We start from the raw sequence: 288,358 nt of genomic DNA on the forward strand, positions 1-288,358 counted from the left end.
TTCTACAATATTCATGTTATTCTGATGAACGGACGTTCGGTAGATAGCTGGGGTCTGAGTGCACCTTTCGTGAGAGTACCGCTCAGATCCCAGCTAAAACAACCGAACGCCGCACGAAATACACTTTATTATTAAGGTCCTCTGAAAGTACCGAACACCAATGGGGAACCACAATAGGAGAAGACCGGAGCTCCCGAACGGCCTGGAAGTACAGCAGTGTTCGTGCCGTTGACTAGCCGATTTCAGTTACAGGCACTCGACGACAAAACACCGCTGGGGAGACAAAGGATCCAAGATGGCCGACCGCCGCGTGGTCGGTAGTCGAACTACGGCCACCCAGGAAAGCACTTAACTACCAATTGCAACAATGTTGCAATCTGGTAATTGGTGCCACACGACCCTCAGTGTGTGGGTTTGGGTTCGGTACTTAGTTCGTTTCACGAACAGCCGGTAAAGTTGCTGTTCGTGAAACAACCATGTAAATGCTAACGGCTTTCGGCTGCTAGCATACGAATGCTATAAGGATACAGGGAAACATACATTTCAATACAGAATGCAAGTACATTCAAACATAATATGGCAGCAGTGTTTCGGACAACCTTTAGAGTCACAGTTCTATAGTCTGAAGTGGCTAGGTTTGCCACATCTCATACAGCTGGTTCTACTCCAAACCTCTAATGGTTAACCATAATGGGAAACTGATCAAAGCAACTGATCTTATGGAGGGTCCAGCTTTCATTCAGGCACTGGGCCTGACAGACCCGAATCTAGCGATGACTTTAACTTTCACTCATACATGGGACAGAATACATTGCCAGAATCACCCCATTTCATACCTAGGAGACTCTAGCCTAAATGTATATACTTTCTTTATATGTTGCCTATTATTTTTGCAGTTTTGTTCTCAACCTTATGCTTCTGAATAGTTTTTTTCTTATTTACTCTTGTAGGAACATGGGCATTACCATAGACTACACCAAAGCTTCTTTGGGCCTCCCTAGCGATGCAAGCATACATGCTGGCTTTAAGTATACTTGTGGTAATCTTACCCACTTTGCAATGCCCCATGCTTAAAGGTATGTTACCTCCCCTTGGAGCCATTTTTTTGGTAAATTAACCTTGCTTATAACCGCCTTGTGGCAAACGAGTTCATATATCCAATTCTCATTGGATACTAGCTTAACTATAGCTGTTATATAACCTAAAACATGGTTTTTAATCTAGACAGTGATTTTTCCTCTACTATATGTATGCAACAGTTTCAGATGACACTTCTTGCCAAAATGCTCGATATGTCATATACCTCTTTTCAGAGCTGTCCCTTAGACATTAGTGGACATAACAGGTCTTACTCGATTAGCTATAACTACAAGCAACCACACAGTCAACTAACATATCTACTTAAAGCTCATTGGAAACTAACTTTTTTTAGCTGATTGATAGCCTCACAAAGGAGTGTCTAAATTTGACAATATTTTTCTTTCTTCTTTATTGCATGTATGCAAAAGGCTTGATTGCATGTTATATTTAATTACTTACCACGCTCAAAAATAAAAAATTCAATTAATTTAAAAAATAAATTTCGCTAACTGCACCATGTTCTGACTTCATCAGCATTACTAGTAGCAAAATTAGTTGTACATTTTGGATTTTCATTGATTGGATAACTGCCACACTAGCCTAGCTAAATGTCAGAAAAGGTCTGGCATGTAATGCACTCTTTTAGTTTATTTTTAGCGGGAAAGTGCTTAAACATTTTTTAGAAGTTACGTTTTTAACATTTATGGTACCGTTTGTACTGCAGCACATCCCTGTGGGTTTGAGAAATCTCAAAGTTATTCCTATTAAAACCATTAGAAACAAGTAAAATATATTTCTGATGCATTCTTAAGTGTGATTTGTTCTTTTCTATAGGTGATTTACTTTATTAACCATTGAGGGATTACAATAATAATTATTTGCTTTAATTTTAGGTTAAAACTAATAATTGAGGATGAAAAAGTTTAAAATAATTCCCTACAGCATACTAAAAAAATACCACGTGTACAGTTCATTTTGAAGTTATTAAAGGATTGCAAACATATGGACTGCAAGTATTTTAGTGTTATCGATAAAAATAACTAGTACCTCCGCTTTGATTTTCTTTAACAATTTAGTTTTAAGAAATCAGATGTATAAGCAAGATGACTTTATGACAGATCACAGGCATTTTCAAGAGATCTGAAGGTGAGAATATTAAAAATTTTACAGTCTATCGGGAAATCAGTTGGTAAATATTTTGTGTTAAATCTTCTATTCTCTACATTTACCAGTAATTTGTCTAGCAATTTCTTTTGCTAATCTTTACAGCTTACGTTTATTTCTTTAAATAAATTTGTCTATATTAGAAACTATAGTTACATTAAGAACTAGGGAATCTACAAGATAATTTTTAACACTGCAGCTCTATAAGAACAATTATTTAGAACTCACAGGGAAACATCTTGTGGGCTTGTTCTACTAAAATAAATTAGCATTGTCCTTATGATCCAATTAAAGGCTGTCTTTATTAATTTGTCAGCACAAATGTAAAAATGTTTCCAAGGGCTGTTTTTACAGCTGTACACAAATTTGTGGATTAAAAAAAAAGTATGATAATACATGATCAAGACTGCAATTTTATATAGTCAGGTCAGTTGTATGGCAAATGTACCCACAATGCACCATATATAGAAAGTGACAAAATTATCTTTCCCTTAGTAAATACTTTCATTTAAATATCACATTTTTATTGAACTGTTACCATTGCAACAGAACTTGAATACATTAGCCTTGCCAGCTTTAAGAGTCACATTTAGCCCTGTAAAAACAAAGAGCTGACAGTTCTGCTAGGACAGGAACTGACAATATATAAAACAAACTGTAGAAAGATGTAATGGGAGCCAGATGTTTATGAATGAATGAATGGTAGATCAAACTGACTATTTAATTAATCATTGTTAGATCTTGCAATATCCAGATGTTTAGCTAAACAATGTCTAGAATGTGCACATTCTGGATAACGTTAGATTCGTTTTTTTTCACGGCCTGTAAAACAAAATACACTTCTGACTATATTAATTTTCTTTCTATAAAGAGACAGAATTACACATTAGTAAATCTATTACAGTTCTGTGCAAAGGGACAATCTGCTCTCTTATAAAATGTAGTACTAGCCCTGTTATAGCCAAACGTTACTACAACCAAAACAAAGCAATATATTGTTGAGCAGACAGTATTAAATTAGACAAGCAAACTCAGGGTTATTTAATCAGTTTATTTTACATTTTCTACAAGTACTTTGATTTCGGAATGTCCTCTTTTAATTCTATTTCTTGTTAAACTGCTCCTGACTTAACCCCTTAAGGACACATGAAATGTGTGACATGTCATGATTCCCTTTTATTCCAGAAGTTTGGTCCTTAAGGGGTTAAAGGACCACTATAGTGCCAGGAAAACAAACTTGGTTTCCTGGCACCTTAGTGCCGTGAGAGTGCCCCCACCCTCAGGGTCCCACTCCCACCAGGCTGAAGGGGGAGCAAGGAGGTTAAACACTCACCTTTCTCCAGCGCTGGGCACCCTCAGCACTGGGGACTCTCCTCCTCCTTCCGACGTCATCTGCTGAATGCGCATGCGCGGCAAGAGCCGCGCGCCCATTCAGCCAGTCCATAGGAAAGCATTCACAATGCTTTCCTATGGACGTTGGCGTCTTCTCACTGTGATTTTCACAGTGAGAAGCAGCAAGCGCCTCTAGCGGCTGTCAATGAGACAGCCACTAGAGGCTGGATTAACCCATATGTAAACATAGCAGTTTCTCTGAAACTGCTATGTTTACAGCTGCAGGGTTAACCCTAGAGGGACCTGGCACCCAGACCACTTCATTGAGCTGACGTGGTCTGGGTGCCTATAGTGGTCCTTTAATTTAGTCATCCTGGTAGTATCACTCATACATTCTGGCCTTCAAAATTCTGATAAAATACTCAATAATAAACCTTTTATCCCTTTTTATTTCATTCAATGCCTATACAGCTACCCAGTGTCTGCCCCAGTAATTACCTATCAAGATCGAAAACACCTTGATATATTAATACCAAAAAAATGTATAGTATTGCAAATCCCATTGCGACCCACTTTTGACCCAATGTTATCTTCCACCACAGTGGCCTGAACAAAGAGTTCATAGCCTGATTATGTAGTGAGTGATTCTGAATGGAGTAAATCTCCATTGTTGTTCAGACTGACATTACCTGAGGCGCTGGAAGCAATATTCATGCTATGGAAGGTCATCTAGGACTTTTGTTCCTATGGAAACTTGGATCCCTTACTATATGTGCAGAATAAACTGAGATCTCATACTTCTTACTCTGAATAGACAGCACAATATAATTCATAAAGAGAGTTGGGCATATTAAAAGGACACTCAAAACATCAGAACCCATACAGCTTAATCTATTGTTTCTGGTGCAAAGACATTGTTCCTGTAGTCTCTCACTTTGTACATTGCCTTTTCTGGAAGAACAAAACAACAACAATATTTGCATTGAGTTGTAAGAATATCGTTTGTCGTTGTCACTCAGACAGCCATTTAGGGCACCAATTTATTATGGTCTGTCTTTGCCAGGCAGACATTTGATGTGTTCCTGCTCAGCATGACCATAGAGGTGTATTGAGGTGTATTGAGGTGTATTGAGGTGATGTGAGAAGATTGCAGGGGGCCTGAAATCTAAGCAGGAGAACACTCGAAAGTTAAGAGCACGTGTTTGTATTTCTAATGTTAGAGTACTTTAAAATTGCAGAAAAGCAAGTGAAGAAGTGTTCCACCTTAATTTTACAAACCCGAACAGATTCTGTGGGGTCCTCTTGTTAGCAAATCCTGTTTAGGCTTGATTGGAAGATTCTGCTTGTCCCATTCTGAATATGATCAAAATTAGGCTCTGACATCCCATACAATCAAATTTACCTCTTTTGAAGTTGACAATATCACGTCTACAGGGCAGCCAGTACATATATATATACAAACATAACTTTTGTTTTACCAAAACGATCTGAGCGCTTTTTGGATATGTTGTGCGCTCAGATTGGGCTATTTGGTAATATAATTTTTGTGGGGTTCTGATGCTGTTGTCATGTATTTTTGTGATACGTTAAAATTGTATGTATATTTTCCTATTTGAGAGATAATTGGATTAGTTTAATTAGAGCTTAATTATCTCTCAAACACAATGGCTTGTGGGAAGGAAAGTCCTGTGATTTTGTATTGGAAACCTCATGCTAGGGGCACTGCATACAGATCTGAGTGTGACCTAATAAAATTGAGATTGCTGCTTTTGCCCAATACGACCGGTTGCATCCATTATATTGGGTAAACTCTACACAAAGGGAATACTTTCACTATATTCAGCACATCTGGAATTAGGACTAGTGGATGATTGAAGGAATAACAGCAATAGACTCACAAACCCGTGACAATCACCCTCAGCCCCCAACAGCTAGGAGTGATTAATATGTCACCTTTCTATGTATGCTGAATGTGTGTAATGCTGTATAAGTGAATCTTAATTGTTCATATTTTGGTATCTGATTATTCTGTTTCATAAGTAAAAGGAAGATAGATGCTCCATTCTTTGAAGAGAACCATGGATGGGTGTTAATAAAGAAGTATTCATGTTTTTATTATTTTATTACTAAAGATATTTGCCTATTCAATAATATTGCTGCATCTGACTTATTGCATTTTTATGATCCTTTATAAACACCATACCTACACACAGGAGCAGCAAAATATAAAGAATTAAGACAAAAGGGAGAGTGTAAAATCATGCTTTGTCTAAGACTCCAACCTGTAAGTTTGAACAATCATTGACAATAGTGTGAAGTACAGGCATTGGAGAGGACTGACAGGCAGAGGCGTAACTATAAACCACTGGGCCCCGGTGCGAAAATTGCCTTTGGCCTCCACCTCCCCGCCATACGTCTCACTCCCCCCACACACACTCAATGTGTCTCATTCATACAAACACACACTGACATACAGGCAGCTACACACCATATAACACATACAGATACATACATGGACACACATACTGATACACAGACACACATACACACATGCAAATGCATACACACAAACTAACCTACAGATACACAGACACATATATACACACAGACACACATTCAGATACAAAGACACGCAGAATTACACACTTGGAGATACACAGAATGACACTCCTATAGATACAAATACTGACACCCACGTGGATACACAGACACACATAAAGACAGATACACAAACACTTAAGGACAAACATTCAAATACACAGAATGACACTCATACAGATACACAGGGCATGCACTGACATACAGATATGCAGATACACAGACAAACATATACACATGCAGACCCCCTTAGACACACACATACAGAGACACACACATACATAGACACACACACACACATACACACATACAGAGGCACACACATAAATGCAGAGACATATTCACATACAGAGACACACACAGATACAGAGACACACACACATGCAGACACACACACATACAGACACACACACACATACAGAGGCACACGCACATACAGGGACACACATGCATACAGAGACACACATACACATACACACATAAATACAGAGACAAACTCACATACATACACACACACACACACACATACAGAGACACACTCACATACAGAGACACATACAAACGCACACATACAGAGACACACACACATACAGAGACACACGTACACAAACACACACACATGCAAAATGTCACCCTCCTGTTTCCTATCTTTTAGGTGCAGGAGGGTGACTTCCCTGGGGTCCAGTGGCTCAGGCTTATGGGAGTCAGAGTTTCCACTCTGACTCCCTTCTCTCTTCCTCCCGCGTGGGCTCTGTGTAAACTGGGAGGAGTGACCGGAGCAGTCACTTCCTCGCAGCTCATTCTGTCATCACAGGAGGCTCGGTCGCGCTGTTAAAGTGCTGCAACGCTGACCGGGCCTCTTGGAAACACAAAGCATCATGTGGCCCTAGCATCATGGGCCACCCGATGTGCCCCTGAATGTGCAGCCCCGGCGGATCTACCGCGCGGCCAGGGATCGCAACACATGACGGTGAGCACCCGGTCGCAGGGGTCCACAGGGCAGCCCCTGCGACCGTGGTAGTTCCGCCAGTGCTGACAGGGTAGGGAGTCTAATTTTGGTGTGGGTCTAATTTTGAGAACATTTGGCAACATTTCCTTGTTAACCACAAGTAGCCTGCAATACTGAAAGAAATAACACTTGCAATAATATCATTCTTACAGTGCCACTTTAATAAATAATATGGTTAGTATTATTTTTTATTTAGGGTCAGCAAATTCTGCAGCACTGTAGAATGGGTGGACTAACAGATAAGTATTTGTAACAAGACAAGAATGTGTTAAAGTGGCATAATAGGTCATGGTAGGATGTACAGTATTTCATGTATGGGAAAAGTAGGTTGCTGGATTTAGTTTACAATAAAGGGTTATTTTTTTAGATGACACAGTTGCAGGAGAGGAAGAAAGGTAGTTTTCCAAGGTGCAGGGAGGGAAAGCTATTAACAGTTTAATTGACATGCTTTCCTAAAAAAGTTTATTTTTAATGATATTTTGAAGGAAATGAGACTGGGCTGGAGTCTAACCGAGTATGGAAGGGAGTTCCATAGGAATGGTGCAGCCCTAGAGAAATCTTGAAGGTGGATGTCAGAGGTCCAAGTATGAACAGAGGATAGATACAGATCTTTGCAGAGCATAGAGTACTGGACGTGATTGGGTATTAGTGAGGATAGGTAGGTAGGAACAGAGTTATGTTTTTTCAGCAAGCACCAGAATTTTAAATTCAGCCGTAAATCTTACGGGAAGCCAGTGTAATGACTGACAGAGGTGAGGCAAGATTTGGTGAGAGACAACACAGTTTAATGTATTGCTTTGTTGCATGGTTTTAATGTAATGGGTTTAAGGGTTAATACATAATGGGTTTGGGTTAATATAACAGGTGCATAGTTGATATCTATAGGTTTATGTAATACTGTGATCTAAATTGAAGACTTCGGCTCAGAATGTGGTTTATAGAACACATTAGGGTTAAGGGTGGATTTAGAGTCATGGCATATTTCGGACATTTCAACACCTAATTCGGACATTTCTATAATTATAAAATAGGGATTTAACCCCCAGAACATAACAAGTGACATAAAGGAAAAGTAGAAAAACGTTGTAGAACTATAACATTTAGCATATAACTTTTATTAAAGCTATTAAAATATCCAGAACAATCCTTTTTTGTTCTTTCTATTTATCAACAAAATGTCTCTTTTATAAGTGTGAAAATTAATAAGTAATAAAGGATCACTCTACTACTTGGGAATTGTCAGAGAATTCAGGTGCATAAGTCAATAACTGTTAATAGATACATTTTAGCTTGACACTTGACACCATATTATGGCAAGTGGTGAAAATGTAACATTTTCTACAGAATTGCTAACAGGTATCCAATAGACAGACTTGCTACTCCTGAAAAATTAACAGAGTATAGTTGTTAAGGCAGACCAGCAACGGGCCTTTAAATGTTTTTTTTATTGATATTTGTGGCAGTATAGTGTGTGTGTGTGTGTGTGTGTCTGCTAGTGTGTGTGTCTGTTAGTGTGTGTGTCTGTTAGTGTGTGTGTGTCTGTTAGTGTGTGTGTGTCTGTTAGTGTGTGTATGTGTTTGTGTGTGTCTGTTAGTGTGTGTGTGTGTTTCTGTTAGTGTATGCTTATCTGTCAGTGAATGTGTGTGTGTGGGCGGGGTGGGTGGAAGGGGTGGCTTGGGGGGGAGGGGGCGCCTGAGTTTTGTCCTGCCTAGGGCAGCACCAAACCAGGATACACCACTGATGTACACACTGCTTCAATCCCCCAAATCATCAAACACCGACTCCAATTCAACCAGTGAAGGCTACTGTAAAAGCAGGTCACTACGCTGAATTGTTCTCACTTAGTCAATCGCCTATACTAAAAGCAACATAATTTCATCACTGCATACATATATCCAGGGTCCCTTTCCTAAGATCATCATATTTTCTCTCCCCTGTATACAATTGGGTGTGTAGAATAGGTTCCTGTCACAGTTTAGTAGATAGAGCCCAATATGCAGTTACAGACTTAGGTATTTTTAAAGTACAGACAAGGATAAGGCAGAGGTGAAGTTAGACAGGCAAAATGGTCGGTTCAGGCAGTGCAGCATAAACATAGAACAAGCCAGAGGTCGGATATCAGATAAGCAGACAGGAACAGGGAACAACTTGATAGGAGTCTGGAGCACAGAATACTCAGCAAAGATAGAAGGTCTGAGCAGGCTTATACGGGAAAGAGGGTGGAGCACATTTCACAGGTGTCATACCTGTCTCCTGAGAGTTCCTTCTGGATAATGCCTAATTCCCCTTTAATATGCGTCTGTTCTTGCGCATGCGCCTAAAACATCAAGTCGGAGAGCAGATTCAGCTGATGTGGCTCGGAAGCCACAGTCTCCTTAGGTGTAGTGTGGAGAGGAGTGTAGGAAGTAAGTGTCTGATCGGTCAGGGGTTCTGTCGTCGGGCCAGTCTGGGGGCTGATAGTACCAGGGACAGACAACAATTATGGAACTAAGAGTCAGACTCACTACAACAGAATAGCAAAGGAAAATCAGAAAATAGCAGTATTCTACATTGCTATTTCAAGTAATCTTGCTTTTTTAAGATAACAAAACAAAACTCCTCTATGAGCATTTTGCTTTATATCCACAGAAATCAATGCTAAATACCCCACCACACGATCTGATATGTTAACTCGAAGGGGTCAATACTCTACTGATCTAATGAGTGTGTAGGCAGACCAGTTATATACTGAATCTCCGTTATGTCCGCTCTCCCCATGGGAGTAACACAATGAATACAGAACTGAATGGTCTTTTGTCATAGATAACTGACTGATCACATGATCGAAATAAGAAATGAATTAATAACATGTGCCATTTAGGAGCTTGAGAAGTCATGGTCATAGAACTCTGTTGACTTAACATAATGAATACAGTATGCAATAAGTCCAAAGTTGACATCTGTTGTTTGATTATGATGAAGATTGAAGATTATGATGAAGATTGAAAGATATTGGGAAATATAATTTTACCACATGATAGGAGGCTTCATATTTGCATATCTTTCTTTACTCAAAACTCCAGCCGCATAGAAACATAACAACCAATCAGAAAAAAGTCTGATGCCCATAAAAGGCCCTGTCTATGACATCACTTCCTCTTTCTTCGCTGCTCCAGCCAACATCAGGTCAGAGTATTTTGCCTCTCTGGCAATTGCTTAGTGTACCTTGTTTGTTTAACTGTATATTGATTTCTTTTTTCGATTATTCCTACCTTGGCCCCCTTATCCCTGTCCCTTCACTGTGTGTTTTTCTGTTTTCCCCCCTTGTTAGTTTTCCACCTTTCTGACTGTACCCGCGAGCGCAACGACTATCAGTGTGGGGACCCTAATTTCGTGGGGGTCTGTGTGGGGACGGGTGGAGGGAGGCTGGGGTTATCGTTTTTTGTGATCTAATCCTCTTTGTTTCGCGCCGCGCGATCGCGGGACGTGGAACACCTTCACACGCGGGCGGCGGCCATCTTGGATCTCGTGGCTCGCGAGATACCGGATGGCCACCTTCCCCGCTCGCTCGGTGGATCGGAAACTCACCCGACCGCCGGGCTCCACATGTGTATGCCCTCCCTAGTGTATATTAAAGGAGAGGACAAGGACATCCTCAAGGTTATTTTGCTCCATGTGTTTTTCACCCGGTTGTGATTTGCCTCAGTGCCTGCCAACAATATACTGCCTCAAATTATAATTACATGCATGCATTAAAGGAGACACAATAATTTCCAACACAGGACCTTCAGGTCTCCATGCCCTACTCAGGGTCATACTGGATTACTATACCCTATATAGGGTCATATCAGCTTACTATACCCTACTTAGGGTTATACTATACATTACTATACCCTTCACAGGGTCAGACTATATTGCCATACCCTGCAGGGTCCGGCTATACTTCTATATCCTGCACAGGATTTTACTATATTACCATCCCTGCCCAGGGAAAGGCTATCTATACGCCCTACACTGGGTTCTACTGTATTACTGTACCTTACCGTACAAACTGTATGTGGGTGTCCTCTGGGTAATTTTTCATGGCACACCACCTAGGGTGACCCCCCAGATATGCATGCTCGGTCACTCACTGACCTTTATCATTGATGTAGGTGTCCTCTGGTCTACCCCGGCACACCACCCGGGGTGAACCCCGATTAAAGGCACGGAGGCTTAGGCCTCAGCTCATAACTGATTGCCTGTTGACTGTGCACCTAACTCTGATACAACTGTGGTGAATCTGGATACACCACTTCCAGACATTTTTTCCTATCTGTTGCAGGCACACACCAACTTCTCTACACTACTTACTGACGGACGACCCCCAGTTGTACCAGAAGTCTGGCACCGTATGTACTAACCCACCGTTACATCTCCCCACTGACTCTTCCTATGATTAACGCCGCAGTGGTGGCTTCGGTGGAAAAGGCCCTACTGAGGGCATTGTAACGAGTATATACCCCTACACGCAGGATCCAGCCAAACAGAAGACAGCACAGAGGAGAGATACATCTACCGGACCTTAGAGTGGCCGGACTCGACGTAATAGGAGAAGACAGAGTCAGGAACGATCCGAGGTCAAGGGCACAAAGAGACAGCGTAAACGAAAACTAGCCGGGGTCTGGTACACAGGAATCAGCAAGCCGGCAAACAGTACAGACAAGGATAAAGCGAAAACGAAGTCAGAATACAAAGCCAAGGTCAAATACGGAGAAACACAACTGAACACAACAAGCACTAAAGGGAACTGTAGCAGAAACCACGATCTCGCATCTCGCGGTCACTGCCCGTCTTCCTGTTAGGAGAGTCGGATGAGCCGCGCGCGGCTCGTGCAGCCGCAGGACTGCGCGCGGCTTGAAGAGAGGACCGCGGCCGGCCCCCGGATAAGGTAAGTACCGCTACAGTACCCCCCCTGAGGACACGCCCTCCGGGCGGGCAGGACCAGGCCTGGCAGGAAAACGCGAATGGAAAGAACGTACAAGGCGGGGAGCATGAACAGCATCCGCAGAAATCCAACTGCGCTCCTCAGGCCCATAACCCTTCCGATGTACCAAGTACTGAAGCCGACCCCTAAGGAAACGAGGGTCAATAACAGCAGACACTTCGAACTCCTCATGACCCTCCACAGAGACAGGAGGGGGAGGGGGAGTATGCCGGGTATAGCGGTTGCGTACGTAAGGCTTCAACAACGAGGTGTGAAATACATTAGGTATACGCAGATTCTTAGGCAGACTCAAGGCATAAGAAACGGGATTAACCTTATGTATAATGCGATAAGGACCAATGAAGCGGGGAGCCAATTGCATAGAAGGCACCCGGAGGCGAATATTCCGTGTGGAAAGCAAAACCCTGTCCCCCACAACATAGGAAGGAGCCGCTCTGCGATGCTTGTCAGCCTGAGCCTTCTGGCGGGCAGCAGAGTCCACCAAAAAACGCTGAACCTGCTCCCAAGTATTACGCAAACCAGCCAAATGCTCATCCAGAACTGGCATGCCCTGTGAGGAGAATGCAGCCGGAAGAACCATGGGATGCTGGCCATAGACAACGTAAAAAGGGCTTTTGCCGGAAGAATCATGAGTGGCGTTATTCCAAGCAAATTCAGCCCAAGGAAGCAGGTCAGACCAATTGTCCTGATGGTGGGACACAAAACAACGGAGGTACTGCTCCAGAGACTGGTTGGCACGTTCAGCAGCTCCATTAGACTGGGGATGGTAAGCGGAAGAAAATGAGAGAGAAATACCCTAGGGCGTGGCCTGATACCCGATGTGAGCGGTCGCACTTGCTCGGAGCTCCCGACCGGCGAAAACTAAACTGGCTAAAAATCGCACATCCAAGCACTAAATGGGCAATAAAAAGAAGACCGATCTGCCCACGAGCACCCACAACTCCGATACCCCGAAGAAATCCAGCGGCCTCGATAAATACTTCCGAGACACGGTAAAAATTCTCGGAGAAGGCCTAGTCGACAAGATGGCGGCGCCTGCTTCCTCACACGAGGCACCTCGACCCTGCACAGCCGAGGAAGCTCCCTCTCCAGCAAGTGAAATAACAGACGGATTGGCAAGCATAAGAGAAACCCTTAAACACTTACCATCAAGAGAAGAACTAGCTGGAATGATCTCTAAGCTCGAATCCTCCGTTCAAGACCAGGTCTCCACGCTAACGGCAGACATCAGGCAAGTAAACATGAGGGTAGGGGACCTGGAGGAAGACAGAGACCAGATATTAGACAGACTCCTTCAATTAGAGCAAAGTCAAAAAAACAGTGACTCTAAAATTATGTTTGCAATGAAAAACACTGAAGACTTAGATAACAGGGGGAGGAGGAATAACATTAGAGTCAGAGGGCTCCCAGAATCGCAGGGCAACCCTGAAAATATATTACAAATACTCCAATCCCTGTTTAATAAAATTTTACAAAGACCTGAAGACACACCAATTCTATTAGACAGAGCGCACAGGGCGCTAAGGCCCAAAGGCCTGCCACAGGACTCCCCCAGAGACATAATCTGCAGAGTACACTACTACACCGAAAAAGAAGCTATAATGAGAAATGCCAGAGACACTGCTGACATAACTTTTAACAACTCAAAAATACTGATTCTACCAGACCTGGCATGGCTGACTCTAAGGGGTAGGAGAACCCTGAGACCACTCACCATGGCCATGCAACAGGCAAATATCAAATACCGTTGGGGATTCCCCTTCTCCCTAACAGCATCACACCAGGGCATCCAAGCTACCTTAACGTCGGCCGCAGACGTGGAGGCCTTCACACACCGACTAGGACTACCTAATATGGATATACCAGACTGGTATGAAATGTCCGAACCAGAAAAGGTGAGGCCACAACATCCAAAACAAACCAACCAAGTTACAGACACACGGAAGAGAACATCGTGGAAGACACCACCAGCCTCGCCCTTTCTACGATCGAGGAAATACCAGATGACCCAGAGGAAAATAAACTGATAAGACTATACAAAGAAAGGAACAAAGAATCTACATTTAGTGCGAGATTCAGTAGAACTTTATTAACCCACAAGCCTTAACCTCCGTTATGGGAAGGGGTAACTATGAATAGCAACTACTGCTTGACTGTATTGTTGTACAAATATATAAATAATGTGATGTTAGTTAGTGTAATAGACACCACACCAAACCTCACCAGGTTGTGTATTTATACGACTAGCGACATAACACCTATAGCTCACCCTTCATAATACTACCCACTTAAAAAGTACAAGACAATACAAGGAAAAGGTCGAAAGACTCTGTACAACAAGTACAAGATATAGTAGAACTTCATTAACCCACAAGCTTTAACCTTTGCGATGGGAAGGGGTAACTATGAAGAGCAACTATTGTTTAACTGTACTGATGTAAAGAATGTATAACTAATGTGTTTTTAGTCAATGTATTGGAAACCACAAGGAATCCCACTAGGCTGCATATTCTATAATGCTAACGGCATAGCAAATGCAGCCCATCCTTCACAATACTACCCATCTAAATAGAAATTAAGCCCTAAAAATTTATATAGACCAGTTGAGAACGTAATGCGTCATTAATACGCCTCCAGGGATGCTACTTAGCAGTTGAGGCAGCACGAGAAACGCATACTCACTAGAAAACGCACCAATCAAACTAGAAAGTGTCCACGCCCCCACAGGACACAGTAAAGTGCCCACTTGGGCAGCGAGCGGTACAAACTAAATTATTAATAATCGTATCATAAAGTTAATTATCTCCTGTGCCAGCAATATTCGCTGGTAGTACCCAGGCTTTAGTACCGTCTCCTCTATAGAGGTCTAACACTAGACTGATCCCTCATTTGCTGCGACAGCAATAAAAAGGTAGACCTCTATTACCACACGAGAAGGTTCAATTTTCTTGCTGAACCTCTTCTCGTAGTACATCAGACTCAACACTCTTAGGAAATCGATTTGTACATAGTTATTGATATTTGCTTGTTTCGTTTATAACACTCTGTTCTGTTCAGATTATATTGGCCTCTTTTTGCTTACATACACACACATAAGAAAATCTTCCAGTTACTTGTGTTCAATACACGTGGTACAAACATACCTGGTTTTCCAGCACAAACTAATCCGACATTTAAAGTTAAGTTTAGAAATTCACCCAATCATGGGCACTATCCGCATATGCTCAATTAATGTCAGAGGGCTAAATACCCCTGAAAAAAGAAAAATGGTACTAACTGATTTAACGAAAAATAAAACAGACATAGCATTTCTTGAAGAAACGCATCTAAGGGGCTCTGACGCTCCTAAACTTAAACATCCAAACTTCCCCCATATATACTATAACAACTACAATCTAAGCAAATCGCGAGGGGTAGCAATATTGATAGGTAAACATGTCCCCTTCACTTACTCTTCTCACGTGACAGATGATTCAGGAAGATTCATTATAGTACAAGGAGTAATAGGGACGGAGCATGTCACATTGGTTGCCATTTACCTCCCAAATAAACACCAATGCGGGGCGCTTAGAAAAATCATGGCCAAAATTAAACAACATGCCAATGGTATACTAATAATAGGGGGAGATTTCAATGTCTCCCTAGACGCCAAAAAAGACAGTACCTCTGCACATAGCAATCATCTCAATGCCTCCAGAATTCAAATGCAGCGTATTATCAGAAATCACCAACTATCTGACTGTTGGAGGGTCCTCCACCCAACAACTAAAGACTATACACACTACTCCATCCCCAACAAATCGTATTCTAGAATCGACTTCTTTCTTGTAGGGCACAGAGATCTGGGACTGGTATCTGACACATCCATAGGTCCAATGACATGGTCTGATCACTCACCAATATATCTCACATTAACCATTCCATCTCTCCCCCGCCCCAAAGGGACCTGGAAGTTTAACCCCACTCTGTTACAAACAAAAAGGGTTAAAGACTCAATTAACGAGGTGCTAAAGTTCTATTTCAAAGAAAACAAAACCTCAGATACTACCGCATACACACAATGGGAAGCACATAAAGCAGTAGTCAGAGGGGAATTGATCAAGTGGGGATCCCAAATCAAACGAGAAAAACACAAACAAATTAATGACCTACAAGACAAAATCTCACAACTAGAAAATTCCCATAAAGCAGATATGACAGACGCAGTGTACTGCAAACTACTAGCCCTGAGATCTGATCTTAAATCACTCTTACAAGATAATGCAAAAAAATCGATCCTCTGGACTAAACAATTACACTATGCTCAGGGAGATAGATGTGGAAAATTTCTTGCACATGCCTTGAAACAAAAACAAACACTCACGTATATCCCTAAAATCAAACGATCAGACGACTCATACGCCCACACTACAGAAGACATAGCTGACACCTTCCATGAATACTACACCTCACTATATAATCTAAAGGAAAAAGGGAGCAACACCAACGATATCAAAAAGTACCTAGAAAACAAATTTGACAAAATTCTCCCACTAGCTGCGACAAGATCTTTAGAAGAGCCCTTCACTATTGAAGAAATTAATATGGCGATCAAACAAACACCACACAACAAAAGCCCAGGACCTGATGGTTTCTCGGCTTCTTACTACAAAATGTTCCAACAGGAGCTCACTCCCCACCTACTTGAAGCACTTAACTCTATCCCTCATCATAGACACATCCCGAGCCAAGCTCTAGAAGCAACCATTACCCTACTGCCCAAGCCAGGAAAGGACACAGAAAAATGTGCAAGTTACAGGCCAATATCCCTGATAAATGTGGATATAAAAATATTCACTAAAATGTTAGCGACCAGACTTAAGCCCTTTCTTCAGGACCTGATACACCCAGACCAAGCAGGTTTTGTCCCAGCTAGAGAAGCCAAGGACAACACATCTAAAATCATAAATTTAATATACGCCACAAGAAACACACCTAACCCAACGCTACTCCTGTCAATTGACGCCGAAAAGGCATTTGACAGGGTAGACTGGTCATTTATGCTCAACACTCTAGAAGCACTAGGATTTGGCAAGAGATGGATCCAATGGATAAGAGCGATTTACTCACTGCCCACAGCCAGACTTAAAGTGAATGGGCAACTTTCCAGACCTTTCACAATAAGCAATGGTACGCGGCAAGGGTGTCCACTCTCCCCACTACTATTTATATTGACGCTAGAACCCCTACTACAAGCAGTCAGACACCTGCCAGATATTAGAGGCATTAAAGTGCAACAGTACGAATATAAAGTCTCGGCCTTTGCTGACGACTTACTCTTCACAATTGCTCACCCCATGCATAGCCTACCTCACCTAACAAAAGCTATGGAGGAATACAGCAAACTTTCCAACTTCAAAATTAATACGGACAAATGCGAAATCCTTAACATTACCACGCCCCTACATCAAGTTAAGAAATTAAAACAAATTTATCCATTTCAGTGGGCCCCTCATTCCATTAAATACCTGGGGATCAAAATTACCAAAACACACAAAACACTTTACAAAGAAAATTTCCCAGATCTAATAACAACAATCCGGAAAGACCTGGATAGGTGGGACAGACCCCACTTCAGGTGGATGGGGAGAATAAACATCATATCTATGAATGTCCTCCCGCGTATTCTATATCTCCTAAACACTATCCCGATACACATCCCTAATATTTTCTTCAAAACCATCCAGTCTATGCTCACCTCGTTTATTTGGGCTCATAAAAGACCACGAATTGCCTTCAGTCTATTAACCAAACCTAAGACGGGAGGAGGCCTGGGCTGCCCCAACATACAAAATTACCACAAAGCTATCCATCTAGGAAGGATCCTAGAATGGTCTAGAGAAGGAAGCACAAAAGCATGGGTAAACTTAGAACAATCTCAAATACAAACACCTCTGAAGTCCCTTCCATGGATTATATATGCGGGCGAGGAGGGGATAGCAAGAGATATGCCCACCATATCTACCACCCTACAAACATGGAAAAAAATATACCCATATCCAGACTTTTCTCCAACACCTTCCCCATATTACCCAATATCACATAACCCCAGATTCCCCCTGGGAAAAGAAATTACATGTCTGGCCAATATAAAACCCAGTTCCAGAGATAGAGGCCTAACTCTACAAGACCTAGTGTCTTCAGAAGGTATCGTACCACTAAAAACTTTCTCAGAGTTGAAACACCCCACGTTGACACAAATCCTCCAATACATTCAGATAAAACACTTCCTATCTAAAGAAGGGCTTTTAACATGGCAACCTAGAGAGTTTACACAATTTGAAAATCTCTGCTCCTCTCCACCCAAAACGAAAATAATCTCCACATGCTACCACCTGCTACAGAAAAACAACAATGGTAATCTCCCTTGGTATACAATACGAAACAACACATGGTTCCCTTCCCCTATGGAAGATTCTCAATGGACACTGATCTTCAACAAAATGTTGAAATCACACTCTAGTATAACACTACAAGAAATAAATTACAAATTCTTGTCCCAATGGCACACCACCCCTGTGGATATCAACAAATTTGACCCAAGCACTTCCCCTAGTTGTTGGAGATGTACAAAAGCACAAGGTACCTATAAACACATCTGGTGGGAGTGCAGTAGGGTGGAGGGATTCTGGAGAGAAGTACAGAGAGTCACAGAACTGACCAGTGGTATCCGTTTACCTTATACCCCTGAGACACTTCTATTCTACCACACTCCTATATCTATTTCCAAATTCAAAAACTCTCTGATATTTTACCTGCTGACCGCAGCTAAACTAGTTGTTGCGGGACTCTGGAAAACTAACACTAGACCATCCAGGAGAGAATGGTTTCAGAAAATTGAAACAATCCATGGAATGGAGGAATTGAGAATGTCCTCCTTAGGCAAGTCCAAAGTACATAAATCAATCTGGTACACATGGAACTCCTTCTTATTAGGTCTAAAATAAATCAGAAACATACCAGGACTGGTGCTAAGTCAGGAAAACATAATGGTACACTCACCGTGTAACGGTCAGGTACAAACACAACTCCTACTCAATTTCAACAACCTATACACAAAGGCACAAGCTGGAGAACCATGTTACTCCTTCGACAACAAGGAAATATTATATGCATGTGTAATGTGAAAAAATGTAACCACAGTTGTATTGCAAACGAATTGTATGTAAGCAGTATGTATTATGTATAATGTTTATTCATATATTTATACTTTACCTTTATACCTATGTCTAACCAAAGTTTGTAGCTTAAAATGCAAAACGAAATAAAAATAAAATAAATAAAAAAAAAAGAGAGAGAAATACCCATCTCCGAACAAAAGGCTTTCCAGAACCTGGAAATAAATTGGCTACCCCTATCGGATACAATAGATAAGGGAATACCATGTAATCGAAACACTTCTCTAGCGAAGATAAGAGCCAGTTCCTTGGAAGTGGGCAACTTGCGAAGAGACACAAAGTGAGCCATTTTGGAAAACCGATCTACTATCATTAGCATGAATGTGTTACCATTCGAAGGGGGTAATTCAACAATAAAATCCATTGATAGATTAGACCAAGGTCTCTCGGGAACGGGTAACGGATGCAATAGCCCACAAGGAACTCTACGAGAGGATTTCATACATGCACAAGTAGTACAAGCACTTATATAGTCAGTAACATCCTTACGTAAGGTATCCCACCAGAAATACCGAGAAACGGCTGACACTGTTTTGGAAATACCAGGATGTCCAGCAGTCTTAGTATCGTGATACAGTGACAGAATATCCCGTCTCTCGGGAACGTCAACGAACAATTTATCATTAGGCCTCTCGCTAGGTGCCATGCTTTGTTTCGCTTGTATGGCCTGCAAGAGGGACGAGGAAATAGACAATATAGTAGTTGCTATTATCCTGTCTGGGGGAATGACAGGAGTGACATCAATCTCCTGTTTGTCAATAGTCTCGAATTGTCTGTACAGAGCGTCCGCTTTAGTGTTCCGATCACCTGGTCTATAGGTGATTATATAATTAAAATGAGACAAGAACAGTGACCACCTAGCCTGCCTTGAAGACAATCTTTTAGCTTTGCTAGGGTAGGATAGGTTCTTATGATCCGTAAACATGAGGATAGGATCCTTAGTGCCCTCTAACAAATGTCTCCATTCTTTGAGTGCTAAAATGATAGCAAGGAGTTCGCGATTACCCACATCATAATTCCTTTCTGCTTTGGACATTTGTTTAGAAAAGAAGCCACAAGGATGCAATGGCTTGTCATGAGACTCTCTTTGGGATAAGACAGCACCTACCCCTATATCGGAAGCATCAACCTCAAGTATATATGGCAATGAGGGGACAGGATGCTGTAAAATAGGTGCAGAGGCGAACGTAGTCTTAAGAAAGTCAAAAGCCTGAAGTGCCTCGGTAGACCAGGCACGTGTATTGCCATCCTTTTTAGTCATACGAGTAATAGGTGCTACGATAGACGAAAAACCTTTGATAAAACGTCTATAATAATTAGAGAAACCCAGAAAACGCTGGATGGCTTTCAGACCTTGCGGCAGAGGCCATTCTATGACCGCAGCAAGCTTCTGGGGATCCATCCGAAAACCCTTAGCGGAAATCAAATACCCTAAAAACTGGACCTCGGATTGGTCGAATAGACATTTTTCTAGTTTGCAATAAAGACCATTAGCAAGAAGGGTCTTCAGAACTGTCGTAACATGTCTGTGATGAGTGTGTAAGTCTGTAGAATATATTAAAATGTCATCCAAGTACACAATAACAAATGAGTGAATAAAGTCCCTTAAGACATCATTAATAAATTCTTGGAATACTGCTGGGGCATTGCAAAGCCCAAATGGCATGACGGTATACTCATAATGACCTGACCTAGTGTTAAAGGCTGTCTTCCATTCGTGGTCCTTTTTTATACATATCAAATTGTATGCTCCTCTAAGATCTAATTTGGTGAATACCGTAGCATGTTTGAGCCTGTCAAACAATTCTGTTATTAATGGTATAGGGTAAGCATTTTTGATGGTGATTTTATTAAGACCTCTATAATCAATGCAAGGTCTTAAATCACCTTCTTTCTTTGATACAATGAAGAACCCCGCTCCAGCCGGAGAAGAGGATCTCCTAATAAATCCCTTGTCTAATGATTCTTTAATGTACTCCTCCATGACACGGTTTTCTTGAACCGATAGAGGGTACACCCTGCCCTTGGGAGGTATAGTGCCAGGCAACAAGTCAATAGCACAATCGTAGGGTCTGTGAGGCGGTAATTTGTCAGCCTCTCTTTTATCAAAGACAGTCTTTAAAGATAAATACTGAGAGGGTATAGCCGTAGACAAAGGAGGAATGGTAGGAACATTAATAGAATTCACAGGCGTGACTTCAATAGTACATGACTCATGGCAGGCTTCACTCCATGATTTTATCTGCCCTGTCTCCCAGTCAAAAATGGGATTGTGGGCACGTAACCATGGATACCCTAACACCAACTGTGAAGAGGGAGAGGTGATGACCTGGAACCGAATGGTTTCATAGTGTAGAACCCCTGTGTACATATGTAGCGGTGCAGTCTCGTGAGTAACAACTGGAGATATCAATGGTCTACCATCTATGGCCTCAACGGCCAAGGGTATCTCCTTCTCCCTGATGGGAATATTGTTTTTCTTTACAAAACCAGAGTCTATAAAATTCTCAGCTGCCCCAGAGTCAACCAGGGCGTATATATTTTCAACTATACAACTCTCTCCCATATGTAAAGAAACAGGGAGAAGCAGTTGGTTAGGAGGCAATGTAGGAGACTTAGAAATCACACCCAAGGCCAGTCCCCTATAAGGTCTTAGGTGCGAGAGTTTTCTGGGAGCAAAGGACACTCCTTTACCATATGGTTTCTTCTACCACAATATAGGCAGAGTCCCTCCCTTCTCCTATGTAATTTTTCATTATCAGAGAGTTTGGCAACCCCTAATTGCATGGGTTCCTCTTCAGATACTTTTACACTCTCCGGTGTATTAACTCTGGGGTGAATAGGTGTAACAAAACGTCTCTTCCTGTTCTTGGTATAGAGCCTGTCACGAATCCTATTATCTATATCGATGAGGTAGTCAATAAGGTCCTCTAAGGCAACCTCATCCAATATAGAGTCTGATAAGCCTTCCATGAAGGCAGTAGTTAACCCATTGTTGGTCCTATCGACCTGTGAGGCAAGGGTAAAAAACTGTATAGCGTAATCAGCCACAGGCCTAGAACCCTGTTTAACCCTCATTAATGCTCTTGCGGCATTTTTAGACCTTTTCATAGTATCAAAAGTTCTGCGAAAAGCTGTAAGGAAACTGTGAAAGTCATGCACCATAGGTCCATTAGCCTCCCAAATAGGGTTTGCCCATTCAAGTGCTTTGTCGGTAAGTTGGTGCATAAAGAACCCAACTTTAGACCTCTCTGTGGGAAATGAACGTGGATACATCTCAAAATGAAACTCTATTTGGTTAATGAACCCTCTGCATGTCTTAGAATCCCCTCCATACCTAGGAGGAGGCGTTAAATGGGCCGTAGCATTAGGCACAGTCGATACTTCAGGAAGCAGGGTTGTAGGAGGGTTAGGTGCGGTTGCTGGAATGGTTCTAGCTAAGAGCGTCTGGAGAGCCTGAGCTATCTGATCCATACGGTGATCCTGCTCTACAAATCTAGCCTCATGGGACGCCATCTGTTGAGCTAAATCTGCGGGGTACATGGCCCTATCGTAATGTAACGAGTATATACCCCTACACGCAGGATCCAGCCAAACAGAAGACAGCACAGAGGAGAGATACGTCTACCGGACCTTAGAGTGGCCGGACTCGACGTAATAGGAGAAGACAGAGTCAGGAACGATCCGAGGTCAAGGGCACAAAGAGACAGCGTAAACGAAAACTAGCCGGGGTCTGGTACACAGGAATCAGCAAGCCGGCAAACAGTACAGACAAGGATAAAGCGAAAATGAAGTCAGAATACAAAGCCAAGGTCAAATACGGAGAAACACAACTGAACACAACAAGCACTAAAAGGAACTGTAGCAGAAACCACGATAGGGCAAGGAACTAAGGGAAAAGGGTGAGTATAAGTAGCCTTCAAACTAATGTGATTAGCTCCTGTCACTTCCACACCCCCAACAGGTAAGTGTATGGGGTGATTGGCATGACAGGAGCCAAAGGGAGCCTTTTTGCAATTTAGGCTCCCACTGTCTCTTTAAGAGCGCGCCCGAGACTCGCGGCGCGCTCTTAGCTGCAGGTGGGACATGTGACCGCATCTCGCGGTCACTGCCCGTCTTCCTGTTAGGAGAGTCGGATGAGCCGCGCGAGGCTCGTGCAGCCGCAGGACCGCGCGCGGCTTGAAGAGAGGACCGCGGCCGGCCCCCGGGCAAGGTAAGTACCGCTACAGGCACTACCCCAAAGCCAGGGCTACACAAGCCCCCCAGAACCAATGGAGGCCTCGGGATCCGAGCTCTCCAAGGCAAAGAGGCAAAGGAAGGGTTCCCCCCGTCCTCAAAGACCAAAGGCAAATTACCCGCTAAACGGAGTAAGAGCACTGAAAGACGACTGCCTACACCCCGAGCACTACATTCCTCAGACGAAGAGGATTCGTATGTACCTCACGCTTTAGACGTAGTGGACAAATGGCACGGGGACGGCTCGCCTTCAGAGGAGGAAGAGTGGCAGGATCTACCCCCCACCTCCTCGAGATACGTCAAGGAGACTTTTCTCGGCGAAGACGACCGAGAAGAAGAAGACAAGAAAGCCGGAAAAAACGGAGACGGAAAGTTCACGGACGACCAAGGGAACCCCTTGTTCGACCCACGTACCATTCGGCACCCACGCTCTTCCGAATGGATACTACCAGACCACTTGACGAACTTCATACACTATTGGCTACACAAACCTCTAGAGAAAGACGTACGAGCACGCCTCAGAGCCGAATGCCCCAGACCACTGATACCGGACAAAGTAGCGCTTACACCCGAATTTGACAACACGGTAGTGGTCTTCATGTCCCATTCAGGACGAGACCCGCGTACGGGTGTGGAGAAAGGCATGAAGGCGGCACAGGACAAAGTGCTGGACCTAATCGGCCCCATCGCTAAGATATTATTTTTTGCAGACCTGGCACTCAGCCAGGGCTCCCAGCTCAACCCGAACATCATACGGGAATGGGCTCAACGATCAGTGTGCCTTCTAGGCAACGCCAACGCCGCATTGTGCACAGAAACACATAGGTCAGCATTGATCCGAATAGATAGTTAACTCCTGGATCTAGGTGCCAAGGAATTCGGACCGAAGGCACAAGGGCTCTTGCTTGGCGATGCTTTTATCTCGGAGTTGAAAAAGCATGTGAATCTTTTCACCACCTTGAATAAGGCCCAGACCTCGCTCAAACAGGTTTTCCACAACCCACCGGGAAGAGGTGTTTTTGGAAGGGCTGGTCGGCAGAGGAACCGAGCCACCAGCCATTTTTGGGCGTCAGGTTCCAGACCTTTTTCACAAGCCCCAAGTTTCTTCCCTTCCACGATGCAAAGACCATCCTCGTACCGAGGGGCAGGAAGGTCGAGAGGCTTCAGGGGCCGAGGACGCGGCCGTTTCTCTAATGGTGAATCCACCTACACACCATAACGTTTCCAATTTTATAGCAGGCAACCTGTCCTTTTTCTTACAGAACTGGAAGCTTATTACCAAAGATGCCTGGGTACTCCAGACAGTGAGAGGCTTCGTCATAGAGTTTTCAGCACCACCCGTTCAGACCACCCCTCCCCCCCAATCCACATGTCAGCGGAACAAAGGCGCCTGGTAGACGAAGAGATCCATTCACTCTTCAAGAAAGGCGCGATACAGTACGCGACAGGAGGGGAAGGCTTCATAAGCAACATCTTCCTGGTCAAGAAGAAAACTGGCGAGTACAGACCAGTTATCAATCTCCGACAATTAAACTCCTACGTGACATACAGGCACTTCAAAATGGAAGGAATCCACCTCCTTTAAGACCTTCTCATCAAAAACGACTGGTTCATGCGCCTGGATCTCAAAGACACGTACCTGTCAGTACCCATGGACATACACAGCCGCAGTTTTCTACGCTTCAGATGGCAAGGACAACTCTGCCAGTTCATGTGTCTGCCATTCGGCCTCAGCTCGGTGCCATGGTGCTTCACGAAGCTGCTGAGACCGGTGATGGCTCACATCCGGTCTTCGGGCATCCGATGTCTGGTATACCTGGACGATTTGCTAATCTTCTGCGAATCCGCTTCCAGGCTGAGATTGCAGACGAAATTTGTCGTTCACTTGCTGGAATCCTTAGGTTTCATGGTGAACAGACAAAAATCATCTCTCTCTCCCTCCCAATCGGTCCAATTCCACGGGTTCGATATCGACTCGAAGGAGTGCGTGCTTCGGTTACCCCAGACGAAGATATCTTCGATACGGAAGGAAATCAGACGGGTAAGGAAAATGGATACCATAACGCTCAGGATGCTCGCCCGGATCGTGGGACTTCTCTCCTCCTCCATACAAGCGATATTCCCAGGTCCATTGCACTACAGAGCCATGCAACGGCTGAAGGCGGGATACCTACGCACCGGACATTCATACAACAGCTGGATCCCACTGTCGACGGAGGTGAGAACGGAACTCCGATGGTGGTTACTGCACATTCAAGCATGGCAAGGCGATTTTTGGCCCTTCTCCAGACTTCATCGTGGAGTCGGACGCCAGCTTATGGGGATGGGGTGCACACTTCACAGACGCCTCCACAGGAGGCCCGTGGCAAGGGGAAGAGACCAAACTCCATTTAAACTGTCTGGAACTGATCGCGGGGTCCTTCGCCATCCGCAGCCTGGCCAAGGACAAATTGAACTGCTACATCCTACTCCACATGGACAACGTGTCGGCAGTGCAGTACATCAACCGCCTAGGTGGGGCTAGGTCTCGAGCTCTGACAGAAGCCATGAAAGACATTTACAAGTTCTGCCTCTCACGGAACATCACGCTACAGGCGGAATATCTACCGGGAATCTCCAACCTGACAGCGGACTGGTTCTCGCGTCACTGGCGAGACACCAGCGACTGGACACTCAACGAAGAGATATTCCAAGAACTGCAACGATGGAAGGATCCACTCACAATAGATTTTCTTCGCCTCGAGGACCAACCACCAACTACCGAGGTACTACAGCTGGCTCCTGGACCCGGAAAGCAAGGCTATGGATGCATTTCTACAGAACTGGCCCACTCAAGGGGCGTATGCATTCCCACCATTCTCCATGATTCCACGGGTGCTACAATATGCACGCAACCACAAGATATCCCTACTGCTCATTGCACCCCTCTGGCAGAGCCAACCATGGTTCCCAGATCTCCTGGAGATGTTGTGCGAGAACCCGCTTCTATTCCCCACCACCCCTCAAATTCTGACGGGACCTCGGGGGGAGGCACACTCCCTCGTCCTGGAAGGACAACTGGAACTAGTGGCCTGGACAGTTTCAGGGGCTCCTGGTCAGTCCACGGCCTATCGCAATCATCTAAAGACCTCCTCTGGGACTCATGGGCTCCTGGCACCAGGAAATGCTATATTTCCGCATGGTCAGCCTAGAGCGATTGGTGTGTGGAAAGGGATTCCGATCCCTTTACAGCACCTGTCCCACTGATCCTTAACTACCTTTCACACCTGTTCGCGTTGGGACGATCGTATAGATCCCTCACTGTGATCAGATCCGCCATATCGGCGGCACACGTCCCGATACAGGGCAGGCCAATAGGCCAAGACCCACTGGTTTGCCGGCTACTGCGGGGTGCCAAATTAACGAGACCCCCAGCTCCCAGATATTCATGCCTCTGGCAGGTGGAGGTGGTGTTGAAATTCCTTAGGGAATGGCCGGACAACCTCTATCTATCACTGAAGCAACTCTCAGCGAAGCTAGCCCTCTTATTATGTCTCGTCTCTTTCAGACGAGTGGCAGACATCAGAGCGTTCGATGTGGACGGTTTCTCCCTCACACCAGAAGGGGTTACCTTCAACATATTGAGACGCACAAAATCAGACTCAGCGTCAGTGTCATACCCGTATTTTGGAACAGACCACAAATTATGTGTAGTCAGAACACTAATGAGGTATACCGAAATCACGAACCCTCTGCGAACCTGTCTAACGGGTCAACTCCTTATTTCCTATGTAAAACCTCACAGACCAGTATCCACAACAACACTGGCCAGATGGATCCGCTGGATACTATCTTTAGCGGGTGTTGAATCTTGCTTCGGAGCACACTTAGTGAGAGGGTCGGCGGCTTCCCAAGCCTTATCGGCCGGCGCCTCTCTGGCCGACATTATGCGCTGCGCAGATTGGTCGTGAGAGAGTACCTTTAGGACTTTTTACTTTCGGCAAACTTCCCATGCTTCCTTCACATTAGTCAACTCGAAGCTTTAAAAATGCAAATATGAAGCCTCCTGTCATGTGGTAAAATTGAAGATTAAATTAGCTTTTGTTTACTAATAATCTTAATTTTAGTAATGACAGGAGGCGAATATTTCCCACCCTATAGGATCCCTCCCTTAGGTTTCTCGTGTGGATGTGTATATACTTTAGAGTTCAGGAAGACATGTATATATCTGGTTATACATTTAAGATTTAGACAGGTACCTTAATCGTATGTTTTAGTTGGTATGATGGAAGTTGTATTGGTAATAGAATGTATACCTATGTCTGTTAGTGACAGTAAGTTCTAGTTAGTAGATGGATAAATTGATCTTCAGACAGCCAGGGTGAAATCAGTTTATTAAGATAGATTGCATGCGGACAAAATTATCATGCCAGAGACCTTTCACCTTTTTCTTTTTCTTGCAGTATGAAAAGCTTGGATGTGTTTCTATATTGTTGAACTGTTGACGTTTTCCTACGGTTATGTTTACAATTGTTTTGTCATTTCGATCAAAGAAAGAGGAAGTGATGTCATAGACAGGGCCCTTTATGGGCATCATACTTTTTTCTGATTGGTTGTTATGTTTCTATGTTGCTGGAGTTTTGAGTAAAGAAAGATATGCAAATATTCGCCTCCTGTCATTGCTAAAATTACGATTATTAGTACACTAAAGCTAAAATAATCTTCAATTAATTACTTAAATGTAGCACAAAAATTCAAAGTCAAAGATGAATCATATATATTTACTTTTCATTGTAACACTTTCACATGCTGTGTGCATATTACATATTGTTTTTTTTAAAGAAAAATATTGCTTTCTTCTGTTATCTCATATATATTTTAGATATATATTTTATATGTACATGTATGAGTAATTGCTAAACGTATAAGTGCACATAAAAACCAGCATAAGCAAGACAATTCTTTATTTCTTTTAAAATATCCACGAGATTTAGAACCTAGTCTTACTCACGATATTGGATGGTTAAATAAATATCAGTTCCAGCGTAATAATTTTCCTGGTGTAAAGCCATTTTTCTTTTACCAACAGTGGCAACCAGTGAAAGTAGGGACACAGTTGGAACAATTTGTGACATTTTTCTCATTGAGAATAATGAGAGCTGTTAGCCACTGGCTTTTTAGTAGTGGCTGCCAGTAACTCCTTGTCACTACTTGTGAAGTTGGCAGACATTTAACAGCCAATACTTATAAAAGTAGCAACAGATATCTTAGCAGTAGCAGCTGACTAGCAAAAAGTAATGACAGCTATGGATATAAGCAAGTCTTAAAACTGGGCAAGCACAGAATATCTGGCATTAATAAATCCAATTTCTACACCTCAATTCCTAAGTCTATTTAATAAATATCATAACCCATTACTATTTTCATGCTTCACAATGGAATTTTTCAACTTGCTCAAATAATCTTATAAGCCCATGTAATTGAATAGGTATGGTCAGTAGTAAATGCCATTTTGTAAACTATTATGCAACACTTTTTATTTTTTTAAATAAAGCAAGATGAGAGGATGAATTAGATGTAAACCCTTTTTAAAAAAAAAAAAAAAAAAAACATTTTATTATTATTATTAGCATTTATATATTCTGCATCACTTTTCAATTCTAGAAAATATTTAGAGGTGAAGAAGACCCTGTTCAAACAAGTTTACAATCTATGAGGATTTGAGGTAGGCAGATATATATCAATAATTTTAAGTCAGGACAGAAGGCTCATATTTTGCATTATTTTCTTTACTTAACTTCCAATAGCAGTAAAGTGATGCAATGTACAGACCAACCAACCAAACAAAAACATTGGGCCTATAACCACATCGCCCTTAGACCACCTCCTAATTTTTTACTGGTCAACCTCTAGGTCAGAGTATCATTTGCATTGCACAATGGTTTTTCTGTGTATACCTTATTTATTCTATACATATTTTATTTTGCCCTACTTGTATATATTTTCTTTGTTCTCCTTTCCAGTTTGGGTTCCTTATCTCAGGCTTTGGGTACTTACTGCACAAGGGTTTCTCCCTCTATAGCCTATCCTGACACCTGTCAGTCCCCTCTACCCCTATCAGGGTCACTTGGGCAACCTTCTCTGTGTGAGCACCCATCACCCTTCACATTTGCTGCATTCATGCGCACTGCCAGCTGTGGCACCATAGCACTTGCTGTATGCTCACATTGTAATTTGGTGCTGTTTTTTTGTCTCAATTACCCTCCTGTCCATCAGATGTCGCCTATTGCTGAAGCTCCCTTTCCACAGTTGCTACCCTGTGGTTTGCTTTTATACTCAAATGTATTTGTATTTCCCAGTCCTAGTGAGCTCCTGTACTTGCAATCCACTACCATGGATGCACCCCAGGCTGTCAACACATATTTTCACCTAAATAAAAACATTAAAGGGTCTTCCAAAACCTGCAAAGGCAAGTGTAAAGCTCCACTACCAAGTGAGACTAGAGAACTCTGCAAGGGGATCTCTGTTACACCTCAGCCAAGCATGAACATCCTGTCCAATGATGTTTTGTGGACCCAGAACATACTTGAAAACAAGATAAATCTCAATGTATCCTTCCTGGTAAAATATTTTATTAATAAATAAATGTGTTTCACCGTATCCCATAATTTTTTGCTTCCTGTCTATTAAAATTCAGATTATCAGACACTAACACTATGTTAATTTACAACTGTTTAACCCAAGGAAATGTACTGGTAAGGGGTCTGGCCAGGATCGAACCTGGCTTTTTATCACCAAACTCGCCAGATCTGCTTGCTGTACATACATTTTGTGTTTTTAACATACTAGTTTTATTTTTATTGAGCATTTCAAACTTCACATGTGTCCTACTACTTTAAACACACCAGATTTGTATTCTGCTATTGCCCACAAGTGCAAGAATAATTCCCCTGCGTAGACCATTGCTAGAATTTGGAAAGATTATAGGATCCAATAAGAGACATGAAAATATCAGTTTTTTTCAACTTTAAAATTTTTAGCAATTGATATACTGTCCCCATGTCTTTTGGGACAAAACCAAAGCCCTCAACTGTACTTGACTCCAATTATGGCTTACCATTATCAAACTATAACCTATTTAATTTATGAGAATATGTATGGGGTAGCAAATATTAAAAAGAACACTTCACAAAAATTATCAAAAATTAATCATGTTTATTAAAATCAAAATTCAATATTTAATAACTTGATATAAAAATACAGAAAAAGAGGGGTAGCACGCTCTATAGACCTTTTTCGTTACCAAGGGTTGGTGAGCTGATGGTGTGATGGTGCATATCTGCACATGTTTTTATCACGTTGTTGAATAAATATTATACTTACCAAATATCCTGGTCGCGAGTGTATCCTATGGAACCCACGCATGCTAGGGGCTGATCCTCCCTGAGCGCTATAGCAACGAGTGGTGCTTTAACCACTCTTATCTTGTGAGTGAAATGATTAAAGGCCCTTAATATTTTTGATATACATTTATTACTGTGTTGCACTAAGAGTTCGTTCTCTCTTTTTTGTCTCCTAGATAGCAGAATTGCGATTTAATTACAGTGGAACCTCGGTTTACGAATTGAATACGTTCTCCGGGACGTTTCTTATTGCGAAAAATTTGTAAACCGAAACGCGGTTTCCCATAGGAATGCATTGGAAACCAATTAATCCATTCTGGAGGTCAGAAAAAAGTCAAAATGAGCTGGCATGGGAACCAACCGACAATGCAGAACACACAATAAAAGGCATGCAAACAACGAAGCTCAACTCCCTTCCTTACCACAGTTTGAGAAATGCACCAAAAAGTCCCAAAACAACTGCAAACAATTTCCAGAATGGCTCCAAAACTCTATGCAAAAGCCGATCCAACACCTCCACACTTGACGCCACGTGCTACCCACAGGCTCCAGCATGCAGGGGGGCGGTGCTATAAACCTCCCAGGTGCAATGCATCCTGGGGAAACTTGCTTTGTATTGTGAAACAAATTTGTAAACTGAGGCATTATTTTCAATTTGTAAACCGAAAATTATGTTAAGCGAGGCTTTTGTAAACCCAGGTCCCACTGTACCTTGCAAGTATATGCACATGTTACATTGCATGTCACTTGTATTACAATTGCACTAATTGATGGTTTCAATACAACTAGATCTCACCTAGGTTTGTGGCACGCTTTCTAATTGTGAATTGCACGTAGTATTTTATGAGGTTTTTACTATTATCTTCTGTTTCTAAGATATTCACAGAGCGTTGTTTTTAATACTGCACACAATCACTTTGATGTGTTATTTCATTTGAATCTTTTTACCAAGATTTTATGTTGGTTGCTGCAATCTACAAATTTGTTTGTAATATTTTGTATTTGCGCCATCTTATTCATAAAAGTATACACTAAATGAATAGAGTATTTTTAAAAACGTCTCTGTCTTTTACATTCGACCGGCACAAAATTGAGTCACTATCGCTAAATAGTGACTTGCAATATAGCATTGATTTTACCCAAAAAATGTCTGACAAATTTAAGGCATGTAGAGTTTCATCACTTGGTTGTTTCATCAATTTCTAACAAATTCATCAATAAAACATTTACAGATGTATTTTTTTTTTTTTTTTATTATTTGGATAATTTTCTGTTCAGCTATTTTTCCTAAAATACGCATTCCTGACAATTCTCAATGCGAATTATCCTTATTGTGTGTTTTAGTCTATAAGAAAGGCAAGAAAAATTACAGTAATCTGATGTGTGTTTAAGTGAATCATAGAGCTCTGCCAAAACAGCATTCATGGTGAAATGCCATATTTCCCTACTGTGAAGTTTGGGGAGAGACTGGAAAACGTAGAGTCGATATGGGCAAAGAAGAGATGGGTATCAGTTATTTGCATATTGCATGATATTATACCATGTGAATGTGCCAAAGTTCAGTGACTGTGAATGTCCAGAGGTGACACACAGAATTTGCACCTGCAAAGTGCTGACTATCATTACACATGTGGCCTTAATGTTTATACAAAGCACAGTAACATCACGACATGACAATAAATCCTGGGTAAAACAGGAGAATATCAGACATTACATTTGTGCCACAGAGTACTGGCATAACAAATACAGTCCTGATTTTAGCCAATTTAACCCCTTAAGGACCGACTTTTTTTGCGATGTTGTACATTTGCGACCAGGCATCTTTTTGACACTTTTGTGGTGTTTGTGTTTAGCTGTAATTTTCCGCTCTCTCATTTACTGTTCCCATACAAATTATATATTGTTTTTTTCAGGACAAAAGGGGCTTTCTTTACATACCATTATTTATATAATCTCATGTAATTTAATTTTAAAAAAAAATGAAAAAATATGATGAAAAATTTTAAAAAATACACGTTTTTTGAATTTTATGTGAAAAATCTTTTACTCATCTACAAAAGCGAATGAAAAAAACTGCTAAATAGATTCAAAATATTGTCCTGAGTTCAAAAATACCCAGTGTTTACATGCTTTTTGCTATTTTTTTGCATGTTATAGGGCTATAAGTACAAGTAGGATATTGCGGTTTCAAAACATAAATTTTTAAAATGTATCAATAGTGACATTGTAACACTATTATCTGTCATAAATTGCTAAATAACACCCCACATGTACATATTTTTTTAAAAGTAGACAACCCAGGGTATTCAATATGGGGTATGTCCAGACTTTTTTAGTAGCCACTTAGTCGCAAACACTGGCCAAAGTTAGCGTTCATATTTGTTTGTGTGTGAAAAAAGTAAAAAACTAAATTGAACGCTAATTTTGGCCAGTGTTTGTGACTAAGTGGTTACTAAAAAAGACTGGACATACCCCATTTGCAATACCTTGGGTTGTCTTCTTTTGCAAATGGTATGCCATCATGGGGGTAATTCTCATTCCTGGGCTACCATACGCTCTCAAAGGCAACGTAACCAACCTGGCCATTTTCAATGTAAAAATATTTGACCCATATATTTGACCCTGTAACTTTCAAAAACGCTATAAAACCTGTACATGGGGGGTCCTGTTCTACTCAGGAGACTTTGCTGAACACAAATATTAGTGTTTCAAAACTGGAAAATGTATCACAACAATTATATCATCAATAAAAGTGCTGTTTGTGTGTGAAAAATGCAAAAAAAGTCACTTTAAATGACAATATCATCGCTGTGATATGTTTTACTGTTTTGAATCACTAATATTTGTGTTCAGCGAAGTCTCCCGAGTAAAAAAGTACCCCCCATGTACAGGTTTTAGGGTGTCGTAGAACGTTACAGGGTAAAATACAGTGATAGCAAATTAAATTCTCTGGACTTTCGGCCTGGGTTTGCAGGCAGGTCCCTTAAATTGCAATCAATAAAATAACTTAATTATGTAAAAATATTACATAAATACACACATAGAATTTAAATATATATGCATATTTATATATTTGAAGTCTACGTGTATATTTATATAATTATTTATGTAATTTTGTATATGGACATATGAATAGTTCGCATTCTTTTTATTTATTTATATATACATAGATATATATACAATTTCATTCTAAGTGTATTTTTATATAAATATATATATATTAATATCAAAATACAGTTAGAATAAAATTTCGTATAGATATATAATTTTTTTTAATTTTTATTATTATTTTTAATTTTTTTAATTTAATTTAAATTATTTATTATTCGTATTTTATAATAATATATATATACAATATATATAGTTATTATATATATTATATATATACGTGTGTAAATTAATTATAAGTGTATTTTTATATTAATATATGTACATATTAATATAAAAATACACTTAGCATGACATTATATATATGATATATAGACATATATTATATAGGTATAATATATGTCTATATATCATATATATACCCATATATAATAATATTTTTTTTTATTAACTTTCACTTTAAATTTTTTCCTGATTTTACACTAGCAGGGAGACTGCCTGTCAGCACAGACAGTCCCCCTGCAGGCAGAGACTAGGACACCTATTGTGACCATGTGGTCGCCCTGTTGAGCGATCACATGGCCACAGGGGTCCTAAACCGCCATGGGGAGACTGTCTGGGCTGCAGGTAGTCTCCCCACACCGGGAGCACCGCCGATCGCCGCCGGGGGAACGACGGCGATCGGGTAAGTACATTGGACGGTTAGGACGGTTCAGGACCGTCACCGGTCGGCAACGCAAAAATGACGATGACAGTCCTGAACCGTCCTCCGTCCTTAAGGGGTTAATACTATCACTAGAGTCCTTAAAATTGATCTTTATTTGAACACATACTGAAGTCCTTTAACATTATTGATTTACATAGATAAATGTGCTATTAGTAATTTAACCCCTTGGAACCACATGCAATAATTTCGGAGCTTGTTTAAAAAATGAAAAGTGACGATATTTTGATGCAGACAATGTATTTCTTTGGCGTTACAAATATCAAAACCACTAGAAGTATAATCCTCCTTTTCTCTTGAGCTTGAGTATTTTCTCAATACCAACCTTTTACCAACTTTTTTTTTTTTTTTACCATTTCTATACAGCACATAACATGTCTATACATTGCAAATGGTGTATAAGGTAAAATAGATAAAATAACTGAAATCTAAAAATACACCCATGCGCAAGGAGAAGAAAATTCTAATCTACTAAAGTACAAATGTGCTGGGGGCAGTTTAGCTCAATTAGCCTAGTTCCTGGCATCTGAATTTGCAAACATCTGTGTTATTTACTGTCATATATCTATCTTTATTATAATTATTGATGGATATAGCTACCTCACTTGCACCCAAGGTACTGGGGTAAGTCTTGGAAATTCAAGGTATTGCAAATGGGGTATGTCCAGTCTTTTTTAGTAGCCATTTGGTCACAAACACTGGCCAAAGTTAGCGTTAGTATGTGTTTGTGTGTGAAAAATGCAAAAAAACGCCAATTTTGGCCAGTGTTTGTGACTAAGTGGCTACTAAAAAAGACTGGACATACCCCATTTGTAATACCTTGGGTTGTCTACTATTGCAAATGGTATGCCATCATAGGGGTAATTTTAATTCTTGGGCTACCATAGGGTCTCAAAGGCAACGTAACCAATCTGGGGAATTTTAATGAGAAAAAAATGAAAAAAGCCTTATATTTGACGCTGTAACTTGAAAACTTGAAAACACCATAAAACCTGTACATGAGGGGTACTGTTGTACTCGGGAGACTTCGCTGAACACAAATATTTGTGTTTCAAAACAGTAAAAAGTATCAAAGCAATAATATCGTCCATGTAAGTGCTGTTTGTGTGTGGAAAATGCAAAAAAAATTCACTTTTACTGGTGATATCATCGTTGTAATACATTTTACTGTTTTGAAACACTAATATTTGTATTCAGCGAAGTCTCCCGAGTAAAACAGTACCCCCCATGTACAGGTTTTATGGTGTCTTGGAAAGTTATCGGGTTAAATATAGTGCTAGCAAATTAAATTCCCTATACTTTCGGCATGGGTTGTCAGGCAGGTCCCGCTAATTGTAATTAATTAAAATACCTAATTATGTAAAAAATATTACATAAATATATATGTAGAATTAATATATGTATATATATACGTATGTGTATATATATATGTATACATATATATAATTTTTTTTAAATATTTTATTTATATAGATATATATATATATATATATATATATATATTGATATATACGTATATATTTATGTATATAGATATATATATTTCGTTCTATGTGTATTTTGATATATATATATATCACAATACCGTTAGAATGAAATAACACACATCTATATATTTTTTTTATTATTTTTCATTATTTTTTAATTGTATTTTTTAACGTATTTAATTTTTTTATATTATATATAAATATATATATAACAATAATTATATATATGTATATTTAATCAGTATCAGTCTACGTGCAGCGTTTAGAGTCGCTTAGAATAGGGCGTAATAGTATGCCCTCCAGTTTTAAGGGGTTAAAGACAAAGATAATTGCACATGTTCTGATCAAAACAAAATGTAAACAAATTCTATCATTTGAGCCATATGTCTGTTCAACCATAATTAACATCTTTTATAGTATGTGCACCCACACTTAATTTGTTCAGAAACAGGGCTTTCATTTCACACCAAATATTCATATTTGAAACATAATTTAAAATGAATAAAATCTAATATTGTAAAGCGCTATGGAATCTGTTGACGCTATATAAATGGCAATAATAATAATAATAAAGGTTTGATAAATTAAGAAATTTTATTTTTCAAGTTCGGCATGGTATTTTAACCCTGAATGTCATAACACTGTTTTTATTGCAATATAGTACACATATTTGTGTTCAGCAATGTCTCACGAGTACAACAGTACCCCCCATGTACATGATTTATGGGGTTTTGGAAAGTTACAAGGTCAAATACAGAGCTATCTCCTTTTTTGTTTTTGCACATTGAAATTTGCCAGATTGGTTTGCTGGACTTTTGTTGCCTTTGAGACCGTATGGCAGCCCAGGAATGAAAATGAACCTCTTCATGGCATACCATTTGCAAAAGTAGACAACCCAGGGTATTCACAATAGGGTATGTCAAGTCTATTTTAGTAGCCACTTAGTCACAAATTTTACTGCTGTTTAATGGTATTTTGTAAAGTTACAGGGTCAAATTTAAGGCTTTTTACACTATGAAATTTGCCAAAATGGTTATGTCGTCTTTGAGACAATATGGCAGCCCAGGAATGAGAATTACACCATTCCATTTGCAAAAGTAGACAACCCAATGTATTTAAAAAGGGGTAAGTCACAAACATTGGCCAAAGTGAGTGTTCATATTTGTTTTTTGCATTTTTCACACAAAAACTGCATTTTCACTGATGATATAATCATCAAGATGCTTTATTGTTTTACAATATTTGTGTTTAGCGATGTCTCCTGAGTACAAAGTTATCCCCCATATACAGGGTTTATGGAGTTTTGGAAAGTTATAGAGCCAACTATAGGACTTGCAAATTAAAAATTCTATGGACTTTCTGTTTCAGTTATCAAGCAGAGGTCCCTTGACAACGAATTACTAAAATCATATATATATATATATATATATATATATATATATATATGTGTGTATTATTTTTTAATATGTATTATTTTTTTGATATATATATATATATATATATACCAAAAAATTGAAGGTGCACTTCAAGGGATTTTTCAATTACAATATTGGTGCTCTTTATTGCATACAAGCAAACGTATACAAAGTCCCGATCGATGTTTCAACCCCTCTCTGGGTCTTTCTCAAGATCAGCATGTGGTTAGTATAAGAGCAATATATATACAGTAATATTACAGTTACTAATACAAAGTGATGCTCCTCCATGTACCCGAACCCTGAAGTGCTCAAGTGGGACACATGACTCCTCCGTGACGTGATGACGTGCTACATGCCTAACACATTCCATAAGGTTGCTAGGTGACACTACAACAACCGTAGGGGGACGGCTCTACTGTGTAATGACGTGAATATAGGCTAATAAAATGTGAATAAAAATAAAAGACATATAGATTTATAAAGGACAAGAAGAGAACTGTGGAGCATGGGCATCTGCTGGAATTTTTCCAGGGGGTTGGAAAAATTGTAATTGTAATGACATCCATGCTTGGTCCCTTTTTGACAGTGTCATGAAAGGGAAGGGGCATAGTCATAATCACATAAAGCCAGGGTGAATAGCGTTTTCACAACTATGGTGTCAGGAATACATGTATTCCTGACACAATAGTGTTCCTTTAACCCCTTAAGGACCAAACTTCTGGAATAAAAGGGAATCATGACATGTCAGACATGTCATTTGTCCTTAAGGGGTTAAGCAAATTAAAGGAACATTCTGGTCACCATAACAACGTCATCTAAATGAAAATGCTATGATGCAAGGAGACCCCTGGGCACTCTCTTTCCTTTCAAATGGTTTAACTCAAAAGGCTTCCTCCAGCTCCAGATCTCCAGGTCGCTCAGCGGTATTCGGCTTCTGAAACAGAGTGTCAGGAAGTGCAGATTGACGTCAGACATGGGTGCTGCAGATTGGCTAGAGTGGTCAGTTGACGCTCTAAGCCAATCGTTAGTTCCCGGTTCATAAAAATGTTTTACTTTTTTATGAATGGGGAGCTACTGATTGGCTTAGAGTGCCAGCTGACCGCTCTAGCCAATCAGCGACACCCCTACCCAGCGGCACTCTGTGCTTCCTGACACTCAGGAAATAAAGGTTAACACATTAACACTGATATCTTTTTTTATCTGGGGAGATGAGAAGGTCCAAAGTTTCCCTGCCAGACCCAGGTACCAAAGCCTTACGATGTGGTGTCCAGAATAAAGTGGAGGGTTCACTTCACTTGTCCTTCCTGCTCCAATCTCCTTTTCTTCTCCTTCATTTGACACAGTCTTCTTTTTCTTCTGACACTGTCTTCTCTCCTACTTGGCTCCTTCTGCTCCTTTACCTTTCTGCTACTTTCTGCTTATTGTGCTCCCCCTTCTGCTCCTTTCCCCTTTCTGATCCCTTTCTGCTCATTGCAGACGCTTTGTGCTCCTTATCCTACTTTACCTTTGTGCTCCTTGCTGTCCCTTTCTGCTCCTTGCTACCCTTTTCTGCTCCTTCTCCTACTTTACCTTTGTGTCCTTCTGATTCTGATGATTGATGAAAACAAACACAAGAGTAAAGAAAATAAGAGTTCATAACCTGTGTTCACACCTAGTGGTTCTAACATATTCAGTTCAGCTAGCTTTAGGGGTCTATCTTGTGGCCAAGGTAGCTCTCAAGCAACTGCAACTTCAATGATACTTGACAGGGTTATTCGCTAGAGTGAGGAATTAATGTGACTTCAAAGTGAATTTCAAATTCCAGATCAAAATAGCCAAATTACTGACATTCTCTTAGTCAGCTATGCTTTCAGCACAATCACTTTGTCCTTAAATTTGAAATTCACTTTAAAATCCCACTTTAGTAAAAACTCTGTTGGTATTATGCGAGTTGCTATTTTGCAAAGTTTTTACCAGCAAACTTTACTTGTTAGAACAAAAATATGTTGAACTCTCAAATAGCACATGTCAACCAAATCCCTCTTGTCAGGGCCAGTTTTCCCATTGGGCAGAGTAGGCACCTGTGCATGTCCTATTTTTGTCAGCCCTTATAGTGGGCATGTGTAACGGAGCTCCCCGTACTCCGACCGAGTACCCTCCGTTGATGGACGCTTCCTAGCTTGCGCCAAAGACCACGAGCACTGCAGACTCCGGAACCACCGTAGCTTGACTGGAATCTCGCCGTCTTCCTTCCACCTTGGATCAGCTTCTGTCCTCCAGGACTGTGTGAGAAAGACCTCTTCCTTCCTCCCTGTATGAACGTCCAGCATCCAGGACTGTGTGGGGAAGACCTCTCCTCCAAGGAGAGCGTAACAGGAACAGCTCTTAAAAGAGCTAAGTGATTAAGGCTCAAGGGAGTATGAAAGCATAGCAATCCCCGGTGTGAATATAGCAGTCCCCTCCAATCACGAGACAAGACTACGTGTTGAGGATCAAGAAGAACTGACTAAAACTTTATTTTAGAAAAAAGAAGAAAACGGACAGAGGTCCAATGAGGAGGATAATAGTAAAAAAGGAAGCCCTACCTTTAATAATACTAAGGAGAAAATCAATTAAAATAAAAGGATGTATATACCAAAAGAAAGGAAGGGGGCAGCCCAGAAAAGGCTGCTATTAGACAGTGAATTAGACTGCAAATGAGGCTATAGAGGTACTAAGGAGGATGTCAGTCTACTTACAGTGAAAAGAAGGCTATCTGGGTAAACAAAGAGAGAGAAGAAGAAATCCTCGTAAACAAGAGGATGGAGCAAGTCCCCCCTCCTCCCTCCTTGCAAAAAATCCCCAGAGATAGCTATAAACTGAAAAACCAGTCTGACCCTAAAGTACCTCGGCACAGTGGAATCTCCACTAGTGCCTACAGGAGCCCCTGTCCCTTCCTCTACTAGAAAGTAATCACACACTTAACTTGCTAACTAAAAACGTGCATAGTGCTACCTAGTGAGCAAAGTGCAAAATAAGTAAATAAATAAAATAGCTCAACGCGCGTTTCGGCGTGTCAGCACGCCGTCGTCAGGAGCTTTACACAATCAGGAGCACAGTACAAGTGAGCAAGGCGTCAAGGTTGTGTGGGGTTTAAATATGGAGAGTGGGTGGTCTTGTTTACTGTAGCTCCTCCCTGGTCTCCACCTTCTGTATCTTTAAAAGTCTCTGTTTGGTGCGCTTGCGCCCTTTGATTCTCCCAAAGCTCTGCCTCCTGTGTGGCCCCGTGTGGGAAGAAGCAGCGTTCGCACAAACAGAGGTTCATATGAATGTGAGCGGTCGATGTGGGTGGTTGTCGACCACGCTGTCTGGAGAGCCAAGCTCCCACGCGCTGTCCTTGTGGAGTGAGAGGTAGATGCGGCATTGGAGCGCGAGGTAGGTGAGTGTGGGAGCGAGGTCCTGATAGTAGCCCTGTAAAGGATTGTTATGTACTTACCCGTGTGCCTTCGGTTATATCCTCTCCCTGCTGTTTAAATTCGTATAATCGGTTTGTTTCTTCTATGTATTTGAACAATGTATTCGTCTATCGAACAGAGACCACCCTGGGTAGCAAATAGGAACGTTGTGAAAACCGCAACTTGTTTGCTCCTAGGTAGCCACCATTCGGCATACGAACACGTGACGAGAACAAAGGATGGTGGCCATCTTAAATCTCACGAATGCGGTCAGCGAGACGCATGAATTGCCTGGAACTGTTTTCAGCAGGGCAACCATGCGAACGCCCGGTCATCATGGAAGTCCCGACTGACTACCTTCCACCCCACGAATCAAACCGGCATTCGGGAGGTGGAATCTACCGAACAAGGGGAGCATTTCCATATATAAAACTGCAACGTTCGTATGGTAGTTTTCGTGTGATTAGGCACAAACGGATACCGGCTCTTGCTGCTGATTTCATGGAACTGTAAAGCGGATACCACCACATTGCGAGCCGGTCAAACTTCCACACAATGTGACACGGAAACTACCAAACGGAATTTCGTGAGATTTGGATATGTGACTCCCAGTATCCTCAGCTACCCAGGGATGTAAATGTTATATTTGTATGTGCTGTAGAAAGTACTTTTCCAAAAATGTTGAAAATTGTAATGTTTCTGGCCAGCAGATAATTGAGTTTAGTATGTTGCTGAAACTCAATTATCTAGCCTGGCCCAGAGGAGGAGTCTGTTACTGTATAAATTGAATGCCTGTTGCTTCCAGTAAATCAGTCTTGTTCCAGCATTAAGCTTTGGCTCATGTGTGGATTATTTGGCGATACCAGCGATATTTATTCCTGTGGATTATTGGGAATATTCTTCTATGGGAAAAAAGGGATTATTGGACGGTGATACAGACTACTACCGTCACAACCCCATGTCTAAGGAGTCACCACCGGAGACTACTAGGACCAGGAAGAGAAGGGTGTTGGAGATTAAACCTTCGGAGTAGGCGAGGAGCATTGATGTTGGCAACAGGTTCCCAAGAATCCTCTTTGAATGCGAAAGTCAAGGATGTCTTGTACTTCATATTCGGGTTTCCCAGCGACAATCACGGAAGCTGGAGGAGGGATGACCCAATCTGAGAAGGTATTTTCTTTAAAAGGTTTGAAGAGTGATACATGGAAGGACAGATTAAAGTGGTAGTGAGGAGGTAGATCCAATTGAACCATGACAGGAGAGATGATCTACTTGATGCGAAATGGACCAATATATTTTGGTCTCAATTTCTTGAAAGGGCAGGGTAACTTTAGGTATCTGGTGGATAACCAGATGGGTTGGTCAATTTGGTATGAAGGCGGGGTTCTTTTGTCATGATCTGCATACAATTTATAGAGATGTGAACTATCCTGTAGTGTTTTTTGGAGCACAGAGAAATCCCTGTGTTAGTTGATTAATGTGAGCAGAGGCTTCAGGGACAGAGGAGGAAATGGACAATCCTGGAAGGGATGTTGGCTGGAATATGTAATTTAGCATAAAGGGAGAACTATGTGTGGATGTGTACATGTGTGTTGTAGGCAAATTCTGCAATAGGAGATCTTTCCAGTTGGATTAAAAATGGGTTGTGTAACAGCGAAGATAGGTTTCTAGAGGCTGATTTGTTTTTTCAGTTTGCCCATTAGTATGAGGATGTAGACAGATCTACAGAGATGTTGAGAGATGTTGAGAGACCATTTCAGAAATGGGATGTGAACTGTGTGCCCCTGTCAAAGAGGATAAAATCAGGAAATCCATGTAGCCTAAAGACATGGTCATGAAAAATGGTAGCATCCGTGGGAAGGTCCTTTATTGGAAGAAAATGAGCCATCTTGGTCAGACATTCAATGGTCACCATTATAGTATCGTATCCATGGGATTCAGGAAGATCAGTGTATACTGTTATAGGGTGAGCTGCACCCTCTAGGTCTAGGAGATGCCTCTATTCTTCCAGGGCTCGTTTCATAGCTCGTAGTTCTTTGTCACCAATGTTGTAGTTTGATTTGGCCTTGGTCAGTCTCTCAGTATAAAAGGCGACAGGATGCAGTGTATTGGTTTCTTCGTCCCTTTGGGATAGGATTGCCCTGGTGGCCATATCAGAGGCGTCGACCTCGAGAAAGAAGGGCTTATGCTGTTCAGGTATACACAGTATAGGGGCAGTGGTGAACATGCATTTCAGTTTATCAAAGGCAGTTTGTGCCTGGTGATTCCAATGCCACTTTACATCTTTCTTTGTGAGCTGTCTGAGTGGTTGTATAATTTACGGAAAAAAAAGAAAAGAAAAACACACCTCTTGGCCACAGAAGAAAGGAAACTTACTCTGTTGCCAGGGGTAGGTTACAGAGGTAATAAAGGCTTAACCCCAATTATACAAATAGACAAAGAATAAAGCTAATGAGGTCAGACGGCTCCCCAGAAAAAGGGAGGCGCTGTACTCCACCGGAATTACCTCTAGATTAAAAAATCATTTTATAGGTAATAAACTTTATTATAAATTGACATACAAAATAGGTGTAACAAAAAGTGAAAAGTGATAATCATAATCAATTAAAAAGGAGGGGAAATCTACATAACTCAGTGTCAATTGTAGTAAAAAATGGAAACAGTGTGAGCTACTAAAATTAAATTGATGCTATATCCCAGATTAGTATGTATCAAAAACAACAAAATATCAAATTCAAGTGAATGGGATATTGTATTAGAAGGGAGAAGCACTACACAAAATTACGTATGAAACTTCTGTAGAAATTAGCGAAACCCACAAACCATTGTTTCTTTTGTCATTGCTGTACTGGACCTTGCATGGATCCATCTCTACTTTGCCAGGCTGGATGATGAATCCCAGGAACTCTACACAAGTTGTTTCAAAAATGCATTTCTCTATCTTTGCATATAACTTGTGTTGTCTGAGACGTTTCAGTACTTCCAGGACATGGTAACGATGCATGGGTAGGTCAGGTGAAAAGATTAAAATGTAATCTAGATAAATTACGACATACCGGTCCAGGAGGTCTCTAAAGATGTCATTGAGAAAATGTTGGAACAAGGTAGGGGCATTGCAGAGGCCATATGGCATTACCATGTACTCATAGTGTCCATATCGAAACTGGAAGGCGTTGCACATTCATCTCCCTCTCTGACACAAAAAAGATTATAAGCACCCATTAAATCCACTCTGGTGTACACGGAGGCTGCTTGCAACCTCTCAATTAATTCAGGGATGAGAGGGAGTGGATATTTATTTTTTACTGTAATTTTGTTTAGATCTCTGTAGTCCACACAGGGACGTAGACTACCATCCTTTTTGCCCACAAAGAAGATCCCAACCCCTGCTGAAGATGTAGAAGGGAGGATGAAACCTTTTGCCAAATTTTCATTTATGTATTATTTGAGAATAAGAAGCTCTACTGGGATTTGTAAAGCAGCAGCCAAAGAGTCAAGGAAGCATTCACTGGCTCCTGAGTCAATTAACGCTTGGCATTCATGATTAGTCACGTTTCACTGCAAGGAGAGAGAGTTTGATAAGGGAGGAGTCGTAGTGTTAAAAGTGGAGGGTAAGTGTGTAGATTTGCTTACCCTTTGTAGTTGTTGGCTTTTCGGGGCAGGTTCCCATGGTAAGTTGTGAATGTCCACAGTAAAGGCATAAGTTCTCTCTCCTTCTGCATTGTAATTCATTAGGGGGTAGACAACCTTGAGTCAATCTCATTTGCATTGGTTCCTCAGTCAAATGTGGAGAAGGAAGTGACTGGAACCTGGGAGGAGGAGCAAGTGTCCTTACAGGCAGAGAGAGAGAGGTTGCTTTCTCGTGACGCCTCTCACGTAATCGTCTGTCAAGCAGGATTGCCTATTGCATAACATTTCCCAGCGAATCAGGAACACCAAAGTGAGCAAAATCATCTTTGAGGGGTTCTGAGAGGCCCAGATGGAACTGGTTGATAAGGCCAATCTCATTCCACCAGGTATCTTTGGCATAAGTTTGAAATCAATTATGTATTCCTCCACTGGTCTGCGCCGTTGTCGCAAAACTCTGATGGCTGTTTGAGCAGTATCTTGCCTATTGGGGTCATCATACAGGGAGGACAAGTGTCACAAAGGAGTCCCAGTGTTTTTCGGGAGGATCGTTGTGCCGTAGCTATTCATGTGCCCATTCTTGTGAATGAAGGGATATCATGGTACATACTTTAACATACGTGGTTGTAAATCGAACATCAACTCACAGGACATGATAAAGGACCGGTGCTCAATCGATCACCTGTAAATTTTTCTGGCATGGTGATCTGTGGTTCAGGTGCCATAAATGTATTTTCTGGAAGGGGTATTAGATTGACAGCTACAGCAGGCATAGCTGTCCTTGCTTGTGTTTGCAATTCTTGGACTGCTTGAGTCAGGTTGGTCACTTGTCTCGTTAGGGTATTGAGCATTTCAGCCACGTCTGCAAGCTCCATTTTTATAGTTCAGTTGTTCTGTAGGGATCGCTGTTTAGTAGACGAAGCCCAAGATGCTGGAGCGCTGAAAGCAATGGACCAAGTTTTCAGTACAAAAGGATCAAACGGAGAGACTAATCGGGGAAACCAAAGGTCAGGATAGGCGGCACAGGTTCAGAAGCGATAGTACAGACAAGGGTCAAAATCAGAATATGGCAGGTCAGTCACTGAAGGTGTTTACACAATCAGGAGGACAGTACAACTGAGTGAGGAGTCAAGGTTGTGTGGGGTTGAAATAGGGTGAGTGGGTGGTCTTGTCTACTGTAGCTTCTCCCTAGTCTCCACCTTCTCTACCGTTAAAAGGCTCTGTTTCAGTGCGCAAGCCCTTTGGTTCTCCCAAAGCTCTGCCTCCTGTGTTGCCGCATGTGGGAAGGGGCGGCGTTTGCAAAACAGAGTTCTGCCTCATGTGTTGCCGTGTTCAGTAAGTGGCGTTCGCACAAACAGAGGTGGCGTTCGTATGAATGTGATGGGCATTGGAGAGTGAGGTAGGTGAGTGTGGGAGTGAGGTCCTGATAATGGGTCACTGAGTATGTGTGTTTGTGTCATTGAGTGTGTGAGTGTATGGGTCACTGAGTGTGTGAGTGTGTGCAGGACTCAGTGTGTGTATGAATCAATGATGGGTGAGATTGATGGGTGATACTCAGAGAGTGTGTGTGTGTGTGTATGGGTCACTAAGTGTGTGTGTGCATAGGTCACTGAGTGTGAGTGGATGGGTCACTGAGTGTAAGCGTATGGGTCAATTAATGTGTGAATGGGTCACTGAGCATTAAAGTATGGGTCACTGAGTGTGTTTGGTTCACAGAGGGTGCCTATCGGATACTGAGTATGAGTGTATAGTTCACGGAGAGTGAGTTTATGGGTCACTGAGTATGTGTATGGTTCACTGAGAGTATGGGTCACTGAGTGTGAGTGTATGAGTCAATGAGGGTGTGTGTATGCATGGGTTAGTGTGTGTGTCTGGGTCACTGAGTGCTTGCATGGGTAGGGAACCATGAGTGTGTGTATGGGTCATGGAGTGTGAGTGATTGGTTCGCTGAGTGTGTCTCAATTCCCTAACGCCTTCTGGAATGCTTACGCTGATGTAGAATTATTAAAAACCTTTATTGATCCTGTATTGAATTTTTTGTACTAACTCCATTATAACTACATTACATGACAGATTTTCCTAACAGCATTTAGAATATTGAATAGAGAATGTATTTTCTAGAAGGACATGACTAACACCGGAATTATCAAGTTCCTGTAATATGAAACAAAGTATACTATAGCTAGGCCATGAGAAAACTGCTCTAATGAAATGTTCTTTCATAAAAAAGACCCTGAACCTGACCCCGAGTCTGACATTACTAACTACCCAAAATGACGCCCAAGCCCCCCTTCCCACCGAGTAAGCCTCGTGCTGGGTAAGATGGCGCTTGAGCCATCTGGCCACACCCGTGTCCAAAATGACGCCACCTCCCGGTGGGAGGACACCTAGTCAGCCACTTAGTGTCAGGATCGGGACAGGGATCCAACACGCAGAGTACAAAGAGTGGAAAGGTACGTATACCGGGCCTTAGAATGGCCGGACTAACGTACCGAGAGTAATAGAGAATAGTCAGAGACAAGCCGAGGTCGAGGGAACGAGAAGACAGATGAGCGAGAGACAAGCCGGGTCAAGGGAGAACAGAGAAGCAGGGAAGTACAACAAGCCGAGTCAAAACCAAATAGAGCAAACTAGAATACCAGAGCACTGAGTGACTAGACAAGCTAGAACCACGACAGGGCAATGAGCTGAAGAGAGAAGTAAGCTTAAATACCCTGGCTCCGGATGGTAAGCACGCCTCTGACAAGTGCCGATTGGATATCGGACACTTGAGTGGCAGGTCGCTCGTGATAGCGTCAAGACGTCACGTATTGAGCGTCCTGCTAGAAAAGGACGTGGATTCCTCGCGGCCGGTGTTTAAGTGGCTGGATGAACCGCGAGGAACGGAGGAAACAGCTCGCCTGGACGGATAAACCACCAAGTCTCTACCTCCCTTAGAGGTAGAGGCCTCAGGTACCCTGACAGTACCCCCCCTCTCAGATACGCCCACCGGGCGGAAGGAACCGGGGCGAGATGGGAAGCGGAGGTGAAATGCTCTGCGAAGGCGAGAAGCATGAACGTCCTCCTGAGGTACCCAACTCCTCTCCTCAGGACCATATCCCCTCCAGTTGACCAGATATTGCAATTTTCCCCTTGAAATTCTGGAATCAACGATGGAGCTGACCTCGTACTCTTCCCGACCCTCCACCTGAACAGGACGAGGCGAGGAGACCTTAGAGGAGAATTTGTTGCAAATAAGAGGTTTCAACAAGGAGACATGAAAAGAGTTAGGAATGCGTAAGGCAGGTGGCAGAGCAAGGCGATACGCAACCGGATTGATACGAGTGAGAACCCTGTAAGGACCTATGTAGCGAGGAGCAAATTTCATAGATGGAACTTTTAGTCGAATGTTCTTAGTACTTAACCATACCCTATCCCCAGGAACAAAAACAGGAGCCGCTCTTCTATGCTTGTCAGCGTGTTTCTTGAACAACGAGGAACTATGTAACAGAATTTGCCGAGTCTGATCCCATAATTTCTTCAGGTTGGCGACATGATCATCAACCGACGGTATCCCCTGAGAAGAGGAAACCGAAGGAAAAATCGAAGGATGAAAGCCATAGTTCATGAAGAAAGGGCTAGAGCGAGTTGAATCGCAAACAAGGTTATTGTGTGCGAACTCCGCCCAAGGAATCAGACCGACCCAATCGTCCTGGTGTTCGGAAACAAAGCAACGCAGATACTGTTCGATCTTTTGATTGGTACGTTCAGCAGCTCCGTTAGACTGAGGGTGATAGGCCGAGGAGAAGTTCAATTTGATGCCCATTTGAGAACAAAAGGATCTCCAGAAACGTGAGACAAATTGAGAGCCTCTATCAGAGACAATCTCCGAAGGAATCCCATGTAGGCGAAAAATCTCTCTTGCAAAAATCTCCGCCAATTCAGGAGAAGTCGGAAGTTTAGGTAATGGCACGAAATGGGCCATCTTAGTAAATCTATCCACCACCGTGAGAATAACAGTCTGTCTCTTGGAAGCAGGCAAATCAACGATAAAGTCTATGGACAAACAGGACCAAGGTTTCTCAGGAATGTCTAAGGGGTGTAACAGGCCACATGGAGATGCATGAGGTAGTTTAGTCTTGGCACAAGTTTCACAAGCTGCGACGAACTCCTCAATATCTTTGCGCAGTGAAGACCACCAGAAATCCTTGGATATCAAAGAGTATGTCTTGCGAATACCAGGATGACCAGCTATTTTACTTTCGTGAAAACATTGTAAGAGCTCCAGTTGAAGTTCAGGAGGAACAAAGTTTCTTCCCTCAGGAGTGTTTCCGGGAGCTAGATGTTGTGACTTCAAGATCTGGTCAAGTAGCGGAGAATGAATTTTGAGACTGGTATTAGCAATAATATTGCATTTGGGTACAATGGAGGACATAAGTGGTTCAACTGAAGCAAAGGGCTCATATTGGCGAGATAGCGCATCGGCTTTAGAATTCTTTGACCCAGGTCTGTAAGTCAGAACGTAATTGAAATGGGTAAGAAACAACGACCAACGAGCCTGCCTGGAGGACAACCGCTTAGCCTCTCCGATATAAGACAAATTTTTGTGGTCAGTTAGAATGGTAACAGGATGTAATGTACCTTCCAATAAATGTCTCCACTCTTTCAAAGCCTTGATAACCGCTAGTAATTCTCTGTCACCAATGTCATATCTGCTTTCAGTACCGGTCAATTTTTTAGAGAAAAATCCACATGGATGTAACCCCCAACCTTTGAGATAGAACAGCACCTAAACCAGTCTCTGATGCGTCTACCTCAAGTAGAAAAGGCAGAGAAGTGTCGGGGTGAACTAAAATTGGAGCGGAAGCGAAAAGCTCCTTGAGGGTTTTGAACGCAAGGAGAGCTTCAGTAGTCCAATTCTTAGTATCAGCCCCCTGTTTGGTCATATTAGTGATAGGTGCGATAATGGAAGAATAGCCCTTAATAAAGCGCCTATAATAATTAGAAAAACCAATAAATCTCTGTACGGCTTTAAGACCTTTGGGTAAAGGCCACTCTAGAATGGATTGGAGCTTATCCGGATCCATCTTAAATCCCTCCCCAGAGATCACATAGCCGAGAAAGGTTACCTGGGTTTGATCAAAGCTACATTTCTCCAACTTGCAGTACAAGCCATGCTGGAGAAGCTTGTGCAAAACCCTCCTGACTTGCTTGTGATGAGTCTCAATCTCACTAGAATGAATGAGTATATCATCTAGGTATACAATGACGCAATCTTGCTGAAATTCCCTAAGAACCTCATTTATCAGATCCTGGAACACAGCTGGCGCATTGCATAACCCAAAAGGCATAACAGTATATTCATAGTGACCATATCGAGTATTGAATGCCGTCATCCACTCATGTCCCTGCTGGATTCTCACCAAGTTATATGCCCCTCTGAGGTCTAACTTGGTGAAAATTGTAGAGCCCTTCAAACGATCGAAGAGTTCGGTGATCAAGGGAATCGGGTAGGCATTTTTAATGGTTATCTTATTCAAGCCTCGATAATCAATACAAGGTCTCAAAGAACCATCTTTCTTTTTAACAAAAAAAAATCCAGCCCCGGCAGGGGAGGAGGACCTCCTGATGAATCCCTTGTCTAAATTCTCGTGAATATACTCCTCTAGAACTGAGTTCTCTTTAGTAGATAATGGGTATACATGACCTCTGGGAGGCCTGGTACCAGGGAGTAGGTTAATTTTGCAATCAAAGGGCCTGTGTGGGGGTAAGGTATCGGCTTTCTTTTTGTCAAATACTGCCTTTAAATCTAGATACTGAGGCGGAATTTGTGTCTCTGTAGGATTGTCAGAGGTAGTCGATGTGTTAGTTAATCCGAGAGGTAAGACCTTCCGCAAGCATTTTTCTTGACAATTCTTTCCCCACGAAACTATCTCCCCAGACTCCCAATTAATAATAGGGTTGTGTCTCCTCAACCAGGAGTACCCCAGGACTATGGGAATAGACGGAGAAGAAATGAGCATTAAGGATATATCCTCTTTATGTAGGATGCCAACAGTTAAGTTAATCGGTATGGTCTCATGGAAAATAACAGGCTCAAGTAACGGTCTACCATCGATGGCCTCAACAGCCAGTGGTGTCTCTTTTAACTGGGATGGGATAGTATGCTTGGCAACAAAACCCTGATCTATAAAGCTCTCAGCAGCTCCAGAATCGATTAGTGCCATAGTCTTTACTACTCCCTTCTCCCACCTCAAAGAAACGGGTAACAGAAGCCTGAACTCTTTGTAGTTGTGAATAGAGGACAAAGTAGAAACACCCAAGGCCTGTCCTCTAGAGAAACTTAGGTGCGAGCGTTTCCCGAACGATTAGGGCAATTTAGGCGTAAATGTCCTCTGACTCCACAATACATACATAAACCCTCCCTTCTTCTGTACTGTCTCTCTCTCTCTGTGAGATGAGTACTGCCTATCTGCATAGGTTCAGAAATACGTAAGTCCTCGAACTCAGAATTTTGAAAGGTAGGCGCTAGTTTAAAGGAGGGTCTACGGTTCCTATCTCGAGTGTTCTGCCTCTCTCTTATGCGTTCATCAATACGAGATATAAAAGAAATTAAATCCTCCAAATTCTCAGGGAGTTCTCTAGTAGCGACCTCGTCAAGAATTACATCTGATAACCCATTCAGAAACACATCTATATAAGCCTGTTCGTTCCACTTAACCTATGCCGCCAAGGACCTGAACTCTAGTGCATAGTCCACAAGTGTTCGATTGTCCTGTCTAAGGCGCAACAGTAATCTAGCTGCATTGACCTTTCTACCAGGAGGGTCAAAAGTTCTTCTAAACGCAGCTACGAAGGCATTATAATTATAGACTAGAGGATTATCATTCTCCCATAAAGGATTGGCCCATCTCAGAGCTTTCTCAATGAGTAAAGTAATAACAAATCCAACCTTCGCTCTATCTGTAGGATAAGAGCAGGGTTGTAATTCGAAATGGATGCTAATCTGGTTCAGAAAACCACGGCACTTCTACGGTGACCCGCCATAGCGTACTGGTGGGGTAATACGGGAAGAAGCACCTACAGTGGCTACCTCTAGACCTGAGACTGCAGGAGAAATAGAAGGAGTACGTGTCTCCTCAGGTGGGTTACTAGCACGAGACAAAAGTGCCTGTAGTGCTAATGCCATCTGATCCATCCTATGTTCCATGGCGTCAAACCTGGGATCAGAAGAACCAAGCTGACTGTTTGTACCTGCAGGATCCATTGGCCCTGTCGTAATGTCAGGATCGGGACAGGGATCCAACACGCAGAGTACAAAGAGTGGAAAGGTACGTATACCGGGCCTTAGAATGGCCGGACTAACGTACCGAGAGTAATAGAGAATAGTCAGAGACAAGCCGAGGTCGAGGGAACGAGAAGACAGATGAGCGAGAGACAAGCCGGGTCAAGGGAGAACAGAGAAGCAGGGAAGTACAACAAGCCGAGTCAAAACCAAATAGAGCAAACTAGAATACCAGAGCACTGAGTGACTAGACAAGCTAGAACCACGACAGGGCAATGAGCTGAAGAGAGAAGTAAGCTTAAATACCCTGGCTCCGGATGGTAAGCACGCCTCTGACAAGTGCCGATTGGATATCGGACACTTGAGTGGCAGGTCGCTCGTGATAGCGTCAAGACGTCACGTATTGAGCGTCCTGCTAGAAAAGGACGTGGATTCCTCGCGGCCGGTGTTTAAGTGGCTGGATGAACCGCGAGGAACGGAGGAAACAGCTCGCCTGGACGGATAAACCACCAAGTCTCTACCTCCCTTAGAGGTAGAGGCCTCAGGTACCCTGACACTTAGTACTTGAGCCAATTAATAATATTGATGGGTGGACATTGACATAGCCACTTAACACCTAATCCAATTAATGATGTTTATTTGTTGTTATCTTGATATTCAATGATGATGTAATTTTGCTCTTATAAGGGTCTGCGAGCCCGCTTTGAACCAGATGCCATTAAATTTTCTCGAAGTGCTTTTAACCTGAACTCCGTGTGTCAGTGTGAATTTACTTCTGCGTATACGCAATTTAATCATCTCAGATTTGGACAGGAACAGATAGACATTTGAACATATTTGTTTATTTTCAAAATAATCTACATCAATTTGGCGCCCATACGTGGGGCATCGGGCTATGGCCTCTGGCCGGTAAGCCGTCCTAAGGAAGACGCTGCTGGACGGAGGAATCCTGGGGGAAGGAAAGGAGACTGATCACCTCCCAGTACTACTGCAGAGACTACTGCAGAGCCTAGCCGGAATGTTCCAGCACCTTTGATTGACCCGTCCCAGTGTCTGTGACTGCTACCGGGAGGACATCAAAGACAGGTAATATCTTTCCCGGTGCCTTATTGTTACCCATCTGTTTACCTGCATTTAGTCTATCTGTTGCCTGGGTGTGTTTGCATTGGTCTGTCTCTAGCTTAAGTGCCCGGGTGGACCTGTGTGCCCCTTTGGGATAAAGGGGGGTGGACCTGTGGTGTTTGCCTGGGGGTCCTCTGTTGCCTGTTTACCCCTTTTAGGAGCCACGTGGCTGTGGCTGTAGGGAAAAAGGGGGGTGGACCTGTGGAGGTTTTCCTGGGGGTCTTCTTTGCCTGTTTACCTCTTTTAGGTGCTGGGTAGCTGCAGCAGTTAGGAAAAAGAGGAGGGGGGATCTGTGGAGGGGTGTAGACTCATTGCTTCCTGGGGATTCCCCATGGTGTCACTTTGATAGCCTAGCTAGCCTCATTGTGCACATAACTCTGCTTGCAGAGAGGTGGTACCCTCCAGCTTCGAGCGCTGAGGCTGGTGGCATTCCAATTTTATTTGTGGCGGGTGGATTCAAGCAGGCATTGCTGTCTCCAGCACCACGTGGTAGTGAGACTTACGGGTGGGTCCGTAGGGGCGCTACGGGAGTGAGGGATAGTGGTGGCCACACTGAGTGGACCGCTGTAACAAGGGAGGCTATACAGGATTCGGGTCGGAGATGGTTGCTGTTTCCTGTGGCCGCTGGTAGTGAGACTTACGAAAGTCGTTCTCCGAGCGGTGACACTACGAGGTTGAGGGAGGTGGCTTTGGTCACATGAGTAAAGGAAAGGGATTACTGTTGAATTTATTTGAACTGTGATGCATGCACTGTATTTCAATTGAATTGTTGTTTTAATTGGGAGTCATTCAAACTCCTGTGTCTGTCTCTACTTTCACTTTACTTTTACTTTTTACTCTACTTCATGTGTTATTTACACTTTCCACTCCTATTTCTCTTGTGAGAGAAGTGATTGGTCACACACTTCTCACCTCGCTCCAATCCGTGGCTACCCCGGGTAGGCGGAATTAGTGACTAGTCTACGTTTTGGGAAGACGCACTTGGGGGGACCCACCCTCTCAAGTGGCAGTCGAGCATTGTAGACACTCTGTTTCATTTTCCTTCCTCTATATCTGGGACGCCTTTTATAGGGGGAATGGGACAGGAATTAGGAAAGCCCAGTAAGGGCTGGTTAGCGTGTGATCTAGTTGAAGACAGAGAGGGAGAAGAGATGGTTAAGGGAATTGAAAAGATTGCTAAAGTGTGTAAAATTGCTGTGCCTTCATGTGGTAGATTGCAGCCAGAAAGTTGGCGTAGATTACTGACAGAGAAGAAAGGCAAGCTTGCAGATAATGATTTACTACGTACTGCAGAAGCCTGGTACAAAGTAGCAAGAGCTATTCAACAGGAAGGTTGGGTTGAGGAAGAAATAGATCACAAAGGTGTAAAATTGTATGTATATCATAATAATTATGTTGCTGGGGCATTCCCTCAGCCAGCGCCCCAAAATGGCGCCCAGGGGATGTTTATCCCCAAGGTTCAGTCAGCAATGAGTGACAGCCAGCTGACCATGTTCCCCACTCCCAATCCTCCCATAACCCATCCCGTCATTGCCCCTGTTTGTCCGGTCCTGAATTCTGATGGATCTTTATTCTCCCCCCCATCATCCCTAACACTCCCATCATCCTCATCCATCCTTACACTACCTTCCCTGTCTAAACCAAACATTTCATCCGCCATTCCTTCTCTACGCTCTCTCTCCGTCAATAACCCTACCCTCCCACTTGCAACCACCCAGTTCCCTAACCCCTCCTCACCCGCTACTGTCAATCCCACTACACCCACTCCGGCTCCTCCTACTACACCCGCCTCTGCTAATCTCTCTCCGTCCTCTCTCCTGCCTATTCCTCCCACAGCCCAAGTTCCCACCCCTTCAGCTTCATTTCCATACCCCGGATATTCCTCCTCCTTTCCTAATCCCTGCCCAACTAACCCGCCCTCCCCAGGTTCCACCTCAGCCCCTGCCCAGATGACCTGGCCATACCCCTTCCCTTACCACATGGCACTGCCCTATCCAAACCAAGCCACTCCCCAGACCCCATTCACGCCCAATCCGGTACAGTCTACCTCGGATGTGCCCACATCCAACATGGCTGCCACTACCTCCCTTAACCCTAATGCAGCTTCCTTTCACGCCTCCAATATGGCGGCGCCCAGTTATCCAGCACCCCTAATGCTGGTACTTCCCGGTGACTACTCACCCCAAGCTCATAATCCACTGGCCACCCCAGCATCCGGGATTCCCGCATTCCCCCCGGTTCTGACACCTCAAGCGGCCCCACTACCCAGAGGGGTCCAGGTCACAGACGAGGATGAATATGAGGAGACCGGCTCTAATGGATACCAGGGCTCACAGGATGCCACGGGGCCTCCGCCTCACCGTTCCCTCGATGATCCCTTCGGACATACGGGCCGGGGGGATCAGGCCCCTCCTAAATATGTTGCTTTTAATCCTACTCAGGCTAGTGCTCTGATGAAATCACTCCCTGACCCAGAAAAGCAACCTATGCCTTTTTACCGAGGAATAGTTCAAATTCAAAAGACTTATTCCGCCGCATGGCGTGATTTACTGAGCATTTGTGCTATTAAAGCCGGAGATGCATACTGGCCCAGCATTTCCCGCCACCTCAGCACAGATTTGCTTATAAGTGACATTGATTACCCCTCTGGAGTAGCATTCTGCAACCAGCTAAAGGAATGGGCTAAAGACAAACTTGCAGATCAGGCTGCTGGCCTTACTGATATTGTACAGGAAAAATGAGAATCAGTGGAAAAGTTTCATGCAAGACTGTTTCAACTGTTTACAGATTTGGGATTTGATCTCACAGACAATATCCATTCTCAAATGCTGTCTGGTTCATTTGTCCAAGGTGTCAAAGACTCCATACGCAAGGGAATCATTGCTGCACGCCCTGAATATAAAGTAGTCCCTCTGGATACCTTACTCCTAGTTGCTAGGGGTCTGGAATCTGCCCAGACTCCTAGAAGGCCCAATTCAGCTCCTCTCATGGTGTCCCGCCCCGGACCTGTTCCAAAAGGTACTAAACCCGAGGATGGACATTGCTTTAATTGTGGTGCTAAAGGTCACTTCAGGGGTGAATGTCCAGAACCCAAGAAAGTGACAAAGGCTGCACATGTCCCCAAGACCTCAAAGACAGTTCCAATTGTAGAGGAACCAGATGATTAGGAAATTGGCAAGCCTGTGTCATTAACCCCTGTCATGGCAGTGTCTGCAGGGGATAAGGCCGGTGCCACTGTGACTCTACCCATTGAAGGACAACCTACTACATTTCTTGTTGACACAGGTGCAGCCCGAAGTGTTCTACGAGAACAAGATCTGCCAGACCCATCATTTCTGTCAAATATTGATGTCTCTTGTATAGGAGTGGATGGCCTACCTAGACACAGTCCTTTAACAACTCCATTACGAGTTGGCAACTACCCTAGCTTGCTTGCTCGTTTTGTGGTATCCTCCACATGCCCAATTAACCTGTTAGGCGCTGATGTCCTCTCACGCCTGCAGGCATCTATCATCTTCACTCCAGATGGACAAGTAGAGCTATCTACCCCCCTATCTGTGTCAGACACCTCAGCCTTGTGCTCCCTGCCTCTGATGCTCCATTTAGAAAATCCCCATGAGGATTCAGAGGAACTGAGATCCAATTTCCCGGATTCACTAAAGACACAAGTACCTGCAAAACTGTGGTCCTCAGGCCCAGAGGACATAGGTCACCTAAAAGTTCCACCTGTGGTGGTAAAACTCATTCCAGGAGCAAAGCTACCAAGGAAACCACAATACCCTTTAAAACCAGCTCAAGCTGCAGCTATCTCAATTCAAATCAAAGCACTCTTGGAGAAGGGTGCTCTCGTGAAATGTGAATCAAAATGCAACACCCCATTGTTTCCTGTGAAGAAAAAGACTCCAAAAGGTGAACCAGAGAATTATAGAATGGTCCAGGATCTCCGTGCAGTGAATGAAGCAACAGTCCTGGACACCCCTATTGTACCAAACCCACACACTCTGCTCTCTGGGGTCCCACCTTCTGCAAAATACTTCACAGTCATTGATCTGGCCAATGCCTTCTTCAGTGTACCCCTGGATCCAATTTGCCAATACCTGTTTGCCTTCACACATGAAAAGCAACAGTATACATGGACTGTCATGCCCCAAGGGGCACAAAACTCTCCAAGTCAATTTGCAAAGGCCATGTGCTCTATCCTTGATCCATGGCAATCAGACCATCCAAAAGTTGTCCTACTCCAGTATGTGGATGATTTGCTGCTCTGTGGAGATGACATACCCACAACAGAAGAATGCTCAATTAGTCTCCTTTGCTATTTAGCAGACCAAGGATGCAAAGCTTCACTTCTCAAGCTTCAATTCTGTCAACCTACTGTCATCTTCCTTGGCCATTGTCTATCCCAGGGTACTAGACATCTCACTCGTGACCGAGTTAGAGCAGTACTGGAAATTCCACCTCCAAGGACTTCAAAATCTCTTAGGCCTCATTTCCTACTGCCGAGCATGGATCCCAGAAGCCTCTCTGCTCATGCAACCTCTCTATGATGCACTCAAGTCAGACCCATTCTGCCTGACCAATGAAGCACAAGACAACTTCTGTACACTAAAACGTGCCATTGCATCTGCTCCTGCGCCTACCAGACTATACCAAACCCTTCAAGTTGTTTGTCTCTGAAAGACAAGGCCACGCTACAGGAGTCCTTACTCAAACAAATGAATTAAGAGTCCGTCAAAGGCCTATTGGATTTTTCTCCTGGCAGCTGGATATTGTGGCCAGAGGGACCCCCTCTTGCCTACGGGCCGTTTTTGCAGCAAGATAACTTATTGAAAGAACTGCAGACCTGGTCCTTGGCCACCCTCTAGTTTTCTTGGCCCCTCATGACATTTCTGCCATCATCAACCAAGTACAACTCAAGCATGTGTCTCCTGCAAGACACCTACGTCTTCAATGTCATCTCCTGTTACCTGACAACATTACCATACAAAGATGTCAAGTTCTCAATCCGTCCACTCTTCTCCCACTACCTGAGGGAGGTATCCACTATGGGTTTATCATGGATGAAACCTACATCTACCTTCTTACTGGTACCATCAAGAAAATGCATCCTGATTTATCCTTTCATGATGGACAAACACCTCTCTGCGAGGGAGCAGGATATGCCTTCTGTACTATGTGGTACAAGTCAAACATCACTCCTGAACCTTGCTATGAAGATGAGCTCTATCATCTGGTGGAGGTGAAACTCACTGCACAAGACTTCTACTGTGACTCTGAAGGCAACAGCATGGTCCTGATTCTTCTACCTTCAGAACTCAAATACTTGTATCGTCATTGGGACATTGCCGTCCCACATGTCCCTGTCACCAAGCTGAAAACAAGATCATGGAATGATCTTGGACCCATGGCAAAATTATGGGCCACCATGAATGAATCACAGGAAAATGGCATTGTCAGATACCCAACAATTGACCATCTTGAAGCATGGCCACGCCACTTCCTGGAAAATGAATTTCAAGATCTGGTCATAGTGAATGACTATGACCCAGAGACACCTCATGACTGTTTTGAACAGATGAAAATGGAGACAATACACCTACCAACTGTACATGAGGATCCATTATCAGATCCTGATCTCACTCTGTTTGTGGACGGTTCAAGGTATGCTGATGAAGAAGGAAAATACCACACAGGATATGCCGTAACCACAACAGATGAAGTAATCAAGTCATCATCTTTCCCGCCAACAATGTCTGCACAAGAAGCTGAATTACAAGCCCTGACTTCAGCATGCAAGATCTCCGAAGGAAAACGTGCCAACATCTACACAGATTCAAGATACGCTCTGGGTGTGGCACATGACTTCGGACTAATTTGGAAAACAAGAGGATTTCTTACCACTGCCGGTACGCCAGTCAAACACAGTTCTGCAATCAAGGAACTAATGGATTCCCTCCTACTCCCGGAAGAAGTGGCCATTTTGAAAGTAAAGGCACATGGGAAATTGGATACAGATGAAGCAAAGGGCAACCATTTAGCTGATCAGGCTGCTAAGCAAGCAGCAAGAAAATTGCAGGAAGTGGATGAAGAAGTGTCCGGACACGAAGAAACTCCTATTTTTACCTTGCAGACTCTTCCTACTGACCTAAGAATCCTACGGGAACAGCAAGCTACAACTGCCCCTGAAGAAATACAGAAATGGAAGAAGAAAGGAGCAGTCCTAAAGGATGGATTATATTACAACAACTTTAGATTCTGCCTTCCTAAAAATCTTTATCCAGCAGTTGTCCAATGGGCACATGGACCTGCACATCTGTCAAAAGACTTAATGGCTGCCCTCATACAGAAGTATTATGAGGCACCTGGAATCACAACATTGATCAACAGCTTCTGTAGGGCCTGTGTCATTTGCGCAAAATGCAACCCAGGAAAACCAATCAAAGTGCCCTTGAAACACCTGGCTAAGCCTATCTACCCATTCCAGATAATTCAGATTGACCACATACAAATGCCCAAGAGTGGGCCTCATGAATATGCGCTAGTAATAGTGGACATGTTTTCAGGCTGGCCAGAAGCCTATCCAGTGGCCAATATCACTGCCAAGACAACAGCAAAACGTCTACTTGCAGATATTGTATGTAGATTTGGACTTCCAGAAGTCATTGAAAGTGACCAGGGCCCAGCCTTTACAGCAACAGTGACTAAAGAAATTTGGACTGCTCTGGGAGTGACCCTAGCTTTTCACACCCCTTACCACCCACAAAGTAGTGGCAAAGTGGAACGCATGAATGGCACCCTAAAAGCCAGAATGCTAAAAATGTCACAAGAAACAAAGATGCCGTGGCCAGAAAGCTTGTCAATAGCTTTATTCAGCGTTAGGCACACACCTAGAGGGAAGCACTCACTGTCCCCATATGAGATTCTATTTGGGACAGCACCCAGACTAGGTTGTTACTACCCTCAACAGTTACAGCTTCAAACTGATGTTTTAGTAGATTATGTAACTGAACTTGCAAGTGCCTTGAACAAAATACATGCCCAAGTTTTCTCTTCAATTCCAGATCCCGAATTTGATACGGGTACCCACAACCTGCTTCCCGGAGATTGGGTTCTGGTCAAGAAATTTGTGCGGAAACATACCCTGGAACCAAGATTTGACGGACCATCCCAAGTTCTCCTGATCACTTCAACCTCCGTCAAGTCGGCCGGCAGGCCACATTGGATCCACGCTTCCCATTGCAAGAAGACTCCTGCCCCAGAGGAAGCAGATACCGCACAACCATGTACCTTTGGTACATCATCTCCTTAATTAGCCTAATTAAGGCTCAACAAGTAGCCATTACTAAAGATGCCAGTGGGTATACCTTCTGGTACAATTCCTCATGTACCCGTGTGGCTACATACACTTTTGATTACTGTGACATTGTAGACTGCCCATTTCCTACGTCACAAATTCAAACTATCTATAGAGATATCCCTCATGTAAAGGACCCCTATGTTTGTGTAGTTGACAAACAATGGGGACATAACTGTAACCATTGGGGGGCTGCAGGGTGGAATGCTGGGCCTGCCTGGGGTTACAAACAAAAAAAAGTGCCTTATCTAAGGTAGATGACCATGGTAGATCCCTCCTCCAAAGAATGACCCTGAGGAAGCCTGGAGGAGGTACACCCATGAAATTAATCCTAAACATAGAGCATCCCAGCCCAACGGATGCAGATCAGTATGTAATGGGAATGTATTGGAAGAAAGGTTCCTATAACAAATTGGGGCACTTCTACCTAAAAGATATGTGCCACTCTCCAGAGTGGCAAGGGGCCACCCACATGGTCCCAAATCCATTAAAACCACACATCTAGTCCTTTAAAGACATGATGGCCATCGCTAACCCTACCTTTGAAGATACTATGGCCGCTGAAACAGGTTTTAATGATGTTAATTTATGGTTAGAATGGATGAAATATAATGCCAACAAACATAACAGAACCGCATGCTATGTGTGTGGTGGTGCCCGGCCTCACCTTGGCACCGTACCTTTGACTTTGCCAGTAGATATAGAAGAATGTGTTTTGAGTCTTTTTGCCTACCACTATAACTTTAATAGGTCCCTCTGCGAAGCATGGACAGTAGAATATCCTCTCCTAACCAAGGATGTCAAACCCCCAGATGGTGTTACAGTTTACAAAGGAAACTACACCTGTTATGCCAATTATGATGGAATTGGTAAGTTCTTGGGTAATTTCTCCAAAGGGTATTGTGCCACTTACAGAACTGTCCCTATGTACCTGTTGCAATTTCATACTAGGTCATTAGGGGATATTTACTGGTTGTGTGGGGATTTACAGCTAAGATCCAGGATGGACAAGGAATGGTGGGGGGAGTGTACTCTGACTAAAGCCATCATGCCTATACATATTATCTCTGACACACACCCTGACATACATGAGTCCATACACACACCAGCCAAGGTTAAGCGTGAAGCCCCAGTAAGAGGCAGTTTTGACCCCCACATTTACATTGATGCCATTGGGGTGCCTAGGGGGGTGCCTAATGAATTTAAAGCAAGAGACGAAGTTGCTGCGGGGTTTGAATCACTTTTTACCATAGTTACTGCAAACAAGAATTTAAACTGGATAAATTACATTTATTACAACCAACAACGCTTTGTTAACTACACCAGAGATGCCCTCCAAGGTTTAGCCCAACAGCTGCAGGCTACATCTCAAATGTCCTTCCAGAATAGAATGGCCTTAGACATGATTCTAGCTGAAAAAGGGGGCGTATGGAAAATATTGCCCGACACCATGACCTGTTGTACGTACATCCCAGAAAACACGGGTCCTAATGGTAAAGTCACCATGGCCATAGAGAAATTAAATAAACTCTCTGAAGAATTAAAAAGGAATTCTGGGATAAAAGATCCCTGGGAAAGATGGTTTGGTTGGATGACAGGATGGCAAAAAGCTTTAATGCATATTGGTATGGCAATACTAATTTCTCTTTTTATTTTCGCTCTTCTCGTTTGTTGTGTCCTCCCCTGTCTGAGAAAATTCCTACAGAAGACTGTAGACCAAGCGGCACCAACTTTTGCACATCTGACAGTTGATGACCAATATTTCCAAGATTTCAACTCACCCTGTATACCGCTGCAAACTATCCCTTTTACTGCTAAAGTGCAAGAGTTCTAGGTAGGGAACCAGCTTAGGGACAGCGTCCGTCTCTATGGAACTGACTGCCGTGCGGAGATGTGGTGGACAAGCCACCGCGGGTTACCAGCGGAGTGAAGAGATTTCCTGACCGTATTGACGGATGTGCTGCAGCCTGTTAGGGAAAGGAAGGGACAGAATTGCACTTTGCAATAACACCTAGCTAGCGGTCACTGGGTTTCTGTGCCTTTGGGCTAACACATCTTCTGGTATTAACAAATAAAGTTTATCTTTTTTAGAATTTAACATTTCATAGGGGGGACTGATGTAGAATTATTAAAAACCTTTATTGATCCTGTATTGAATTTTTTGTACTAACTCCATTTTAACTACATTACATGACAGATTTTCCTAACAGCATTTAGAATATTGAATAGAGAATGTATTTTCTAGAAGGACATGACTAACACCGAAATTATCAAGTTCCTGTAATATGAAACAAAGTATACTATAGCTAGGCCATGAGAAAACTGCTCTAATGAAATTTTCTTTCATAAAAAAGACCCTGAACCTGACCCCGAGTCTGACATCACTAACTACCCAAAATGACGCCCAAGCCCCCCTTCCCACCGAGTAAGCCTCGTGCTGGGTAAGATGGCGCTTGAGCCATCTGGCCACACCCGTGTCCAAAATGACGCCACCTCCCGGTGGGAGGACACCTAGTCAGCCACTTAGTACTTGAGCCAATTAATAATATTGATGGGTGGACATTGACATAGCCACTTAACACCTAATCCAATTAATGATGTTTATTTGTTGTTATCTTGATATTCAATGATGATGTAATTTTGCTCTTATAAGGGTCTGCGAGCCCGCTTTGAACCAGATGGCATTAAATTTTCTCGAAGTGCTTTTAACCTGAACTCCATGTGTCAGTGTGAATTTACTTCTGCGTATACGCAATTTAATCATCTCAGATTTGGACAGGAACAGATAGACATTTGAACATATTTGTTTATTTTCAAAATAATCTACATCAACGCCATATGGGTAGCTAGTTGGGAGTGTCTACTCAATGCTGGGTTGGTCTGGTGTATCCTGATCGATTAGAGAATATTGCCTGCTTGGTCTCTGGAAGCTGCCAGATCTGAGCTGTCTCTTGGGGGCCTAATTCCTACTCAAACTGGGGGCTGTAGCAGCAGTGCTTTCCATGTGATCTCACTGTCCAAATGGCGCCATGACTACTGACCCTATAAGCATTGAGTATGCATATAGGACACTCAGTGTGAGAGTATGGGTCACTGAGTGTGAGTGTATGGGTCACTAAGGGTGTGCATGAATCACAGAGTAAGTGTGTGAGTGTGTGTAAATTGGTCATTGAGTGTGACTGTATGAGTGAGTGAGTGTGTGCTTGGGTCACTGAGTGTGTGTATGTGCATTGGTCACAGAGTGTGCATAAGGGTCTCTGAGTGTTAGTGTATGTACTCAGTGTGTGTGTATGGGTCACTGAGTGTGTGTATGGGTCACTGAGTGTGAGTATATGGGTTGCTAGATGTATGTATGGATCAGTTACTGTGAGTTTAGTCACTAAGTGTATGTATGGGTCATTGAATGTGCATATAGGTCACTGAGTGTGTGTGGGGGTAACTGAGTGTGAATGCACAAGCCATTGAGTTTGTGTTTGGGTCACTGAGTGTGTGTATATGGATCACTGAGTATGTTAGTGTGTGCAAGAGTCAGTGTTTGTATGAGTCATTGAGTGTGTGTGTTTGGGTCATGAGTTTGTGTGTTTTCTTCAGAGTGTGCCTATGGGATACTGAGTATGAGTTTATGGATCACTGAGTGTGAGTGTGTGTGTGTTTGTTAGTGTATGGGTCTACAAATATGTGAGTGGGTCACTGAGTAAGTGTGCATGGGTTATTAAGTGTGCATATAGGTCATTGAGAGTGAGGGAATGGGTCACGGAGTGTGAGTGTGCGTGCGTGTGTGTGAGTGCATGAGTCACCAAGTATGCATATGAATTACTGAGTGTGAGTGTACAGGTCAATGTGTGAATGTATGGTTCAATGAGTGTGTATATGAGTCAATTAGTGTGTATGTATGGGTTATTTCTGAAAAGTGGCAAAACAAGTGGTTAGAGTTACTGGTTAGGGGTTAGGGATTAGGGTTAGTAGTTAGGATTAGTGTTCGAATTGCCGAAGTGGCGAACCAAACGGAATGCCAATGCAGAATGCAGACAAATTTTTTACTTGCCTTAATTTCTGAACCGAACTTGTTGCCCATGCACATTCCTAGTAAAGGTCACTGAGTGTGACTGTATGGGTCAGTGCATTTGAGTGTATGATTGTGTGTGTATTGTTGAAGGTAGGATCTCCTTCCTTGACTTCCATCCGATTATGTTTTCAACCAATTAATGATTTCCTATCTGGCACAGAATTAATATATGACTTCCACAGCTTTATAAATGAGCAGTGTGGGCTACTAGCATGACTGACATGAGCGTCACACAATCGGAAAAAAAAGAGACTGACATATTAAGGTGGAACAACATTATGGCACCCCTATCATCATAACCACTACAGCATGCATTATTTTATAAATTTCAACAATAAAAGATCCATCACAACTCTCTGCACCAGGCCCATTATGACCTTAAAGGGACACTATTTTCAACAAAAGAACTTTAGCTTATAGTGACACTATAGTCACCAGAACAACTTTAGCTTAATGTAGTTGTTCTGGTGTGTATAGCATGTCTCTGCAGACTTTTTCATGTAAACACTGCCTTTTTACATAACTGCCTAGTAACTGGCAGTCATATAACTGGCAGCCACTGAGAAGGCCACTAGAGGTGCTTCCTGGTTCAGTGCTGCACAATGTGCAACACTGACGTTCAGCATCTCCACGCTCTGCAAAGAGGTGCTTAACATTCCTCATAGAGATGCATTTATTCAATTCACTGTTTATTTGCCTCCTTTTCAGGGATGTTTTTTTGTTGAAGCTAGACTGTTTGTATAACTATACTGACCAGTGTAAAACTGTAACATTGTTTATAATCCTCCCCTCCCATTAAACTATATTCGTCAGTTTGCTATCTGCAATCTGACTGCTATTTGCCTTGTTGTGACTATTTCTAGCCATATGTAACCCTAACCCATAACCCAAGCCAACCCCAGTTTATCCTAATCAAAGATGATCCTAATAATCCCTACCTCTAGTCGACCCTAATTCTTACAATAAACTGTGTAGTAGATTAGTAGAGTGATCACTGTGAGAGCCTACCATAATGATAACATTGCCTTAACTGACAGCTAGCGCAAATGGTCACTGTGATTGGCCATCAGTATGATCAGGCAACCTTGGGGTTAGTCAATCACTATTGCTGGACTGTCGCAATAACCCTTTGACAGCTGATCATGACATGCACTGCTGCAGTTGAGTATCAGCAGGTAATCACAGCATAAGACCGCCGTGATTGGCTGTCAGAGCAGTCCTATGGTGTGTGGCAGCCTTGTCAGGCTGGTATCAAATAGCCTTACGAGCATTACTTCAAGTATTCACAAGACCATGCCGCAATAGCAGACATCACAGTGTGCAAACTTCTTAATGAGCCCCCCTCAGAGTGCTGATGGACATGTGACTGCTTGTGATAACCGTCCCAGCAATCGCTGTTCTAGGAGGATCTCTGCATTGCTATTTCTATCCAGGTGAAACTGGATTTCTGACTGCACTTTAAGTGGCTGTTCTATGGGATACAGTGGCTGTCATGGGATGCATAAGTTACAGTTCTGTCTCTGTACGGTATACATCTCCAAGCGGTTCATTGCACACTACTGTATTTATTTCTATTCTGGAACTGAGCATCTATGGTGTGACTCCCTGTCAATCATTGTGATAAAATTTCCTGTCAATTGGCAACCATTTCAGACTGAACTGGATTGTGATGTTAATTGCTAATTAATATACATTTAAAATTACAATAGAGCTTCACATAAAAGTTAAATGGGCCATCTAAGCCAAACCACAGTATGTAATTAAACTCTTTGGAATAGATGGAGATGTTATATGTGTGTGTGTGTTTTCCTTATAGGCTATGGAAACCAGTATATGGGACAGGTAGGACAATTTTGGCCTTCTATTCGGGCGTGCCTGGGCACACCTTGCCCATGCTTATGCTTTAGTGATTTATTGGCATAGCAAAGGGCAAACTACTAAATCACTACTCCCATATGGCGATGACAGCATTTACAGTAGTATTTTACGTGCTAAAAACCTAAACACTTTAGATGGAGGAGCAGAAATGGTCGGTTTATGAAATAAGACTATCCAGTATGGAAAAAAAAAAAAAAGGATTAGACGATTAATAAAAACCCACCCACCAAAAATGTATACTGCATTTAAATTATAATTGGGAATGGTACTCAAAAGAGTTTAGATTGCAAAAATCATATTTTATTATCTTTACAATGAAGTAGCCAGCAAAATATATAAAAAAAAATATTATTAATAATAATAATAATAATAATCACTAACCCTCTGTTAAAAGCTTTCCAGCATCACATTTGTTATCTGAGATGATTTTCTAGAATTAAACTCTATGGGCTGTGAAATCTAATTCTTCATTTCAATTTCAATTTTAGAAAATGCTCCCCCTTGTGAGTTCAAAAAAGTGTATTTTGAGTTTTTTTTTCCTATATGTTTGTTGTTGTTTTTTTTGTTTTAACAAATATTTGAATTAGAACAGCATTAGCTCTTTTTACATTAAAAAAAAAAAAAAATTAAAAAATTAAAATGAAATGAATAACAATCATCATAAAAAAAGCAGAAGTGAAGCCCTTCTCCCATTCCCTCCCACACTGGCCATGTTGTGTCAGGTAGTGGCAGTATTGAGTGCATTAACCCAGCCCTGCCGTTTCATTAGCATTTTGTTCTCACTACTGCAGGACTGAGGGAGAGACAGACACTAGGGGGATGGACAGATCTCATTAAACAGCTCACCCCTCCCCCCCTGAAGGGAGAGAACCCGACATCTGAGCAGCCACAGAGAGAGCCCCTGAGAGACAACTCAGCAGCAGCTTGCACTGGGAGCCGGAGCAGACATTTTGTTGCCTTGTTTTTATTATTTTGATACATTGTATTTCAATCCTCGTTCTATTGGTTTTTTTTTCCCCTCTTCTCCAAGATTAGGAGGGAGAGGAGAGGAGGGGGGAAGCCACAGAGCAGTCCCGGCTCTGCTCTGATTAAACTGCACTCATCAGCAAAAGCTTCCACTCCACACTGCGAAAAAATATAGAGGGTCCAGTTTGATCTTCACCACCACCACCCTATTTAGAGGGACACCCCCTCACCCTGCTGTGAGCTCCTATTTCGGATCTCCTCGGATTGCTGATAAGATCTCTACTCTTGTGCTGCTAAAATTAGCTGTCCCTGGTGTGGATTTTCCTTGTCTGTGCCTGTGCACCCTGGACTCGTGGAGCCGCCATTTTCCCGTTGCATCTTATGTGTGACAGATTGCCGCAGACCCCGAGCTCTTGAACTCAGAGCACTCCCCCAGCTTAGAGCATGGGTACGTGAAGCCCATACCAGCCCGCGGATATTCTATGGGGCTCTTATTGATCTAGGGACCGGGCGCAAACCATGATGGGACAGGGCAAAGGGGTAAGTTCTCAAATCCTGCTGTTTTCACCCCAAATCAGAGGCGATCACTGCTTGGCAGCTACATTCTAAATTGGAAGCCACATACATTATGTATATCTCAGTGGTTATTGGGTAGTACAAATAAATAGTGCCCATAGGGGACCTCTATGTGTACCTGGTTGAACCTTTTTAATTGTAACCCTTTAAGTGACAGAGGAATGTTGGTAATGCCTTTCTGGCACTCAAAGTGTTAATTTTTTTCTTTTTTTTTTTCTTCTGGGTTCTTGGACGTGAGACAAATAGTAGGAGTGCGTGGGCTGGTATTGCAATGCATTTGCACTGAGCCTGTTTTGTTTGCTTGACCTGCAAAAGAAGAGTCACAGCTGCTGCAGCACCTCTTGTACACAGTTGCTGTCAGCTATGAGTGGACTTGTTTAAAGTCCAGAGACACGTGACTGACAGCTCCCATCCCAGGAGATTCTGCAGCAATGGTAGTCCAGTGGCCTCAGTGATTGGCAAGTGGCCTACTAGAATTATTTAAAAAAAAAAAAAAAAAAACAATGACTTGGAATCTCATGCTCCCTGCCTGAGGGGTTTTGAGGGGGATGTGCTATTGCTTATATTTGCTTGGGAGGATAATGTTGCTTAAATGGTAGGTGGGAGAGGTGGTGTGATAGAGGGAGAGAGTGTCCAAGGTCACTCAGGGTTGACATTAGGTCTCCTACTTCAGAGACAAGTGTCACAGACACAAAGATCAGCCTGTATGTTGTTCCTGCTGAGAATGGAGGCAGATAAATCTCAGTCTTTGTAAGTTGCAGGTTAAGTGGAGTTAGAGAGCAATGTGGGATCAACTGCTTGCTTCTGGAGCATATTTCAGAAGGCTTTGAGATGAAGGGTCATTCATGGCAGTTCAGAGGGGGGCAGTCATTTCAGGGCAGGGTGCTTTCCCCCCTAAATTGTTGCAGTGTGGTTTATAGAGCGGTCTGATCTTTGTCTTCAGCAGGGCAACCAGTCCTTTCAATGGCAACAGCTGCTCATTTTGATTTATTAGTTTATTTTTAATTTCCTATTTATCTTTTTCTTTAATATCTAATTCAGTGGTTCTTAACCTCTTCTTCTTCTTTTTATTTTAAACAGAAACCCAAATTATGTATATGTCCCGTTCTTCAATTGTAATGACATTTATAAGGCATGCCTTTTAGTTTCTCCAAATGTCTAAAAGGGTCTCCATTGAACTGGAGAAGACTGCTACTACAGAATAGCATTTATTGTGTCCAGCATCCTGGGGCCTGATGAATGTGATGTGATTGGAGACCCAATGAAAATAATATTGGGGGCCACATTTGTGTTGAACATCCAGGAGTTCAGAACCACTCGTCTCAAAGATGTGGAATTGTTTGGGGTCAATGTAGACATTTCACATTGTGTGGAATCAATGTTTCACATTTAAAGGCAGCTCTGATGCTGCAGGGCTTGTTTCTCTTTTGATAGCATAACCTTTTAGTCTTCTTCTCTCTAGGTTTGTAGACATGGCAATGAATCTTTCATTGCTCTCGTGTTTGCCTGACACACGTATCTGTGTTCATCACCAGTCTATCATTATGCATTGTATGTCTTGTGTCTGCATCCGTCATATACCTTGTCATGTATATATCCAGCAGATGATTGGTGCTGGATTAATCCCAGCTTTAGGGAGCTCTCTGTCAGTGCAGGGGCAGGCTGGAGGCTTTTTGATTGGGGATCTTACAAACAGGGGGCATGAGCCATACTGAATCAGAAAGTAGTGTGTATGGGTAAAACGTATAGAGTGAAAACTGTGTGGATGAGTCAATGGCAACCATCCCAAACAAAAGAAAGCTCTGGCATTCTTCCTTATTTTTGGTTTATATATTTATTATGACAGTGTTTCAACCTTGCCGAGGTCTTCGTCAGTACAGGCTATATCTTTTATTTTTGAATTTATTTATTTTATTGGATATTACCAGTTTAATAAAAACAGTGTGCCTCCCTTGTAATACACTAAAATCAAATGCTAGTGTCTGTATAAACTGTATGTGATATACGATTTGTATATGTGTATTTTATACAATTTGTATATGTTTTTGCATTCATACAGACAAGAAACCGATGACTGTGTTGTTGCAAAATCACTTTGCAACAAACTTGACCAGTTTTTGGCTTATTGCTGTTACCTGATCCTTTTTATTTAACTGCTTAATATGCCCAAAGTGTTTATCAGCAGCTGTTTGCTGTCCTATTCTTGTATCGGTTATTGAATTTGTCTCTAGGGCCAGGGATCTCCTGCCTCTATTCCACCCAGCCTATGATGTGTTTCTACCTCATGTCATGAGCTGATTAGGTCCCCCAATCAGTGTAAAGCAGTCAATTTGAGGTGGGTTTTCTGCTCCCATGGCTTATTGTAATATACTCTAGCCATCGTGGACCTCCTTTATGTGCCCTTGAATGCATATAGATCACAGATAGGAAATCTTTCTCACAGCTGCTATCTGCTTCCGTTTGCAGTGAAGTGCACAGATAATCTTAATGTTTCTGTAACAGAGCAGATAAAGCTGGTGTGTATCCAGAACAGGATCACAGCTGAGGTCCCTCCTTGGAGGCATTTGAAATGGCTTTTCTGGTGCCCCCTCCTCTTCCTCTCCTTTGCCCTCTGCCTTTTGGCTTATGGTTGAGGAGCATCCTGTTGAGACAAAATAAAAACAAATGTGCTCAGGGATCATGTTTTCATGTTAAAACCAGTCTGAGGGGGATACCACTTGTCTTTGCAATGCTAGAGGTGTGCTCTTGAATTGCATCTTCTTGCAGATGGTTCTTATATTCCCTCTCCTCCCTCCTTTTTTTTTTTTTTATTTTAATATCTGAGTGCTTAGGAAACCCACCAAAAGAAAATATCTTAAAATTAGTTGGTCAGGAATATAACTATCAGCACTATGCAATACACCTAATTAGATGTACTACTTGCTTCCACTAAAGAGAGTTTTAGGATTCCTATATTGAACACCTTTACTGTGCTGGATGGGTTATATACTAACAAGGTGTGGCAAATCTAAAATATGATTTGTGGTTCACAGTGACTTAGATGTGTTTCTAACCCTTCTGTCATTGAAAGAGTTGATGTTCCAGGATTAAAATATGACGGTTTGTGGTTCATTATTATTATTATTTTTATTATTATTGCCATTTATATAGCGCCAACAGATTCCGTAGCGCTTTACAATATTATGAGAGGGGAGATGTAACTATAAATTTATTTGTTGCTTTTTAGCGTGTCCAAGTTGACTTGATCTACTATTGGAGTTATGGCAATAACTGCAATGGTCCAACAGATGTGATTTAAAAAGAACTGAGACAGATCTTTTGTGTCAATTCGTGTCCGTACCCCTAACAGCTGCTGCAGAACATCTTGAAAAAGCTGATAACAGATTTATGTTGCCCATGCTGATCTGTGATTTTTCTGTTTATCATAGCAGAGCTTTCAGAAGCTTAACCTAAACCTTTTTTTTTTTTTTTTTTTATTTATTTATTATGAACAGCTCTATATACATAATATGCATTAATATATTATTCCCGAAACAGCCTTCTAAACTAGCAAAAACCAAGTATGTTTGTCTTGCTGTAGTCCTTAAGATGAATCATTGGGAGGAGTGCGCACAGATGGGAAATTATTATATATTTTGGTGTCCAAAATGAGTGCGCTTCATTATATTTGACAGCTGTAAAAATAATGTATCATGTCAGCTAATATATTTATTTGCTCGACAGAGATTGCTATATATTTTCTCTAAATCCTGCAATAAAGATGATGGCTTTTGAATGTACAGTTTCTTGTGAATCCTGATCCCAATAGTCTTCTGTTCTCAGGGGAAGTAGACAGTTCATCCCTAAATATTGACATTAGGCTTTCAGTTGAACTGCTGCTTGCTGCAGTTATATGTTTAACATTATCTCTGCCAGTAGGGGATAAAATGGCAATTTATGTCCATGTGAATCTAGTCTTCTCCCTCTTGAAGGAAGGTACGAATAATGCATAATTTGTTGACTATCTTAGAATGCAAGGATTTATAAAAAATGTGTAGAATTCAGGAACCAAACAGTCTTTAGGAGCTAAGAATAAAGTAAATTGCAAGAGGGCTTTGTATAAAACCACTCTGTGATGTGCTAGCAGTAATGAGGAACCATCTTATTTATACTCGTGACATATCATACCCTTTTTGTAATGGTATGATCCACTTAATATTGGGAGAATGTAACGAATGCTTTATTATGTAAGTAATATTTTTGTGCTCTTAAGACGATGACATATTTGGATTCCTTTCTTGACAAGTGGGAAATCTTGCCAAATTCTATTAAATGGAAGCCGCATGAGGTTGTCCAAACCCCACAGACCTCTCTCTCAACTGGAATAACCAAAACATCTTGTTGTTTCAATGGTTTTGAATGTGCATTTGATGACCACTTGTCTCACGTAATGCTTGGAGAAGCTAAACAAAATGTGAATGCGAGTTTTGAATTTGTAATTCATGTCTGTATTTTCTGGACACTGCAATGTTAGACTGTCCAAAGGTTAGGGAGTTTTGTTAGTGGTGACTCATGGAGTTCATCTTAAGTAAGATCGCTAAATACATCAGCTGTTCAAACCTCAATGTTGTAGTATTTAATTCCAGCAGGTCAGGGTAACTGGGGCATCAGTTTAAATGCTGAAATAATTAAAGCATACTAGGTATCTGTTGGGTTTTCCCTTTTTTAAAAAACACAGTGGTCACATGAAAAAATAAATTTATAACCAGTAATTTTAATCTGCTGAAAGTCCTAGTGACCAAAAACCATCCAATACCTTGCAATCCAAATCTTGGAAAATCTAACTAAATCATTCCCTATCCAGATTTTTTTTTTTTTGTGCGCTAGAGAAATGTATTGTTTATAAAAGAAAATGCTAGCATGAGGCCATGTCTTGCCATTCTAGGACTATTTTCTGTGATGACGTTAGTTTGCTGTTAACAAGAGGCCATATAAGGTTGCCATATATAGGCAAAAACTATTGATCTAGGGAATGGTAATTGTTTCTTCCACTGACTATTTGGGGCTAGTGTGTCAGGTATGTTAGAGGCTTTTTTTTTACTAAGCAATAGTAGGTATGTATTGAGTATGGAAATTTAAGTAGGATTATTTTGTTTTTGTTCGTGAGCATGCATGCGTTCATGCATGTACCTGGTATATATCTACTAACTCATCGTGGCTACCTTTTTACGTGTTCTACTGGCGTTTGGAACATCACCCACTTTATTCAGGGCTCCCTGTTAATTTGTTTTAGCACACCACAACCGACTTGCTCTTACTGGTATAGCTTAAACTTTGTTTTACTTTGGTCTTTGTCCACATCCATTTCTCCATCTCTCCATGTTGAAGAAGTTATCAGTAGGGATTGTTAAACTGAAGCAGTTTCTTCTTGTGCAGCAAATGTATACATCTCTGTTGTGTGCCCTACCCATATGTGTAAAATAATAAAATATAACAAATACAGGTTTCACCAAAGTATGAGAAAATAGGAAAAATATGTAAAAAGCTTAGATGGGCACAGTCCAGATGTTTTGCAGTTCAGTTTGATGTAGTTGCCTTGTGCTTTGGTATTTCATGGACACGTAAAGAAAAAAAAACAATGGTTGTGTATGTTATAAATATGGGTAGGGCACACAACAGAGATGTATACATTTGCAATCACATGTGATAGAGCTAAGAAACCGCTTCAGTTTAACAATCCCTACCGATAACCTCTTCAACAGCATTGGCAGGAGTTTACACATTAAAATAAAATCTCAATAGTGCTCTGGTGCAGTGACTAAATATGAGGACCAACTCACATATTAGTGAGCATTTAAATCTAACTGCTCTCTAAAATGTGAGTATATCTACTTACTGCACCAGAGAGCACTATTGTGTTGTTTTTGTTGTTGTTTTGTTTTCATATGTATACCTCTGCCTTGCTGTTGAAGAGGTTACCACCTTATATCCATCATTGGGGTTTGTTCCACTATACACTGTCCATACTGGAGCTGGTTGTTAGCACTATCACAATGTGTGAATACAAATTCATACTTCTGTCTACCCTACCCATATTTAGAACACCAGTATTTATGTATTTATTTATTTTGTTCACGTGTCCATGCAATCACAAAGCAACTATATCTGACTGACACTGTGTGTGTACATTTGTTTTTTTTTTTCTCTTACTACCTCACATGAGCAAAACTGTTGATGAGTTGTTAAATTAGGTTTAAAGTCCAGTTTACAGACTATAAAAGCAGATGGCAACTCCATGTAGTTTGAAATCTAAGTCTGGGTTGTTTGGTGGCGAAGTACATTTTCAGGACCATATGTTAAACCGGCAGTTGCTGTGAAATGACCACGGAAGTTCAAATTTAGACCAAAGCTGACAATAATTGAGTGGGCAAATCTTTTCAGCTGATTCTCCAAAAAAAAAAAAAAAACTGCAATTCCCAGTGTCTCATTTGGATTGGGAATATTGGCATGCCTCATTTAGTCATATTATCTCATAACTACAGCACAGTGCAAATTATGGCATGGTTTTTAACAAAAGTATGGGTTATATTGTGGGAAACACCGTGGTAGCAACTACACCCAAGTTTCCTTGGCTCAGAGCCTGATGGTTTTGCCACATCCCCCCACTCTTCTCCATAGTCTCAATAGACGTAATTGATTCCAGAAGTCTGAGTACGAGTCAAGCCAAGAAACTCCATTTTCTCTGCTGCCAACAAGAGGAAATAAATAATTTTGCTGATATTTTTTCAAGTTGCTGAGGTCTAAAGCTTGCCAAGAAGTACAGTCATTGTTATTAACACATTATCAATTTAAGGCATGTACTTTTTAAAGTAATAACTCTGTGTGCACCAGTAATGTTAATCGGGAGATTATATTCACCCTTACAGCTGAACACAGTATCAACAATTATATCAATGTGGTATTATTTATACACTGAACGGACTTTTGTAACAGTAAAAATAAACTAGCTACACTGGAAAAGATCACTGAAAAAATATTTATAGTAAGCTTCATTGTGTTTCATTATTTGTTTTTTCTCTTTCATTAGTTTATTTTCGATCTTTAGGAAAAAACTTTGCAGATTATTTCTTCTCTACGGTTAAAGGGAATCTAGATTTTTAGGAGCTTAAGAAGTTACTGCTACTGATCTAATGAAATCATTGGTCACTTGACATTGCAGGTCATGTAATTAATATAGTGGGATCTGCAGTTGGCCTCAGTTACCGGATAAGTGATAATTCTTGAATAGGCACAAATATGTGGGCCAACTAGATATCAGTATGGTTTGTTGGCACGTTTACCCCCCCTTAAATCTTTCCAAATTGTGCTGACAGCATGCTCGGTGACTTAAAGGAACACTATAGGGTCTGGAACATAAACCTATATTCCTGACTGTATAGTGTTTAACCTACCATTAAGGTGGCTTGCCCCCCTATAAAAGTTTTAAACTCACCTTATTTCCGGCACCGCACGGGTCTGCTGGTGCTGGCTCCGCCCCCTTTGTGACATCATCAAAATGGCAGATTTTTTTTAGCCAATCCAATGCTTTCCCATAGAGAAACAGGGGCGGGGCCAAATGCCATTTTGGTTAATCAGGACCTCCTCATAGAGATGTATTGAATCAATGCATCTCTATGAGGAAAATTCAGCCTCTCCATGCAGAGCGTGGGGACGCTGAACGTCAGGGCTGCTTTTTCGGCAGCACTGACCCAGCAAGCACCTCCAGTGGCCACTTGGAGGTGTCCCTAGAGGGAATGTAAGTACTGCCTTTTCAAAGAAAAAGCAGTGTTTGCATGGAAAAAAGCCCGAAGGGACCTATTATACTCACCAGAACAATTACATTAAGCTGTAGTTGTTCTGGTGACTACAGTGTCCCTTTAACAATAGTTCTCCAAATCAGGACTTTTTAGAAAGGTTCCCATTCTCACAGAAAGTGAAGGCTGCATAGAAGGTAGAGGGTATATTAGAGCTTCTATTGGTGATCTTTGAGACCCTTAGAAAACCTGGACTGGGCCCTTCAGATATATGGTCCTAGAAACACACATACATATTCCGTAATTATTGTACTCACAATGGGCAGCTGCTGATAGCCTGAAAGTGTCCGTACATAAGGCTTCTTGAAGATTACCTTCTCTGGTGAGTATGGTGGCCAAGCAGAAAAGGGACAGGAGTGTGCGAACACGCTTTCAAAACAATTTCATTAAAGTGAATTACTTCCCCTTAAAGCTAAGGCTCACATGAGCAGTCTTATGTCTAATAATATTTTTTTCTATCCTTCGCTATGTGAGTATTCTTTTCATGTTTTTCTCAAAGGAAATTTAGCAACATTGGAAGTACCATATATCAAGACTGCATTACAGAGTTTTTCCCTCTAAATACTCAGTTAACTTACTTTCAATTAACAACTAATATAGCAATAAACAATCCCAAGTGTCTTCATAAGAACATATGCAAAGGCCATACATGTACTTGTACAGTCAAAATAATTCTTGTTTTTTCCTTGTGACATCACCTTACACAGGGATGTACTTACAGCTACAGTGAGTTTTATAAATCAATCTATGTATACATGAGTCTATGCATGGAGATGGGGACAAAACCTGTGGAAGGTGTGTAGCATTTGAGCTGCAAACATTCTGTATTTTTCTTGCTCTTTTTGGGAAGTGGTTAGAAGTGAAAGGATCACTCTATGCACCATCAACTTTACATGATTACTACACCTGAGTACCATGACTATAGTTGCAGCTCTAAGCATGAGAGACGTTAAAGGGACACTCCAGGCACCCAGACCACTTCTGCCCATTGGAATGGTCTGGGTGCCAACTCCCACTACTCTTAACCCTGCAAGTGTAATCATTGCAGTTTTTTATAAACTGCAATAATTACCTTGCAGGGTTAACTCCACCTCTAGTGGCTGTCTACTAGACAGCCACTAGAGAGAACTTCCTGCTCTATAGCCCAGACTATCTGTGCTAGAGCGTCGCTGGACGTCCTCACGCTGTGTGAGGTCCTCCAGCATCGCTCAAATCCCCATACGAAAGCATTGAAATTCGTTTTCAATGCTTTCCTATGGGGAGACCTAATGCGAATGCGCGGCATTGCCGCGCATGCGCATTAGGTCTCCTCGGCCGGTGGGTGGGATCAGTCTCGCCAACCGGCCGACTGAGTAAGAAGGAGGAGCGGTGCGGAGGAGGAGACCACGACTAGGGACATCGTCGCTGCCCCAGGTAAGTAACTGAAGGGGTTTTCACCCCTTCAGTAACCGGGGATTGGGGGGTGGGAGGGAGAGGGACCCTCCAGTGCCAGGAAAACGGATTGTCAGCCAGTTTGTTCAGTTTTGTGCATTCAGCGTATGCACACCTTGCATACTGCGTGGTATGAGTTTTCTCTCCTACTGGATAGAGAACCAAACCACAGATTGGACATGTGTAGACTGTAGCAGGGCAGTTCCACTTATCCTATGTGACTAAATTACTTATCCCATAAACTTCTGAAGAGCAGGAGATTTTCACATACAAATAGACCTCACGGTCACTGCCTAAAATGGGATGCTCCTGAATGCAGCGTCTTTTACTGATAAAGGAGTCTGTCTGTAGATGGAGGCAGACCCAACAAACTGTACATCATATTTTTATTTTTTTCTAAATGCATTTTTTATGTCATTAAAATTTGAGTGATGTTTACCCCTTTGTTTTCCTTTTAAATGTTTCTTAAGGGCTCATTCACTCAGCACTAAATTGTATTGATTTGAAAACCGCAATACAAAATTGAGGCATAAATTCTGACTATAGAGGAGTTTGACAAGTTTTCCAAATTGCCAGTTTTTTTTTAGCCTAAAAATTGTAATTCTGTTTTCAATTCCCTGCAATTCAGACTTTAGCGAATAAACCCTTTTGTTTCTAATTTAGTCAACATTTGTAAGTACAACAGCAATATACTTACAAACTCTGTTGCAAATGCCAAAAGACAGAACAAATGCTTGTTTTTGTAACCAGTTTCCCAGTGGGGCTGGAGGTTGGTTACACATACTTAGTGACTTATGATCTCTTGTCCACAAACAAATGACCTAGCCAACAAACTGTGACTGTGAAAGGATTACAGCACAGTCTTATCATATTCGTGATTAAAACAGTGTTAAGCATGTGTTTACTGTGAAAATGATTGTGAGAAATGCTTCAATGTGTCAATCCTCACCCTGTAGTTGGTGTATTTTTAACCCCTGCACAGGAGCTTTCATGTGAGCTGTATTGCTTTTATTACTAGACTGTGCTTTTTTTAAAGCACCATAATCCCTACAGTGTATTGTTATTTGCATGCATAATATTTCTATTGGTTACTGAAATATGGCCCAGTAACCTAAACTACCAGAAAAACCTATATGGGAATTGCTTTACCTGTTATTTAGAAGGACACAATTTTGGGGCATGTTGTTTATGAAATACACGGTAAAATATAAAGTGTATTATCTTTTTCACTTTACAAAAAGTGCAGATTTGAGTAGAAATTGGAATTTTTATAAATTAATTGTGTTACACCCCTCTGGCTGTCAGTCAGACAACTGGTTCTGCTACTTCCTGGTTGTTTAGCTCAATTGCCCAGAGTGCATGCCTTATGAAGACTTCCTCATTGAGCTGCATTGGGAAGTCTGTGATTGGACAGTCACAGAAAGTCTGGGTGGGGTTAGCAGATGAGGACTTGCAATGTCTGCAGAAAAGAGATATGCAACTTTTGCAAGCTGTAGTGCATAATTAAAATGCATGTGTTCATTGATGGTATATCTACTAAACAGTGTATCTTTAAAATTGTTTTACTTGGGCATTAGAGTGCTTCTTTAGGCTTCTTTAGCACAAATCATGGCAAATTGTTGATAGAACAACCATATATATGCAGGGACATCTTTAACACTGGGCAAACGGGGCAGCTGCCCCACTTGCCCGCAACAATTTCTTTTAGGATCACCGATTCTAAAATAAATTGTTTGCAGCGGGCCTGCACACTAAGGGGGCCCATCTCGTGGCCCATGCAGTTAGGGCCACCCAGTGGGTATTTGTAAGCATGGGCCCGGTGGCCCTTTAACAGCGCGACCTGGCCCCTTGCTTTTTGGCAGTATGTGGGACGAAATGACATTCCCTTCCTCCTGGCTGGTGCAGAGCCACGCCGGTGGGAGAACCCGAAAGAAGCAGTGCAAAGGGGTCCAGGCCGGGAGAGGTGGACCCCAACTCCCAGGCCAGCACATTGGACCCCTGTAAAGCCACCCTCCAGCAAAAGGTAAGAATCTGGAGGGTGGCTGTCACAGTGTAGATTTTGTATGTCAGTACGTCTGTCTGAGTATATGTGTGTGTGTGTGTCAGTATATGTGCCTGTGTCAGCATGTCTGTTAATATGTCCGTGTGTGTTCATTTGTATATTTGTGCATGTGTATATAGTCAGTGTCTGTATGTGTGTCAGTGTGTATCTGTATGTTGTCATTGTATGTATCTGTGTATCAATATGTAATCAGTGTGTGTATTTGCATGTGTATTAGTATGTGTATCTTTGTGTCTGTATCTGCATGAGTGTCAAGGTGTGTATGTATATGTGTGTGTGTCTCTGTATATGCACTGTATATGTACTTCTTCATAAAAGCGTATCAATTAAACTGTTAATAGCTCCCAACTGATTCCTCTTCTGCAACTGTCACTAGTCTAATACTGTCCTTACCTTTTTGTGTCATTTTACCCCACTCCCTCTAGCATGTAAGCTCATTGAGCAGGGCCCTCAACCCCTCTGTTCCTGTGTGTCCAACTTGTCTGGTTACAACTACATGTCTGTTCGTCCACCCATTGTAAAGCGCTGAGGAATTTGACGGCGCTCTATAAATATCATCATCATCATCATAATAATAATATGCGTGTGTGTTTACATCTCAGCATTTAAACGCCAACACAACACACACTTACACCCCTGCATTCAAACTTCAACACTACATACAAACACACTGCATTAAAATGTTAACACTAGATACAAACACATCTCTGTGTTAAACACAAAAATGAAATATAAACACACCCCTACATTCAAAAACGAACACTACACATAAATGTATGCTTGCATTCAAATGCCAACACCACATACAAACACACCCCAACATTCACATAAACAGACTCCATACAGAAACATGCTTCCATTCAAACATACAAATATTGCTTGGTGCTAAATTCAAGCATGGGAAAATGGTAGAGCACCAGCTGTCAAAGCATTGTTGGAGTTGCATGACAAATGAATCTCTACCTTTTGGCCACCCTTGCAACCATTATAGACAGCCCTGTATATATGCATCACTATGGGGCTCCGTATCTGTAATACACTGCGACTACACTTTTTAAACTATATGCGCTGGCAAGCCTAAATCATTTACTCTGTGAATATGGAAATAGAAATACTGAGTATACACATAACTTTTATCTAACTTTTATTTTACATAACTTGTGTTAGCTGAATAAAAAGCACAAACAGTTAAAACAAAACTCTGCGTGTTATTGGCTCTTAAAGGGACACTCCAGGCACCCAGACCACTTCTGCCCATTGGAGTGGTCTGGGTGCCAACTCCCACTACTCTTAACCCTGCAACTGTAATTATTGCATTTTTTTAATAAACTGCAATAATTACATTGCAGGGTTAACTCCACCTCTAGTCGCTGTCTACTAGAGGGCACTTCCAGATTCATAGCAAAGATTTTCTTTGCTAGAGCGTCGCTGGACGTCCTCACGCTGTGTGAGGACCTCCAGCGTCGCTCAATTCCCCATAGGAAAGCATTGAAAATCTTTTTCAATGCTTTCGTATGGGGAGACCTAATGCGCATGCACGGCATTGCCGCACGTGCGCATTAGGTTTCCTCGGCGGGCGGGATCAGTCTCGGCCACCGGCTGACGTGATTACTCGGAGGAGCGACGCCGACCCAAACCACCGCCGAGGGACATCGGCGGGGTCTCAGGTAAGTGACCTGAAGGGGTTTTCACCCCTTTAGATACCTGGGATGGGAGGTGGGAGGGAGAGGGTACCTGCAGTGCCAGGAAAACGGATTGTTTTCCTGGCACTGGAGTTTCCCTTTACATATTATGTGGTCAAGTAGGTTAGCTCTTAAACATGTTATTCTCCATTATAATAGTTAAAATACTGTATTACATGGAAAGTTTTATGTTAAACTGGTATAAAAGTTTCTAACGTGGCATATAACTCCCAGCTCTCCCTAGTCTGACAGGTCGGTCCTGATTTTGGACAGCATCCTGCCTTCCTTAATTACACTAGTAAATTGATGGCATTTCTGCCAATCTAAGAGCATGTGTGTGGATATCTTGAAAGGCTAGCTTTCAGCCCATCACCCCTCTTTCAGCCCACTACATATCACCAGGTGCATGCAATGCATAACTGGCACTCTGTCTCCTTCCACCTTATGATTTTATACATCCTATTGCAGAAATATATATTGGCGCAATGTGTGAAATGCTGGTTGTTGGCCAGCAATTTTTTTCAGTAAGACACGGATTACCAAAACAGTCACCATGAACCACGATATGAATTGTAAAGAGAATCTGCCATTCACAAGTTCCCAACACAGCAATTTTTTTTGGAACCGAAAACCAATGTTTTGGTCGCAATAAGGGCTTTTCTTTAAAGCTTGCGAAAGACCCTTATTGGGGCTGAAATGCTACTGATGGGTTCCAACTAAAATTTCTGTTTTGGCAGTAGATAAGAGCTGCATCTAACTTGCATTTATTACTTCTATGTTGGGAGTGCCGAACTGGATCTAATAGTGCACTGCAATTGTTACTCCCTACCCATTTGGTGAGTGCCATCTTTATTTTATTTTTTCATATACCTCTAGCAATCTAAGTTTACACAAATATCCGACTGCAGAGATCTAAAAATCATGCATCAGTTGTGGTGCACTAGGACTTGTTAGAAAACCACTGCTGTTCTAAGTGGCTAAGGTACCATTTTGGAAGCAAATGTATGGCTATTATCCTGGAATCAACATGACTGACAGGGTTATTTACTAATGTGAGAATTCAATGTGAATTTCAAAGTTAAGGTCAGAGTAGCCAAATTGAAAACATTGCTGATTTAAATAATTTTTCTAACTTGGCTATAACCCTGTCCGTTTGCAGATATTGCCTTTCTTGCCCACCTCAGTTAGCCATTCTGCAGCTTTATTTAAATTCATTTTAGCTATCCAATATGTCTTTGTTACAAGTAGAAATGCAAGTCATGTTGACAATCCTGTATATAGAAATAAGCACAAAAATTTACTGAATAAAGCCTATCAGGCAGATCAAGGTGTGGTGCTTTGATAATAAGAAAGTAGAGGGACAGGGTTTATTTAAGCAAAATGAGTTTGTACATGCAGGGAATCCATATCACTGCAATGTTAAAACACATTTTAAAAACAAAGGTTTCCAGAAATGTTTAATGGTAGGATCTTTTTAAAGACAACATGCCCATAAACCAAAATTTACCGAAAACAAAAGCATTGGTATTTCTGACCAGGGATACTATCTTCATTGTACGGGAAGCACATAGCGGAATTACTCTAGTGCATGCCATTCTCTGTTGACCTTTTGTACAGCTCAGCCCAAGACTGAGGCAAAGCAAGACATTGTCCATAACAACTTTATGAAATCTGGCCAGACCACGAAGGACTCCCCAGCATAGAAAGGGATATTGGGAAGTTATATTGTTTCTTTAAGAAGAGTTCATGGAGTTGGTCTTGGGCATTTCATTTTAGGGTAATCCAGTCACCCTAACATAGCGGTGTTCATTATCAGCAGTAGCAGAATACACAAGTTATACACCCCAGTAGTCCTCAAACACGAGTCTTAGGGAAGTGGAGGACGTAAGATGGAGGAATGTACATTTCTAAAACAAACCATATATGTTTCAAATGAGCCACCCACCATATATCCATTTTTGTTTTTCACAGATTGTTTTAAGAAGTTTGGCAAACTCCCCTTTGTTTTGGTCAAGGTAGAGACAACATTCTGACTTATAAAAGCATGCTACAAAGTATGACATCCTTGATATACAGTAATCTTGAAATATCTTTTGGTTGTTCCAAGTGGTGGCTCCATGATCAGAAAGCACAGCTCCTCCTAAAAAAAATCATTCATCGCTTCAATTATTTATTTGTTTCTTTAGTACTTTTTTCATCAATATACAATGCCTAATGTCCACACAGGGCGTAGAGCAGGGGTAGTCTTTTAATACCTACTGTTCACTTTTGTATCTTTCTTAATTGTAATATTTCTTTACCACCCACCAGTGCCGCAGTAACTAATTTTATAGCGCAAGTAAGATTTTTGAAAAAAATAATGGAATAATTGGAAAAGAGAGATTTAAAAAAAAATGTACTTTAAATGTATCTTTTTTCGACCTTTTTTTTTCTATTCTACCTTTTTTTTTATTCTATGTGTTTGTGAGGTGTTGTGTGTGTGTGTGTGTGTGTGTGTGTGTGTGACAGTGTTTGTGAGAGATCTCCTCACCAGCCCAAGAGGGCTTACAGCGAGGCTGCCTCTGCATGGGCCAGGAGGGGAACTGAAAGGGTCTCCCCTGCCGGCCTTGGTCCACGGCCATCAAGGCCCACTGGGAGTTTTATGCAGAACCTACTACCGCCCACCTAAAATCCCAAACCGCCCACTAGCGGCCGGTAGGGACAAGGTTGACTACCCATGGCGTAGAGAGAGGAAGAAAAAAAATATGATACTTCCTAGATAAATTGAATTTTGCCTTGGCATTTATATATTTTATCGGAGATGTTTAAGCTGGATGATGCGTGGTTAAACAACGTTACTTTGATTGCATAGTCACAATGCTTTTGAGTAAGCGTTTTTTTTTTTTTTTGTGTGTTTTTTTTCCATTCCCTTCTTCTCCCTGGCAACCTTTGTAACCGCGTACCTGTAGAGATAATTGCAAATGAAAACCGTTCCTTGTGAATGATTTACAAAGTTATTTTCATCCCGTTTCATAGCATGAGGTTTTAGTGACAATCGTTCTTGCTAACATTAATTGCACAACATGGCAGCCTTCCAAAATAATAACCAGGTAAGCTGACAGCAGCCACGCAGGTGAGCGATGCAGAGAGCTAACAACACTCTAGTTTTTTTTTTTTTTCATGACATCTAAATAGTTAATTCAAAACCAACAATGACTCATAAAACCTTTTAAAGAATAGTTTCCTTGTGAACCAGATCAAACTGGCTACACACTCCAGTGTTTACACTTTCAGTATGGGCAACTGCACAGTGTCTTTTTATTTTTGTTAATTGTATTTTTTTTATTCATTTTACCTTTTTCCCATTTTTTTTTTTTTTAATGCCTTGAAGGAAAATGTTCTCCTTACAAGAAGTTTTATTAATGATTCATGTATAACTCAATTTAAGCTAGTTGTTGATGTTTTAAAAGTGGCAAATTTCAATTTTCTTTTTGTCTCCAGAATTTAGAATGTTGGCAATGTGATTTTCACCGACTTTAAACCGATCTCTCTGCATATTTCAGAGTCTTTGGTACAGAGATAACGGTTTGTTGGATTTTGAAATCCATTAATGATGGCATTGTTGTGCAATCTAATGTTTGGTAAATATTTTAATAGTCTGAATTCTGAATAAATATTTGACTGATTGCATTGGTTAACACTCATGAGTTTCTACAAAGCTTTATAGAAAACATCTGCCATGCCTGCATACAAACTCTATGTATACATTGTGCTGGCGAATGTATAGCTTGGGAGAAAATATTTTAAAAATAATTGTCTGTTAGGAGAAAGACCCAAGTCTTCAGCAAAGTATCAACAGCAAGAGCAGATATCATCTTTTTGATCTCCAAGCATAGCAACCACAGCGCATGTTAACTCTCTAGTCAGCTGTTGGGGAGTATAAAAATGGCGTGTTCAACAATTAATTGTGACACTCAATGTGAAACTTATATCCACTAGGCATGTGGATGATAATTTCATCTTCGGATAAGTATTGCTGTTGATGTAATATATGCATTAAATTTGCAGCGACTGTATAGGTTAAAAGATTTTCTTCATCTGCCCTAGAGTAGACATAGTTGTGGTCTACACCACTGCACTGCTTCCAAATTATGAGACCAGCATTCCACATTTAGTAGTATGCAAGTGTACACTAGATGTGTCAGTTTGTAATAGGAAAGAGGGGTGCATAGCTCACATATATGTAGTCTTTACTGCTGTGGCAGTGGTCTAGGAAGTAAAAATACATTTTAAATGTTAAATGCATATTCATTTCACACATTTGTTATGAATAGCTGTTATTTAAAGTGACACCAAGTCATGTTAAGCTTGACAGGTGCACTTAAGAATTTGAATCAAAGCATGCATGGAATTTGATGTTTTGTCTTCCCTTCCCATGCATACATTCTAGTGATTGTGAGATCTAAATAATTGGGGACACTATGCAGTCATCTGACTAAAAATTATGGTGGATTTTTTTACACAGGAGATTTTATCCCAGTGATTCATACAACCAGAAGATTTTCTGCAAGTTTGTGTTACAATGTAATATTAAGTATTATAGCACACAAGGCTGTTTTTAGCTGTACGTCTGCGAAAAGCTGAGAATTTAAATGTGGGTATTACTTAATCTCATTAAAAGTATAAAAGCTCTTCTTGTTTGTTATCTTTGCTATGTTATATCTCTGGATAATGGAATGTATTGTCTTATAGATGTCCTTTAATAGTGTCTACTTTGTGATTAATTAGGGTAAGTCATTTGATTTATTGAAACTTCTTTGTCAAATTACCATGCATTGTGTGAGTTTTCTACAGCTAGCTTTTAATTATTACCCTTTCTCGTTCCAATTTTAGATTCCAAATTATTTCTTCTCATCTTTGATATTGGAAGTTTAGAACATACTGAAATACTGTTACAGTTTTAGACTGTTTTACAGTCCACGTCTCATACACTTTCTAATACGTTAGTGGACTGTACGATTGCAATGGAGCAAAGAGAGAACCTGAACGGCAACCGACAAAGGGGTTGCGATGCTGATTTGTCAACTGTGAAAGCCCCAGCCATTTCTAGCTGTACTGGAGACACCTTGATGCCTGCGTCTGGAACTACCAAGACTGGACCTGGAAATGGAGAGGTTATGGAGCCAGAGGAAGAAGATGAACTAGGTTCTGGAAGGGATGTGGATTCTAATTCAAATGCAGACAGTGAGAAGTGGGCACCAGGTGATGGTTTAGAAGACCAGGAGTTTTCTATCAAGGAGGCTAATTTTACAGAGGGAAGCCTAAAACTTAAGATACAAACCACTAAGAGGGCAAAGAAACCCCCCAAAAATCTGGAGAACTACATATGCCCTCCTGAGATTAAAATTACAATAAAGCAATCAGGAGAGCAGAAACTCTCCAAGTCTGGCAAAAACAACAAAGCAGGGAAGGAAGATGACCGAGGTCACGCAAAAAAGAAGGTAAACTTCCTTTCCGTTTTTATTTATTTATTTATTTTTTTAAACTACTTTAAAAAAACAACAACAATTAATTCACATATACTTTTATTTGTTATCTGTGCTTTCCTGATTATTTCAAAGTTTATATATTTATAATTCCACTAAACTATTTACATCATATACCAATTATATTTTGCCCTGAATTAATTACTACCATGAATTTAGGAAATTATCTTCTTATTTTGTTCAACTTTTATAAGCATTAAAACTCCATTCATTGAAAGATTTATTTATGAAACTTCTATTTTCGATCCATGGGACATCATCCCTACCCCAACTATTCGAAAGAGTTTGGTGGTCGTCTTAGGATTTATGTCCATAGGTAACTCTCCAGCTGGTGTCAGGGATAAAATTATTTTTCCTAGCTGTAGGTGCTGTTCCTCATCAGGTTTTAGTGGACTTCACTTTCTAACCCTGCTTTTTTTTTATTTATTTATTTTTTTTTTTTTATTATTTTTTTTTTTTTTTTTTTGTTATTAGTAGGAGGAATTTTATGTGAAGTTATTTACATTGGAGGAGCACTCTTCTACTTATTACTTTTGTACATTCCTACTTGGTTTTTAAAGAAGTAGCTAATTAATGTGAATCCCATATGTAATGATTTATCTGCTTTAGGATTCCATGGTCACTGGGAACTCTCTTTTGAAAATGTAGGGGTTGCTTTCAACTAACACTTGAAACCTCAAAAACAATCTATAAAACAAGGGAAAGTACGATCTACACTGAGAGAGGACAACAACTATTACAATTTTCTCTGTTATTCATGAATGTTGTTTCTAGTTTTACATTTATTCAAACCAAATATTGTATGAAAGAGGGACACTTTTTGGAAGTATGCATTTGTGTCCTTTCAAGACAACTCTGTTAATAAGAGCAAACTTTTTGTCTCTGTTTGTGTACATACATTTTTTTCATGTTTATTTTATATATATATATATTTTTTTTTTTTTTTTCTCACTTAAGCCATTTTTGTTTCTGCTTTTCTGTTCTTCCTGCCAAATTAATTTTATTGTCATTTGATTTAACAGTATTATAATTGAGATTGACACCTATTTTGTATGTAGAAGGTCCAAAGAAAATTATTTTAGGTATCAAGCAAATTGCTACGTTTTATCTTAGTTTGCCTTTTTGGTAATTAAAGAATGTTTTTTGACATGGTAGACAAAGGGCCAAACATACACACCGTATTCTTGAGAACATGACCACAAACATGATGCTTATTTTAGCCATTGCTGTCAAAATATGTATCCGTTCCAGTTATTCACTGGTTGAGGACTTACACTGATTTTGGGAACTCTGTGAGCTTTTAAACAGAAATTCCTTCCAGGGAATTTGTTTTTGACGTCAGTCCTCTTACTATTTCATAACTGTCTGCTATTAATAAACATGGTAATTATATGATTGTATTGAAAAAATGTTCCCAGCTTTTTAATCGCTTTAATCTGCACATACCAACTGTTCATACATTCTGGCATATTGTTTATGCGTAAGACCATTCCACCAGTAGGTTAGACGTGCTAATGCTGTACGATCGTACTACTAACAATTTAATCTGCAACTTTACACACCACAGCTCGTGCTCTCAACCCTGTCCCCAGGACCACCAACAGGCCAGACTAATGCTTTAGTGATTATTCTTAGACCGTGGCCAGTCTCAATATCTGGGACAGTTATTCTAAAATGATGGCCTGTTTATAGTTCTTGAGCAGGTGTAAGGAATACTGATTTTTAGTACAAGTTTCTTCTAACTGAAAAAGTGAATAAAAATATATTAAAGAGGAAATGTCACTTGTCTGGTGGTGAGTTATGGAGCATAGGATATTAAATACATAATACCCTGGTGTCTCATAAATGAGACACCAGTAAGAAGGGTAAAAGGGAGACGATCAATGATGTGAAACACATTACTCAAAGAGTAGGTAGGCAAGGCTTCCATAAATGCATGCCAGGCTTACTGCCAGTTATGCAGGCTGGACCCCTTAGGGTGGACCATCCAAAGAGTGCTTTCACAGTGCATAGCATTGGCGTATATAATGATTTCCTCATTCATGGGACACTGTGGGAACAGTACCCTGAAATAGTCTGTCCTGCCAAAATAAGGACAGTTGGGCATCAAATATTCATGCTTCACTGCCATCATTTGCAAGATCATAGACCCTATGCAAGAAATTATGGAACGTGGAATTTCCATGGGATGTCTGTCTGTGCTAAAATAGCACTGTATCTAATAGAAATACTCATAAAGTTGTAGGAAGGGTTACAAAAAACAAAGGAAACAAACAAGCTGAAAACACAACTAATAGCCAACATTTCATTCACTATTGTGAATTTTTAATTCACTATTCGAATAGGTCATTACTTTCAAAGTCCGTGTTCCTGTCTAATGCTTCTGTACTTTGACTGAAGATAGAACATCTGGAATGACATGGGCAACTTGTCTTAAGACTGGTTAAGCCACGTTTTCCTTTTTTCACCTCCTCCTATATCCTACAGTGTCCTACTTCTAAGAAAGAATTCAGAAAGTACTAAAATTACGAGTGTAACATAAGTCTTCCCCCAGCTTGCTATTATTGTTGGTGCAATTTTTTGGCTTTTTAGATTACACAGCTTTCGATTATCAAAAATCAACTTATTAAATGTTACTGAGAAGTGAACGGAACTGTGCGTTCTAAACAGCTATGTAAATCCCATTTTATGTGTGTGTGCTACAAACAGAGCAAGCTTGGCATCAGCCTTCCTACAATTTGAAGACACTGATCTTACAATTAAATATAAACTTGCACCCAGGGAGTTTGTGTTGTAGTTTTTTTCTTACGAAATGGCAATTTTTCTGAAAATTTAAGAAATTGCTTTCTATCCCCGCTGGCTCTGTATTCCACATTTAGTTCTTAATGTTTACATATGCTTCTATGACATGGATTCTGCTGCATCAATGCAAATAACGCCAGGAGGTATGCTGTGGAAACTCTCAGAATGATTTAGTAACAGCGTGGTAGTATACAGCCAGCTGCTGGCAGAGCCACAGCTGTAGAATGTTGGTGATTGTCAATACTTACTCATTCCCAAAGGGTGGAATGCATGGAAAATAGAAAAACTTAATATCCATGCCGAATGATCATGTTTTTTAGTTCACCATCCACTGTGAGAAGACATTTAATAAAGGGACCCAATCGTCACCAGAACCACTACAGCTTAATGTTTTCTGGTGTCTATAGAATGTCCCTGCAGTGTAAACATTGCTAGCTAGTTACACCTCTAGTGGTAATCACTTAGACAGCCACTAGAGGTGCTTCCTGTGTCAGCAGGTGTTCAGCATCTGCACGCTCTGCATGGAGGCACTGAATTTTCCCTATAGAAATGCATTGATCAATACATCTCTTTGAGGAGATGCTGATTGGCGCAGGCACAATTATGCTGCGCATGCGCAGTGGCCTTTCAATGCTTTTCTATGGCATTGGATTGGCGGAGATCAACAAAATGTATGGGCTAAGCCGGGCCAGCCACATGGAGACTAGCCTGGCGCGGGAGAAGAGGGCAGTAAAATCACATTTAATCTCCAGAGAGAGGGGGGCCAAGGACAGAATGCTGTGTTCCTGAAACTATACTGTTACTTTAATTGATGCAGTAGGGCTTTTTATGATTACCCAAGTCCTGTTCATTTATTTTGAGATGCCTGCAATGGCAATCTTTTAGTTGCTCTCTTATACCTCAGCAGGCCAGGTAGATGAACACAAAGAACATCAATAAAATGCATGCATAATTCAACTTCTAATAAAGAAATGTATCCCTGCCCTTGTTGGTGGGTCCAACTGATGGAACTCCTCAACACTGGCAGAGATTCACCTAGTTTGGACACTCCAGAGGTGTCCTGGGGCTTAACCCCTAAATAGACAATAGTGAAAGAATTGACTTAGACCATCTGGATACCAGATCCGGAGGTCTATAGTAAGTACTGGAGTAGGAAAGATGGGATTACCAAATCAATTAATGATAGGACCGTAAAGAGTCTTTAGCAAAAATAACAAAATAGGTAGTCAAATACCCGAATTGGGTAAAAAATCTCACCACAATGGCTCACCTCAAACTATCTTGGTCAATGGAGTACTTTATAGATTTGTCTTAAGATAGATACAGATATTGGACTTTAATCATGGAAGGTCAATTCTGATAGCTACAGACAGCAGATAAGCTTAGCTCCAAGTTGCTAAGTAAAGTATTGACTAGAAACACTGGTCTTAAGGCTGGGAGCAGACTTAGTTGCAAAGCTCAATAGGCCACAGCTAGCGTCTGTGGAATTATCTAAATAGAGCCAACAGGATTAAAAAGTAGTCTTGCAAAAAAATCAAGATCTAGAAACCTAGAATGTGACCGCCTATAAGAACCATTCGGCCCATCTAGTCTGCACAATTTTTTAAATACTTTCATTAGTCCCTGGCCTTATCTTATTGCTAGGATAGCCTTGTGCCTATCCCACGCATGCTTAAACTCCTTTAATGTGTTAAACTCTACCACTTCAGCTGGAAGGCTAATCCATGCATCCATTACCCTCTCCGTAAAGTAATGCTTCTGATATTTAAACTTTTGCCCCTCTAACGTAAGACTGTCCTCTTGTAGTGTTTTTTCTGCTTTTAAATATAGTCTCCTGCTTCACTGTGTTTATTCCCTTTTTATGTATTTAAATGTTTCTATCATATCCCCCCCGTCTCGTCTTTCCTCCAAGCTATACATGTAAAGATCCGTTAAACTTTCCTTGTAAGTTTTATCCTGCAATCCATGAACCAGTTTAGTAGCCCTTCTTTGAACTCTCTCTAAGGTATCAATATCCTTCTGGAGATACGGTCTCCAGTACTGCGTACAGTACTCCAAGTGAGGTCTCACCAGTGTTCTGTACAATGGCATGAGCACTTCCCTCTTTCTACTGCTAATACCTCTCCTCACACAACCAAGCATTCTGATAGCATTTCCTGCTGCTCTATTATTTTGTCTGATATTAATATCAATGTAACCTATAAAAAAAAAACTCTATTCATCTAATACTATTGAAAAAAAGCAGCAAAAAAAAAACACCTAAGGTTACATTGCTGCACAATATACACAACTTTTCTTTAACAAACTTCCAAGATTTATTTTAACAAACAATATGCATTTTTCTTTAGCTACAAATTTACAATTTGTAAATTACTTGTTTTTAAGGACAAATTTACCCTTTTGGTCATAATATTAAGTTACAAGAGCCCCTCCCTTCACCCCACTCTGAATATGTATACATGGAGCGTTTTTACAGAGTGAAGAGTACCATCTGCTGTAAGGTCTACTGCAAATGGCTGAGAATTACCAATGGCTCATTGTTAGAAGCGGTAATAATGTCAAGCATGTTGTATTTGTGGAGTCTGAGAGTGTCTGGGATTGTGCTCCTCTCTCCCCAAGGAAAGGCAGTCTCTTTCTTCTTGTCCCTTTGATTCAATTCCCTGCAACTCTATGAACAAGTCTAAGTGCAGCTGCCACTGTCATCTCTAGATGGGGAGTCCCCTTTCTGTGAGCTACATGTGTTAATCCAAAAATGGGTCTGCTTTGGCTTACTTTCCCATGTGTCCATTTTTAAATAGAGGCTTCCTTTACCCTTACAACATCAGTCTATTTTTGGAATTGGACCACAGGATTTGGGACCAATTTATTTAGTTAATAATTAATAAAACTCAGATTTACCTTGGCAGAGACAATTTTTTTTTTTTAATTATGCCTTGCAGCATTTCCTATAATGAATCCATTTTTTTTTTCTTTTTAAGCTTTATTTTTAGAGCTGTACTGTATAAATTAGCCCAATTGATGAAATTCAGAGCTGATGAATACTGCATAATACAAATTGACAAATTAGCATACAACTGTGCAGTTCATCCCATGTGTCGCTTTTGTCAATGTGGCTCTAAGTTCAAAGACTTTAAATCTGATATTTACAGGCTTCCAGACCATCTTTCTCTGTGGGTTCTGGGGATTTGCTTGAGATTGTATCCATTGCACATATTTTATTTTGAATTGCATGTCACAGTTTTCCGTACTCGTACACGATCAACTGTCGTTGCATTAGCAAATAAATAAATGAAATTGAAACTGAATAGACCTTTTGTAATTGTATATCTTTGGACTAGAAACCTTATCCCACAGAACCTCTTGGCTTTCCAAGCATGGCTGATTGTGTTTGTCTGTGTAACTAGCCCTTGACAGGCCTAAACTTTCTCTGCCAACTGCTTCTGGGATTCAAGGTTATGGTGACCTTGCAGCAGACCATAGGATCCTCAATTCTTTGCCCCCTAACCTCCTTTGCACAAAATGTTTCCAACTATATATTTTTACATATATATTTTATTTTTTTAAGTTAGACAGAGTTCTGCGGAAGGCGTGTGTGTGTGTTCATTTTTAATGAGCGTATTTAATAACTCCTTTTGTAGGCTTTGTATCGATGTTTGGCCACAATCCTATTTACACCCAAGATGATGAAATGTCTAAGCATGTTTTGACAGCCTTACGAGTTGTACTTGTGAACCATCTTACAAAAAACATTTGGGCAGTGTCAGGAAATACAATATTCTTTTTAAATGCATAGAAGAAAACAAAATGTATAAACCTATTACTCCTCTGCTTCTGCGGGGAGATAAAATAAATGCATACTTGCATCTACAAAGTTACTGCAACTGTCCAATTATTGTGAGTCTTATATATTTAATGATTTAATTGGTGAACAATGTCATTGTTACCTTGGGAATTTCCTACTGTTAAAACTAGTTTGGGCTGCAAAGGTTCACTGTGCTGCTGGATGCCTGCCGAATTCATTGCAGCCTGCATAGTGCTACTGAAAGCACATGGAAGAAATCACTATGACTGAAGTCTATGAGAAATGACCTGGACTGCCATCTTTGAGAACATCCAGTTTCACAGTTTACGTATGTCACTTTCATCCTAAACGCAGCCTAAGTTGCATCTGAACTACTCTGCATAGTTGATTGACTTAATTACTGAATGTTGGGACAGACTGTATATTGTCCCAAACCTATATCCAGCAAAATATTACACTAAGCCGCACAATCCTAGGTGTTTGGTATATGTCAGGGTCAGATGAAAGCAAATCCCCTCTACCAGGAGATGCAAACAAAAAATACAATATGCATACATAGAATCCACAAAACAATGAAAACCTTTTTTTATTTTTTTTGTGTGGATTCAATGTATGACTATTATTGGCCCCCATAACTTGGTTTTTCAGGGTATCACAAAAGCATTTTTGTGTTAACTGTTTTAACAGGTTCCCTGCAAGTACAAAAGAGTATGGTAAAAGCTTGTAAATAATCTTTTGCAATAATTGCAGAACCAACTTATTTTTTTATTTTTTTTCTGTGACATTTGATTTTGCCTGTTAGAAATATTTTATTATAAAGCTGTGTGTGGTGTTAACAAAACTTGTTTGTGTCTTAAAGCCTCAAGATTTTGCATAGTTGTGTTGTTAAATGGGAAGGGGGCTTTGTGTGATGTGTGTTCTGATATTTTGGGAATTTATCATTTTTTTGAAATCAAGTTTTACATGAGCAACCTTTTTATCTTCAAAGCCATTGCAAACTTTTGGACCTTTAACACTTTTTTGCTTGAGTAAGATCTTCATACAGAGTGAACATCACCTCAGTGTCAGACATTTCCTTGTATTTTTGGTTAAGAGCAGGCTTTATTGAGGTTGGAAACTAGGGGTGTTGGTATGAAAGGGAATGTACTATGACAGGTCTTGTTAGTCCATTGTAAACACAGAAAACCAATCTGTATGGGAATAATTGCTAAACCGACCCCTTGTTTGTACAGCTTTCTAACCAAAGCAAATCTTTGTGGCTTTAGAGCATTTACATAACGCTAGTTGTTTGCCAAGTGGAGGTGATTGTGTGAACCTCTGTGTTTTCTTTGTGTGAATATTGTGGAAACAGATATGCCATGTTGTGCATTGCATTATGATTGATGTTTTTGAACATACTGTGCATTCCTTTTCAAGTGGACCTGTCCGCCACAAAGGTGTGATTGACAAGGTCCTCTTGCGGTTGGTTACACATTTTAATGCGTACATTGTGCTATTGACGTTATCGACAAACAAAAACAATAATTGTTGTACTTGTTACAACTGAACCAAGTCTCTGCTGCGGCTCATAAAATCTCTAGCATGCGACTGCAGCCTAGGCCTTCTGGGAGTGCTTGGCATTATGGCATCACATGCATTAAAACGTGTAATTTAGACACGCATAACTGAATACGGTGCATCGTGAAAATAAGAACGGTTGAGGGGTGTCTTTTTTAGGGTGTGCAGTGACATTATATATAGGGTTACTGATATACGCTCCCCTTCTCCCTTTTTAAAATGCATGTTGGCTATTCTGATGTTATAATTGAAGTGGTCTGGGTGCTGTGCCCCTATTGCACTTAGCCAGTGGGGGCGCTTCTGGATTCATAACAGACTTTTGGTCCGTTATCTGACGTTGGACGTCCTTGCGAACCTCCAGCGTCCGAGATTTTCCCCATAGGAAAGCATTGAATAATGCTTTCCTATGGAGAGGTCTGATGCACGCTCGTGGCAATTGCTGCGCATGCGTATTAGGTCTCCCCCACCGGCTGACGTCGGCGTGGTGTAGCATGGGCGGAGTCTGACCCCAGCGCCGAGTGACATCAGTGCTGGATTCAGGTAAGTAGCTGAAGGGGTTTTAACCTCATTCAGCGACATGGGATGTGGAGCGTGAGGGAGGGGGTCACTGCAGGATTCTACAGTGCCAGGAAAGCTGGTTTGTTTCCCTGGCACTGGAGAGTCCCTTTAAGTTTTGAAAGCCTGTCCTGATTTAGACGGGAAAGTCACGATTCTGGAGCTGTGTGTTTGGAAGAGACAGCCATCTTTCCCGCTTTTCCCTGCTTCAAAGCACCCATTACACTGTAAATATATAAGCTCGCCTACGGATACATTCGTTGCTGTGAGTAGTATATCAGATTTCAGCCTGCTCTGTCTGCTTCACACCAACACTGCACAAGTGAGGGAGGGGGTGAGGGAGGAAGTCTCACCAGCGTTCTGTGTCTACTGAGTGAAGCAGGGCTCAAAATGGAGAGTCAGTCTGGCCACAGTGCAAGTATGTGAACATGTCTGTTACAATCCCTATTTGTGAGCCCCTTGCTGTCTGTAATGTCAGTATCTGTGACTGACTTATTTATTTATTTATTTATTTTTAACCTTCAATGCCTTTTTTTTGTGGGAGACCATGTCAGTATGTGTTGTTACTGTTAGACTTTTAGGCTTTGTGTGTCACCTTTATTTTGTGCCCCATCCCCACCTCTCACTCTCTGTGCATGTTACAGTAAATATTAAGAACCTCTCAGTGAGACTGTGTTTCGGTAATCATACCTCCAAAGTCTCCCTATTTTGGGCCCAAATCCCTCTGTTCCTCTTTTTTTTCTATCTCAATGCCCTTTTTTTCTAGGAAGGCCATATTGTTGGTGTGTCTGAACTGTGTAAAACCGAGCTCTACAGCAAGAATACTCACAGTAATGTGTCTTTAAACTGCAACAATGTGTTTAGAATCAGTCTATGTAAATAAGATACGTTGTTGTATATGGTATTTTAGTTGCATAGATTAATAGCAAGTCACCTAAAATGTCTCTGAACAGTTCTGCCCTTGGTCACAGCCCTAATTACACAGCTAAAATTAAAGTTACTATTGTCCTATCTGAAATGTTTGGCAGTATACAGTATGACTGTTTATATTATGGCATGTCGGTGACACTGTCTTGGTCTGTGCGTGTGTCACTACCAGTATATGTATGTGTTAAGTCTGTATAAGTGACATATTATCTGCCTTATGTATATCTGTGAGACTTTTTCAGTCTGTCTGTCCCTGACTCTTACTCTCCATGTGCATGTGTGTGTGTTTTCTCTAGCCAGAATCTTATTATTTATAAAATGCCAACACTTTCTGCAGTGCTGTACAATAGGCTTTATGGAACCATATCAGTCTTTTTTTAAGTTGCCCTGTCCCCAAACCAGACCACCCATTTTGCATGTCAGTGATGTCAGACATGCCCAACGCTGACCCAATTTCTTATGGCCCAATGTTGGGAGGTATGTAGCCCCCTACATTTATTTCATATATTGAACATTTTTGTAACTGCCAGTGATAGCTTCTTTTAATGAAGATGATCATGGTAACTAATACTGTGGGCAAGATTGTATACACAGCTCTTGGACGCTAACTTTATTTGGCAGTTGTTACCTGGGATAGTTCTCGCCTGATATTTCACTGAAGGTATATTTTGCTTAATGTGGTACATAATGAATGGATGGACGCCTGCCCAGCTTTCTCGATCTAAAATCTAGACCGGATATTATGCAATCCATGGCTAAACAGGAAGGTTTCTTTTGGATAACATCCTGCTTGTTCCTACTGTACAGAATTATTTAGCACTGCCTATAAATGTCAAAATTCACAGTTCTATACTGATATACAAGCATCGTGTTAAAAAGGTCTCCAAACACAGTATATCTCTGTTCGCACCCTTGTAAAATGGTTCTGAACTTTGGTTTTAAGTGACACCATATACAATACAGTATTTTGAGTATTGTTTTTTGCAAACTTCTTGTGGTTTTTCTTTTCGAAAAAAGAGCTAATCGGAAATGCAAAGAAAATCTCAAAGCGCGTTGTGGCTTTGACTTCCTCTTAACCCTTCCACAATTTATATGACACTGTTACAAAGTTGTGTTTTGGTCCATTGGAAAGATTAAGTAAGCATCTAATCTTAATTCTGTTGGCATTATGTTTCATCAGTAATTTGATCAAGAAGCATAAAGTTCCTGGCACTCTACTATCATCTAACCCTAAATAGAGTGCTGGCAACAAAGTATAGAACTAGAAAGACTGCATAGATTATATTGGCAGCTGATTAGGATGCCAAACCCAAAGGTGCAATACATTGATGCCTTCCATGGGTGGGGAAAAATGTGCATATATTTTTTGGTACATATTTTATTTTAAAGAACCGCACACAAAACACATCTTGTTCAGTCCTTACTAGCTTTTTCTAATCACTCACTTTTCCAAAGTCTTTCCATCATCACAAGATATTAAAACCTATGTTTCAGAGTCAGCAAATTGACTTTAGAATCTGTTGAACACAATATTCTTCTGGCATATCCACCCTGAAATCTTTATTCACAAGTAATCATTCCAGTTTTCTAAGAAGCCACGATAAGAAATCAGCACTTTTATAATCTGAAAGTAAAATAAGATACTCCTCACCCATAAAGCACTTCATCAAGCTGAAGTGTTATTTGGGTGCGTAGTGGTCATTAAAAAAAAAATGAAAATGAAAATGAAAATTAGTTGAACGGATGGGAATAAGCACAAACTGGCCCAAAAAATACATCCGATGGTAAATAAAGGGAGCATCGCTCAGGGCTTTATACGTGCAGAGTGCTGTGGAATTGCTCTGCTCTTTGCTCTGAGACGACTCTACTCTTGTCTTTTAAGGGACATTTCCTTGGTGGTCCTCAAATATTGGAGTGTACTGAAACCAGTGTACTGAAACCAGATTTGTCCCGCCAGATCTAGAACTGCTCGGTGTTCTAGAAAGGTAAACCGTTTTATAATCTCTTAGCTTAGTTGTTTACTCCATAACATTTGAGGTTCTTTCTAGGCTACAAAAGGTCACAGCACAATAGTAATATTACCTTCTATTAACATAATGGCTGATTTGAGCTGATAAACAACCTGGATGACGCTCTTTAAAATTTTATTTTTTACATTTTATCTTAAAACTTCGCTTTTAACCCCTTAAGGACCAAACTTCTGGAATAAAAGGGAATCATGACATGTCACACATGTCCTGTGTCCTTAAGGGGTTAAACTCTGCTCCAGCAACAATGCCATTGTAATCCCCGAATCACAAGCAGGATTTTTCACTAAACTTGAATTGCTGATAATTGAACATGAGGTTTTAGAATTGTTCATATTTGGTTGTTTTGGGGTAAGATTTGCCATTATCTTTTATGGTGAATAATCCTAAATCTCGAATTGGTCACTCCAGTAACCCAAAGAGTTTAACAGCAAGTTATTTCTGCTTTTTAAAATTTTCTCCTGAAATCTGCATTTTTTTTTTATAACACCCCCTCTTTATATCACCTACCTCACTCGTAGTTTTCACGGTAGTTCACAGCAGAAGTGAGAGCTTCTCACAAACAACTGGATTCAATTTATCTTTTTTAGAAGCATTGTTAGTGGATAGCAGTGATTGCTGCACATGCAGCATGTGCCCCAATGCTGCTCTATGAGAAGCATCTAATTGGACAAAAGTCATTAATAATGAAGCCTAAACTAGGAGAATTAGAACTGCAGAGAGAAGAAAGTTTAGTTCTTCTTTATTTTTGTCTTTTGATACGTTGACGTAACGGAACATCCAGAAATGCCCTGGCACCCCTAATGTAAGTAGATTGCTAATGGTTTGACTTCTTACCTTGGATCTGTCGGCACCGCTCCCTGTCTCGTCCTTAAAGTACTGAGAGCAAGAAGTTCCTGCTAGGAGTTTCCATTAGGTTTCCTGAGCTAAGCTCTGGCGTGCAGGACAAGCACAATTGTTGAGAGAATCAGCTGAATGTTTTCGGACAGTGAATTGCTGAGTTTTAGCTCAGACCAGAGAACAGTGCCCGGCAAACACCAGCAAGTAATCAAACTGGTGGCAAATGGTTTGACTAGTTACGTTGTCTATATTAATATAACCCTTACATACATTTACTTTAACTATCCTTTTTTATTTTTTATTTTTTTTATTTGTGACAGTAGTTTCTCTAGTTTTGTTTTTTTGTTGTACATTTTCCTTTTCATTCTAGTTTTTATATTTATTTAGTTGTACAATTTGAAGCCAAAGGGCATGGTTTTAAGGTGAGTGCCAGCAGACACATGAATTGCATTCCTTAACACAATGGTCTGAGAGAAATATTTGATGAATGGGTTTTGATACTTGAAATGGCTGACATGAGGGGACTTGCATCTCTCACTAAAGGAAGCCTATTTAGAATGGTTTACAAAAGAAACCTAATAAAAAAAATAGGGCAGCATTCTACTTCCTGACCCCTTGGGAAAATAAGGGAAGATATCTTCACTAATAATACACTTTAATATACTGGCAATTGTGTTTTTTCCCCAAAGGACAACATGTAGTGTTCTGGCTGGGATTTCCTGCCTGTCTGTACATTTAATGTTATATTTGGCATTTCATCAGTGAGAGTGTTCTCCTCCCATTAGACCCAGGGTTGGCCCATAAACAAAATTACTGTCTTCAAATTCCCTTGACCAGAGTACAGTAGTTTCCGAACCCAAACAGCACATTGTGTTCATTATTTTCCAAGACATTTAAATCTGTTTTGAGATTCGAGCCACTAATAAATAACACAAATGTCTCTAAATGTGAATGTTTCGTTAATGAGTCACATTAAAGAGAGAACTGATATAGGTTTGGTGATATTTTTATGACTCTTACATATTGAATTGAGCACATTGTTACATGATAGGTTATCAGTTAGCCCTCCAGCTGTTTCGGTGATCTCATGGCTGGGGATGGAAGACCACTTTTACAGCTGCTATAAATGTGTCTCTTAAAGCAGCTCTGTCACCAAAAATAAACTTTATCTAATCTGCTTTTCTATGGCTCATTGTATCTGAATCTATTTTTATTTGTATTGAGCTCTGTACTTGTCAACAATATATAATATAGGAAAAGTTAAGGCTACCTCGCCTTATGTATAGGAGTCAAGCTGACAAAACATAATAGGTGGAGCTTGAGCAAAATTCTGTGTTGGATCTGCCAACATTCCATCAGTAAAATTAATCCTACAGTAGGGATCATCATGGAAAGAGGGAAAACAAAATGGCTGACCTCCGATATGGTGATGAAACACTAACAAAATCGAAATAAAGGCAAGTCAGGGGAGCATGGGGGAAGAGTATAATCATTAAGATAAAGGGGGGGGGGGACTATAAGGAGAGAAAAAAATAAATTTAACTATACCAAGTAGCATTGATAATGTTTTACAATGGAGATCAAGTTTGATATTTTTCATGGCAGGGTTGAGGTCATGCTGGCTCTCAAGGGTACTCAGAATATTTGCGTTATTAGTGGGTAATGTGTTTATTGAGATCAGAGAGGAGGTTGTGAGGGTTCAAATGCACAAAACACATTTAATGTGAGTGGAGTGCATTGCTCTTGACTCTCAGGCAGCCTACACCTCTGCCGTGCCAGGATAAGCCATCATATGCTTCACATGTGCTAGTTTCCATAGCTGAGGCAGACTGTTGGATAGTGTCAGTGATTTCTTCTACCGCCCGGGGTGTGATCTCCTCTCATCTGGTGAAAGTTGGGTAGCGAAAAGGATACAGAGGTGTCAGGAGCAATTAGTGACCAGCAGTAGTTACCCAGAGGCCTTGCTGTGAAAAGAGAGCTTTTTTCCCATGTCATGCTCAGAATTAGAAAATGTCTGTGTTGACAGTCTCTTCATACAACAAAGGCTTCCTGTGGCTCTGAAAAATGTAAACCTTTTCTAAACCATATGTTTAACATTTTAATATGTAAGGTAATTGGCATGTGTATTAAGAGGTGCATGGTTTTATTTCTGACAGACATTTTCTTTTTAGACTTATGTATTTATATATGAGCATACATGACTTCAGTAAACGCGTATAGTAATAAACTATGAGATGAAAGATAAAGGGTTTATAAATATCTTGAGCCCCAAGATGGTGTTGTTTTGCCCTAATACATTTTTCTTTGTTTTGTATCATTTGTATTGCATGACATTTTGAATTAGTGTAAATGTACCATATAGGAATTAATGGTTGGTGTATGGGTGTTGCAAGGATTAATGTTTTGTGATAATGTAGTGTGTTTAAAGTAATGTAAAGGTAAATGTGAAATGGCATATGTCCCTGTGATGCATTGGATTAGTTGGAGTTAGCTCTTGGTGGCATCTATTTCAGATGCTGTCATTAAAATGGTGACAGTTACTGCTCTGAAGAGTAAAGCTCACACATTTTTGATCTAATGGACATGTTTGCACCAGTCTGTGCAATATTAGGTCCCCCAGACTGCACGCAGGTGATTTTTGCATTATTACCCATATGTCACAGGTAATAACTGCTCAGATAATGTCGCCATTGGATAGAAAGATTGATTTTACGTATTGGTTGTCACTATGTATGTGTTTTTTTTTTTTTTTGCATGATATACAATTTTGTATTGTACACTCTTTTTGTATTTTCACAGACTTTTTGTATTTTCACATCGGTAAATTCAGCGAAGGGCATACACCAACAGCATGCACGTCTCATAATGTCTGAAAACCAAATCGGGTGACTCAGTTTTCCCATTCTCTTGAAAAATAGTGTATTTCAGTCTATTGTGTGCGTGTTTTTCTTTTTTTCATTTTTAAGGATGATGTAAGAGGACGTAGAAAACTTGCTGAAAAGACTCTGAATATGCATCACATTGAGCAGATCATTAACCTGATCTGAGAAATCTTTGCCTGAAGCATTATAGTAATACGTTTTTGTTTCTTTGAACAGATTAAGCGACAAATGGATTTGCTTACAGATGGCTAGAAAATCTCTGCACAAAAGTGTGTGTGTTGGGAACATTATTACTGAACTAGTTTATCAACCGGCTGGTCTCAAAAAACCAAAACCAGAGGCTGGGCAGACCATTTCAAGCACTCCATATAGACCAGATTCTAAGCATCTGTTCTGTGTGTGTGTGTGGTTTTTTTATTATTTATTTATTTATTTATTTATTTATTTTCTGAAAAGCCAATTTCCAGGAATACAGGATATCCCTGATGGTATGAAGTATTTTATTGATAAATTTAACAAAAAAAACTAAAACTTAATGTTTTTGTAGCATGATTAAAACACTCCCAAACAACGCCCAGGTGAATGTTTGTTTTATTTGCATTAGGACCAATAAAAGAGTTAAGTCTCACAGTTTCTTGACCTCCCCCTCTCCAAAAAACAGCCAGCTGCTCTCTTGCGGGTGCTGAAAATAATTAGGGACCCCTGGTGCTTCCTGAACACTTTCATCCAGTTTCTGGACCTAACTGCGGGCTGTTGAAGGTTTTTCCCTCTACAGTGGCAGCTGATGACTTTTAAAGATAGAGGGGCACTTGACTGTACCTTTGGAATATGACTATGCTGTCTAATGTGTTTTGATCTAGCCATTAAACACCATGTAGCACCCTCCTTACCCAGTGAGATGTCTGGTACCATAAACCTATAGATACACATATTTAGAAAACAATCCCGTTAAAGTGGTCTGACTCCACCCCTTAATGCTGGTACCCAATGACATCCCTCGAAAGAAGACCTGTCTTTGAAAGTGTCCAGGATCTGGCATCCCACAGTCAATGCGTGACCTCAGAAACCTTTAATAGAGTAGACTAAATATATGTATAGAACAGCTAACGTTTTTAAAACATGCTCTAAACATGATTTTGACATGAGTATATTAGAGCACCTGCCCTATGGACCAGCCTCTACTGTCACCTTCCTTATAGGAGAATATTAAGCTGTATTTGCCACAGTGCTTCTAAAACACTTTTTACAGATCCAGGACTCGCCCATCCACCACACGTCTCAATTCTTTTAAATTTACCTTGTATTCACCAAAACCTTTCAAAAGGTTACACACTATATCAGCTTAGCAGACTACCAAACAGACTCACAAAGTAATAGGAAATGCTCAGCATTGGCCCTGAGCTGTACACATGCATTTTAATTGACTGGCTTTGTTTTCTGCTTGGGGGCCCGGCTGGGGAGGGATTCAAAATCGGTACTGACAGCTGAAATCTGGATGTTTGGACCATGTGCTGTATAGAAATATCAGATTCTCTCATTCTAAAATTTAAGGGACTGCTACTAAAATAAACCACACCTTATTTATAAGCATGACCTTTGTAAAAAATCATTGCGTTGATCACCATTTTATCATTCTTGATTGGAAGTCCCGAACATTTTAAGGACTTCTGAAGTCACTCAGGCCACTTTATCTCAGTGAAGGGAAGTGCGCCAATTGGGTCCTGTCATTTTAACTTTTCAAGGTAAAACATTGCAGTTTTGTGTACATTGCAGGGTTAAAGGACCACTCCGCTCAATGAAGTGGTCTGGGTGCCAGGTTCCCCTAGTTTTAACCCTGCAGCTGAAAACGTAGCCATTTCAGAGAAACGCCTATGTTTTTTATTGCAGGGTTAATCCAGCCTTTAGTGGCTGTCTACCTGACAGCCACAAGAGGCGCTTCCGCGATTCTCAGTGTGAAAATCGCATTGAACTCAAACAGCGTGTGTTATGATCCCCATAGGAAAGCCTTGAGTAATGCTCTCCTATGGGCGGTTTGAATGCAAGAGTCTCTGGCCGCGCATGCGCATTTGGCTCCACTCGGAAGCTGATGTCGGCAGGGGGAGGAGAGGTCACTGGATTAAGGTAAGTGGTTAAAACCCCTTCAGCCTAGCGGAGGGGGGGGGGGGGAGGGGGGACCTAATAACCCCATAGTGCCAGGAAAACTGTTTCAATGACCATATAAACCTTGGTCACGCAATGTTGCAGCCCCCCATTCCATGGAGATGCTTGTATGTGCACACAACACTTGCTGTGCATGGGCATTCGGTCCCCAATTCTTCTCTATGAGGAGCATTGGATAGGACAGTTGCTGGAGGAGACCATGTCTCCTCCATGATATCACAAGAGGATATAAGGTAATCAGCACTGATAGAGCCACCGTGCTGGAGAAAGGTGGGTAAAAAGCTTTATATTATTATTTTTATGGCACACATAGTGGGGGACACCATTATAGCTAGATACACTGTGCTTTAGGAATACAGGTTTGTGTTTCTAATGCTTTAGTGTTACTTTAAAGTTGTATATATGTTGTTCTATTGCATGCTTCCATTTTATCTATAAAGATTTATATAATACAATTATTATATTCCAGGGCTTTCATTGCATGTTTCGTCAATTCTTTATATGTATAACTCCACCTCTCAATTTATTATACGTGTGTGAATGCATTTCAAAGCAACATGGTGACCATTACTTTTTATAAAGTAAACAATGAGACATTCATGATCTTGTATTTATACAAACCAGGGTGTCAGTGGTGTGCTTCACTGCTAAAAAAAGAAAAAAAAAAATTCCATTGGTTAACAGACTTCCTCTTTATATAGGTATTAGAGCATCTCTTAAAATTTTACAAATGATTTCTATTTGATTTTCTATCCTGGCTCAGGTTGACTACACAGTCTCTCTCTCTGTCTCAGGACTTTTATGTAAACATGGAAATTTAAAACCCAGGGGAGTTTTACCGTGCCTCCAATGGAAAGTACAAGAGATAGTCCAAATACTTTGAGCATGAAATAATCCTTTCAGTAGCAAACATGTGAATATTACTGATGGCTATTTATGGGGCATAATAAAGCAACTGCTAATAAATATAAATATATATTCATATATACATTGTGTGAAGCAATTTTCTTTTTTCATAATGAAGGTATATACTCCTTTCTATTACCTGTCAATCACTTTTCAGTATAGCCCTCTTTTTCAGGAACCGAGTGACCGAGAAGAACATGAGAACCTTTCTCTGGCAGTTCTCCTGCTGTTCTTCGTAGCATCTATAGAAAATGTGCAGTAGCTGGCTGCTTAGATTATTCCTCCATAGCGAATGTCTAGTCTTTTGTTAGAGGAAAATATTTACAAAGTGATGGACATCACTCCATTCTGATGTACTGGCAATAAAGTCCACATAATGAAGAAGATGGGCCTTCTTAGGAGTGTGTTCCCAAACAAAGCCAACAGGTGTGGGTGGGGAATGTAACACCCTTGGACTCTGCATGAGTCTAGGAGGAGCTTAGTATTAAACATCTCAGTGGTTTTACGTTTATCTCTCCCAATGCTCATTCAGTGCCTCCTTTTCTAATGATACCTCCTCCCTTCGCCCTGTCTCTGTTGGAGTCCCCCAAGGCTCTGTCCTTGGTCCACTTCTCTTTTCTCTTTATACTGCCTCCCCCCACCATGGTGTTTAAACTACTAATATTCTATCCGGGTGGTGAGGGAGTGCTGTCCTCCACTCTTCTTGCTCCCTTGCGCTCCCTTCTGTGATGCCGGGAGCCAGAATATGATGTCACTCTGGCCCCTGCATCACAAAGTGGTGCAGAGGGAGCTGAGCAATAAGAAGTTCCCTCGCAGCCTCCATTGAGCTCTGCCGGCCCAGCCAGCAGCCCCAACAGCCCCAGCAGAGTAAGCCAAGTCAGCAGGACACAACAACGAGCAGCTGCAGGGACAACATCCACTCCAGCTTTCCCAAAGGTAGGGAGGCTGGGTGGATTTAAATAAAAAAAAAATAATAATAATGTAATGAGTGTATGAGAAAGTGTGTGTGTTTGTGCTTGTGCCTGTCGGGGTGTGTGTGTGCCTATCAGTGAGTGTGAGTGTCATTGTGAGTGAGTGCATGTAGCTGTCAGTGTGTATATGAGAGTATGCTTCTGTCAGTGAGTGGGTGTATCAGTGTGTGTCTCAGTGAAAGTGTGTGTTGGTTAAACAGTGTGTGTGCGCCAATGACTGGGTATCTGTCAGTGAGTGTATGTCATTGCATGTATCAATGAGGGCGTGTGTCAGTCAAAAAAGTGGCCCTGACGTAAATTGGTGAGGCAAATTTAGATTAGGGGAGTGCCAGAATTTAGTGGTGCCTAGGGCAACACAATTCCAAAATAAACCACAGCCCCTCTGTCAGTCTTTACATTGGCTTCCTGTATCCTATAGGAGTCAATTCAAAGTGCAAACTCATACCTTTAAAGGGACACTATAGTCACCTGAACAACTTCAGCTTAATGAGGTTGTTTAGGTGAGTGCTACAGCTACCCGGAGCCTTTTTCTTGTAAGCACTGTATTTTCTGAGAAAATGCAGTGTTTACATTAGAAGCTTGGAACACCTCTTGTTGCAGTCAATCAGACGGCCACCAGAGGGACTTCCGAGTTCAGAGGCCCTAAAAAGGCCTCTCGTCCGATGCATTCTGGGTGAATGCATCAGACGGGCTATCAGCACACAAAGCACTGTGAACGCGCTTTGTGTGCTGACAGCCTGTCAGCACTGCTGTGGGCGTGGCTTCAGCTGACAGCTGAAGCCCGAACCCACAGGGATGCTGTCCGGCCACAATAGTGGTTGAAGGGGGGGGGGGACCTATTCTCCTCCCCCCCCCCGGCCCCCACCCCTGAGCGGTGGGTGGGGGCCCTAAAAATAAGGGGGGCACATACTGCCCCCCCGGCCCCCACCCCTGTGCGGCGGGTGGGGGCCCTAAAATAATCAATAAGGGGGGACCTATTGTCCCCCCCGGCCCCCACCCCTGTGCGGCGGGTGGGGGCCCTAAAATAAAAAATAAGGGGGGGACCTACTGTCCCCCCTCCGGCCCCCACCCCTGAGCGGTGGGTGGGGGCCCTAAAATTCACAATAGGGAGGGGACCTACTGTCCCCCCCCCGGCCCCCACCCCTGTGCGGCGGGTGGGGGCCCTAAAATTCACAATAAGGGGGGGACCTACTGCCCCCCCCCGGCCCCCACCCCTGAGCGGTGGGTGGGGGCCCTAAAATTATCAATAGGGGGGGACCTATTGTCCCCCCCCGGCCCCCACCCCTGAGCGGTGGGTGGGGGCCCTAAATACAAAGGGGGTGGGGACCCTAGTTAACCCTCTCCCCCCCACCCCCCCTCCCCCCAAAAAAACTTATCTCCCTACCTACCCCCCTCACCCTAAAAATAATGAGGGGGGACCCTTTAACTAAAAACCTGTAAAGAAAAAAAAAATAAGATAAAAACAACTTACCATTCGATGTTTTCTTTCTTCTAAAATCTTCTTTCTTCAGCCCCAAAAAAGGCCAAATAAAAATCCATAATAACCGACGGAATAAAAAAAAAAAAAAAAAACCCGAGCGCAAAAAAAATAATCCATCTTCACCCATGGAGGGCTCCGCGCAGACTGAGCTCCGCAGGGCGGGGGAAGGCTTATAAAGCCTTGCCCCGCCCTGCAATTAGGCTAAGAACACTCTGCCTGCCTAAGAACACTCTGATTGATAATTTTAGAAAGCGAGCTGAGCTGTCAGTCAGACAGCTCAGCTCGCGAACGCGCATTCCGCGCACATGCGCGGTAAAGCGCTCAGGTTCTTCATAGGGCGGCATTCAATGCCGCTCTATGAAGAACGCGATTGGTGCAGCGCGAAGCCGTCCCATTGGGCCCCGCGATTTCGTCATTTTGACGAAAAAGGGGGCGCGGCCTAGCGGGGAGCTCGGCGCTGGAACGGAGGTAAGTTTTTAATATAAAAACAGTGAGAATAAAGGGTGTATACAGTGTAAACAATGCAAGCGAGTGTGGTAGCTAGAGTGCTACAGACCACCTGAGTGGGAAACCCCTCACACCACTCTACATAACATAAATAAATACATACAAAAGGTGGTAATTCACACTTCCGGTTATATCTGTAAAAAATAAATATAACACACACAATAGTGTAATACAGTAGGTGTAGCTGGACAATGCCGAATTCTCAAAATGAGGTACTCACAAACGTGGAGCCAATGACGTGTGGCTCTCACTGATATCGCCTTGGGACGTTTTTTGGAAGGATGTCCCTCTCCTGCCTGGCTCACTGCTCCCACTTGACTTCCACACAATTCCACGATGGGTTGGTATACTCAATTACGTAGGAACAATAGCTAAATAAATCAGGCTCTTGGCTGAGTTGGAAATGGCATAGGAAGCCACAAAATTTATTATAAGAGCAAAATATGAAAACAAACTATAAAAACATACTGTATAAAAATAGCATGTAAAATAATGTAAAACTTTTAGCTAAAATCTGCTAAAAGATAAGGTAGCCAAATGGCTAATAGGTAGTCCGAAACGCGTTTCGCCCCTGTTGGGGCTTTTTCAATCGGTAATAGAGTCCAAAATCTTCTCTGGCGGCTTTTTCTCGCATTGCGTCTTTTTACTTCCGGGTTCCGGCTGGGTTTCACCGTGGAACGCACTGTGCGTTCCAAATCACTTCCGGGTTCGGGATTTTTCTCTTTTGGAACGCAGTGTTGCGTTCCACTTCGTTCTCCACATCACTTCCTGGTTTCAGACCTCGGTCGTTCACAGCACTCTGTGTATTTAACCATACACAAACCAGTCTCTTACTTTAGTATGGAGGAAACAGTCTCTTTATCACCTCAATTAAACAGATAAATATCCTTATTGTTATATCATAAAAAATATATATGCACTTCTTGTTTGTTTGACCATAATAAAAAGGGGGAAGGAAGGGGAAGGAGAGACCTTAAAATATATATGTGATAACAATTAGGGTGTGTCAGATCTATCTGATGTATAACCAATAGGGGTATAATAAATACAAGGATGATATATAAAAAACAAGGATGATATATAAAAAAAAAAAAAAAAAAAAAAAAAAAAGGGGAAGTCTTCTTAACTGCTACTCATTTGAAGGGGGCAAAAAATAAATAAACTCCCCTTACATTGTGTGGGGGCTTCTAACAACATGCAATTAAACACACATTACATGCATCTAAAGAAAGTGACACACCTCAAAATCAGAATTCAGACCGTGGGGTGCGAGTGTGTTAAAATTATATATAAATTGCATCTCTTCTTTACCTATTTTTTGGTTAAAATCGCCTCCCCTCCAATCTCTTTTAACTGTTTTCAACGGACAGAAAAACAGATTCTCGGGATTATTTTGGTGATGTCTCTTAAAATGATTAGACACGCTGTGTGTTTCTATCCCATTAAAAATGGGATAGAAACACACAGCGTGTCTAATCATTTTAAGAGACATCACCAAAATAATCCCGAGAATCTGTTTTTCTGTCCGTTGAAAACAGTTAAAAGAGATTGGAGGGGAGGCGATTTTAACCAAAAAATAGGTAAAGAAGAGATGCAATTTATATATAATTTTAACACACTCGCACCCCACGGTCTGAATTCTGATTTTGAGGTGTGTCACTTTCTTTAGATGCATGTAATGTGTGTTTAATTGCATGTTGTTAGAAGCCCCCACACAATGTAAGGGGAGTTTATTTATTTTTTGCCCCCTTCAAATGAGTAGCAGTTAAGAAGACTTCCCCTTTTTTTTTTTTTTTTTTTTTTTTTTTTTTATATCATCCTTGTTTTTTATATATCATCCTTGTATTTATTATACCCCTATTGGTTATACATCAGATAGATCTGACACACCCTAATTGTTATCACATATATATTTTAAGGTCTCTCCTTCCCCTTCCTTCCCCCTTTTTATTATGGTCAAACAAACAAGAAGTGCATATATATTTTTTATGATATAACAATAAGGATATTTATCTGTTTAATTGAGGTGATAAAGAGACTGTTTCCTCCATACTAAAGTAAGAGACTGGTTTGTGTATGGTTAAATACACAGAGTGCTGTGAACGACCGAGGTCTGAAACCAGGAAGTGATGTGGAGAACGAAGTGGAACGCAACACTGCGTTCCAAAAGAGAAAAATCCCGAACCCGGAAGTGATTTGGAACGCACAGTGCGTTCCACGGTGAAACCCAGCCGGAACCCGGAAGTAAAAAGACGCAATGCGAGAAAAAGCCGCCAGAGAAGATTTTGGACTCTATTACCGATTGAAAAAGCCCCAACAGGGGCGAAACGCGTTTCGGACTACCTATTAGCCATTTGGCTACCTTATCTTTTAGCAGATTTTAGCTAAAAGTTTTACATTATTTTACATGCTATTTTTATACAGTATGTTTTTATAGTTTGTTTTCATATTTTGCTCTTATAATAAATTTTGTGGCTTCCTATGCCATTTCCAACTCAGCCAAGAGCCTGATTTATTTAGCTATTGTTCCTACGTAATTGAGTATACCAACCCATCGTGGAATTGTGTGGAAGTCAAGTGGGAGCAGTGAGCCAGGCAGGAGAGGGACATCCTTCCAAAAAACGTCCCAAGGCGATATCAGTGAGAGCCACACGTCATTGGCTCCACGTTTGTGAGTACCTCATTTTGAGAATTCGGCATTGTCCAGCTACACCTACTGTATTACACTATTGTGTGTGTTATATTTATTTTTTACAGATATAACCGGAAGTGTGAATTACCACCTTTTGTATGTATTTATTTAATATAAAAACACCTCGAAATTTATTTTTAATAAATGAAAGTTCATATAAAGGCAAGAAGGAAGGCTGGGGGACCTGTCTTTCTTGCTTTTATATGGTGACTATAGAGTCCCTTTAAAGCACTGAACAATTCTAGCCCCTCTTATATCTCCTCACAGATCCATAGGTATGCCCCTTCTCTGTTTCTCCGCTATGCCCGTGACTTTCTCCTGTCCGATGCTCGCACGCGTACGGCTAACTCACGCTTGAAGGACTTCTCGTGGACAGCTCCCTTCCGATGTAATAGCCTGCCTACCGCCATCAGACTCTCCCCTAGTCTTCAATTGTTTAAGAAGTGCCTTGAAACCCATTTCTTTAGGAAAGCTTATGGCCTCCCAGAGTAACCTCTACCTCACATGCCTGTCTCCTGCTCTCTCGTAAAGGGCAACACTCTACTCTCTCCTCCAGCTCTGCTTCACTCCCACCTTTATTTGATTGCGATTTCCTATCCTACTGTGTTTTACACCCCACCTCCTACGGACTGTAAGCTCATTTGAGTAGGTCCTCTTCAACCTATCATTCCTGTAAGTTTTCTTGTAATTGTCCTATTCTTGTTAAATCCCCCCACTTGTAATATTGTAAAGCGCTACGGAATCTGTTGGCGCTTTATAAATGGTGATAAGAATAATAATCTCCTTAAGCAATAAAATATATAATGTATCACTGTGATAATTGATATATTTATTGCACATGGACATGATTATTGCTTAAAGTGAACCTGTCATGACTTATTCATTTAACTTTTATTATTGTTCAGAGAATTTGCCTCCGACCTCTTACTTTTTGAGAGTGGAAAAAACAAAAATGCTAACTAGTTAAAATGGTGTAGTTTCGGTTAACACTAGACCGTTTTTAGCCATTCTTTTTACACGATCATATCATTTACTGTAGGGTGAACTGTTTAAACTGTTAATTGCTGTGAAAACAAATCCCTCACAGTGTAGACACTGTGCCATAGACGTGCCTTGTCAGTTACCATGCTGAGTAATGCATCACTATGGCAGGGTTGACAGACTTGTTTGTTGTAATCTATTGTTCTGTCTAGAACCTTGATTCAACTTGGTTTGGCACATACAGAGTAGAATTTTGGAGGCATGGCAATAAAGCTAACATAGTAGACGGTCATTATGGGACACTTTGGCCACATCTACTTACTGATATCACTGTGATGTAAAACACGTAATTGCATTTTTATTTTATCTTCAATCTTTCTACTAGGTGTAATCGAGGGGGAAAAAAAACCTGAGAAGCGCATGACATAGCCTCTTTAACTGCTGTAGTCCTATAAAGATTGAAAACATGTTTGTTGTACAAGAGCTGTGTATGCCATTTGCAGTTTATCCCGTTGTCAGAGAGCAATGAGCATTATTTGGTGTATGAGGATAGGTTAAGTAAACAGGGCAGTGTTTAGGTTAATTGTCACTGGTACTGTTAGCCTTTAATACTGATTCATTCAGGAGTCTGGCCAAAGAGCAGATGGGAGAGGCAACACCATCACCTTCTGTCTCATTGTATCCATTCCCTTCTTAATTCTTTCTTTTGGCTGAGTAAATAGGCCAGATGGCAGTTAGTGGGACAGACAGCAAGTGAGGCATGGCATATGGGCAGCCTGTTTAATTTTCATCCCTGCTGGGGAGAGGTAAGTTACAAAAGCCAAATGAAAATGCCTAAAACCTGATGGGGAAATTGGATTCAATTTTCTATTGTGGACCTGCAGAATTTCTTTCAAGGAAAACATGTCTCCCGTCCCTCCGGTCACCCTCTTACTCAAAATAGGGCAGATATCCATACCCCATTAAAGATAATTATGAATGTGGAGGATGGGTGAACAAATACCTCTTGCATGTCAAACATGCAGGACAGAATAAAAAAAATCTTGTTTCCCTGTCTCACAGAGCAGTAATTCATAAAATAAAATAAAATAATGTAAAACAAAAAACAGATGTTTTTTGTCTTTGACTAGTGAAGGCCAAAGGTAAGACAACACTGCCCTACATTGGACATCTTATGTTAGTGTTGCACTTTAGTAATGCTCATCTAATGGCTGGAATAGTTGAGCTTGGTATTCCAATGGAGAAAGTACAAAATGTATTATTCAGACCTAACTGGTGAAGGGATTGTATATGACCTGGCCTTTTTTATTAAATTTTTCTTTTTAAAATATGTTGCATTCTTCACCCTAATTGATGAGGGGATTGTCTATAACCTTACCTTTTTATACATCATTTTTTTTTTTTTTTTTAAACGTAATTTTTAGATTTTATTTTTTTTCGTTCGATAAACATGCATAGATTCATCAGGTTTACATGGTAAATAGTAAATATTGAGAATCAGCCATTCCTCTATTTTGTTGCTCTTCCAATACACAGTGTACATCTGTTTTTCAATAATTATATAACCAACAGGGAACTCAAGGTACTGACCACAAAGACCACATCCTTATTTGTGTTGTATATAATTGTTTTTGTTTTGTTATTGACTATTGCAATTATGTTAAAGTTACCATGCTTGTGATAGTATTTCTGAGTATACCATTGTCCTGCTGTAATAGTTATCATGATGATAAAGCTGGGCTTTTTAATTAAATGGAATGCTGTGCTTGTAAGTAACTGCATTAATTTTCTATGTTTTATGTACTGCTTGGGGGGAAAAAATAGGTTCATAATTTGAGATTGAGGTTATTAACATGACATCAACATCAAACCAGAATAGGTTGCACTCGGGGTCGTCTTTCATGCTATCCTGTTATTGGCCCTCACAGTATACATACATGTGACTTATGCTAACTATGTCACGGTTTTAACCAGGAAAACGCATACCTAGGGGCTGTAATAGACCTTTCTGCATTCTTTAAACAGCCCCAAAACATTCATTTTCTATAATTGCCACAGTTTAGTAGACATAATATACTTAATCTCAATTTTGTATACATTTTGATCTTTAAGGCGGCACTACTGCTGATAAATGCATGTTCTGGGTGTGCCCCCAATTCACCCTTTTTTCTAAAGGCATAATCAATTCATTGTATAGTGTGTGAATGCATACTTCTTATACTCGCAGCCTGTTCAATGTATATTATAATTTGTAGGTTATCTTTTATGTGCTCACTGCAAACAGCTTGTAATCTATTATGAGCTAGCCTGGAAATCAGTCCATCTTTTTCCTCTCGCTCTTACAGCAGGTGGCGTGTTACATTTTCAAAAGGTTATTAACGGAGCACAATAGAAAAATGAGGCGCCTACATGCACACTTATGCCAGTTGGACTGCTGGTAGTCTACCAATTTTGCAGTTTGGAGTTTGTCATTGTAAGCAGAATGAATTGTTCTAGAACTAAAGTTGTTTTTTTTTTTTTTTTATTATTTGTTTTGTTTCTTATGAATACAATCCTCTTCCTATTGCTGTTTTAATAATGGAGAAAAAAAAATAAAATCACCATCCAGAATCTATCTAGTCTGCAAAACGCGGGCAACCAGACCACACCATTAATAAATTGGGAACATTCCTCCTCTTTTAAGTTCAATTCAAAGCCAGGCCCATGGTTTGATCTCCGATGAATGCTGTCCCTCATTTGGGGCTTAGATTCTGAGAAGATTTGGTGTATTGTTTGTGGTCTCAGGATGTCGGATTGATTTCGAAGCTTTTGTATTGATTCCAAGCTTGTGAATGAAGCTGTCAAGTGTGTCTCTGGCTGGCTAGCAGGGCTGTCCGGCTGCAAGCTGTGCCTTGCTTTGTTGTTTAGGCCTCATTGAGCAGAGGGAAGAAGCTCATTTCAGGGTGATTTACCACCACCCAAACACCAGCTGTCTGTTGTGTTGGTGCTGCTGCCTTGAAAACATCCCTGTTTTCTGTCCTACTCCCCACCCCCAATCATTATGTACTCACCTAGTGTCAGTGGACTGCTATCCTGATACAATCAGAGAGAAAAAATAATTCAGAAACCCCACAAAGCAGAGACATCAGCATGTGTCCATAGGGCAGCCATAATACATGTTCTATGTATAGACTGTGTGTTTCCATCATGCTGCAAACCGTTTTTATGTATTACTTTTTCCAATAATATCCATCTGAATACGGTACAAATTTGCTATAAATAGTTTTGGTGAGGAATTGAGCAGATTAACATTCACAGCTCTCTCACATGTGGTCTTCTGCAGAATGTGCTTGAAAATAGTTCAATTCCCATCCTAGACAGCACAGCCTCTGATTGTACACACATGTCATTAAAAACATTAAAGGGACGCTGTAGGTATCCAGACCACTTCAGCTAGTTGAAGTAGTCTGGGTGCTGTTACCCTTTTGCTCCTATAGACTGTAAACTTGTTTGAGCGGGGTCCTTTTCAATCTATCATTCCTGTAAGTTTTCTTGTAATTTTCCTATTTATAGTTAAATCCCCCCTCTCGTAATATTGTAAAGTGCTACTGAATCTGTTGGCGCTATATACATTGCAATAATAATAGTGCTGCAATGTAAAACATTGCAGTTCCAGAGACCTGCAATTATTGCAATATAGCAGCTCTAAATCTGCTCTCAGTGACTGTCTACTAGACAGCCGCTGGGGGGCGCTTCCGGAATCTAAACTGACTATTGATCCGTTATCAGACGATGAACGTCCTCACAGACCTCCAGCGTCTGCTTTTCTCCATAGAAAAGCATTGAATAATGCTTTCCTATGGGGAGGTCTAAAGCGCGTGCGGCCTGCCGGTTGACGTCCGCTAGGAGGAGAGTGGGCAGAGCCTGACCCAGCACCGAGGGACCCCTTCAGCCCCACGGGAGGGGGGATTGTGAGACAGGGACACCTATAGTGCCAGGAACATGGGTTTGTTTTCCTGGCACTATAGCATCCCTTTAATTCGCACTAATACCGGACTCTCTTTCTATTAGACTGCAATTGCTTTAATTCTATACCAGCCAATGCATTAAGGTGAATGGTAGTCTAACAATAGATGATGAGATACTCCTGGTTGACACAGATCTTAAAAGGAAGTGCAGTCACTTCCCAGGTTGTTTTGATATTTTGTTTACTTGATATATATACTATGTATTTGTGAAGTGTGAAAATTTTCAACTCAAATGTGGAAATCCTCACGTCTTTGCAAATGGGCCTCTGTCTTAGCTTATAAAATGATTGACGGGGAGCTCTGTCCTTTGCATCAGGCAGTCACTGTAAAGAAAATATACAGAAAAGAGAAATTAAATTATTTTTTTCTATATTTTTTATCTCTTAGTTTGCCCTGGTTTACAGTGTAATTTTATTAATCTTTTTAATTTACATTTTAAATAAAATGGAGCGTCAGAAGAAAAAACAAAACAAAATTAACACTTTTTGGTGGGGTGCCAGAGTTTCGTCATGCCTAGGGCAGCACAAATCCAAAATACACAATGGATTCCCATGCTTTCAATGCACAAGTGTTTTTCTAGGTCCACAAAAAAAAGGCTTGCAGTCTTAAAGGGACCATATAGGTACCCAGACCACTTTAGCTCATTAAAGTGGTCTGGGTGCAGTGTTCCTGTTGCACTTAGTGCTGCAATGTAAAACATTGCTGTTCCAGAGAAACTGCAATGTTTACATTGCAGCACTAAGTCTGCCTCCAGTGGTTGTCTTCCAGCCACTGGAGGCGCTTCCTGGCTGCTAACTGACTTTTGGTCCGGTAACTGGTGCTTGACATCCTCACCCACTGCATAAGGACATCCAGCGAATGCTATTTCTCCATAGGAAAGCATTGATTCAATGATTTCCCATGGGGAGGCCTAATGCACGTACGGCACTTGCCACGTATTAGCACCCGCTTGTCATGGGGTGAAGCCGCAACCCTGCACCGAGGGACATCGGTGCTGGGATAAGGTAAGTAAATAAAGAGGTTTTAACCCTTTATTCACCGACTGTAGGGGCACGAGGGAGGGGAGAGATAGAGGAAGCTTTAGTGCCAGGAATACAGCTTTGTATTCTTGGCACTTATAGTATCCCTTTAAATACATTGTGTAGATGTATATTGTGATTTAAGAGCAGACTGGGCAATGTTTCTCTATTACATTGTATGTTAAAATCAGTTGTGTATAAATATTTAGTAGATTGAAAGATTAAGAATGAAAATATATGATCCATTAATATTGAGTTTTACATTAGTGTATTAGCATTTTTATAAAATAATAATAAAAAAAAAAAGATAAAAGCAAACTTCCTGCTTTCATGGTTTGTAAAGTAAGACACCTGTGCTCCTGTACAGTACTTCCGTGAACATGTTCTCTTTAATACTCTATGAAAGCAGAGAACTTGGGTTGTTTGGTCACAGTTGTGTCTGCACAGTTTGATAGTTACACCAACCCTGAGGTTTACAAATGAGGAATATATTGTCCTTATGGTTGTAGTTATCACAAGGATGTTGTCTTAGTCCTGTGCGTTGACGTTGATTAATGGATGCAATTCTGTTTAATTGCTGGCTTGTTAGTCTGGTGGGTTTCCATCCTGCTAAGCTCATTAACCTTTATAATGAGGTGATATCCCTATGCTATAGTTATTATATTCCAAGTTATGACCACACTGTTTAGTGGTATGTCAGAAAATAGCAGGTTTTTTGTTTTTTTGTAAACCTCTAATGAAAATCAACAATTTTGTATATTTGTTATGGAGGTAAACAGACTTTACTTGTTTCACTGGCAGTATTGCATTTAAACTCTATGCTGCTGTAGCCCTATCCAAGAGCATGAACATCCCACTCTGAGCATCGTTTATGTCCCCTTTTTTAACCACTGTCCTTTAACTCATCAACCACTGTGCCTTACTCCATTGATAGCAGTAGATAATTCAATATATTTGAAAGCTATGCGTCCTCTCTTAATAGCCTCATCCCATCCTTTTGTTATAGAATTGACTGACCCCTGTAGCTATAACGCTCTCGGCGTGGCCAATAGACACGTCAGCAGCTTTTAGGGAATGACCTCTAAATTCCTTTGAGCACTCAGGAATATGAGCAAGATCAAACTCCAATGGCAAGTGCCTAGCCATGATCACAAAACCAAACTATGATTTAGTTAAAATACTATAATTGAGCTGTAGAATACCAACTATAGATGTAATGACCAGTTATCATTATATTATTATTTGTATAGCGCCAGCAAATTCCGTAGCGCTGTACAATGGGTGGACTAACAGACACTTAATTGTAACTAGACAAATGAACGCACAGGAGTTGAGGGCCCTGCTCAATGAGTTTACATGTTAGAGGGAGTGGGGCATAGTGACACAAAGGGTATAAGTAGGGGTAATGAAATAGGTTGCTAGCAAAGTAATCACTGAGAACTTAGTAGGTTATTTTTGACAGTTGCAGGAGAGGAGTCATGAGGGGGGAGAGAGGTGATGCGAAAGAGTTGTGTAAGAGTTGGCAATACTTTCCTTAATGAGTCTTCACCTTTAAGACCAAAACTGGCACCATGCTGATTAGACCCAAATAGTCAAAACTGTACAGTGCATGGCTGATTTCTGATCACAGCCCATTACTTGATTTTTAAAAAGAAAATAAAAAAACAACGCTGTGTGTAATACAGCATCCATTGCTAAGGGTAACTTTAAAAATGCAGGTTGAAGTCTGAAACATGATACCGCTCTGCCTTTCTGCATTACAAGCTAGGAATTCTGGGATTGTGGTGGAAACTTGATTTTTCTTTGCCAAAGGCAGACTTGTCCAACATGAGATATGCAAGTTATGCACAGCAGTAATTTTTGTATCAATTTTTTTTTTTTTTTTTTTAAATCAGGATATGTGTGTATATATAGATAAATAGGTTTCTAATAACTTTAAATCCATTTTGCAGATAAGGTATATATGTTCTGACAGGCCAACTTTTTAATGGAAATGTTTTATGACACTCTGTATTTTCTTGCAATGACCGTGTCACCGCTCCATACATCCCTTCCCTCACCCTGTGACAATTTATGATATGCAAATGGATCACCAATACAGGCAGACACAGAAGGCCTTGCTGGAGAAATGCTCGGCGTTTTGGAATAAATGTGACTGCAGTATTTCATGTCTACTTGGACACTATATCCCATTCCTTTCGTATGCTTCTCTCGTAGCCACACATCCTTATTAAACTATGCCTTTCCTTGTTAAGCACACTCTATATTTTGCACCCACTAATTACCATATGCTCAGTTTTCCACATTTTTCAAAAGTAATTTTAACATCCTTAACAATATTTTTGATAAGGTTGGAGTCTATTTTAAACTAGTGCTGATATTATATAGGCAGAGTAGGTTAGAGTGCTTCATTGCTCCACTTGTAAGAAAAAACATTGTAATGTATTTTTTTTTCTTTTGTATTGTTTTTTTTATCTTCTATATACTCACATTTATTATAATATACAGTGCTTATTCTCATCATAAACAACGTAGAAGTGTAAACACAAAAGTCTGCAGAATTATAATGGACTATTTGGATTGTAGCAATTTTGTAGATATCTCCCACTCTTCTAAAGTGACTGCTAATAAAATAAAATACAGAAGTAGAGGTTTAAACTCAAACCATAAATAAGTGAAATGTCATATAATAGATACTACGTGGCACATAAGAAGACATGCTACTGTGTACTATTTCTTGAAACCATATAACATTTTTTTTTTTACATGTGTAGTGGCTGCTGTCGCTTTAATATATTGTTCCTCAAGGCTCCCGGGTGCCCTGGGTTGCCAAATCTATTCATTCTGCATGTTGGATCTCATGTACTTTCCTGGGTGTATTTTTAGTCTGAGACCCTGAGCATCTATCATGCCTCTGACAGATCCCGGTCATTATATAGGGCAACCAAATCTAGAAAGAGTCCATGCGTGTGGCTTGATGGCTGAACAGATTGTTTGTCTGGGAATGTGGACTTCAGCCGTATAAATTATCCTTAAGACTTGTAGGTAAACACAGCTTCCTCTGTGAGGCCACTGCTGTTTGTAACATCTACACCTGCCACCCAGCAATGTTCTATAAACATGATCGCTAGGCAAGATATAAACACCTAGCACAAAATGACACTCTTGCTTGTTTTGTTGGGAGACCTTTCATTTCCCATTTCACTCTCATAATTCAATTAGCTGTGCATTTCCTGATTGAATTGATTTTGAGATAATTTGCCATATGCTTTTGCTTTTAGTAACTTGACACGAACAGTTAAAAAGCTTGCACACTTTTCATTTTTCTTCCCCTGCCCCAAAAAAACCCCAAACAAAACATTTTTTTGTGTATGTGTGTGTAATATATATATGTGTATATATTAGATACATATATAAATTAGAACAAAAATGATAGAATGTTGTTGTTTTTATGATAGATGCTGTAGAGTCGACTGTGTCAATTGATAGTTTGCCAGCAAACCATAACAGATGTTTTTTTTATTTATTTATATATATATATATATATATATATATATATATATATATATATATATATATATACATACACGATCCCTTCAAATATTTTCTTTTTCTTTGCTAATGTTTTTATTTATGGAGCCGTATTGCAGTGACTATATAGCAAAGCCTCTGAATTCTGGGTATATATCTGTATTCTGCCTCACTATCATTCGATCTTTTCTTTAGTAAATGTGATGTAAATTTTGTTAAAACATAATCTAGATTCAACCTTGTTGTGCTCCTTCAAAGACTGTTAAGTAAGGCAAACCTACATCCTCCTGTTTGTGGCTTGGACCTGTGATGGCTAATTTTTGCCAATATATTTTGTGTGCGAACCTTATTTCCCATGATGCTCAGATATCATCTAGACTTCCCGAGGATCATTGGAAATGTATTTCACAAACTTTTTGGGATGCCAATGTAGGTTATAATTACTTTGAACAGTACTTAAAAAAAAAAAATGATGAAAGGCTCAGAGGGAATTAGTAAGGTCCTGCTGGAACTGCAGTTTGCAAAGGTATTCTTGGAATGCATTAACGGATACGTGAATTTGGGAGCATCTCATAGAAATGTTATGGTGTTGCGTTAAATGCTCTGGATTTTGGCAAACTGACGCATTCTTTCATCACGTGTTTAAGCTAAAACGCACACAGGTATGTTTATGGAAAGTACAGATTTCCTGCTGAAATCGACCTGTTTACAAAAAATAAAGACACGCTTATATGAAGTTTAATGACTACATTCTTCCTCTGCATTAGGCACTAGGCAGTCACATTAGTGTCTTTATGGAAGGCAAGGGGAGTGGATGTAACTGGATCCTGTTGTTGTGTTCACATTTCATTGGAATGAAGTCCTCCTTGGAATCTTGCTTTTAACTCCTCCATTCCCAGGCGATTTCCGCAGACGGGAGGCCAGAGTAGAGGGCACAGTTAGTTACTCATTAACTACGTATCTAGTAAGCCATAGACTCATGAGCTTTAAATGTCACCAGTTTCCATTCAATGTCTGTTGACAGAGTTTACCGTTGGTTTAGTGAATTATTTGTCATGTACTCAAAAAGTGATGCACTCATCACTGGATTTCTTTCTTTCTTACTTAGACCTTTTTTCTAATTTACTTCTTTAACAATAACCTTTCTAGGTAGTGTATGTGCATTACCCTAATTTGAGCAATCTGCAATAAACATTTAGGTATCATTTAAAGAGCTGATTCCTGTTCATGTCAGTAAATTCTAACGTCTTCATCGTGACAAGGCTACACAGCTTTGAAAGACTGTTAACCTAGTCACTAACATTTTTTCTTTCTTTTTTCTTTTTTTGTACAATTGTTTTTAATTGCTGGTGTTCTGTATTCTGTAAGTATTTTTTTTTTATTATTCCTTTCTTTATATTTGTAATGGTATATCAGTTGGAACGTGGACTTGTCAACTTGTCATTAAAGACATGCTACAATCCTAGTCTTTTTAAAATAAATGCTTTTTTGAAGAGCGTGCAAGATGATTGTGATCACAGATCAGGGGTAACATGATGAATGCCTTGTATCTTTGCTTTTCTGGTAACTGTATCCAGGCTACAGAGTAATTATTTAGTGCATAGTGTGTCTAGTTGATGTTGGCAGAGATCAGATTAATCATTATTAATCCCGATCTCTTCAAATGTAACCTCATCCTTTTTGCTTGAGTACCACTCTTCATTTTACGAAGTGACTCTATTATTTAACGTGATGTTACTCCCCTTATAAGATTTGGTGTCCTTTTCTACTACAGTGTTAATAGTGCTCTAACACAACGGATTACGCCACACACACACACACATAAATGGTTTCGATTTCTCATATTTACTGAAGCCGTCCTAGTTATCCTGTTTAAACACTTTGAGTTCTGACTGTGTGTCACTCACTTTCTGGCAGTTAAGGGTTTTAAACGTGTTCTTGCTAAGCATGCTCTACTTGCCACCTGATGGCAAGATGTTGATACCAATCATTATACTCGTTGTCAAGGACGTACTCTGCTTTCTCAACCAATGCTAATTATAGAAGCACTAGATCGATTTGAATTTTACCCGTGTTTATTCTACTCAATAGGAAGTATGGGCATATTCCTTAGGGAAGTGCTATTAAGGCGATCCCAACTGTCATAGCTTATTTGCAAAGAAAACGGACAGGCCGGCCATACACAGGTTTCCTTTTTTTTTTTTTTCTATCTGTCTTGGTATTTTTAAAATATTTATGGTGTTGAAAAGGACACACCTTGAAGATGTATGCTTGGTTCATGTGTGCTACACTAACCTGGCTCAGATTGGCAGATTCTTATGCATAAGATGGTAGTGTAATCTCTGTACTATTCTTGGATTAGCGGAGGATATGGGTTATAGGGTTTTTGTCAAACTGCTCCAAAATGTTTTTACTAAAACCAGTTAACGGTTGCACCTATCAACTGACAGCTCTATAACCACTGTGAGTTGTAAAGTGCTTTGTTACCAAAATGTACCATTGCTGATGGTATGGCAATTTTCTTTTTTGGGGTTCAGTTTCCTTCTCAAAATATTGCATGGACCTTTGTGTAGACACAGAATAACAAACCCTAATGACTTCTTGGGCTGGAAGCCTTAAGGTGACATTTAATCTGGCAAGAACATTTCTTGTGTAAGTAGTTTGTCAGATTTGTAGATTTGAATTCCTTTCAGTAAAGGTATGTTTGTCATCATTCTTTGAAGATAATTTACAATGGGAGACTTTATAATAAATTGCTTTGATTCTGCAGATGTTTACTTTTCGGGGTTATATAGTATTTAACTCTCTTTGGCAGATACAGTTTGGCATTCCCTGTTAATATTTGCAGAAAAAAGGCTCATTTACTTTTGCAGAATGAGTAAAAAGCAATTTTCTGGAATAAATAAGCAATGGTATACTTTTCACGGGCTTCATACCTTGGGGGGAAATCTTACACATTTCACAAAAACCTGTTTTATCTTTGATCCCTGTTCCGTTGGTGAAAGAGAACATTACTCAATAGCTGAAACAGTTTAGTTAAGAATAAACCAGTGAAAAGACAAAAGGACCACATCATCCGTAAAGCCACAACCAAACATTAGTAGCTTCAGGCTAATAATGCTTTACATAAGAATACTTTCAGTGACATTAAAAGCTTCTCTTTTTTTTTTTTTTTTCTTAAAATTTCAACTTGTAAAAACTCTATCTTTAACTCAGGGATTCTCATACTGTGGTATCGGACCCTTGTCATGGTTCCGTAACAACAATTCACATATGGCCAGTTGTAATAATATAATAATATTAATAGCAAAGTATTATGTAACAAATAGTTGCACAAATATATTTGTTGTTTAAAAGAGGAAGCATGATAACCATGCATGCTGTATGGCTTATGATGTCAGGAGTCCCCTGGTACCACCCAACATAAACAGTCTGGTTGACACATACTTAGGCCACAAAAGCCTACTGTCTGGTTGATCTTCACATATATCAATAAAATTGAATTTCTCATTCTGCATTAGCTTTGTGGAATTCTTTAGCCAAGTAGTTTAAGCTGACTCTCTATCATTGAATCCCATCCAAAGTCATTTATATGGATACTTTGGAAAGGGGGACTTCTTCTTTAGTGATATCTGTGACTAGGGAGTACACCACAAATTCCCAGGTAATTGTCAAACCATGAAAAATGCTATGATTCTTAACAGTGGAATGACACCAGCGGACCACTGTGTACTTTAGTATTTAAGGTGCTTAGAATGCTCTTAAAATGTGGCAACTTTAGCTGTGTTTTCTATGATTAAATGGTGGTGGTCCATGTAAACCTGGGTTGTGGCTTCATAATCTGTTGTCTCACAGCACGTGTAAACCACTCATATCTTATATATTTTCAGCAAATGGTACTACTGGTAACATTTTGCTATTGACCACACGGGCCTTCTTAGTTGAATGTTATTCAGTATTTTCATTGACGCTCACTAAAAACCCTCATGTGGGTTACATGTTTGTTTTTAGCAATCTGGAAAACACATAACTGTCTGCTTCAGGGTTCCATTCAATATGGTGTTACCTTTCCCAGCTGGTTTGGTTAAATACAGATAAGCATTTGTCAAGCATCAAAACATATCACAGGCACAACTTGCTAAATGTTAGCATCTATGGTTGATGTTTCAAACAGAGCTTATGAAATGTAAAAATGTGTTTATGGCTGTCCTTAAATACATTAACTGTTTCTAACTGCATGTTGATAGTTACCTGGGCCTCTTTGGTAATGTGATTCTACTTGATGACCCTCACATCCTGTTCTCTTTTTTGCTGTTGCATCCATTGACCAACATTAAACCTAAAACATTTTATTGGCTGTATCTACACATCAGGAGCAAGAAGGGTGCATGGATCATTATGTCTCTAATGAGGCTTCTAGAAAGTATTATGGTGTTAAAGCAACCTTTTGTAGTACTTTATTTTATGCAGGAGGGAAATCTGCCAGGGTTTTGTTTTAATTGGATTACTGCTCTCCAAATTGAACACAGGCATGTATATCTCTGCTATTGGTGGAGAGAACCATTATTTAGGGTTTTGAACAAATAATAATAATAATTTTGAAAAAATGTATGTATATGTGTGTGTGTGTGTATATATATATATATATATATGTGTGTGTGTGTGTGTGTGTGTATATATATATATATATATATATATATATATATATATATATATATATATATATATATATATATATATATATATATATATATATATATATATATATATATATATATATATATATATATATATATATATATATATATATATATGAGTAGGTGCATATTTGCTTGATAAACCTGCTGCAAACAATTGATGATCTGACCGTCTAAATTCAGGTTCTGTTGAAAGGACTGGTGGTCCTAATACAGTTTCTGTAAAAAAAAATTACAAATTAAAAATAATGCAAAAACCCATACTATCCTGGAAATTATTGCCATCAATCTTAGTTGCATTTTGAGTCATGCAGTCCAAATTTAAGTTGATTGTTACATTAAGCAAAATGATGTTACACATTACCATAGCTCTTGCATGATGTGATTTTATTTTCCCATTCTGTTTGAATTAAACACAGAATGGGGAAGGATCTTGTGTCTTGGGGCATCTGGAATGTGATTCCAGATCTGCGTTCCATGTAGTTTATGTTGTTGTTTAATATACCAGGAAGCCCTGTATTGACTTTCACTTGGTTAGTGAAGCAATTGAGTTTGTCAGTGAAATGTGATCATCTCCATCAGCTGTCCTGCAGAGATATTCCTATCAGTGGCTGTCAATGGCTTCAGGTTTCTGATCCTATCTCAGATTAGTTGTTTGCCAGGACATCAAATGAAAATCCACTTTGGCACTGGTGGAGAAATTAATAGCAGTGAATGGGTGTTGGTTTACAAGCTTCAAAGCAGCTCAGCCTTGTTCTGTTGGCCTATAAAAGTTGAGGAATGAAGTATCACTGAGCCAGGCCATTTTTGCAAAATATTTCGGCTCTAAGCCTTGCTTACACAGCAACATTTCCAAATAATCTAGGTCTTTTATGACGAACAAGATCGAAGTTGAAGAACAATTTAAAAGCATAATAAACTGGTCACTACATTAATTTTTTTTCATTTTAATCCAATTTAGGTTTAAAGGGTTGCTTCAAGCGCTATTGCCACTTCAGTGTTTTTAAGTGGTCATGGTGCCTGAAGTCTGTTGTGCTGCGCATACAGAGTTTAACTATTTCCGGGCTGGCTAATGCCTATTCTATGCAGTTTTTTTGCCACAGTGTGCCATTCATTGACTAAAAGATGTCAGCCGACACTCTCAGCCAATAGCAACTGGGATTAGCTTATGCGTCTCTGCAGAAACTGGAAGCAATTTGGACAAGGAAGCGTAACCATTATAGCAAGCTATAGTGTTTATAGTGCTTAATGGGACAATCCGTTTTCCTGGCACTGCAGGTCCCCTCTCCCTCCCACCTCCCATCCCCGGTTGCTGAAGGGGTGAAAACCCCCTTCAGTCACTTACCTGAGACCCCCGCCGATGTCCCGCGGTGGTTTCGGGTCGCCACCACTCCTCCTCTTCCTTACGTCAGCCAGTGGGCAAGACTGATCACGCCGGCCGGGGAAACTTAATGCGCATGCGCGGCAATGCCGCGCACGTGCATTAGAGCTCTCCGTAGGAAAGCATTGAAAATGCTTTTCAATGCTTTCCTATGGGAAATTGAGCGACGCTCTGCTATAAACACGGAAGTGACCTCTAGTGGCTGTCTAGAAGACAGCCACTAGAGGAGGAGTTAACCCTTCAAGGTAATTATTGCAGTTTATGAAAACTGCAATAATTACACTTGCAGGGTTAAGGGTAGTGGGAGTTGGCATCCAGACCGCTCCAATGAGCAGAAGTGGTCTGGGTGCCTGGAGTGTCCCTTTAAAGTAATACTTTAATACATCAGATTTAAGACCGCATGAAATTACAGAAATACAAATATTTTTTTTTGCTGCTAAAGCAAATTTCATATGAGCCGTAATTTCCTGCTTGTGTACACGGTCATGGGACAATTATGCAGAGAATAGCATCACCATTCGACCAGAGACAAGATTCTACTGGCCTCTGCTACCCATATCAACCCTGTAAATACTGCATGACTATTAACTTGCATGACCATCTCCTCCTTTGAGGACTCTCCTCCTCTCCTGTATTGTTTAAGTTTATTTGATTTTCTTGTATTTATCCATTAAAACTGGGCTGTTATGTTGGTGCTATAGAAGTGACAGTGATTCTAATGAATAGTAAAAAAATAAAAATTCTTTATCTGTCATGTAAGGTACTCCAGCATCATTATTTTAACACACTTACTATTATCCCTAGTAAAATATGTTTTTTTTGTTTTTTATTTAAATGCTATACAAATTACATGACCAAACCACCATCCATCAAACAAGTGTGAATAACAGTCTTTCTCCTTTGTAATCATTGCATTGACCAGTGACTGATAAGTAAACTGAAACGCAAAAGCATAATATTTTTTATGCCGTGTTTTTATTTTGTGTCCGATTCTATTCTTGATTTTGTGATTTATTTATTTTTCTTCAGTTAGAGAACTCAATCACATATCATTGTTCTATAGACTTGATAAAGATTGCATTTTACATCTAGACTGCTACTTTTTCAATGAATTGCCAGTGGTTATATTATTGGTCCTACACTAAATCATCTCCTATATTAGTCAAGGTTAGCAAAATATTTGCATCATTGTTAACGAACTGACTTGACCTCCTGATTATTGACTTTTTGTTGTGTACATTTCTAAATATTTGCAATTGTTTTTTGTTTATTTAATATGAAAGGAGGCGTTCTACTCCCAGATCAGAAATCTGCAGATGTGCACTTCAGATGCAAAAAAACCCAAACATTGTATATTATTATTATTGCTGTTATTATTATATAGCACCCACATATTCCACAGTGCTTTACAATTCTAATAAGGGAAAACCATTGGAAACACTATTACGAGGGGAAAGAAGAAACAAGGTTATTGAGGACCCTGTTTGAGCAAGCTTACGATCTAGAGATTTTTTTTTTTTTTTTTTAAAGATATCTGCAGATATGTTTGTAGATTTCTAGGAAACCTGTATTGCTGGTATGGGAAAGTCCCTGTAATTTTGTGAAAATTCTTTTAAATGCTTAATAGATGGCTTATTATTTATTTTTTGCATTTATATAGTGCCATCTTATTCTGCAGTGCTTTACGATATTGTAAAAGGGGGTAATTTAACAATAAATGAGACCATTAAAAAAATGCTACAGGAACAATAGGTTGATGAGGAAACACATTAGAAAGGACGTCCTGGGGGATAACAACCAAATGACAAGGTGAAAAAATAGAACTAGAAAAGATGAGTGAAGAATGGCCCTTTAAGAGAGTGTAAGGGACAGGTTTGTGAAATAGAAGGCCATAGGCTTTTCTAATGAGATGGTTTTTGAGGGACTTCTCAAATTATTGAAGACTAGTGGAGAGTCTGATAGGGTAGGCAGACTGTTCCAAAGGAAAAGAGCTGCCCGCGAGAAGTTCTGCAAGCGTAAGTTGGCTATATGGGTGCGAGCAGCGGACAGGAGAAGGTCATGGGCAGAGCGGAGAGACCAAGAAGGGGCATATCTATGGATCTGTGAAGAAAAGGGAAAAGAGTTGTTTAGAGCTTTACAGGTAATGTTTAGTATTTTTGACTCCTATCGGGTACAGGAAGCCGATGTAAGGTGGAACAGGAGAGAAAAATCATGGGAAGAAGGATATATCTTGGTATTATTGGCATACAGGTGGTAGCAGAATTCACGGGATTTAATAAGTTTGCCAAGAGATGCAGAATAAAGAGAAAACAGAAGGGGACCAAGAAGGATGAGGGTAGGAGGTGTTATTCGAAAAGGAGACACTAAATAAATGTTGGGAAAGATAGGAGTAGAGCCATGAGAGGACACGGTCACAGAGACAGATGGATTGTAGCATTTGAAGAAGAACATGTTAAACACTGTCAAAGGCAGCAGAGAGGTCAAGAAAAATTTGTATAGTGTAATGACCTTTGGATTAAGCCGTGATTATATACTTTGTATAATAATGTCCTTTTTTAGGATATTATGACAGCATGTTTAAGGGGAACAGGGACCATATCTGAAGGAAAACAGCAGTTGTAGTAGTGCGTGAAGGACGGCACGAGACAAGGGAGAGCGATCTGATAAGGTGGGATGGGATCAAGCGGACAAGTGGTGAGGCGAGAGGAAAGGAGAAGCACAGTCACCTCCTTTCAAGTAGCAAGGGAGAAGGCCTAAATGGTAGAAAAGTAAGTGTGGTTGAGAGAGAGGAGTCAAGGGGGGAGACTTTTTTTTTTTTCCTCAGCTATTTAATTTTGTCAGTAAAGTAGCATGCAATGCTATCAGCTAAAAGTTAGTTTAGGGTGTTGCCACTGCAGGGCAAAGAATAGAGCTAAGGGGATCAGAGACTCCTGGGATTATGGGAGTATGAACTAATGAGAGAGGAAAATTGTGATTGTTTAGCAAGGGTAAGGGTTGTGCTGTACAAATGCCAGATTTAGTTATAATGGAAAAAGTCTGACAAGGTGCGAGAATTCCTCCAGCATTGTTAAGCTGAATTATTTATTTATTCATTATTTATTATTGCCATTTATATAGCGCCAACAGATTCCGTAGCGCTTTACAATATTATGAGAGGGGGATTTAACTATAAATAGGACAATTACAAATAAACTTACAGGAACAATAGGTTGAAGAGGACCCTGCTCAAACGAGCTTACATTCTATATGAATGGGAGCATGTCTGCAAGTAGCGGAATGACTTAGTGTTTCATGGTTGGAGATGAGTCCTCCTTGAGGTGTATGTTAGAAGTTGGGTTTCACTGTCCAAGGCAAAGATGAGGGTAGTGGTATAGGATGAGTAAGCCAGAGAAGGACAGGAGAAGGTATGGCTGGATGAGAGTTGAGAACAGAGATCAGCTGACCTCTTCAGAGTTGAGGAGACTTGAGCTCAAAATGTTTGGTGGGGCACTCTCAAGAACAAATAGGAGGTAGATGATAGATGATCAATGAGAATTGCATTTGCATTTCATTTCTGTTTTTTTAGGTCTTCGTACAAACGTTTCATTCATTTTACCTGTTCTTCTCCTTTTGGCACCAGATCAGACTGAAGCGCATAAAGATTTTCTGTGAAATTATGTGGTTTCCGAATGTGAGCCGATGTTGTCTGTACACCCACCATATCGTTTACCTGCAGAGATTAGCTCATGAATAGGAATGCAAAGTTGAGAGGCTTCTGAACCAACTGACACAGCTCACAATTACATTCACCCTTATGACCACAATTTAGTTTTTAAGAAAAAAGAACAATTATCCTCCTGCTCAGATTGCATTGAATGGCATGAGACCAGTCCAGCAAGCAACCTTTGTCTATTATTTACGAGTTGACTAGCACCTAGATGTTCCTTGAAAGAGTCTTTTTTTTTTTTTTTCTGTAAGCAATAAATACAGATTATATAAATACAGGCCACTAACTTTTTGACATTTTTGTTGACAATCTAATTCATACAGTGGGTTTGCAAATAACCTGCACAATATTGACTATTTTAGCACAGTTCAAAACACCCCCAAAAAACTTGCCGTTCACTATATTATGCAATTGTTTGTTATTTAGTGCTGCTCCAGCAAATTCTTGAAACTGATGACCATTTTGAGAGTTCAGCCTGCTAGCTTACAACTTAAAGGAACGCTTAAGGATTAGGAATACAAACTGGTACACCTTAATGTCCCTGTCCCTATGTATAGAACCACAGTGGAACACTGATCTGTATGTGTGCTGATCCAATGCTTCCTCATAGGAAAGCATAAATTAAGTCCTTTCTTTTGGGAATTTTGTGTCGTGTGACCAAATGGAGATGTAAGAGGGAGGAAGGAATAAGGCAAAAATTCTTATAAATAGAAAATTCATTTTTGCCATGACTGAGTTTGTTAAATGGCCTAGTGTTTGTGTACATAATTTCTATAAGAGATCTCCATATACCAAATGGAGTTTTAGAAGAAGGAAAATGGAATTCCCAAAGACTGGAAACATACCTTCACTTGACCTTTCCCCCCAGTTTATTTTTATGCTAGTTAGTCTGTAATGTTAGAATGTCACATTCCTGGGTCTGTCATGTGATCGAGGTATGGTCTGTTTTTGGTGTATGTGTGCCCTTTACTAAAACAGATGGACATCATTGTTTACTTTAGCCCTGATGAGGGACTCCCGGGGAAAGAAACATTCTTTGTCTTATATGATGGTCTAGTTAACATATTTTGCTTAATTTATTGCTTTAATTGTAAGATTACAGATTAGAATGTCACCCTTCTGACAAACCCAAATAAACTATGCATTATTTAGCTCCGATGTAAAATTTGACCTATGTTTTAAATGGAGGGATGGGGGTGTATAGAAACAATTTTTGAAATTCCTAAATGTGAAACCTTGAGACAATCTTAAGCTAATAAAAACATAATGGGATACCCATGTTGTTGTTTTTGTGTTGATACATATAGAAAATTATATTTTGTACTATTGGCTTGGATTAAGAAATGAAACCAGTAATGCTTGGACCACATCCAGGTCAATTGTGCTATCATGAGCTCTACCTTGCAGGCTTCATCCCTCATGTCCAGTCAATCTCCAAATCCTGCCGCTTCCATCTCAAAAAACATCCACCCCTATTTAATGCCGAACATGGCTAAGGTGCTGGTCCATACCTCTATCCTCTGTTGTCTTGACTACTGCTATCCGCTTCTCAGTGGTCTTGCATGTTCCCAACTTGCCCTATTACAGTCTATAATAAATGCAGCGGCGAGGCTCTTTTTTTCCTGTCCACCCACACCTTCCATGCCTCTCTCTCTTTCGGCCTCTACATTGGTTACCTGTAAATATAGTGTGTGACGAAAGTAACCTCATCACTGGCTTTTGGAGGGGCCTGTTTGCCAGCATCCTACCCTGTGTTTATGGCCCTGTGACAAACTGAACCTCGTCAAGGATTCTTGGAGGGGCCTGCTGGCCAGCCTATTGCCTCAGGACTATGGGCCATGCAATATACCTTTACCAATGCACTTTAAAAGGCTCTGTTCATGTGAAGTATGTACTTTTGTACTCCAGGCAGAGAGACCAACCGACCTTTAGCCCTAATTCTCTGGAACTGTTCTGGGCATGGGACAATTTGTACGGTGGGTCAAAACTATGACTTCCAGGAAATTCCTGAACTCCTGATGCGATCTGGGTGACTTGGATATGTGGTTCACCCATATCAAGGGATGTGGGGATATGTAGTATTTTGGGGTACTTATTGGTCTTGGTAAAACATTTTTTTTTCTGCCTGTGGATAATTAAGTTAATGCATTATCTGCCTTAATTATATCACAGGCAGAGGGGAGGGATTGTGTACTATATGTGGGAGTGTCATTCATTGTCACATTGTTTTCATTGGTTTGTAACAATTGCCATCCTGCCCTCCACAAAGTCCACGTGGGTGTTCCTTTGCATGGGGACTTGCATAAAAGGCCAGCTGTGGCTCGCAATAAATGAGATGCTTTACCCCTTCATGAAGTCTTGGCTCATGTTTGGGGGGATTGGAGAACTACATACTCTGGGGATTGCTATATCACAATACTCCCTTGAGTATAATCACTTTCTCTTCTAAGAGTTGTTCCTGCTACGATCTCTGGACTAGGAGAGGTCTACCTACAGGAAGCTGGGTCCTGGTCTTGGGTTCAGGGTGGGTGAAGGACAGCGAGACCCCGGCACAGCTGCATCGCTGGAAGTGGGGTCTGCAGTGCTTATGGTGTCTGGTGGAGTGCCTGAATTCCTCGTGAGCACTAGGAGCATCGATTGGCGGAGGCACTCGGTCGGAGTGCTTGGCGGTCCGTCACAAAAGGCTCAATTTAAAGTTTTGGTACTCGCTTACAAATCTTTACATAACGCTTCTGTTTCCTACATTTTCTCCCTATTACACAGATATGTCCCATCTAGGCCGATACGCACTGCCAAAGACCTGCATCTATCCTCTGTGTTTACTTCCAACTTAAAGACTTTCCTAGGGCTGCACCTTTCCAGTGGAACTCCCTCCCTTCTCCGTTAGACTCTCACCCAGTCTCTACTCCTTCAAAAAAATCATTGAAAACTCATTTCTTCAGGGAAGTGTATAATTTATACTGTTAATAGCTTTCGCTCCCAGCACCTTGATTCGTCTCCTGACACTGTCATAAAAAAACAAGCCCTCTGTGAATACTATTCTAGCAACCTACTTTTCTACCCTACTCTTACACTTCGTGTCACTATACCCCACTCCCTCTAGCATGTAAGCTCATTCGAGTAGTGCCCTCAACCAGGGCTGGATTAAGAGCACATTGGGCCTTGTGCTGGCAATTCTGATTGGCCTAATTACAGAATCTTATCGACCGAAAACACAAACAGTTAAACCTCACAAGCGTCCTGTATCTGGTGGAGGTGGTGCTGGAGGGAAACTCACAGGATATAGCTATCAGAAAACACATACCCTATGCTAATCTCTTGCTTTCATATTTCAATTAATAACATCCGTGTCCGGTGAAGCAGGATTTCAGTGGGCAGGGTGGGCCACAGGTGAATCATGTAACCAGAATCACCCACAGGGACAAATATGCCCCCCAAAAAGACAGTGTTTGCATGAAGAATTATATGGTCAGCCTGCCAATCATGCAGGGTGACCAACCAAAGGCATACTGTGCAGACAGCACCTCTAATGATGCGATAGCTCTTTGCTTTCTAAGGAGTGTCCTCTAGCACTCGCTGGTCCACTCCTCTCCTAACCTTACTAGCAGACTTCCCCTCTAATCTCCCTGTCAGTCTAAATGCAGATTTTAAGTTTAATAGAATAGCGCAGCTTTTTGCTTTAAAAAAAAATACTATTGATCTTTAAACAGTCACAGTAAACAGTGTGACGAGTTGCTTTCTTCTTTTCAATATTGAGCACCTTTGTTTATAGTTTTTTCTTTGCTTCGTCGTGGAAAAGCATTATGGGTAAGGTTAAACGTTCCCCATCCCCTGAGGGGGAGAAGGGTACATAAGTGTAACGGAATCTGCCATCCAGTGTGTGTCTCCTGCCTCTTTTGCTTGACTCACGAGACCTCTAATAGCTTAATGCCATGAAACAGGCTTCGGGCTAAACTGGCACAAGACGCTGTGCTCGAATATGCATTGTGTTTTCTTCCTTTTTCTGTCTTACTTTCTGCCTGTTTTTCTTTTCCCTCTATCTAATTTATTTTTTTACTTTAGTGTTCTATAGGTGTTCCATTGAAATCTTCAAAATATTAATTCCCTTGAATGCTGAGGGTAAAATAAAGCCTATCCATTCTGTGCTTTATACAGTGTTTTGTTAATTTATTCGTAATAGATTCTCCATATTAATAATTCAAAAAGTCTCTTGTTTGCATATTTTAAATGTCACCTCTGGACAAGCCTTAGAAGGTTATTGACCTCTGAGCCCATGGGGAGCCACTATTAGCCCTGTAGAGAGCATTTCTCATACTAAAACCCAAGGAGGACATAAATCTCCTCCTCCCATAACAGTAATTTATTTGTTCACTCATAGTCTTGAGTTTTTATATTTAAACAAAACCTTACATTATTTTTTTTTCTCCTTTTTTCCATTTATTTTCTTTTTCTCTTTCCATAATTGGCTAGAATTTAAATGAAACCATCACTGCTGGTTAATGAAAATCATGACCGTTTTGTTGTGTAGCAACACCATGGCATGGCCACAGAAATTGACTCTTAAATTGCATCTGTTATGGTAAACTATCATATTTTAAAATGATGCTGTAGGTAACCATAACTTATTTTAGTCTAATTCTCTAATATCATTGTTAAACCCTTTTGGGGTACTTTGCAGTTAAATCTGAGGAACCAGAGTTATATAAGATAGTTACACTCCATGCCAAACACATACCAGGGATACTTACCAGCGATAAATATATAGGGAATAGAGGTAAATGAGTGAGAATTTTGAACCGCTTTGAGAAGCATGCTATAAATTTAGGGGGAACCTGGGTGGGCGCGTGGGTTGAGCAGAGTAGAATTGAAAAGGCTTGCAGCAAAGAAGAGGCTTGTGGCAAAGGTGAATGAAATCCAGTGGAGCCTCTTCTGAATTTCTAGTATTCTTTGATCAAAATGCCTATTGTATTGCATACACCGTAAATACATTTTTATGCACTTAAGAACTTTGAGAATCCATTGGGGAAAATAATCATTATTTTTATTATCGATAAAGTGGTTGTGTATGGGAAAACTAATTTCCCCCTTTTTAATGTATGATATACACAGCATATAGGTGAAAAAATATGAAGGAGCAATATATCGGTATTAACGATAGAGAATTGTTGAACGTCAGCAAATTTTGTTAAAATGGTATGCATTAAACTACTACTTTTTCCCCATCACATTGCTCTCCAAGGTATGTGTTCTGCACAGTTATTGTACTATCATGAAATACTAGGCCATGGCAAGTCACACAAGGCAAGTCACACCGAAGGAACTGTTTCAAGCCTGCTTTATATCTTGCAGATAACTCCTGCAAAGTGGAAAGAATGAATACTGTGTAATTTGTAGAGAAATATAAAAAATCTGCAAGAAGCAGGTCTGAAAACTATACATCCTCTTGACCATTCAGTTAGTTGCTTTCCTTTCGACATTCTGATTGTATCTGGTACAGAAAATGTTCAATGAGCTTAGAAATAAAATATTTGAAACAATAGTTCATACTAAATCAATAGAAAAGGCTAGTCTCTTATTGATTTTTCTTCTAATCTTTCCATTAAGTGCTCCTCTGTATCAGTAAAGAGAGTGTACAAGTGTAGATGTGAATTCAGGAGTCAATTATTTGCGTTTTCCTGTTACCAGTAAACTATTTGCAGTCCGAGCAATATTTTGGTGGTTACATTTGTTCGGCGCGGTTGTGCTGTTATCACAAAGCTGCAATTGTCTTTCACAATGGGTCTCTGCCAAATCAGCAGTCTAATCGGCGAGAAATAATGCTAGACTACGGATTAACTTTTGCAGTCACTGAACTGGAAAATATATCTCTGAATTGTATCACGTTTTCAAGCAGATCCTGGAGAAAGCAAAAATATTTTCTGGGGTTATTTTATTTATTTATTTTGTGTGTGGGGGCCATTTTTTTTTTTTCCTGATCTAAAACAAAGCACAATCAATTTTTGGTCTTGAGTTGGTAATATATAACTCTCAAGTTAATTAAGCCTTAGGATTGTGACCAATACATTTTCTAGTTGTCATTAATCTAAACTAACATATTGATGAGCCAGCATATTAGAGGGTGTTAAAGCATCATGGGAAGTCCCACAACATTTTTATTGTGATAAAGTAGCTGCTGAGTTGCAAAATACAAGCCGAAGACACAAGGATAAATGCAAGGGAAAACCTCATTGTGCTTGTCACCGATGACAGACTTCATTTTTGCACAGGATTAACATTTGACAGTCTGGAGTTCTGCCTGGGAGTGTAAGTAGCTCCTGACAAAACTGAAAATATATCTTTATATGTAGCACTTCAAGCAGGAACCCTACACACACAGACTCATAGCACCGTGGCCATTTCTAAAGGCAGACCTGATCTTGGTGGTTTTAACTCTCTATTTATACCCTGCATAGTAGTTCTTCATGGAATTGTAGTTTGGTCGTTAGCTCTCTGATGAAAACATGCATACCTCCCAACATTGGGAGATGCAAATCTGGGAGTGCTCCATGGCCAAAACTGAGCCGTTTTTCCAGTAAAGACATCCCTTTACTCAGGGCCGGACTGTGAAAAAAATTAGGCCCGGGCATTTTTTTAATCAAAGTGGCCCCCTAAGAAGGGGGTGGGGCCAGAGAGGGTGTGTTTTGTCATCACTAATGACAAGCACGCCCCCTCTCAAAGTGAGCATGTTAGTTCAACGCGCAGAGCCCCGCTGAAGAGCTCTGGCATTAGAAAAAGGCCCTGAATTTGTTCTGCGCAGCGCAAACAAATTTATTAACATGTTTGCGCTTCGTTTACTTTTAAATTGTCTCTGGTGTCTCCACAAGTGGGATACCAGAGGACAAAAGGGCCAGGAAAATGCATGGTGCATATGTTTGGAGCCTGCTTGTGGGATTCAGTGTGTGTAGAGTGTGGTGTGGTATTGTGTAAATAGGTCAATTTCATTTGTGTTTGTGGTGTAATATGTGTGGCTAGGGGCTGTAGAGAGTGTGTGTATAGGGGGCATAGTGTTATAGGGGATGTAGCGAGTGTGTGCATACGGGCTGTAGTGTGTGTGTGTGTGTATAGGTGACGTAGTGTGTGCATGGTGTGTTTAGAGAATGTTGTATGTGTTTGCTGACAAGGAATGTAGTGTGTGTGTGTGTGTGTGTGTAGGTAGGAGATCTACTGTGTAAAGGACCCAGAGTGTGTATAGGAGATTGTGTGTGTGTGTGTGTGTGTGTGTGTGTGTGTGTGTGTGTGTGTGTGTAGAGGATTAAGAGTGCATATAGGGTAAGGGATCTAGTGTGTTTCTGGAGCGTAATGTGTGTAGTGGTGCAGTGTGTGTGTGTGTATATATACATTATATATATATATATATATATATATATATATGTGTGTGCTGTGTGTGTCTGAGGGTGCTGTGTGTGTGGGTGTGAATGTATTTTTATTTAAATATATTTTTTTTAGTAATAAAAAAAAAAAGGGTTATACCCCCCCCCCCCCTTCTTACCTTTAGCCTGGGAGCCGTTCTGCCTGGGGGGGGGGGAGGGGGCAGAGCCGTTCTGCCTGGGGGGGGACCATGCTTCCTTCCCTGGTGGTCCAGTGGTGAGAGTGAACTCTAACCTGCAGGCTAGAGTTCACTCTCGCAAGATCTGAGCGTTGCAGCGGTAACGCTCAGAATCCCGCGAGAGGACCCGGCGGAGCTGCTGGCTAGAGCTCCGCCGGTCCTCTCCTCCCTCACTCACACCCCAGCAAGCGGCCGCATGTAACAGGATCTCTGGGCTGGTGAGGGAGATCTTTGATCTCCCCACCGGCCCATGGAGACACACAGCAGGGCCGGCGCTCGGATAGCGCTGGCCCTGCAGCGGCCGGCCGTGGAGATCCTGTGATCTCCCCTGCCGGCCTCGGCCACACGGCCATCACGTCCCACCGGGCATTTGCTCAGTATGCCCGATGGCCAGTCCGGGCCTGCCTTTACTCCATCCTTCTGAAAAGGGAACTTGTCAAGCTGGAACTTGTAGATAATAGGTTGACTGACAGATGAAATGACCATCCCCTTTCAGTGCAGACTGAGGGCATTCTGCCATAGCCCAGTGCTCTGTGGACTCTCTGCATGTGGCTAGTACAGCTATTGATGCACATGCATTATACTGTTTGATGACCTTCTCTTGTCTCCCTTATCAGGACAGTAGAACCCTAAATTTAGGATGGTCTTGCAAATGTTGACACTTTTACGGCCAGCGTAGAAATGAATCACATTTAAAGGCAGGAGAGCAGTGAGGTTTGGTGGCCTGCAGAGCCCCACTTGTCATCTTAAACTTTTATTTATTTATTATTATAATTTTTTTGTTTTGTTTACAAAAAGTGAAGAATTTTCTGCCAGACTCTATGCACCAAGACTACTACAAAATCATGCAGTGCTTACAGTGTCCCTTTTAAATATGATTTAATGAAATAAGTTTTTGCAAAAGAAAGACCACAAACTGGTTATTTTAATAGGTTATATAGAATGTTATTGTGTGAAAATATTTTACATGTAACCGGTTTTGAAGTCCGCATCACTTGGTGGTAAAAAAATAATGCTAACCACATAGCAGTGATAGTCTATGTATTAGCTGTACTGAACTTTACATCAAAACCGTTACAAGCTACCAGGATGCTCCCTTGCTGCAAGCCTTTAACTTTTGGTTTCATTAGAACACCGTAACATCAATGGGGACCTCTCAATACCCCACATCAGAGGAGCATGTAAAAACGACAGTTAATAAAGATGTCACTTGGGTTAGAGATTCTTCTAAGTAACATAACTGAATGTCAGGCCAGATTTGTCTTTTGAAAAAGCCAAGTCAATTGCCTCGAAGGCTTCGACTCAGCATGGGGAGAACATGATTCAATGTAGCGTTGAATATGGGTCGGTGATTAAAAGAGAACAAACAAATTTCTTGTGTTCTGTAGAGGCCGGCAAAGATTCATTTGTAATGAGTGGTTAGACTTGCACCCAATTTTACCATGTGTTTCGGAAATAGAAAGGGATTGCAGGTTTGAATAGGGATGGGTAACGGTGATTCATTCTTAATTATTATAATTTTTTTATTTTTTTAAAGCTGTGGTCAAATTCAAGCTTTTCAGAAACTCCAGCAGCTGGTTGATGATGTGGGCAACCTGCCTCTTGCTCAAGCTAATTCTATTAGATTACATAATTAGGACAGTAAAATATGTTGCGTTTTAAATATAAATGTGTGTGTGTATATATTTTAATCTGTACATTTACGGTGCTACTAGTTTACTGCGTAGGTTGTGTATATGCCATATAGTAGTGTGCATATACCGGATATCCTTAGTATTTTAGCACACGATGGTCTCTGAAGGGATTCTTATTGCTTTCTCTATAAGAAATGTGAGATTTGTCATTTGCAAGCTCTCACCTTTTTCCTTTCAGATAAAACAAAATTAACATTCTAAAACACTAAAATAGGTTGATAGAAGAAACCTTTTCCCTCTCTCATCGGTCATTGCTTTTTTCTTTATTTGTTATTCCCGAATCTCAGACAATGTCTCCTTGTGAGTAGCATTTTCGGACCGTGTGTAATGTCTAGAAAATCTAAAGCGTTTCGACTTGACCTCAGAATAACATCGTGTCCATGTAGATAGATACCATATTTAGACAGCTCTTTGCAGTAGTTTACCACTGGAGGTTAATGGGATTGTACCATATAAATGTTTCAGGCATTGCATTACACTTAATAAATTGGACATGTGAATGATGACAATCAGTCGTGCGTGACTAATGCTCCACTCTCTATTGCTTCCATGCAACATACATGATGGCTACATGAACATGTATTTAGGCCTCTTCGCATAAAGTGCGTTTGGCTAGCATTTTCATTGAAACTACTCTTTGGAGAAAAACCAAGTTTTTAATGTCTGGTTCAAATTAAAAAAAGTGCTTGGTATTGCCTGTAAAATCTTAATTATAGTTGCATCATCTATATTAATGTTGTTGGAAATGTCTCCCATCTCCAGATGTGATATTGCATTTTCATTGTAACAAATTAAATTCACGTGAAATCATTATTGTGTGTACATTCATGCTGTTTCTATAACATTGCAAACTTAATTTACAATTGCAAATTCATTCCAACTTGGCTGCTTTGACCTAAACTTTGGCTCTTGTTTACCCATTCATTACGTCTTGCTGTTTTAGTGAATACACTAATATAGGAAAATAATCAAATGTTTAAATATAAAGCTATTTTTTATTAACTCTTCCACAACCCTCGTATGTATGTATGTCACCAACCTGTTGTTCCTGTAACATTTTGTAATTGTCAAATTTATTGGGAAATTTCCATTTTTAAAATATTATTGCAGAATAGGTTGGCACTTTATAAATGCCAATAATTATATCTGTGTGTCTGTCCAGAACAAGCATGCAGCAAATGTACGCATATTTATTGTGTGTGTGTGTGTGTGTGTGCATGTGTCTCTCTTGATTTGCTTGTCCTTGATGTTCTATTATAAACCAACAAACCGCATTTGAAGTGCTATAGCATTCGATAAAACACTCTCCATTCTGTCAGACAGATTAATTTATGGATATATATATATATATTTTTTATTTAGCAGGTCCGATACCACTGGGCCCCAGTATACAGTCCCTCTCTTCTTCCCTTTCCTCTTTAACATTATTCTGATCAGGAGAGACCGTGCTCTGACATGGACAATACTTTGGAGAATAGCCAGCGACCTATCAGTTCACACAAAATTAATAAAACATCTGAGCGAAGTCGGTATATACGGCTCTGGACATTGGGCCGAGGTCACATGCTCCTCTGGCCCTAAACAAGAGTGCTAAATCACAGCCAGACAGCAATGGTGTCTAGGTTGGGGGGATTTAAAAGATGATCACTGCTCTAGCTGGAATGTGCTGGGGAATGTTTTAAGTTGCTATTGCTTTAGCTGTTTTTATGTCTCAGATCTCTGATCAAATACTTTGTGTGTGGCTGGGTGTTCCACAAGTGTCTGTTCTTTGCTTTGTTCTGTCCTGTGAGTTATCACTGTTTATCAGACCAGACAATAAATTGTGCCCTTTGCCTCTTCTCTGGAGGAGGAAGGGAAACTTTTTTTTGTTGTGTTTTTATACTAAAGACCAGTATGGCCTGCCCTTGGGTCTGGGAGGATAGATTGTAAAAATTTTTCCTGTCTCTTAAAGTGGGAGAGTGGATACTTAGTCGCACATCAGTTGCTGTAAGACAACTCGGGTCTTGCCTTGATAACATACTGCTAATTGACAAGCATAAGTAGTGGTTATGGAGCAGAGTGACACTAGTTGCAGTCTCTACTCTTTTTGTAACCAAGCTTTTAGGCAAAAACAAATGATTCCACAACACACAGCTGCTGTCTTCCTCATATCCAGAGCTCTATTAGTGTGGTGTGTGTGTATATTTACACTAAGGGAAAATTAACAATCCCCAAGGACTGCCAGTGTAACAATCCTATCATGTCTGCATGCATTTATATTAAAGTTATTGTTTTTCTCTTTCCTCTTAACTGTGGCAGAAATGCCTCTGCTACGAGTTCTTGGAGGTGATTGCTTGCCAGTCTCCTTCCTCAGAAGTATGGCCCCTGCAATAGATCTTGGCTAAAATACTATGAAAAGGCTCTGTTCGTGCAATTGGGATTATATGGTTCGGGAACCGAACAGCCGCACAAACCAGAGAACACCCAGGAGCTTGTTAAACCCCATTAACACTTGGTAACGATTCTAACCACAGTGTTCTAATTGTTTGGGTGGCTGTTGTTTGCATGAACGACCACGAGATGGTGGCCATATTGTTCGCATGAACGCAGGCAGCGGTGTTTGGTTGTCGAGTTCCTAAAACTAAAATCTGACACCAAAGCTTCCGACTTACATCATCGCCTGTGTTCGGTTCTACACAACTTAGAAGGGCACTGTTCGGTGGAATCATTCATCTGGATGAGGGGAACAAGCTCCAGGGTAAGACTATTGACTATGTTCGGTTTTTAAACTACCAAACTAGACTGACCACAAGCCCTGATTCTCTGGAACTGTTTTGTGAAGTAGCCTCATATGTGGTAGGTCAAATTTTGACCATGGAAATTCCGAACCACTCAACCGATCTGGGTGATTTTGGGATATGTTGGTCCCCCAGATCAGGGCTATCAGGGATATGACTTTTGGGGGGTTTCCATGTGTTTTGGGGGTACTTTTTGGGTATTGTCAAATATGTTTTCTGTGACTGGAGATAATGGAGTTTAGTACAGTTCCTGACTCAATTATCTCTCAGGCACAGGGGAGGGATTATCCTGTTTTGTGTGGGAGTGTCCTGGACCTAAGAGCCAATGTAATTACAGTGTGTACTTTGTCACAGTCCCCTCTCAGGTCACGTGGGGAATACCCCTGGAATATGTTATGTAAAACCCCTTGCATGGGGACTCGCATATAAGGCCAGTGGTGGCTGTCATTAAACAGTTCTACTTCACCCTCAACACGCAGCCTCGTCTCGTGCTTGTAGGGAACAGCTATACTGGCTATAACCGCTATATCACTAGATCTTGTAAGAGCTATCTTTCTATACTCTCTGGAGTAGGAGAGATCTACCCACTGGAAGATGGATCCCTGACTTGGGTCCAGGGTGGGTGGAGGACAGAGAGACATCAGCTAAGGGTCTACAGTGCTGATGGTGTCTGGTCGGGTGCTTGGAAGTACTCAGTTACTAGGAAGCAGTGATTGGCGGAGGCACCCAGTTGTGGTGCCAAGCGGTCTGCCACATTAAACAATATGGAAATGGGCAGCTGGTAATCCAGTTGGGTAATTATGTTCCTCTGTTCTATTGTATGTGGCTATAGTGTTACAACATCTACAAATGTGCCTGTATGACTACAAGCATGGACAGAATGTAAGCATCAATGTACCAAATATTTATTTTTGGTTATTTTTTTTAAAGGGCGTGTATGATCTTTTTTCATTATTAACGGAACAGTCTAGACCACTAAAGCACTTTAGCTTGCTTAAATGCGTTGTGCATGGAGAATGCAGTATCTTTTTTTTTTTTTTTTTAATTTTTTACAAAAAGTGCATATTTTACAACAAATTGTTACTTTTCTGAATTAACCTTGTTAAACCCTCTGGATATCAATCAGAAAATCAGCCCTGTTACTTCCTGGTTTGGTTAGCTCAGTTGAAGTCTGAATTTGGACAGTCAGAAAGTCTAGGCGGTAAGTTTTAGCTTTTTTGATTTATTTTTTTTAATGGGAATGGGGAGAAAGGGGGTGGCCAACACAGCAAGAGTTGCTCAAACCAAAACCTGTGCTTTTACGAAGGGTTTTTTTGGTTTTTTTTTTTTTGGTTTGACTAACCCTTTAAAGAGAGGAAAACATTTTTGACTTACCGTATACTCGAGTATAAGCCGAGTTTTTCAGCCCATTTTTTGGGCTGAAAAACCCCAACTCGGCTTATACTCGAGTCAAGGTCTGTATTATGGCAATTTGCATTGCCATAATACAGACTGGGGGGAGAGGGGGGCTGGCAGAGCTGTAACTTACCTGTTCTGCAGCTCCTGTCAGCTCTCTCCTCCTCTGCGCCGTCCGGTCAGCACCTCGGTCAGCTCCCAGTGTAAATCTCGCGAGAGCCGCGGCTCTCGCGAGACTTACAGTGTAAGCTGACAGAAGAGCAGAACGGACGGCGCAGAGGAGGAGAGAGCTGACAGGAGCTGCAGGACAGGTAAGTTACAGCTCTGCCAGCCCCCCTCTCCCCCCCACTGAACTGCCACTGGACCACCAGGGAAGGAGAGCCCCCATATATCAAGCAGGGAGGGGGGACGAAAAAAAAAATAAAATAAAAAAAAATTAATAATAACAAAAAAAGGGGTATAAGGACCACTATGGGAGGGGGGGGTATAAGGACCACTATGGGAGGGGGGGGGTGGGTTAAGGACCGCTATGGGAGGGAGGGGGTGGGTTAAGGACCGCTATGGGAGGGAGGGGGTGGGTTAAGGACCGCTATGGGAGGGAGGGGGGTATAAGGACCGCTATGGGAGGGAGGGGGGGTATAAGGACCACTATGGGAGGGAGGGGGGGATATAAGGACCACTATGGGAGGGAGGGGGGGGATAAGGACCACTATGAGAGGGAGGGGGGTATAAGGACCTCTATGGGAGGGAGGGGGGGATAAGGACCACTATGGGAGGGAGGGGGGGGGGATAAGGACCACTATGGGAGGGAGGGGGGTATAAGGACCACTATGGGAGGGAGGGGGGGATAAGGACCACTATGGGAGGGAGGGGGGGATAAGGACCACTATGGGAGGGAGGGGGGGGATAAGGACCACTATTGGAGGGAGGGGGGGGATAAGGACCACTATGGGAGGGAGGGGGGGGGATAAGGACCACTATGAGAGGGAGGGGGGTATAAGGACCTCTATGGGAGGGAGGGGGGGGGATAAGGACCACTATGGGAGGGGGTGGGATAAGGACCACTATGGGAGGGAGGGGGGTATAAGGACCACTATGGGAGGGAGGGGGGGTATATGGACCACTATGGGAGGGATGGGGGGTATATGGACCACTATGGGAGGGATGGGGGGTGATAAGGAACACTATGGGAGGGAGAAGGGGGATAAGGACCACTATGAGAGGGAGGGGGTGAGATAAGGACCACTATGGGAGGGGAGGGGGAAGTAAGGACCACTAGGGGAGGGGTGAGTCAGGACCACTGGGGGGGGGGGGTGAAGGAACACGGGGTTGGGGAGGTAAGGACCACTGAGGGATGAGGAGGGGAAGTCAGGACATATGGGGGGGGCGGCAAAAAATTTTTTGCCTACGGCGGCAAATATCCTTGCACCGGCACTGCATTCATACACACACACTGCATTCATGCACACACACGCTGCACTCATACACACACGCTGCACTCATGCACACACATACGCACACACTGCATTCATTATACACACACTGTAAATAAATATTCAATTAATATATTTTTTTTTAGGATCTAATTTTATTTAGAAATTTACCAGTAGCTGCTGCATTTCCCACCCTAGTCTTATACTCGAGTCAATAAGTTTTCCCAGTTTTTTGGGATAAAATTAGGGGCCTCGGCTTATATTCGGGTCGGCTTATACTAGAGTATATACGGTACCTGATTGTTCATTTTGCTTCAATTTATAGAAAGAAAGCAAATGCGTAGAATTGGTTTCTGAGCTTCTACTTCCTGTAATATACAGAGCTGGAACTGTTGCTCTCCCTAACATAAAACACCATGGGAAAACCATAGAGATTCTCATTCAGGATAATAATGCTCTGATGTATCTCTATGGTATTTACTGCCAGCAACATATAGTGTCCATGACAGGCTGCCTAATTCTTTTGTGGTGGTGGTTATTATAAGAGTGAACAGTCTTCTCTATTTGGATACTTGTGTCATCAAGTCCAAATCATTTTTTTTTTGTTTTTGTTTTTTTAAATGGTTTAGTTTCTAAAGGGATTGCACAAAATTACTCAGACTCTCACACACCCACACTTAAACTGTAAGGGTGTATGCAGATTGTGTTATTGCTTATATAAGATGGGTTATAACAAACCTGTTTGTCCTCCCTTTTCTGTGTGTTTTTCCCTCTCCTGTCAACTCTAGATTTACTGTCAATTAGCTACATAGTCTATGTACACAATTAGCAATTCACATTAATGTTTCATATGATTAATTTGCGCACTATAGTTTGAATGTTTAAATGCGGTTTTATGTAGAAATAAGGAATAGGCAGCCCTAGGCATTCCAAATTTATGTTGATCACTTCTGAATCGTGCAAGTTATCCTCCACTAGGATTCCACTCGCAGGGATGTCTGACCGTTTTAGGAGTTGACATGCAAATGGAAATGGAGGACACATTGTTTATTCCTGTAATGTCTGTTGTTTTTTTTATTTTTTTATCTGTGACATTATCACCCGCAGAATGAACAAAAAAAATGAACAAACATGATTATTGAGTAAAGTCTGAATTGGACACCACAATTTCAGAGTTCAATCAAAATCCCATAATGTCCCTGTCATAGCAATTTGGATTATGGGTTAATTTGGTGAATCACTCATATGGTTCAGAGCAAAGCAGTGTTTACTAAACATTTGGATGGATTTTTCCCCCGTAGAAGTGCATTCTATCTAATGTTCATGTTGACATTTCAGCCAGCAGGTATTAACAAATTAACATTGTAGGCATTTTAGGTCTAATTAGGACAATTCAGATGGGTTTAAAATCTGGATTGATAAAGTTTCATACATTTCAGAGGATAGTACATTTTGTGAATGTATCTAGATCATCATTCTTATGATGAGATAAATGTTTAATGTCCCACTTTAAAATGACTCTCTAGCCAATAATATTTTTTTTTCAAATAAATATAACACAACTGTATAATATTGCATCCAGTGCCCTCTGCTCAAAAATATCTGTTTAAAAAATTACTTTGAAATGCACATGGCAGACGTTTCCTCTGTGTATTGTCCTTTTCAAATTGTTACCAAGTGTGGTACAGTTATAACATTTGAAAACCTGGCTTTATGAATACCTATTTATGAATGCACTATTCTACAATGCAGCCCACAATCCATAGGGGAACTGTATATGTTGTCATACTTCCCAACAATCGGGAGGGGAGAATTGAAACTGGGTAGGCAGGGTGATGCGTAGCCCTGCCTAACTGTAATATATATTTTTGTTTTATTTATATTTTTTTTTTTTTTTTTTTTTAAAGCTGTGTGTTTTTCTTTTTGTTTTCTTTACATTTTGTATTTTACATTTTTTTTTTTATTTTTTTTTTGGAAAAAAAAATTATCTTCACCATATAGACACACATATATAGAGCTATATTTTTACAACTGGTGGTAAGGATTGTGATTCTGCTGCTATCCCCTGTTATATAGAACCACAGCCTGTTCTATCATTTATAAGGAAGACCAAAAAAATTAATCTGTCATGTTCTGAACACAAAGAAGTCTGACACACCAGCTAGGTTTGCGATATGTACACTCTTGGTAACTAAATGCCTATTTGATTCTCTTGCTTTCTCTGAAAACATACATGTACTTATCCTTTTCATGGACCAGACACCCATTTCCTGTCTGCCAACTTGCTATTTGCATTAAGTGACAAGGCTGGACTCTAACCCCCCAGAGAGTAGTGTGTTCCTTTTTCCATTGTTGTTCCTGATTCCCTGCTGTGTGCTTTGAATGTACACCTTAACACCTAATTGGTGATATATCCTATAGCAATATTCCTCAAGGTTTCATCTCCTGCAAGAGACCAGCCGATATTTAATATCTTATTTGCCATCATTTTTCTGACCGTAATTTCTCTCTCAACAGTCCTTTTCATCTAGCAATGTGTCTATAGGTGGAATCTTTTATATTTAGACAGTCACTTATACCAAAACACAATGTTTTAAGAAAACACTGTTTTTGGTTTGTGTAACCCTCCCCCCTACACTACCTACAAAAAAAAGTTGCTAAAACTCTGCTGCATTCCAGTGCCAATGCCAAGTGTTATTACTGGAGTTAGAAGGATGTCAGGGAGTATGGGCTGAGGCAAAGATTTGGGCAGCACAGAGGGAGTACTCTGATGCCATTGGCTGTCTGTTGCTGTGCGTGCTGACAATAGATATCTTAAGAACTGACATTTACCTATATGGAACTCTTATTCTGACCCTGCCAGAGATGGAATGAATTGGTTATGGTGTTTGGAGTAACCTTTTAATGCGTAATATGCTTTCTATTTTTGGAGTTAAAAAAAAATATATATTTTCAGTAGGTTTACAAGAAACCATGTGATTTTATATTTGAATGTAGAGAGTATGAGCAATTATTTTTATTCAGTCACCTGGTATAAACAAAAATTGGCTGTTGTGTTTGCATTTGGGGTTTGTAACAATCCATTATCGTATCGCAGGACTTTAGTGCGACTTGCAAGGGGAAATCACAGCGGGGTCCTTGAAGGCTCAGGCAGGCTGACCCTGGGTTTATAGTATGCGACAATGAAGAAAGATGGTAGCATTGTTTCTACACTAATTTCTTCCATAATTGATCACCACTTTTTTGATCAGCACTTCTACATCCTTTTTATTTTCCTAGTTCACACAGAACATGCACGTTATACGTTACACATGGTAAATTTATATTCAAGCAGCTGTTTGCAGTAAATTGCAGTTTATTTAAAAAAATAAATTAAAAAAAAAAAATGATGGGAGGAGACCCTAAAGCATTTCTGTTTGCTAAAGTGCTTTATATATGAAGTGTTCTTTTTTTTTTTTTTTTTTTTTTTCCAAGAGCAGGTTTCAATAGAAATTATAAATTATAGAAATGATAAACTAACCTTGTTACACCCCTAGCTGTCAAAATGACAACTGGTCCTGTTACTTCCTGGTTGTTTACCTCAGTGGAGCTGAAGTCAAGATGCAGCAATTGCCTAGGGCAAATGCCTTGCATAGACTTCTCATTGAGATAATTTAGGAAGTCTGTGATTGGACAGCCACAGAACGTCTGGGTTGTGGTTAGAAAGGGAGGGCTTGCAAAGACTGCAGACAAGATCTTCGACTTCTGCAAGCTGTTTTAGATATACCCCCAATGGGAAAAAAATGCTAAATTAAATGTGTATTTGTTTCTTTTTTGTATTTGAGCAGTGGAGTGTACCTTTAAACATCTTAAGGCATATACAAAATATCACTGATTATGGTTACAGTTACTACCATATTCAATGTAACCAATTTCATCAAGCTCTGAAGGCTGAAAGGTTGAATTGACCCTGTCAGAAGTCTGACCTTCACCTCTAAAGTTTGATCAGGTTCTAGCGATACTGTAAGTGCTGTACTAGTCATCAAACTATAACCCCAAAAATATTTACATTTGAACAACAAGGAACAAAAAAAAAAGGGGTGCTTCAATTTAGAAAAACAGCCATCATGTAGCAGCATTGCCATTTTGAAATAAAAAAAAAAACATTATTGTAGGGTAAATGTAATGCAAATAAATTGAAATTTATTTTCCTCTCTCCGAGTCATATTGCCAGGCTTTTTTTGTAATCTATTACAGCTTACACAAAGACATGAAGTATCCTCTTTACGGTTAAAGTGGGGGATTACTTACTACAAAATCGCTCTGTTCCCAGGACTAACAAAGAATATTGATTAAAAGAGCCGTCTTCTTGCGGCCTAGTTTGAAACCAATTTGTAAGTCATCATAAGAATGATAATGTTTACATGCCTTCCTGCAAACCATCTTTTGTACTAGTTAGCACATTTTGACAGTATTAACACTGTTTTTAAAATGCACCTGTTATGCCAACGATGACTTGGCATTGCTTTATAGGAGATATAGTTTCACCTTGTGTTATGCTAGGTTGCTTGCGTGCCCATAAAGATATTTGTTTATTTTTCTTAAATTAATTTTTCCCATTTGTCTTTGTGACTGTGTGGTGGTAAGCCACAACTTCTAGTAGGGGAAGATTTTGTGGGATGCTTTATGCATCAATTGAAGACAGGGGGTAGTGACACCACCTTTTAATGAATGCCATTTTTATGTTGAAGGAAATGATCTTTCGGGTAAGTGTAACTATTAATCTCTACGTGTTGGTAACATTGTCAGCACTATGTACTGCTTAAATGTTTGCCTTGTATATGTACATTTTGAGCCCTCTATAGTGTGTGTGTGTCTTAAATAAAAATCAGCACAACTTATCCATAAAACAGCACAACTTACCCAAGTTAAAGTAGATAAAAAATATATTTAATACTCAAAGGTTTAAATAGCATTTTTATGACATCATGTGTTAAATTATACACAGTCAAATCTATATTGATAGGTATGGAGTTGTCTGCTACTGCCAATGTACATCCAGATTTGAGATCTCTTACAAAGGAGATTTACTATCTCATGTTCTGTAAGTACAGTAACTGCTTGGTTTTGATTTATTTGTATTTTTTTCCCCCCTCTTTTTTATTTTTTTTGAATTCTCTCTATGTTCTTTGTGGAGTATTGTTAGAACTAATTTTCTCTTCTATTCTCTGGGACCCATCTGTGTCGCCATCGGCAGCATTTATATCCCTGGGGCCATTGATTGTCCCAGACTACCAGATGGGCAACTTTCTTATAAAGTATTTATCAGATTAAGTCATCACCTCGTATTTTGTAAAAAGCAGAAATCCCCTTTTAATGTCAATTTTCCACTCAGCTAGATTTTTCTGATTTTTTTTTTAACCCCTTAAGGACACATGACATGTGTGACAAGTCATGATTCCCTTTTATTCCAGAAGTTTGGTCCTTAAGGGGTTAAATTAAAATATATATAATTATTTTAATTTAAAAATAAAATCAAAATTTAAACGTGGGGATTACCAGATTTATTCCCTCCAGGAATTGTCCACTATGGTCCAATCCATTAGACTGCACTCCTTTTCATTAAAAAAAGGGAATAGAAAAATGACCTACCACCCCCCGCCCCCCCCCCCCCCCCAACCCTTTCCCTATCTGCTCCCTGCCCAGTATAAAAAAAATAATTTCCCATTAGATGACAGCTGGAAAACGGGGATGGATGGAAAAGAGATGAGGTACAAAGAAATGTTGCTATTCATTTGTTTGTTTGCTTTGGACCTGTTGGGACTGTTCTAATCAAGGGCTTTTCATAGCTTTTCATTCGCCTTCTTTCTTTTTCCTCTGAAAAGAACCAAAGGGGGTCCCACAGTCGAGCGTCTGGGAGAGTTCTGTTCCCACAGGGGCTGGATACTCAATGGAAAGCTCTCTAACAGCCAAGAGTAAGAGGCCATGGGCATTATTAATCATTCAAAGTGTTAAACTGAGAGGGAACGAGTGAGACTGGACAAGAAGAGGGCATCGAAGAAGCGAGAGATTGAATAGAAGTAGAGGAATTTTTGTTTTTCCTTGTTAAAAGTAAGATATTCTGGACATCTGCCCAGATTCATGCCGAGTTAAAGAAGCTGCCTATATCCTGAATGAATGAATTGTGGAAGAAGATAAAAACCACATTCTTCGAAAGGGATTGTGGCCTACATTCTTTATTGCTACAGTTCAGCAGAAGGAGGCAAAACTGGAACAGTTGGAGCATCTGCTTTTAAGAAGAAAAAAAAGTAAATTTTATCACAGGAAAGATTGTAAAGTGGCCAAACCTGTCAGATCGACGTTTACATTTAAACATGTCCAAGTGGTAACACCTTGATGATTGCTCATGCTAATACTTTGATTATACACGGTTGCAAATGTATTTTTTTTTGCTGTATGTTGAGGTTAATTATACACATGGAATCCACTCTATGTATATTTTAGTTTACTCTATTACCCTGCGTTGACCCATATGGGCCCTCGGGCAACCCCCCCCTCCCCCAAAACCGCTTATTAATTAAGTAACTCAGAAGCTTTAGACAGTTTGATGGATAAGCTCTATAGACTAGTACAGGAAAACATCTTTCTTTCACATGTACCTTTCATGAATACAAAGCTACACATCTGAATTAAGCTCATTGCCGGCTATTAAGATTGTTCCTGTCATTCTGAAGAAGGACTTTCAATTTGTGCAATGAAAGGGGAAAAAAAAAAAAGTTCCTTTCCCCTAGTTCAGTTCATTCCTCTTAAAACATTATACAAACTCATCTGATTAAATATTCATCTTATTTAATAGAACATTAAAAATACATTATAAAATGTTTCTCTATCTAGGTTTGTGTATTATACACACACAAACACAAACACACAAACAATGCACCCCCTCCCCCCCCCCACTGTGTGTTTGCTGAATGTAATGTCTTTCAGATTGTGTGCACTTTTACATGGACCCCCTGAGCACCATAACTACTACAGGTTAATGCACTGGGTATTGTGTAAGTAGGGGTTCAGTCAATCTAGTTTTTGTCAAAAAAGTGCTTGCACATATCTAAATGTCTTTGATCATGACTTGATTATTGGTGCCAGGTGGTTTACTTACAATAGTGTGATAAAAATGCTTTGAGTTGGAGTTTAATGAAGGAGATCAGATCATAGTTAAGAGGCCAAGCTCATGGGATCGCTGGCAGCAGAGCAATTACCCCCACTATTGTATAAAGGTTGTTGGCTGCAACCTCTCACCATTCTTCTGCATTTAAAAAAAGGCAGGAGGTGCTTTGTGATGTGTGTTTGTACATTACGCAGGAGTTTGGAAGCAGACCGAGATATGTGATGTCACCTCATATATAAAAGCTATGTTTCTGTTCTGCTACTGAGCCTTTATCAAGTCGTGATTAAGGCTCAATAGCAGAGCCTACACATTGTGAGTAGACTTTAATGGTCTCAAGCACAGGCATAACTTTTTTTTTTTTTTTTTATTGCACAGGGATTTTCTTTTACACAATGTGCCTGGGCTTCAACCACCTGCCGGACTGTATCTTAGTTGAAATGTGTGTGCGATCTCGCATTTACATCTTACGAGGTCAGCAGCCTCCATGTGCCAAATTCATATGCCATGCATCAGAAGGACTATCCACAGTGATCTATGATTTTGTGCCCAGAAAAGACCGTTCAAACCTTTGGCTCCATGTTTAAAGCTGCCAGTCCTCCCCTGGCCTCACCTACCATGCTTTACAGCAGTAATTATTCTCCTTGAGTGGGGCATTTTTTTTTACTTCTAATTAAACCTAACCTACCTGCATCAATTAGATTTAAGATTACTGCAGGCCACAGATGGGTAACTATGACCGCAAAGGTGGAGCCGAATGTGAAAGAATTACAACATGGCACATGCACCCACAATGAACCATTAATAAATTATATCTTAAAAATTTTTTTGGCTCCCTGCCAAACCAGGGACCTACTGTGGGTGGTGCATATTTAAAGAAAGAGAGCTACTTTGGGGTTTTCTATCTCTGTGGTTTCATAGTATATATTATTTCCCTTAATTTTTTAAGCTACTTACATTGAGTTAAATAATAGATTGTTACAACAAAAGGGTCATTTTATAGCAGGATTGGCAATTTCATTGTGAGATTGGTTTCTGATTTGCTTGGCCAAGTTCTAAGCTAAGATGTACTTTAAAATAAGACATCTGGTTGGTTTGTGCGTTCTGTTTAGACAAGTTAGAAAAATTTAATAGATTGTTGCATGCATGCCGATATCTCATTTCTTCATCCTATAGCATTTTAAACTTTGAAATTAATCTCATCAGACACTTCCTGGATGACATCCAAAGTGTTATATCTTCTATTCCAATCCTTCGTTCAAAACTATTTCCTTTGATTAAGAAATGGTTTTACATCTATCTTTTTTCATAAAAAAAATCAAAAAAAATCTATCTTTAACAGAATGTGTTTTTTTTTTAAAAATACAAACAAACATATTTTGCTGGGTTGCAGACAACTTATGTGATAAAAATGGTAGAAGGGATAATATTACAAATTTAATTTGAGGGGCAGAGCAGTGATATCTCAAACTACAAATGTATCCCATTTTGTATAGGGCTGCCAACAACTAATTTATTTTGATTTAAGTCCTATGTTTGTCTTCAGTGCTGATGTGCATCTCAAACTTTAAAGGGATTTCTTATATTTTTATAATATCTGGGAATTGGCTGAATTTATTTTTTGAGGCTCGTGATTTTACAGTTGCTTGAGTTGTTGGCTCCTCCCCCTTATTATATATCATTGCTAGCTTTATTTATTTTTACCTTGACCATTCAGTTTAGTTTTGCTCTATTTTTCATACTCCTTTTAGAAGCCAACACACAGCTTGTGGTGCCGGGATTTCTCCCATGGGAAGTGAAAGATCTGTAGTGCAAAAGTTCCAAGTAAGAAAGAATTGTAAGGAATCTACACATTACATTGTTCTAGAACAGGGGTGCCCAAAGGGTAGATTCCCAGATGTTGTAGAACTACAACTCCCATGATGGCTTGCATGCCTTTAGAACTCTTTTTGAATGACAAACAATCATGGAAGTTGTAGTTTTAAAACATCTGGGGATCTACCCTTTTGGGCACCTCTGTTCTAGAACATTAAGTATGGCTGAAAAAGGTTTACGCTTAATATAATTTCTATCTATAAATGTATTTCTCTTCCTCTATGGATGGGTGTCTATAAATATATTGTGTGTGTGTGTGTGTGTGTGTGTGTGTGTGTGTATGTATATATATATATATATATATATAATGTGGGTAATTCATTTTTACATTTTTTACGGACTCCTGAGGTCTGTCACATAATTTAAAGATGAATGTATGCTCTTCCTCTCAGTTTATTAGTATATGTAATTATAAATCCTGCTAAGGCAGAAAAATATAGGTAGTATAAAAAAATATATATAATTTTATTGACTTGCACAGACTCAAACCATAAAATCCATTGTAAACACACAATTTAATTGTGCTCTTCACGTACTCACTGCTGAGAAGCACTCTTCTTGATTCACTGTCACTATCCTTCGATCGCCCATTAGTATCCTATGAAGGATTGGGTTACTTTGCCTTTGGAAATAAATGAACTCATGTGATATACCACAACTTCAGTAGACTGTTCCCTGTTGGCTTGTTGCTGACGGTGTTGAATCATTTGTATTTATGATAGCTTGGTTGTGACTTAATATGACCTTAGTTTGATAAAAATCCATTTATGGGTCGTAAGAACACATTACATATTGCAATGCCTGCTTAAGGATAACAAAAACATAAATTGTTATTGCATGAATAGAGAGAAGTACATGCAGAAATGGCATACTGAAATAATTTAGAGTAGACAAACGTAAATACATTCTTAGTTCCATAGCTACTGTTGTGCTACATTTACGTTATCCGTGTCAGAGAATTGTGGGTATTGTATTTACAACAGCCAAATCGAAAATATTAGACTAGTTTAACTGTATCATCAACAGAAATAGAGATTCCATTGATCCGTTTTTGTAGGTTGTAACGTGAAGAGATACTCTAAATACTATAATCCGCTCTGCTTATTTTAATTGTTACGATGCAAGGACCGTTTTAAGCAGTTTGATAAGAAGTCTTCTCCCTGGACATAAAGTATGGCTCATCTCCTGCTTCACAGCAGTTACACTTTAGTGATGCAAAGCCATCAAACCTTAATGTTAGGCTATGTATACTCTACTAAGCCACCACCAGTACTCACAGACTGTTTTCATCTTTGAGGGAGGAGAGGGGGGGATGCAACCCAAGACTCCTTGCACCAAATCCATTTAAATAAGCTATAATGGCTATGGGTCTCAGAGTGCCTCTTTCAGGACCATTCAAAAGTATGACCATCATAGTCACCTTAAGACCATTGTTGCAAAGTATTTTAGTTTAGGACTATAACGTTTTGATTATATGGATAGTGTTTGCACTGTGATATTTTATATTCCACGAAATAAACCGCTAAGCATTTAACTACTTTTAATTAATTTAACTGAATTCTAGTAGACTGTTTTGTGAATAAAATAGTATCCCATAATTGTAAACAAAGCATTGCTTATTGCTTGGTATGACCAAATATGTCTAAACTGATGTCTGTGCATAGAGGTGTTAACATTTATAATGGCTCAAAACCACTCTATAATGATTCTATAATGTGTATATATTCCTTTATTTAAATCGTTACTGACTCACACAGTGGTTGTAATAAAAAAAATAAACGCTAGTAGTAACCTCCAGTTATATATTTCTCATTTTAAAGAGTTTTATGTGATCTTGCTCCTGTGCATATAAATGTGTCCATCAGATATGACCATGCTGCTTCACTTGTATAGTTAGAAGGGATAAAATTAGCTGCTAATTAATTTTTGAGTTTTACAAAAAGAATCCGGTCTGATAACAGCAGTCATCTTATTTCATTTTTTTTTTACCCGTCTTTCAGGATGTCTGTGAATCATTTGTATTCTCTAGTTTCCGATCCACACAGAGCAAAGCCTATTAAACTATTTCTGTGATTTCAATTAGACTGAAATCATTTTGATTTAAAATATTTTTTGTCTTGTGTAGTAATACTTTTTTTCCTAGGCAAAGATAATTTGTCACGTTGAGAGATGACTGTAGAATATGTTCTTCTTGCCTTTGATGGTTCTTACGCTCAGATGCAGACAGCAAAATGAAATGTTTGATCGTTTAAATTTGCCTCCAACTAAATTGCAGGCACATCAAATATTCCCAGTAAATTCTAACGATGCCTGGTGTTGTTGTGCTATAACTACACATTTCAAGAATCTACCTGGTGCTTTAATAACATTAAATTAATTAATTGGGACTGCGGTTTGATGGAGTCCCTTTCATACACTTACACTTACTTGAGATCTTCGGTGGCATTGTTGTAGCAGATGTGATATCGAGCTTGATGTGAACAGATGAGAAAAGGATTATATTTCACCAACAATCCTGTCCTAGGTTGCTGTAGAGTTGGACAGCTGTATACATTGAGTTTGAACATATCAGTCCTAGAGTGTTCTAAACATTGTAACTGAGTCGTGTAGTCAATTAGTCCGTACTAGTGTTTTGTTACAAATTATACTAATACAATGAATCAATGGACCAAAGAACATAGTTGTTTTACCAAATAACAATTGCCAGGACCAACATATATGCTGCCAGGACATACTTGAAAACGAGAGAAATCTCATTGTATCCATCCTGGTAAAATATTTTATAAATAAAGAATATGTAAAAGAAATGAATAGTTTGAATATCATCAATTGATCTCGAGCTTTCTCCTACATTGGTAAAAACTTTTATTTAATTTCCTTTACATACCAAGAAAGCAGTGGGATTACTAAATATAATCTGAATTGATGTATGAATGTATTGCATTGTTTCTTTTGTTTCCTTAATTTTGTTGCTAAACAGCAATTTGCTTTATTCTGAACTAATTATATCAAAGTGATTCTGTAGCATAATAAATTCAGCTTTATTTATAAATAGCTTCTACCCAAGGTCCACCTTTACCCACTGCCAGGTCCCTCAGAAATGATGTAAAATGTTCTGAAAATGAAAGCAAAAGCTAACTGAAGACCACGTTACCATGGATTTTGTGAGAATTTTTGTTAAGAATGCATTACTAGGAAAAGTTCCATCCATTTCAGTCAACTATTTCATAGCACTTTGTTGATTTATAAATTCAGTTTCTTCACACCGGCTTAAATGTTTACAGATTGTTAAACCCACTTCCATAGCTTTAACCACAGGCTTCAATCAAATCTGCTACATGATTCCAAGACATAAACGTAAATCGGTTTCTGAATGCTTTAGCCAGGATAACAGCTGCATGAAGCTTTTGTTTCAGGTTTGGCACGACAGCCACACGCATGTAACATACAGATTGAGGATCATGGATTATAATAACTGGCAAACAAGCTGGAAGTTCTGATCATTTGCAGGAAAAAGACGAGCAACAATTTGTTTTTATTATAATTTATGATGTGTCTTCTAAGAAATGTCACCTTCTCATCACACCTGCGATGTGTCAAGGAAGGAAGGAAGAGTTTGCTGGAATATTTTTACATGTAGTTTATAGACGAATACCCTACGAGTAGCTTTGTTTAAATCTTCTTTTTCAAATTAACCATAGTTGTTAGGTCTGCTTTAAAAAAAATCATTTTTGAAAACTATGCTGTCTAAAAGACAGTCTTGTTAATGCATACTAACATTTGAAAGAAAAACACATGCTGAAACTTTGACTCATAGTCCCTAAAAAGAACTGTAACATCTCTGTGTGTGTATAAAAAACAAAAAACTTCCATTATTTGGTAATTGTGAAACTTGACCCCAAACTCAGAGCAGGAAAACCACAGGGAACCCATTTCAGTAAACGCCCACGCACAAAAAAAATAAGATAAAAACAGGGCATGTGTTCCAGTAAAATGAACAGCTGCCCTTAACTTGTGGCAAATGAAAGTAAAAGTTTCCAAAGTTTCTAGTAGCCTTGAACGGACGCTGTGTAAGTGGTTTGGTGGCAGAAAAATACTGTCCATTAAAATCTACATTGGTTTTAGGAGTTCCATGTTTTCATAAATTGTGCACTTGCTGATCTCTGTGATGTGACAAGCATAAAAACTCTGATCTCTGCAAACAAGATTTCATAGTTAATCATTGATTCATTCAATTTTTTATGTTCAACTACAGCTGTCAGCATTTTTGTTTACTTTTTTTTTAACACTAAAATTCTTACAATTCTTTGCCAGTGTGATTCAAAATCCTGCTAATTTACCAAATCTCGAAATAATTTGAAGTTTTCGAAGAATTTTGGTTGCCAGAAAAGAGCATGGGTAATTTAGACTGTGCTTTAGAAAACAAAAATGTCATTAAATGAATAAAAATGTACAGAACAAGCGTAAGAAAATGAATACAGTGCAGGCCATGCAAACAATAGAACAAGTCACTCACATTGACCTTGTCACACAGTTGTGATATACTAATTTGCATATGGGGCTAATGAAGAGAGGGAATAATTTACAATTCATCCCGCATATTGATCTTGAATTTTTATCTATACAAGATATGTAGTATATGTTATCATCATAATATATGGCATAGATGCAAAGATCAAGAAAAGTTAGTATGGTCATAATTTGCTGACACTTTGCTTATGTGACACTCTACCTATAGAAGACGTGTGCTTCTATTACTTAGCTGCTTAGAGTGTTATATTAGTTTTATGTCTAGAATGATCTTGCCAGAGCCTATGCAACCACTTAAAGGGAAACTCCAGTGCCAGGAAAACAATCAGTTTTCCTGGCACTGGAGGTACCCTTTTCCTCCCACCCCCCAATCCCCGGTTACTGAAGGGGTGAAAACCCCTTCAGTTACTTACCTGAGGCAGCGACGATGTTCCTCGTCGCTGTCTCCTCCTCCTCGCCGCTCCTCCGTCTGATTCCGTCGGCCGGTGGGCGAGACTGATCCCGCCCACCGGCCGAGGAGACCTAATGCGCATGCATGGCAATGCCGCGCATGCGCATTAGCGCTCCCCATAGGAAAGCATTGAAAAAGATTTTCAATGCTTTCCTATGGGGAAATGAGCGACGCTGGAGGTCCTCACACAGCGTGAGGACGTCCAGCGACACTCTAGCAAGGAAAATCCTTGTTAGAAATCAGGTAGTGACCTCTAGTGGCTGTCTAGTAGACAGCCACTAGAGGGTGGAGTTAACCCTGCAAGGTAATTATTGCAGTTCATAAAAAAAACTGCAATAATTACACTTGCAGGGTTAGGAGTAGTGGGAGTTGGCACCCAGACCACTCCAATGAGCAGAAGTGGTCTGGGTGCCTGGAGTGTCCCTTTAATTTTGACATCTCCTCACTGCGCACTATATGGCAACCAAATGGCACTAATGCGTAAATTGGCTTCTGTAGCCATTAGGCTGTTTATTAATTTTCCCTTCGTATAGTGGCAGTACTTACAAGTGGGATGTTCCTTAGGATTCTGGACAAGAAGCTCCCCCTTCTTTAGAATTTAAATGCTGTGCTCCGCCTGCTGCCTCCATATAAGCTGTAACTCAGAGACACTCACCAGTTCTTCTTGTCCCGGCAACGGGACGGACAGGTTCCCCCACAGTGCAGGTGGAGATTTGGTGCGTTCAGCACAGGTTGCTGACCGGGAGGTGAGTGCCCGATAGTTTCCCGGGCGGGAACTGAGCGGCAACAGTACTTCCGGGTTCGCGTTACGGAACGTGACCGGGTACTGTCTTTTGTGGTTTTTTCTGACGGAGTTCCCAGGCGGTTCTCCTTCATTGCTCATTACGCATGCGCACAGCGGTGGAACGCACGCCCGGGAGGCTTTGCGTTCCACCAAACACAGAATCACGCTACTGAGCATGCGCGAAACGGTGTTTGGCGCCAAATTTAAAATTTGGATACATGGCTGTGCAGGACCTTCCTGACCCCAAGGGTGGGTGTACAGTTCTGGTTCTCCGTGTCACCTGCCCTCCTACACGGATCTTAGGTGATTTAAGGTGAGGTTTAACTATTGAACTCTCCTTTTTTTTTTTTTTTCACCTTTTGTTTTTATGCATGCTTCTAGAATAAGTCCTATGTCTCCAGATAAGACAGATATAGACAAGATGTCAACTTCTGTTCCAAACACCACAAGTAAATCTAAGCACTTATGTTGTCTGGAATGTGCGTTACCTCTACCTGACGGATGTCGCAAAAATACATGCAATCAGTGCGCAACGGATCGGCTAGTAAAAGCCGAGCAGACTGATATGGCATCCTTCCTGGGCTGGTTTCAGGAAAATTTGTCCCAGACATTTGAAGCTATTCGGGAGAAACTGCCCACACAGCGTAGGAGGAATAGATCTCCTTCTGTGTCTGACGTCTCTTCGCCTTCGGATATTTCCAGCCTGGCTTCAAGTGTGGAGGAGGGGTTTCCACCAGAAGAGCTGAAGAAATGTATTAAAGAAGTGACGACGGCGGTACAAGAAACTGAACCTACCAAGGGTAAGGTTAAAGGTTTCCCAATGTCTCCTTAAATCTTGGATCTCCATCATAGAGAATGAAAGAATCTTGAAAGACGTACGTTCAAGTCAAGCTACAGTCTGGAGAAAAATGGGAAGATCTTCCTAAGTGGATGTTCAGATTGACCAGCTATCAAAGAAAACCACTATACCCATTGGCGAAGTCTCAGGGCTTAAAGACCCAATGGACGAACGGGCCGAAACTTCGTGTAGTAGAATATTCCAGGCCGCAGGATATCAGTGCAGAGCTGAATTTGCAGGTTCAGCGGTCCTCAGAGCTCAGAGCGTTTGGCTACTAGCCCTGGAAGATTCCATTATGGGAAATCTGATACAGATCCTTCCCATCTCTTGTTCCTACTGAAAGATGAGTTTTCTTTGTTTATCAGCGAGGATTATGGGTTTGTCGTCAGTAGCCAGAAGAGCTCTTTGGCTACGAACATGGACAGCTGACTCTGCGTCTAAGTGGGAGGACGCCTTCGGTTCTTCTCCCAAGACTAGGAAAGAGTGCTTCATAGGTGGATTACAAGAACCATTTCAGAAGGTTACAGAATAAAGTTTCATCGAAACCACGTCCATCCTTCCTACTGTCAAGCTATCCATCAAGAGTAAACAAATTCTCTTTTTCTTTAAGAAATGTGGTAGAGAGGTACCCAAACGTTGAGTATTTCAGGGAGTTTACTCACGCCTTTTTTTCTGGTTCAAAAACCAGATGGAAACTGGTAAACACCTGCTTACCATGACAGAAGTTCCGTATGGAACGTTTTTTGTCTTTTGACACACATTTTACAAAGGGAGATTACATGGCAGAGTTGAGTCCTGCCCTTCTGGCCGAACAGGAGTTGGTTTTCGGAAGTGGAAAACTTGACAATCTCACGTTGGCATCTCCAGTCTCTTCTCAAATATTGGAGAATGTGACTCTCCCCGTGGAAACTCTGGATATTTTTCACCTGACTGCATGGTTGCTGCAAGGGTGATCCTTCAAGGCCATGGTCTCTCTGACCTTTATGTGATGTGTTGCTGTCTTCTGTCCGCTGGTCCACTTCGTAAATCTATTTCAGAGTTTGGATGAAGTTCAGAACCTGGTGTTCACTTCGAGGTTGGATCCGGCCAAAGCCTCTATCCCGGAAAGTCTTTCTTTTTTGCAAGATGGGTTTGAAGCCGGCCTGGGAGTTTTACGCTCAGAGGCCAGATTTCAGCTCTAAATCACTTCCTGGTTCGGGGCTTTGCCTCAAACCTGCTTTTTCTAAGATTTCTTAAGTCCATAAGGCTGGTGCTTCGAGCCCTTTGTGAACCACCATTTGAACATTTACTGGAGGTTCCTATCCAGTTTCTTACTTTCAAGATGGTTTTCCGGGTGCCTATCGCCTCTGCTAGTTGAGTAGGTGTGATCCGAGCTCTCTCTTTCTCTCCGGAATTCACCTTTTTCATCGCGACTGGGTGGTCCTGCACACCAAGCCTTCTTTTTTGCCTAAGGTTTTTTCTGGTGCTGCGATTACCAACCTATTGTCCTACCGGGGTTTTATCATTTTCCTACGTCGGATCTGGAAAGAATGTGACATCTCCTAGATGTTAGAAGATCCCTGAAAATCTGTCTTCAGATGACTCAGGGATTAGATCCTTAGATCTATGTGTATTCTTTCATGGCGCTAACAGGGGTTGTGCTGTCTCAGGGCCCTCTTTGGCCTGATGGCTAACGTATACAATCAGGTTGGCTTATCAATCCAAAGGGATTCCCCTTAGTTTCCCTTTAAAGGCTCGTGCCTCTAGAGCTATGACGACCTCCTGGGCTGAAAGAGCAGCCGCCTCACCTGCAGACATCTGCAAAGCTGCTGCTTGGTCTTCCTTACATACTTTTATCAAGCATTGTAGGCTGGACGTATTCTCATCATCTGAAGCTGCTTTGGGCGTAAGGTGCTACAAGCTGTGGCCTGCTGAGTTCCCACCCTTTGTTGTTTGCAGGGGTCTTGCTATATCCCACTTGTAAGTACTGCCACTATACGAAGGGAAAAACAGTAATTTTACTTACCGTAAATTCCTTTTTTCTTAGTATAGTGGCAGTACTGGCTTTCCCTCCGCTTTCAAATAGATTAAATTCTATGCATCATTCGGTCTCCGTTTTGGTTCTTTTGTATTACTGGTGAGTGTCTCTGAGTTACAGCTTATATGGAGGCAGCAGGCGGAGCACAGCATTTAAATTCTAAAGAAGGGGGAGCTTCTTGTCCAGAATCCTAAGGAACATCCCACTTGTAAGTACTGCCACTATACTAAGAAAAAAGGAATTTACGGTAAGTAAAATTACTGTTTTTAAGAGTTGGCTATTTTGGCTGTATTTGTATTACCATTAAAGGGCCACTATAGTGCCAGGAAAACATACTCGTTTTCCAGGCACTATAGTGCCCAGAGGGTGCCCCCACTCTCAGGGCCCCCCCCTGGAGAGAGGAAGGGGTTAAACACTTACCTTTCTCCAGCGCCAGGCGGGGAGCTTTCCTCCTCCTCTACTCCTTCCTCGCGACGTCATCGGCTGAATGCGCATGCACGGCAGGAGCCGCGCGTGCATTCAGCCGGTCGCATAGGAAAGCATTTACAATGCTTTCCTATGGACGCTGGCGTCTTCTCACTGTGATTTTCACAGTGAGAAGCACGCAAGCGCCTCTAGCGGCTGTCAATGAGACAGCCACTAGAGGCTCTGAAGGCTGGATTAACCCTCAGTATAAACATAGCAGTTTCTCTGAAACTACTATGTTTATAAAAAAAAAAAAAAAAGGGGTTAACTCTAGCTGGACCAGGCACCCAGACCACTTCATTAAGCTGAAGTGGTCTAGGTGCCTAGAGTTGTCCTTTAAGGCATATATTGGTCAGCTGTTAAAATCAGCTGCACCTTTACATGCATTTGAACATTTGGTTAATGATATCCCAAGCAGGTTTTTTGGGGGATTTATTTTTTTTCGCACCATAACCACAACTAGATCGACTTGGGCCTGACCTACTATGTGTGTGTTCATATAAAATAACAATGTATCTGGCAAACATTCAATGATGGCTAGGGGGGCAAAATAAGTAACAACCTAAAAAAAAAAAAATCTCACAAATTTAATAAATTGCAGGCACAAAACTGTGTGTGACACTTTGGAAAATCTCTATCATTGTGGCAAATGGAAGCCTTACTAATACACAAAAATGTACCATGTGAAAGCATGTCGGCAGTCTTCCAAAGAATATGAGAGTGCCCCGGCTGCAATGTGGGAAACGGTTTTGTGGTTAGATGGTATGTTGATTTTACATATAGCTTAGCCTTAGGTATGATCCATAAACTTGTGATTCACATGCTGAAAGATGAACCAATATTTATACAAGTAATATATATTTCAGATGTTTTTTTTTTTTTATCTTTAACACAACTTTCACATCAAAACAAAACAGTTGATTTTGAGTTTGAGTATTGAAATATCTCCCAGAACATATTTGAAATTCACTATATGTCATACGATATGAGAGAATTAGCGTATTTTCTTCTTTTTTTTTGCTAGGGTTATATATTTTACACTTCTTTTCTAGTTTTTCCTGATTGCCTTGTGCAAATGATAGAACAGCAAATTCCTGCAATGACCTTAGTTTATACATGCAACTATCCTACCAGTGTGTTAGGGACATATCTAATGGAGCTAATGTGACCATTTGTGGGGCTTAGTCTGGATTATGTTTACAAGTTACTTCATTTGAATGTGGACACCTCAAGATTTACAAGGAAAGAAGTGTGATCAGTACCCTTGTATGACCTCTTTAACGTTGCTCACGAACGTGCTGGCAATATCCTAAATTCCTTCTAAGTAGCGAAAGCTATTACTTATAGCACAAAAAAATGTGGATTTATTCAAGTGAATACAACATAAGAACTAATAGACAAACCATCTGTCCAAGGAATTATGGCTTGTTGATAGAGATAATGGAGATCAGGAGCAAGCTTATTCCATGGGTATGCTGGCAATTATATTTTTCTTTTGGATAAGTGCCTGTCTGAGGCTAGAAGGAGGTAAATCTGAGAGATGTAGGCTGTTCCAATGAGCACTGAAGCACTCACAGGATATTATGACCTGGACGTCTACAGATGTGGGCATCTGCCGAATGCATTTGGAAATTTAATAAATGCTTCATAGGCAGCTGGCTGGTAACATGCTCATGTATGCGAACTGAAATAAGAGTTTATTCTATTTAAAGCGGACCTGTCACATGAAATTAATTGATCAATGTATCTCCAATTACAGTTGGAATCTGACCTCGGCATCGTGGGATTCATGGATGTTCAATATTCATGGCATCTGTAAACTTTACTGTGCTGACACTTTTTACAAAGTGAGACCTTTAAATAGGTTAAACAATTTCTGTGCATTGTGACCCTTTCAGGAGAAGCAGATAAGTTATTGGCTTGATGCCTCAAAGAATCCTTGAGACTCCTTCCACCAGCGTTCTAGGAACTATTCTCCCTTGCAATTTTGCTTGTCTAAGCAAAGATACAGGATACCAAGTCTACTTCTGAAAAGTAAAGTCATCTTATTTTGAAAGAGTCACCCTGCTTAACTATTGCATCATATTAGAGAGGTCATGGTGCATGAAGTCTTTCGGTCAAGTCTGCCTGGTTTTTGTCATATTTTGAGATGCTAGACAGAACCTAAACTATGACTCTCTTCACACAAAATCTAAAATAAAATGTAGAATCTAGTGATAGGCCATGAGCTCTGGGTTTAACTTCCTTCCAGCACTCCTAACCTATCAATGGCACCTCCAAAATAAGGTTCCTTATGATTGCGACTGAGACACACACGTGGTTGATTTTTGGTATGTTTTGCAGCAGCTTTTTCTAATATCTAATCCGTGAAATGTCTTCTGACCTCATGCGACATTTGGTAGTAAGAGCCTAAATTCTCACAAATCATTTAACTTGGTTCATTGTGTTTTGGTGTATCCAGCAGAAGCCCATTTCCAGAATCCTATCTGCAATATGAGGCTTTACCTTCCAGTCATGCTAGTTGTTTGAAAGCTAGATGCTTACAGTCTATAGTTCTGTCCAGTTCTTGAAGTACATTACTGCCTATTTTCTTTACATCTTTGTTGGTCTATTTAATCTAGTCATGTGTTTCTATCTACTGTATATCTTTTATTGTCTAACCATGCCTTTTGCGTCCTTCTCTTAATTCATTGCATGTTTACTTATGCACTTCAAATCGGCAGTGTAAAACGCCTATGACTAGTGCATCTTGCTGTAGACTTTTCTGCTTTGCATATTTGTAGAGATTGCTTTGCATTTTTGTGCAGATAACTGTTAACATTTGTTATTGAAACATTGTGCTGACCTCGGAGCTACCTGTGTTGGCAGAATGTTCTATTCCATTTTCTCCATAGGTTATTTGCATGTTTCCACAACATTTGTATATTCTAGAGGTATTATAATCATGTATGCTCAATGAACCAGCAAGATGTGTGCCATATGGTGTATGATGTAGTCATTTCTGGGTGTATATTTGATGTTTTAAGTGTTATAGTGTACCTTTGTGACATAATTATGTTTTACATTTTTTTTTTTTTTTGGTTTTGTCTGTATCACAGTTGTTTGTTCGTGGCATAGTACTATGTAGTCATATGTGTGTTTGTAATGCATGTGTTAAAATACAGTACCACTTTGCAAATTGCCCAAATACATGTATAGAATTAACATGAACATTACTTTGTGCCTGCTGTAATATAAAGATATCATTCATGTTAAAACTTTGTACATTTGGTATAGTTGTATTTGTATGTGTGCTATGGCAGTGTGCTCCTGGCTTGTGTATGTAATGTGTGTAATAATAGTGTTTGGGTTTATTTGTTTTTTTATGGTAAAGTTGTAAATAATATAGCGCTGTGTGTGTTACACAAGTGAAATCATCATGTGATAGTGTCTGTATTAATGCTAGTCAGGCCACCTTACCAGGAAGTGTCCTTGGCCAAGACACCTATCTGTGTAATTAAGATACATTGTTCTTGTTCTATAATAACACTTTAGCTGCATAATTGTTTTAGAAAATATACAAAAATTTATCAGAACAGCCACTTGTCACAACCCCATTCACACCCCTTAAATGAAATTGTCCCTCTTTGTCCATTTGAAATGTTGTGCGGTCATAGTTGGTCGTGCATGCTAGACTGCCCAACTAACAACCTTTTCTGCTGTTATTGATTTCTGATTTGTATACTTGTGTCTTTAACTATATGTCTATATGTACATCCAAACATGTCAAATAATTACACCCGTTCTCTTTCACGATCTGAGTCACCATACATTATTATTTAACGTTGCTTGGATTACATGGTGAAACCATTAAATCTGTTCCTGAGGAACCAATGGCCCATATTTCCAGTCAATGTACAGCAAGCGCTTTTCCTTCTAAAGAAACGCAGACAATGGGCAGCTTCAGAATTGCAGTTGCATTTGACATTTTAAATGTGTCCTTGTATTATTATGTAGGCAACATATGTTATAGAATACATAACCTCCACACTTACTCTCCTGAAGACTTTTAGTGAAACTGAATGGCCTCCAAATACAACTTTCATTTTTAAATTTTTGAATGTCTGATCAAGGTTTTAGAATTGACTTATGAAGGTTAGAATTGCCTATTCTGTCTCTTCTTCAATTAGTCTGTGGCTAGTTCATTGTTGCCAAGGTCCAGTGGTTTGTGTTAATCTAAAATCCTCCGAGGAATAGGTGTATGATTTGCTTCTGAATCTAATTAAGATGAAAGCCAGTGCATTGTTTTATTGTTGGCTGCCGTTTAGGTGAAGCCTGTAGGCAACGGATTTACAATACATGAGAAAAATGCTGAGTCTTTGTCATAATAGTGAAAAATCTCTTGCAACTGAGATATAGGTGCTTATAGAAATTGTATGCATCTGTCAGTTCAAGCAGCCCCACAACCAGATGTTGGCAAGTATTTTTCACCAGTTCTGTAGATCTATTTCTAGCTATTCAGCTGTCACTTTCTAATTAATATTGGACTGTATGTAACAAACACCAGGCGTTGGAAATTAAAGTTGAGCACAATGGAAATGTAGAAATAACTTGGAGATACACTACCTTGAAAAATATTTTGTGTGTTTGTGTTTTCTTTTATGTGTGTGTGCAGACGCCACTGTTGTAACTTTTGAGGAAGACTGCTTGTGTGCAACTGCACGATCAACTTCAAGACACCAAGGTGTGTGATAAAAGGTGCCTTAAAGTATGTTTTTTTTTTAGAATGAGCATTTTTAATCTTCCTGCTTTTAGGTAGGACTTTTAATATCACTGGTGTCATCGAAATCAAAGCACTATAGCCCAATTAAATCCATACCCTGCGAATTTCCATTTATTCCTTAAGATTAAAATTTCCTTCGTTCCTTAGGATTCAAATTTAGTGCGAGTTTAGAACATACTTACGGTTTAGTTTGTTCTCTTATGTAATAAATTACTCTTGGCTGTCCTGCTGCTGCTGTTTTATTACATACTATTGCACAACTGTCTACAAAACGTCAATATCCCTTGTAAGCTCATTTGTGGAATGGACGGATGTGTATTGCTGTTAATATTGATCTACCTTGCTGTGAAGATGCCAAGCGGCACCAAAGGCCATGCTTGCTAAATGTGTTTCACTTGCAGTGTTTTTGTTTCAAAGGTGCTAGGTGTCAGTCCTCTCTCTAATGACTATAATTCTCTGCTGCTGGGTTCAGTCGAATCTCTTTTGGGAGGAGAATATAAAATAAACATTCTGTAGTGTGAAACTGGGTGTACAGGTACACAACATAATGTGCTGTTCTGATGCTGTGAGTTAATTTTGTACACCGTGCAATGGCAATCAGTTGACGCCCTTTTGTGATTTGTGTCAAAGGCCTTGTAGAATCTCTTGTAGAATCCGCTCCCTGCTCCTCAACGTGTGTTCAGCTACAGATGGTCTTTAATGCAATATCTGGATACATTGTGTAAACAAGTGGTTTTTGAGGTTGTCGGATTCCCTCCCTTGTAACCGATACTGTGAGCACCTCCTTTGTTATGTAATAAATATGTGGGTATATGGCACGTTGTATATCAACATATTTTGGCTGTCACATCAAAGCCCCTAAATTGCTGAATATTATCAGTTGATGATTTTTTTTTTTTTTTTTTTTTTTTTTTACTGCAAGAGCAGTGTAGCGTATGATCAGAGTGTAGGATAAGATAGAGAGCAATGTTATATGATGGCCCAGAGTATAAATGTGTAGTGTGAGAGCTAGCATGTGTTGTTTTGTATTTTCCGTATATTGCATATTGTTGTCTAGGGTCAGTACCAGACTGTAAAAATATTGTATTGCACAGCGCTGCGGAATATGTTGGTGCTTTATAAATGCCAGTAATAAATAAATACAAATATTGCTGTGTATACCATGATAAATGTATCATGTAGGGTAAATTTAAGCTTTTTTTTATTGTGTATGATACGAATATTGTGCAAATTTCCTTACATATTGAATAAGGAACATTGTGCTTGATTAGTGCATTTGAATACTAATTATTTTGCTTTTAAAGAGTAGAGGGCTGAATAGAAGCCATTACAGGACAGCTGGTCTTTACAATAACGCCTCTAGCTTAATAATAAAAGCTGGTTCTTTGGTTGAGGCATATTGAGCCATCTGTAGACACAAACTGGGTCTGTGCTATCCTCTAGGATAGTCACATGCTCTGCAAATCAATAATATGCAACTGTTCATAGAACCATATATGAAACCCAGTGCTCGTTTAATCTGTTATTTAATCCATTTCATGTGAGAATGCAGGAGCAGTAATAGCTGCTTGTCTAACCTGATTAAATGCATTGGCTACAACCCCCGCAGTGGGAAAATTGCAATGTATCTGGGGAAAAAAAGGGAATTTCTTATTGTATTAAAAAAAAGTAACATTGCTTTTTCTTCTATGAATGTAGCAAAGTTGTTCTTAAAGTTTAGTGGCATTTTAAGCAATTTTCACTGCAGGACGTTCTGCCAGTAATGCTTTCTAAAGACGTCCTTTTTGTTACAAATTGTGACCAAACTAGGAAATCTTTTCTTCCAAATTGAAGAGGTGTACATTTTCAGCTTGGCTGTGGCTCAATTTATTTGCTTGGAATATTAAGTGGTAACATAATGTCCACAGCATTGCAAACATTGAATCTGTCTAACCCACACTGGGAGACCAGCTGACAGATATGGGAACAAGTACAGCTCTTTAAGAAGAAATATTTTTGCTTGATTCCAACAGTTCCAACATATTAATATACACTTGAAGGGAGATTTGCCACTTCTTGTAATGCATTATCTAGATATTGTGTTACAGAAATAAAAAAAACAATAATAATAAAGAAAAAAAAAACTAGATAAAATGATTAAACAAAAAAATTGTACAATTAAAATTTCTGCATATATTTATTTATTATTTTATTGCTGGTATTTATAAAGTGCCAACATATTCTACAGCGCTGTAGAAGTAGGGGAGAACTAACAATACAGCCCTGCCTGTAAGCTGAGATCTAGCCATTGGAGCTCTTTTATACAAAGTGTTTAGCTAGATAGCCCGTGAGCTTACAATCTAAAAGTACTGCAGATGCTCAAAGATGTGCTCTTTGTATTGATCTCACAACAAACCAGAAGATTATCTGAAAAGCTCTCGGCCAATCTTAGTGCTTCCCTAGCTACCAATGGGAGCTTTGTGCATATTTCATTAACAGCTGAATAGCACACACATTGTACCAAAGTGATAGAGTCAAGCTTGATTATTCTCACTGCATTTATCACTCAGTTTAATATCAGCATTGTGGTAGTTACCTTTCTAGCTCATGAAAACATGATATTTTACCTTAATTTTATGCTGACAAGTGTATGCTTGAACCCACAAAACCCACTCATTGGCATTGTAGACATTTAAATGCTGATATCCCTTTTGATGTATATATTTGGCAGCTGTTTAGCCAGCATTGCGCTCAGATCAAAATGGGCGCTCCACATAATTGCAAAGATATAGTATAAATATTATTTTATTTGAAAACCTACCCGGAAATACTTTGTGTGATTTATTTAGAGATATATAGAGAGAGATTTATCTATCAATAGATAGATATATAGGTATTATTATTATTATTATTATTATTGCCATTTATATAGCGCCAATAGAGTCCATATCGCTTTACAATATTTTAAGAGGGGGGATTTAACTATAAAAAGGACAATTGCAAGAAAACTTACAGGAATGGTAGGTTGAAAAGGACCCTGCTCAAACGAGCTTACAGTCTATAGGAGGTGGAGTATAAAACACATTAAGACAGGAAATCGTAATCAAATAAGGTGGGAGTGAAGCAGAGCTGGAGGAGAGAGTAAAGTGCTGCCCTTTAGGAGAAAGCAAGAGACGTGTATGTAAAGTAGAGGTTACTCTGGGAGGCCATAAGCTTTCCTAAAGAGATGGGTTTTAAGGCACTTCTTATACGATTGAAGACTAAGGGAGAGTCAGATGGCGGTAGGCAGGCTATTCCATAGGAAGGGAGCCGCCCGCGAGAAGTCCTGCAAGCGTGAGTTGGTTGTACGCGTGCGAGCAGCGGACAAGAGAAGCTCACGGGCAGAGGGGAGAGGCCGAGAAGGGGCATACCTACGGATCTGTGAAGAGATATGAGGGGCTAGAATTGTTCAGTGTTTTATAGGTATGGGTTAGCACTTTGAATTGACTCCTTTAGGATGCAGGAAGCCAATGTAAGGACTGACAGAGGGGTGAGGTGTGAGAGGACTGAGAATCAGTCTGGTGGCAGCATTCATTACAGACTGTAGCAGGGCAATACGGCTTTTGGGAAGACCAATTAGGAGAGGGTTACAATAATCCATGCGGGAAATTACTAGAGCATGGACAAGCTCCTTGGTAGCATCTTGCGTAAGAAAGGGGCTGATGCAGGCTATGTTTTTAAAATGGAATCTACAGGATATGGCAACATACTAGATGTGAGGCTCAAACGTGAGGCCAGAATCAAATATGATGCCAAGACAGCGCGCTTGCAAGGATGGACTTACTGGATACCACTAATGTGAAGGAGAAGGATCAGTATTAGGAGGAGGAAAGACTAGGAGCTCCGTTTTAGAGAGCTTGAGTTTCAGAAAGCGGGTGGACATCCAGTCAGAGATGGAAGAAGGGCAAGCAGTGACACATTGCAGGATGGCAGGGGAGAGGTCCGGAGAGGAGAGATCTATTTGGGTGTCATCATACATACATACATACATACATACATACATACATACATACATACATACATACATACATACATACATACATACATACATACATACATACATACATACATACATACATACATACATACATACATACATACATATGTGTGTGTGTGTATGTATATATATATATATATATATATATATATATATATATATATATATATATATATATATATATACAATTTTTTTATTATTATTATTATAGAGCGAGATAGAAACAAAATTAAGGAAAGAGCAATATAATAGGAAATTATGCATGGACTACCGGTAGTTTATTGGAGAAAGATGTTTTTTAGGAAGAGATGTTTTAGACTTGCCAAGTTTGAATGGTTTGGGATTTAGAGTGGGTGAGGATATGGCTAGCAATGAGTGTTATTTGCAGTGTCACTGGCTGACTGCATGCACAAAAAGGGTGTCCTCTATACACAGATGTTCCCCAGTCAGGACTGGTTATATGCACAGTACAGTAGAAATGTTTGCGTATGGGCTGGCATGGATGCCGTCTGTTTAACCAGTGCAGTGTGTTTTTGTTTAAACCTGCATTTGCTCTAATTGGGAGGCCTGTGTGTAACTCTTGTCTCACAGAATAAAATTTGGATTGCATGAAAAGTTTTGGACAAGTGCTATATGATGTTGGATGGTTTAGTGTCTCAAAGAAGAAAATAAATGTAACTGTCTATAAAACAAAATTAAAAAATTAATATATTAAATATATTTAAATGTAGGGGGGGCTTTTCTTTGTTTGTTTTTAGTTTTGTTGTTGTCCAAATTTAAAACTCTAGCTGAGAGAAAAAAAAGCAACACTCTAAAGAATAAGAAATGAAAAAAATAAAATATGCATATTAAATAATTTCAAGCTAGACATGGAACAGTATCAGAAATTTCACATCAACTGCAATAACAGCAAGTACTTTGCCAATTGATTGCGCTGTAATTTGTTTAGTACGATCCTGCGCCAGGTTCTAGTCTGGGCTGATAAGCTTGTTTATCCTGCTCATTCACAGCATCAAGTGAGACACTAGGTTAGTCTGTACAGAATGTCGATACTCTGAAGCGATTACTGTCATTTCTAAGGAGAGATGCAATCTACTTAGAAAGAAATGTGTAAGTGCACTTTATTTTACAATTCTTGCAATTTAAATGTTTTTCATTATAACGTAACACTTTTTAATTGGCTGAGCTTTGCATGCTTACAAATATTGGCACAATATGTTTACATGTGATAGAAATGTGAGCCACTAAATATTCAGCATACGGTAGTAAAGCCTATGATTTTAAATAGCTACTACATTTAAACATTAATATTAGATAAGCAAAACTAGTAAAATAATAGAATGGCACTTAAAATGTTCTTATCTGAGAATCAAAAACCTCCCTATCTCATCAGGAAAGCTACTTTAAAAAAAATGAAGAAAACATTTCATGGCTGGCTCAGAGGTAACAATAGCTACATTTGATTAATTCTTAAATGCAACCTGTAGTCCAGAAAATAGTATTTTTTTCTTTGTTTTTAGTTTAAATTTGTTTTTCGGGTGAAATTCGGTAAAGAATTCGTTTTCAGCCATTAAGACGAAAATAACACTGCGCACGCACACAAAAAAAGCAAGCGCTACCAGCTCTCTGCTTGTAATAATATTAACAAATCCTTCCCCACCCCCTCCAGCATTAAAACCTATGTGGGATACACGCACTGACTATGACCCACATATTAATAAAAGGAACGTTTGATCCTCCTGCATGCCCCTACTCATGGAATGCCGCGAGTAGGAGCATGTTGCCTAAACAGCAAGCAGCCATTGGGGCCCTTAGTAACAAAAGGGGGGTCTGTTGTCTCCCCCTCCCGGGCCTCACCCATGAGCGGCGGGTGGGGTAAATATAAAAAATACCCCCACACCCCTCCACAAGTGACTATGGGTCCCCAAACCCCTAGTCACCCACCTCCCCAATAAAATTAAACCCTACCTAACCCCTCACCCTAAAAATAGTGAGTGAAGAACAAAAAACGAAATGCCTGTAAATAAAAAAAAATGATACTTACTATTAGATGTCTTCTTTTTCCTTAAAAACAAAAGAAAGGGAAGTTAGGTGGTGGAAAAACCACCCCTACACCCTTTAAATAGGTTACAGGAGGTATAAAGGGCTTAACCCTGAATGTAAAGGAAAAAGGGGAGTGGAAAAGGGGAATCCACCTGTTAAAAAAAACAGGTGAAAAACTCCAAACCACTAAAAATACCTCCTTAAGTAGAATGTCACATAAATTGGGTAATATTAACACTTAGATACACCAAATAAAAGTGTATAAAAATAGTGGAAAAAGGAAAATAAATAAATAAAAACCAACACCTAATAAAAATCTGGGCATACTAGAGTGCAGGGCTGCTTAACTGTGAGGTGAAACAAAGTAATCTGACAATCAATAGGGTAGAAACACCTTAATAACAGAAAAGGCAGCAACAAAGTAGTCTAGACTGGAAACACAAGGTAAGTGGGGATATAAAGTATCCAACAGTGCCGACCTAAACGGTGGCAGGGTTAAAGAAATAGAGGGAAATCCCCGAAGAGATGTCCCACATAAAGAGGGACAGGTCTAATAATCAAAGACAGTGATGGAGGATAATCAGGGTAGTGGGAATTAATCCCATATAAGTGGAGAGATAGGAGCCTAGTTATACCCTTGTCTATCCTGAACTAACTGTCTAAACCCACACTGCTAGCTGCTGCTTCGAGGCAGCCTAACAAGAAAATCCCCCCAGTCTATAGTAGAAGGCGCCTAGATGTCGCCATAGAGGCCCAGATAGGTAGAAAAAGAAGGAAAGAGTGAGTTAATTGGAGATCATAGCATCAGCTATTAGTAACTCCAGGAGAGAGTAGGTTTTAAAATTAAAAAAAAAATCCAAAGAAGGATATCCGTTTCTGTGGCCTGGTGAAGAAAGACGAGGGGATTACGATAAAAATGTTACGTCAAAGAGAATGCAGATGGATTTACAAATTAAATACCCTTAGCCCAAGAAGCCTAAATGAAGGTTTTTCCCATATATTTGACTCACATCCATTCTATACAATTTTATCACCTTTAAACTAAGTCCTTCCTCACCATCATTATCTAATTTATTATTTACAGCCTCCATATCTTTAACCAATATTTTGTGATTTTTATTTTTTAGAACACAATATATGGTAATTATACATTTTCTTTCCTGGCATTTGAACCTAGGGTACCCCTTTAATTTACTCCAATTATATGTGCTGAACCCCATGTAAACCAGCACAACCTCATTCATAACCTTATATTCAGAGCGTCCGATTGGAGGATCCGATTTTAGGGGCGGGTACTTACCCTTTCATAAGCGGTTCCCGTTCCACTTGCCAGCCAGCTCTTGACAAAGGCGTATCGAAAACGCCGAAACGCGCGTCGAGCTACCTATAGCCGATGCTATTTTTTTTTATTTTAAAACCTACTCTCTCCTGGAGTTACTAATAGCTGATGCTATGATCTCCAATTAACTCACTCTTTCCTTTTTTTTCTACCTATCTGGGCCTCTATGGCGACATCTAGGCGCCTTCTACTATAGACTGGGGGGATTTTCTTGTTAGGCTGCCTCGAAGCAGCAGCTAGCAGTGTGGGTTTAGACAGTTAGTTCAGGATAGACAAGGGTATACTAGGCTCCTATCTCTCCACTTATATGGGATTAATTCCCACTACCCTGATTATCCTCTATCACTGTCTTTGATTATTAGACCTGTCCCTCTTTATGTGGGACATCTCTTCGGGGATTTCCCTCTATTTCTTTAACCCTGCCACCGTTTAGGTCGGCACTGTTGGATACTTTATATCCCCACTTACCTTGTGTTTCCAGTCTAGACTACTTTGTTGCTGCTTTTTCTGTTATTAAGGTGTTTCTACCCTATTGATTGTCAGATTACTTTGTTTCACCTCACAGTTAAGCAGCCCTGCACTCTAGTATGCCCAGATTTTTATTAGGTGTTGGTTTTTATTTATTTATTTTCCTTTTTCCACTATTTTTATACACTTTTATTTGGTGTATCTAAGGGTTAATATTACCCAATTTCTGTGACATTCTACTTAAGGAGGTATTTTTTAGTGGTTTGGAGTTTTTCACCTGTTTTTAACAGGTGGATTCCCCTTTTCCACTCCCTTTTTTTCTTTTTCCTTAAACCTTATTTTTTTCAGCCCCCAAAAAGGCCAAATAAAAAGCCATAATTCCTGTTGAACTTAAACAAACAAACAAACAAAAAAAAGCGCAAAAAAAAACATGCCAAAAAAAGAAAAACCCAACGTTAACAAACAAAATCCATCTTCACCCATCGAGGGAAAAATTTGCACGGAATCATATTCGTCCTTAAAAGAATGCACATGTCTATGGAAGAATAGTTACTTAAAATTCACATAGATCATGCTTGGGGGGAGTACACTTGCAAACATGATTAATTTGCTTGTTTTCATACTGCTTTTCTAATAATATATTGTTGGCTGTTAAAAAAGGATGTTTCCAAGGAGAGAGAGATTATGAAACCTTAAAACACAGTATTCCAAGGGCTCTTCCCTTTAAAACTGGATGTGTTGGGATTTTGGTGCATCTCAAGCTCATTCCAAATGGCAGAGAATTGAGCAGCAAGACTCTACGGGCATGATCTATACCCCAACACTGCTTTATTAAAGTTAAAGTTGTTGCCTTTTTGGATCCCTTTATTGGGTGGATGAGCTAAATGCAAATATTAGGGCTGACACTAGAAGGGTAACAAAAAAAAAACAATAGATCTGTGGTTTTAACCAATGTGCACTGGTGTGCATCAAGCCACCTCATAGGGTGCCACAAGCACATGGACTTCACGGCAGTAATGGGTGATTGAAGTTTTATGAATTACATTTTAGTGACAGAATTAAAACCGAATAAGTCAATTTGGCAAGAGTTTTTATATCTGTCTGACTGCTTGAAATATTTGTGATATTTATAAACTCCTAGTGATGGTAAAAAGAGAAAAGAAATGTATACCTTGGAAATTATTCTCTCTTTAACGTGTACCTTGGTTCAGTAAAGGTTGGGACCACTGGCATGAATGTATTTTCATTGCCACATACATTTACACTTATTAACCTCTTATGGTTCTATAGTATTTTTTTGCCACATAGGTGTTATCAAGCATGCTAGCTTATGTTCTCTTTTTGCAGCTCAGAAGTGCACAGTAGCAGAATGTGTTTACCAATGGTGTTAACATTTTGCATAACAACGATTTGTTAAAGCCACTGCTTTCGCACTTTGACGAGTGCAAGCTTTATTCATAAACACTAAACACACCTTTCTAAGATCTGTGTTACGCAGCATATTGTTAATGAAATAATTGGATGTCAAGCAAACATAGCAATACATCTTTACAGGGTCTTATCTAGAGTACTTAATTCCACCGAGAACACTTACTTGCTCTTGTTAATTATCATTAAGACGCCATTTTAAGTGTTCTTTACATTACTCTGATAAGTAAATAAAAAAAAGTTTAAGTTAATTATATAACAAAATTAAAAAAATGTGCTAGGCTCTAGAACACGTGATTTGATCTATAAAACTGTGAATACACATATTTTATCATAGAGGCATTTATTGTGACATGGTCCACTTAAAAGAAGAGGTTGGACACATTGACAGTACCGCAAGCGCTACTCACTAGAGCGAAGTGCATCTTTGGCTCTCATATGTGTGTTTCCCCCCTTGTCAGTGACTACAGTTCTCTTTGATTTTAGTTTATCTGTAATCTGACAATAAATTAAGTTCCACCAAAAAAAGCACTTCACCTTTTTTTTTTGTTATCTGCAAGGTTAAATAATGGCCTCACCTAAAAGCCAGCACCGAAACTGACTCCCGGCACGCTTTCCATTCCCTGTCTGACACCATGGCAGCCGTCGCGAGGTCCAATGAAAGGCTTTCTTATAGAAGGGCGAGGGAGGGAGCATAAAATAAGAGGGCATAGGAAGGCAGGGAAGGCTTAAGAAAAGGAGGAACGGGCAGGCTCTGCATGCAAGGGAGAAGCTAATTACATCTGTTGCCAGTGTGTACATAGGCTCCTACCACCATGACCACTTTTAAAAGCAGACTTGGTCATGGTAGTTGGAGTAACCCTTTAAGATTTTTGAGAACTAATTTTATCAGATAATTCTAGTGTTTCCGGTCATCATACTTGCAGAAGAAGAAACATCTGCCTATGACACTATGTAGGTCTGTAGACAGTCGTGCAGTACACTCTCTTAGTAACTCTATTGAAATATAAAAAAATAAACTTTTTTTTCATGCCTACAGATCTCCTTTGAAAAGACTATTTTTTTTTTTTTTTTACTTACAAGTCACTCGCTGCCATTGGTAAAAACAGGAGAGAATTCCTTTGTGGATTATAGGATTAAAAAAAAAAAAAGCTGTAGAGTGAGACAAACTCTTCCTAGAAACTTAAAAAAGAAGAGTGATGAGAAAAAAAAACATTCTCTTGCCTGTACATTACTCTACTTGTTTTCCCCATTAATTAAATAGAGTGATTGAAAAATATTTCAGAGGATTAGTGGCACATTAGCATTGAGTGATCAAATAACAAAGAGTTTGGAATACTTGACTGTTCTTGTAGTAAAGCAGATTCTAGTAGTGATTTTTTTTTTCCTTCCATCCTATTGGAGACCTTAGCAGCTTCGAAAATATTTTGAAACCAACTATTAAACTAGTGGAATCATTAGACGCAAATCACACATTCAATACTATGTCAGTTAAATACATAATTATGTTACGTAAATCATTTGATAATTGTTATGCACATGCCGTTTTTTTTATAACTAAGGAATTTAGCAAGTAAATATCTACCCAGCCTCAAAGTGCCTGTTGCAACCACAGGTTTCCTATGGATTTGGTTCTCTTAGTGAACTGAAAGCTTTCAAACTGTGTATTGTAGTAGTTCTGAGATGTAACAAGCTGTAAGATGTAGTTGTTTATTTTTAGCTAGGTTCTGGTGTATTAATTGGCTCAAAGTACAGATTGAGCCACTTTTACATTAACCCTTGTGTTTGAGATATCACATAAACCCATGTTAACAATAACTTGTAAAAGAACTCTTAGGTCTCCTTGTAGTGCACGTTTCCAGGATGCGCAGATTGCATAGAACTGACTGAGCATCAAGGAAAACGCAGTTCTTAAATAATGGCTAACCCAACCTAAAACCTACAGTAAGTCCTAATGTCCATTCATGTTTCCTTCTCGGTAAGAAGGCAACATTTATTACCAAGGTGTCCCATGTCCCTGAATCTAAATATAATCTATCACTTGCCTCCTGGGTAAGGAGTGTGTACTGAAACACTCTTTACAGGGAGAACTTGGCCTCGGTGCTACGGAAAAAGTTTAAGCTTTATTTTATTTCTTTATTTAATTGAGGGACCAGCACAGCAAGAGTAACTTACCAAAAACAGTGTTTTATGGAAACTCTGGTTTTCGGTTGATGATACACTTTGATCATAGAAAAGCAATGAAGGGCAGCTTCATGTAAATATAAACCTACAGGGTGTACAAACTAGAAAATGGCAAAGGTTTAGCATACATGCTTGTTCTAGCATTCTTTTTTTGGATATATATGATTTTAATCATTTGAGTGCATGGGAAGTGCTAAATAGCACAATGTAATATGCACTCTCCACCTCCTTCAACCGAGAGTGTTGAAACCATGTATTGTACTATATTTCTTCTCTGCTGCTAGCTCGTTCTGCATTAATCATTTATTGTTCAGCTGGAGAGGTGACTTGTACATGGGCTTCTCTTTCCTACTCTGTACAGTGAAAAGAAGATTTCTTCTCATTTTTCTCAAACATATTGATTGACACTTCCCTTATCGACTGGTCTTCGGTGGTAATGGACTAAGAAAAAAACAATGGATATAAATATTTTATATGTTTAAATACCAAAGAGGCTATATAATCCAGATTCTTGATATTTATGTACATTTTGAAATTAGCTTTTTAATTTTTAACAGTGTTTGTAGAAAATCGTTGGGTATCCTTTACTAGTTAAATTGCTCTGTTCACTAACTGTTATGTGGAATGTTGAGAACTGATTTGCAAACTTGAGAGGAGGGGTGGGGGGGGGAGGGGTGGAAATCTGCATTCTTTTTTTTTTTTTTTTGGTCAACCTCTTTGTTTTGGCCTCAATTTTGCAAATGTGTCCTCAAGTCGCCAGAATATGCTGTTTATTGAATAAACATCACTAGGCAATGTAATGTGTATTTCCTTTTAGAGAAGGTTAAGCATGTGTATTTCCTGCTAAACAAACTGTTTCTGGCTAAATGCTTTAGTTATGGTAACTTGTCAGATTTCAAATGCAGCTGTCCATTGTGCTTCTCTCAAGGAAAATTGATCCTCCATTGATTTTCTCATGCTGTCCACCATATGTTTACCTCGAGAAAGTATTGGTGTTCACACAAACTGGCTTTACTTTTAAACACTGACTTTTAGAAAGTGCAGAGATAAGTGATCTGATAAGGTGTTGCCTATTGCCTATAAAGGCACACTTACAAACACTCCTCACTTACCGACTGGGTTCTGTTCATGCGACCCTGTCGTAGATCGAATTGGTCGGTAAGTGAGGAGTTAAGGGATTCCCTGCTCTGCTGCGTTCTTCTATGTTCATGGTAATGGTAATGTGGTAATGGTCCCTGAGCAGGGAATCCCTCTAATTCCTACGACGGCTCGTACTTACCACCCAGTGAGAGAGCTGGTCGTAAGTGCAAGCCATCGTAAAACAGGTAAGTTGCAAAACGAGGACCACCTGTACTATAATTTAGTAATTGTATCTTTGTTAATGATACAATTACAATAGTCAACTTGCAGTCAGTAGAGGTCTCACCATGTCTCCACTTTGCTTTCATAACAGACTGCCTATAACTTTAAAATAATGTAGTGGTTCTGCTGTCTATAGGAAAAAAGGGGAGAAAAGGCTGCGCCAAGAGATACAATAAAATAAGTCCCAATAAAAATATAAAAAGGATATATATAAATATATATAAAAGTCAATATAAAAAGGAGGATAAATGTCTATGTTGCGCTGGTGTTCTCTCTTCTTATGATGCTTTGGATCCTCCCGTGATATGTAAAATATAAAAGGGAAAAGGACCAATGGTGCAGATTGTGGGGTACGTGGAAAATGAAGAATAAAGATGTAATAAACTCACATTTGTATGAGCTATAACCAGCTCAGGTGGAATGGGCGTTCTGCAGTATAATCCCTGCTAGTAGGATATCAGGAAATTCTGATCCACTGGTGCTGTCCAATTCTCAGGAGAAGGGAGAAAAATATATAACAGATAGTGCTCTCTGAAGATAAGATGTGGTATATACAAAACAAAATAAATATACTCACAGTATACAGTGCAGATGACACTGCACTTGAGATATGGCGTGGGTGGTATAATCCCCACCTTAGGATATATAAAATGCCAGGAAAGGATAATATAAAATTGGAGTGATAAAAATATATATAATAAAAATATGAATGACACAGAGATAAAGCCAAACGTAATTTATTATTAAAAGTATACAATAAAATCCATTAACGCGTTTCACCTCAAGGGTTTTATCAAAATGGAATAACATTTAAAACCTGGCAAGAATAAAATATATATAGGTGCACTGTTACTTTAAAAACGGCGCCAAACATAGCATCAATTAACATTAGCCAATCACAGTTAGGCATAATACATATGAAGGATACAGCTTATAATACTATTAAGAATAGGTATATTCTAAAAGTTTGGTGTGTGCCAGACATAATAGGCAGAAGAAAAATGGAAAACGAAGCTATATAGCTTGTATAATATTAGATTGTATTTACACTCTAGTGTGTGGGGTTGTGGGAGATGTAGTCCGCTGGCCATGTGTCAGTTCAGATCCAATGAGCATCCTGGGCGGGGCTTGCGCGCGTCACATGGTCCTCATCACACAAAGACAGTGTGATGCAGGAGTCATGTGATCGCCGCTGAGGAGCTTGGGAGATGTAGTTAGAGAACCCGAAATGGGGTTTTAAATAGAAATAGCTAGCTTAGGAATATGTAATGTCGGCAAGAGGATGCATGGCAACAGATAGCCAAATTTAAAATTAATACAAGGGTAACATATAAAAATTAACTTGGTATTAACAGGCATAAATGATATATATATATAGAAAAAGCTAGCTTAGGTATATATAATATCAGCAGACAAATTAGTATGCATGTAAAAATGCTGGATAGCAATAAATAGCCATATATAAAGTTAGTAAAAGAATAACATATAAGAATTAACTTGGTATTAACAGGCATAGACAGTATATATGGTGATAATCTTATTAGTATTAGATATGTGTACTATAGCAGCATAGGTGGTATTCATCACATTAGTGCAAGGTGAACTAGCAGCATAATGTTCCATTATAGGAAATAAGATAAATATAAAATGTCTTAGAGGGCAACACTTGCTTAAAACCATATGTAGAAGCATATATATATATACAGACAAGTAGAAATTGAATAATAAAATGAAAAAAAAAATATCGATAAGAATATCTATTCTGCTTGGTGGTCATATTGGGGGTATCCCAGACCATAATGCCGTAGGTGACAACTATGACTAGGATAGCCCCCAAATGACCACAATAGAAGAATTAAACCACATATTTATTAAAAGATTTTTAAACCATTTTAAAATTATAAAAAGTTAAATAAATCAAAGTCTGCATTTAAACCTTTGGGGGCTAGGGTCTGTAGGTTGAATACCCATTCCATCTCGTTTCTGCCTAAGATATTTTTAAGATTTCCCCCTCTCCAGGGAATTTTAAATTTTTTTTATACCCATGCAATTAAGAAGTTTGGGGTCCCGATTATGTATTTCAAAATGTTTTGATACGGAATGATTAGCATATCCATTTTTTATATTGCGACAGTGTTCTGCTAATCTTGTTTTCAGGCATCTGGTTGTCATACCAACGTATTGGAGGCCACATGGGCACTCCAATAGGTAAATAACATTAGTGGTATGACATGTAATAAAGTCTCTAATAGTATAACTCTTATTAGTTGTATTTGATTTAAAACTAGTGATTTTGGACTGGGTAGTGGGATTAGTACTTTTACATACGACACAGCGTTTGCACTTATAAAAACCCGTCATCCCGTTTAAAAAAGTAGATTGTGTTTCTTTTACTTCTCTGGTGTAATTATTGGTTAAAATTGATCTAAAATTTGGTGCACCTCTAAAAACAATTTTGGGCTGTATTGGTAATATTTCTTTAAGGAGGTCATCTTGTTTTAAAAGATGCCAGTGTCTCTTAATCGTTTTTTTGATAAAGCCGCTTTTATTGTTAAAATTAAAAATTATGGGAAGAGTAGGGGCTTTAGAGGAGTCTTTTTCTTTATAGGTTAAGAGATTTTCTCTAGGTTTACTTTTTACTGTTGTTATAATGTTCTCCAGTTTTGTGGGTGAGTAGTTCTTCTCAATGAATTGATTTTTTAAAAGCAGTGATTGTTCGTTAAAATCATTGATAAGAGAGCAATTCCTTCGCATTCTTAAAAATTGGCTTTTAGGGGCGCTCTCAAGCCATGGTTTATAGTGACAGCTCGACTGGTCGATCGCTGTGTTGGTACATACCTTTTAAAAAAATGTTTTTGTATGTACCACCCCTTGTTTAATAAAAATGCTTAGGTCTAAAAAATTGATTAAATCTCTACTATATTCGTGTGTTAAAACAATCCCTCTATTATTTGAGTTGAGGTGTGAAATAAAAGCATTGAGTGAGTCCTCAGAACCTCTCCATATAAAAAACAAGTCATCAATGTATCTAAAATAGGTGACCAGGTTCTGCTCCCACGTATGCTGCCCCCAAATGGCACTGGATTCCCAGTCCGCCATGAAGAGGTTGGCATAGCTGGGAGCGAACCTGGTCCCCATCGCTGTGCCTCTCTTCTGAAGGTAAAATGAGTTAAAAAACCAGAAATAGTTATTGTTTAAAATAATATCAATGCCTTCTATAATAAAATCAATTTGAGTATCTGGAACTCTTTTTTCGTTAGAGAGCATGGATCTAACGGCATTACAACCTAATTCATGCGGGATTATAGTGTATAGGGAGGTAACGTCACATGTCACAAGTAAAAAGTCTTGTTCCCAGTAAAATCCATTAAAAAAATTAAGTAGTGTCATAGAGTCCTTCAGATAAGACTTCATAAGTTTCACAGTCGGTTGTAGTAGAGTGTCGATGTACTGAGATAAGTTACATAAGGGGGATCTTATCCCTGACACTATGGGTCTACCTGGGGGGTTTTGGGCATCTTTATGTATCTTAGGCAGAAAGTAAATTACGGGAATTCGGGGATTTCTGATGGATATATAGTCAAACTCTTTTTTGTTTAGAATATTTTTATCTAGCCCCTTTTGTAAGAAGGTATTAAGTTTTTGTTGTATACAGGGCGTTGGGTCTTCAGATAATTTCTTATATACATCAGTGTCATTTAGTTGCCTATAGGCTTCTTGTATATACATGGCACTTGATTGAATGACCAGACCCCCACCTTTATCTGCAGGTTTAATAACAATGTCTAAATCTTCTTGTAGTTCTTTCATTGCTGTTATCTCTACTTTATTTAAATTTTGGGTATCGTATTTGCTATATTTGATTTTTTCAAAATCTCTTAATACGGATTTTTCAAACATTATAAGAGGAGCTGACTTAAAATTGTAGGGATAAAAAGTAGATTGTGGTTTAAGATCTGTGCTGATAACTGTAGGTTGGTCTGTAGGCAGTGAGAGGGGAGGAGAAGCGGGATTAGTGGTAATATTTTGTGACTTATAGAATCTTTTTAATGTGGCTTTGCGTGTGAATTTATTTACGTCTAAAAATGCCTGAAATGGCTTAAAAGAATTGGTCGGGGCATATTTTAGCCCTTTGCTTAAAACAGAGATTTGTGCTGCACTTAACATTTTTTGTGATAGATTAAAAATACCAGTATCTGACTCTTTGGGGATAGTTATTGTCTTTCTACTCTCTCTAGTCTCTCTTTTTTGTTGTCTTCTGCCACTTCGTTTGCCTCTGGACTTGGGGGTCTTTTTTTGGTCCTTGTTGGGTATGGTGTGTTGGTGAAGGTGTGTGGATGTGTTTGAATCTCTAAAAAATGATCGTCATTGTCTATTTCAGAATCAATGGATAACAGTTGGTACCTATTGGTATGTACAATAGGGGTCTCAGAGTGATTTTTGTAGTAGTGGTTAGGTTTGTGGGTTTGATGTGAGTGATTGTGGGCATCTGGGCTACGTGCATGGTAGTAGTTGTGACGAGAGGCATAGTGAGTAGAGGTATTGTTAGTAACTCTACGTGGTTGGTAGGGTGCTGGTTGGTGGTATGAGGGTGCAGGTGCATAGCCAGAGTTATAATTTCTATAGTAAGGTCTTGGCTTATTAGGAGAAAAATTTGTAGGTTTGTGTGACACAGAGTGGTGATTTTTAGGGGCATATGGGGACGTGTGTCGTGTGTTGGATGTAGTTGGTCTTTTGTACTGGTATGGTTCTGTCCTCATATTTGAGGAGGGGTTATCTGACGTATATCTTTTCTTTAGGTGATAAGTCCTAACTTGTCTGTTGGCATAATCTTGTTTGTCCCTTATGTATTTTTTGACTTTGATATGTTTAGTATCAATTTCTATTTTTTCAATTTTACTTTGAATTAAAACTGAATTTTGTTGGTATACATTGCTCTCTGTGAAGGGCAAGAGTTTTTCTTTGAGATCATTAATTTCCCTATCTAGGTTGGACAATTTTTTGCTCTTTTTTTTAATTAGGGTGTCCATGAGGCCAAATGTGCACGTTTCCAGTTTGCTATTCCATTCCTCTGCTGTCTATAGCCTGTCCCTGCAGGTTTTCAATCTGAATTCTAACTTTTCAGAGAAAAGGATGTGTTTACATTGGGTCCTAGTAACACCTCTAGTGGCAGTCACACAGACGGCCACTAGAGGTGCTTCCTAGTAAAATCACCTTTTCAATGCAGATGGGGTTGGTAACCGAAACAGCCACACCAGCACTATAGTGTCAGTAATACATTTATGTGTTCCTAAAACTATAGTGATACTGTCAGCATCTTCTGACGTGTCAAATCTTAATACCAACTAGCCATAGTGGTCCATGATCATACATTGCAAAATGTTCAGCTTGTTTGCAGGGAAAATTTAGCAAAGTTTTTTAAATGTATTTTGAGTAAAATGTCTAAATAAATAAAAATGCAATTGCGTCAAAACGCATGCCATATTCACATCTTGTTTTGACATAATGAGAGATATTAATAAGTAGTCTCTGAAATGTTTACCTGCTTAATGTTCTGTCCTTAAAACAAAGCATGAATGCAGTATCCATATATGAGCAAAGCTGACTGTATTATGGTTAATCTGTATACAGAGGGCTTTTCGACTTTGACACTTTGGCTGTAGAGACTATATTTTTCAATAAACAAAAGTCACCTTTTAAAAGTTGTAAATAGAAATCTTAGTTGGCAGCAGATCTTTTATCAAAGTATCAGTTTTACTCGCTAAACCATGGGTTGGCAAGAGTTGGTCCAAATCAACAGCTGGAAAGAAAATTAAATTTAATGAATTGGAGACTGGTTTTCCTCAGCTTGATGGATTTCATTTGTCAACTTACTATTTCTCGAGTAACCCCCCTATTATTATCATAATTTGTAACCCGCATGTGCAATCGAAGGTGTGGTTTGTGCACTTGTAGGTTAATAATTCTGCAATCTTTACTTCTTTATCTGCGTAAACTCAGGTGTTGCTTACAGATATAACCACAAAACGTAAATGAGGACTTTAATGCCTCAGTCTCTTCTTCGTCCTCGAGTCTAAGTTACTATGACCATGTATCCCATTGTCAGGTTGTAGAAAAGCTGGCTGTAAAAATAAAAGGCTGAGTTGCTAAAAGAATTTGAATCCACTGGCAGTATTCCATCACTTTTGCTTCACACCCTCCCTGCAAGCAGAGGATTGGGGATTACATTGTAAAATGTGAGGTTGACACACAAAATGCAGGTAGGAGCCTTACACTACACAGTGAAATTTGTCACTGAATCTCAAGCCAAGCAAAGCTATGATAAGCCACAACGCCTTACCCAGGGTTCCTTTTAAAAAAACTTGATGTATAGGATGAAGCATTAATTGGATATATTTAAATGTGAAAGGTATCTCTTGTCTAATAGTGCCTCTATGGAATTTATGATCAGAAACAGTAGAGTCATAGTGTTTATGTGTTTATGGATATTTTAAAATCAGGCCTGAAAAGATGAAGCACTTGTGTTGGATTCACATTTTCTCCACAACGTGGAGTGTTGTATATGAAAATGCTAAAAGTCTCTTTATTGTGTGTGCGCGCGCTGAGATGTTTTTTGAGGAGAGTCCGTTTGTAGAGATATTTTTTGTGTCTGATGTCTCTGTTTCAGAGCAAAGTTAGATTTGTGTGGAAAGTGAGTGAGTAAATTCAGGTGGTTTTGTGTGGAGAGTGTTCATACCTCCCAATGTTGGGAGGTATGCAGATTGGGACACGTAGGTGTACCTGAGAGGGGTTGTCGCAAGTGATGCAACTTGTCACTGGTGATGCCCATAATGAACAGGAGCCTGTCTGGCTGGACCCCAGCTTGCAAGACCTCGCAGAGAGAGCTTTTAAAGCCTGTACAGGGACATTAAGCTCTGTGCACACCGTGAGTGCATCTAATGACCCTGAAATTGTCAATATCCCACTGAAAGTGGTGATGGTGCTGGTTTGTGTGTGATCAGATGTACATTTGTATCTCTTTCCCTCATTATGCTGATGTCCTATTCATTCCCTATGTCACTTTCTGCACATGTGATTCTCCCTCTTCGATTATATGTATTTCCATCTACCTTTATGCCATACCACGTTTCTTTCCATCAGGATAGGAGTGCACCCATCTTTACATTATGAGATTTTTTTGGTCAATATGAGATAAGACACAGCTGCCTGCACCTATGCTCCATACTGTCAACCCGGGTTAATTTGTAGCTTCCAAAAAACAATTGTGATTCGCTCAAGGCAACAGCTCCTATTATATCTGTTACGTGTGCACTCATCCGTGACCGTGAGGTATAAATAAAGTCACCGCAACTATGACTAAATATCGTAGCTATTCAATTGATCCAAAAGTGAACACAGCTATACTTTGAATGTATCAGTCTTTATCAAGATTTAGAAGATTACAATTTAGCATCTTTATTCAGTGTTGTAGTATCTTCATTTCTTTATACCGTCCTATACCGAATGGGTGAGTCTAATTGAACTAATCTCCTACCCCCAGGTGGTAATTTAGAATTGTGAGTCGTGTGCGTATGTATAACTGAACATTGACATCAGATTGTGTGCTATCCATTACAATACCTTTTTCTTTTGAAGAGCTGGGTATTAAATTATAGTTCAGTAAAGATACACTTGAGCTCTAACAATGATGTACATTTATGAACATGACAAATTGAAGCTGTTCAATTTACAGTAGATTCTCTTGGGGGTTTCAGAGGTCAACTCCATTTAAAGCACGAATGAAGCATCCATGGTTGCGATATTCCTATAATGGTATGCTAAATAGGAGCTTTAGCAGAGTCATTTTAATCTAATTGCCCTGTTTGTAATGGTTTTATCGTTTTATATTTTCTCACAAGTGACGTAGAAAAAAGACTGATATTATAATAAAATTCGACAAGGCTGATGGCTAACATTTTATTAATTTAAAATGTATAAAGCTTGTTCTTCATTATACTTAATGAATTTAAAGATTCGGCAGAAATGGAAGTACTTTTAATATTGGTATATTCCATTAAAATGTGTTAATTTATTTATGATTTATAAAGTGCTAGCATATTCTGTCTAGCTGATAAACCAGCGCAGTGTTGCCTAACCTTTGCCTTTTCAGCTCATGTGGTTATTTCCCATGATGCTCTGTTCCCACTGAACACATAAAATTGTTAGTCACAACCAAAACTCTAGACTTTATTTACAAACTATCAATCTCCATCTTAGCATTACATTACATGAATGGGACTATTTTAACCTCTATAGATGTTCCTGAATACTGGAATTCAAAGCTTAAAGGATCACTATAGGGTCAGGAACACAAACCTGTATTCCTGACCCTAGAGTGTTAAAACCACCATCTAACCCCCCTGGGCCCCTCATGCCTCCCAAAAAATAGCAAAATCTTACTTTTATTCAAGACTGAAGTTGTAGCTCTGCATGCTGTTTGACTCAGAATTGTCAATAGTCAAAACCTGTCTGCTGACATCATCAGAAGTGGTGGCTTGATCCAATCACAATGCATCCCCATAGGATTGGCTGCTACTGACAAGGAGGCAGTCAGTGGCAGAGCCAGTATGATTCAAACACAGCCCTGGCCAATCCGCATCTGCTCATAGAGATGAATTGAATCAATGAATCTCTATGAGGAACGTTCAGTGTCTGCAGGCAGAGGGAGGGGACACTGAATGTTTGGATGCATTTTAGGCAGCCATGACCCAGGAAGGATCCCTAACATCCCTCTAAGGAGTGGCCAGTGAAGTTATCACTTGGCTGTAATGTAAACACTGCATTTTCTCTGAAAAGACAGTGTTTACAGCAAAAAACCTGAAGGTAATGATTCTACTCACCAGAGCAAATTCAATAAGCTTTAGTTGTTCTGGTGACTATAGTGTCCCTTTAAAGGACCACTATAGGCACCCAAACCACTTCAACTCAATGAAGTGGCCTTGGTGCCATATCCCTTTAGTTTTAACCCGGCAGCTGCAAACATAGCAGTTTTATGGAAACTGCTATGTTTACATTGCAGGGTTAATCCAGCCTTTCATGGCTGTATACCTGACAGCCACTAGCTGCCGCTTCACCGATTCTCAGTGTGAAAATTGCAGTGAGTAACGCTTTCCTATTAGTGGTTTAAATGTGCGCTCTGCTCTGGCCGCGCATGCGCATTCGGAGCGGACGTCAGCTGGGGGAGCCCAGCGGGAGGGCGGGGGGGACCTAATATACCATTAGTGCCAGGAAAACTAGTTTGTTTTCCAGGCACATTAGTGCTCCTTTAAAGCCAGATATGTACAAAACAAGCCATAAATCACCTGTAAGGAATGCTAGTCAGACATCATGTTCTTCCTAGAATATGAGTGAATTTCACTCTCTGACCCTTTGTTCCTTCAACCTATCCCTTAAAGCATAATAAGGGTGAGCACAATATTAAAAGGCATTCTGGCATTAAAAGACTAAGCCCAATAATAGAAGGACATTACTGCATGCCTGTGAAATGTCTAGCTTTACTCAATTATAACTGAATTTACAGATTTAAGGTAGAAAATAACCACTTGCTATTCACAAGGAGAGGAGTCTTAACAAGACCTAATCCATTTATTGTGGTGACTGGTTTTTAAAGTGTGTCTTTAAATAAAAAAAAAAATGCTGTTTCTTCTCCTCCACTCCACATTATCAACTTTTTATTCCTCCTTATTTAGTAACTCATTTAATTTACTTGAAATCCAAAGCCCAACAAACTATTTAGTGTTTATTATGATTTGTATTACTGCATAACTGTGGAATGTTTATTTTATTAAAAAATGGCACTAGATTATATAATTGAGCCATGGAAATACATAAAAATAAAGTAAAATTAACATTTGGAAAAATCTCCAGTGACAGAGGTCCAAGAAACTAGCTCAATCTACTCATGGTCAAATTTTACAGGAGAAAACACACATTTTCTATTGCATAAAATATACAGTCTCCAAATACTAGTAATGCTTGCTGACTGGTGACCTCTAATTTGCATAGCAATCCAGGACTATGGTAGGAGCATTTTCTACAAATACCTGCATATCAAAGTGTAAATGATATGTTATTGAGGCAAGTCATAGAGTTCCACTGTATAGAGATTGGACGAGTCAGTCTATATGGCATTTAAAGCATTTGGAATTCATGGCTAAAAATCCAATTGTGTTTATATGTAATGTAGCAGGTTAGCATTTAAGGTATACACTTACCAAGATGGTTTTGTTTCTTTTTATATACAAAGACATGGGTCTTCCAAATGAAGGCAAACCCCAGAATGCAATCTCTAAATAACCGTCAGATGCTTCTATGCAGTGGCTCCTCAAGTGTAATTCCCTTTTAAAAAGGCTTTATCTGGAGAGATCAGCAGCTGGTTCCCACGTCACTAATTGATGTCTGCTGTGATTATAAAACATCTGCACTATTGTGCTCTTCATTTTCATATTCTAATCCTAGTACAACTAGAATGGTGTATGTCAGATTGTGCATTTGTATGGGTTGATTAACTCAACTTAGCTCAGAGAGTTCAGTCAGAACCACAATCCGTTAGTTTATTTTAAAAACATATACTCCTGGTAAGAGGTAGAAGGTAAATGGATGGATTCGTGAGCATAAATGGTAAGTTGTTTTGTAAAAATATTTTCTTTGTGGAATAATATGCACAGGGCTAAATATGCCACATGGTTTAAAGGAGTAGTTCTTAAATATGGGTTGGATTCAAATTGAGGTCCCCATGCTACTTCAGTGAGTTCATTTGTTTCAAACACGGTCTACTCAAAACCTGGAACATGATTCTAACACTAAGGGTGCTAGTTGCATCAGGTGGTTATTTTATACTTCACACTTCTTATGACTCACAGGATTAAAAATACTAATTGCTGACCAGGTTTATTTATATTAACCTTTGAATTTAAGTGTCCTAGATTTGTTTTTATTTAGACCTCCACCCCATGCTGTTTTCATATTGGAAGTAGGGTACTTACAGTAATTTGAGGTTATGCAGCAAGACGCTCATCTGCTTTTTAAGATTATTGGACCCCTGAGAATATATCTGTATATAGCTGAAGACTTAAAGCCTTAGATCAGATATGAGCATCATGGGAGTAATCTGAAGCTGCTGGCTTGTCAGTATTTGCCCTTATTTATAAGAGAAGGGAAGCCATTATTAAAATACTTGCAACATTATTTTATGTATGGCAGTTCTCTGTGTTTGTGTTTTGCATTTGCATCTATATGTGTTGTATTTGCATCTCCAAGAGTTACATTTAATGTAGGAACAGTGATCTCTTATAGTTGTGAATCCTGTTTCAAACCCACATGATGAATTACAGCTGCTGTTTTAATATATATATATATATATATATATATATATATATATTTTTTTTTTTTTTTTAATCAAACTATATCCATGACAACTGAGAAATGTAGCTGGATGAAATGATTCCCAAATGTTATACAATCATAAAACCAGTGTAGCTGTTATTGGCTGAGTTTTGTGTAGTTCAGTGAAAACAGGAATTCTGGGTGAGGCATGACAATGTTGGGTTAGAATAAGGTTGTTTCTCTTATTCCCTAAAGGTGTTGTTTTATTATTATTTGTACATTGAGTTTTAATCCATCAAGTTGTTATAATGTGTTATGTATTTTATTTGTATATTTTAACAAACTGAGCCAGGCAGTGTCCATTGACAGCACAGTAAATATAACAATTGTTATTCAAGTGTCCTCATGTATTTATGAATATTTAAGAGTACCACTTACTTAATAACAAGAATAACTCATGTATTCTATGTTTTGTTTTTTCATAGGTACATGAAAAATTTCAAAAGCATTCTGGGGCCCATTTTGACTCTGGCATCTCTCCCAATATCACCACTGACACCTTACAACCAAAGCACCAGCAAAAAGGAAACCAGCTTCATGTTGATTGGTTAAATAGCTCAGATAATGGAGCAAAGCTTCAGAATTGCTTTTTGGATGTTGAATCCAGCAAAGATACATTGAATGTCACAAAGAGTCCAAATACAGAAGTGGGTTCTTCATTTCTCAAATGTCAGTCAAAAAAATTTAATGTTGGTAGTGCATGGAGTCAGTTGTCTAATGGAAAAGATATTTCACCTTGCAATACAGTTTCATCGCCAAGTAACATTGTGTCACCAACTAACAATTCTACAGATAGCAATTCACAATTAGAGGACCAAAAAAATGGGTCAGTAGAACCATCAGAACAACCCAATGGGAATGTGAGGAGGAAGGCTTGTAAAAAGGATTTAAATCAAGCCATAAAAGTGACTGAGCTTGAGTGGGTCAAGGATAATCCAAAATCCTTAGATCCCAAAAGTCATGATATTGCAGAAGGGAAGAAGGATAATCATCCCGCAGATGATGATAATCTCATGACAGCTCAACGTCAAGATAGCTCCAACAACAGTAATGAAAGTGACTCGAACCATATGAGAATCACTATTCCTATTAAATCCACATCAATGGATCCTCCTGCAAACAAAAGAAAAAAGAAACCTTGCATAAAGGCTAATGTAGATAAAAAAGTCCCAGAGGACCAGCCTTCAGGACGCTTGGTAATTACTGAAATAAGTAACCAAATCAATGCTCAAACCCAAGTCAACAAAAAAGATAACAGAGTCTTGAAGCAGGGTAAAGTTATTGGAAATGAATTGCCATCAAAGTTACCGGAGGTCAATGGTAGTGGAGTAAAACTTTTCATGAACAGCATGGCCCGTCTTCAAAAATCAGCCACTCCACCAATATCAAAAGCCATTTCTGAAAATCCTAAATCTAGAGCATCACAGTTACAGCATCCAAAACTTGCAGCTAAGAAGAGATGGACATGTGGAAAACCTAGAATGAAAACTCTGCATGAGAGTTTGGTTGCGTCGTCTGAAAAAATTGTGATTGAGCCCCCATCTGCCTACCCTATAACTCCATCAAGTCCTCTTTATACAAATACAGATAGCCTTACAGTGATTACACCAGTGAAGAAGAAAAGGGGCAGGCCAAAGAAACAACCTCTGCTTACTGTTGAAACTATTCATGAAGGAACATCTACTAGCCCAGTAAGCCCTATAAATAGAGAGTTTCCAGGGATAAAGAAAAGAAAAGGCAGGCACACACTCTCTGAGCTTGTCCAAATAACACCTATGGATAAATCCATCACTGAGTTGGAAATACACAAACATGTTGGGAAGCTTGGCATGCTTGATAAGAAAACCATTAAAACCATCAATAAGATGAAAACTCTGAAAAGGAAGAATATTTTAAACCAAATTTTGTCTTGTTCCAATAGCATGGCCTTGAAATCCAAATCTCAGCCACAGTCAAATGCAATAGCAGCTGTTACCACAACTCTAGATGCTAGATTAGGCAAGCAGATCAATGTTAGCAAGAGGGGAACAATCTATATTGGCAAGAAAAGGGGACGGAAGCCAAGAACAGATCAGACCCCTCCTCCACAGAATGAACGTAGAACAGCCATTAAACAGACAAGGCCTGTTTCTAGCCAGCCTGAACACCCAGCAGTGCCTTCAAACTTGCAGTCACTTGTGGCATCTACACCAGCAGCTTTTCATACATTTACTACACATCTAATGGGTTCTAATGGGAATCATAGTCCTGCCAGCACTGATACAATATTTTCAGAGTTAAAAACTATGCCAAATCTTCAGCCAATCAGTGCTCTTCCAACAAAAACCCAAAAAGGAATACATGGCAGTACTTGGAAGTTGTCTCCACCAAGACTGTTGGCTCACTCACCTTCTCACCTGTGTGAGATTAGCTCTCTAAAAGAAGTCACATTGTCACCAATAAGTGAGTCTCATAGTGAAGAAACCATACCAAGTGACAGTGGAATTGGTACAGACAACAACAGCACTTCTGACCAAGCTGAGAAAAGCTCAGAATCACGTAGAAGATATTCTTTCGACTTCTGTGCCCTGGACAATCCAGAGGTTACTCCTTCTGACACCAGCACAAAGAGCAAGCATGGTCACAGACCAAAACATCTCATCGTTGATAACTTTCTTGTTAATGAAAGTGTTAAAAAGCCAAAGCACAAGAGAAAGAGGAAATGTTTGCAGAACAGGGATAATCTGCAGTTTCTTGCAGATCTTGATGAACTTATCAACAAGTTTCAAGTCTTCAGAATTTCCCACAGAAGCTACTCATTTTACCATGAAAACCCTTACCCTAGTATATTCAGGATTAATTTTGATCACTATTACCCAGTGCCATATATTCAGTATGACCCATTGCTCTACCTTCGCAGGACTTCTGATATGAAATCTAAGAAAAAGCGTGGTAGACCTGCCAAAACCAATGACACCATGACAAAGGTGCCTTTTTTACAAGGGTTTGGATACCCTGTTCCAAGTGGAAGTTACTATGCACCATATGGAATGCCTTACACATCAATGCCTATGATGAACCTTGGTTATTATGGTCAGTATCCAGCTCCTTTGTATCTGTCTCACACACTTGGGGCAACATCTCCATTTATGAGACCCTCTGTACCACCTCCACAGTTTCACACGACCTCTCACATGAAGATGTCTACTGCTGCCAAGCATAAAACAAAGCATGGTGTGCATCTGCAGCCATCAGTAGGACTGGGACTAGGTGACATGCAGTCATCTTTAGCCCAAAAAACTGGAGGAGTTGGTCTGTCAAGCAGCCGGCTTCACAAAAGGAAACATAAACACAAGCACAAACATAAGGATGATCGCATCCTTGGGGGTCACAGTGATTTTGGTGGTCTCTTTTCAAGCAAGTCAACTAGCTTTTCAAGCCATGCATCAAATGAGAAGCTTAGTCCTTCTGGTAAGGAACTTTCCTCCTTAAATGAGAAAAGCAAACATAAAGAGAGGCAGAAGCACCAGCATTGTGAACCTGTGCAAAGAAGTTCAAAGAGCAGCTTTGAGGTAGACACACTGTCATCGTTGTCTCTTTCAGATGGTCAGCATTGGTCACAATCAAAAGATAAAACTGACTTAAACAATGAATCTCTTGATAGTTGTTTAAAAAAATATTCTGGGAATAATGACTGCAATATAAGAGCAGATCCTTCTGACATTTTTGTTGAAATGAGTTCATCAATTGAAAGGAGAGACTGTGATGGGAGTGTTGGAAAAAGGCGGACCTTTGAAGGCTTTGGATCATACAGAGAAAGAGACCTTCAGTCTTTTAGACTCAACAAGAGGGACAGGAACTCTTTCGATCCTGCTGGATCAGGTAAGGGCAATAATCTGTTCTGTTTGTCAGAAACCTAAGGTATTTTGAAGTGTTAAAGTAAATCCAATAGTATGTTCCTGACTCTCTAATACACAGTTTTTAGTTTTTTTTTTTTTTTTTTTTTGCTTTTCTTTGTATTACTCAAATGAATGTTATTTTTCAAATAAGTGTGCTAATGAATTTTTCACAAGGGAAATATTATGTTAATTATTGTTCCCAAAGATACAGGTAGGCATTATACCTCGTTGGGCAGAGTATTGACAAAGGAGACAAAATAGAGATCTAATAGAAGCATTTTAATAAACTTAAAAAATGCAAAGACAGGACGTGATTGGAAGTTAAAGACGTATGGGTACTCTTCTGATTTTGGCTTTTGCGCTGCAACATCCATGTCGCCTCAAAGGCAATCAGGAATTTCTGATTTTTTGTCCAAGAGCCATAACCACTTTTGGTGCTGTCTGTTTAGCTATTTTAAAGTAGTTTGACGAGAAATGGAGGTGTACCTGACATCCAGAGTCTGCCACATATGTGATGATAAATCCACTCCTAATTTACATTAACAACTTATTCACTACTCCTGTTATACAGAAACTGGCTGGCATCAAAGGGGTTAATTGCAGTTTGGCAGAACACTACATTAAGATGGAGTGGTTATGGTGCTTGGGTGTCCCTTTAAGAAATTCTTTTAGCATGGAATTACATTTGACTGTGTTCATAATTATAATGAAATCCATACTACAGTAAAGTAATTTAATGCTTTTGAATAAAGTTACTGCAGTTAACATGATTGTTAATTTTGTGATTGTAACTTGTATTCTCGTTTGGTGTTAGGATGTTATTCTACTGGGCAATGTTTTTCTCTTAATTAAATTGAAATGATAATTAAATGAGCTTGTTCATAATAAAATAATGAACCAAAGAGCATAAATTATTCTTTATTCCCATCACCATTGGAGTAGAACAAAATGGCAAATTCAAAAAGTCTGATCCACTACTGTATCAAATCTGACACTATACATATCCCTATTATTCTCCCTCCCCCACCACCACAAAAGAAAAGTAGTCAGATACATCACTCAACAATATTTTTTTTAAACCAGCAAGCAACCCTTTTTCAGAAAATCTACAAATTGAAATAAAACAAGAAAAATGTATGTAGCAAATGTTTATAAACCCACTAGACCAAGCATAGGCAACCTTTGTCACTGCAGATGTTTTGGACTACACCTCCCATGATGCTTTGCCAGCATTATGGGGGATGTAGTCCACAACATCTTGAGTTCCGAAGGTTGCCTATCCCTGCACTATACGCTTGATCAAATTGCATTATTGGGTATGCCTTTTAGCTAGGGGAGTTTCTTCAGCTTCCGCCTTGCCGCCTTCTGCACCCATCTCAATTTCAGACCAGTTCACTAATGACAGAAAAAGGACATCATTGTACAGCTGCTGGAGAGAGAAACTAATCATGCTCTGCATGATCACACTACCTTTTGTCCCTCATCAGGATGTTATAAAGTGAAGAGATCTTTTAAGTACACTTTCAACTATCTCTGCCAGGCATGCCCAGTGTGTTTTTATGCAGTATTCCTAACGCTAACTTTGGCCAGTGTTTGTGACTAAAGTGGCTACTGAAAAAAACTGGACATACCCCATTTGTAATACCTTGGGTCGTCTGCTTTTGCAAATGGTATGCCATCATGGAGGTAATTTTCATTCCTGGGCTACCATTTGGTTTGAAAGGCAACATAACTAGTCTGGCAAATTTCAATGTGAGTAAACTTAAAAATGTAACGCACTATATTTGACCCTGTAACTTTCCAGGGTCAAATATACCCTGGAAAGTTACAGGGTCAAATATAGTGCGTTACATTTTTAAGTTTACACACATTGAAATTTGCCAGACTAGTTATGTTGCCTTTCAAACCAAATGGTAGCCCAGGAATGAAAATTACCTCCATGAATACAAATATGTGTACTTTATTGCAGTAATAGCAAACAGTATTGTGACATTCACAGTTAAAATGCCATGCTGAACTAAAAAAAAAAAAAAAAAAATCTTAATTTCTCAAATTTTTACAATATTTTATTAATATTAACCCCTTAACAACCATTACGGCATTCTATTCTGTCCACATTCTAATGGGCTTTAAAGCCGCTGCGGTGGCATAGAACACAGTAACTGCTTAAGCCCCCAAGACCTCCGGTGGACTTACCTCCTCTTCAGGAGGAATGTCTGACAGCCCTCCCCGGGCAAATCCGGCCCCCGGTGGCCATGTAATCGCTCTCAAAGAGCGATCACATGGCCCCCTATAGCTGGCTGTGGATCTGCCAGCAGGGAGACTGTCTGGGCTGTCTGACAAGTCCCCCTGCTGGGGGGAAGAATAAAAAAAATTGAATGTAATAATATAATCTATATGTAACGTCATACGTAGTGTATTTTAATATTAGTATAAGTAAATATATTAGTATTAAAATACACTATGAATAAAGTTACATATATATATATAAAATAGATATATATTATATATTACATATAATTACAATAATAAATAAATAAAATATTTTAAAAATGAAAATAAATTATATATTAATATGTAATTCTAACTGTATTTTGTTATTAATATATGTAACAAAATACACTTAGAATGACATTTTATATATATCCATCTATAAAATAAAAATAACCGCAAATATATAGATACATATATATAATTACATTAATGATTACATAAGTATACACTTAAAATTTAAATACACATATATGTATACATTAAAATTTTACGTGTATATTTAAGTACCGTATATACTCGAGTATAAGCAGAGTTTTTCAGCACATTTTTTTGTGCTGAAAAACCCCAACTCGGCTTATACTCGAGTCAATTGTCTGTATTATGGCAATTTGCATTGCCATAATACAGACAGGGGCTGTGGGGGCTGCAGAGAGATGTTACTTACCTTTCCTGCAGCTCCTGTCAGCTCTCTCCTCCTCCGCCGGTCCGTTCAGCTCTTCTGTCAGCTCACAGTGTAAATCTCGCGAGAGCCGCGGCTCTCGCGAGATTTACACTGGGAGCTGACCGAGGTGCTGAACGGACCGGCGGAGGAGGAGAGAGCTGACCGAGGTGCTGAACGGACCGGCGGAGGAGGAGAGAGCTGACAGGAGCTGCAGGAAAGGTAAGTAACATCTCTCTGCAGCCCCCACAGCCCCCTCCTACACAGTGCCCATCCACTGGACCACCAGGGAAGGAGAGCCCCCCTCCCTGGCCAGCTAGCAAGCAGGGAGGGGGGACGAAAAAATGTATATATATATTAATAAAAAAAAAATAATAAAAAAAATAATAATAATAAAATAAAAAATAATAATAAAATAAAAAAATAATAATAAAAAAATGTAATGAAACAAAAAAATATTAAAATAATAATTAAAAAATAAAAATGCCCACCCTCCACCAAGGCTCTGCATCACACTCTGCATTACACACACACATACACACACTGCATTCATACACACACACTGCACTCATACACACACACACTGCACTCATACACACACACACTGCACTCATACACACACACACTGCATTCCTACACACACACTGCATTCATACACACACACTGCACTCATACACACAGCATTCTCATACACACACACTGCACTCATACACACACACTGCACTCATACACACACACTGCACTCATACACACACACTGCACTCATACACACACACTGCACTCATACACACACACTGCACTCATACACACACACTGCACTCATACACACACACTGCACTCATACACACACACTGCACTCATACACACACTGCACTCATACACACACTGCACTCATACACACACTGCACTCATACACACACTGCATTCTCATACACACACTGCATTCTCATACACACACTGCATTCTCATACACACACTGCATTCTCATACACACACTGCATTCTCATACACACACACACTGCATTCTCATACACACACACACTGCATTCTCATACACACACACTGCATTCTCATACACACACACTGCATTCTCATACACACACACTGCATTCATTATATACACACACTGTAAATAAATATTCAATTAATATAATTTTTTAAGGATCTAATTTTATTTAGAAATTTACCAGCAGCTGCTGCATTTCCCACCCTAGTCTTATACTCGAGTCAATAAGTTTTCCCAGTTTTTTGGGGTAAAATTAGGGGCCTCGGCTTATATTCGGGTCGGCTTATACTCGAGTATATACGGTAATCTTTTAGCATAATCTGGTCTTCCTCAGGATCAACATGTAAACATAAAATCAGAATTCTGATTTTATGTTTACATGTTGATCCTGAGGAAGACCCGAATGGGTTGAAACGTTGATCAAGCAACCTGTAAACCTTCTATAGATTAAAGACCGTTAATACTTTCAAAAAGACCGAAGAGTGCATCTTTTTTCAATACAATTATTTATTTATTTATATATATATATATATATCTATATATATATATATATATATATATATATATATTGCAAACTCCAGTTTTTGTTTACATTTTGCTTTGATCACAACTTGAACAACTGCCTCAGTCCTATAGGGGTTAAGTTGGTCCTGTTTTTTTTAACTCTTCCATGTAAAACATTACATTTTTGTAGAAACAGCCATTTTTAAACAGAATGGTTAAATACACCTCTATAGAAGGAGTTTAAAAAACCCAAAACAATGTGGAACTTTTAAACCTTCACACCTATAGGTAGCGTAACTGCACCCCTAAAATGACAATCAATCTTCTTGATCTCTTACACAGCTTTTTGGATTATCCATTAATTATTCTTGCACACATCATTTGTAGTACTAGGGCAGGGGTAGGCAACATTCAGCTCTCCAGATGTTTTGGACTACACCTCCCATGATGCTTTGCCAGCATTATGGGGGATGTAGTCCACAACCTCTGGAGAGCCGAAGGTTGCCTATCCCTGTACTAGGGTAACACCTATTAATGATGCACAATACAACACTATCAGTGTGTGTCTGATTTAGTGTAAAATAATCATATATGAAATTTGTATTTATTATATATTTTGATATTCTTCCATGAAGACATTTCGATATAAGGCATGGTAACCCCTTGTACAATGCATTCATATACAAATATTTCAACTGCAAACATTACAGAATGATTTAGAATGTCATTTAAATCTCCTTTTAACAAAAAAACAGTGGTGTCCAAATTAATTTTTTTAATTTTTTTTTATTCCTATAGAATTCCCTAGGGAATGGATTCTAATGCATATATAAGTACCCTGAATTACAGGAAAGTCATGAAGTTAATAATCATGTGTATACATTGCTTTGCGGCAGTCTTTAGAGTGATTAAATCATGGGGTGCATTTCATGGTTTTCAGCCAGACAAATGATTGGGATTACAGCTAAACTCATGTGATGTTGATATGAATATGCAATAATGTTTAGTCCAGTTAGTGTGCTAGGTGTAATGTCTGTTTTTGAGTGAATAGTGCAATTACGGTTATTGAGAGACTGTTGTCAAACCCTCCTAAGGCCCTCAAATTTAGAGTCACTGTTTGTTAGATATGCATAGTTTTTATATTTTGTGTGACTGTGCTTTACCTATAGAATGTTTTGTTGACTGACTGGGAAACTGATATCAAGGGTAAAAATATGGTTGCTATGGTATGTAGAAAATGGAAGTTTAAATGAAAGGTAGGAGAATGTGACTAATACACAGGTGGTGGAGTGTGTAAATTGAAGATTGAGAGAAAAAGTGAATAAATGAGGAGCTGTAGAAGTGGGATATAAAGTGAGAACAAAACTATAACTCCAATAAGTCACTAGTATGTTTGGCGGGACATTATTTAATTCAGGGTTCAGTCCTTCTATTTTTAATTTGCTTAGCAGAGACACCACAGAACAAGTCCCCATAAGGAGGCACATGCAAAAGGGCTTTAACCGTGCTCTAAGCATGTGCTGTCCAATGCTATAGCCAGTCACCAGACAAACCTTTATGGATGGGCTCACCCCAAATTTAGTGACACATCCACATCACCAGCATGTCTCCAGAAGCCCCCACCCACCCCAGTCTACATCCCATACCTCCCAGTGTTGGTAGATATACTGAGAGGTAGATAGTGGTAACAGAGGAAGAGATAGCAATTTGAAATAGAGTATGAGTGTTATGGAGGTGTAAGCTGCTGATATAAAGGCAAACAGAGGATAGAACTGTACAAGGCGGACTGTGATGGGGAATGATAAATTGAGATAACTATAAATCCATGAACAATAAGAAAACCAAGGGTGATGAAATGAGTAATGGATAAACACATTTTGGACTTAAGTTCTCTAAGAGCTTTTAAAGGGACACGCTAGTCACCAAAACAACATTAGTTTAATGAAACAGTTATAGTATATAGTTCATGCCTTTGAAGTTTTACTGCTCAAGTCTCTGCTAGTTAGGAGTTAAATAACTTTAGTTTCTGTTATGCAGCCCTAGTACCACCTCCTCTGGTTGTGACTGACAGCCTGCATGAAAACAAAATGGTTTCATTTCAATCAGATGTTAACTTGCTTTAAACTTTTTTATCTCCTGCTCTGTAAACTTTAATTACATACAGGAGGCTCCTGCAGGGTCTATCAAGCTATTAACAGAGCAATAATAATAATAATAATACATTCTAAACTAAACGGAATTTGCAATATAGGAAGTTTAATCATTAGATGACTCTTTACAGGAAGTGTTTAGTAAGGCTGTGTAAGTCACATGCAGAGAGGTGTGACTAGGGCTGCATAAACAATGTGCTTTAACTTTTAAATGGCAGTGAATTGTGCAGTGAGAATGCAACTCTACACCAAAACTGCTTCATTGAGCTAAAGTTGTTTTGCTGACTTTAGTGTCCCTTTAACTGATAACTGCAAAATATTGCCTAACTATTGTCCATTTATGTTGTGTAAAAAATAAATATGAAGTAGTGAAATGACCAACTACCGCTGTAAACAAAATTATTATACCCCCATTGATAAGGTTTATTGTCAAAATTTACAGACTGTCAGCTGTTTGAAAGTAGAAGTTTAGTCTCGCCCCCACCCCCACCTCCCTGCTCACACCACTAAAATGTGTTCCTCTTTGTCTATTTAAAAAGTTGCATAGTATGCAAGTATAGTCTCCCTCCACATTTAAGGATACAGGATGTGTTCCTGACCTGAAAATTACTTGGGTCATAATTACAAAATCTAAAATTGCAATTCTGATGCTTTGAAGACCATGTTCTTGATGTCAATATTTCAAATGAACAAAGAGGGGTACTTTAATTTTAGGAGTGTGAGTGGGCGTGTAGTTTGGTTATGTTACAGTATGTAAGCATCTGGCCAAGGGTGGGGCTCCACAGAGGTTATGATAACCAATGTGTATATGTATGTTCAGAGCATACCAATTCTTTCTATTCAAACCTGTATGCAGAGTGGTCAGGACTAGTAGGAGGTGTAACATAGAACCATGTGTAGCTGGAAAATACATTCAATGGCCACCAGAAGATCTGTAAGGTTTGGCTGAGCATCGAAAGAAGTCTAGTAATTCAGTAAACCTAGGCATTTTGCCACATTTCTCTGTCCAAGAAGGAATACAGCAGGATGCTTTTGCATACGGTCATAAATTAACTTCCCTTAAAATTCAGCTATGTCTGAATTCTACCATAAAACACAACCACAAAACGCAATCATTTTTTTTCCACTCCAGTTCTCTTTTTTTGCTTATGAACAAACAGATGTTGTGGTCTGCACCCCGTTACTCTTTCCTATCTTAAATGTTCTACCTCGAAGAATGAGCATTGACCATGACCAAAAATAGAAAACTTTCTTTCTGAATCAATAAACCGTTAATATTTGATTTTCACAACCGCTTTCAAAATAATTAAGCTGCTTGAATATTAGACCAATTAAAGTTTTGTAACAATCTAACACTGTCTAGTTTCACAGCATACTTGGAAGGCACTAAAAATCCTTCTAGGAAACAACTATTCATTGCAGTGTTGGTTGAAATTTCCTCCACACACAGCATCGCCTATTTTATAGTTCTATTTCTTAAGCTTGGCAGATGAGTTGGATAGAAGCAGCAATTTAATTTAAATTGCATCCACATACCACATGCGGCAATTGTTTTATGGCTTTTAGAGGTTCCAGGATCAAAGCTCTAATTGTCAGTTGGGCAATAGTCAGAACATCCCTACAGAGTGACTGTTTCTGTGCAGAATATGATCAGGCTACAGCACAAGCCGATGTTCTGCAGCTTCGCTCTTCATTAGACACCGCAGATGAGTTCTTACCTATTGACAAAGTAATCAGACAGGATGATGGATAGTTTTTGCATTGTCAGTGTAACTAAACTCAGGGTGGTCTATGGCTGCCAGGGTATGCCCCAGTTTAGTCACAACACTCCTAAACAGTGTGATTAAAAAAATATTTAGAACATTTACTTCTACAAAACCTTAAGTAAATTAATATTTTGTTGCAAGTAAAGGAGTAATCATTTTTACCTCTTATAAGCGCTTACAGATTATAAAAAGAACCAAAATTGCAATATTTGGACAATTTGTAGAACATGTTGGTTTTATATATATATATATATATGCAAGACTGGCTATGGTATGTGTCTGATTTTGTCTGCGATAGAATTACTTAAAAGCATGTCTTTAATGTCCAAAATTACATTTAACAGAGTTATTTACTTAAAGATGCAAAGCTACATTTTTCTCGGCCAAATATTGTGCTTTTAAAAAAAAAAAAAAAATGTATTCTTTGGAGCACACAATAAGTCATGTTCACTCTACTTTTATGTCTGCAAAGTAATAAAAACATTGATGTTTTATTTGAAGGAATGCACATTTACTTCAAACACTCACATGGCTTGCAAATTAGTTGTACATTGTGTTCCCTGTTTTTCTCCGAGATGGTATGAATGTCATTTTTTTTACATTTTTTTTATTCTGGTTGTATTTATTTTAGCTTTATTATAATATCCTGCTTTCTTTGAACTTTTCTTGAAAGGGTAGGAAGAAGCAACTGTCAAATGAGTTCATTTTCCACTAGTTAGATTGATTTTCCACTAGCATTATAAATTTAAGATTGCAACATTTTGAGAGCGTGTGCAAGAGCAGAATGTCTGCCTGAGTAAAGGTCCACTAACAACCTTGATGGTTTTTCTTTATATAAAAAAAAAATATTTTATATAAAAATATAAGAAGGCTTAACTTTTTCCATTTTTTAGTGGAGTCATTGTGCATCAAATGATAAATTTAGTATTTCGAAGAATATTCATGTTTGTTGTCCGAAAGGCAGAAGTCAGTAGCATGGCTGTCAGTCAAGCTGTCGAAACATTTGATCTTTGTTTCCTTATATAAATTTTGTTTATATTGTCCATCTGCACGCCATGCAAACTATAGGGAAGACTCTCTCTATTTTTATATCTGCTGACTTATTGTGCTTTATAATCTCTGTACTTCACAAATGGTGACATAATCCATGCAAATAACCGACAATAAGGCATGGATCGCCTTCGTGCAGTCTTGAGTAGAATTGGAACAGGTAACTAGTGATGTCGCGAACACAACATTTTCGGTTCGCGAACGGCGGACGCGAACTTCTGCAAACGTTCGTGTACCGGGCGAACCGCCATTGACTTTAAAACCCACTGGGACTCTTTCTGGCCACAATAGTGATGGGAAAGTTGTTTCAAGGGGACTAACACCTGGACTGTGGCATGCCGGAGGGGGATCCATGGCAAAACTCCCATGGAAAATTACACAGTTGATGCAGAGTCTGGTTTTAATCCATAAAGGGCATAAATCACCTAACATTTCTAAATCACAATGGATATGGATTGACACCTGACATATGACATATTGACACCTTGACATATGGATTGACACCTGTCCTCAGAGACCCTGATACACACTGACACAGAGCAGAATAGGGACTGTTCCCCCTACATAGGGTCACTTGGCAGATATGGATTGACACCTGTCCTCAGGGACCCTGATACACACTGACACAGAGCAGAATAGGGACTGTTCCCCCTACATAGGGTCACTTGGCAGATATGGATTTACACCTGTCCTCAGAGACCCTGATACACACTGACACAGAGCAGAATAGGGACTGTTCCTCCTACATAGGGCCACCATTTTTAGCCCAAGGCAGCTCATCTCATCAGGCCTTTTTTAGTCGAATGTATCGCCCACTGTCCGTCCCTTCGGGATCCATCCCTCATTCATCTTAATAAAGGTGAGGTAATCTAGACTTTTTTGACCTTGGCGACTTCTCTTCTCAGTGACAATACCTCCTGCTGCACTGAAGGTCCTTTCTGACAGGATACTTGAAGCGGGGCAGGCCAGAAGTTCTATCGCAAATTGGGATAGCTCAGGCCACAGGTCAAGCCTGCACACCCAGTAGTCAAGGGGTTCATCGCTCCTCAGAGTGTCGATATCTGCAGTTAAGGCGAGGTAGTCTGCTACCTGTCGGTCAAGTCGTTCTCTGAGGGTGGATCCCGAAGGGCTGTGGTGATGCGTAGGACTTAAAAAGTTCTGCATGTCCTCCATCAACAACATGTCTTTAAAGTGTCCTGTCCTTGCCGGCGTGGTCATGGGAGGAGGAGGATGACTTTCACCTCTTCCCCTGTTAGATTCCCATTGTGCTGTGACATCACCCTTATACGCTGTGTAAAGCATTCTTTTTAATTTATTTTACAAATGTTGCATCCTTTCCGACTTGTTGTAATTTGGTAACAATTCTGCCACTTTCTGCTTATACCGGGGGTCTAGTAGTGTGGACACCCAGTACAGGTCGTTCTCCTTCAGCCTTTTTATCCGAGGGTCCCTCAACAGGCACAACAGCATGCAAGACCCCATTTGCACAAGGTTGGATGCCGAGCTACTCATGTCCCGTTCCTCGTCCTCTGATCTGACTGAAGGTATGTTCTTCCCCCTAGGCACGTACACCACCACGGGTACCAGATAGGTGACAACGAGCACCCTAGGATGCCTGTTGTGGTTGGTCTTCCTTCTCCTCCTCAAAGCCACATTCCTCCTCTGACTCCTCTTCCTCAGAATCCTCTTCCAGCGTTGCCGCAGGTCAAGCAAGCGATGCTGATAAGGCTGTTTCTGGTGGTGATGGTGACCACAACTCTTCCTCTTCATGCTCATCTACGGCCTGATCCAGCACTCTTTGCAGGGCACGCTCCAGGAAGAAAACAAATGGTATGATGTCGCTGATGGTGCCTTCGGTGCGACTGACTAGGTTTGTCACCTCCTCAAAAGGACGCATGAGCCTACAGGCATTGCGCATGAGCGTCTAGTAACGTGGCAAAAAAATTCCCAGCTTCCCAGAGGCTGTCCTAGCACCCCGGTCATACAAATATTCATTAACTGCTTTTTCTTGTTGTAGCAGGCGGTCAAGCATTAGGAGTGTTGAATTCCAACGTATCAGGCTGTCGCAAATCAAGCGCCTCACTGGCATGTTGTTTCGCCGCTGGATATTTGCAAAGTGCGCCATGGCATGTAGGAACACTTGAAATGGCCACACACCTTCCTGGCCTGCTTCAGGACGTCCTGTAAGCCTGGGTACTTATGCACAAAGCGTTGTACGATCAGATTACACACATGTGCCATGCACGGCACATGTGTCAACTTGCCCAACTTCAATGCCGCCAACAAATTTGTTCCGTTGCCACAAACCACTTTGCCGATATCCAGTTGCTGCGGAGTCAGCCACTTTTCCACCTGTGTGTTCAGGGCGGACAGGAGTGCTTGTCCGTCCGGTGTGACTCTCTGCTTTCAAGCAAGTCAAACCCAAGACGGCGTGACACTGCCGTATCCAGGATGTGGAATAGTACCTGGAAGCTGGGGGGGTGCCGTTGATTTGGAGCAAGACGCAGCAGCAGAAGAGGACTCAGCCGAGGAGGTTATGGAAGAGGATGGAGTAGGAGGAGTAGAGGAGGTGGCAGCAGGCCTGCCTGCAAGTCGTGGCGGTGTCACCAACTCCTCTGCAGAGCCACGCATTCCATGCTTGGCAGCCGTCAGCAGGTTTACCCAATGCGCAGTGTAGGTGATATACCTGCCCTGACCATGCTTTGCAGACCAGGTATCAGTGGTCAGATGGATCCTTCACCCAACACTGTGTGCCAGACATGCCATTGCTTCCTTTTGCACAATCGAGTACAGGTTGGGGATTGCCTTTTGTGCAAAGAAATTTCGGCTGGGTACCTCCCACTGCGGTATCACAATAGCCACAAATTTTTTGAACGCCTCAGACTCCACCAGCTTGTATGGTAAAAACTGGCAGGCTAATAGTTCGGACAAGCCAGCTGTCGGACGCTGACATTGGCTTCTTACGCTCAAACATGTCCTTGACAGACACCTGACTGTGGGCAGATGAGCGGGAACTGCTCAAGGCGAGGGACGGAGTGGCGGATGGTTGAGAGGGGGCAAGAAGGACATGGCTGAAGATGCTGAAGATTCTGGACCAGGAGGATGATGGCGGCTTTGAGTTTGCGTGCTGCTTGTACTCATGTGTTGATCCCATAGGCGTTTGTGATGTGCGATCATGTGCCTACGCAAAGCAGTTGTACCTAGGTGGGTGTTGGACTTCCCACGACTCAGTTTCTTTTGGCACAGGTTGCAAATGGCATCGCTGTTGTCAGAGGCAGACGCACAAAAAAAATGCCACACTGCTGAGCTCTGCAATGACTGCATTCTGGTGGTGGACAAAGCATACGTTGATTGGCGTGCTGTCGGGCTGACCCCGGGTGCGGATGCATGCTGTCTGACTGTGCCACTAGCTCCTTGCGACAACCTCCCCCTGCTTCCAACTCGTCTCCTCCTCCTCCTCTCTGTCTCCCCATCTGAACTTTCGCCCTGTTCTTCTTCTTGCCGAGCGGGCACCCACATGACATCCATGGAAGCATCGTCATCATCAACCCCTTCACTTGTATCTGACAACTCCGCAAAGGAAGCAGCAATGGGTACAACATCATCATCACACCGTACGTCCATGTGTGTAATTCTGCCTGCCTGAGACATATCCCTGTTATCTACATCCTCTGGCAATAATGCTTATGCTTCACTCATTTCTACCAACTGATGTGTAAATAACTCCTCTGACATACCAAGTGAAGCGGCTGTGGTGCTAGTGTTGGTGGTGGCGGCAGGCGGGTGAGTGGTATCTTGAGAGGTGCTGAAGCTAAGCTGGTGGAGGATGGTGCATGAAGGTTCCGAGCAGAAGCTGTAGAAGATTGGGTGTCCTGTGTTAGCCAGTCAACTATGTCCTCAGAACTTTTCAAGTTCAGGGTACGTGGCCTCTGAACACTGGGCATTATTCTAGGGCAAAAGGGAATCACAGCACCACGACCACGACGGCCCCTGCCGCGTGGCCTGCTTCTGCCTGTCATTTTTTTTTTTTTTTGGATTAGTGGTACTATGCGTGCAAGCTACTGTGAGACCAGATGTGAGTGGCAATGTGCACTGGCAGAGGTTGGCAGAGTACACGCTGTAAGCCTGACACCCGCTTGAAGACCACTAAATGCTATTCAATCTATAACAGTGGAAAAAGTTTTTTGGTTTTAAATGCACGCTGTAGTGACACCAGATATGAGTGGCAATGTGCACTTGCAGAGGTTGGCAGAGTACACGCTGAAGGCCTGACACCCGCTTGAAGGACACTGACTGCTATTAGCTTACAGTGAAAAACTTTTTTTTCTTTTTAAAGGCACGCTATTGTGACACCAGATATGAGTGGCAAAGTGCACTTGCAGAGGTTGGCAGAGTACACGCTGAAGGCCTGACACCCAGACGCTTGCAGACAACTAACTGCTATTCAATCTATTACAGTGAAAAAATTGTTTTTGTTTTTAAATGCAAGCTTAAGCTATTGTGACACCAGATATGAGTGGTGGCACTGGGCAAGTGGGCACAGTATCCACTGTGAGCCTGACACAGAAGCTGGCAGGCAGGCAACTGTAATTACATTACACAGAAGGAAAAAAAAAAAAGCAGACAGATATTCTAGCCCTAAAAAGGGCTTTTTGGGGTGCTGTCCTTACAGCAGAGATCAGATGAGTCCTTCAGGACTGGAGTGGACACTGAATACCCTAGCCTAGCTATCAGTTTCCCTATCAAATGAGCAGCAGCTACACTTTCCCTCCTCTATCTAAGAATGCAGCTTCAGAATGAATTTAAAATGGATGGTGTACAGGAGGTGAGAGGGTCTGGAAGGGGGAGGGTCTGCTGCTAATTTGCTGGAATGTGTCTGCTGACCGTGAGGCACAGGGTCAAAGTTTACTCAATGATGACGAATAGGGGGCGGATCGAACCGCGCATGTCTTCGCCCGCCGTGGCGAACACGCTATGTTCGCCGGGAACTATTCGCCAGCGAACAGTTCGGTGCATCACTACATGTAACCACATAACCTATGCTAACCCTTATAGCACTAACCTTAACCTTTCAAGGGTTACTCCATAAACCATAATCACTTTAGTGTTGTAAAGTGGAGTCTTGTTGTGGAATCTTTGTGTGCAGTCTTTCAGTAAGAAATACTGCACATAAAGAATTAAAGCTCTTTGACTGCTGGAGGTGTACTCTGGGACTTCTGGGGAGGTATGTCACTGGAGAAGAATTACTATGCAGGGAGAATTTGGCAGATATGTTTTTTCTTTCTTCCTTCTCTTCCAATGTATTAGTGGAAAATAAAGCCATGTCATGTCTGCGTTCTGGAAACATTTATGAAACACTCAACATTTTGGCCTTGTGGTTTGTTATTAGGTCTCTAGAAGCCTTCAATATCATTGTGGTGTAATTCCGAACTTGCATTTTTTGCATGTCTGCATTTTCAGATGCAGAACAAGTTCTTCACTGAATTTCCTTGTCTTTTTCAAAATAGTAGTGCTCATTTTTTCATGCTTATGGGACTTCCACCATGAGACCTTGTTTTCATCATTCTGTTTCTACAAACCCATATTAGTTTTGCCTTCCAATGTAAACCACACAAAACGTATTTGCTACAGAAGTGTGTAGTAGGTCTTACACTGGGGATGCCTGGTGATAGAAAGCATCATAGTTCTTAGACCTGTGTTTCAGGATAAGTATTTCATCACACAGATATTTTTATTGACTGGTTCGCCTGAAGGTTAAGTTTAGAACTGCTGGGAGAAAATCTAATTTTGGTTGAACTGTTAATGTAAGTGTTAATAAATGTATATTTATTTTACAACCAATCCACTTAGATGTTGTTATATTTGATATGATATTATCTTTCTTTATGTTACCTATTCTCACCTAAAGCAGAAACTTGTCAGGGTCCTATGCTAGTTAAAATAAACACTTTACATTTTCAGGTTTTTTTTTTAGAACTACTGTAATGTTTTTTGTACCATTAACTTTATTTCTGGTTTTCCAAAACCGTGGCTGATTCTGTTTGCTAATTAGTGAACAGCTTGGCTCGGGAGATGTAATCGTGGCTTCTCTTTGGGATATTTCCGGCTGGCCGGTGTTAGTACTGTAGGTGAGGATCGACACTGGCGGACCACAGGTGAGAAGTCAAACCATTCAAAAATATCTTGACTTTTCACAGTTTGGGGATGCCAAGGCACTTCTGACACTAACATAAGCTATAGCTGTTATGGAATATGGAGCGGTCTTTTCAAGAGAAAAATAGAATGTGACCGCAAATAAGAACCATTTGGCCCATCTAGTCTGCTCAAATGGATGAAAAAGGCCCCAAGTAGAAACACTTAATTTTATTAATTTTATTATATTGAAGTGCATGGTTTGTGTTTTACCAAAATTACTTGTAAAAGTGGTTGACTTTTTGAAGAGGAGATGTAGGCCACTAAGAAATACAGACTGTTGTCTGTTAGTCCACCTGCTGTGGAAGGTGTTGGCACTATAAATAATAAAACTAAGAGCCAGGGGTATGTGCAGTAATCGAAAATGATCACCCCATCTGTCTGCGGCCCTTCCCTGTCTCACTTTCATCACTTTCAAAAGTGGAAGATGTGCTTCAACATTTTTAATGTACAATACAAATTGTGGCATGCCAATATTCATAGTGAGCAATTACAATTCAGTAATTTTAGATCATGCACTGTTCTTTGCAGAGGTGTGGAAATAAAGGGAAAAAAAAGATCTCCTTGACAAAAAAGTAGTTGCTCAATCTACCTGTCCATCATGACAATCTACTTGTTCTGACACAAAATGTAAAATGAGAACATCTGGGGACCTTTCTTGGACCTGGACATTATAATAACTAGTATTTATATAGAGCGCCTTTCTCCCAGTGAGAATCCAAGCACTTTTCTGCGCACACTCTGATAAACTGAATCAGCAACTGAACAATAACATATGTTATTATTACCCAATTGATGGCACTACTTTAGCGACGTTGGAAGGATAAAGGATCCTGCCAGGATTTGAACCTGTGACCTTGTGTTTTTTTAAAAGGATCTGTAGTCGGGGAACTTACCAACTGAGCTATCTCACATTGGCAGTAAACTCACTGAGGCCGAAATTACTGATCTGGAAAAATACTCCAACTTGTGTAATGTGTGTGGTGTTTGCTGGCTGTATGAAATGTGTGCGGTGTAGGTAATGTATGGGGTGTATGCTGGCTGTATGTAATGTGAATTGTGCGCTGACTGTAGTGTGTGGGCTGGTTGCATGTAGTGTTTGTGCTGTATGTAATGTATGGGGTATAGGCTGGCTGCATCGTGTGTGTGTGTGTGTGTTGGCTGTAGGCTGTGGGTGTGCATTGTTGTAGCAGAAGTCAGTAGCACGGCTGTCAGTCAAGCTGTCGAAACATTTCATCTTCGTTTCCTTATATCAATTTTGTTTATATTGTCCATCTGCACGCCATGCACACTATAGGGAAGACTCTCTCTATTTTTATATCTGCTGACTTATTGTGCTTTATAATCTCTGTACTTCACAAATGGTGACATGATCCATGCAAATAACCGACAATAAGGCATGGATCACCTTCATGCAGTCTTGAGTAGAATTGGAATATGTAGAGCTTTATAATAAAGCTCCATCCTTAACCACATAACCTGTGCTAACCCTTATAGCACTAACCTTAACCTTTAAAGGGTTACCTTTAACGGGTTACTCCATAAACCATAACCACTAGACAGCCACTAGAGGAGGACTTAACCCTGCAACGTAAATATTGCAGTTTATAAAAACTGCAATAATTAGACTTGCAGGGTTAGGGGTGATGGGAGTTAGCACCCAGATGACTTCAATGAGCCGAAGTGGTCTTGGTGCCTACAGTATCCCTTTAAGTGAGTCTGTTCGTAACAGGAGTTTTCCTTCTGACTATTGGCATAAAACTCAACTTTACAACTCTTTTCATTAAATGCCAAAATAGTCACTTTTTTGTTTTCTCCCCAGCACCAGGTAAAATATTACCTATTTTGCATTGATAACATGGTTAAACAGGAGGTCAAACCTTTCTTAGTAGCCGGGTTTATAAAGTGTTAACCCGTCTCTGGCACTGAAAAGGTTAATGACTTGAAGAGATATCTGATTTTAGTTATAACATGCTTACTAGGACACCAATCTATAGAAGTCTAAAAAGAGGGCGTTTTGTTGATTATCAAAGAGTTTATATTTTGCAATCTCTTGAATTTTCATGTATGTTTATTTTGGGAAGAGTCCTAGAATTTGTAATAATGCTTTCCGCATTTCTGCTTAAAAGTACTTTTTGTGGTTGAAAGGTATTTTGCTCCTGGTGATTTTCCACCAAGAAATTAATTTCAGCTTCTTGGGCGCAAGGCCATTTTATAGCATGCTAGCAAAATAGCCTCTGCCAAACTCAGTCTAGTTCTAAATCGAGAGTTATTTATTTACTTTCATTTTAATGTAGAGTTATAAAAATTGCTGAATTTTCCTTCTTGAAAATTAGATTACCGTAAGTTTTTTTTTTTATTTTTTTTATTTATTTATTTTTTTTTTTTTCAGGCTGGTTCTTCTTTGGTTTGCGTTGTTTTCAAAACTATGAGTTTAGACTTGCATTTCTCTAATTTTATTATTTTGTTTTATATATAATGTGACTTAATAAAGGTCAAAATTGCAATAATTTAAACCGCATATTTTGGTGGGAATTTAGAGACTTCATATGAAAATAACTACATTTGCATATATCCAATTGAGTAAATTCCAAATTTACCCCAAAAAAGCCCTGATACAAAGCCTTTTTGACTTGATCAAATTATATATATATATATATATATATATATATATGTGTATATATATATATATGTGTATATATATATATATATATATATATATATATATATATAATTAATCCTGAATTGGTTTAAATTATCCAAATTAGTGCCAAGCTGTGTTTTAGTTTTCCCACGGATTTAATAAAAAAAATAATAATAAAAAATAAAAAAATAGCCTTTGGACAAATGTTTTGAAAATTGGAACAAGAGAAGGGAGTCCCTATTACAAGCAAAGGGATTCAACTGGAAACAGTGGCAGTGCATTGCTTGAGGGCAGTACCCATCGGATGGCCTTAAGTGCATGGACCACACAATTGGCCTCCCAAGCGTTCAGGCCCTGGTGCTGCTTGTGTCAAGGTGTGTGTCTGTGTGTTAATCTGTATGCATATCTGTGTAAGTACTATGTATGTTGCAGTGTATGTGTACATGTGCATACATCCAAGTAATCAAACAAAAACACAACATGCAAACACACTCCTGAAATCTAACACAAATATTACATCCAAACAAACCCCTGCATTCAAACTCCAAAATGATATACAAACACATACCTTCAATAAAACACCAATACTACACACAAATGTACACCCACATTTAAAAGCCAACATTACATACAAACACACCCCTGCATTAAAACACTAAAAATATATACCAATACCCATTCTTGCAAAAACCATCAATACACAGAAAAGCACATGTGCATTTAAAAGCCAACACTTCATACAAACACACCCCAACATTCAAGCACAAACACAACACACAAGTACACCACTGCATTCCAATGGCAACAATACATACAAATACACACACACACACACATATACTCTATATAAAACATACTTACATTCAAACACACAAACACTGCTCACAAATGCAACTCTGCATGGATGGACAAATGGTAGATCCCCCAGCTGGCATAGCATTGTTGGAGTTTTAAGACCGATATGGGGATCTACCTTTTGGGTGCTCTTGCACTAGAGAGGGGCCCAACATTCTTTCATGCAGGACCATCTTTACATTCATTCCGCCACTGGCTGGAAACATCCCCTGGGTCCGGTGGTGATGGTTACATAGTTAAACAGGGTTAATAATTTAGAGATGCCCAATCTAGATATTCACATGCATTCTGTTCCTCTGACTGCAGCAAGACTGTTGCAGTGTTGGGTAGAAGGTTATTTAAAGTAGTCTTGTAATACCCAAGGTATTGCAAATGGGGTATGTCCAGTATTTTTTAGTAGCCACTTAGTCACAAACACTGGCCAAAATTAGCGTTCAATTTAGTTTTTTACTTTTTCACACACAAACAAATATGAACGCTAACTTTGGCCAGTGTTTGCGACTAGGTGGCTACTAAAAAAGACTGGACATACCCCATATTGAATACCCTGGGTTGTCTACTTTAAAAAAAATATGTACATGTGGGGTGTTATTCAGAGAATTTTGACAGATAATAGTGTTACAATGTCACTATTGATAAATTTGAAAAAATGTATGTTTTGAAACCACAATAACCTACTTGTACCTATAGCCCTATAACTTGCAAAAAAGCATGTAAACACTGCATATTTTAAAACTCAGGACAAAATTTCGAATCTATTTTGCAAGTTTTTTTTATTCGCTTTTGTAGATGAGTAAAAGATTTTTCAAGTAAAAGTAAAAAAACATGTATTTTTTTCATTTTTTCATCATATTTTTTTTTTTTTTTTTAAATTAAATTACATGAGATTATATAAATAATGGTATGTAAAGAAAGCCTTTTTTGTCCTGAAAAAAACAACATATAATTTGTATAGGAATAGTAAATGAGAGAGCGTAAAATTACAGCTAAACACAAACACCACAAAAGTGTAAAAAGAGGCCTGGTCGCAAATGTACAACATCACAAAAACAGTCCAGTCCTTAAGGGGTTAAATACCTAAAATTGTCAACACCTGCCTATGGCAAAAAAAAAAAGAAGGGAAAATATTTGTTTTTTGGCAGGTGACATGAACTGTATTCTCTAGTTGTTAGAATGGGATCTGCCAAAAATCGAGTGCATTGACATTGTTACAATCATATACAATGTATAATCATGTATTGTAACTGAATTCTGTTTGTTGTTTTTGAGTAGAGTGTTTTTAACAACGTTGTGCTCTTCAGACCGAAGGGGTTTTCTCTATATTCTCTGTTATTTATACATGTCTGTGTGCATGTGTGTATATATATTACCGTATATACTCGAGTATAAGCCGAGTTTTTCAGCACATTTTTTGTGCTGAAAAACCCCCACTCGTCTTATACTCGAGTCAGTTGTCTGTATTATGGCAATTTACATTTACATGTAAACTTTACATTTACATGTAACTTACCTTCACAGCAGCTCCTGTCAGCTCCCTTCTCTCTTCTCCGGTGCGTGCAGCTCCCAGGTCAGCTCCCTCTGCAGTTGCAGAGGGAGCTGACCTGGGAGCTGCACGCACCGGAGAAGAGAGAAGGGAGCTGACAGGAGCTGCTGTGAAGGTAAGTTACAGCTTCCTGACAGCCCCCTCCTACAGTCCATCCACTGGACCACCAGGGAGTGAGAGCCCCCCTCCCTGGCCAGCTAACAAGCAGGGAGGGGGGACGAAAAAATAAAAATATTAATAATAAAACAAATAATAATAAAAAAATTTTTTTTTAAATAATAACATAAAAAAATAATACAATTAATAATAAAAGAAAAAAAATAGTTACCTAAAAAAAAATAACATTAAAAAAAATATTAAAATAATAATTAATTAATAAAATGCCCACCCCCCACCAATGCTCTGCACTCACACACACACACTGCACACACACACTGCACTCACACATACACACACTGCACTCACACATACACTGCACTGCATTCATACACACACTGCACTGCATTCATTCTAAACACACTGCATTCATACATACACACTGCACTCATATACACATTGCACTCATATACACACACTGCACTGCATTCATTATACACACACTGCATACACACTGCACTCATATACACACTGCACTCATACACACACTGCATACACACTGCACTCATACACACACACTGCACTCATACACACACACTGCACTCATACACACACACACTGCACTCATACACACACACACACACTGCACTCATACACACACACACACTGCACTCATACACACACACACACTGCACTCATACACACACACACACTGCACTCATACACACACACACTGCACTCATACACACACACACACTGCACTCATACACACACACACACTGCACTCATACACACACACACACTGCACTCATACACACACACACACTGCACTCATACACACACACACACTGCACTCATACACACACACACACTGCACTCATACACACACACACACTGCACTCATACACACACACACACTGCACTCATACACACACACACACTGCACTCCATTCATTATATACACACTGCACTCATACACACACTGCATTCATTATATACACACACTCTGTAAATAAATATTCAGTTAATATAATTTTTTTAGGATCTAATTTTATTTAGAAATGTACCAGTAGCTGCTGCATTTCCCACCCTAGTCTTATACTCGAGTCAATAAGTTTTCCCAGTTTTTTGGGGTAAAATTAGGGGCCTCGGCTTATATTCGGGTCGGCTTATACTCGAGTATATACGGTATATATAATAATTAATTTAATTTCTTAGTGGAATAAAATTTGCCATTCTCTGCTTCTTTCCTAAACACTAATCCTTCACATACATATTTATACCACTGGAAATAACATGTGCAGAATAAAATTGGGTAGCGAAAATACTCACATGCTGCTTTTATCTGCGGTTTGTGTATTTTTTTTTTATATCTCGCCAAACAATTAAATCCATTGGATAAGTGTTACAAACATTTGATACTTTTTTATTTTTAATTTTTTGATTATTCAGTTAATGACCTTCCTTTACTAAAACAAAATGGCTGCTCTGCATAGGGCAGGCTTGTATTCGAACATTGTTTTGCACCCTGCTTTTATATCTGTAAAATACAGCCTTTAACGTTGACCTTTGCATACAGTATTTTTCTTATTCATCATATCCTTCTTTGGCATATTCGCCTAAGATTTGTTTACTTCTTTCCTCCATTTCTCAGAGGGATATGATTCACACGTTTTCAGATTTGAGCGAAATACAATAAATATACTGCTTCAATTTTCACTGCTGGAATGCTGCCAGGGATTTTAATGAATCTGGCCTGCGTTATTAAAGTGGTCTACGTTCTCCAAAGCTCCAGGCTCTGTTAAGATTATACACATACTCGCACTAGTCCTCCCTCCCCTCTCACCCTCCTTTTGCTCCCCATGGACTGAATGACTCACACACGACTGCAGCTTTCTTAGACTTGGCTCTGGTTAAAATTAGGAAGGGCCTTTATTATTCAAAAAATGGAAGGCCGCCTCTGTATTTCATCAAAGCTGCCAGTATATGCCATAGTTTTGTCAGGTTGCTTACCTGACTTGCTGTGTTTGTATAATGTCTTTCTAACATACAGTGTGGCATTTGACCCATAACAGGATTTCTGTTTCATTACATGAAGTACATTTTAAAATACATAGTGCATCTGCAGATTTGAATGCATATGTCATTATTTTAGGTGCTCAGATTATTTTTTTCTCTGTTGTGTATAGCTCACCAAGAAATTTTTTGAAGCCCATTAAAAGGACACCCTGGCACCTTACCAACTGCAACCAGGTCACTGCTGGTGGTGGTTAGTGTTCTAGGAAGCTGTCACTGAAATCCTCTTCTGTTTGTTTTTTTTCCCCCTTATTACAACCATCTGTGCTTCACCCACTTTCCTAGTGACCTCAAATGGGGAAATCCAGATTCCAGAGAGAAATCCTCACTGAGCTGTCCAAGCGCACCCATGCTATCAAAACTGAGTCAGTCTCTTTTTCTCGCAGAAGCTGATTGTTGACACCTGGCACTGATACATTTTAAAGTGCACAGGTAGTAACACAGATATATATATATATATATATATATATATATATATATATATATATATATATTATCGGATTTACTCCTAATTCAGTTGTTTGTAGGAGTGGCAAAAAGCCTTCTGTTCATTAACCTTTCAAAATAATCTTCTTGTTAATGATTCAGATGAAAGTGGTCTGGAATCAGCTCTTTGTTATTTAAATGAACACATTGTCGACTTCTTCATCTTTTTCTCTATCTTTATTTTTCGATTGATATTTGCTCCTAAATATATCTTTTCAATGCTAATCAATCATTCATCTGATACCTTAAACCTAACCATTGATCGTTGATACCCTAAATCTAATCATATTCCTAAATATTAACTCCTGTCTTTGGCTTCCTAACAAAAAAAAACTAAAAGTTTAAATATGGAGTCATTACTGATCTAACCCTAAATTTTGGGTTGGTTTGTTTGGAAAGGCCAACAATGGTGCTAGATACAAGAGTTTACTGTATTCATCAAATATAGCATCTCAAAATTGGCCAGTTTCCCTGTTTATCGTCACTGACTGAGATCTATGCTACTAATACAGATGTGGACACTTATTTTTTAATTGTTCGACTTTGTCTATTTGGTGTTTTTTTTTCTTATTAAATGGTTTTTACTTGAAGAATAAAATATGTTAGGACAAAAACAAATAAATAAAGGACTTGTGATGTGATTTATATGAGACCATTTTCTCTAAAGCAGGCTTCATGTGTTGTCTGACACTGATCTTGGCATTATTGGGATTCAGAAGGAGGAAGAATAAGCTTTATCAGACATGCCTCTTGACATCTAGACAGTGATCTTTCTCCAGGAATAAGCACTCAGGTTTATTAAGCAACACTTTATCAGAATCACTTTTGTTCATCTGATTCTTGGGAGACTTCAAAGCTATAATTGCAGCTTTAGGCCTTTTGAGTGAACTTCTTGAGATAAAGATGAGGATCTAGGTAACAGTGATTTATCATTTTTAAAACATAAGCTTGTATTTACCAGCATTCCAATCTAAATTGTAATTTGCTTTATTCATGGTACTCTTGCTCATTTTGGAGCCCTGCAGTTTTAACTCTGCTTTACCAACCACACGTGCTCCAAAAAATTAGTGTGTGTTTTTCCAAAAATATTATTGCACTTATCTGGATTTCAGTAAATGGCACACACCCTCTCTTCTGCTATATTTAACACATCATGCAGGCAGTTATCAACATTTCAGTCTGCACATGGACTTTCATCAGGATAACAAAAGCTGTACATATTTAAAGTTAAATAGTGCAGGGAGATGAGAGCTGGTAAGGTATGATGAAAAAGTGGTTTAGTTGACATGATAGCAATCCCAGATGTAAAACACCAGAGGGAGTGCCATTAGATGGAAATCATGATAATACTCAACGATAACCAAGCTAATAATCTTAAACATACCTGATGGGAACCTCAATGAGCCTAGAGAACAGGTCTTACAACTGTGGAAGTGTATAGACATCAAGGATGCAACAATACATAAACAATACATGTAACCAAATGTAGAGACTACAATGTATCAAATTGCACTGATACAATCTTATTTTAGTTGTACTAACTAGCAAGAGGCTAATGTAATCGGGTAAAAGAGTCACAAGGCATAATATCAATACATATTGCTCCTAACTGGGTTGTGTTTGGATTGTTCTGGTTCTGCCCATGATCTGCCTCCTTGACAAGCTCAGTCAATCAAATGCTTTTCTATGGGAAAGCATTGTGATTTACTTAGATCATCACTTTTGATTGTCAGCCAAGGAGGCAGATCGGGGGCAGAGCCAGCAGCAACAGCCTGGAATAAATGTAAGATTTTACCATATTTAGCGATAAGGGGAGACAGAGGGGGCTTATCACGCCAAAGCATGAGTTGGCATTTAATATATAATGAGTTGTTTCTGTACATGTTGGAATAACCTTTGTTATAGCCTTTGATCTAACGCCAGCCCTAAGTCCTAAAACTACTAGATAACTATCACCAGAGCTGGACATAGGGTGTTGTAAAAGGTATTGGTGCATATGCTTTGACTTTGGTTTCTTCAAAGGACAACACAAATATGGTGTGGGCAATAAACTGCCAGGCCAAACCCCTCTGATCCACCCAGGGATCTGCCCACTTATAAACAACTAATGTAACTCCTTGGTGACCACACCGTTTTTCAATTTTCTTACTGTTAAGGACCAGGGCTCTTTTTACATTTCTGCAGTGTTTGTGTTTAGCGGTCATTTTCGTCTTACTCATTTACTGTACCCACACATATATACAGTTTTTCTCTTTCTAAAGATACTTATTTTTATTATATCATATATAATTTACTATAAAAAAATTATAAAGTATGATGAAAAAATAAAAAAAAACACTTTTACCAACTTTGACCCCCAAAATCTGTTACACATCTACAACCGCCAAAAAAACACCTGTGTTAATATAGTTTCTAAATTTTGTCCTGGGTTTAGAAATGCCCAATGTTAACATGTTCTTGGCTTTTTTGGAAAGTTATAGGGCTATAAGTACAAGTAGCACTTTAGTTCCAAACCATTATATTTTTTAATATTAACACGAGTTACATTGTAACACTGATATCTGTCAGGAATCCCTGAATAACACTTCACTTCATGTATATATTTTTTAAAAGAAGACAACCTAAGATATTATACTTGGGGTATTTTGACTCTTTTCATGCAACCATTTTACCACCAATCTATGCCAAATTAAAAATAAAATAATTGATTATTTTTTTTACACACTCAGCAATTTAAGAATACATGTGCAGAAAACTGCCAAAGAACACCCCAATATGTGTTCAGTAACATCTCCTGAGTACAGTGACACCACCCATATCTAGGTGTGTGAGGTTCTCTGTGGGCTAAAATACCTTATTTGGGGGGTGCGCATTCCAGACCAACTTGGAATTTTCACAGCTGGTCATCATGCACACATGTCCTATTTGGGACATTTTTGAAGCCGGCCAATGTAATTTACCCCCATCAAACCATATACCGTATTTATCGGCGTATAACACGCACTTTTTTCCCCTGAAAATAGGGGAAAAATCGTGGGTGCGTGTTATACGCCGATATCCCATAATTACTTACCTGTCCTGAAGCGTGGGCCGGCTTCACAGCGCGCACCGCGGTACAGGAACTTTAATTTAAGGTTCCGGTTTCCGGCGGGACTGAAAGGAAGTGTGCACAATAGTGTGCACACTTCCTTTCAGTCCCGCCGGAAACCGGAACCTTAAATTAAAGTTCCTGTTCCGCGGTGCACGGTGTGAAGCCGGCCCACGCTTCAGGACAGGTAAGTAATTATGGGAGGGGAGGGGAGGGGGAGGGGAGGGGAGGGGAGGGGGAGGGGGAGGGGAGGGGAGGGGAGGGGAGGGGAGGGGGAGGGGGAGGGGAGGGGAGGGGAGGGGAGGGGGAGGAAAGTACACTATGGGAGGGGAGGGGGAGGAAAGTACACTATGGGAGGGGAGGGGGAGGAAAGTACACTATGGGAGGGGAGGAGGGGAAGTACACTATGGGAGGGGAGGAGGGGAAGTACACTATGGGAGGGGAGGAGGAGGAAAGTACACTATGGGAGGGGAGGGGGAGGAAAGTACACTATGGGAGGGGAGGGGGGAGAATACTATGGGAGGGGAGAGGGGAGAATACTATGGGAGGGGAGAGGGGAGAATACTATGGGAGGGGAGAGGGGAGAATACTATGGGAGGGGAGGGGGGGGAGAATACGAGGGGAGGGGGGGGAGAATACGAGGGGAGGGGGGGGAGAATACGAGGGGAGGGGAGGGGGGAGAATACTATATACTATGGGAGGGGAGGGGGGGAGAATACTATGGGAGGGGAGGGGGGGAGAATACTATGGGAGGGGAGGGGGGGAGAATACTATGGGAGGGGAGGGGGGGAGAATACTATGGGAGGGGAGGGGGGGAGAATACTATGGGAGGGGAGGGGGGAGAATACTATGGGAGGAGGGGGGGAATACTATGGGAGGAGGGGGGAATACTATGGGAGGGGGGAGAATACTATGGAAAGGGGGGAGAATACTATGGAAAGGGGGGAGAATACTATGGGTTGAGGGGGGAATACTATGGGATGAGGGGGGGGAATACTATGGGATGAGGGGGGAAATTTCCTGGAATTTCTTTCTAAAAATGAGGTGCGTGTTATACGCCTGTGCGTGTTATACGCCGATAAATACGGTATTTTTGAAAAGCAGACACACTAAGGTATTTCAAATGGTGGTATTTTAACAATCAAACTTTTGGGTAGTCATTTTTTTTTTTCTCACATTGTACTTTAGGCATGGATTCTCAGTTCCTGTTATGTGTTACTGACAAAGAACACCCGGATGTGTTCAGCAACATCTCCTGAGTACAGCAGTGCCCCCAATGTACAGGTTTTATGGGTTTTTGCAAACTTACAGGGGTCAAATGTAGGGCTTTCCCCTTTTCCATGTTTGCACATTGAAATTTGCAGATTGGTTTGCTGGACCTATGTTACATTTGAGACCGTATAGCAGCCCAGTAATGAAAATTACCCTATCACAGCATACCATTTGCAAAAGTGGACAACCCACGGTATTCAAAATGGGGTATGTCCAGTCTTTTGTAGTAGCCACAAACGCTTGCCAAAGTTAACGTTCATATATGTTTTTTTGACACAAAAACTGCACTTTTACTGGTGATCTCACCGTCGTGATAAGTTTTACTGTTTTAAACATTCATACTCTCCCAAGTATAACAATACCCCCATGTACAGGTTTTATGGTGTTTTGGAAAGCTACAGGGTCAATATAGGGCTTGCCCAATTCAGTTTGCCAGATTGGTTTGCTGGGTGTGTGTTGCATTTTGAAACCAAATGGTAACCCCATCAAGGCATACCATTTTCAAATGTAGATAACCCAGGGTATTCCAAATGGGGTATTTCCAGTTTTTTGTAGTAGCCACTTAGTCACAAAAGCTTTTTATTGTTTTTTTTTTTGTTTGTTTTTTTATAAAGCATTTTTTTCAACTTATAGTGTGCATAATATATATATATATATATATATATATATATATATATATATATATATATATATATATATATATATATTACACACACACACACTATTATTTCCTATATATGTATAATATATTATAATTAAAGCATTTTATAATATACATATAATGCATATACATGATTTCATTAGAAGTGTATTTTGATATATATGTGTATATATCAAATCAGATATATGCATTATATATGTATAATAAAAAATGATTTCATTATTTTATAATATACATATATATGTATAATATATATCTATAATCTCTAAATATGTATGTATGTATGTGTGTGATTGTGTGTGTGTATGTATATATATGTATATATTTATTTTTCTTTTACTTTTTAGCAGCCTGGGGGACAGACAGTTCCCCTGCTGGCATCTCTTAGACTCCTTTTGCGGCAATGTGAGGGCTTGGAGGGCCGGGGTGGCTGGAGCTGCTGCAGGAGAACCGTGATCACAGGGCTCCTATTAGCCTTTGTCCATAACTACTTTTTTTTTTGTCGGATGTACGTAGTACGTCAATGGTGGTTAAAGGGACACTATAGTCACCCAGACCACTTCACCTCAATGAAGTGGTCTGGGTGTCAGGTCCCTCTAGGGTTAACCCTGCCTGATGTAAACATAGCAGTTTCTGAGAAACTGCTATGTTTACATCTGGGGTTAGGCCAGCCTCTAGTGGCTGTCTTCCTGGACAGCCACTAGAGGCGCCATCGGCAATGATTGAGGCATACTATGCCTCAATCACGCAGAGCGTCAATGGGAAAGCATTGAAAAATGCTTTCCTACGGACACTTTGAATGCGCAGTGCCGCGCATGCGCATTTGGCGCCGGTGACGTCAGAAAAAGATGCTGACGTTGGCGGGGGATGAGAGGTAAGGGAGCCGGCGGGGGAAAAGGGTGAGTAGCTGAAGGGGTTTTAACCCCTTCAGCACCATGGGAGGGGGACCCGGAGGGTGGGGGCACCCTCAGGGTACTATAGTGTCAGGAAAACAAAGCGGTTTTCCTGACACTATAGTGTTCCTTTAAATCAATGAATCTCTATGAGGAAAGTTCAGTGTCTGCATGCAGAGGGAGGAGATACTGAATGTTTGGATGCATTTTAGGCAGCCATGATCCAGGAAGGATCTCTAACAGCCATCTGAGGAGTGGCGAGTGAAGTTATAACCAGACTGTAATGTAAACACTGCTTTTTCTCTGAAAGGACATTGTTTACAGCAAAAAGCCTGAAGGTAATGATTCTACTCACCAGAACAAATTCAATAAGCTGTAGTTGTTCTGGTGACTATAGTGTCCCTTTAAGGTGATATACATATATATATATATATATATATATATTATATATATATAATTTCATTCTAAGTGTATTTTGATATATATAATGAAAAAAAAAAAAAATTCCATATATATAATTTTTTTTAACATTTTGTTTATATATATATATATATATATGTTTATATATATATATATATATATATATATACTTGTAATTTTACTCTAAGTGTATTTTTATATTAATATATGTATATATTAATAAAAAAATACTTAGTATGACATTATATATGTATATATTATGCATAGATACAGTGGCGTACATCCAGGAGGCCCGGCCGCCCTGCTGACCCCTGCAACCGGGTGCCCGCCATCATGTTTTGTGGCCCCGGCGGTTTGCCGTTCAAGGGGCCCATCGTGTGGCCCATGGTGGTAGGGCCACCCAATGGGTATGGATTTTTAGGGGGCCCGGTCAGCGCTTTAACAGCGCAACCGGGCCCCCTGTGATGACATCACATGCTGGGAGGAAGTGACTGCCCCGTCACTCCTTCCAGCATACACAGAGCCACGCGGGAGGAAGGAAAGGGAGTCAGAGTAGGAACTCTGACTCCCATTAACCTGAGCTGCCACTGGACCCCAGGGACGTTCACCCTCCAGCCCCTAAAAGGTAGGAAACAGGAGGGTGACTTAAACATTTTGTGTATGTGTGTCTGTTTTTGTCTGTGTGTGTGTCTTTGTATGTATGTATTTTGTGTGCCCCTGTCTGTATGTATGTGTCTTTTGTGTGCCCCTGTCTGTGTCTCTGTATAGTTACATAGCTGAAAAGAGACTTGCGTCCAAGTTCAGCCAACCTCATATTTGTTTTTTGCTGTTGATCCAAAAAAAAAACCCAGTCTGAAGCACTTCCAATTTTGCAACAAACTAGGAAAAAGCTCTTGACTGTGTGTGTGTGTGTGTGTATGTATGTATGTGTGTGTCTGGGTGTGTCTGGGTCTGTCTCGGTGTGTGGGTCTTTCTCGGTGTGGGTGTATGTATATATTTTATTTTATTTTTACATTTATTATGTTTTATTTTTAAAACTTTTTTCATCAACAGGGGGACTGCCTGTCAGTTCAGGCAGTCCCCCTGCTGGCAGCACTATGGACACCTATCGCGGCCATGTAAATGTTTTTAGAGCGCAGACAGTCCCCCTTAAGAAGAAGACCGATAGCCAGCGGGGAAACGGCAGCGATCGGGAAGCACATGGTGGGGAGAGAACGGGAGGTAGGGGTTAAAAATATTTTTTTTTCATTTTTTTTTTTTTTTAGGCACTCCGTACAGGCAGAGCATCCGAAGACTGCCTGATGGCTTCCGATGCTCTGCCTCACTTCCGGGCTCCACATGGAGCAACCCGGATGTGATCACTTCAGGGGGAGCGATCACCCGGTGTTCTCCGGTGGCCTGGCAGTGAGTGGGTATTGCAGCGAGGCATCTCTGCAATACCATTAGAGCTGCTGGAAGCGATCATGATTCTGTCAGACATACTTGATACGTCCTTGGTCACTAAGGGCTTAAGGTATAAAATGAGAATGTTCGACTATCCAGAGGAGATTTCTTTTTTCAACAACTACTTGGAGACCTGTAACACCTGAATCTCCCACAAGATGTATATATAGAAGGGGTAAATATATGTAAGGATTTTCTCCCATTTTATTTTATGGATGGTTTTGCAATGTATCTGTGTTTCTGTATGTCATTTATATCTGTATATTTGTACACAGCACTATGAATCCTTTTTGTCAGATTAAATGTTTACTTAATCAGCTTGTGCCTTTGTTCTCTATGAGCTCACTGTTCTGCGGAACGGTCAAGTAAACATGTTACCAAAAGGGTTCATTATATATGTCTGATCAGTGAAGTAAGGCTGTGATCTTCTAATTCCGCTGTGTGTGGGGTAACCTAAGTCGCCCGGATATAAAGTCTTGGTGGTGGCAGTAAAGTGTGTACTAGGGTGTTAGTGTAGATGGGATTGCAGGGGTTGCTGGGACTAGCAACAGGTAACCAGGGGTCTGTTGTCATTAACCCTTTCACTTCCACACTCTCCCCACTCTCTCGGCTGGGCCAATAGCCCACGTTCGTGACAGGGCTAGATTGTGGTTTTAACATGTTTGTGTTCCTGACCCTATACTGTTCCTTTTTAATACCATACCTACCTTCCATATACATACTATAACTTCCTGTTTGATTATTTGTGCTGCACATGAACCTTTGCACTACTACAGTACTGATTGTAGTATCCCCTATTGTCTCTCTATGCAAGGTTCCCATGTTCTGCTGGACTCTTCATTGTGAGAGTGAATAGATGCACACACCCTCTCTGCAAACACAACACTTGTAGATTAAACCTTAGTTCTATGGATATAGATATAGACCACTATCCTAATAAAAAATCCAAATGTTTCCCATCAAATTCATGCATTATAGATAGAATAGTAGTAACCTGGTGCCACCATGTCGTATTTGCATGAGAAAATCACTATAAATGTATATATTCTTCATCCTGCGGAACAGCATTTTAAGTGCTGCCTTGGTGTCTGTATTTTTCATAAGTGTCTCTTTACTGTGGAGAGATTGTGTGATTTAAAAAAAAAAAAAAAAAAAAAAGAGCTTTAATGCACTTTGTGTGCGAAATAATGAAACATATTGCTTGATTCCATCATCTCAGCCTGCAAGATTAATGGATATGAAATAAATAATCTAGGCATCATTCATAATATATTGTTATATTCCCGCAAATGTCTGAGATACTGATCGTTTATGTGATTTGTCAGCCATTACTAGTCAAACTGACGTTTGTTAGTTTTCAGTAATATTTATAGTCCAATTTAGAAATATTTGGACAGTGACACATTTTGTTACACAAGTAGATTGGATGAAACAAAGCGGTACAGACTGTAATCTTGAATATGAGGATATTTACACCTAATAAACTCTCAACAATGTAGGATTTGCAAACTGTTATATACATTTACTTATATTCATTTCTTTATTAGTCTCTTCCGCTACACACTGCAAAGTGTTCTTTTTAAAGTAATTCTTCGGAAGTTCAGTCACACCGATTCCGATAGATATGTGCAGTGACCAATTGGAGGTGGAGTGCATTTTTTTGGTATATTGCTCTTTAAGATGCGTTCTTGCAAACATTGTGTCTGGAATGTCCTGTCCTATTTTATTTTATTTATTTAATTTAAAAAAAAATGTATGTACTTTTACGTACACAATAAGTTAGTACCCAGGAAGACTATGACCTGTTCACTTTGAATTATATAATATAAACGGTTATTGAGCAAACTGGTTGGTCCTAGTAAGAAAATATTTTTTTTTTTTTTAAATTGCAATATTATGTGCCATTATCAGAATGCTTTATTTTGAAGTTACGGTTTACAGACTTTATTTAATATAGTAATGAATTTATTTTATTTTTGTAGGTTTAACAAATCCACATATGATAAATAACAAAAACGACACATCTTCTTCCAGCAACATTGTGAAAAGGAAGCCAGCAACAGAATCTCTAGCTGTACCAGCAAATCAGCTGTTAAACTTCTTCTCATCATCAACAGATTCAGGTAAACACTGAAACAAAAAATATTAAAACTATTGAATTATGCAAGGGAAATGAGAGAGAGAGAGCGAGTAGATCCTCAAATTTGTTTTTACTTCCGTGGTAATTTTACATTCAAAACAGTTGTAATTCTGCAACATCTGGGGGTCTACATGGCCAATCTAAAAAATATTGGCCTTTAACTCCTTCCCGAACGGTGTCATACCAGGTACGTCAGCCAAAAAACGGTTGGTAACGACCGCGGACGTACCTGATACGTCATTTAGTAGATCGGTACTTAACTGATCGCTGGCGATCTCGTGCTGGCGATCCCGGGGACTGCCTGGGAGCTCAGGCAGACCCCCACTGCCCGATTCGGCACTCCCAGGCCATGTGATCGCGGGGTCCTTGCGATCACATGGCCGGAACAGCTGGCTTGTGCAGTGCCTGCAGTGGGCCTGCTTGAGCTCTCAGGCAGTCCCCCTAATACCTGCAAAAATACTACCCAAAAGTTTGACAAAGACTGGTGGTAGAATTAGCGCATGGAAAGTGTTAAAATACCACCATTTTAAATACCCTAGGGTGTATACTTTTCAAAAATATATGGTTTGATGGGGGTAAATTTCATTGGCCATCTTCATAAATGTCCCAAAAAGGACATGGGTGCATGATGACCAGCTGTGAAAATTCCAAGTTGGAAAACTGGAATGCGCACCCTCCAAATAAGGTCTTTTAGCCCACAGAGAACCTCACACACCTAGACATGGGTGGTGTCACTGTACTCAGGAGATGTTGCTGCACACATATTGGGGTGTTCTCTGGCAGTAATCCTTTAAGTTCTGAGTACATGTATTTTAAATTGCTATGTGTGTTTAAAAAATATTGGTGATTTTTTTCATTATTTTTTTCATTATTTTTTTTTTTATTTGGCATAGATTGGTGGTAAAATGGTTGCATGAAAAGAGTCAAAATACCCCAAGTTTAATACCTTAGGTTGTCGTCTTTTAACAAAAATATATACATGAGAAGGGTTTTTCAGGGATTCCTGACAAATATGTCTTACAATGTAACTTGCATTAATTTTGAACAAAATGGTTTGGAAATCACAAAGTGCTACTTGTACTTATTGCGCTATAACTTGCAAAAAAAAAAAGCTAAGAACATGTTAACATTGGGTCAGGACAAAATTTAAAAACTAGTTAGCATGGGTATTATTTGGCGGTTGTAGATGTGCAACAGATTTGCGATGTCAATGTTAGAAAAAGTGTTTTTTAAATTTTTCCATTATATTTTATAATATTTTTTTTTTTATAGTTGAATATATGATATGAAAAAGTGTTTTTAGAAAGACCATTTAATGGTGAGAAAAACTGTATATAATATGTGTGGGTACAGTAAAAGAGTAAGAGGAAAATTACAGCTAAACATAAACAGCGCAGAAATTTGAAAACTGCCCTGGCCCTTAATGGTAAGAAAATTAAAAAACGGTCTGGGGTTAAAAGCCGTATGATGGCATGGAATATTCTGCATTTTAGGTGTGACCAGGGATTTAATGCTCTATCAATACCTAGGGCTACCTTTTGTCATCTGGGATCATATATAGTAGCCTCAGACTGACTTTTGAGCTGTATGCAGAGCTCAAAGTGAGTTTTGCATAAAGCCAAATTCATCATTGTCGACTGCCTTCAGCCACAGTGATTATCTCAGAATTTGAGGGAATTCACAGGATGTCTCATAGAAAGTGAGACCAACAGTCTGAAAATACCCCAATCTTGTCTTTCTGCGTGTTACCTTGCCAATAGAGATCAGTGGTGAGCTGCCCAGCACAGATCCCTGTGTGACTTGCAGAATTCAGGAGCTGCAGCATGAGAGGGAGATCTGTCTCATGCAACATTACACAGTACAGAGTGCGTACAGAGTACTGTAAATGCAAGGAAAACCTTTAGCAAAGTTATGGCTAGGGATAATGTAGGATTAGGGTAATTGTTGGAATATATTGTTAGCATTAATGTTGGCTAGTGGTAGGGTTACCTAGCTTGAAAGCGTTTGAAATAGTGTCAATGTTTGACTTGGCAGCATGGTGACACAGATTGCCATTTACCATATATAATAAGCAAAGACGCATGTCAAAATTAGGGCATATTTGGCCCTCAAACACCTGATCAAGGCATACATGTTTAGAGTATGGCTGTGCTCAAAGTACATATCTGGGGTATTTGAAGTACCACACGCAACACATCTAAAACTCCCCATTAAAATATATGTATGTGAAAAAAAATTAAAAATACAAAAACAAACTTACCTCTGGTGAACTTAAATATGTAAAGGACCACTCCAGTGAAAAGACTCGGTATGCTCCATATTATATAGCCCTTGTTATCTTTTTGAAAGGCATGTAATGACTACAGACTGCTGTTTTGTCCCAAAAGTAGTCTTGACCGAATAAATCCTTAATTAAGAATTTAAAGTAGGAAACTGAAATTAGCACGTCTGTAATTTTATCCTGCATGTCAAAAATCTGTCTATTAGTTAAATACCACAGGTTGTCTACTTTCTCCAAATATATACATTTGTTTAGTTACTTGAAATTCTGTGATCTCTGCTTCGATTTAAGTTGTAATCTTAGCATACCATATTTTTAAAAATGTTTAGCTTTCAAATTATAATTCAGTCCTGGCAAGATATATCCTATAACTGCCAAAAATTAATTTGAAAAGTCAAAACTGAAGTGTGAATCTATATTGATTTTATATATATATATATTTCTTATTTCTTGCACTTGATATATATAAAAATTATTAGCAAAACTGTGAAATGTTTTAAATGTTTCCCCATTTTTATTATAAGTGTCAATCCCTGCAGCCATAATCGGTGATGCAGCGCTGTATTTAGTGCAAGGCTAACAAGGCATTTGCCTTTCCAGGGGGCGGCATAAAAAAAGCCGCCCCCCAAGTGCCCTGGCAAATACCTTGTTAGCCTTTACTTATGGGAGCCCAAGAGTTGTCCGGACAGTTTGTATTGCAGGCGGGTGGTGAGGGAGCACTGATCTGAGCCCCCGCAGTGAGGCTGGGAGCCGGAATATGAAGTCACTCCGGCGCCCAGCATCTCTAAGCGGTGTGCGAGTGAGCTGAGCAGGAAGATCAGAGCTACCTTGCTGCCTATTTTGTGCCGCACCCTGACCCCCCCCCCCCCTCCCCTGCCTGCCCTCGATCCTGCACGTGTGCCCTCCCAGCGGCGAGCACAGCAGCCCCACAAGACTGCAGGTAAATATCCTATATATATTTAAACTAAAAGTAAATAACAATTATTTTTAAATGTTGGGGTGAAATGTGCGTTAGTCTATCAGTGAGTTTGTTTGTCAACGAATGTGTGTGTGTCTGTCAGTGAGTTTGTTTCTGTCAATGAATGTGTGTCTGTCAGTGAATGTGTGTTTATATCTGTGTGTGTGCTTCTGTGACTGAGTTTGTGTGTGTGTACGTCTGTCAGTGAGTGTGTGCGTGCCTTTCAGTGCCTGTCTGTCAGTGCGTGTCTGAGTGATTGTGTGTGTCTGTCAGATTGTTCAAATCAGTGAATGTGTGTCTGTTAGATTGTGTCAAATCAGTGAGTGTGTGAGTATGTGTGTCTGCCAGTGTGTGCCAGTCAGTGAGGGGGCGTGTCTGTGTGTATATCAGTCAAATCGTGTGAGTGTCTTTAACAGGAAGAGGTGTGGCTTTGACAGGGATTGGGCAAATTTAAATTAGGGGGTGCCCGTGTTCAGTCTGCTTAGGACAGCACAAATTCAAAATGCACCACTGCAGTGACGGCTGCAGGGTATTGGCTGTGTCTATGGAGAATCCCATGGTCTTGCGGGATTCCCCATAGACCTCAATGCTGTACTTATGAGTGTACAGTGGTGACATCAGTGCCCAAAAGGACCCCAATAGGGGGTCCTTCTAAAGAAGGATCATGGCACTAGAAAAATTGCAGAGATAAGCTACAAAATTGATAAAAAAAAGGACTAGAGCATTTTTTTTTGAAAATATTTTTATTTTTTTCTATATTATACCAAAATATGACATTCACATTAAAAATATTATTGATATATAACTGTATCTGGTTATTCCAAGTACAAACTGACACATATACAAACAACTCTATAACTTAATGGAAGCAGCACTGGAAAATAGGAATTAATTATTATTGGGTAGAGGACAGGATCTATTTTTCTTATTTCCTTTCCTCTCTCTTTTTCCCTTCCTTTTCTTTCCCTCTCTTTTTATCTTTCCCTTTTCTCTCCCTTTTTCTTTCTCACTTATCTTCGCTTTCTTTCCATTTTAGTTACGAAGAAAGTTTACAAAATGTAAATCTCTTTAGTTTGGAAACACTGTGCCTCAGAGAGGATATGATAGCATTATACAAATATCTTCTGGGCCAGTAGAAACCATTATCTGGAAATGTATTCATAAACGGGGACGTGAGGTCATGCATTTAGGCTGGAAACATTTTTTTTTTTTTTTTTTTTTTTTTTACAGTAAGAACTATAAGGATGTGGAATTCTCTGCCTGAAGAGGTGGTTTTATCAGAGTCCATACAGATGTTTAAAAAGCAATTGCAAAAACATAGCATACAGGGATAACATTTCTAATTAGTGGGGTAATAGCTGCTTGATCCAAGGAGATATCTGACTGCCATTTTGGTGTAGAGAAGGAATTTTTTCCTAGTTCGTTGCAAAATTTGAAGCGCTTAAGACTGGGTTTTTTGCCTTCTTTTGGATCAACAGCAAAAACATATGTGAGGAAGGCTGAACTTAATGGACTGAAGTTTCTTTTCAGCTATTTTACTATGCAAGATGGCTTATTTCTACTATCCTTCCAGTCCATAAATAATATATATATATTTTTTTTAAGTAAAAATGTATTAGATATATTTTTATTACATAAGTAAAAAAGATACAAAGATACAAAAGTACAAACTGCATAACTAAAAACAGTCTTGAATAAAATTGACAGATTCAAATTGCACAGTACAAATACAGTTCAGAATTTACCAAAAAATTAGGATGAACGATACACTCATGTTATTGGAGTTGTGACAGAAGACAAATAGTTTAAATATAAGCCCTCCTTATTTCATGCTTGCTTTTGCCATTCCTTACTTACAAACTCGTAATGCTACCCTAAGGGGGGCATTTAGTCTAGCACAGGGGTAGGCAACCTTTTAGCAGCACTGTGCCGATATAGGATTGTGATGTCCCGTAGCGTGCCGGTCCTATTTTTTTTGTAAATCGAGATGTGTGTGCTGCCGTATTCTGCTTGTGTTATTTGTACTGTAATTGCTTTGTGTCATTGTATTTGTGCGTATATATGCAGGGCTGTCTTTAATAATGACTGGACCCTGGGCAAAGCATTTGCTTAGGGCCCCCTGGACCTTGTCCCCCCTTCCCAGGCATGCAATCACGTCCTCCACCTCAACACAGTGGCGGACCTAAAGTAGAGAGGTGCAAGAATTCTTGGTGGTCTCCCTGTTGCACGGGTGATTAAAAGGTAGATCCCCATCTGTCGTGCAACTCCAGAAATGCATTGACAGCTGGGGCTCTACCATTTACTCATGTTTGCAGGTCTGTATTTAGCACTAAGCAGTTTTTGTGTGTTTTTGTGGAATATGTTTGTATGTGGTGTTGGCGTGATTGCAAGCACACACACACACACAGATATACTGACACACACAGAGACATACTGACATACACACAGACATGCTGTCATACAAACATACTGACACACACACATATACTGACACAGATATACTGACACACAAATAGACATGCTGACATACAAACATACTGACACACACACAGATATACTGACACAGATATACTGACACACACACAGACATACTGACACACACACAGACATACTGACACACACAAAGACATACTGACACACACAGATATGACACACACACAAACATACTGACACACACACACACTGACAGACATACTGACATAGACATACACTTTAAAACTCACCCTCCAGTTTCCTACCTTTCCTGCTGGTGGCTGAAGGCGTTGGGAGTTGGGGTCTAGAGCTCTTGGCCAGCCCCCCTCCAATCTGCCTACTTTTCTTTCCTGCGCGCTCCTCTCTTTGTGGGAGGAAGTGATGCGTGGCCGTCACTTCCTCCCAGCCTGCTGCCGAAAAGCAAGGGGCCCGCTCGCGCTGTTAAATCACCTCAGCGTGTGCCGGGTCCCTGCTGACAGAAGCCCAGCGGGTGGTCCTTTGTGCATGGGCCACCCAGTGGGCCTCCTTAGTGTGCAGATTACCAGCCAGAGGGTTAGAAATAGTTGAGGCCAGCAGGGCTCACAGTGCAGCTGCCCAGTTTGCCCCGCGTTAAAGAAGGCCCTGCGTATATGAGCTATTATATTGTTTATGTTCATGAGTAGTTTATGGTATTGTGTATGATACATATGAATGTAAGCTGTGTATGGGTGCTGCTTGTGGAATTGTGTGTGTGTGGATGGATATGTCAAAGTGTGTGTTTGGTAGTGTGTGGGGGCTGTTTGGGGTATTGCATGTGGGGTTGTGTGCATGTTTGTGAATTGTTAGTGGTGTTTCGTTTTGCGGATTGTGTGTATGTTTGTGTGTGGGCTGTCCGTATTATTTGTATGAGGGGAGGGTTATTCTGCATTTCTGTGTATATCTAGCAGTGTGGGTGGCTTCCCTGGGTTCCAGTGGGGACTAGTCCGGCCAGGTACATGTCAAGGACAGGAGCTGCAACAGCAACTGCAAGCTGCTCTACTACAGTGTGGCTTCCTATTCACAAGTGCTGGGAGGAAGTGATCTGAGATCACTTCCTCTATGTGCTGCAATGCATAAATTGAGGATTGTCCTTCACCACCTTTTCGTATTAGCAGATATCTGAAGTTTTACTGGGACTCCTGATAGGCCAGAGCCTGTTTGACTCTAGCAGCCTTGAGTGCCGTGCAAAGACACCTCGAGTGCCGTGCATGGCACTAGTGCCTTAGGTTGCCTACCCCTGGTCTAGCACTTTGAATAAAAAAAAGATTAAAAAAAAAAAATAAGTTTTAGCCAAAATACACTTGTTCATATGATCAAACACATTTAAAGGCATGTTATTGCTTACAAAAATATCCCTTTAGTTTACACTTCTTGAAACATCATATTTGCTTTAAAATAAAAATCCGAAAATATTTTGTCTTTTCTTTTTGTTTTTTGAAGGTGTTTCTATTTAAATTCAAGCCCTCTTCTTGAAATTAAAAAATAAATAAAATAATCAAAATAAAATTCACCTGTAATCCAGTGCCTGGACATTCTCCCCTGTGCAGCTGCCGCATTTTCTGTGAAGTCATCAATTCTGATTACTTTTGTCCATTACATTGGTTCATATACAGTAGCTCTAGGGACATAGGACATGCCTAGCATGGAGTAGCTATATTGAGCCACCACTCTGCAGCCATTACACTTTCTGTGAAGGCATTGGTTTGATGTCTTTCATGCAATCCAGCAATTCTCATAGAGAAGTATGACATCATTTACTTCTCTTTAAGAAAGTGACCGCATCTAAACATCAAAACCACTACATTAAGTCAGTGGTTTTGGTGCTTAGTGTCCCTTCAATACATAAAACTACATGCAAACAAAAAGCATTAGGTTTATTGTTAGGGCAGTATAGAATTACATTTAAATTTGTCAAATTGTCTGTAGTCCAGATGTTAAAATAATTTGGTGCATTTGAATGAAGTTGTTAATGGGAAAATTGGAGAGCACCAAGGGTTTCCAATAATGAGGATCTCTTTGAAAACTTATACGAAAAAAAAACAAATCTGCTATCAGAGTCCAGCTGTTGAGCAAAATGTCTTTCTTAAAAATGCTGTTTTAAATGTCCCAAGGCAAAACCAGACAGATATAATCTGTAATGAGTTTTTGCTAATTAAAACCAAACTTTGAAATCAATATAACACCCGTTTTTTCTGCTTTTCGAGAAAGGAGGTGGTTTTTGTTTGCATGTGGAAAATGTATTTTGGATTATAATTAATGAGACTCAGACGAAGGAAGCCAGTGATCCAAAGGGATATTTACACAAGAACAGATGTCTCATTCTATCTGCCTTTCTAAATTTTAAGTATCGTTTACGTTTTCTGTATATTTCATTAAGTAGGTGTACTATTACGGAGCGTGAGAAAGATGATTTCACTTTAGCTCAACTACACCAAAACCCCAAAAAGCTAATATTAAAAACTCAAAATATCCATTAGGTCCTAAATAATGTAAAGGGATTTAAATGTGGCTTGTTATCTTGTAGAAGAGCACAAGAGTGCCGTCCAGTGGGCGGTTTAGTCAGTAATACATTACTTAATTTGGTTCCTGATTACAGATGACTAATAAGATCCGTGTCACTAAACTAAAAAAAACAAAAAACCTATAATGTCGTCATCATCATTTGTTTCTTAACTATTCTGTCCCATTGGTATTTCAAAGTTGTCATTTATGGAAAAGTGAATGAAAATGTAATGGCTTGCCCTTTGGTTAGTTTTCATTCAATTGTGCCATATGTAGGTGGGAACTATAACATTTCCATAGCCTGTTGTGCTCACCAATGAATCTGTCTAGAACTGAAATTCCATGTTAGGTCTTTCCTATAAGATACTGCAAACAATCGTATTGGCCTCTCAAAGGCTTTTTCAGTGAGGCAATATAGACACGGTACCCGTCCTACCTGTGCCTAGATTGATACCCGCATGTCTGATTAACCAAGCTCCCAACAGCCAAAAACTTTATATTGCTTGCTGTACCTCCTTTGCAAAAGGAGACATGCCTGGCATTTTGGTTCTGAATTGCCCATGTGGTAGACAAACCACACTTTGTAATGGAAGTGCCTTTGAATGCATTATTAAATGAAAACTTTTTTTTTTTTGGTACGGTAAGAGCGTATATATTGTTTGATTTATGTTGGTCTCCTCTTCTTCTCTTGGATATCACCTTACTATGTAAAACATAAGTAGTAAACAGCTAGTTCCTATTTCATTGATTTTTGCCACTGTTTGAAACAGAGCAATAGAATGGATGACACATTCAATAATTTATGAGAAATCATTTTTTAATGGGACCCAAAAGTTCTCATGCTTAGGTAACTTAGTTAAAATATGTTTCAGTAGCTTTTCATAGACTGTTAAGAGATCTAAACAACTGTAGATTGTGCAGAAATAATTTAAGAAGTTGTAGTTTTAGAAAGTCTGACACCTATCTGTACTAAAACGCATTTTAGACTACTTTAGGGTTAACGTAAAGATAACATAAATGTGTTGCAGCACTGCCCTTTTATACCATTTTCTATTAATCAGACTATTTTGTTTAACAAAACATTCTCACTTTTTTGTTTAACAGCCAGTGCTTCACTTCGAAAAAGATTCAAACGTTGCGAGATAGAAGCAATTCAGTGTGAAGTGCGAAAGATGTGCAACTACAATAAAATTTTGTCAACCAAAAAAAATATGGATCACGTAAATAAAATCCTGAAAGCCAAACGGTTACAAAGACAAGCAAAGACAGGCAATAACTTTGTAAAGAAGAAGAGAGGGCGCCCAAGGAAACAGCCAGTGTTGTTTGATGAAGACTCTAGAGACCAAATGCCAGTTTTGGAAAAGTGTGTGGATCTCCCTAGCAAACGAGGTCAGAAGTCCAGTTTTCATCCTATGCAGTTGGAGGTAAACCGACATGACACAGTCATGGATACCATTGAAGCAGTAATTCACATGGCAAGAGAAAATCAGTCTTCTCGTGCACCAAGAAATGGCAAAAGAAGATCTGGCATTGAAGAAGAAGTCAAGACAAAAAGGCACAGAAAGGCGAGAAGAGGTGAATTGGAAAATAATCCATAGGACTTCTGGAAAGAGTACAAACTGATAAACATATCTAGTCTGGCAACAGACGTAAAAGGGTACTTGTTACCATAACAATGGCTGCAGAAACAGACTTGTTTTTTCCCCCTTTTATTAGAGCAAAAAGTAGCAACTTGGTTGAAATGTTTCTCTTCGCACTAGACTTTAAATCATTAACTTGTTGGTATATCACCTATAACTGCAATGCTATAAGTACTACACATATGCAGAATTGTAACGTTTTGCTTCCAAGGGAATTTCTAATGCACCATTCTGCATTTCACGACTCAGTGGATGTAATAAAATTAACTGAAGGTGTAATCAGTTAACTTCCACCAGTAGCTAGAGATGTGATAACCATGTGTATCATGGTTGCAAAAAGATTTATTTTTTATTTTTTTGTGGTTTGGATTTGTGGGGTTTGCCTTATTTCCCCATATCCCGATAAACCCTTTGGCAGAATCATTTATGTTCCTTAACACACATTTAATTCTTATTTCAGATGAGTTCAAGTAACTTAAGTGTAGTCTCTATAACTTCCAGGCATATGAGCTAGCGAAATCTGTTCCTGAACAATCATACCCCGTGGCATAGTAAGATGCCAAGCATTCATTGTGATCACAAAGACAGTGTTTAATAAAAATATGTACAGCTTTCAAATTAGTTACCAAATAAAAGAAAAAAAACAAGAAAACAAAACAAAACATTATGTACATGCTACGTCAGTAGCTTGTTCATAAAGGAAAACCTCACATTTCACAGCTTATAGCTGGCATCCTAGTAATAAAGGTTAATACTTAGAAACTGGTTGCTTAAACACATAGTAAGTGTTCTTATCTGAAATTAAAATGATTAAAGGGTTTCACCACTGCAATTATTTTTAGCCACACGGGAGATCATGTTCCAAATTGTGGTTGCCTTAATTAAGTGACTTTTGTACATAATGTAAGTATAAAGTTATCAGTCTGCATGAATGCAAACTGTCTGTGACTAATAGTCTCCTCTTATTGGTCAGTTAGCCATTGTTCTAGCTTCTACAAAGTGTCAGAGTTCAAGCGCGTGTTGCTAAGGCCCGGAATAGGTATGAATGTTACAAAATATGGGGGCTTTTGACATTCATGTCCACGATAGCCCCAGAGTTGCCCAACAAATATGATTTAAAGAAGTATTTAGAAATGGCAAGTAAGTTACATATATTTTAAAGTCTCTGTTTGAAACCATTGGATTGGTTCGATCAATTGTTTATCACAGCTTAACTTTCCATTATAATGCCTTTCAAATGATCATGGTTTAGTCTGCAATAATGCTAGACGTGTTACTTAATCATTAGAGATATTGGCCTAATGAACAGTTATGGTATTTTGGTCTTAAATCAATTTATTATTCAACGTTGCGTAATACGGTGATAGTTTGTAGCAAGTATTCATTGCCACAACACAGTTTAAAAAAGAAAACTAAACGCATACATACATAAGCATACTTCTTTTCTTACAGACGGACAGAACATTAAAATGTCTTATACGTATATTAATCCTAAACCCTATAAAATGTCAACCCATTTCCTTATAGTTTCTGCTAAACAAATTAGAGTTGTCTAATGTATTTTTAAAATGAAAACCTTTTTCAAACGGGGGTTTTAAGTGTACTACTTTGAGAAGATATAATGGGGGGTAGGGGTGGGCATTTATCAAAGCAGTGCTTCTGTTTTGCACTAAGCCAAAAATACTGCCAGATATATCTTTGAAAATATAGTATTATTTTAATAGAGCCGCAAATGCAGAACTGAAAAGGTGTTAGTCTGAGTTAGAAGAGCCTTTATCTATTGCCCACATTGCCAGATGTAGTTTATATGGCATTTCTATTACACTTGATTTCATTTAATTTTATCTTCTTTTTTCTGATGAAGTTTGAGTGATCTCTAGTATTCTTTTTAATACGCTCTGTTCTTTACAGGCTGTGCCGCGTTTTCTTTGGCAATTGTGTAAGCCGTTAGGGTAGCTTTACTTCTCATGTCTCCAGGCACACATATTAACAATGACCCTAACAACCCCCACCAAAAATAGTTCATAATAAAATGGACCTGTAACATTTGCATTTCATAAGCTTTATAGTTCAGTATGTCAAATCACCAGACACAACCAAGTTCTAGAGATTATTAAAGTTAGTAAATATGAATTTTGGAAATCCACCTCATCTGTATGCAAGTAAGATCCACATGTCACAAGAGTTATATAATTTGAAGGAAGAAGAGTGCAACATTATGAGGTAATTACTTGCAAGTCTTACCACAAGTCGCTCAACTTAGCCAGTCTAGGTTACAATAAGCGGCAGTATTAGCAGCTATACACAATTTAGACAAATGCATTTAATAAAATTGGTTAAGGAGATAGGTCCAAGCTATGATTCTCGGGGGATTGTGTATTTGGCAACGGGTGCACAGAGTTACTTACAAGGTGTACCCATTTAAGTGTTTATAGGGTCCTGCTTGGACCAGTCCTTAATGGTTAACTGTGCTCCCATGGTCACCTAAACCAGCTGTATATGGTTATGTGATTTCAAAACAAATTTTTACCATCACATTTTTCCAGTGACATTTTATGGAAATGTGTTATCTCTTGATCTCAGGGATAACATTAATTAACATTTTATGGTCCATCATAATATACAGCGACTTGCTAAAAATCCATATTTTATTTTTCCCTCCCTGGACTAATTTAGCTTTTACAAACAATCGAGAGGGCCACCACATGAGCTTATTACAGCATATTTTTTCCTTTCAAATTTACACCTGTTTGACGTTCAATTGACTCACTTCTTGATGGAACCATGCATGCCTTTACACACGTTCCAATTATCCACACTATATGGGGAATCAATTAGAGATGGCAAAAGTTTTAGTTAATTGTAAATATGCATGCTGATGCTTTAAAATATATTCAATCAGTATTATTTCATGTTGATAATATGAATGAATGGGTGTGTTTCTGCAACAAAGTCACTGGCTAAACCATGTTTGGTACAACCTTCAGATTTAAATCTTAAGATGCCATTCACTTTTGCAGTTTATCAAACCTGCATATGCCAGTCGTATATTTGCTAATCCCTCTAGGGTTGTTGATGTTGAAATGCAGGATGCGTTACCCTAAAACTCTTAACATTTTAATTTCATTTTTTATGCCTGCCATGTATCATAATGAATAAGGTTCAGCATATTTTATGTCATAAGTTATAAAAGGCCCAAGTAATTCTCCTTTTTTTTTAATCCAGTGACTTCAAGTCTTTGTGTGCCTGGTTTTTACACAAACATAAAAATGAAATATAATCGTTAAATGTACATTTCATCCCTCCAAAAAAAAATATATTTGCAAAAACTCCCCCAACACCTATAAACATGTACACTACAAAGAAACTAGAAAAGTTATTTAGGAAAAAAAAGCTGCCAATTGGTGAACATGGGAGTGCAGTTTAACCCCATGTTTTATTTAAAAAATTTTTTTTTTTTTTTTCATTTCTGTTTCTAAGCTATTTCTTAAGTGATGCACATGAAATGTTATATATATATATATATATATATATATATATATATATATATATATATATATATATATGTATATACTTAAAAGAAAGGGGCACAATATTGTTTTACAGGTCGTGCTGGCTAATTTTTAGTTTGTATTAATAAGTGGTTTCTAAAAGCCTTTTTTAAAGTGTATTTGCATGTTCTACCTTGATTGTATGTAAACATATTTTAGAGCAAAAAATGTATTTGTATTTTATTGAATATAGAGGCAAGAAAAAAAACTTGTACATTGTTTGAAATGTTCTTTTTGTAACCGTTTTTATTCATGAAGCATTTTGTACATTTAAAAAATGGATATGGAATTGCAGTTCTATGATGCATAGATACATCAGGCATGCTTTAATGTCATGCTCCTTCATGATTCTAGATGTTGGTTTTTAAACCTTTTTTTCTAAAAGAAAGCTCAGTTTTTTTTCCCGCTACCAAATCAGGTTAGCAGTATAGAGCACTTAACAAAAAAAATAATAAAAAAAAATAAAAAAATAATCCTCTTCATATGTTATTCATTGTGTGAAATTAAATGAATTCAATTCAGATTACGTTGTATTGTGAATTCTTCTTTTCAAGTTGACCTCCCAAGGCCATGGGTTTTTTTCCTCTACGTTCCACCTTTAACTAGTTTGTTTCCTAAAGATTTGTATTCCTAGTGTTGTGAATACAACAGTGTTTAGAAGTCCAGTTATCACATGACCTGTTTTTATCATCTGAAGTTTACCTCGTAGTAAGCTTGTGTTGCATAAAAAGATCCACATTACACATAAAGGAATGTAATGGAGTGTAAGACTCTGTAGATAGTTTTCAGAATCTTGCTTAATAATCAAAAGGAACACTATAACCAAATTGGAGCCATGAGTAGACCAGACAGGAATCAGAATACATATAACACAAAATGTAAAAAAATAAATTGGAAAAAAAAAACCTAATTCTTATATATAATTAAACAAGTGTAAATGTCATATGGATGAATTAAGGTGAGTATAAATGACCAGTTCACATTTATATAATTCTCAAAATATCGGGAGGCATAGTGAGGCACTATGAATTCAAGATCCAAGAATGTGTTAAAAATAATTAAGCAAGTTGAAATGGCTTTACCAAAAATTGGCAACTAAAAAAGATGAATAGAAAAATGAGCCAGGCAACACGAAGCGATGGACTAAGATTTAAAAAAAATAAAAAAATAATAATTAATAAAATACTTCTAATTAAAGTGTGAAATTGAAGTACATGATAAGATTTATGCAAGAGCTGCTCACTGTATACTGGTTGCAAGACAAACTGCAAGAATGTAAAGCTTAAAATAGTAAACCCCATCTACCAAGACACCTATGTGAATCCATTCGTATTACACCACCAAACTCATTCATTGGAGAACGAGAAGGTATATTTTGCAAGCTTTCAGGACATTAAGGTCCCTTCATCAGGCTAGGTGTGATGTACAACCTGATGTTTTTTGTTTTGTTTTATTTCTGTTTCTAATAGATTTCTTAACCACTTAAAGGACCACTCTAGTGCCAGGAAAGCATACTCGTTTTCCTGGCACTAGAGTGCCCTGAGGGTGCCCCCACCCTCAGGGACCCCCTCCCGCCCGGCTCTGGAAAGGGGAAAAGGGGTAAAACTTACCTTTTTCCAGCGCTGGGCGGGGAGCTCTCCTCCTCCTCTCCGCCTCCGTTCCTCCCCATCAGCTGAATGCGCACGCGCGGCAAGATTCATAATGCTTTCCTATGGACGCTTGCGTGCTCTCACTGTGATTTTCACAGTGAGAAGCACGCAAGCGCCTCTAGCGGCTGTCAGTGAGACAGCCACTAGAGGAAATAGGGGAAGGCTTAACTAATTGATAAACATAGCAGTTTCTCTGAAACTGCTATGCTTATAAAACAATTAGTTAACCCTAGCTGGACCTGGCACCCAGACCACTTCATTAAGCTGAAGTGGTCTGGGTGCCTAGAGTGGTCCTTTAAGTACGGAGACAATTGTCCAAGTTCTAGACCAAAACAAAACCTTGAACTTGAGCCATTGGTTTGTTTCTCAGTAACTTAAGGGTTTATCTTCAAGGATCACCAAAAATATTATGTAAGGACAGAAGGGGCTTTCATTTAATATCCTTTGTTAGCCTAACACACCATTACTTGTGACTAAAATGTAAAACAAAAGTGGGGTGGGGGTTGAATAGTTTCTTCACATTTTAATTCTAATATATTTTACACAACTAGTGCAACTAAATAAAAAAACTCAGAATTGATTAATATACCCGCCCTAACTGTTAAATGACAAATGTGTCTAGGATCTAAATTTATTTTTGGTAGTTAATGCTAACCTAATACCAATCCCTACACTAATTCTACTCCAACCATACCTTTGTTCAGTGCTCACATTAACCATATGCCTACCATAATGCTAACTTTAACACTACCTAACAGGGCCGGACTGGGAAAAAAATTCGGCCCGGGAATTTTTTATTCACAGCGGGCCACTAAAAAGGGGGCGTGACCAGATAGGGTGTGTTTTGTCATCCCTAATGACAAGCACGCCCCATCTTAAAGTGAGCATGTAGGTTCAATGCTCTTCCAGGGCATGAGAAATGGGCCCTGTATTTGTTCTGCACAGCGCAAGCAAATTTAATAACATGCTTGTTTAATTGAAACTTGTCTCAGGGGTTTCCATAATTGGGATACTCACTGTATCCCATTTATGGAGACACTGTGTTTGCTTACATGGAATCCAGTGTGTGCATAGGGATCCAGAGTGTGTGTGTGTAGATGGTGTAGTGTCTGTGTGTAGGGGATCTAGTGTGTTTTTGAAGGACCCAGAGTGTGTATAGGAGATCTAGTGAGTGAGTGTATATATGTGTGTATATGTGTGTATATATATATATATATATATATTATCTATATAGAGACAAAGGATTCAGAGTGTATATAGATCTAGTGTGTGTATATCTGTAGATGATCCAGAGTTGGGTAAGGAATCTAGTTTTTCCCTTCGTATAGTGGCAGTACTCACAAGTGGGTTGTTCCTTCCGGTCTTGGGCAAGAAGCTCCCCCTTCTTTTAGATTCATCTCTGTGCTCCGCCTGCTGCCTCTATAAAGCCTGTAAGTCCTGACCACACATCAGTTCTTCTTGTCCCGGCAAACGGGACGGACAGATTTCCCCCGGTCTGGTGGAGAATGGTGCGATCAGCACAGGCTGCTGATCGAGGAGGTTAGTGCCCGATAGCTCCCCGGGCGGGATCTGAGTGGCACAGTGCTTCCGGTTTCGTGTTACGGAACGCGACCGGGTACTGCTCTTTATGTGGCTTGCTCGTTGAGTTCCCGGGCGGTCCTCCTCGTGGCTTTACGCATGCGCACAGCGGTGGAACGCACGCCCGGGAGGCGTTGCGTTCCACCAAACACGGAATCGCGCTACTGCGCATGCGTGAGACGGTGTTGGCGCCAAATTCAAAATTTTTTGATTAAAAGCTGTGCAGAACCTTTCTTACCCCAAGGGTGGGTGTCCAGTTCTGGTTCTCCGTATCTCCAGCCCTCCTACACGGATCTTAGGTGGTTTAATGTTTTAAACTCTCCTTTTATTTCACCTATGCTTATGCATGCTTCATTAATGTATTTGATTAATTTTACTATTCTGGTATTCCACAGATATGTCCAGCCCTATATATCCGGATAAGGCAGATAAAGACAAGATGTCAACATCTGTTCCCAAAAAAGCCACAAGCAAGTCTAAGCATTTATCTTCTCTGGAATGTGCTGTACCTCTACCTGACGGATGTCGCAAAAAGCCATGTAATCAGTGCGCTTCAGAATTACTGGAGAAAACAAAACAGACGGATATGGCATCCTTCCTGGGCTGGTTTCAGGAAAATTTGTCTCAGACATTTGAGTCTTTTAAAGATTCTGTAAAGAAACAGCCGGCTATTCAAGAAAGTCTGCCTAAGAAACGTAGGAGGAATAGATCTCCTTCTGTATCTGACGTCTCGTCAGGAGAATGTTCTTTTTCTTCCCCTTCGGATATTTCCAGCCTGGCTTCAAGTGTGGAGGAGGGCTTCCCACCAGAAGAGCTGAAGAAATTTATTAAATCGGCGTATTCCCTGGCAAGAAAGGCCTCAGGAGCGCCGGAGGAAGGAGCTCTGCAGCTGTTGTGCTGCTTTAAATAAACGTCTAAAATTATTTAATCGCGGGTATCATTCAAAATATGATCCCAAATGAAAATAAATAAATACACAAATAAAACTTAGAATACCATCACCGTACTATCCATATGAGGGTGGGTCTGAAAAATAGAGAGTGGCCCGTAGGCAACCCGTAGTGTAGTTAGCGCTGGCAGGGGACACAGCGACTGCTTACACAGTGTGGTGCATGAAGGACTGCTAATCCTGAAAAGCACAACCAACCAGTAGCTGTCTAAGGTCCCTTTACATCAGCGTGTAGAAAACTCCCCGCCAGAGAGACAGATACAAATCAGGCTACCCCCTCTAAGAAAATAGGGTATCTCTAATTAAACAGGGAGACACCTTCTTACAACTTATTACACGTGAAACCCAGAGCGTCAGCCCAATGTAGATTAGGGACTAGCCGGGTAAAATAACTGCAAAAGTTGTCTTAATAATCATAAAGGTTGTAGTCGACCTGATTCATATTAGCCCAATTATGAGCTATGTGGATTCTGTACTCTCTAGTTAGTTCAAGTCAGGTTGCAGCCTATAGGGAACACAGTATCTTTTCTGTGAACCGGGAGACACAAAGTAGCAACTTTCTGTATAAAGTACATAACGTGTCAGCCCAATATAGGTTTAGGGCTAGCAGGATCAAATAGCTGCAAACGTTGCCTGTTTTCCCATAGAGGACTGTAGTGGACCTGTTAGGGAAGGAAAAAGATTTCTATCCTCATATCTGCCTAAGCTCTTGTGCAAATAACCTCTGCTTAGTACGTTTGGTTGTCCAGAAAGTTAGCCAAGATACTGCTGCTGAAAAAGAAAAAAGGATTTCTACACTTTACACTACAACAAGATAACTCTGACGTGGGTCAGGCATCGCTAACACCCTCAGCCCTCCCTCAGTGGTCACATCAACCGTGCTGGTGAAACATATTAAAAAAATGAAAACGAAAAAACGACCTAACGTCCGTTTCGGCGCTGTTAGAGCGCCTTTTTCAAAGGTGAACCGGCTTTGTGCCTTACAGGGTTTAAATACCCAGACCGATAGCGCTAGTAGCCAATCACGGCGCTGGGCGTGTCTTGCCCTTTCGCGCCCGATTTCCCAACGCTGTGGCGCCTGTCAATAATGTTTACGTCCGCCCACGTGGGTGTAAAAGGGGCGGAGCCTCGCGAGGGTGTCAGTGACTGACTGATAGTAGAAAAACTCCTCCCCCATATGTAAGCATACCGACGGCTAATACTTCACGTTGTTGCCTACCTCTATTACATTGAAAGCTGTCCTGTATATGTACCCCAAACAGCGGTAAATGGGCTTATAAAAAAAAAACCCTCATGTCACTATTGTTGTTATTGCAATTAAGCAGATGAAAATTCATATGGCTGAAAACACATATTATCAATGTTACACAGAGCCTATGGACCTCAAAAAAGGATATTATTTTTTGCTACCATTGCACATCATAGATATGTAAAGAAGGGAGCATAATAATTATTCTTATTATTACAGTGACACTGATTGTGATTATTGGGGGGGGGGGGCACTTAGTATAGATGGGGAGCCCTTACTTTATATATTAATAGGAAAAGATCCTATTTAGGGATGGGGGCTACAGCACATATATTAGAAACCTACCATTTGGTCCACCCGCTACAGTGAAAGGGAGAACATAGAGGACAGCAATATAAGTGGATAGGCACTATCTGGTTACTTGCTATGTGGTCAGTAAGTAGGCACCCGGTAAATCACGCTTCATGTATACATAGAATAATATCTGTGCGCATGGAGACATTAGTTAGAGACTGGACAACACAAATCTATATACACATATACACAGTGAGGCTCATCATGATTCGATAAATGGTGTGAAGGTAAAACCTTCGTTTAGACCCTTAGGGGCTAGTGTATCGAATTTGTATATCCAATAACACTCCCTTCTTTTAAGGGTTTGGTCTAAATCTCCACCTCTTTTACCCAGTTGGATTTTCTCTATCCCCGCAAATCTGATACATCTGGGGGTGTCCATATGGTTGGATCTGACGTGTCTGGCAACTGGCGTGTCTCTGTTAGAAGTTATGGAGTGGACGTGTTCCATAATCCGTCTCTTAAATGGGCGTATGGTTTTGCCCACATATTTCATCCCACATTTACAGGTGAGTAGGTAAATCATTCCTTGAGTATTACAGTTAAAAAACTGTTTTATAGGAATTTCCACAGAATTATTATGGTTAGTGAGAGTTTTCGACCCTTTAGCTATAAAAGTACACGCAACACATTTCCCACATTGGTACGTGCCGTGTACAGTCATCCAGGTCTTGTTTGTTTTGTTGGATGTGGAAAGGTAGCTGGGTACGAGCATTTCTTTCATATTTTTTCCCCTCCTCGCTGTGATGGACACTTTATTGGAGATTGTGTCCTTTAAATGTGGATCTTGTGTTAATAACGTCCAAAAACGTCCCAACACCTTCTTTACCTCATCCCACCCGGCATCATAGTTTGCAATACATCTAATCAGTTTCTTTGCGTCCTGTTTGGGCTCATCCTTGAGCAGCTCTTCACGGGTACATTTAAGCGCTCTCTGATAGGCAAGTTTTAAACAGCGATTTGGATAGCCCCTTTGTTTAAATCCCCCATCCCTAAATAGGATCTTTTCCTATTAATATATAAAGTAAGGGCTCCCCATCTATACTAAGTGCCCCCCCCCCCAATAATCACAATCAGTGTCACTGTAATAATAAGAATAATTATTATGCTCCCTTCTTTACATATCTATGATGTGCAATGGTAGCAAAAAATAATATCCTTTATTGAGGTCCATAGGCTCTGTGGATTATAAGAACCGTTTCAGAAGGTTACAAGATAAAGTTTTTGTCAAGACCTCGTCCATCCTTCCTTCTGTCAAGCTATCCTTCAAGGGTAAAAACAGAGGCTCTCCTAACAGAAGCACTCCTTCTTTTAAGAAAAGATGTGGTAGAGAAGGTACCCAAACGTTGGGAATTTCAGGGTGTTTACTCACGCCTTTTCCTGGTTCAAAAACCAGATGGATCCTTTCGGCCGATCCTGGACCTGAAACAGGTCAACACCTGCATACCGTACCAGAAGTTCCGTATGGACAGTATTCTGTCGGTAACGCACATTCTACAAAGGGAGATTACATGGCAAAGTTAGATTTAAAAGATGCTTATCTCCATGTACCAGTTTCAGAATCTTCCCGGAAGTTTCTCAGATTTGCTGTTCTAACAAAAAAGCGAAGGATTCTCCATTTACAATTCAAGGCTCTTCCCTTTGGCCTATCTTCAGCTCCTCGAGTTTTTACAAAGATCCTGGCCCCCATAGCAGCAGTTTTATGTCTCAAAGGTATCTCGATTGTTCCTTACCTGGACGATTGGTTCCTGAAAGCTCAATCAAGGCAACTGCTAAAACTTCATCTCAAAATTGCTATGAAGGTTTTAAAAGATCAGGTTTGGATCCTGAACCTGGAAAAATCCAAGTTGACTCAGTCTCTGAGTCTAGAATTATTGGGGCTTCAGGTAGAATCACAGTCCCTATCTCTTTTTCTACCAATAAAGAAACAATTGAGGATTTTAAGAGCCGTTTCAAAGCTGCAAAAAAAACCAAGCTCAATCAGGGATGCTATGAGGTTACTAGGCCTCCTCACTTCTGCAATCCCAGCAGTGGCCTGGGCAAAGGCGGAATCAAAACCATTGCAATGGGACATCCTTTCCCAATGGACACGAAATCAGGAAGATCTAGACTCTGCCTTCCACCTATCCGAGGGGGTGAAAAGACAACTGAACTGGTGGAAAGACAGAAGCAACATCTCAAAGGGCCTATCGTTTGCACAAAAACAGTGGATTACAATAACCACAGATGCCTCCCAGACGGGTTGGGGCGCCCATCTAGGTTCTCAGTTCCATCAAGGTCTTTGGAACAGAGAAGAGGCATGCGCATCCTCAAACTTCAGGGAGTTAAAAGCGGTTTGGAAGGCTCTGGTTTCCTTCAGCACGGTCATCACCAATCAGCCAGTACGGATTCAGTCAGACAATGCCACTACGCTGGCTTATTTGAATCACCAAGGGGGCACAAAGGTAAAAGCTCTACAAGATCTCTGCTACCGCATAATGTCCTGGGCCCAAGCGAATCTTCTCGCAATATCAGCCACCCATATCAGAGGGTCTCTAAATATTATTGCAGACGACCTCAGCAGAAGCCATTGGTCTCAGGCAGACTGGGCACTATCAAACCAAGTTTTCTTGAAGCTGGTTTCTCGCTTCGGTAGGCCACAGATAGATTTGTTGGCCACAAGGAGAAACCGAAAAGTTCAAAGGTTTGCTTCTCTCAGTACAGGAGATTACCCAGATGTCCTAGATGGTCTATCGATCCCTTGGAACTTCGACATGGCTTATGTTTTCCCTCCTATCGCTCTTATACCACGGATTGTTCAGAAAATAAGATGGGAGAAGGCAAGAATTTTGGCAGTCCTGCCCTTCTGGCTGAACAGAAGTTGGTTTTCAGAAGTGGAAAACATGACCATTTCACGTTGGCATCTCCCAGTTTCTTCTCACATTTTAGAGAATGTGACTCTTCCCGTAGAAACCCTGGAGATGTTTCATCTGACGGCATGGTTGCTGCAAGGATGATCCTTCAAGGTCATGGTCTTTCTGACCATTTATGTGATGTTTTGCTGTCCTCTGTCCGCTTGTCCACTTCGAAAAAAATTATTTCAGGTTTTGGATGAAGTTCAGAACCTGGTGTTCACTTCGTGGTTCAGATCCTGCCAAAGCCTCGATCCCTGTTATTCTTTCTTTTTTACAAGAGGGCTTTGAAGCCGGCCTAGGGGTTTCTACGCTCAAAGGCCAGATTTCGGCTCTTAGTCACTTCCTGGTTCGTGACTTGGCCTCAAACATGCTTGTACGAAGGTTTATTAAGTCCATACGGTTGAAGAGGCCTCCCAAGCTGGTTCCTTTTCCTACCTGGGATTTGTGTCTGGTTCTTCAAGCCCTTTGTGAACCACCGTTTGAACCATTACGTAAAGTCCCCATCAATCTGCTTACCTTCAAGATGGCCTTCCTGGTGGCTATCACCTCCGCTAGGAGAATAGGTGAGATCCGAGCTCTATCTTCTTCTCCGGAGTTCACCATATTTAATCAAGAAAAGGTGGTACTGCATCCCAGGCCTTCCTTTCTGCCCAAGGTTATATCAGGTGCTGCGATTAACCAGCCTATTATTCTGCCAGCCTTTTGTCAATCACCTACATCAGATCTGGAAAGAAAGTGGCATCTCCTGGATGTTAGGAGATCCCTGAAGATCTACCTTTGGAAGTCTCAGGAGTTTAGATTCTCAGATCATCTCTGTCTACTTTCAAGGCAAATATAAAGGTGGTGCTGTCTCCGGACCCTCGTTAGCTAGATGGCTGACAAATACCATCAGGTTGGCTTATCACTCCAAAGGGATTCCTCTTAAATTCCCATTAAAGGCTCATTCTACTAGGGCTATGGCAACCTCCTGGGCTGAAAGAGCAGCAGCATCACCTGAAGACCTCTGCAAAGCGGCTACCTGGTCTTCATTGCATACCTTTATCAAGCATTATAGGCTGGACATATTCTCATCATCTGAGGCTGCTTTTGGGCGGAAGGTGCTGCAAGCTGTGGCCTGCTGAGTCCCCACCCTTTATTTGTTACAGGGATCTTGCTATATCCCACTTGTGAGTACTGCCACTATACGAAGGGAAAAACAGTAATTTTACTTACCGTAAATTCCTTTTTTCTTTGTATAGTGGCAGTACTGGCTTTCCCTCCGCTTTGTGGATTAAATGAATTTGCATTACTCGGTCTCCGTTTGGTTCTTTTTTATTACTGGTGTGTGGTCAGGACTTACAGGCTTTATAGAGGCAGCAGGGGGACGGGGGAGCTTCTTGTCCAAGACCGGAAGGAACATCCCACTTGTGAGTACTGCCACTATACAAAGAAAAAAGGAATTTACGGTAAGTAAAATGACTGTTTTTGTCTGTAATTGAATGTGTTTAGGGGTGCAGTTTGTGTGTGAGGGGTTCTGTAGTATATACATATGTTTGGAAGTATTGTGTGTGTGTGTGGTGCAGCGTGTTTGGGGGCTGCTGTGTGTATGTGTGAGGGGTGTAGTGTGCATTTGTTAGGCGTATAGTGTGTGAGGGTGATGTGAGGGTGCTGTGTGTTAGGATGCTGTGTGAGGAGTATATTGTGTGTGTTTGTAAGGATTGTCCGGGGGGAGGCAGGTAAATGCCAAGATTGATGTATATAATAATAAAAAAAAGACTTTATAACCCCCCCTCCTTTCTTACCTGTAGCCTGGAAGAGGGGGTCGTGCTGCTGACATCCATCCCTGGTGGTCCTAGTGGTAAGTGAACTCTAGCCTGTGGGGCTAGAGTTCACTCTCGCGAGACTCGGACTGTTGCCATGGCAACGGTCCGGATATCACGAGAGAAACCCGGCTTAGCTGCAAGTTAGAGCTCCTCTGGGTTCCTCTCCTGGATGTCTCCCTCCCTCTCTCCCCCACTGGCCGCCGCGTTTGACTGCATGTGGGCCGGTGAGGGAGATCTTTGATCTCCCCACCGGCCCTTCATGGAACACAGCGGGGCCGGCACTCGGATAGCGCCAGCTCTGCATGGAGCGGCCAGGGAGATCCTCCGATGGCCAGTCCAGGCCTGCTACCTAATAACCTAAAAACAGCATTAGCCCAAACTCTGGATTGGTCCCTTTCCTACCCTTACACTACAAATAACCATAACCCTACCCTACTCTTAACCCTACCATAACCCCAGTCCTAACCCTACTAGTACACTAACCCCATCCATAACCATAAAGAAACCCTCTGCTATTATCCATTCTGGTATTAGAAAAATAGTTTCAAATAGACATGTGCAATTCGTTTCAGTCCGAATGTAAATTCGGACGAATTTAGGACACTCGGATGCTTCCAAATTTCCAAAGTGCTTCAGATTTCTGAAAAGTGGCCAAACAAGAGCGGGAGGAAAAATTATGTGAATGATAACAGGAATCTAACCCTACCCAGCATAAATACTTACACATCTAGGAGTAGAAGTTTCAAAGTGCCGAACCAAAGTCCCGAATTTCGGAAGTACCGAACCAAATTTTTGCCCATGCACATCCCTAGTTTCAAAGTTAAAACAGTAGATATTGGTCTGTGACCACCATCTACTGGCTGTTTTCATAACTACATTTACTGTAATATTAAAGAAGCCTCTCAGCTGATTACACTGTGATTGGTGCTAAGCAGTTGGCTGGGAGATCCTGTTGGGTATTATTCAAGCAGCCTGTAGCCCAGAAAAAAGGGATTTAACCCTGCTCACAGAGTGATCCCTATGTAGGAATTTAAATGCCTATTTAAAGAGCTGCTTGAAGCACTGACATCTAACATTGCACATAGCTCATTAAAACGTCTGGGGCCACTAAAAATGGCTCCAGCAGACAGAAGGATGCTCCCTGTTGTGAGAAGGGCTTTAAAACCAGCTGACACAAAATCTGCAGGGTGTCCCATATCGTCTTATGGGTCAAAAGGCCCACTTCTCCCACCAACCTGCCAAAAACATGCTACCCTCTGCTGTGCTGAGATTATGTTGCTATTGCTGAGAATTGCAGACCATGGCGATCATGATCTCTTCCAACCGCTCTGATGGTATTGCAGCGATCCCTCAACTTTTTAAAATAGAAAATAAATGTATTAACCCTCCCCTCCAAGCCATGTGGCTCCCAAAATGGTGCAGCCTTTCTAAAGGCAGTGCATCATGGGGCTTCTGGGGGTGTCCTTAGACTGCCTCAGCATAGAGGCAGGCTAGGGACATCCACTCAGAGCTTGCCCCTATATCAATTTTATTCTAACTATGATCCCCATTTGTCTGATCAGGTCAATATTAGTAAACATTGACTCTGATCAGTATGGATCTCCCTCCCTCTCTTCACTTGTGTTTTAGTGAGAGAGGGAGAGAGATCTGTGTTTAGATAGAGATTTAGGTAAGGATTTGTAAAATTGTGAGACCCGAAGGCTCTTTTCAGAGCCATTAACCCCTACCTTGCCAGTGATCACCATAATCACTGGCTCTTGCACACTTCTTTGCTGTCTGTGCACTTTTTTAGGGGTTTATTTTTTCATGATTTTTTTTCTTGTGAGACCCTAAAGCTCTCTTGTGTTAGAGTCTGATGCGTCTATGTCTGACTACGATCCTGATTTTGACCCTGCCAGGTTGTCAGGGTACCTGAGGTCTCTACCTCCGAAAGAGGTAGAGACTTAGTAGTTTGTCCTTCCGGCAGGGCTGCTTCTCCCATCCCTCGCGGCTCTCCTAGTCACTCACACGCCGGCCGCGAGGGATCCGTCCCCTTTTATAACGTCACGCACAGTGCTCGACGCCATGACGTCAGTCCGGACCGACCTGTCACTCAATTGACTGGAAGCCAGTCAGGACTCGTCGGAGGCGGGTCTACTCACTGATCCAGGGTATTTAACGCTGTTTCTCTCATTCACTCATTGCCCTGTCGTGGTTCTAGTCAGCCTAGTCACACAGTGCTCTTGTATTCTCTTGTCTTTTGGTTCTGACCCGGCTTTGTTATTACTTACCTGTCTTTCTGTTATCCTTGACCCGGCTTGTCTCTCGCTTACCTGTCTTCTCGTTCCCTCGACCTCGGCTTGTCCCTGACCATTCTATACGTAGTATTACGTTAAGTCCGGCCATTCTAAGGTCCGGTATACGTATCTGCTACTCTTTGTACTCTGCGTGTTGGATCCCTGACCCGATCCTGACATTACGACAGGGCCATGGATCCTGCAGGTACAAATTGTCAGCTTGGTTCTCCTGATCCTGGGTTTGACGCCATGGAGCATAGGATGGATCAGATGGCACTAGCACTACAGGCGTTACTCTCACGTCCTATTAATCCACCTGAGGAGATGCGTAATACGTCTGTTCCTCCTGTGGGTTCAGGGCTAGAGGTAGCTACTGTAGGTGCTTCTTCCCGAGTTACCCCACCTGTACGTTATGCTGGTTCTCCTGAGAGGTGTCGTGGCTTTTTGAACCAGATCAGTATCCATTTCGAGCTACAGCCCCGTTCCTACCCTACTGATAGGGCAAAAGTGGGATTTATTATCACCTTACTCATTGAGAAGGCTCTGAGATGGGCTAATCCGTTGTGGGAGAATGATAATCCATTAGTCTATAACTATAATGCCTTTGTAGCTGCTTTTAAAATAACTTTTGACCCCCCTGGCAGGAAGGTCAATGCAGCTAGAGTACTGTTGCGCCTTAGACAAGACAACCGAACACTTGTGGATTACGCACTAGAGTTCAGGTCTTTGGCGGCAGAGGTGAAGTGGAATGAACAGGCCTATATAGACGTATTTTTAAATGGATTATCCGATGTAATACTTGACGAGGTAGCGACAAGAGAGCTTCCCGAGAACTTGGAGGACTTAATTTCCTTTATCTCTCGCATTGACGAACGTCTAAGGGAGAGGCAGAACACTCGAGATAGAACCAGTAGATCCTCCTTTAGACTAGCGCCATTATTTCAAAGTCCTGAAACCAAAACTCCACAGTTTTCAGAACCTATGCAGTTGGGCCTTACTCGCCTGTCAGAGGAGGAGAGACAGTACAGGAGAAGGGAGGGACTGTGTATGTATTGTGGAGTCAGAGGTCATTTACGTTTGAACTGTCCCAGTCGTCCGGGAAACGCTCGCACCTAAGTTTCTCTAGAGGACAGACCTTGGGTGTTTCGATTTTGTCCTCTACTCATAACTACAAAGAACATAGACTCCCATTACCTGTGAAACGGAAAAGAGATCGCTATTATTTGTTAAAAAATTCTAATTATTCCAAATATCTAAATTAATGCCATATATGGTATTAACTGGTATATCTTAATAATTAGATATTGCTCCCAAAGTACAAATGAAATAGAATGAATCCAAAATGGAGTCTACTCACCATGTGGGCTATTCCAAAATGGAGTTAGTCACATGTGGCATGCATCACAATGGGAGTCAAATAACACTCTCCTGAAAGGATTACCCAAATATAACAGAAAAAACAAACAAACAAAAGTACACTCGAAGAGATATGATTTAACAATTAATATCCAAACTGACACACATCTTGATAGTTGTGTAAAAGATATATAATGTTTAATATACATGCATGAAAAAACTATATATATATATATACACATATATAAAACAGTTGTCAAATATTATATACTTTAACTAACAATGCAATACTACAACAATCTTAACTGCAATAATCTCACACTGCTAAATACACATCAACCATTGTATAATAAAAATGATTTTGCCCTACCAAAATGTTATCCAGAAAATATGATTTTCCGTTTAATCAAACCACCAAATAATAATTGATTAAACTAAAATGAAACTAAATTAAAATGAGACTAACTAAAATAAAACTAAACTTAAAAATAAAAACAGCGATACAAATACTTATCAGTTGCCAGCTGCAAGATGTTCAATGCTCGGCCTCCAAAAAGGAATGCCTCTCCTCCTCCAGCACGTGGCTTCACCTTGTAAAGGGACTGAGCATGTGACTTTCCTTGCCCAATCCATGTGTGCCATTGAATGGGGAGGAGTCAGGCATCCATCTTGGCCGCATGGCTTAGACAAAGAAAGTCTCCAAAAAGGTGCTCACTACTCCCCCTAGTGGTACAATTCTAAAATGGCACTCAACATAATAAATTGTATTAAGTGATTTCTAATGAATAAGACCATAATAAACCCGTGTCCATTACAACCTGTCTCTTTAACTTGGGAGAGGGGAACCTTAGAGACTATGGCATTGATAGACTCCGGAGCTGCTGAGAGCTTTATCGATCAAGTTTTTCTCACCAAACACGCTATCCCATCCCAGTTAAGGAAGACACCCTTGGCTGTTGAAGCCATTGATGGGAGACCTTTAGTTGAGCCTGTGATTTTCCGGGAAACCACACCTCTTAACTTAACTACTGGTATTCTACACAAGGAGGAGATATCTCTACTACTCATTTCATCTCCTTCTGTTCCCATAGTCCTGGGATACTCCTGGCTTAAGAGACATAACCCCGTTATAGATTGGAAATCAGGGGAAATAGTTTTGTGGGGTCAGGATTGTCAAGAGAGTTGTTTAAAGAAAATGTCACCTCTCTGTAGTGTTAACACACTTAATAACTCTACCGACTCTACTAAAATACAGATACCGTCCTTGTATCTAGATTTAAAGGCGGTATTTGACAAAGGAAAGGCTGATACCTTATCACCACATAGGCCTTTTGATTGCAAAATTAATTTACTTTCTGGTACTATGCCTCCCAGGGGTCATGTATACCCTTTGTCTACGAATGAGAACTTAGTCTTAGAGGAGTATATTCGTGAAAACCTAGACAAAGGGTTCATTAGGAGATCCTCCTCTCCTGCTGGGGCTGGATTTTTTTTTGTTAAAAAGAAGGATGGTTCTTTAAGACCCTGCATTGACTACCGAGGTCTGAACAAGATAACCATTAGAAATGCCTATCCGATTCCCTTGATCACCGAGCTTTTTGATCGATTAAAGGGTTCTAAGATTTTCACTAAGTTAGACCTTAGAGGTGCTTATAACTTGGTGAGAATTCACCACGGACACGAGTGGAAGACTGCGTTCAATACTCGATATGGGCACTATGAGTATACTGTAATGCCTTTTGGTCTCTGTAATGCCCCGGCGGTATTTCAGGATCTAATTAATGAAGTTCTTAGGGAGTTTCAACATGACTGTGTTATTGTATACCTCGATGACATACTTATACATTCCAGGGATATTGAGACTCACCACGGACAGGTCAGAAGGGTTTTACACAAACTTCTTCAGCATGGCTTGTACTGCAAATTAGAGAAATGCAGCTTTGACCAATCCCAAACTACCTTTCTTGGTTACGTGATTTCTGGAGAGGGGTTTGAAATGGATCCGGAGAAGCTCCAATCCATATTAGATTGGCCTTTACCTAAGGGTCTCAAGGCTATTCAGAGATTTATTGGTTTCTCTAATTACTACAGACGTTTCATTAAGGGATACTCCTCTATCATTGCTCCCATCACCAATATGACCAGACAAGGGGCTGATACTAAGAATTGATCTACTGAAGCACTTCTGGCTTTTAAGACACTCAAGGAGCTGTTTGCTTCTGCACCAATTTTAGTTCACCCTGATACTACACTGCCTTTCCTACTCGAAGTTGACGCTTCTGAGACAGGTATAGGTGCCGTTCTGTCCCAAAGGTTGGGTGTGGATAAACCATTACATCCATGTGGGTACTTTTCCAAAAAATTATCAGGTACTGAGAGCAGATATGACATTGGTGACAGGGAACTCCTAGCGGTTATCATGGCCTTAAAGGAGTGGAGACATTTATTGGAGGGGACTTTGCATTATGTTACTATTTTGACAGATCATAAAAACTTATCCTATATTGGGGAGGCTAAACGATTATCATCGAGACAGGCTCGTTGGTCTATATTCCTCACTCACTTCAACTACATACTCACATATAGGCCTGGTTCTAAGAATTCTAAAGCTGATGCCTTGTCTCGCCAATATGAATCTTCTGCCATATCTGAGCCGGTTTTGTCCTCTATAGTACCCAAGTGTAACATTATCGCTAACACTACTCTCAAAATCCACTCTCCGCTGCTTGATCAGATCAGGAGCTTGCAGCATCTGGCACCTAGACTGACTCCTGCGTCTAGACATTTCGTTCCTCCTGAACTCCAACTGGAGCTCTTACAGTGCCTTCACGAGAGTAAGGTGGCTGGCCATCCGGGCGTCCGCAAAACATATTCCTTGATCTCTAAGGATTTCTGGTGGCCTTCGTTACGGAGGGATATTAAGGATTTTATCGGAGCCTGTGAGGTCTGTACTAAGACTAAACTACCGCATTCGCTTCCTTGTGGCCTTCTACAGCCTCTGGAAGTTCCAGAGAAACCTTGGTCCTGTGTGGCGATGGACTTTATTGTGGATTTGCCTGTTTCGAAAAGGCACACTGTTAACTTCACGGTGGTTGATAGGTTTACTAAGATGGCACATTTCGTACCTTTACCTAAACTTCCGACTTCTCCTGAATAGGCGGAGATATTTGCTAAAGAAATTTTTCGCCTGCATGGGATACCTTCTGAAATCACTTCTGATAGAGGCTCCCAATTTGTTTCACGTTTCTGGAGATCATTCTGTTCTCAATTAGGCATCAAATTGAATTTTTCTTCCGCCTATCATCCTCAGTCTAACGGAGCTGCCGAACGTACCAACCAAAAGATTGAGCAATATTTACGTTGTTTTGTTTCCGAACACCAGGACGATTGGGTCGGTTTGATTCCTTGGGCGCAGTTTGCGCACAACAATCTCGTTTGTGACTCTACTCATTCAAGCCCCTTCTTCATGAACTATGGCTTTCATCCATCTATTCTTCCCTCGGTTTCGCCTTCCCAAGGAGTACCGTCGGTTGATGTCCATGTTGCCAATCTGAGGAGGTTGTGGGATCAGACTCGACAAATTCTTCTACACAATTCTATGTTGGTTAAGAAACACGCTGATAAACGTTGAAGGGCGGCTCCGAATTTTGTTCCAGGCGATAGAGTTTGGTTAAGTACTAGGAATATTCGGCTTAAGGTTCCTTCCATGAAATTCGCTCCCCGTTATATTGGTCCCTACAGGATCTTGACTCGAATTAACCCAGTGGCGTATCGTCTAGCTCTCCCAGCTGCTTTACGCATCCCGAACTCCTTTCACGTTTCATTGCTGAAACCTCTAGTCTGTAACAGATTCTCCTCCACGATCGCCCCTCCTCGCTCTGTTCAGGTGGAGGGTCAGGAGGAGTATGAGGTTAACTCCATTATTGATTCTCGTATCTCCCGGGGGAGAGTACAATATTTGGTTGACTGGAAGGGTTATGGTCCTGAGGAGAGGAGTTGGGTACCACAAGAGGATGTTCATGCTCCTCGCCTTCGCAGGGCGTTTCACTCCCGCTTTCCATCTCGCCCTGGTTCCTTCCGCCCGGTGGGCGTATCTGAGAGGGGGGGTACTGTCAGGGTACCTGAGGTCTCTACCTCCGAAAGAGGTAGAGACTTAGTAGTTTGTCCTTCCGGCAGGGCTGCTTCTCCCATCCCTCGCGGCTCTCCTAGTCACTCACACGCCGGCCGCGAGGGATCCGTCCCCTTTTATAACGTCACGCACAGTGCTCGACGCCATGACGTCAGTCCGGACCGACCTGTCACTCAATTGACTGGAAGCTAGTCAGGACTCGTCGGAGGCGGGTCTACTCACTGATCCAGGGTATTTAACGCTGTTTCTCTCATTCACTCATTGCCCTGTCGTGGTTCTAGTCAGCCTAGTCACACAGTGCTCTTGTATTCTCTTGTCTTTTGGTTCTGACCCGGCTTTGTTATTACTTACCTGTCTTTCTGTTATCCTTGACCCGGCTTGTCTCTCGCTTACCTGTCTTCTCGTTCCCTCGACCTCGGCTTGTCCCTGACCATTCTATACGTAGTATTACGTTAAGTCCGGCCATTCTAAGGTCCGGTATACGTATCTGCTACTCTTTGTACTCTGCGTGTTGGATCCCTGACCCGATCCTGACACAGGTGCTCAGATCCATCACTAGATACAATGTCTGCTGCTAGTGATGTATCTGTGGCTGCTAGTCCCCCTGTAGGGTCTACAGAAATATTGGCCCATTCTCCTACAGGACCCCATACTCAATTCGTCTCTACCGGAACATCCTAGACTTATCTACAGAAAAAAAAACAGGTGACTGAAATAAACACAAAGTCCAATCAGAAGAAAGAAGACGCCCAATGGATCACAGATAAAGCTAGGGATTAGCCCTATTTAAGAGACTGGTGGGAGGGGGTTGTAAGGCTGTTTTATTTGCTGCATTTGTAATTCTTGTCATTGTTTTTATTGCTTGGTCCCTGAGGAAGTCCTATATCTCTAGGATGAAAAGCATAGGACCGAACACACATTTATTGTTTTTAAGAATTTTTATGCGGTTTCGATTAAATTTCCTAATTTTCAACCTACCACCTAGAGTCCTGCTTCTTAGTGGTGAACGTCAGGAGAAGTGGATAATAGCCCCCCACTACCATCGGGGGAGGCACCTTCCATATGCCTGATTACGATCTTGTGAGTGCATTCAATAATAGCACATATAATTTAATTAATACACTATGTTATGTATATTTCTTTATTTTTAGATTACCAGCTGGTTCCTTTTTTTTCTGTATATATGTTTTGGTTGATGTAGAATCACTGACTGGGGGTGACCAAAGGGAGGCTGACACCTAACAATTGAGGAGTATAATTTATCCCCTTTATATTAAAATTAGGGTGATTTTTTTTTTTATCTAGTATGTGTAATCACAAAAATGCTGATCAGGATTACACTCTTTTATATAGAAAATGTATCTCTCCCTACTGTTGATGCTGCAGTGTATTTTAATTGTATAAATATAAATAAAAAATAAGTTAGATGTTTACATTAATAAATATGCCAATATATAATTATGCCCAACCTCTTCTAGATTGTAAGCTCTTTCGGGCAAGAATGTCATTACCTGTTATAGTTTGTCTGCTGTACATTGTAAGATTGCATCCTAAATATCACACATTCTGACTTTCTGTTGCATTTAAATAACCCATTTCCAATATCAATTAAATACATTAGATTTCTAATTTGAAACAATTATCCATAATTAATAATTATCAGTTTGAAAAACTGAAGTATCTAAAGATAGCTGTCAAAATGCAGAATTATATTTTTAGAATTCATACTTGTATATGTTCATGTTAATTTGCATTTCCTATGACTACTTGTACACACATAGGAACACAATTACTGCCAAGTAGCTCACTGTGAAATTATTTTTACTTATCTGTGCTTCCTTTATTAACATCCATTATTACAGCCCGCTTCTTGTCTTATGTAAAGCAATCCACATGATACAGATTGCTCCCACACAGTGAGAACTAGCTTTCTCTGTTTTATAAACTCTGCCAGAACCCAAAGCATTTGCAATACCAGTGGTTGCTTTGTAAGGTCAGACTTGGTTCAATTAATCTTAATAACTTCCTGCCTTGTCTGACCCTTTACCAAGAGAGTCTGCAGCCTTCCCCGTCTTGCACACTATGACCACCAACACAGATATTTAATCTTCATTTGTTTTATTTTGAAAAAACAAAACTGGCCTCTGCTAAATATAGATTTGTAGGATTCTTAATCATTTGAGGAAATGTCCCCAAGTCTGCTAATGAGTCCTTTCCACATTACATTGCCTGAGGCTGTGCTTGACGATTATGGAGATAAACTATAGTGCTGTCTCTCTCTCTCGTTTGGGAAGATTCTAAAACTAAACTAGGTATTATATTGATATAGGCATAGCAAACTATTAGAGGTAATTGCTGTACCATCGTTGTTAAAAGCAACTTTAGAAAAAGATTATCACTTGGAAAGACCAGACTATCTCTAAAACTATATGCTGATACATTTAGCGCATTGGTATAGGTTTATACTCTTAGTACTTTTAAAAATGTTATATATATGCGCGGGCATTAAAGTTAGACTTAGCTTTAATTGCTCAAAGTTAGCAGATCGACCTTTCCGTTTGTAATCCAAACTTTCATCAGGATGAGCTAGTACAGTAAACACATTATCTTATATACCCACCACCAACATATTCACTTACCCAAATTGTGAAGGGATTCCAACTGACACCGCCCGAGCCGGAGCCTGCACAGGTTAGTGATTAACCCCAATTGCGTCATCACACTGCGTTCGGCGTCGTGATGCCAGAAGGGGAAGAGGCACAGGGCCCAGAGATCAACCACCCAGAAGGTACTAGATAATCCTGTGATCAATTTCTCACATAGAATATTAACTGAAATTGAATTGAATTTGTTAACCAAAGGCTTGTCATTTGTCCCCACGTCTGGGGCTGATAGTTTTGAATGGAAAGTGGATCAATATAAGTTCACACGTAAACTGAGGATAGCTGAATATTTTAAGTCTCATCCTTCCATTGATATGGATAGCGACAATGAAACATTAAAACTTCTGAGTTTATTTCATCCCCCTTCAGTAAATGCATCCTTGAAGGTATTTGCCCAAAATGTGAAAGGTGACAGCAAGAATCTGCTTAAAAAAAAATCTACGACAAGTGCCAATATTTCCAAGAGTGAACGTGAAGCCTTGAAAAGTTTAGCAAATTACTTTTCAATAGTGATCCGTCCAGCTAACAAAGGGGGAGCGATTGTCATCATGCAATATGAGTATTACAAATTTGAGCTTATGAGAAAACTTACAGATACAACTATATACAGAAATTGATCCATCACAAGATTTAAGTAGGATTATCAAAAAATAAACTGAACATAGGATTGGAAGCTGGGTATCTGTCTCAAAGTGAATTTGATTACCTCTTCGAAACACACCCGTGCTGTCCTATCTTATATACCTTACGCAAGGTGCATAAAGATCTGATACATCCACCTGGCTGCCTGATTGTTTCGGCAATAGCAGGTTTTCTGGAGCCCATTGGCAAATGGCTAGGCAAAAAAAAATTAAAGCACCAATGATGATGTTTCCAACTTGTGTAAAAGATACGGGAGCAGTGATTAAAGAGCTACAACAGGTTGTTCTACCCTCTGAGGGTACCTTGCTGGCCACTATTGATGTCAGCAGTCTCTACACGATAATCCCACATCATGAGAGAAGTATTACAGATGAGAGAAGTATTACAGAACTACACGGACAAGATAACTCCTCCCATTGAGTACATTATGGAGCTACTGGAATTATGCTTAACCTTGAACTATTTTAGGTTTGAAACAGGATACTACATTCAACAAACTGGAACGTCTATGGGGCACCAATGGCTCCCATGTATGCAAACGCATACATGTATATGTTTGGCACAGTATGGTGAACACATAGTAAGGTATTTTCCTTTTATCTACGATATCTTTGTTTTATGGAAAGGGCGAGCATAACTATTCACCTCCATGAAACTTTACCTTTCAATCGAGTGATAGAATTTATTGATCTTCAGATTTTTCTCACAGCATATAAACTTGGATACACATTATATTCCAAACCCGTAGATAGGTATACAATTCTATCCGCTTCCAGTTTTCACCCTAGAAAATTAAAAGAATCTGGGACACACTTGGGAAAGATACATCTCTTCCCTCCTCTTTTCAACAAAACCCTGTTATGAGTTATAGGAGAGTCTACGAAATTACCTAGTGTACAGAGATCAATTTGCACTAGCACAGCAACAGTCTCTCATAAGCAACGTGGGAAGCTATAGGTGTCTCAATGCACAGCTCGCACATATATTACACCAGGGAAAGTTTTCTGTTTTTGTGGCCAAAATAGTAAAAAAACTAAAAGTTAGCATTTAGTAATTATAGGAAGATAGACAGATCTATAAGATTAGGCAGAAAGAGGCTAAGGACGTTATAAGAACTTCCAAATCACACACAGAAGAGAAAATAGCACAGTCAGTAGAAAAAAAAGGAGACAAAATATTTTTTTAGATACATAAATGAGAAAAGAAAAGTAAAACAAGGATTAGTTAGAGTAAAAACAAAAGAATAAAGGCATGTAAAGGTCTAGCTGACTGCCTCAATGAATATTTTTGTTCAGTATTTACAGATGAAAATGAAGGAATTGGACCTCAGTTAGGAAAAAGGACAAATGAGTCATTTATTGCATGTATGTTTACAGAAGAGGCTCTATTTCAACTGTCAAAAGTAAAGACAAATAAGTCAATGGGGCCTGATGGAACACACCCAAAGTTATTAAAATAACTTAGTGGTGTACTAGCAAAACCATTAACCTATTTATTTAACCAATCATTGATAACAGGAGTAGTCCCAGAAGATTGGAAGTTAGCAAATGTTGTGCCCATTCCCAAGAAAGATAGTAGGGAGGAGTCAGGCAACTATAGGCCTGTAAGCCTTACTTCAGTAGGAGGGAAAGTAATGGAAACCATGTTAAAGGTTAGGATTGTTGAACATCTAAAATCACATGGATTTTAAGATCAGAAACAACATGGGTTTACTTCAGGGAGATAATGCTAAACTAATCTTATTACAATTTTTTTTTTGATTGGGTAACTAAAATAATAGATCAGGGTGGTGCAGTAGACAATGCTTACCTTGACTACAGTAAGGCTTTTGACACTGTTGCACATAGGCTTATCAATAAACTGCAATATTTACGTTTGGATTCCAATATTGTTGAATGGGTAAGGCAGGTGCTGAGCAACAGGCAACAGAGGGTTGTAGTCAGTGGAGTATATTAGAAGCATGCGCTTGTCACAAGTGGGATACTTCAGGTATCTGTACTTGGACCCATTCTTTTTAATATTTTTATTAATGATATTGCAGAAGGTCTTGATGGTAAGGTATGTCTTTTTGATGAAGACACTAAGATATGTAACAGGGTTGATGTTCCAGGAGGGATAAGCCAAATGGCAAATTATTTAGGTAAAGTAGAAAAATGGTCAAAGACAGCTGACATTTAAAGTGGATACGTGCAAGATAATGCATCTTGGACATAAAAACCCAGGGGCAGAGTACAGAATATTTGATAGAGTCCTAACCTCAACATCTGAGGAAAGGGATTTAGGAGTAATAATTTCAGATGACTTAAAGGTAGGCAGACAATGTAATAGAGCATCAGAAAATGCTAGCAGAATGCTTGGTTGCATAGGGAGAGGTATTAGTAATAGAAAGAGGGAAGTGTTCATGCCATTGTACAGAACTTTGGTGAGACCTCACTTGGAGTATTGTACGCAGTACTGGAGACCGTATCTCCAGAAGGATATTGATACCTTAGAGAGAGTTCAGAGAAGGGCTACTAAACTGGTTCATGGATTGCAGGATAAAACTTACAAGGAAAGTTTAACGGATCTTTACATGTATAGCTTGGAGGAAAGACGAGACAGGGGGGATATCATAGAAACATTTAAATGCATGAAGGGAATCAACACAGTAAAGTAGGAGACTATATTTAAAAGATGAAAAACTACCACTACAAGAGGACAGTCTTAAAGTAGATGGGCAAAGGTTTAAGTATAATATTAGGAAGTATTACTTTACTGAGAGGGTAGTGGATGCATGGAATAGCCTTCCAGCTGAAGTGGTAGAGGTAAACACAGTGAAGAAGTCTAAGCATGCATGAGGTGGCATAAGGCCAGGGACCAATGAAAGTATTTAGAAAATTGGGCAGACTAGATGGGCTGACTGGTTCTTATCTGCCCTCACATTCTATGTTTTATGTTTTTATGTTTACTGGATCAGGAAAGGAGTACAAGGTCAGATACAGGATTCAGTGGCGTACATACCGACCGCCCCTGCGACCCGGTATGTACGCACTGTGGCCAGCCTCTTCTCCTGTGGGGCCCAGGGTTGGCCCTCGTGTCACCCCACGGCCGGTCCTGTGGGCGCACGAGGGAGTACTCTCCCCTGAGTGCTTCCTCTTCAGCTCCCTCGCGCACCGCATTGATGAGGCAAGTGAGGGAGCTGAAGAGGAAGCACTCAGGGGAGAGTGCTCCCTTGCGCCGCCGGTGTGTGTCTGTTACTGAGTGTGTTTGTGCGTCTGCTAGTGAGTCTGTTTGATGCCTGTTAGTGAGTGTGTGTTTGTCAGTAAGATTGTATGTATGTCTGTCGCTGAGTGTGTCTCTGTCAGTAAATGTGTGTGTCTGTTAGCTAGTGTGTATGCGTCTGTTCGAGTGTGTGTGTCTTCAGCATTTACCTTTCTCCAGCGCCGGACTACCTTGGCGCTGGGGATCCCTCCGTCTCTCAGCTCCGAATGCGCATGCATGGCAAGAGCCGTGCGCGCATTCAAACCGCCCATAGGAAAGCATTACTCAATGCTTTCCTATGGACGTTCAGTGTCTTAGAATCGCGGAAGCTCCTCTAGCGGCTGTCAGTGAGACAGCCACTAGAGGCTGGATTAACCCTCAGTGAAACATAGCAGGTTTCAGCTGCAGGGTTAAAACTAGAGGGACCTGACACCCAGACCACTTCATTGAGCTGATGTGATCTGGGTGTCTGTAGTGGTCCTTTAGGACACATGACATGTGTGACATGTCATGATTCCCTTTTATTCCAGAAGTTTTGTCCTTAAGGGGTTAAGTGTGTGTGCATCTGCATGCACTGGTTTACATAACGCGGTCGCAGGGGTCGCAGGCCCTGCAACCCCTGCGACCAGGTGCCCGCCGCAATGTGTTGCGGCCCTGGCCCGCGCAGAGTAAGCGCGCGGGGGGGGCCCATGGGTCATGTGTACGCCACTGACAGGATTACCTGTACTATGACACATGTAATCTATTGTATAATGTGTCCATGTGGATTAGCCTACGTAGTGTATGTTTCTGTGTGTGTGTCAGTATATCTATCAGTGTATGTGTCTGTATGTATGTATGTATGTGTGTATGTGTGTGTGCCAGTATGTCTGAATGTGTTTGCCAGTATATATTTGTGTGTCAGTGTATGTGTGTGTTAGTATGAATCTGCAAATGTTTTAATATATCTGTCTGTGTGTGTATGTGTCAGTATGTCTGTCAGTGTGAGTGGGGGTTGGGCGTAATTGAGGGGGGTGGGAGAGGCAGGACCCAGGGGGCCCAAGAAAATGCTTTGTCCAGGGTCCTATTCATAATATAGACGGCCCTGATGAAGTTAGTTCTGTTTATCATAACATGCTTAAATACAAATGTATCCTCTGTCTGTTAAGATGTATTCTAGCACTATTCACATAATAGTTACTATTTACCATGGGGTCCCTGATTTTCCTTTGGTTTTCTCCTCTGGTTCTTTATTATCCCTCGGCATCTAGTGGGGATGGCCCTCCCTGGTTGTTAAAGTTGAATCTCAGTTGGTGTTCCCTTGTATAATATAATTTGTTTGAATTCATTATAGTTTTATAGTCCTCTTACTAAGAAGAGCACCCCAATATGGCTTCAACAACCACCCCTATATTTTGTAACATAATTTGTACATAGTTTGTTTCTAATTTATTTCACTTTCTCTCTATCACCTTTTCACATAGTTTATGTGGATTATAGGGTTAACTGAACTGATGATGTTTTTTTTAATATGTTCACGTCATTTATGACATCACTAAATCTCATTTTCATTCTCTCTCACCATCCAATGAACACTGTAGTAATGTATATTTAAATGGTTTAAGCATCACTTATTGTTTGTCTTGAAAAAAGTCAGGTTGGACTGTGTAACGGATCACCTGGCACCCCGACTTGGTACCTCCGTTAATGGATGCTCCTAGTGCTTCCTGAGGGCTCCAAGCACTCTGGCAGACACCATAATCACCGAATCCAAGAAACCTTTAAATTCTCCCAAGCGTATGAATGCTGTAGACCATTGAATAGGAACCATACGAATAGGCTTGTACCCCTAGCAGTCAACTGGAACAGCATACAATAAATCCTTCCCCCAATAATGAGACGACACATCACTTTGAGGTTAAAACAGGAACTCAGGACTGGCTCATCCAGCCTGGCTTTTATTCACAAACAGGTACATACAGGACACTCCCAGGGGGAGGATGATATTGACCAATCACATGGATGTACCTCCCACACATTTCCTCCCCTTAGATTACCACTTAACCCAATTATACAGTACACACTTTTCCCCAATTCCTGGATGTACCCCAAAAACAGGGGGTACACCTTTAAATCCAGCATCACTGGATAGCCCTCATTCAGGGGGTAAACATATCCAAAATTCAAGTCATTCGGATGAACAGTTCGGCAGATATGGGTTTCCAAAGATTTGACCGACCGCATGGGTAAAGTATCCGAAAACAGTTCCATGCATTTTGGCCCTGCGGTCGGTCACAAACAAGGGAATGAAAACAGACGAATTGCCTGTGTTATAGAGCCTGGAGAGGGTTTGAATGAATTCCCTTGTTTGTGGGGTTCTTTCTACCGAACGGCGGGTCATTCGGTAGTTTATATACGAATTCCTGGAAGTATGGAGGTCTCAGCGGTGTTTGCCTAGTCAAGTGTCCGATTTTAGTTCCAGACACTCGATGGCAAAACACCGCTGTTCGGTAGTTTAAGATGGCCGCCGCCACGTGTTTGTTTCCCGAATGGCGGCCACCCAGAGGACAAAGAATACATTACACTGATTGCCAATTACCCGTTTGCAACATTGTTGAAAATTGTAATTGGAGGCACACTTATTCCTGGGTGGTCTGGTTGTTCGGTAGTTTCACTCAATATAATGAATGGAGTGATTCTACCGAACAATCAGTTGAATGCTGCATACATATCACCCAGGTTAAACTTAACACATGAATACATATACAATATTACAGGCAGCACACTAGAACATGCTTCACAGTCTTAAAGGGACAGTAGTCCCAAAAGTCCCAATGTGTCCATAGATGCTGTTAAAAGGGCCAGTAGCAGCAATATACAGTACAATATGCCCAAATATAAATCTTTAACTGTACCAATTTTCCAGGGGCCATAGTCAGCAGGTAAGAGGCAGGCAGCCAAGCCCCTCCAATGTCCAGGGGCGAGGTAGGTTCCGCCACAGACTGAAACGTTGACACTGACAATATTGACACATTTGTCTGTTCTGAATCACTGCAACCTTTTCTATACCACCAATCAGGGCAGGTGCCAGCTTTGTGTGTCTCTTTCTCACACAGACCCTTTCTATGTCTCTTTCTCTGCCAATTCCTTTGTGTGTCTCTTTTTCCCCTTCCCCTGCCCCTCTGTGTGTCTTTCCCCCAACCCTTCACCTTTGTCTCTTTGTCCCCACAGCCCCTCTGCATGTCTCTTTGTCCCCCAACCCCTCTATGTGTCTCTTTGTCTATGTCATGCCCTCTGTGGGTCTCTTTGCCTTCAATGCCCTCTGTGTGTCTCTTTGCCACTTCCGCCCATCTGTGTGTTTCTTTGTCCCCTCCAGCCCCTCGGTGGTCTTTTTGTCCCCATAGCCCCTTGTTGTGTCTCTTTGCCTTCCTAGTCCTTCTGTGTGCCTCATTTCCCCCCTTAGCGATTGCTGTGTCTCTTTGCCCTCCCAGCCCCCCGTGTGTTTCTTTTTCTCTCTCAGCCCTCTGTGTGCCTCTTTGTCCCCCAACTCCTCTATGTGTCTATTTGTCCCCCCTCAGCCCTCTGTGTGCCTCTTTGTCCCCCAAGCCCTTCTTTGTCCCCTTTCAGCCCACTGTGGGCTTATTGCCCCCAGCCCCTCTGTGGGCCTCTTTGTCCAACCAACTCCTCTATGTCTCTTTGTTCCCCCTCATCCCCCGGTGTGCCTTTTTGTCACCCAAACCCCTCTATGTGTCTCTTTGTGCCCTTTTAGTCCTCAGTGTGTCTTTCTGCCCCTCTGTCCTGAGTTTGCTTCATTATCTGCCCTGTCGCTTTCTGGTCTCCTCTCACCCCCTGTCACTTTACGGTCTCCCAACTCCTAATCCCTTTGTGGACTTTTCCCTCCTGTCTCTTTGTAGTTTTTCTTCCCCCTATCCCTTTGTGGTAACTTCCCATCCCTGGTCCTTGTGTGGTTTCTCTCTCCCCAGTGTCACTTTATGGTCTCTTCCCCCTTTCTTTCTCTCCCACCCCCTGTGTTAGCTCACCCTCATGTAGTGTGGCTGAGCTGCAGACCGTTATGTTGGATTTTCTCTTTTCTCTACCCTGTCTGTTCCACTCTCCCTGCGCTCACTTCCTGTCAGACCGGGTAGAGGAAACAGAACATTGGCAATGCTACATGGAGACTGCACCCCCCCCAGGTCAGTGCACTCTAGGCTGCTGCCTACTTCGCCTAATGGTCATGCTGGCCCAGCCACCACATGTAAAGGGAAAGACAGCAATAGGGGCAGTAATATGATGCTACCAAATACTGCTGTAGCTCACTGCTCACAGCATACCTTTGCAGGGCACGAGAAAGCAATGTATGCTAACACCATCTAAATATTTGCATGCATAATAAGGAAGTGAAATTACTTGTTATGATATCAGGTGCAAAGGGGGTAGATGTGCTGGGAATCTCCCATTTTCTCTCAAACTGCTTGCAAACCATTTGACAACTGTTCTTTATACAGTAACCACTAAAATATCATGTAGATGTATTGAGTGCTATTTTAAGTGTAAGTTATAGGCAAATTTTCCACTCATGAAAATAATAGGTAAATATATGCAAACTATCTGTTCTCCCCTATGCTTTTTACACCTATCCTTTTTACCTTTCCTTAGGGATTAGCTAATAAAACCTCTTTGTTTTCCTCTTATGGCTTAAAAGTAAGGCTCAATGTAATATCTTCTGATATTTGAATGTGATCAAAGAAACAAATATGCTTACACCCTTATAATTAAGAGGAGCACACGTGGCTTATGCACAATCAGTGTTATTTTTTATATGTTCCAACATGCATTTTTTTTCTGAACTCTGTGTATGCCTTTCGTAATAAAGACAAAGCATCTGCTCATAAGAGAAGATTGGAACAACCGGGAATATCAAATTAAAAGTCTTACTCGTAGACCTTCATTAGCTAGTGCCGAAAGATCCTGTCCTCTGTGCTATAGTTTGTTTTTCTAACTTTTTTTTATTCACCGAGATATTTTCTACAAACTTTTGCTTATCCCTAAGGCATGGGTGTACAGGTGTAACCAAACAAGTTTCAACTTGAGAACAAGTCACCAAAATGGCTGGGGAATACTCTCACCACATCCAAATCTGTTTGGACAATAATTATAGGCTTCTAGTTGTCATTATAATGGCTATATAAAAAGCATATACATATACATAAACATATGTATCAGAATTGTAGTCCTTAAAAAAACTCATTTGTATGATTTTATTACATTGACTAATATTATGTTAAGTTAGTCACATTGGTAAAGTAAAAATTTTGAAATGTTAGTTTGGTAAAAAAAAAAATGAGATTTTTGATAATATTTTGACACTTGAGGCAAAATTATATCATGATGTTACTTAGAACAGATAAAAAAGATCAATATTATAGAGAGATCTTGAAAAACAATTAAACACATAATTCATTAACCCAATGAAACGGTTCTTATATGGTAGAGCAATAGTAACGGCTTATCGAGGTTTGAATCCTCTTCCGATAACGTCACTAGTTAGTGTCTATAGGTAAGACACCTAAATGATATGTCCATCTACCCCAAATCCTTATAGATTGAAAGATCATTTGAGCAGGGTCTTATTCACCTCTAAATTTCCCCTTTCTAAAATTGTCAAGTGCTGCCGAATATGTTGGTGCTACATAATTGCCAATAATCATGATAATATTCAATTCATCTCCACTGGACATATATGGCAAACAGGTGAATAACTCAAGTATTTTATATATCAACAAAAAGGTAATTTTCACCTTTCCAACATGGCCCAATTTTCAGTCAAACTGTTTATTGAAATTTGCAACCACTATATAAACTAAATTAGGAGGATTTTCTAAAGGGATTCTATAGTGTAAGGAATACAAAGTTGTATTCCTTATATTATAGAGCACTCTGCCCTCCCCCAACCCCCTCGCAGCCCCAATGCAGAGCGTGAGGATGTCCAGGTTTAGTTAGGCAGCCAAAAGTCGGTTAGCCACCAGGAAGTGCATTTGGTGGCTGTCTGATTGATAGCCAGTAGAGGCAGTCTTAGCCCTGTAATGTAATTAGTGCAGTTTCCCAAAAACTGCAATGTTTTACATTGCAGGACCAAGTGGGACTGGGACACTGCACCAAGACCACTTCAATGAGATGAAGTGGTCTGGGTGACTATAGTGTCGCTTTAATAGAGTGAGAAAGTGTTGTCTTAGTAAGCTTCACTAATTTTGGTCCAATTCTTAAAGCCAAGTAGTACAGATGTAATAGACATGGAAATAAGGAACAAATGTATCTGCTGTAGCTTTAGGGTTGTAATAAAAAATGGAATCTTACAGAGCTGAAACTTACAGAGCTATGTTGACTAGATTTTAGATTCTCATGTTGAAACAGGAAGTCTGACCAGAATGAGATGCATAATGATGAATGAAGAAGAAATTGTCAAGGTCATGCTACTTTGGAACAAGAACGTTTGAATCTTATGTAGGAATATGTACCAGAAAAGGTGAAACGTGGAATGGAAGTAATTGTAATGTCTATGTAATTAAAATATTACCTAACTTTTTCCTGGAGATTGAGTAGCTTAAATAGGGAGTATATATTTAAACTACTCAATTATGATGTTACGATTGATAACCATTTACATAGAACATCATGTATTTAACATACTCATTATAAATATGACAAGTGAGACATAAAATAAGTAAATGTAGATAATTAACAAAACAGTTCTATTGGCTGACATAAAAATGCTTGAAGAGTTCTTGAAGCGCACATGTTTATCTGTAACTAGCTGAGAGGTAATTAATTGAGGAGAATGATTAATGGTGTAATTGCATCTACCTAGGCAGAGGAAGAATATTGTATAAACAAACTATTGGTTAGCTGTGTTCAAGTGCTCTAAAAGAAGACACTGATGATGTTTAACAGAGATTACTTTAAATCACTGCCAATAAAAATCTGATTTTTTAATGTGTAAAAGAAAATATTTTCCTGCTGATGCCCCAAAGAAGCCACATATTAGAACGTTTTAAAGTGCAGAATTATAGGACTTCAGTATAGTGCTAAATAACTGCTTTTATCGAATGATTTGGTCCTTTAGATGGGGGGAATGTGACATCAGCACAGAGAGTCTAAAGGAAAACAACAAAAAAGTACCAAAGACTAATGGTAACATTACGTCTGTGTGGTAATGGAAACAGCTGGGATAACAAAATGGAGTGCTAGATTCATTGGTATTTGATATACATTCGATTTGTGCATAATGGCAAAATTTGGTTCGGCAAAACAAATAAATTAAGTCAATGAAAATAAAATTTAGTTCATGCAGTCCAATAGTCATCAATGTGGTGGTGTCAGGATCGGGACAGGGATCCAACACGTAGCGTACAAACAGTAGCCAGATACGTATACCGGACCTTAGAATGGCCGGACTAACGTAAGTAGTACTGTAGAGAATAGTCAAAGACAAGCCGAGGTCGAGGGTAACAGAAGACAGGTGAGCGAGAGACAAGCCGAATCAAGGGTACAGAGGTAAGCAGAGTAGGATAAACGAGCCGGGTCAAAACCAAAAAGAATAAGCAGAATACAAGCACTGAGTGACTAGAACAAGCTAGAACCACGACAGGGCAATGAGCTAAAGAAAGATGCTCCATTAAATACCCTGTTCAGGAAAGTAACCACGCCTCCGAGGCGTCCTGATTGGTCCTGCAGCAATTGACTGACAGGTTGTTCCGGGTAGCGTCCTGCCGTCGACTTCCGGTCGTGATGCTGTAAAAGGCAGTCACTCCCTCGCGGCCGGCTTAACATGACCGGATAGACCGCGAGGAAGGAAGCCATCAGACCGTCTGGATGGAGGAACGGCTAAGTCTCTACCTCTTTCGGAGGTAGAGACCACAGGTACCCTGACAGTACCCCCCCTCTCAGATACGCCCACCGGGCGGAAGGTACCAGGGTGAGAAGGGAAGCGAGAGTGAAACGCCCTGCGGAGACGGGGAGCATGCACCTCCTCCTGTGGTACCCAACTTCTCTCCTCAGGACCATAACCTTTCCAATCGACCAGATATTGCAATCTCCCTCGGGAGATTCGAGAATCAACGATGGAATTGACCTCATACTCCTCCTGACCCTCCACCTGAACTGAGCGAGGAGGGGCGATTGCGGAGGAGAACCTGTTACATATTAGAGGCTTTAGTAAAGAAACATGAAATGAATTAGGGATGCGTAAGGCATTAGGCAACGCTAAACGATACGCAACTGGGTTAATTTGAGAGAGGACCCTGTAAGGTCCAATATATCGAGGAGCAAACTTCATGGACGGCACTTTTAACCGAATGTTTCTGGTACTTAACCATACTCTATCGCCTGGAACAAACACCGGTGCTGCCCTTCTTGTCAGCATGTTTTTTAACCAGCATAGAATTGTGCAGCAGGATTTGTTGAGTTTGATCCCACAACTTCCTTAAATTGGCCACATGAACATCCACCGACGGTACCCCCTGAGACGAAGACTCCGAAGGAAGGATGGAGGGATGAAAGCCATAATTCAAGAAAAGGGCTAGAATGCGTAGAATCACAAATTAGATTGTTATGTGCAAACTCCGCCCAAGGAATCAAACCGACCCAATCGTCCTGGTGTTCCAAAACGAAACAACGTAAATATTGTTCAACTTTTTGGTTAGTGCGTTCAGCAGCTCCATTGGACTGAGGATGATAAGCAGAGGATAAATTCAATTTGATGCCTAGTTGGGAGCAGAAAGATTTCCAAAAGCGGGAAACAAATTGGGAGCTTCTGTCAGAGACAATTTGGGAAGGTATCCCATGCAAACGGAAAATCTCCCTAGCGAATATCTCTGCTAATTCGGGCGAAGATGGTAGTTTAGGTAAGGGAATGAAGTGAGCCATTTTAGTAAATCTGTCCACCACAGTGTGGATGACAGTCTGCTTTTTAGAGATAGGCAAATCAACAATGAAGTCCATAGCCAGGCAGGACCAAGGCTTCTCAGGAACTTCTAAAGGGTGCAGAAATCTGCATGGAAGCGAATGAGGTAGCTTGGTCTTGGTACAAACCTCACATGCCCCGATGAATTCTTTAATATCTTTACGTAAGTCAGGCCACCAAAAATCTTTAGAGACCAGGGCATATGTCTTGCGGATGCCAGGATGCCCAGCCACTTTGCTGTTATGGAGACAGCGTAGCACCTCCAGTTGGAGAGCGGCAGGAACGAAGTGTCGATCCCCAGGAGTCTGTTTAGGTGCCAAATGCTGAAACTTCATGATCTCGGAAAGCAATGGAGAGTGAATCCTGAGATTCGTGTTTGCGATGATATTCCCCTTAGGAACTATGGAGGACAGGACTGGTTCAGTTATAGTGGATGGTTCATATTGACGAGACAGAGCATCAGCCTTGGAGTTCTTAGAACCAGGTCTATAAGTGAGTACATAATTAAAGTGAGTGAGAAACAATGACCAGCGAGCCTGTCTGGCGGATAAGCGCTTAGCCTCCCCAATATAAGACAAGTTCTTATGATCCGTTAAAATAGTAACAGGGTGTAGTGTCCCTTCCAGTAAATGTCTCCACTCCTTTAAAGCCTTAATGACCGCTAAGAGTTCCCTCTCCCCGATGTCATATCTGCTCTCAGGCCCAGATAATTTTTTAGAGAAGAAACCACAAGGGTGTAATGGTTTATCCACCCCTAACCTTTGAGACAGAACAGCCCCAACTCCTGTCTCAGAGGCATCGACCTCGAGCAAGAAAGGCAGAGTCGTATCAGGATGGACTAGAATGGGAGCCGAGGCAAAGAGTTCCTTGAGAGTCTTGAAAGCAACGAGAGCTTCCTTAGACCAGATCTTAGTAACAGCCCCTTGTTTGGTCATATTGGTAATAGGCGCAATGATAGAGGAGTATCCCTTAATGAAGCGCCTATAGTAGTTGGAAAAACCAATAAACCTTTGAATAGCCTTGAGTCCTTTGGGCAAAGGCCAGTCTAAAATGGATTAGAGCTTTTCAGGATCCATTTTAAAACCTTCCCCAGAAATCACATACCCAAGAAAGTCTGTCTGAGACTGATCAAACCTGCACTTCTCCAATTTGCAGTATAGACCATGTTGCAGAAGTTTGTGTAATACCTTTCTGACCTGTCTATGGTGAGTCTCAATCTCCTTAGAGTGTATTAGTATGTCGTCCAGGTAAACAATAACACAATCATGTTGAAACTCCCTAAGTACCTCATTAATCAAATCTTGAAATACTGCAGGAGCATTGCAAAGTCCAAATGGCATCACCGTGTATTCGTAGTGACCATACCGGGTATTGAATGCCGTCATCCACTCATGACCATGCTGGATTCTCACCAAGTTGTATGCCCCTCGGAAATCTAACTTAGTGAAGATTTTGGAGCCCTTAAGACGATCAAATAACTCTGTAATCAGTGGGATGGGATAGGCATTTCTGACAGTTATTTTATTCGAGCCTCGGTAATCGATACAAGGTCTCAGCGTGCCATCCTTTTTCTTAATGAAAAAGAACCCAGCCCCGGCCGGAGAAGAAGACCTCCTAATGAATCCCTTTTCTAAATTCTCCCGAATATACTCCTCTAGAACCGAGTTTTCCTGAACAGACAAAGGATATACATGACCCCTCGGAGGCATAGTCCCGGGTAGAAGCTTAATTTTACAATCAAATGACCTGTGGGGCGGTAAAGAATCGGCATTCTTCTTGTCAAATACTGCCTTTAAGTCTAGGTAAAGGTCTGGTATCTGTCCTTCGGTGGACTGAGTAGGATTCTCCGGTATGTTAATGTTAGCTAATGGAGAAACCTTGCCTAAACACCTTTCCTGGCAGCCCTGGCCCCACGAGAGTATCTCCCCTAACTCCCAATCGATAATAGGGTTATGTTTCTTCAACCATGGGTACCCCAGAACTATGGGAACGGAAGGGGACGAAATGAGCAAAAGAGATAACTTCTCCACGTGTAGGATACCAACATTTAAATTAATGGGTACGGTCTCACGAAAGATAACAGGATCTAGTAGTGGTCTACCATCTATGGCCTCAACGGCCAAGGGTGTCTCCCTTAGCTGGGATGGGAAATTGTTTTTAATAGCAAAGGCTTGGTCTATAAAATTCTCAGCAGCACCGGAATCTATCAAAGCCATAGCCCTGACTACTTCCTTCTCCCAAGTTAAGGAAACTGGTAGCAGAAGCCTGTGATCTTTATAATTAGGAGTAGAGGACAAAATAGAAACACCCAAGGCCTGTCCTCTAGAGAGACTTAGGTGCGAGCGTTTCCCGGACGGTTAGAACAGTTTGAGAGTAAATGACCTTTGGCTCCACAATACATACACAAACCCTCTCTTCTCCTGTACTGTCTTTCCTCCTCAGAGAGGCGGGTATACCCTATCTGCATAGGTTCAGGAAGCAAAGATACTGTGGAGTCAGGACTTGGAAAAGCGGGGGCTAACCTAAAAGAAGGTCTCCGATTCCTCTCTCGAGTGTTCTGTCTCTCTCTTAAACGTTCATCTATACGAGAGATGAACGAAATTAAGTCTTCTAAATTCTCAGGGAGTTCTCTAGTAGCAACCTCATCAAGGATTACATCAGATAGGCCATTCAAAAATACATCCATATATGCCTGCTCATTCCACTTGACTTCTGACGCCAGAGACCTGAACTCTAGTGCATAATCCACAAGTGTTCGGTTCTCCTGTCTCAGGCGCAACAGTAATCTGGCTGCATTCACCTTTCTACCTGGAGGGTCAAATGTTCTTCTAAAAGCAGCTACAAATGCATTATAGTTATACACTACGGGGTTATCGTTTTCCCATAATGGGTTGGCCCATCTCAGAGCCTTCTCAATAAGTAGGGTGATAATAAATCCTACCTTTGCCCTATCTGTAGGATAGGAGCGAGGTTGCAATTCAAAGTGGATACTAATTTGATTTAAAAAACCACGACACTTCTCAGGAGCCCCACCATAGCGTACTGGGGGGGTAATGCGAGAAGAAGCACCCACTGTGGCTACCTCTAGACCTGAACTGACAGGAGAAATAGGGGTATTATGTATCTCCTCTGGTGGGTTATTAGCACGAGATAAAAGTGCCTGTAGCGGAAGCGCCATCTGATCCATTCTGTGATCCATGGCTTCAAACCTAGGATCAGGAGAAGCAAGCTGACTGTTTGTACTTGCAGGATCCATTGGCCCTGTCGTAATGTCAGGATCGGGACAGGGATCCAACACGCAGCGTACAAACAGTAGCCAGATACGTATACCGGACCTTAGAATGGCCGGACTAACGTAAGTAGTACTGTAGAGAATAGTCAAAGACAAGCCGAGGTCGAGGGTAACAGAAGACAGGTGAGCGAGAGACAAGCCGAATCAAGGGTACAGAGGTAAGCAGAGTAGGATAAACGAGCCGGGTCAAAACCAAAAAGAATAAGCAGAATACAAGCACTGAGTGACTAGAACAAGCTAGAACCACGACAGGGCAATGAGCTAAAGAAAGATGCTCCATTAAATACCCTGTTCAGGAAAGTAACCACGCCTCCGAGGCGTCCTGATTGGTCCTGCAGCAATTGACTGACAGGTCGTTCCGGGTAGCGTCCTGCCGTCAACTCCCTCGCGGCCGGCTTAACATGACCGGATAGACCGCGAGGAAGGAAGCCATCAGACCGTCTGGATGGAGGAACGGCTAAGTCTCTACCTCTTTCGGAGGTAGAGACCACAGGTACCCTGACAGGTGGTTCGGCTTGTCCAAATATTGTCCATACAAAATATTCTGGAAAGTGATTTGGACAAACCAAAATGTTTGCATAAATCGGCCAGTCAGTGTATTGCAAAATGCATACAGTATATAATATAAATATTGTGTGCATATCTTACAGTATTGATGCAATTTAATGTCAGTGGCCCATCAAGTTAAAAAGTAACAATAAAAGGATAAAAGAGGAGGAGCAGTTAAACAATCTATATTTATGTAATATTATTTTTATATATATTTATTAAATATTTAAATATAGATTTTGTTTTTACTGCCCCTACTTTTTCCCACTCTACTAGTGACTTCTCATTTGATCTGTGAATAAAATCAGTATTTACTGGTTGTATCCTAATCATCATCTTTTTTCCCATCAATCTCTTTTTTGAAGCCACAGATTAAATTCCAAAGCTAACTTGTCTTCTTAGCTATACTTGCATATACATCTTGACAAAAGTCTAGTGTGAGACTGAAACATTAATACATTGTGATTATCTACTTTTGGAGGTAATAAAGCAGTGAAGAGGGGGCGGGGTCGGGCTGCCGAGCCGACTGGAAGCCATCTGCACTGGCTCCAGTTCCAAACCCATGGAAATCACATAAAACGATGATACCGACTGACCCAAAGCCTGATATTCTAACGCCATTTAACAGAGAATATCCCCAGCTTCAATCCTATACCTGGAATGCACCCACTGCACACCAGATGAGCTAAAACAGCTACCCTCGGCCTACTAGCCGCCATAAGCCTAAACACACGCGGCCGCCGAGATGACTCTTAATGCGATGCCAAGATGGGAAACAGTTTCACAAAGGAAACCTGGACACAAGGAGCCCTACCGCGGCTCGGGGCACGGCCCCCCTTCCCCCCCTCGGCCGGCGGGGGTTATTCCGGCCACATGGCGGCAGCTCACACAGCGGCGGGGGTTCCCGCGTTGGTGCCACGCGAGTCGCCTTAACTTGCAAAGGCTGTCTGAAAAGCAGCCCGTTAGCAGACGTGGACGCTGATGAGGAGGGAAGCCTACACTAATGGGAGGAAGCAATTGCACGCTGCTCTGGGGATCCCGAAGGCAGCTGCCACACGAAAGGACCCCTGGTCACCCAGCTCCTGAGAGAAGTCACCGACCCGGCCTTTGGGTTCGGGGGTGGCCCAGAGGAGATCTGCTCCTGGCACTGTGAGCCCTGTGGGGAGGGGATACACCTACCTTTCCGGTATACCGGTCGCCGTGAGGAGGTAGACCCAGTCCCAAGTGTGTGGCCGGCGCTCAGTGGGGCAGCTGGATCCAAACACTTCAAGGAAGCATATGCGGTGCTGGGGAGGTGCAGGAGTTGGCCGGGGCATGGACTCTTGAGGGGGGGGGGTCTGGTGCACTGAGCCGGACTCTGAGTGCCCACGGTGCCGCAGAACGCCACGCGGGTAGGTTGGGCCTGACCTGGGGAAGACTGGTGGAGGATAGACAGCCTAAGGAACCCTCAACAGCAGGCATGACAAACGCTCCCACATACCATTGTTTACTTTTTTGTCGTTCCACTCTATAGTCATATCTAAGGCATGTCATGGAGTACTCCTACCTTTATCCACAAATAGCCTTTACCATGCTGTCAGTTTACTATGTTTTACCCTATCCCATCTAGCAATGCATCTTATACACATGTTTATATAATCTTGTGAATTTGCTCCACACTACTGTTACTGCTATAGACGTGCCAGCCTAGCTTGTTCCACAATTTAAAACAAAATGTGCTGTTTCACACGCCAGTCTTAAACATTGTATGCTAAATTGTAAGCTGTACACAGTTCAATTAATGATGTTTTATATTTACTCAAGCGAGAATCTACACTGTTGAAATACTAATCCTAATAACTTAAAAATGTGCCTGACTAACATATGTCACAACCTGTATTGCAAATGTTTTCTAAACTTATCCTGATGCCGCTGTTGTGGCGCATCAGAGCGGTATGTTACTATTGTGCACAACAAAAATAAAGAATTTAAAAAAAAAAAATAAAGCAGTGAAATGTTTGGGAATTCAGATGAACCGCAGATCACACAAAATACAAACAAATTGTGATTCTGAAGAAACCGAATGCACAAGTCTAATGTTTATTATGTGTGTTATGTATCTTGTGAAAAACAAATGGAATACAATCCATTTTAATTCCAGGTTGTATTGTTATAACATATTGAAACATACAAGAGAAAGCACAGTGTTTATATGTTTTGGTTTTTTTTAAAATACTTTTTTGGTATTTTGTGTTTCTCTTTCTAATGATGAGTCAATCAATCTGTGATTTCTAAACATCCGAGGAGTTGGGTTCTAGCTATGTGCAGGTAATGATAAGCCGGAAAACCTCTGCCATTGCGCTCTTATCCATAAACCTCTTCATTTGTCCCAGGATCCTTTACTATTATTATTATTAGTATTCTTCATTCAATTTATATACATGGCTGCCATCTTCCATCAACAATTCAACTTGTGTAAAGATAGAGACAGTTTGGCAAGGTGAAAATTACCCTTTTGTTGACTTTCGAAAAGTTATTCACTTCTTTTACCACAACTGTCCACTGGTGATTATTAATTGAATATTTTAATTATTAGAATTTATTTGGGTCCAACATATTCAGCAGCACTGTACAATTATAGAAATGGAATATTTAAAGGTGAAGGCCAGCTGAAAATAATTTGCAATCTGTGAGGATTTGAAGTAGACGAATATATATCGTTGGGTGTCTTGCCACCAAAAATATGCTGTTGAGGTGGTCTGACCGGGATTTGAACCTGGGCTTTCCTAGTTCTAAGGCACTGATATACATGTACTATAATGTGTGTACAATAGTACAGTAGGGCACTATTGTGTGATATAAGTGTGACTATATTTACTATTTATGATAATTAACATATGGTATGACTTGCATTTTGCGGTATAAATTACAATAACAAATTGACAAGGTAATGCAATATTTTTTAAATTTTGTGCATAAAATATTTTTGTTGAAAAGTATAACAATTTTTGTACACATTAATCAATGGTTAGCTATATTATTACTATTTGTGAGTTACTAGTTGTGAGCGCAAAAGTTTAGCAAAAAATATTTTTTTTTTTTTTTTAAAATAGCAATATGCACGGATAGAGAATCGTAATTCTTCTCTAGTTATTTTTTTCCAGGAATGTCACTGTCTCACTGTTAAATTAGTGACCTTATCTAATAAATAAAAATGTTAAAACCCAAGGCATACTTAATGAGATGGTGTGATTATGGGATCGGCATACCAATTAAAACACAAATTTTCAAAATGTTTCTAATTGGAGTTCAAATGTATAAAGGGCTTATAAAAAGGAGCCTCACATCTACTCCTACTGGGATATGGAGCGTGAGAATCCAAATGGACGTCTTTGTAATGAAGAATGTAACAGATTTTATTAAATGTAATTTTTTTTTATCTATGAAGGCTTTAATATGTTCTGAAAGGCTTTTGTGACAAAGGGAAACCTTTGAAAAATCAAAGCTTTAATAAAATGCTAAGGTGAGCTTTACAGAGTACATGTGGGTAAGTACAATGACAATTACATGCTTGCTTTTTTTTTTTTTTTTTAAACAAACAAACCCTCCTTTGACCTTTAAAGCAGATTATTTTTCAAATGCCCTTCTGCTTTTTTCCATGCATTATGAGAACCAGTATGTTTATTGTGCCCAGGCAAACTTTAACTTTAAAATGCTAAAAGGGCCTTATGTAACTCTTTATTTCACTGACGTAGGAATTGAAATAGTTCTTGCTGTTCCTTAAATTTGGGTGATGGGGGTCAAATAGTATTTAATCCCTGGAACCCGATAAGATGTTAAATACATTTATAGTACCAAAAGAAAGACACAGTGAAGATAGCAACTCACAACTGTTATAGAGAAGGATAAAATGATACAACCGATCCATCAGGGAATGGCGTGTAGATCACACCTCAAGGTACTTTTTTTTTTTTTAATTCTTTATTTTGGTTGTGCACGGATTGAACAAACAGCCGGTGTGTGCCACAACAGCGACATCCGGTAGATTAGGTTAACATAGGTATTACAGGTTATGGCGTTTGTTAGACAGGCACTTTTTTATAATATTTGTATGATCTCTAGAATTACAGGCTATGCGACAACAGTAGTGTGTAATGAGCGTGTAAAGTTGGGCATTCATGTGGCATATTTAAGTACTCGTGTGTTCATAGTATATGTGAGTTGCATAATGAAAATCATAAGGTATCCAAGCTTTTAACGCATGGTAAAAAGAGAAACATAAAACAGAAACATAAAACATAAAAGCAGCGCCAAATCAAGGAGATTGTGCTTCAATGCTAAGCTTACCACCCCATGTGAGCCCTGTGTCATTCAGGCGAGAAACATGTGCAGCTCTAATGAGCAGCTCTAGCATTTATGGTTAGCCTGTGGAGTATCCCCCCCAATTGAGTCCCATGTCAGCCAGGAGAGTATCGGTGTTTGCCTGTCAGGAGACCAGCCTTGACCGTTGGTGCGGGAAGCTTGGCAGTCACTGTACTGTTCACAGTCCCTTTATGAGTGGAACGGTCTGACGCTTGTTTCAGACTGGTGAAAGTGACTTTTAGAGCTCAGTAGCATGCAGGTTTTTTCATGTAAGATCTTACTTCATCTCCTTTATTCTTGTCTGGTATGTTCTTATTATTGCACAGCTTAGAGTAGTAGTAGTTGCAGTGAGGCTTGTAAAGTGCATGGATAGTCTCTTTGCTGGGTTTGCGTTTGTGAGGTGCTGTCTAGGTGGTGCGATGGGTGGCTGAGAAGACTGAATGCAAAGCCAAATCAATGGGGGGTAACGCAGGAAGGGGCAGGTAGGAGCTTGTTTGATGCCAGTAGCGATGCCCGCTTAATATGTAAAGAGGACGTCTTCGCTTGTAGGAATGGGACAGGAGCCATCCCCGCCGTCTGCGGCCCAGTTCCCCTGGGTCCTCCCCAGGATGTGCGGGTTCAGCCGATCGCCGACCTGCTAAGCTTTTGGTGTGGTGGCAGTGAGTCCAGTCGAATATGCGGCTTGTTGCGTGGTAAGAGGGGTGAGTATGCTCTCTTAGTATAGTCTCTTACTGCCACCTGTTTGGCCCCTGGGATTAGCTGGGGTGCGGGAGTGTCTGACATGGCGGTAGGGCGGGTGGCGGTGCGTGGTGGGGGGTTGTGAAGCAGGTACTTGCTGTGTGTCAATGCTGGTTCCTCCAGTTTGCCGGTTAGTATGCGGTTGTGTAGCGGTGTTGGGGAACCTCTCTGCCACTCCGCCGTCCCTGCATCCCCCAGGGTGCTGGTCTGCTGTGCCCTGTTGGTTCCTGGCTTTGCCGCCCCAGCAGTTTCGCCTGCCATGATCGTCATTTTGGCTGCAGAGGGTCTCCCTCGCTTCGGGTTCCCCAGGCCGCGGGAACAGCCTCCTGGGACCGGGATGACCCCCGCCGGTCCAAAGGGGGGGGGGGAACGGGGCTCCTACCGCGTGGCTGCAGAGTTCCGAGTGAGTACCGCTGGGCAGGATAGCGAGGCGGTGGCCGTCCACCTAACTCACCGCCCGGGTAGGCCTCAGTTGCCGTGCCAATGTGCCCTTTCCGAGGTCCGATTGCTTGTGGTCGGATGGGCCTCAGCACCAGCATCTCCTTGCCCTCAGGACCGCTTCCACCAGACTGCAGATGAGTAGTTTTATGCTTTTTTGGGGGGTTTCTTGGACGTTTTTCTGCAGGAGGTCGCTGTGTGTGCGACCTCTCAGCATGGCGGTCAGGCCCCGCCCCCCTCAAGGTACTTTTTGATTGTTAGGATGAAACCCATGCATTAGTGGCAACTTAGGGTACTTTTACAAAGGCAGTATTAGAACTACATCTCACATCTTGTACTGGTTTATGAGTCTAAAGTGGAGCTCTAGACTCTGCCTGTGTCTCTCTAGAGGTGTGTTATGTACTGTATTTTAAAGTTAGTGTCTTACCATTAGTTCTATATGGAAGTCTAGAAGAGGGCTCACATAACACGTAACCATGACAGACTCTTTCATAGGTAAAGAAAATGGTGATAAGAATGTGTTACTTCTATGTTAAAGCAGTTTTTTCACTCTTTTTCCCTCAATGGTATGTCCGAAATCCCTCTTTGGCTGTCTTGTTTTTTTATTTTTTTGCAAAGTTATACATAAGGAAAAGTAGAGACTACTTATCATTATGTAAAACCAGCAGGTGTACAAAAGCTTTTGTCTTTCTCCCTGTCCTTTGTCAACTTTGTCATTGGATATTAACTGAATACTCACCTCCCTCAAGTGTTGCTCCACTTCCAACAGCAGTGGATCACAGATCCTCAGTGTTGACCCTTGTATGATCATGAAAGTCAACTGAGTGCTGTGTAAGCACTGGACATGTGATTTCACACCGAGGGATGGGCAAAGGGCTACATCTTCAGGCACTGCCATCTTAGACACATTAAGATGGCAGCACCATAAAAAAAGATCTGGCAGGACTGGCACATCAAATAAAAGGGTGAGCTATACCAGGTCTGAAAGGTCTAAAAATGTCTAAATACATTTGTGGGAGGTTGGGGAAGCAAAACAATTCAGTAAGTGATGAGGAATCCAATAAGTGACAGAGCCACTTAAAATTGACTTGGACATTAAATAATAACGTAGACTTAGTTTAACAATCCATTTTTATATAATACTGTTTTCCCCCCAATGGGTGTGAAGAGATAAACAGTTGACTAACTTCAAGCCCAAGAGAGCTATCTTTTTAAAGTTTGGAAGAGAAGACCATGTACACCCTTGCAGGAGGTGAACCATTAGATGTTTCCCATTTTTTTTTTGCTTTCATATTATTGCAATGGACTGCAATTTATTTAAAAAAAAAAAAGAAATGACACAGACTTGCATTTGAAGATAATATACTGGATTTCTTCTATATAGGGAGTAGGTTTTGGTACTTTTTTTTTACTACACCCTGAGCAAGGTCAGGTCAGCTAGGACTGTGATATGTCAATGGTAATTTATAAGAAATAAACAGAGACCCTACCTTAGTCAGTTTATTAAAACCATGTTTATTAAAATGGTTTCTAACAAATCGGTTATTAATGTCTAAAAGTATATGTTATAACTTCAACATATCAAATCCCCTTTAACCCAATTTTATTTGGACATGCCACTCAACATTTCAAGTGACCAAATCAGTTTGTTTATGGACTTCTTTATGGACTTCTTACTCTGGACCTCTAGAGCACTAAAATTTTTACAAAAAGTGCATATTTCAGTAGAAATATATTATCCTTGTTACACCCCTTTGGCTGTCAATCTGACAATCAGTCTTGTTACTTCCTGGTAGTTTAGCTCAATTAAGCTAAAGTCAAGAGGCAGCAATTGCCCAGACTTCTCATTGAGCTGTATTGGAAAGACTTTAAATAGACAGCCACATACATTATGGACTGGGTAAGACGAAGATGGCTTGCAAAGGCTGCAGACAAGAGAACTGTAGCTTATGCTAGTTGTTTTTAGATATACCACAGTGAAAAAATAAATTACAAAAATGAAATGCTTTCTTTGTGGGTATATCTACTAAACAGTGATAAGAAATCAAATATTTACCAAAAAAGCGCGCTAAGCTGATCTGTAAATAGAAAATGACAACAAATAGTGCAGACCATCTAAATAGGATCCAAATATGTAAAGGGGGATGTGGGGAAAGAACTCACATTTACCAGAGCCCTATCACCCCAGGCTCTGGGTTTGCAATGCTCCACTTGAGAGGGAAGATTCCCACACTGATTAAGCTCCAAGCTCACTGGAAACCGATAAAGCTGTGCAATATAGGACAGAGAGAGGCAGGACCTCCAATTGAATAGTATCAAAGACAATGTATTAAAAATAAATGGTTAAAAACTCTTACTTTGCGAGTGGTGGGTTATGCTAACATAGCTACCCACATAAAAGCATGTAAACAGCAAATACAAAATCACTTCCTGGTTTCGTCCGTCCCGATCACGTGATCACTTCCGGGTCCGCCTCTCTCGTGACGTATGTGTGACGCGTTTCACCCGCCTCCACAGGCTTCCTCTGACAACGTCACTGGTGTCAAGCCCTGTCTTTTAAGTGTCTCACTCCTCCCCCTCTGTTATTTCATTGGTCCGGGTGCGTGGTAGAAAGAGAGGAACAAGAAGGGGGAGCTGTCAGGATCGGGACAGGGATCCAACACGCAGAGTACAAACAGTAGCCAGATACGTATACCGGACCTTAGAATGGCCGGACTAACGTAAGTAGTACAGTAGAGAATGGTCAAAGACAAGCCGAGGTCGAGGGTAACAGAAGACAGGTAAGCGAGAGACAAGCCGAAT

At 40.3% G+C, this 288,358-nt stretch overlaps 1 protein-coding gene across 3 annotated transcripts; it reads left to right on the top strand.

The window, feature by feature from the left end:
* The first annotated feature begins 67,248 nt into the window (after positions 1–67,248).
* SETBP1 (SET binding protein 1) lies at positions 67,249–242,140 on the top strand. Of its 3 annotated transcripts, XR_010090872.1 has the most exons (6): positions 67,249–67,951; positions 85,867–86,474; positions 192,388–195,823; positions 228,900–229,040; positions 238,393–239,929; positions 240,018–242,140. XR_010090872.1 is itself a non-coding variant. In XM_063453846.1 (5 exons), exons 2-5 carry the CDS (start codon positions 85,998–86,000, stop codon positions 238,884–238,886), a joined length of 4,548 nt encoding a protein of 1,515 aa, XP_063309916.1. In that variant the 5' UTR covers positions 67,249–67,951; positions 85,867–85,997; the 3' UTR covers positions 238,887–242,140. The 3 variants fall into 3 exon arrangements, 2 of the variants coding, with proteins under 2 accessions (XP_063309916.1, XP_063309917.1); XM_063453846.1 differs by having other exon boundaries at positions 238,393–242,140; XM_063453847.1 differs by lacking the exon at positions 67,249–67,951 and adding an exon at positions 84,021–84,083 and having other exon boundaries at positions 238,393–242,140.
* Positions 242,141–288,358: the final 46,218 nt, after the last annotated feature.

The sequence above is a fragment of the Pelobates fuscus genome, chromosome 5 (genome assembly GCF_036172605.1).
Source record: "Pelobates fuscus isolate aPelFus1 chromosome 5, aPelFus1.pri, whole genome shotgun sequence".
NCBI classification, from domain to species: Eukaryota; Metazoa; Chordata; class Amphibia; order Anura; family Pelobatidae; genus Pelobates; species Pelobates fuscus.

Bases quoted from the DNA above. Each gene is read 5' to 3' on its own strand.
- SETBP1 (XM_063453846.1), top strand. From the start codon at position 85,998: ATGGAGCAAAGAGAGAACCTGAACGGCAACCGACAAAGGGGTTGCGAT. The intron at 195,824-228,899 runs GTAAGGGCAATA...TTATTTTTGTAG, and splicing joins TTTCGATCCTGCTGGATCAG to GTTTAACAAATCCACATATG. The intron at 229,041-238,392 runs GTAAACACTGAA...TTTGTTTAACAG, and splicing joins CTCATCATCAACAGATTCAG to CCAGTGCTTCACTTCGAAAA.